The sequence below is a fragment of the Hyaena hyaena genome, unplaced genomic scaffold (genome assembly GCF_003009895.1).
Source record: "Hyaena hyaena isolate Hyena2069 unplaced genomic scaffold, ASM300989v1 scaffold_469, whole genome shotgun sequence".
NCBI classification, from domain to species: Eukaryota; Metazoa; Chordata; class Mammalia; order Carnivora; family Hyaenidae; genus Hyaena; species Hyaena hyaena.
The window spans coordinates 976115-1264472 of record NW_024081103.1 but is presented as its reverse complement, the minus strand read 5'-3'; the positions used below and the strand labels follow the sequence as shown (position 1 = coordinate 1264472).

Here is a 288358-nt window from a genome sequence, read left to right as displayed (position 1 = left end):
ACTGAGTAAGTTCCCCAGTAATTAAAACTATTTTTCATTTTCCCTTCTGCCCCTTTCATGCCCCCTAAAAGTGGCCTACAATCCTCCGTTGAAATGTAAGAGAACCATCCGAAACTACTTAACTGTACCAGCCTGTGAAATGTGTTTTACCAAATTTGTGTGGGCCATTAAGGCTTCTTAGTGTGAACAGCTGCTGCTCACAATATGATGTTAGCGGCCAGTCCAGTGTAGCCAGCAGGATCAAGGGCAGCGAGCATTCATTAGCTGTCTCTACTCACCAGGGTGCGCAAGGCCATGCCAGGAGTACATCTTTTTACTTCTTTATGTCTCCTAAGGGTCTTAATCGGGATCAATCATACACATAGTGTAGGCAGCTAGTCACTATTACATGACGTGGGGGATGCTGTTAAAGGCCTCCCATGCCCCTAAATAACTCCTGTTCCAGCCTGTCAAAGTAGGTGAATTTAAGGAAGAGAGGTTTGATCTTAGGGAGCTAGGAGGGTTATCAAGGAGGCCAGCAGGTATTTACTGAACACACGTTTATAAGCCCAACACGACAGAGGTCGGGCATGGTCGATGTGACCAAGGACAGGGGCCAGAGTTCACCAGTACCATTAAGATAAAAATGTAGTGTTTTTCAATGGTATCAAAAATCAAATTTATTTTTAGGAAAATGTAAAGTATTTTTAAATCTTCACATTGTTCATGCAAAGGGCAGCAGTGTATACTGGAGAAAGGGCCAGTCTTCCATCTGCTTTTCCAACCTCACTTCTGAGCATCCTGTGATCCAGCCCGTCCGAATGACCAGTAGCCCCCTAAGCTGCTCGGCTTGTTTGCCAGGCTCTGTGCTAACTGCTGAGCATACACAGATAAAGGCAGAGTCCCTGCCCCTAAGCAGCTCCCAGTTAATCAGGAAAGAACCATGGCACCAGAGATTGGTACAAGGAATTAGGGGGCTCCAAAGGGGTAACTGACCTGGCCCTGAGGGCAGGGAGTGGGCAAGCAAGGAGGAAAATGACCCTGGGTTGAGTCTTCGGGGAGGTGGAAGCCTCCTGTGCAGCTGCAGTGAGTGGCATGGGCAGGGGCCCCAAGGCATCCAACCACTGTGTGTGTGGGAAGCAGGGATGTGTGGTACTCAGATTGGAGAGTGGGGGAAGATGAGCTGGGGGTGGGGCTGGTACCCATCATGGGGGTGGCTCCACTGTAGCTGATGAAGAGCCACTGAAGGTCTGTCTCCTTTGGCTTTTACACCAGGGAAGTGTGCTTGCTATAAATGCTTCAGAAGGTACAGGTCAAGAAAAAGATGACAAGTATTCAAAATTCCACAATTTAAAGTTAACCACTATTCACATTTTGATAAAGTCACTCTTCCCAACCCCAGTGCAGCTCTTTCTGCCCTTGGGTCCTGTCCCCATGCTTTAATAAAATCACCATTTTGTACCAAAAATTTTTTGATATATAATCTTTTATTTATGTGTGTTTATACTACTAATAATTTCAAAAATGGAATCATTTAAAAGTGGGGCGTATACATACAATGTATTACTACCCAACCACAAAAAAAGGGAATTCTAACACATTCAACAACATGGAGAAATCTCCAGGACATCATGCTAAGTGAAATAAGTCACTCATAAAAAGACAAGTACTCTGTGATTCTCCTTATATGAGGTACCTAGACTAGTCAAATTCGCAGAGAAAGCAAATGGTGGATGCCAGGGACTGGGGAAGGAAGGGGAAGGTGGAAGTTGTTTGAAGGGTACAGAGTTTTCAATTTTGTAAGATAAAAAGAGCTTTGGAGACTGGGTGTGCAACATTGTGAATACACTTAACACCACTAATTGTATACTTAAAATTGGTTAAGACAGTAATTTTATTTGTTTGTTTATTACATTCTATTTTGAGAGAGAGAGAGAGAGAGAGAGCAGGGGAGCAGCAGAGAGAGAGGGGAAGAGAGAATCCCAAGCAGGCTCTGGGCTGTCAGCACACAGTCCGACAGGGGGTTTGATCTCACAAACTGTGAGATGATGACCTGAGCCAAAATCAAGAGTTGGACGCTCAACGAACTGAGCCACCCAGGTGCCCCAGTAATTTTATATTATGAGTATTTTATTGCAAAAATAACAAATGTTAAAAACAAAATCAATAAATCTGTCTTAATACTTTTTAAACTTATTTCTGTGATTGTTTTTCCACGTGAGATATACGTATATATACCTCCAACAATATTTCAAGAGACTGTATAGTGTTCTTGTAGAGATCTACCTTAATTTACTTAATGTAAGAGAATTACTTTTATGGAAGTAACCTGCAAATGCTTGGCTAATGGGAGGGGCCAGTAAAGGGAAGAGACAGAAGACTAAGTAAAGGGAAGAGAGAGGAATATTAACAGAGCAAAGGTCTTGAAGGAAGCACGAGGAGATGGCATTTGGGGTTCAGGTAATGTGCTGGCCTTAAACAAGAGGAAAGATGAATACCACATCCTCTGAAGAAAGGACATGAAGACAGATATGACTTTATTTGCATTTATAAGGAAGAGTTAGGGTAGCTGAAGGAAGTCAAAAGACTGGATGCATCAGTGATGTTAAAGAGATGGAGGGAGTAGGTTATGGAACAGCTAGAAGGATGTATAATGATGTTCAGTGAGAATGGGACACTGAGGTTAAGATTTCTGAAGAGGTGCCTGTGTGGCTCAGTTGGTTAAGCCTCCAACTCTTGGTTTTGGCTCAAGTAATGATTTCAGGGTTCATGGGTTCAAGCCCTGCAATAGGCTCTGTAATGACAGCATGGGGTCTGCTTGGGATCTCTCCCCCCTCTCTCTGCCCCTCCTCCACTCATGCTCTGTAAATAAACATTAAAAAATTTTCTTGAGGTGAAAAAGTATTCTGAAAAAGAATTTGTGTGGAGGGTTGGGAGTGAGCAGCTATGGTTTAGTTGGAGGAGAACTTATTAAAATGGTCCCATGGGGGTGCCTGGGTGGCTCAGTCACTTAAGCGTCGGACTTCAGCTCAGGTCATGATCTGAAGGTTCATGGGTTCGAGCCCCGCATCAGGCTCTGTGCTGACAGCCAGCTCAGAGCCAGCTCAGAGCCTGGAGCCTGTTGCAGATTCTGTATCTCCCTCTCTCTTTGACCCTCTCCTGCTCATGCTGTCTCTCTCTCTCTCTCAGAAATAAATAAAACATTAAAAAAAAATAAAATGGTCCCATGGATTTTGAGGCCAGATTTATGGTCAGATGACCCAGGACAGTGCCATTGCCAAGGGTTATGACAAGAGTTGGGGAGGCAAGGAGGCAGAGGAGACATGGAACCAGGTCCTCAGTTCCTCAAGGAATGAATGATGTGACTGGGAGCTGGATGGACAGCAGTGCTGAAAAAGGGTGGAAGGTGGTCTACTACGTTTGCATGACATACCTTTTCATGCAGTGGCCCATACAAAAGAGTGAGAGAGCAGTCAGCCAAAAGGTCAAAGTCATTACTAGACATGGATTCTCTTGGGACAGAAGAAAAGAATGGGAGGAATCAACAGAGGACCAGAAAACATTAAAAGGGAGTGAAAACACAAGATATGATATGTAGGAGTAGGGGAGGTGGGTGTGAAACGTCTTGTTGACACAGTTAGGTGGTGGAAGAGGTAGGAGGTCATGGGGTTATGGACACAGGTGGATGGCCAGGCTTGAACAAAGGAAAATGACTGCAGGACCCAGGTCTGGTTTCAAGAGTGGTAAGAAATGCTAGTAAGTTTGTAGAGAGATAGCTGACTACGAGACTTCTAGTTTTCAGAGCACTTTCTTGGGTATTTCCAAACTTTTTACCATGATTTCTTTTTCTCCATAACACATTTGTCACACACTATACTATTTCCTTATCTATCTATTTCTGGTTGGTCTTCTCCCCTAGACAATAAAGTTCCCTGAGGGCAGGAATGCTGTCTTTTGTTCACTGTTCCATCATCAGCACCTAGATGATGCTGTCTGCTCACAATAACACCTCAATAAACCATACTTGTTTAATGAATGAATAAATGAGTGACTGAATGAATAAATGATAAACCCTAGTTAGGATAAAGATATCCCATGGGGTCTGCTGAACTGCAGGGAGGGTCTTCTCTACAAGAAAGCTTATCTTATGGGGTTCTGTCTTAGAGGGACAGAAATTGTTTTAAAAAAATTTTAATGTTTCATTTATTTTTGAGAGAGAGACAGAGAACGAGTTGGGGAGGGGCAGAGAGAGAGGGAGACACAGAATCTGAAGCAGGCTCCAGGCTCTGAGCTGTCAACACAGAGCTCAATGTGGGGCTCAAACCCATGAACTATGAGATCATGAGCTGAGCCAAAGGTGGACACTTCACGGGGCCACCCAGGTGTCACTTAGAGAAAATTTAAGCCAGCGCCTCCTCCCAGGCTGTATCTGCTCTTTTGTTCATTTTCCCCCTTCTTCATGTGACTACTCCTTTTGATCTTGTAAGACTCAGCTTGGGTGTCACTATCTCTTGGTAGCACCCTGGGTACTCTTGGGTGCCCTCAAGGCACACAGTCATTCTTTTCTCCATGTTATGCTTTCCCTGCTGTAGGATAACTATTTACATGTCGGTCTCCCCCACTAGACTGAGCAAACACAGTGTATATGAAACACACAGTAGGGCCTCTATAAATGTTTGCTGAATATATAATTGGAAAGCACTGCACATGTAAATCAGTCAATAAGAGACTGTATTTTTCTTTCTTTGAAGCTCAATTCTGTTATGCACAAATCTGCACTTTAGCCCCACTAAGCAAGTGGACTTCTGTTGAGAGGGCAACTGGGTGGGAAACAGCTTAGCAATCAACACCAAAGATAAGTTGGAGTCTCTGTGTTTAAGATAAGGGAGGGGTCCGCTGTCTTTCATGTGCCCATTTTCCTGCCCACATGACCACAGGCAAGCCTGTGATAGCATGATAGAGGACTGAAATGCGATGGCTGTCCAGCTAACAGAATGAAAGAGCACCCAGGGAACTTCTTAAAAATGTCTGACTTGGTCTGAAATGCAGCCTGCATTTTTACAGCTCTTTAGATGATTCTATTGCACAGCCCGGGTTGAAAATCTCTACCTCCAGCTCCTTGACATTTCCTCCTGGTGTGTGGCGCTGTCCAAGGTGGCAACTCCTCAAGCACTTCTTCACCCCAGTGACTGCCCAAGCCAGCCATGGGCAAGGGTCAATGGTTGTTTGAACAACCCAGTGGAAGGGTGTTGTATCTTAGGGCAGTACCAGAAGCCAAACCACACGGCTAACTGTACTGAAGGAAACCATAACTTTGTGTTCAAAGTTTTTTTTTTTAATTTTTTAATGTTTTATTTATTTCTGAGAGACAGAGAGAGACAGTGTGAGCAGGGCAGGGTCAGAGAGAGAAGATACAGAATCTGAAGCAGGCTCCAGACTCTGAGCTAGCTGTCAGCACAGAGCCCGACACGGGGCTCGAACCCACAAACCGTGGGATCATGACCTGAGCCAAAGTCGGACGCTTTACCGATTGAGCCACCCAGGCGCCCCATGTTCAATCTAAATAAAACTGTTGTCCAACAGACCCACATGGTTATTTAAAGTTAAATTAATCCAAATTAAAATTTTCAGTTGGGGCACCTGTGCTCTGTGCTGACAGCATGGAGCCTGTTTGGGATTCTCTCTCTCTCTCTCTCTCTCTCCCTCCCCTACTCGTGTTCTTGTTCTCTCTCTCTCTCTCTCAAAAATAATTGTTTTTAAACTTAAACAAAATTTTAAAATTTTTAGTTAAAAATTCAGTTCTTCAGCTGCACATTTAAGTGCTCAACAGACAGTGTATTGCACACTGCAGAAACAGAATATTTTCATTGGCATAGAACGTTCTATTGGATAATGCTAACATAACAACAAAAAATCCCTTTCTTCTGAAAATAACCTGTGGCTATATTCATTTTCTGCTATCACGGGCAAAATGAACCACATGGTTTTCAGAGGGTAAACAAACTGAATTTCAGGTCATTCCTTCTCTGCAGTCACACCTAGATGGGTGAGAGCGGCCCTTTATGCCCCTTTTCCAGAATGAGAACTAACACAGGAATTCTACGCTCTCATGAAGAACAGTTTTTCTGAATAGTTCCATATATGTATTAGGGGAGCAATGACTTTCCAAATTCTTTTACCATGACTGACAGGAAACAAAAATATTTTATATCACAGCCCAAAATACAGATATGTATGTATAAACTGAAACTAAAGGTTTTACAAGTCAATATTTATCCTTACTACATATTTTGCACTTGCATATTTTCTTTAATATTCTATTATATTGTATTTTCTGTTTCATTACAAAAATTAATCTACTTCACTGTTTTCACAGCCCTATCGACCTACAGTTTGAAAAACTACTATCTTAAGATATAAGATGTCCACACAAAACTGGGACTCAACTTCATACCTCAGAGTTAATAACCAGCTAGATAATAATAGCTAACATTTATCGGACACTTACTACCTGCCAGGCACTGTGTTAAATGTCTAATATTCATTACTTTATTCAAGTCTCATAATAACCCCACAGAACAGGTGTCTGAGCATTGGAGAGGTCTGGGATTTTATGCTATTTGCATAAGTTATCCTGCCACAGTTTCGTGGATGCTGGCAGAAGACCCAAGACTCCCGAGTCAGGGACAAAGGACTTTATTACTCTTGGCAATAGCAGTAGCTGGAGTACCTGCATTTTCTTGTAACCGTTCTTCAGCTCCAATTTCTGCAGGGTGTCACAAAGAGGGTCATGTGACAAATGCACACACAGTGAGCAGCATTCCCGGAGGGGAACTCTGACCTGGGAAAACTCAAATCTATTATGCTAGATGTAAGCATGCCTGCCCCTTGCTTCTGAGGACAACCCTACCTCTATATCCAAGACTGTTCAATACACAAACATCCTTGAAAAGACAACCCAGGACAAAAGCACAGTCGGTGCCTCTCTTTGTAAAGACCTGTCAAAATGCATGGGATGCTCAGAGAACTGTTTCCCAACAGTACATGCCATAGCACCTATAATAGCTTGAAAAGGAGTAGGTAACTTATCCAAGGTTACACAGCTAGTGACCCAGGTCTACATGATACCTACGCCTATGCTGATGACACCTTCCTGCACAGGTAATGGGCAGTGCAACAGGAGGAGAGAAGTATTTGTCACTCATTTAGTCATTCACATGTGAAATCTGCTCCGAAAAGAAGCGATTAACTATATATAATTTGTAACAGGCAATTTTTTTCACATTTTCTTCAAAGATCCCATAAGAAGAGTATCATATGAACAGGGGTTGACAAACTTTCCCTATAAAGAGCCACATAAAGTAGAGATTTTTCAGCTTTATGGGCCAGGTGCGCTGTTTCAACTACTTGACTCTGCGCTGGTAGTACAGAAGCAGTCACAGGTAATATGCAACCAGCGGGCATGGCTGTGTTCCAATAAAACTTTATTTACAAAATAGTTTGCCAACTTCCATCCTCAGACAACTGGGGGGGACACAAAAAGATTACATGATATAATTTCTATACACAAGGAAACAATGATTAAATTGGAAAGTCAAGGTAAACGTGCCACAAGCAAGGAAACCAGGAGATATGTGAAACTGAAGTCAGCCTAGGTTCAACATCAGAGTCTTGTTAAATCAGCCTGGAGAGACAGTATGTCAAGAACTAGTGTAAAATATTCATAGGCCAAAAGTAGAACGGAGTCCACACATCATCTCTCTGTGAGGACTGCAGTCATGCCAAGACTCTAAGAAATGAATTATCTGACTTCTTAAGGCTTTTTCTAGCTCTTATATGCTCAGTAAGGGATCAGTTATCATCCAGAACAATATTCTATAATTTCCCATGTGATGAAATGAATTAAAACCTGTGTTATGAATAAGGAGGAAGTAACCGTGGGGGGAAAAAAAGTTACTCTGGGCCAGGAACCATGCTAGGGATTTCACAAATAGTGACCAACAGCTAAGAAAGAACACCATTTCTGAACTGCCAAACTTACCTCCCTGTAAGTGAATACTCAACTTGGTTCAATGGCCTGATCTTAAAAGATAGTCATGTAGCCACTATTTGATCACAACAGTCTCCTTCCCCCAAATCAGTTAATGGAAAATTTTTGTCTTGATTTTCACATGGATATAGAGAGACGAACAAAATTTTCATATACAAATGGCAACCCACTCCTTTTCATATAAATCAATTCATATGCCACATATAAGCTCAAATTAAAATGGAAAAACACCAATCAAAATGTCATAGAAAAAATAATTTGCTTATTCACGAACAATTCTATTAGCTGCTAAAATTACAAGATGATAAATATTGTTCTTTTGAACATGGTGCTGTCATTGACAAGACTAGAAAATTTTTCAAAATGACATACGCCTAAGGGATGTGGGAACATAATATCACAAGAAAGAAAAAAACCATCATCCTTAAGTGAATATTCCTGCTACTGCATGTAGGTATATTTTAGTTGCTAGTGTTTCTGTGTAAACACAATTTAAGTTTCAGTGAAAAGTAGAATTTAGAAATTCTAGGAGCTATATTTCCACTAGAAATTCCAGGACAATTATACTACAGAATTCTAATTCTAATTTATAAAACACTCCAACAAAAAACATATTTCTATTTGAAATGCTTTACGATGGCATCAATATTTCTTAATTAACACCTTTGACTCATGAATCAATACAATGGAAAATAATTTGAAAGACTGTTTTATTAACCATCCCATTTAAATAATATAATGCCCATTCTGATTATGTACAGTTTGGTTTTATCTTTTTTTTAAAGTACTCTCTACTCCCGCATGGGGCTTGAACTCACAAGCCCATCAAGCATCACATGGTCTACCCACCCAACCAGCCAGGTGCCCTTGGCTATGTATGGTTTTAATTTATCCTTTAAAACTTCCAATTATTACACTTACAATATTTCTTTGGCAGCTAAGTCATTATAAATGTAAAAAAAAAAAAACCCAAGAAGAAGTCTACTTTGTTAATAAATGAAATATTTGATGTAAGGCTATGTTATTTCTGGAGACATTTATGTTTACATTCAGTTGAAAACCATTATAATTCATTATAATTACTGCAGAGTTAAATAACACCGTTTAAACTACAGGCTAATTTCCTCTACTGCCGTAGTTAATCACAATTACTTCTTTTTTTAATTCTTTAAAAAAACTTAGTGCTCATTTATTTTTGAGGGGGAGAGAGAGAGAGAAAGAGAGAGAGAGAGAGAAAGAGAGACAGCATGAGTGGGGAAGGGGCAGAGAGAGAGGGAGACAGAGGGTGAGTGGGGGAGGAGCAGAGAGAGGGAGACACAGAATCTGAAGCAGGCTCCAGGCTCTGAGCTGTCAGCACAGAGCCCGACGTGGGACTCCGAACTCACAAACTGTGAGATCATGACCTGAGCTACAGGTCATGGACGCTTAACCAACTGAGCCACCCAGGAGCCCCCATAATGACTTCTTAAACTTTGTCGACACTTGCCTAAAAGTATTACATGACATTCAACAGTTTTTCAAAGACTGAACTCCTTTGCATTCCACAGGTAGAGTCTGTATCACCGTCTTCAAAGATGGATGACTCTGCAGCCTTGAACAAAATCTGAATGTCTCAAGGACATTCGGTACTTTTTAAAGAAGAAAAGTAACCACAGTGACTTAGCTGCCTCTCCTATTCTACCTGACAAAGTCTATGGGCATGTGATTGCTTATATTTGGTCTGACCTTTAGGGAAAACCAAAACCTACTTCCAAATTTTGGAATTTGGAATGATGAAATTACTTTTACTTTCTAGATTGCACTAGGGGAGGAAAAAAAAAAAAGATTTCCAGATTCAATTTTAAGATCTCTCCTTTTATATAAAATTCTTACAACAACCTTGTTTTTCATTTATTATATTAAAATTTAAATCAAAAGGTATAAACTTCTAGTTATAAATAAATATAAATCCACGGGATATAACATATAGCATGGTGACTATAGTTAATAAAACTGTTTGTATGTCTGAAAGTTGCCAAGAGAGTAGATCTTAAAAGTTCTCACCATAAGAAAATTTGTAACTATAAGTGGTGATGGACTTTAACTAGACTTACAGTCATTGTGCAATACATGCCAATATCTCATCATTATGTTGCACATCTGAAACTAATATAATGTTATATGCCAATTATATATAAAAATATATACATATCATGAAGCATATATATAGGCGAGAAGTGATTCTGAAGAACAATTTAGAATGTAGTAAAAAGTGGGGGATTTATGGGACAGACATATCTATTTAGACCATTTGAGACTATCTACTACAAACCAGTATGCAGAAGTTAGCAAGTGGTTAGGAGGGAAGGAAGCCTGCAAACTTTGTAGGCAGTCTCAGGGTCATTAAGGTTTCTTTGATCACCAGGCTGCTAGGGCGTTAGCCTTTAGAGGCCACAGGCTGGCAGCAGAGAGGTCTCATCTAGTTTACATATAATGCAATGACCACGTCTCACCATTCAGGACTTGTCTTCCACAGAAAACAACTGTGGTCTGTTCATTTCTGTACTTGTGCGATGCTGTATAATGCTTGAGCCTCACAGGTCTGCAGATGTCCATCTGTGTATCACTGTCACGCTGCAACACGGGAGGTGAGGGGGTTGAACTAAACGGCTTCTGTCCCCAGACAGCCCGGGTTCAGACTCTGCCTCTATGACATACTGGGATGGAGGTACTGTGGGATTGTGGCAGTGCTTGTGTATATCAAAGGACTGCTGTGAGCAACAAAATAATGCATGTAAAGCATTCAGCCTGGGGTCCTGGAAGTACTCAGGATGCTCCTTGTTATAATTAGTGATCACATCTGTCTCAGATCAGGGTTTCTCAAAAGTGGGTCCCAAGCCTACTTTCAGAGGCAGGATTTTACATCATGATCTAGGATACCCACATTCATTTATATAATAACACTACAAACACTGAGCCTGCTTATATGGTCCTCACTATATATGGACTGGGCAGTGCAGAGTCAGGATTTGAACTCAAGGGTCCTGTTAATGTAGTGCTTTTAACCATTACGCTCCTTGTGGCCTTTTATTGGCCATACATGGGAGAACCAAAAATGTCATCGATCCCTAGCAGCCCCTACTAAGAGGGATGCACAGTGAGAGTTCCTATTCTACTACTACATATTCAATTTCATTTAAAAAATGCTGACCCTAACCCTTTAAATCAATTTAATGACTTGGGACACATAAAAAATTTGAAAATTTGAAAAATACTGTTAAGTGTTGGATGAAAAATTTTTGGAAACCCTCATAATACAAAAGTTAAATGAGTATATGTATCTCATCTTAGAGGCTTCACCATGTTATTGTGCATTATAAATCTCGAACAAAGAAATGATTATCTGGAACATTTCCTGAATGTACTCAAGCTTCCTTAAGTGATGTCTGAGGAACTCCTTGAGGTAGGAGTTTATCAGATTTTATCAGATTCCCATTTATCAGATTTATGGGAATTTTAAGGGGGAATGGTTGTGTGTCACCATCCACCTCCTACCTCTCTTCAAATGTCCCTCCCTTGGAAAAATTTGAAAGTGCAGAAACTGGCTTTTTGTTTTAATTTTAGAAAGAGACAGAGAGACGGAGACAGAGTACCTGCTCAGTGGAGAGTGGTGGCCAAGGGAGAGGGGGATGTGGGAAAGAGAGACAGAGAGAAAGACAGAGAGAGAGAGACAGACAGACAAACAGAGAGACAGAGAGAGACAGAGAATCTTCAGCAGGCTCCACACTCTATGCAGAGCCCGATGCGGGGCTAGACTCCTTGACCCTGGGATCATGATCTGAGCACAAATCAAAAGTCAACTGACTGAGCCACCCAGGGACCCTCAGAAACTGACTTTAGGAATAAGTGATTCTATAATGCGCAAGAGAGCAAACTCAACAAGTTCAGGAACACAGATACATGGGGCCAAGCATCTAAACAACTCTGGGTGATGCTTATTTTTGTGGCTAGCAAACATCTATAAATTAAAAAGGGAAACTTTCTTTCTCTTTAGAGTGGAATGGAACTTCAGCATAAAACACATCCGTTAGAGTAAATTGTTGGGTTTTTTTTGTAATAACAGGATGACAGAGTAGAATCTTATTTCCTGGTTCTATCAATGCTTATTTCCACTTTCTTCTAAAGAATAATCGCCATCAAATGTTACCTCTACAGGAAACAGGTAAAGACAATTCAGGGCTGCATGGTCCAGTATGATAGCCGCTAGCCCCATGTGGCTATTTAAATTAAATAAAAATTAAAATTGAGTTCCTCACTTGCACTAGACACATTTCAAGTGCTCAATAGCCACATGTGGCTCATGGCTAGCACCCTGTACAAATTATGGAACATTTCCATTAGTACAGAAAGTTTTATTGGACAGTACTGACATAGAGAAAGACCATTTACAGATGCTTGAAGAAAACTATTCATTTCTTATTTGGGAGAAGAGCTCTGAGCCCTACTCAGCAGAGGTGGCTTGACTTAAACCACTGTGGGATTAACTTAGAAGGCCACTGCCCAAAGATCCCATTATTATCTCAAAATACCGTTCCAACTGGCCTAAAATCTCTGCATTAAGACTTTCCATTGCCACAGGTTATCCTTCCAAATCCAAACATGACAGGAAATGCTGTTTGGTGATAACAATGGCATGTTAAAGTGCTACTAACTCATAAGCGAGTGTTAAAGTACTTGGAGCAGTTTATGAAAAACCATAAAGACACACAGCACCATCTGATCCAGGAAGAAAAGTCTGCAGTTACAGTAAGTAGGGATGCACTTCTGTTGTTACTCTTAGGATAAGGAAAATATTTATTACACACCTGAGTCTGTTCCTAGACTTTTCACGAATTTAGACCCAGATTCAGCTGCGGTCTTTGTATTCCATTTTGAGAACATATCTTATTTGAGCCTCACAGAACCTAATTACCACTGGAGTGTGGATTCTGAGTACTATAGATTCTTCTGGTGAAGGGGAAGACTGAGAGGCAATACATTATCTTGTCAGTGTCCGTCTTGCTTAATTGGTTACTGAAATGATCCCTGGTGGCCAGATTATAGTGAAAGCAAATGGCTAAAATTGCAGGGGCCAGCTAGCTTTTCCTCTTTCATGACTGCAGGCTGCCCTGCTAATCTGGCTATTGTGCTGCAGAGGTGTACTTAGGTCACAGGGGAAACAAAGCAGGGGTACAGACAAAAGTGTAAAGCAAAGTGCTGTCCCTGTTGGTGATCACAGAGCAGGTAAAATGAGCACGCGCGCGCGCACACACACACACACACACACACACACAAAACCCTGCAAGGTCATTGTAAGCATGATTGTGGTAGTTCTATGACAAAGCCTAAACACCAGGCATTATTATGTTCATGCAGAAAATTATTCCACAGAGCAAACTCTCCTCCACAAAGCAATCTGTGAAAGGCATTTGATGAGAAATACGTGAATTAAGCAATTGCTATAGAGACACTTTAACATCAGTTTAAATAATCCAAACAGATTGCCTATGGCTAATGGCAGACTTAATAAACGTGCACCGTCCAAATCCTTTAATACGTTTGTTCAATGTCATAACAACTACAAAGCAGTTATTACTGTTAGCAAAATTTCTTTATCCTTTTATTTACCGTGTCCAGGTTTTTCACTTCGAACTTAGGGAGCTGGCAAAACATTTATTAAATAATGTTATAAATAAAGGACATACCACTAAAATTCCTGTGCTTATGCCTTGAAGATTAAACTCACATTTCTAGTTAAGAGATGACGGCTATAGCTAACCTTAGAAACATGGTGTCTCTAGGACACATAGGAAAAAAAGTTTGGGATTTAATGCATGAGTGCTGAGACAAAAATTCTTTGATCTGCAAATATCACATATATGAGCCTAACAATTTTTCCTTGAAAACTTTAAGTAGGTCAACTTATTAACTGCTACCATGGAGTTTATATATTCACATTCGCCTATCTTTCTGATGAACTGCAGCCCAGAATGGAGTCACAGCCCTGCAGTATAAAAAACTTGCCTTTGATTCCAGCAGAGAAAATGAAGAAGCAGAAACTGATATTAAGGTTGGCTTTGTTACAGCGTAATCAATACTTTTTTTTTTTTTAACATATCATTAGTATATTTGGTTCCCAGACAAAACCTCACATGTGATAAGAAAGAATGGGTTCACTCGAGGAGAGGCTTCCACCCCAACTGGGCTATGTTCTCACATTTGCAGTCAAAATCCTGGCTCAGCCCTGAAAGACGGTCTGGCCGGAATCAACGTGACAAAAAAATCAGTGAAGTGTTTGGGTATAATAAAGTGCTCTGGGGGGAAGAGTGGACAGAGAAGAGGGGTGGGTAGAGAAAAAGGGAATCTGAATTTAAAATGGGAAAAACACGCTGATTCTTGATTTGATTCATTTATGGAGGAGAAAATCACTAAACAAGGGCTTTCTCCATAATCCAAAGCTAATCACTTTTTTATTGCAATGGATGACCAAACGGCCTCGGTAACCAACCCCCGCCCAACCGCTGCCGCGGCAGAGAAACCGAAAACCATTTCCTTGCAAGTGTGCACCCCGGAGAGGAAAGCAAGACCGTGCATTTAGAGTGGAGGGCGGTGCGCCGGGCAAAGCAAGTTACTCCTTCTTCCCGGATCCCTCGCTTCCTCAGCCAGCCTGACTTGGCTAACAGGAAAGTGAACAGCGCACGGCAGAGAGACCCAGGGGCCAAATCTGGGGTCGCTTCTGATCAGAGTCCACCCGAAAACAAAAGGCCTGGGAATCCGGAGGGGGCGGCGGGTGGGGGACACCTGTCAAAGGACGGGACGGAGCCGCAGCCGGCGGGCGGCGCAGGGGCTCGGCGGACAGCACTGCGGCGGCGGCAGCGGCGGCAGCAGGGACCGAGGCGCGGCGGCTCGGCGCTCGCGCGCGGGGGAGAGCCCGAGGGGACCACGGGGCGCCGCCGGACACTGGGGTCTCGCCCGCGGGGATTCGAGCGGGAGGCTTCGCGCCCGGGGCGCTCCCAGAGGGGGCCCGAGCCGAGCAGGGCCCCCGCGGCCGGGAGGACCCCGCTGCCCGCGCCCCGCTGCAGCGCCCGCCGCTCCCGGGCTCCGCCTCCGGGCTGGGCGCGGAGCCGGGCCAGACGCCCCCCTGGCTGCCCGGCGGCCGGGGCGGAGGAGGGGGCGCCGCGGGCGCCGCGCCTACCTGCTCCGGTGCGGCGGGGCCGCGGTCGCCTCGCGGGGCCGTGACCTGCGGCGGCGGCGGCGGCGGCAGCGGCGGCGGCGGCGGCAGCGGCGGCGAGGAGGGCGCTTCCTTCAGGAAGGGGTGGGATCTGCTCGCCCGCCCGCCCCCGCCCGCCGCGCGGCGGCCCGCCCCCGACTTATTCTGGGGTCCCCGCCGCGAGGCCTCCCGCTGAGGACGGAGCCCCCCACCCTCACCCACCCGAGCCTCCGGCTGCCTCCACCCTTCGGGTCCCGTAATAGTTACCCGGGACTGGAGCTGCGTGTGGACGGCCGGACCGCTTCTTTCCAAAGCCTTTGTGGACGCGTTTGCCTGGCGCTCCTCACCCAACAAAAGGAAGGACAGAATCTGGGATCCTCCGCCTGGTGGTTATTTATTCTTGACCTGTTGTAACCTTCTGGCTGGCTCCCTTCTGTCCACACACCTAGGGTTTTTGCACAGAGCAGCTAAAATTCATCTTCGTATCCACTGGCTGAATGTAGTTCGCCGCCCCTCAGCGCTCTCCCGCGGTTTTCTTTCATCGTAAAGAACAAACACCGGGCCAACTTCTGACCCTTGCAAGGAACAGTGGACTCCAAGGCCTCCCTCCCAGCACCCGCTTGCTCTCTTCCCATGTCTCGTCTGCGTGTTATAAAACTGTATTCGTCGGCATTTTAATAGTTTTCCCCACCTCAGACTTCAGCCTACCAGTGGACCCTGTCTGAGTGACCTCCCGCAGCAGCGTGGATCAATGCCATTTTAATCGCAGGCTCACCGTTAACTTGTATTCCAAACGCAGCTTTGCGGGGCTCCCACAATAGGACCTCCTTTATCACCCTGCCTTAGGATGACTGCCATTCTCTTGGGGGGGAGGGGGGGCCTTACCACGCCCGTCTCTTCATCTGTTGTCTCTCAAAGCAACACGGTTCAAATTTTCCAACATTCCAGAACGTTCCCTTCTCCCCCTGTAACTTGCAATCCTTGCTTACCTATGTGTACATTGACTTATTGTTACTGTTTTCTCTTGGCTATTAGACTGTGAACTTCTTGAGGCCAGGGACCTTACCTTAATGAATGCTAGTGTTATCTGTCCACATTAAAACAACAAAAACAAAAACTGAAGGCTAATCTAGAAGCCCTTGAGAGTATGTGCTACGTTTTTCCGGAGTTAGCCTATGTGTGTTTTTCTGAGGAGAGTAACCATATCTTTCATCAGTCGCTCAAAGTGATCTGTGAGATTTCACAGTTAAGAATTGCTTGGATCCTGGGGCACCTGAGTGGCTCAGATGGTTGAGCCACCGACTTCAGCTCAGATCATGATCATCGGGCTCGCTGCTGTCAGCCTTTCAGCAAAGAGCCGGAAGAGCCCGCTTTGGAGCCTCTGCCCCCCTCTCTCTGCCCCTCCCTGGCTTGTGCTCTCCCCCCAAAATAAATAATTATTAAAAAAATAAAAAAGAATTGCCTGAGTCCCATCCACGAATGAACCCCAGCTCTGATGTAAGAACCTCCCCACTCCATCCCCTCTATGTCAATCATTTCTCTCTACAATACCTGGAGGAGCCCTCTAGCTAGACCTTCTTCCAGTCCATTGTTTTAAAACTTCTGGATCCATCCAAACAATTAGTGGTCCCTCTCAACACTGTCTGCGCATCAGAATCACCAGTGAGGGCTTTCAAAAAGATACATGCTTGGTTCCACCTCAGATACATACAGGTCAGAACCAGAACAGGGGGAGGCTGGGAGAGGTGGGAGGGGAGAGGTGGGATCTGGACATGGGTATTTTTACAAAGAGCCATAGGTGATTCTGACCTGCCCATGAGTAAGTCGCTGCCTTTCTTGGATAAAGGGTCCCCGATTCAGAGAATGTCCTTACTTTCCCTTTTCTCCACGGAAAGATTGAGAGCCCTGGCACTATGTTTAATTTATTTGAACATTTTCATTTTCACTTAGAGCCAGGCCCACTTTTGCTTAAGAAACCAACTCGAATTTGTGAGTCTCGCAGGCTCAGTGCCATTTGTCAGCAGTACTAAATCACTGCCACCTTCATCTCCACAATGTCCATCCAAATAAACCCAAAGCGTGAAATAAATTGTATTCCTGACAGTGATATTGACAGCTGAAATATTATGTTAAAATACTGACCACGAAGGGGAGCTGGTTGCTCTAAGCAGATCTGTTAACGTCGTGAGAGTTCTAGTGAAGCTTCAAGAGAACTGATGACAAACAAAACATAAGTTTATCTTTGCTTTTATCTTTCTTTTATTGCTCTTGGAATCCTACTCATTAAAATTTGCTCGCTGTGTACTCAATATGACCTTTGATGTTTTAAATCATGTATGGGTGTAAAATCAAAATACTTTCCTAGAACTGGTTGTCTTTTTAAAAAATGTGTATAAAGACTCATCCTGTATTCTTAAATGATTTGTTGACAGTGTTCCAAAATGCTTCAGGCTTTGAGGAAAGGGCTAAGTACAGAACTAACAGGGTTTAAGGTCCGGCGGTAGATGCCAACCACAAACTTCATGCGGTAGCGCGGAGACCCCCACACAGAGACATAGTCACTCTACGGCACCGTGATTCTGACACCATGCTGCTCTACCAAGTCTGCTGACCAAAGGGGTGAACAGCACAGGGGTCCGTCTATCTGAGTAGGGGTGATGGCTTTTCTGATATAAGAGAACTTGTTATCTGACCGAAACCACAAGATATTTAGAATTACGAGGAAATTCTATATTTTGCTCATTTCCTCTCTCGGGAAGCCAATTTTGTGGCTGTTTATGATTCAAATCGCTTCGCTTTTTCCGTTGGAAAAAAGGACTGGAAGCACAATTTGTCAATAACGCTCCCAAGATGGTGGGATCCTTGCTGCTGGTTGAACTGCAATGTATCGTGTGATAATAAAAATCTCTGTATAACAAAGTTATTGCCAACCCTTCTCCAACCAGCGAAAATTCAAGGGATCTCTGACAGACGACAGAATCATGCAATGTCTGTGGAAACGACATTTGATCTTTTCCAACATCTATCTGGTAAAGGAACTTTCTAAGGTAATTGGAAAGAGAACGAGAGTACATTTGGTAACGGGATGTTAAATTGGAGCTATTATTTCTTTGCCATCTTGACAGAGACCCCAGATAAGACTTGTCAACCCCTCTCACATTCCAAGCAGGTGCAGGACCACTGGATAGGACTCGCGAAGGGGCGTTTCCTTCTTGTCTCACTTACCTGGGAAATGTGAAGGGGCTGAGGTGGAGGCTGGTGAGATTGTTTGGTCAGAGGAGGGTTTCTGTAGAGGAATTGAAGGTATTGTAAGAGGTCCCTCCTGTGCACCCCCAGGGGCATGTTGGAGGGAGTTTTTCTCTCACCTTAAGTCTGGTGAGAGGTACTCCCGACAGACCTCTTGGGGAGCTTGGGATGCGTTCCCTCAGTTTGGGGAATGCCATGGGCTAGTGTCTGTCTCATGCTTGAGAAATCTTAAAGAGCCAGAGTTGGCAAAAGGGGCCTGGACATGGGGTAGAGGCCGCGGTAGGGGAAGTAATTACTCCCACAGAAGACAAGTCTAAAGAGAGTGAGACAGACAGTGTGGGCTTGACTTTGATCCTACCCAAGAGGATTGCCTGGAAAGGCAGAGACTCTGCAGAAAGAACGCAGAGGTTTGCCTCCAGGTGGCCAGGGCCCAGAGGAAGAATCTGAGGCAACCAGGCAGAGGCAAAATGAACTTGCTTGTGCCAAGGAAATGGGTGGTGAGACGTTCCTCAGCAGGGTGGTAGTGGTGAGAGTGGTTCTGCCCACGAGAGAAAGTGTCAGTTGGAAACATCTGTCATGGCTGGAGAAGCTTTGCCAGGTAGAGCCCCCCCCGCCCCCGACACCTTTATGCCTCTTCAGCTCTCTCTCTTCCCTCCCTTCACCCTAGAGGATTAGGCAGCTTCATGAGAGAAAAGGCGAGAAGCACCAGGATGGGAGAACACAGAAGAAACCTGTGATTACTCCCCTTTGCCACTGAAGCGTGGAGATTTTTTTTATTATGACCCTGTACCAGACATGGTAATTACTGATATAAGGCTGTATTTTTGACTAAAATAAACCAGAGACCCTTTTTATTATTTGAGTGTGACCCCAAAAGTCATAAGACCTACACACTAATTCATCCAAGGGGCAGGAGAAGCATGTAGCCCCACAGAGCAGGTTTGAACAGGCGTGATGGAGGAGGGCAAGGCTGTTTTCTGATTATACCATGAGTCCCGCTGGGTCAACAGATCCGTGATACATTCAGATATATTGCATTCCAGCTCATACCTTATACCTTAAAACTTCTGAGGATGTCTCATTTTGGCATCTTGGCATCCTACCTGAATTACAAATAAGTGATGTGTGTCAAGAAATTCCTTCACATGTATATAAATGATAAGTTAAGATTTCCACAAGAAAGTTGGAAGTGAAGATACTAAATTAAACATCCAAATAGGGGGTGCCTGGGTGGCTTAGTCGGTTAAGACTCTTGGTTTCGGCTTAGGTCATGATCTCATGGTTCCGTGAGTTCAAGCCCCACATCTGGCTCTGCCTTGACAATGTAGAGCCTGCTTGGGATTCTCTGTCTCCTTCTCTCTCTGCTCCTCCCCCACTCATGCTGTCTCTGTATCTCTCAAAATAAATAAGTAAATTAAAAAATTTTTTAGTGAAAAAACTCCATCTAGGGGCACCTGGGTGGCTCAGTCAATTAAGCGTCCAACTTCAGCTCAGGTCATGCATGATCTCATGGTTCATGGGTTTGAGCCCCACATCGGGCTCTGTGTGACGGCTTAGAGTCTGGAATCTGTTTTGGATTCTATGTCTCCCTCTCTCTCTGACCCTTCTCTGCTTGTGCTCTCTCTCTCTCAAAAATGAATAAACACTAAAAAAATAATAATAAAAACCCCATCCAAATGGATCTAAATGCCACTTTGACTTTCTATTAAAAATAGTTGGCTGCCACACGTTCCTCATCTCTAAATGGCTAGAGTTAGATAAAAGGCATCTCTGTCAGAAAATTCTGTTTTGAAAGGCTACAGCCACATACAGCATGTCCTAGATCAAGGACATATTAATTTTTCAGAGTTTGCTCCACCGGGCCAGCGGCCCTCAAACCAGCATGTCTGTAATGCTCTGGAGTGGTAAAGGAGAAAGATTTTCAACACATAGGCTAACGCACTCAGGGGCGCCTTCCTGTGGGGGCTGGCGTGTGGCTGAGGTTGATATGATCACCTTGGTGACGGTTTCCATGTTATGTACTTGGCAACTGGGATCTGGGAATCCCCAAGCACGTCTCTGTATTCCCTTGAGTGCTAGGTATCCTCATCTCGTTCCCTTCCTCCTGCGGGAGAGCAGAGTTGCAGAGAGGTCTGTGACTGGTGCTCAGAGGGAAACCCTCCGATAAACACCAGGTGCTGTGCGCTGAAATTCACTGTGACCCCATTTTCCCTACCTGAACTAAGAGACTGTTGTTCGTAGCAAGAGAATAAGCCAGACAGTGTGAACAGTTTTGATTTCGATCAATCCCCTCTCTTTTAGACCTTTTGCCAACATGCATTAAGTTTATGGAAGCCATTCATTATTTATATGATAAAAAAGATGCTTTCTAAATCAGAGAGCTCAAGAGTAATCATTTTATAGCATGTTATTCTTTTGTTACAAACGACTGTTTTTGAGGAATTTAGATGATTCTTATCCAGGCTTCCAAGTTCTACCCAGGAAATGTGGCTTCAGCTCTAGAATTGTCTTGCTCCCCTCTGCTGCCTGCCCCTCAGCTGCCCCAGCCTCTACCCCCAGACCTCGTCATGACCAGCAACTAGAGTTAACAGGGCACAGAGTAGGTGGCCTGCTGGATCCTGCTTCAATGCTTGTGAACTGTTTTAAATATCACCCCTGAGTAGGGGCTCAATTTCTCTTCACGAAACAAGTGTGTTGTTTTCTCTTCTACAGAAGATACAAAGCTCTCTCCCCACTCTTAGAATGTGAAAGTCCTCATTCTATTTCCAAGCTTAACTCTACCAGTTGTTATTCTTATTTTTGTCTTTTCCCAAAAATCTCTCTTAAAGGTGTCTCATCCTCCCTTCTCAAGTGCCTATAAACATGGGCATATTTCCTCCATCCAAAAACACCTTCCATAGGGGCGCCTGGGTGGCTCAGTCAGTTGAGTGTTGGACTCTTGATTTCAGCTCTGGTCGTGATCCCAGGGTTGTGGGATCAAGCTCTGCATTTGCTCTGTGCTGACAGCGTGGAACCTACTTGGGATTCTCTCTCTCTCTCTCTCTCTCTCTCTCTCTCTCAAAACAACAATAACAACACCACCTTCCATAGATCCTGCTTTCTCAGTCAAATTCCTATTTCATTACTTCCCTTCCCTTTAATGAGAAATTTCTCAAAAGCACAGTGTTCGCTTGTTATCTCCTCTTTAGTCTGGTCTTTGATGAACTCTCAGCCCCCAGAAATCTGGATTCCACACCCACTATTGAAAATGCTCCCTTATAGATGCACAAGGAATGGCCTTCCAGGCACCAAGATCCACTGACTGCTATAGAGACTCTTGCTTCACTGCCATGTCCTCCTTGAAACTAGCTGGTCCTTCCCTTCCTGGCATGTCGTCACAATCCCCTGGATTTCCTTCTTTCTCTCTGACTACTTCCTCACATATTCATCCTTTCACAGGAATGCCCATATGCGAATGTGGTCTTTAATATCCTGCCCTTGATCTTATCTCCTCTAACACTGTGGACTCTCCTTCTGTGTAATGTTACCTCTTTCCAGATGACTCCCCCAAAGCACTCATCTATCATGGGTCTCTATCTGATGAGCCAATACGTCCAACTCAAAGCCAAATTCTAGGAACATCTCCTTATTTGTAGACCAGCCTGGAATCTTGAATTAGCAACAGTTCCTTTTCTTTTCGAGTGATCTCATCTTCACCTGGCAACTAAGTTCTATTTCTTACTCTACGTTTACAAAGTCTTAGGAATCTGTTTCCTTTTCATTTCTACTGCTTTTGGGCAAGACCTCATCACCTCCAGCAAGCCAGATTGCCTTATCTCCTCTTTCTGCTTCCACTCTTTCCCTTATTCCAACTCCCTTTCTCCCTGTCTCCCAAGCTCTTTTAAAATAACTTAATTTTGGGGCGCCTGGGTGGCTTAGTCGGTTAAGCCTCCGACTTTCGCTTAGGTCATGATCTCGCGGTTCGTGGGTTCGAGCCCCGCGTCGGGCTCTGTGCTGATTGCCAGCTCAGAGCCTGGAGCCTGTTTCAGTCTGTGACTCCCTCTCTCTCTGACCCTCCCCTGCTCATGCTGTCTCTCTCTCCTAGAAATAAAAAAATATATATATATAAAATAACTTAATTTTATTCCTTTATTTCACTTCTTTTTGATACATGATCTTATGTACCCAATTAAAAACTGAAAAGAATCCACATCTGTATAAAGAAAAATAGTCTCCCACTGTCTCCAACCACTTTCTTCCTACCTCCTAATGTTAACTGCCCAGCGTATAGCCTTTGGAAATTTTTTCATGCTCATACAGACATATTTTCACATTTTTAACCTAAAAATAGAGTCATAGTATATATATTACTTTAGAACTCTCTTCTCATTTAAAAGCATATCAGGGTCATCTCTCCAAGTCAATAGATATAAAGCTAAGTCACTTAAAAAGGAAATCACAGCTTTTTTGAGATGTCATTCATATACCATACAATTTATCCATTTAAAGTGTACAATTCAATGATTTTTAGTATATTAGCAGAGTTATGCAACCATCACCATAATTAATTATAGAACATTTTCATCACTTCAAAAAGAAACTTCATACCCATTATCAATCATTCCCTACTTTCCCCCAACACCTCTTCCAGCCTGTTATCATTAATAATCTACTTTCTGTCTCCATGGATTTGTCCATTCTGGATACTTTATACAAAAGGAATCATATAATATGTGGTCTCCGGTGTCTGGATTCCTTTATTTAGCATGTTTCCAAGGTTCACCCAGGTAGCATTTATCAGTACTTAATTCATTTTTTTAGCCAAATAATATTTCATTGAATGGATGTACCACATTTTTATTTAACCATTCATCTGTTGATAGACATTTGGATTGTTTCTACCTTTTGGCTACTATGAATAATTCTGCTATGAACATTCATGTATAAGTTTTTATTTTAAGATTTTATTTTTAAGTAGTCTCTACACCCAACATGAGATCAAACCCACAGCTCTGAAATCAAGAGTTGAGTGCTCTACGGACTGAGCCAGTCAAGTGCCCTTCATGTATAAGTTTTTAAAATGTAGATATATTTTGAAATTTCTCTTGGGTATACACCTAGAAGTGAAATTTTGGGTCATGGTAACTATATTTAACCTTTTGAGGAACTGTTAGACCATTTTTTGAAGTGGCTATAATATTTTACATTACCACTAGTGGTGTGTGAGGATCCTCACTTCTTCACATCCCCACCAATGCTTGTTATTGCGTTTATGTTAAAAATTAGTTTTAAAATTACAGCCATCCAAGTGTCCAATTGCTCCGATTGGACTTCTAGAAAAAAGTTGAATAGAAGTCTGCAAGGGCAGGGGTGCCTGGGTGGCTTAGTCGGTTAAGCGTCCGACTTTCGCTTAGGTCACGATCTCGCGGTTCGTGGGTTCGAGCCCCTCGTCGGGCTCTGTGCTGACTGCCAGCTCAGAGCCTGGAGCCTGTTTCAGTCTGTGACTGCCTCTCTCTCTGACCCTCCCCTGCTCACACTGTCTCTCTCTCTCTCCTAGAAATAAATAAAACATTAAAAAAAAATTAAAAAAAAAAAAAAGAAGTCTGCAAAGGCAGACATCCTTATCTTGCTCCTAGTCTTAGGGGGAAAGCATTCAGTCCTTCACCATTGAACATAACATTGGCTGTGAGTTTTATAGCTGGCCACTATCAGGTTGGGAATGTTGCCTTCTACTCCTAGTTTGTTAAGTGCTTTTTTCATGAAGGAGTGTTGGATTTTGTTCATTCTTTCTTCTCTATTGAGATAATCATATAATTTTTGTCCTTTATTCTATTAATATAATGCATTGTATTAATTGAGTTTTGGGGTGTTAAACCTTGCATTGCTGGCACAAATCTCACTTGGTCATGGTGTAGAGTTCTTGGAATATATTGCTGGATTCAGGTAGCTAGAATATTGTTGAAGATTTTTGCATATATTCATAAAAGATACTGGTCTGTAGTTATCTTTTCTTGTGATGTCTTTCGTTTTGGTATCAAGGTAATATTGGTCTCAAAAGCTGAGTTGAGCTAAGTTATTTTTTCTAACAGTTTATAAAATATTAGTAAGTATTCGGGGCGCCTGGGTGGCTCAGTCGGTTAAGCGTCCGACTTCAGCTCAGGTCATGATCTCATGGTTCATGGGTTCGAGCCCTGCGTCAGGCTCTGTGCTGACAGCTAGCTCAGAGCCTGGAGCCTGTCTTCGGATTCTGAAACACCCTCTCTCTCTGACCCTCCCATGCTCACACTGTCTCTATCTCTCTCTCAAAAATAAATAAAACATAAAAAAAAATTAGTAAGTATTCTGTGATTTGGATGTATCGCAATTTACTTAACCAAAGCCCTATTTATGAATATTTAGTTTGTTTCCAATTTTTTGCCACCAATAACAATGTGTTGGGGAACCTGGCTGGCTCAGTCAGAAGAGCATGTGACTCTTGATCTTCGGGTCATGAGTTCAAACCCCATGTTGGGCATAGAGATTACTTAAATAAATAAACTTAAAAAATAAAGTGTTGGGTATATATGCTTATGTACTTATGCTTTTATTCTCAAAAGAAAATACTACATATGAAATTTCTGATTCAAAATGTATACATATTTAGGGCACCTGGGTGGCTCTGTTGGTTAAGTGTACAACTTAGGCTCAGGTCACAGTTTCACAGTTCCTGAGTTTGAGCCCCACATTCAGCTTCGTGCTGACAGTGAGGAGTCTGCTTGGGATTCTCTCTCTCCCTCTCTCTCTGCCCCTCCCTCACTCTCTCTCTCAAAACAAATAAACTTTAAAAACTCTAGATGTATTTTAATTTATAGATATTTCCAGATATCTTTCCAAAAAAGGTTGTAACGATACTGACCTCGCCATCAATGTATGAAAATATCAGCTTCTCTACACTCCACAATACTGAATGTTATCACTGTTTTAAAATATTTTAAAGTTGCCAATTTTATGCAACTTTTCATGTTCCTCATTACTATTTTTCTATTACATAATTTTTACGAAGTCTTCACATATTAGGGATAATAATGCCTTTCTGTTACAAATCTAAAACTTTCCCCCTGTTTATCACTTTTTTTTTGACTTTGGTTTTGATGTTTTTGACATTAAAATATTTTTAAATATTTAAGTTCAAATATTTCTCTTCTTTCTTTCCTAAGGTTGAAAAGAAATATTCAACCTTAAAAAAGTCCTTCCTTTCCTTCCTTCCTTCTTTCTTTTTCTTACATCTTTTTATAGCTTATAGGTTTCCAGTTTTACTTGGGAAGGTCTCTTCCACTCCAAGTTTGCACAGACATTTTCCCAATTTTCTATTAATGGTTTATTGTTTTGTTTATTTTTTTCTTTTAATTCTCTGATACATTTGAAATTTTTTATTTATGTTGCAAAATAAGGGTTGAATTTGGTCTCCTTCCAGTTTAATTGATAATTATGACAGTACTTTTTATTAAATAAACCATCATCAAATTACCATCTTCGTCAGGGACTAATTTTTTTAACTTAATTTTATAATGTTTGTTTATTTTTGAGAGACAGAGAGATAGACAGAGAGAGAGAGAGAGTATGAACAGGGGAGGGGCAGAGAGAGAGGGAGACACAGAATCCAAAGCAGGCTCCAGGCTCCAAGCTGTCAGCACAGAGCCTGACGTGGGGCTTGAACTCACGAACCACAAGATCATGACCTGAGCTGAGGTCGGATGCTTAACCAACTGAGCTACCCAGGCACCACTGTCAGGGATTAATTTTAATGTCAACTTGGATTTATTTCTGGGTTCTTGGTGCCAATACCATTCCATTCTGATAATTTTAATAAAGTCAGGCAAATTGTCCCTTGCCATTTTTTTCACAAATTTCTTCCCTACCCATAGACATTTATTTTGTTATAGTTCAGTGAATGTTATGGTTGCCTTCTCAGCTTTCCAAATACCCTTTTCCTACTGGGTAGGAGCCATGCAGTTTGGGTGGACAGATCCACTCTTAGCCATGGGGGTAGCCTCAATTGGCCTAAACCAATCAGTGTAGTCTTATTTTTCTTGCTCTAGCTCAAGAATGTGTTGATGGGGAGTGAGAGCTAAATTGGTCTAATCAGAATGAAACTTTGTATTTTTCATTAAAGGCTGAGAGAAGTAGCAAATAGCTCTGGTGGCAGCAATTGTGTCACCATGAGAGAAGCCAGTCTGAACATGATGCCAGCACAACCACTAAAGTCCCTTTTGTAAGTTCATTGGCATCAGGTTTTCTGTTACTCCCAATGGAAAGCCCCCTAACTGATACCCATATGGGCTTTTCAAAAATTTTCTTTCTAAAATCTAATATGAAAATGATCGTCCACTGTCCCAAACCATTCCATCTTTCCACTGGACATAAGATTAGAATTCAGCCCTCTAGCATGGCCTTTAGGGTTTGCTGATCCTATCCCACAGCCCAGCTTCATTTCCCATGACGTTGTCCCTCACCCCAACCCACCACCTAAGTTCACCTCAAATGCATCTCCCAGCCCCATTCCTCTACAGGAATTCTCGTATGTTCAGCCTTCTATTAAAGTTGTGTACAGGGACACCTGGGTGACTCAGTTGGTTAAGTGACTTCAGCTCAGGTCAGGATCTCACGGTTTGTGAGTTCAAGCGCCACATGGGGCTTTCTGCTGTCAGCACAGAGCCTGCTTCAGATCTTCCATCCCCCCCCACTCCTCCCCCACTCCCTCTCTCTCTCCCTCTCAAAAATAAATAAACATTAAAAAAATAAATTTGTGTACAGATTTTGACATACAATTCCCCAAACATGTATTGAATGCATACTCCTATGGAAACGACCTGTGCTGGGGACACAAGCGTGAGTGACAGACAAATGCTGCCTTCAAGGACCTACTGTGTGATGGGGGAGTCACACTCATAACCAGAGGGCGTCAACATGGTGTGATGAACACTCTCACAGTCGGCTCTACAATGCCTTGTATATGGTAATGGTAAATCAGTACTTGCGAAACAGAATTGGATTTACGGCCATGTTAACACAAGCATATCCACAAAGATAAATTAGGGCATTTGAAGGAGCAAAACTACTATGCAGAAAAACTAAGTAAACACATGAAATGAATAAGAACTTTTAACAAAGTATAGTCATGTACAACTCTTTCCTTGTGAAATCTTTGGTTTGTCATCAGGGTAATACTGGCCTCAGAAAAGGTGAGTTGAGCTAAGTTATTTTTTACACAACTTTAAAATGTTCCATGATTTGCCAGTACAACCCCCCTCCTTCACACACACACACACACACACACACACACACACACACACACACACTTTGGGGCTGTGGTGGGCCCCGTGCTGCTGAAGATGAAGTGAGAGCACTAGAACCATTTGATCCTAAGAAAGAAGTGAGTCCCAGACACGTACTCTCAGACTAGAGCTGGAGCCAGTGAAAAGATGGCTTCCACTTTGTTCACTTTAGTACCTCAGTCACCTTAGATACCCCAGTATAGGGGTGCCTGGGTGGCTCAGTCCATTAAGTGTCAGACTGCTGTGAGTTCGAGCCCTGCATTGTGCTCTGTGCTGACAGTGAGGAGCCTGCTTGGGATGCTCTCTCTCCCCTCTTTCTCTGCCCCTCCTCGGCTTGCTCTCTCTCAAAATAAAGAATAAACTTTAAAAACAATTTAGATGCCTCAGTATTCTCGCACACTTCTTGACACATAGTGCAGGCACTCATTTACTGCTCACTGAATTGCAAAACACTCCCATCATCCCCTAAAAAGCCGGGACTGCCCCCTTGTTAACTAAGCTGTCTCTTATCTCCAGGCTTTTTGTTACCTTCTCCCACATCTCTTCCTCACCTTTTCTCATTAAGGACTGTGCCCACCTTCATTCAAACCACAGTGACCTGTGAAAGAAGGCAGCAGGGCCTGTCCATACAAGGTCTGATCCACCCTGGAATTCCAAACTCTCCTGGGGCCTGTCTCCTAGGATGAAAATCAGTAACAAATCTCGGACTGTTCATTTCTGAACAGGTCCCTAAGACCCAGGCCCTGCAGTGTCAGACCACAGCCCCCAGTGTGTGAGCCTGCCCAAGCATTACATGCTGCTCGGCACTGCATATACACACTTCATTATCTTCCTCACCTTTTGCTCCCTCAAATGCACTAATTGAAAGGTAGGCACCCAACCCTCCCACCTGGCAGTCTCAGCCTCCGGCCTCTGCAGATCCTCTCTCCACAATGCCCGCTGCCCCGTCTCCCTTCAGGCAGCGCTCTCAAACCCGCAGAGTTCGGAGCCTCCAAGAAGCAGGCTGGCCAGGTCTCCCCTCCCCTGGGTGCTGGCGGGACCTCTCCTTGGCTGCCCTTTGTTAACAGTTTCTGTCACTCTAGATACAGTATTTGAACGTAACAGAACTATCCTTGTTTTAAAGCTGTCTTCAGTGTTTCGCTGGCTCAGTCGGCTCTCCCCCTAATTGTGGGTTAGTGAGACCAGGTTTAAGTTCAGGATTCACAAGCTCAACCTGGCAAGAGGCCATCTTGCATTATAAATGGGCATGACAGGCCCCCGAGGGCTGAGTGAGAAGGAGGCCCCCGCGGGAGTCGAGTCAATTTGATTAAACTCCACCCAGCAACCTCCTGTCAGGGAAGATACAAGTCAGGGGAACAGTACAAGTCAGTTCGTATGCCATCAGCTGGTTGTGTCACCTTGGGCTAACCAGATTCTCTGGGTCTCAGCTGTAAATTAAAGTTTTGGACCTTAGATGATCTAACTCTCACAGACTATGATTTTAGATGTAGGGCCATGCATCACGCGTGCAATATGGAACTGACGCAAATCACCATGGGATCCCCTGTCCTTCTCTATTAACACATTTACACAGATGAGACCCAATTAAAAATCACATCAAGAGTGTCTTGGTTGATTAGTTAAAGCTTCTAACGCTAAAAGGGGAGGGGACATCATTGTCACCCAACAACCATCAACTGTCCTTGGTGGCAGTGGGGTGGGGGTTCTAGTGTGGGCCTTGGTTTAGCTGCAATTAGTGGGGCCTCTGTGGCCTTCTTCCCAACCATAGTTATTGCCTTCCCATGGAGCTATGCTTAAACCATCCTCACAGGACTTTAGGGAGACTCCTGCCCCCTCCTCATTCTCAAAGTTTGCAGGCTAGAGCAATGACACCAATTTTTTATTCTGTAAGAGCAGCTCTCCCCATATTTCTGTTGTACACACATGCATGTGTCTGCTTAATACTTGAACGAAAATATTAATTAATGCAATCTCTGCTTCATCTTATGAAATTCTTCCTCATTTGCCCCACTTAAGACAGTTGCTCTTTCTCTGCTCTATCTCACCACCTTGTTTATTTCCTTTACAACACTTATTACAATCTATAATGATCGTGGTGATTTGTTAACTTATTTATTACTGGTTTTTCCCATCAGAATCTACACTCAGCAAGGTCATGAAGCAGTCTATCTTGTTTATAGTTTTATCCAAGTGCCTAGCACATACTAAATATTCAATAAATACTTGTGCAATAAGAGGCATGCCACGATAGCATTTTCATGCAACTATACACATGCATAATAAAATTACTCATCAATGCTTACAATGCCAGGCATTGGTCTAAGCACTTTACATGGATCAACTTATTTAGGCCTCATATAACTGTATAAAGTAGGTGTTACTATTATTATTATTTAATGTTTATTTATTTTTGAGAGAGAGAGCAGGGGAGGGGCAGAGAGAAAGGGAGACTGTGTGTGTGCTGAGTTGTCAGCACAAAGTCGGATGCATGGCTTGAACCCATGAACCATGAGATCATGACCTGAGCAGAAGTTGGACACTTAATCTACTGAGCCACCCAGGCACCCCAAGTAGGTTTTATTATCCCCAGTTTACAGTGAAGCCAACAGGAGCATAAAGTGGATGATTAACTCACCTAAGGTCACACAGTGAGCTGGGTGAGGCTGGAGCCTAATCCTGCCAGTCTTTCCAGAATCTGTGCTCTTAACTATTATGCTATAAAAACTCTGGACAAATAATAGCAAAAAACAGCACATTTGGAGTCTCATGGTGTGGCAGACACTCTTGGCCTCTCACTCAATATCTATCTCAGCCCTTCCCACCATTTTCTGGCCAACAGAACCTCTCTATTGTCCAAAAAGGCAACATGGCCAACCCTAGCACTAAGCCAATCTTGATAACTTCATGTCCATTTGTTATTTACACATCCTCAACCTTTTTTGCATATAGGGGGCACGTGACCTGGTTCTGTCCAATGAGAGACCAGAAGAAATCAATTGAGGGTTCTCCTCTTAAAAAAGTTTTTTAACGTTTGTTTGTTTATTTATTTCGATTTCTGAGAGAGAGAGAGGCAGCGTGAGTAGGGGAGAGTCACAGAGAGAGGGAGACACAGAATCCAAAGCAGGCTCCAGGCTCTGAGCTGTCAGCACGGAGCCGGATGCGGAGCTCGAACCCAGGAACCATGAGATCATGACCTCAGCCGAATTTGAACGCTTAACCAACTGAGCCCCCCAGGCGCCCCTAATGTTTATTTGATAAGGGAAGGAAACAAAGCATAAGTGGAGGAGGGGCAGAGAGAGAGGAAGACACAGAATCCCAAGCAGGCTCCAGGCTCTCAGCTGTCAGCACAGAGTCCGATGCGGGGCTTGAACTCACAAACTGTGAGATCATGACCTGAGCTGAAGTCAGATGCTTAACTGACTGAGCCACCCAGGTGCCCCTGAGGGATCTTCTCTTAAAAGGAGACAGGCAGGAGCTAAGAACGCACTGATGCTGTGTATGTGGAGCTGCAAAGGTCGTGTTAGGACCATGAGAGGATGAACGTGAGGACAAAACGTGGACATGCTCAGGCTGGTCAACTAAAAACACAATAAAAACATGAGTCTGATGACATTGTGTTGCTGCTGAACCAAGCTGGGAATCACCTTCTTTCTGACTTATTATAAGAGATAATTAAATATCTGTACATAAATGTTTTTTAGACAGTTTTATTGGAGTGCAATTTAAGTTAGCCACCATAAAATACATCCACGTTAAGCATACAGTTTTAGTAAATTTACAGAGTTGCACAATTACCACTACAATCCAGTTTTAGAACATTTCTCTCACCCCACAAAGATTCCTTGTGCTGGCTTGCGGGCGATCCCCATTCTTACAACTGTAGCAACCATTAATTTGCTTTCTGTCTCTATAGATTTGCCTTTTATGGACATTTCATAAATACCTGTGGTTTTGTTTGTTTGTTTCTTTTTTTCTGCTGAAAGTATTCCTTATTGCTATTCATAGCATATGGTGATGCAACTGGTGATGGAACCCACACTCAGGTGACAGCAAAAAGAAGGAAACAGGATGGCCAACAATATGGCACAGGGGAAAGAGCCCTCGAGACCAAGAGACCATCTTCTGGTGCCAACTCTTTTCCTAACCAGCTTTGTGCCTTCAATACATTTTTAAACTTCTCGGAGCTGATTTTTCTCAATCATGAAATGGGAAAATCCAAGTGAATGCCTTTTGAGGTCCCTTTGAGATCTCAGATTCTAAACTAGTTTCTTAAAAAATAAAGGTGGTGCTTGAGTTATTTCTGAAAAAAACCCACCCCTGTTTCATTCAACTAAAACTGATGAAGACGATTTCGCTCTTCTACACATCTAAACAATCATGGTAAGGTAGATGGAGGACTGAGGATGTTATGCAATGTGTATTAAAGAAAGTGATCTGTACTGGGCAGGAAGGTTGTTGTACGCAAAAGACAATGAATGGTTACAAACGGTCATGTTTGTTTGAAGGCAGAGACAAGCGTGAAGGATGCTTAGAGCACCTTCTATGTATGACACATATGAATGCCTGGGCATTTCTTTTGCAAAAGGGATGCTATGAATCGGAGTGTGTTATCTCATGATTGTAGAAAAATAGAATATTTAACCTAAACGTGTATATATTATTGTCAAGTTTTTTAAAGACGTTCTATGCCTACTGCGGGGCTTGAACTCACAATCCGGAAATTAAGAGCCACATGCTCTACCAACTGAGTCAGTCAGATGCCACTGCTATTGTCAATTTTTTAAAGGCATGATAATAGTATTGTAGTTACAGATTAAAAAAAAAAAAAAGAATCCTCTAGGGATGAGGGGACTATTCTGTATCTTATAATGATGGTTACATGAATCTAACCATGTGTTACAATTTTTGGAACTATCCGTTCTGCAAAAGGGAAGTTTTACTGTATATAAATTTAAAGATTAAAGTTAAAAAAGAGTCTTTGCCTTTTAGAGATACATGTTTAAATGTTCATTGAAATGATACAAAAATCTAGTGTTTGCTTCAAAATAATATGGGAAGGAGGGAAATGGTGGGGCATAGATGAAACAAGATTGGCCATGAGTTGATAATTGTCAAAGCTGGCTTCATTATAACTCTCCAAGGGTTTAGGATTCTCTCTTATGTCTTTCTGTAAATGTTCAAGGATTTTCATCATAAAAAGTTAAAAATAAAAAGCACTGGTGAACAAGAATAAAGTTTCTTTCCTGTGTGCATGCTTAAAAGAGGCTTATTTCTGATTTCCAGGCTGATGGCCTTCTCAAAAACAAGGAATTATCTACACAGGTTAAGTGACAGGAAAAATATATACAATGTCTCTATATAGTCTGTGCACTCTTCACGGTATGAGAAAAGATTTTTTTGTGTAGATGGTCCAGCAGAGCTATGTTTTAAAAGTTATCTTTATGTCCAATCAGAACTAATAGCTACCATTTACTGAGCACTTGCTTATGATAGTCAGCAGAATAATCCTTCAAATAAAACATCTTGAATCTTTACAGCTCCCCCAGAAGATGTTATTCCCGCTTTACAAAGGAGAGAACCAAGGAGAGACAGGCTGCGGTTGGAATGCAAATCCAGAGCTACTTCCAGAGACTGCCTCTTACCCCATGGACAGTAGGACTTCTGGACCGGACACTCTTCTGAGTGGAATGCGTTTCACAGGTTCCGTGCACCTACCCTCCTCCTTCTGCCTGCTTCTCTTCTAGTATCTAGCACCTGTGACCTTCAGAGGACTCCCCGGGGCTAGTGGGTCAGCTTTGCCACAGTCCAGAGAACCCAAAGCACACAGTTTTACATCCCCACAAAGTGGCACAAAGCCAGTGATTCAGTGCTCAGGAGTACCAACGTTGAAGGCTCTTGTTCTGCCAGAGACAAGCTCTGAGGTGTAATTAACCCTCCAGAACCCCCTTGGAGATCAGACAGAAGCAGAACAGGCACCTGAGATCGCACCCTCACTCAGCGTCTCCCACTTTCCTGTCCTGCTTCCCTCACTGGCTTCTCCTGAGCATATTTGCTTCATAAGTCACTTGCTCATGAACACCTGTCTCAGGGACTGCTTCTTGGGAGCCCACCAAAGACAGCTTCTTTTTCCTATTTAGATGCAGTTTCATGGCTAATAATTTCTTGCCTAGAAAGCATTTGTGAGAATGTTTGTGTGTTTGTACATGGATAAAGTCAGATGTACTGAAATAGGAGTGCAATTATTGCAGTAACTGGAAACAGACATGTCAAAGAGGCAAAGACCGGCATTACCTTCTATGCAGATCACCCTGACCTGTAATAAGAAGCCAAGGAATGTGTTCTCATCTGCCACAGGGTCCATGCAAGTACTCTAGGAACAGGGCTATAGCGGAATGTGCTTCCAGATGATGATCTGAATACCATCTGCTGAAACAACAGTGCTTTAACCCATAAAAGTGGGGATGAGCGTTGGGAAGAGAGTCTGACAGTGTGGGTTGAAGAGGAGAGAAAGAACGCTTTGAAAACTGGGTTCTAAAGGCCTCAAGAACAATACAAGACTTTCCTGTAAGCCCCTTGCTGGAAGGCAGCCATTGCATTTACACGGAATAGAGCCTACCTGTGTTGCATCCCCAGGGAGAAGAGAATTTCAGTTTGAAAAGAATTCTCCTAGCTGTGGTGCTATTCTATCCCAGAACAGGGTGGTTCCATACCTAAACTGGGGCAGTTAGTATTCCGGCCCCACGACTTTCTGGTTGTGCGAGGTTGGCGAGTTACTTGACATCTTGGAGCTTCTGTGAAATGGGACGATAGTAACAACGACCTCATACTGTTATGAAGGGAATGCTGTTAGAGCCATACATTGTATTAGATACATAAACCACTGGAACATGATACAAATTCAGTGAATGATAATTCTCTCTATTAATGGAGCTGCAAATCTTTAAATGTCTTTTGTGATGACCTGAGGCTGGGGCGGTTGTGAGGCATGTGAACTGCTGGGGGCAGGGAGCATATGCATTCTTTAGAAAGAGACATGGCAAATCAAACACCACTAGACAAAGTCAGTCAGGGCTTCCATAGCAATCCATTCTTTTCTATGATATATTATTTCACCATGGTATATTTCCATTTTTTTCTGTTGAATAGCTCTCTCTCCCTCACCAGAAAGAGAATTCTTTGAGGGCCATGGAAAATAGTTATGATGAATTAAGTGAAAAAGAAAATGTTTTTAATCTAGATGATCACCATGGCCCTGTAAAAGTTATATAAATATATACCATCAAGGACTAGAAGGGCATGTGGACATATGAAAACAGGTTATTTTACTGCAGTGATGACCATATGGATATATTTTTTTTAATTTTAGCTTTTTATTCATATTGCTACAATATTGTGTGTAGGCCTGTGAAGTTCAACAATGTTTTTAAATAAAAAAGAGCAGCTGATCCTCCACTGTGGAGGCATCTCAGGTTCTCATAGAATGACAGCCTCTCAAGGTCCCTTCTGGCCAGGAGCCTGGTATTTCCCAGTGCCTAGGACCACACTCTGAGACTCGCAGAACAGCTCAAAAGCAATTGCTTCTGTGTAATGTGGATGCAGTCAGAACCCAGTGGGAAAATTGTTACAAGAAGGTAGAGTCAGCACAAGTTGTGAAAGAGTTGACCCCTAACTCTAAAAATGCTTTTTAAACTTTACTTAATAGCTGATATATGCTAGTCATTCTCCCAAGTGCTGGGGATCCAGAAGATGAACAGGGCACTGTTCTTGCCTTCAAGGGAGTTCAAAGCCCAACAGCGAAGGGAAACAGCAAATAAACAACCACAGTATAATATGGTAAATGCTGAGATGGAGCACAGAGTAAGTGCTGTAGGATGGCTAATGAGGACATGTTTGGGGCATAGAATAGGAACGACTTCAAACTGGCTGAGATCAAGAAGGGCTCATCATAAGGATACAGGGAAATATCATAGACTCCAAGGATGAAGTGCATCCTGGCCCCTCACAATGCAAGAACTACAATTCCTAGATGTAAAATTCCTTTGGAACTAGGGAAGCCTGGCTGGCTCAGTCAGTGACCATGCCACTCCCCCGATCTCGGGGTTGTGAGTTCGAGACCCACGTTGGATGTAGAGATTGCTTAAAAATAATTAAAAAAAAACAAACACCTTAAAAACTAAAGTAGCTAATAGTCTCACCATCTCTGTCTCTCTCTCCCCACCCCTCTTTCTCTCTCTCTGTCTCCGCCCCCCCATATGTATATTTCTTACTCTTTCTATGGTAATGGGGACTCTCATGTCCACTGCCCTTAGCACATCTATTCCTCTCTCTCTCTCTCCCAGTAGACTAACCCCATTGCTCTGTTTTCACATGGTTCACCATGGCTTCCCTCAGATGATACCAAGCTCCAGAAGCTTCAGACTCTACATGACCTTCAGATCCAACAATTGAAATTAATTTGAGTCCCTGGGTCTTAATTCCAAATCCCTGAGAAAGAGAATATATTAGGTGAGTCTTGAATCAGGTCAATATGTCCTGGGGGACAGAGTCATGAAGCCTCTTGTCCACTTACTCAGAAAGGGACCTGGGGACAGACTTCCTGGCAAGAGGGCATCATGAAAGCAGACGAGTTGGCCGACATCTCTCCTTTGTGGGAAAACAGGAGACCTAACTCTGACTAGGACACCACGGTCAGGAAGGTGGTTTTGGGGTAACAGTGAGGTAGGGTGCAGATTTGGAGTTTGGGGGTGACAGTGAGGTAGGGTGCAGATTTCAAATATAATTAGGCTGTAGAATCAATGAACTTGATTGGATAGTAGGAGGAGGGTTGCAAATTGAATCTCAGCCTACCATATAATTGCCTTAGCTCATTGTATTTGTTAAGAAACCTTTTGAACTTCACCGTCCTTGGAACGATCAGGGTTTTTTTTTTTTTTCTATATTCAAACCCAGTGAAATCTCACCTACTTCTGCTACAGTCCCTTGTGTTCAACACTAACCCCGACTGCAATAAGATCCGAGTTACAGAAAACTGTGATTCCCCAGAGGAATTTGAGAATTCCATGTCTAGTCTAAGCTTTTTGCTGCATACCATATTCTGAGTCCACACACACACGTGAACACACATGTATGCACCCTAACACTTTCATGAAATGATACAGAGCATTTTTGCCTGGCTATATCTATTTTATTTGTTTTGCATAATGTATGAAACAAATTCACTGCTCTATTAGTTAGAGAGAATTACAGTCAGCATATGTGGTGTGTTATACTCTATATATGTAAATATAGCCCATTTATAAACACAGGGATTGTATGCATATGCGTGTTTAAAGCTGGTTTTTTAAAATGTTTTAAAGCAGGGAAGCTGTCAGCTCACAAATTCTTATTTATGCTTTGTACATTGTCCTTTCTATCCCCGCTGCCATCAGCCTAATTCAGGACATTCGCAACTAATCCTACGTTATTGAGGCAGCTTCCTAACTGTCCATCCCATCCATGGCCACCGGAGTTAGCATCTGAAAGTGCCACTTGCACGATGAAACTCCATGTTCACAAACCTTCCTTGTTTCCCTATTACCTACCAAATGAAGTCCAAAGTCTATGTCCCAGCATGAGACATTAGTAGAATTTAGTACATACCAATCTTACAGGCTGCTTTGCTTCCCCTCCATGCTGCCACTAAATTTAACTATTTTACTACTGGACTCCATCCATGCATATTTTCTCTTTTTTTAAACTTTTTAAAAATGTTCATTTATTTTTGAGAGAGACAGAGTATGAACGGGGAAGGAGAAGAAAGAAAGGGAGACACAGAATCTGAAGCAGGCTCCAGGCTCTGAGCTGTCAGTACAGAGCCTGAGGCAGGGCTTGAACTCACGAGTCGTGAGATCATGACCTGAGCTGAAGTTTGACTCCCAACTGCCTGAGCCACCCAAGTGCCCCATGCATGGATATTTACAATGAGTATATACTTTTCTTTCTGCCTGGAATAACTACTCTTTTCTCTCCTCTTCTCCCATGATCAAGCTAACTTCCACGGTATCTTTGCTAATACACCCAGCAGGAGGTGATTGTACCTTCCTCTGCACCCCTGAAATATTTAGCGTGTTCTTTTTTCCTACCATATATATAGTTTAAGCACGTCTGGCTGCTCCTTCTAGATGGCACTATATGCACTCTTTTAGGCTTCTCTGTCTTTGCATAGACTGTGAGTCTCTCACCTACCTTCCCCCTCTGTCTAGCTAACTCCAATGTCATTCAGTTGCTTCAAACAACACAACCCAAGTTTGGCTCTTTTTCAGGAATTTGCTGGAAGGGTTTTGGGGACCCACAAAATAATGGGAGGATAGGGAACCAAGATTAGAATACAGACAGAAACAAGAAACCAAGGACCAAGAGCAAGAAATACAGCTGTTTATCTAACAGGATTCTGTCACCACTGCTGCCATTGTTGCTATTAGCCACCACTGTCACCACCAGTGTACCCTTCCAAATCTACTATAGATGAATTCTTCCCATCCTATCTTCACTCCTCTAGTGCTAGATGCAATATCCTGGGAAGGAATCTAACAGGCTAAACCCAGGTTTTGCACTCATGCTCTGGCTTCCAGAAGAAAAGAAGCATAAATGGAGCATCTTACCTCTCTGACTTCCCTTGAGGGGACACAGCTCTGTGGAGCCAATAGGACTACACAAAATAAAGAACTTCCCCCAGGTAAGAGGGTTAGGCAAGTTTACACTCCCCAAAACACAAATAATAGCCACAACTTCTATTCACCCTTAAGCCATGACTTTGATGTTACCTCCTCCAAGAGGTTGATGTGAACTTCTCTTTACTCTTTCCAAGAGGAACTGGGGATGGCATCTCAGTTCCCAGAACATGCTGGACATTTCACTGTCAAAAACACTTAAAAATAATACATATTATGTTTCTATCTTAAAAGTAATACTGAGGTGCCTAGGTGGCTCAGTCGGTTAAGGGCCCAACTCTTGATTCTGGCTCAGGTCATAATCTCACAGTTTGTGAGATTGAGCCTCACATTGGGCTTTGCCTTGACAGCATGGAGCCTGCCTGAGATTCTCTCTCTCTCTCTCTCTCTCTCTCTTTCTCTCTCTCTCTCTCTCCCCCTCCCCTACTCTAGTGCTTGCTCTCTCTCAAAATAACTAATAAATTAAAAAATATGTTTAAGTAATGTTAGTTTTTTAAAACAAAGTATAAAGAAGAAAATTCCCCTCATAATCCCGTAATTAACATTTTGGATTGTATAGTTTTAGTTTTTCCTATTATACACATATATTATTTATCTTTTACAGAGCTTAAGTCAGATTTATTACTTGACATTGTAATATTATGCTCATATCTCTTTCCCCTACTATACTCTGAACTCCACGAAGGCAGATGTAGTGGTGTCTTCTATCTTTGAATCTACTAGCTGGTAGCACCTCCCACAGTGTTTGGCGTATGTTTGACCAATGCTTGCTAAGTTAACTGAAATCTCCTTGAGAACAGAAATCTTGTTTTGTAAAACTTTATCATTAATATAAGATGTATTTTGCTGTCTTGGATATAGTAAATATTTAAGTTAGTAAATAGTAACTTAAGATTTTTGAATTAAATAATTTAAGTCACATATTAGTCTTAAATTTTGGAGCTTTCAGCTATAGATATGCATGCGTTCTTTCCCTGGATCCACAGATTTAGGAGTAAGACCAGAAGTGTGAATTACAATAGCAATGATAATAAAAATGGCCTTTATCTCTTCTTCCTCCTCAGCAAACCACCAAAAATATTGAACCTCCCAAATTTCTTTTTCCTTCCTCCTTGTAGGACCAGCCACTTGACATGTTATGGCTGACTTTTTCCATGGCTTGTGAAGTGTATTAAAGATGGCAGCAAGGTCTTTATCTTTATCCCACTTTCATCACTGAGAAGTGGGATCTATTTCTCCACCCCTCTGCATATGGGTTGGGCCTGTGACTGCTTTGATCAACAGAATACAATGAAAGTGATGCTGTCCCATTCTGAGGCTTGCCATTAATAAGACTATCGGTTTCTTTTTTTAGAAGTAATCTCTACACCCACCTTGGGGCTCAAACTCACAATCCCAAGATCAAGAGTCACACACTCCACCATCTGAGCCAGCCAAGCGCCCCAAGACTGTCAGCTTCATTTTTTTTATTTAAAAAAAAATTTTAATGTTTTTTATTTATTTTTGAGAGTCAGAGAGAGACAGCGTGAGCAGGGGAGGGTCAGAGAGAGAGGGAGACACAAAATCCACAGTCTCCAGGCTCTGAACTAGCTGTCAGCACAGAGCCCGGTGTGGGGCTTGAACCCACGAACCATGAGATCATGATCTGAGGTGAAGTCGGACGCTTAACTGAATGAGCCACCTAGGCTCCCCTGTCAGCTTCATTTTTTTCTCTAGGAACCCAGCCTCCATGCTGTGAGGACTCCTAAACAGCTACTTGGAGCCACAGGTTCATGTGGAAAAGAATCAAGGCCCTGGCTTCTAGGCCCAGCTGAGTTCTCAGCTGACAGCTAGCCCCAACCTGTCAGCTCCAGGAGTGGGCCAACTTGAAAGTAGATCCTCAGTCAGCCACAGTGTCCTAGAAGATGCTATGTGGAGTGAAGAAAAAGTGTCCCAGCCTAATCTTGACCTAATATCAAAATTGTGAGCAAATAAATGGTTCTTGTTGTAAGCCCCTATGCTTTGAGATAGTTTCTTATACAACAGTGTAATATAGAAACAATCCTTAAAGTTGAGACTGCTTCTTTCCTAGAGGTAGAGGAGAGAACTCTTGGTTTTGGGGCAACGGCAAGAAACTTGCTCTTCCAGTTTCTGATTCCTTCTTGACTTGTGTCAGAGAACCCAGGAGTTTAAGTGGCACCTTTCATTATCTTATTCTAAAGAATTCCCTTTCTTCAACAACTGACCAGTGTCTCTAGAGAGTCCTCAGGCACTTTAGCTTTGCTCTCCCACAGATCTATCTAGATCTCTCTAAACATCTAAGGCATTCTCTGAGAGAATCAGAGTAGCTCTGATGGCCCCTTCCTGTTTACAAGTCTTCATTATAACTTCCTGGAGCCCAACTAGCAATCCTCCAAATCCTGTTTGTTTCCTAGCCCCAAAGCTTTGACAGATCTCTGTGAAATTAGGACTCCATTTGGCTGCCCTGGCAGGCAGGGCTGGCCCCCTCTGATGCCCACAGATCATCTATTTGCATGATTTCCAAAGTGCCTTAGCTAATCTTACACAAGGTTTGAAACCTTCATTAGGTCATAGCAAAACAACTCAATATCTTTCCCTTGATTTTGCTTTCCCTACCTCTCAACTTGCTTTGCTCCATGCTTCAGCTCTCCACTTTGAATATCATTCCAGCATCTTACATCAAGAGATCTCTTCTGCTTCAGCAGCTCTCATGGTATAATTTCCTCTTCCAATTCTGAAGGGCTACAGCAGGATGTGCTTTGTCAGAACATCCTGGGGTCTTGGGAGAAGCTGAGGAACTCATTTAGATCATTCCCCTTCCTTCGGGTGGGACTACATGCACACCAAAGTGGTAACAAGTAGCTTAGCACACAAATATAACTCAGGAAATACTTAACTTTCTATAAGACATCTGAGATTCTCTTGCAATCTTTAGTCTTCCACCTGAAATTGAAAGCTTCCAGGGTTGGGACTGAAGCACTTATTGTAAACTTCAGCAAGCCAACTAAGTCCTTTGCAAACTTAAGCCTCCTATTAACCATAGAATAAGCATGCACTTATCCAAAATAGGGGAAATGTGTTAAGAGTCTTGATTAAACTAGCTCCAACAGCCCTTTTAGGTAAGGGGACTAATCACCCAAACTAGGACATTTCTTAGGGTAAGGGGGCTTGCAGCTGATAATTATGTCATGGTAACAGTTATATACTAGGATTGTCCCAACCAAGCTAGGATGCATGATCTCCCTATGTTTGAGAGATGCTGAGAACATGATGGGGGAAGGAAGGGTTAGGCAGGACAGTGGTAAGAAGGAAAAAGTGTCCTAAAACATATCTTCTGTGTCCTTTGGAGCCTTTAGATCAATGGTGCTCACATTAAAATGGCTTGGGAAACATTTTAAAAATACCAGATTGCAGACCCCAGCCCAGAACAATTGTGTCAGAACCTCTGTGAAGACCAGCATGTCTTGGATCTCCCCAGGTGATTTTTTAATTTTTTTATTATTATTTTTTCAATGTTTATTTTTGAGACAGAGACAGAGTGTGAGCAGGGGAGGGGCAGAGAGAGAGGGAGACACAGAATCGAAAGCAAGCTCCAGGCTCCAAGCTGTCAGCACTGAGCCCGATGTGGGACTTGAACTCTTGGACCATGAGACCATGACCTGAGCCAAAATCAGACGCTTAACCGACTGAGCCACCCAGGTGTCCCCCCAGGTGATTTTTTTTAAACCTCTATTTTTTTAATGTTTATTTTTGAGAGAGCACAAGCGGGGGAGGGGCAGAGGATCTGAAGCAGGCTCTGTGCCGACAGTAGCGAGCCTGATGTAGGGCTTGAACTCACAAACTGTGAGATCATGACCTGAGACAAAGTTGGACGCTCAACCAACTGAACCACCCATCCCCAGGTGATTTTCATGCACAGGCAAGTTTGCTTGGGACCTTAGGTGAGTACTAAATTTATATGGGTGCAGGCTCAGTGGTCTCTTTGGAGCCAAAATACTCAAACATACCATGTAGAACATGGAGGCCTAAGGTAGGTGGATCTAGGCTTGCTTAATTCAGTGGCTCCATCATCAAAGTCTTATGTTCTTCTGTCTTTTCCCTCTGTTATCCTAACTTGTTGGCTTTCTTCTGGGATAGTACCCTACATAGTCACAAGATGGCTTTCACAGTTCTAGGCCTCAACTTCAGGCTTGAGGTCTGGAAGGAATGTCTCATCCCTGTGTCTTTCTAAGATCTAGAAGACTTTTCCAGAAGCCCCCCAGCAGACCTGATCTCCTGTTTCATTAGCTGCAACTGGGTCATATGCCACCCTGAGAACCATCGTTGTCTAAGAGAATAAAGTCATAACTGATTTGCGTTGTTCAGGGCTTACCACTGAGCTGGATGAGGGTCTGTTTTCCCAAGACAGGGACACCTGGAAGATCAGAGTTCTGTTGGCAAGGAAGGAAAAGTGTATAGGCACCTAGCAGTGCCCCAAATCAGGAACATTTGCAGCAAACCTGGTCAAGTTGGTTTGTGGATAGAAATACCCACCCTCACGGGGTTATTTTGGGATCAAATGAGATAGTACATGCAAAAGTGCTATATGTTAAGTACTATTTTTAAGTGATATACTTCTTAGAATTTCATTTTACAGAAGAAAAAAACCAAGGCACAGGAAAGTTAAACGGCATTAACAAGTTTACCCAAGCAGTCCTGGTCAGAAGCCATCGGAAGTTTGGCCCGTGTTCTCCACAGGAGTCCAAATGCTACTTAAAATACTCCACAAGCACTTCCCACCATCTGTCCTCCTGCAACTCAGCCAGGGTGTCTTTCAGAAGAGACATGAAAATGAGGTACAACGTAAATATAAAATAGAAGTTGAGTCAATGCTGGAGAAATACTATTTATGGTATTTGGGGAGAGAATGGAGGATAAGATCATGTATAGTATTTGCTATGGCCAGGAGCCACAGAAGGGAAGTAAAAACCAAAAGGAGACCCAGAGAATATATGCGGATGTCAAAACAAAATTAAAAGCAAAGACTCTGACAGGTAAAGTTTGGGAAGCAGGACACACTATTCTTAATATCTGTCAGGCTCGCAAAGGGTTCATTGTGCATGGTGTTACACGATGTTTTTTCCCCTGATTCCTAGAAGTTGATCTGTCAATACACAGATGTTGCATTAGGCAGCTTTGCCATTTATAGGGCAGCTTGGCACCTTCTGTTAAAGACTTGAGGCCACTTGGGGAGTCTTTGGAAAGGAGAGGATGGGGAACTGAGATGTGCCTGAAGCTGAGATTCTGTTCTGTTAAATCATGTTGGAAATGATTAGCTTATCTCTTTGAAAATGTGTGTATTGCTTTTCTTCCCCTCACTCCATCCCTTAAAAAACATCTTTGCTCCAGCTTAAGTTGTTTCTTCATGTTCTTGCTGTGGGCGTAATGATATGCTTGTGAATTTTGAAACTCAGACCACGAAACAAAATATTCTGTGGTTAAGCCACAGTGCCAATAAGATAGTGAGGATACCACCAACCAAACAGCCACATATACCGGCAGTCACTTTCTGATTGTACCTTGTTCCACCATCTCTAGATTCCAACTTACAACTGTAAGTTGGAATCATTAACACAAATAAACAATACAGAGGAAAGACCCAGAGGAAGCAATTGATGCATTCTTGGTAAATGTGTCCAAATAAGCAGGGTTATTCTTGGATAAGATTACAGAAAGGACAACCTCTCTTTGGGGCCCAGCAGACCTCTTTTCTGCGTCTCTCTTCCCCGCTTCTTCCTCTTTGAGTGATGAGATCAGAAGAGTTCTTCGATTCTGGCATCCCAGAGTCTTTCCCCCTGCTGCGTCCTGCCCACTAGTCTCCCTCAACCCCATTCCAGAATTACCATGAGTATCCCACTTCACCCACCCCCCATCCCTGCCTGCCAGCCCTCAGTACATGGCTGACCCACACTGAGTATTAGGACAGGGCAATTGAGTAAATCAATTTACTTTAAGTCATGGATGACTGAAGATATTTACCTCTTAAATGAGGTGCTCTTAACCCAAATGAGCCTGTAATAGGTGGAATTTTAGGCAGTAATAAAGAGAAGTAAAAATGAAGACTTTCACACAGGGACAAAGAGAAGAGGGTGAAGGAAATCTGGGGGGATCTTTGATATCACCCATTTAGGCCACAACAAAGTCAACCTACTTAAAGTCAGTACTAGAATCACCTCCTCATCCAGGACAGAGTAGAGAAGAAAACAGGGAGAAGCTGTTCTCCTAAAATCATGAGCTACCTGCCCTTTTGCCTTGGATTTTGCTTCCTACCTCCTTCAGTTGTGATAGTAATCATGAATGTCTCTGGACTATGTCCTTTCTCAGTCCAGCATAGGTTTATAATTGCATGGGCTGTGATAAAGGAAACACATATCCCAAGATACATTTTTCTAGGAGCAGTTCTTCTAATATATCATATCTTGGACCCATATGTTCACAAGGATCAAGTTGTTTAGGCAGAGTTTTAAAATAGGCAAACCCAAGACAAGATTAGTAAAAAGTGGTAGTGAGCATGATATATCCACGGGGCTCTAATTCTCTGGTCCCTTGGGGCTCCCTGATGAAAAGACTCCATTAGAGGGTATAAGTTCTTTTTTCTTTAAAAATTTTTAAGTTTATTTATTTACTTAGAGAGAAACAGAGACAGCATGAGCAAGGGGCAGAGAGAGAAGGAGAAAGAATTCCAAGCAGGGTCTGCTGCACCATCAGCACAGAGTCTGACTAGGGGCTTGAACTCACAAAACCATGAGATCATGACTTGAGGTGAAACTAAGAGCCGGACGCCTAACCAACTGAGCCACCCAGGTGCCCCAGAAGGCACAGGTTCTTTAAGTTAACCCTGACAAAATTCATCTTATGTTAAATAACAAAAATGGGTAAGGAATGACAGCACTGATCAAAACTGGGAGCTAAGAGGTTTTCCTGTTGACTGTTCCTCCTACAATATAAGCACATAGGAACCCCATATCTTTGTTTTTCCACAAAAATAAAATTCTGTGCTTGCTTGGGAAACAAATCTAATGTCCATCAATAGAGAACTTGTTAAATAAACAATGCTACATCTACACAGTAAGGTACTTGGCCGTTATCAAAAAAGTCAAGGAAGCTCTATTTGTTGGCACAGGATTATCTTCCATAGAGATTGAACATATGAAAAAGGGGGAACATAAGAATGCACGATTCCTGTCATTTATTTATTTGCATAAGTACATAATAATTGGATGGTTCCTTGTACAGAAAAAATGGGCAGGGGAGTAAGATACATGGAAATAAGAGTGTGAGCCAGTTTCTTCACCATTTTATATTGTTTGGAATTTTGAGCCATAAAAATGGGTTATCTATTCAAAAGCTTTTGTGATTAGAATTTGAAAATTTTCAAAGGGGTTTGTTGAGCATTTAATATATTGTTCTTCAGAGGGACGCCTGGGTGGCTTAGTCGGTTAAGCGTCTGTCTGACTTTCCCTTAGATCATGATCTCGCATTTCGTGGGTTCGAGCCCCGCATCAGGCTCTGTGCTGACTGCTAGCTCAGAGCCTGGAGCCTGTTTCAGAGTCTGTGACTCCCTCTCTCTCTGACCCTCCCCTGCTCACGCTGTCTCTTTCTCTCTCTCTCCTAGAAATAAATAAAACATTAAAAAATTTTTTTGAAAATAAAAAAATATATTGTTCTTCAGCGAAGCAGGTTGAATTTGGATACCTAACTCCATGGGAAGGGGGAGAAAATGGAGTATCAAAATGATTTGGGTAAAATCCTACCTCTGCTGTTTTTTGATCCTGGGCAAGTTGCTGACTCTTCCTAAGACTATCTGTAAAATGGGAATAACAACAGAATGGAAATGAGAGATGTGGACCAGCAAGCGAAGACTCAGTACAGCTTAACTATTATCACATAGCTGGCCCTGACTCCTAGTCCAATTCCTGTCTCACCAGAAGCTACATAGGAAAGTAGCTGCTCTTTGCTGTTCAAATACTTAGTGATTCCTTAGAAGGAAGTCATCATCTTCTTTTTTTTTTTAATGTTTATTTACTTATTTTGAGAGAGATGGAGAGAACACGAGAGGGGGGAGAGGCAGAGAGAGAGAGAGAGAGAATCTCAAGCAGGCAGAGTAGACCTGTCCCAGGGCTTGAACTCATGAAACCGTGAGATAATGACCTATGCCAAAATCAAGAGTTGATGCTTAATGGACTGAACCACCCAGGTGCCCCAAAGAAAACATCTTCTAAGAGGTAAGAACAACTTGGTACTAATAAGAGAAAAACCTCTGAAGTGAATAGATTTTCCCTCTAAAAGGTGTTTTGTTCTTTGTCCATCATATCACTTTAAAACTTAGCATTAATGGATGAATTAATATGTTTGAGGTATGATTTAAGATAATACAGGTTGGGATGCTTGAGTGGCTCAGTCAGTTAGGCATTTGACTCTTGGTTTGGCTCAGGTCATGATCTTGCAGTTCACAGGTTCTAGCCCCATATTTGGCTTTGTGCTGGCAGCACAGAGCCTGCTTGGGATTCTCTTTCTCTACCTCTCTGTCTGCCCCTCCCCCACTTGCACTGTCTCTCTCTCAAAATAAATAAATAAACTTTGAAAAATAAATTAAATAATATAGGGATGGAGGAAGTGGGAGGGTGGTATGGATTAAACAAAATAGCTGTGAGTTGAAAACTGTTGAAAGTGGATGATGGGTGCATGGGTTTATAAACTATTCTGTTTACTTTTATATATGTTTAATATCTTCCATAACAAAAGCCATATATATATAGTAGCAGATTAAACATGGCTACACACTTTCTGATACTCTCCCTACTTTAGAGGTGGGGTCTATATCACCTCCTCTTAAAGGCTCTGTAGGTTCTGTGACTGTTTTGATCAACACAATACACTGGAAGTGATCCTGTGCTAGTTTTCTGGTTTTGGCCTTAACAAGACCAGCAGCTTCTAGCCCACCTCTTGGGACACACGCCTGGCATTCTGAGCTGCCTGGTAAGAAGTCTGGCTGCCCTGCTGGAGAGACTATGAAGAGGACTTGAGCCTACAGAGAGAAGGAAGGGGGAAGCTTTCCAGTCCTCCCCACCAAGGAGTCAAGCATGTGAATGAAGCGCTCCTGGACCTGCCAGTCTACCCCAGTGACAGCCTCAGTGCATACCACTGCATGACGTGGTTGTTGCACCGAACAGCATAAGAACTGTCCAGTCAAAACCTTGCCCAAATTCCTATCTCATAGGAAGTGAGCATAGTGAAATGACTGCTGTTTTAAGCCCCAAAGTTTTGGGGTTATTTGTTACACGGCACTAGACTATAACCAGAACACACACACACACACACACATACACACACACACTTTAAAAATTAAGTGCAAGAAGGCCCCTGGGTGGCTCAGTCAGCTAAGCATCTGACTCTTGATTCTGACTCAGATCATGATCTCTCGGTGGTGAGATGGAGTTCTGCACTGGGTGTGGAGCCTGTTTAAGATTCTCTTTTTCCCTCTCTCTCTGCCCCTTCCCTGCTTGCACTTGCTTTCTCTCCTTCCCTCCCTCCCCTCCTCCTTCTCCCTCTCTCTCTCTCTCTCTCTCTCTCTTTCTCTCAAAACAAAAACCAAACAAAACAAAACAAAATTAAGTGCAGGACACTTTAACATCTGGTTACCTAAAACGTTGCAGCATAATACTAAAGTATACAATTGTGAAGAGCTTGGTTGTTAGTGTGACAAAAATATTTAAGAATTTGATATCCAAGGCAGACTGGGTCTTTTTAGTAAGTAAGTTGTAATGATAAGTTGTGAAAGACTCACGTTTAGAGTCTGAGTAGTTCTGTTGGTCTTCACTTGGTATCAATTTTGTTGACAAAACTATTGAAGGGCAAAGGCTGTCAAATAGCTTCAGAAAAAAGAATATGTTACAAATAGATGCAGTCATATCAAACTGAACGTGGTTTGGTGGCTACTTTTCATAGTTTTCCATGTCATCCTTTCTTTTGGCCACTCACCATATTTAATCAACTAGATATAATATTAATCATAGTTTTTTGAGCAGCCATTGCTTTTTAAATCTAGTTTATTCATTATTTACTGGCACAAACTGCACTCATTTTGATGTAAGTGGTGGTTTCACTTAATGGAAAGATCTCCAATTTATTTATATTCATATGTGATGCAGTTAGGAAACAAACAAGCAATAAAAACAAAAAAGACAGAACTTCATGTGAATGTTGCTGTGCTTTATAAAGACCTTATCCAGTTCACTCGACTGTATATCATAACCAGCTTTTCAATAAGGCCTCTCCCACTTATACCATCTGGAATAACAACCTTGCTCTGCCTTATTTCTCTTCATTGTAATTACGAGGACATACATTTCACATTTACTTGTTTCCTGTCTTCCTTCTCTGTCACAAAAAGGTGAGCTCCTGAGAAACAGACCTTTGGATTCTTTGGGTCAAAAACATTGACTGGCACCTAGTAAATGCATGATAAATATTCATTAAGAGGATGGAGATTTTTTTTTCTGTAAAAATAGCATTTTACTGGAGATTAAAAACATCCAACTCGAGGATGGAGATTTTTTTTTTTTTTTTTTTTTACAAATAGTTTATTGTCAAATTAGTTTCCACTCGAGGATGGAGATTTTTATCCCAGTTAATTAAGGATGGGAAATCACCTTACATGTATCAAAATATGGGAACAGTTAAGTAAGTTATAGCATATCTGTGTGATAGGATGGTATGCAAATTATGATGTGATGCTAACTTTCAAAAGCAGCACATGGTGATGGTTGTGGTGGGGACATTAAAATTATGCCAGATACCTCTAGGTCTATAGGAGACCACCAGCCTCCTGATACATACTTTCCTTTTTATGGGAAGAATTATTTATTTATTTATTTATTTATTTTTTACAAATAGTTTATTGTCAAATTAGTTTCCACAGAACACTCAGTGCTCATCCCCACAAGTGTCCTCCTCCATGCCCATCCCCCCTCCCCCCCACATCCATCAGTCCTCAGTTTTTGTCAGCATTCAAGAGTCTCTCATGGTTTGCCTCTCTCCCTTTCCCCCACCATTTCCGCCCTTCTTCTCCCCCTTGTTCCTCCGTCAAGTTCCTCCTAATCCTCCTATACGTGCAAACATATGATATTTACCCTTTTCTGCCTGACTTATTTCCCTCAGCATAACACCCTCAAGGTCCATCCATGTTGCTACACATGGCCAGATTTCATTGTTTCTCATTGCCATATAGTATTCCATGGTATAGATAAACCACATCTTCTTGATCCATTCATCTGTTGATGGACACTTAGGCTCTTTCCATGTTTTAGCTATTGTGGAGAGTGCTGCTATGAACATTGGGGTCCATGTGCTCCTATGCCTCAGCATTTCTGTATCCCTTGGGTAAATTCCTAGCAGTGCTAGTGCTGGGTCCTAGGGGAGTTCTATTGTTAGTTTCCTTAGGAACCTCCACACTGTTTTCCAGAGAGGCTGTACCAGTTTACATTCCCACCAACAGTGTAGGAGGGTGCCCGTTTCTCCACATCCTCGCCAGCATCTAGAGTTCTCTGATTTGCTCATTTTAGCCACTCTGACTGGTGTGAGGTGGTATCTCTGTGTGGTTTTGATTTGTATTTCCCTGATGAGGAGGGATGCTGAGCATCGTTTCATGTGTCTGTTGGCCATCTGGATGTCCTCTTTGGAGAAGTGTCTGTTCATATCTTCTGCCCATTTCTTCACTGGGTTGTTTGTTTTTCGGGCGTGGAGTTTGGTGAGTTCCTTATAGATTCTGGATATTAACCCTTTATCTGATATGTCATTTGCAACTATCTTTTCCCATTCTGTTGGTTGCCTATTAATTTTCTGGGTTGTTTCCTTGGCTGTGCAGAAGCTTTTAATCTTGATGAGGTCCCAATCATTTATTTTTGCTCTTGATTCCCTTGCTTTTGGGGATGTGTCAAGTAAGAAGTTGCTGCGGTAGAGGTCAAGGAGGTTGTTTCCTGCTTTCTCCTCTAGGGTGTTGATAGTTTCCTGTCTCACGTTCAGGTCCTTTATCCATTTTGAGTTTATTTTTGTGCATGGTGTGAGAAAATGATCTGGTTTCATTCTTCTGCATGTTGCTGTCCAATTCTCCCAACACCATTTGTTAAAAAGGCTGTCTTTTTTCCGGGAAGAATTATTTAATAGCCCTTAACTTGTTCTGAAATGTAAGAAGGCAGTCAGGCAGCTGTTGCCTGAGGGAAGGACAGTACATTTTATGTGACTGAGCCCAGGTATCTCTCTCAGTGACTCCTAGTGCAAATCGTTCCAGGAAGGAGATGCTCTCATTTGCCTAAGGAGCCCAGGGGCCTTCTGAAGGGAAAGTGCCAGGACTCCAATAACTTATCCCTTAAACTCAACATTAGAGAAATCTTTTGGGGTAGATCAGGAGAGCCCTAACTAAGACTCATGGTCAGGTTAAAGCAAAAAGGTCCTTTGAAATAAAATCACCTTGAGGGTGGAAAGAGGTAGGACTGTTAGTCTGTTGTATCCTGAGCCAACAAGTGTCAGTGTCTATGAGCATGAAAACATGCGTGTATGCTGGGGCAATTCCTTACAAGGCAGGCGTGCACTCAGGAAGCGGCTGTGTGAATGCTGACCGTACAAAATGGGTCCATCTGGTGGCTAACTCTTAGGTCAAACTTCACACTGTGACGTGGCTAAATCCGGGCCATAGTCTCTATGATTCTAGGAAGATTGGATTATCCTCCCTGGGTCCTGGATGATGTCAGAAACATCTGTCTGTCCCACCTCAGAAAGTAAGCAGACATTCCTAAGGGGAAGTATGGAGGGAAGCTACATTGGACTTGGTAAGAGGAGATTCAAGTATTTCATTTTGGGGTACCACAGGATGAGGGAGCATACTGCATCTTACATAGGACAGCCATATGTCCTCAACACATGCTGTATGGGAGGTGAATGGTGTCCCCCAAGTATTCAAGTCCACCTGAAACCTCAGAATACGACTTTGTTTGGAAATAGGGTATTTGCAAATGGAATTAGTTAACATGTGGTCATACTGGAGTAAGCTGGTCCTTCAATCCAGTGACTGGTGTCTTTACACAAAGGCCATGTGGGCATACTGAGACACAGACACACAGGGCAAGAGGCCACATGAAGACAGAGGCAGAGATCAGAGTGATGCTGCTGCAAGCTAGGAAGGCCAGGGACTGCGGGTGACCATCGGAAGCTGGAAGAGGCAAGGAAGGACCCTCTCCCAGACCCTTTAAAGGGAGCGTGGTCCGGCCAATATTTTGATTTCAGGCTTCTAGCCTCCAGAATGGAGAGAATAAATTTCTATTTTTTAAAGATACCCTGTCTGTGATACTTTGTGTGGTACTTTGGTTATGGCAGTCCCAGGAAACTAATAGACATGCATTTACATAATGAGCTGAATATTGAAAAGATGATAGATAGATAGATAGGCCTATTCTCATGCATGTGTCTGTGTAAGAGAAAGCATAGAGAAAAGTGCCATATTAAGCCATGAGAGATTCTTGAATGCTGAGAACAAACAGGGCTGATGGGGGTGGGGGAGAGGGGAAGGGGGGTGATGGGCATGGAGGAGGGCACTTGTTGGGTGTTATATGGAAACCAACTTGACAGTAAACTATTAAAAAATTGTAATAAAAAATAAATAAAAAAGAAAAGTGCCATATTGCATGCAAGAGCACGTAACAAAATGAGTGGTGGTGATTTTTAGGGGTAGGAGAATGAATGACTTTCATTTCCTTCTTTTTTATTTTCAAATTTTCTATAACTAGTAATTATTATGTTAATAATCAGAATTAAATGAAATGCACACCTGATTGATGCCTCTGACAGACTAACACCCAAATCTGTGAGTCAGATAGTTTTACATTCCATTTTAAAATGTACTTACATTAACATTTAACCAATACTACGCACTAAAAGTATTTATTTTTCTAAGCACAGCTGTAGTATTTATTTATTTATTTATTTATTATTTCTTTGCTTAGTTTTCAGTGAAAAGATAATCTTCAAGTTACCGTACTTTCGAGTCGGATACAGTTTCACGGAGTTTTATACATTCTCAATTGTCCCTTCCAACCACGTTGATGTTTAAAATCAGCTGATGGTTCTAGTCTTCTTAGGAATAAATGAAAGCATCTCAGTAATGACAACAGCCAGGCTTACATGTGCCGGACACCATTCTAAGTGCTCTACACACATTGGCCTATGCTACTACCCCCTCTGACTCCCAGATGTACAGTTTGGATGATTAATGATGTAGTCACCTGCCTACGAGGTCCTGTTATTACCTCCCATTTCACAAATGATGAAACCAAGACTCAGAGAAATTAAGTGAGCTGCCCAGGTTCACTGTCCAGGAAGTGAGTGACAGAGCTGGGCTTTGAACTCAAGCTCCAGAATCCATGCTCTTCTAAGTACTATCCCATATTGCCTCACATTGAGTCTGGTAGAAGGCCATGGAAGAGTATAGGTACTGCAGGTGAAAGAGAACTTTTTTGCCTAAGTACTTACTCACTGGGTTCTTTCAGCGTTATTGAAAGCCTATTTCATATCCTACAAATAAGCACGGTAGATAGTAAAATGGACTTAATGTGTTTCCCTAAAGTCCTGGAAAATGAGTCTGGCATTGTTCTTACATAACAGCACAGCAATTAGGCAAGAGCATGGGCAGAAAATCAAAAGGCTGCAGAGACCAACTGACCACAGGGCACAGATCAAAACAGTTTCTGACTTAAAATCCTCTCCTGCTTTCCATTTACCCTTAGGATCAAGTCTAATAGTCCTCACCTGGACTCCAACCGTGTCCACCTTTCTAGTCTTATGGGTTTTCTTTCTGTTTCTGGAACGTTTCATCCTTTTGCTATGTTAGAGTATTTCTCTGCACATACTGTTCCCTCTGCCTGAAAAGTCCTTCCTTCTCCATTGCCTTTGCCAAGAAAGTTCAAGAATTAAACTTCACTTCTCAGAGAGTGTTTCCTGACCCTTGTCCCCACCCAAGGGACCTTGTCTGTTGCACACGCCAAGGGCTCATTCTGTTCACTTTCATAACACTCATGGCTCTCTGCCAAACTCTGTCTTCATTACGTTGGAAGGGTCCTTATGCAGCTCGCCCAGTGCTGCACCCCCAGTATCAGTGCACATCTGGAAATATTTGTAGACTGAATTCCTGACTGCCAGGTAGACTAAGGGAAAGAGAAGATCCGTTCCCCTACACACACACACACACACACACACACACACACACACACACTTTGGGTTTGAGATGTTTACAATTAATGAAAACTATAAACAACAATACATTAGTCATAGTACTGCAAAAACTGCAAAATTAACAGAATAGGGGTAATGCCGTGGCTGACTATACAATTTAGTTATCCAGAAAAGCAAATGGTTGAATTCATTGAATAGGATTTTAAGAAGGTGTCTGTATTAGTTATGGTATGTTTTAATTTGCATGGAAGAATTTACATTTCTTATGTTTCACATTGTGCAGAAAGATCCAGAGCCCATCTAGCACCAGTATATGATCCCCATCAGGAAGACACAAGAAGACCTCGAATCATGAATGGTTATCTTTCATATTGGCTCATTGTTTTTCCCTTATGGAGATATTAGTCACAACATATATAAATATCAATTATAGTTGTTTCTACAGGGAGAGGTAACTAAAAAGCAACCAAATTGATTTTTTAAATGGCATTTATAAATTCATTTATTAGTTCCTGTAACTCAGAGATCAGCTGCCTGGTTACTCCCTAGGTGTCCCAGAGTTACGGGAGTCCCTCTTTTACATGATATTTAAATAAAAACTGTCAACTATACAGCATATCAGAGGATGATAGGTTGATAATGCTGGGGAGAAAAGTTAGCAGGAAAGAGGAATAGGAAGTGAGGGAACATTGTGATGTTAGAGTGGGAAAAAAAAAAAAAAGCCTCACCAAGTGGACAGCTTTTAAGAAAAGATTTGAAGTTGATGAAGATGGAGTGGAGGTAGGACAGAGAGAGCGCGAGCTTTCCAGCATAGGGAAGAACAAGTACAAAGGCCTTGGGGCAGAAGCATGCCTGGTGAGTTCAGGAACTGCACGGAGGCTGATGTAGCTGAAGTGGAACCAAAAAAGAAGAAAGCAAAAGATGAAGTCTGAAATATCTGGGGGTAGGAAATGGGAGGAGGGGGGTCTTGTAAGGCTGTTGTAAGGTCTTGGCTTTTATTTAAATAAGATGAGAGTGCCTGGTTGGCTCAATTGGTCAAGTGTCTGACTTTGGCTCAGGTCATGATTACACAGCTCATGAATTCGAGCCCCACATTGGGCTCTGTGCTCACAGCCCAGAGCCTGGAGTCTCCTTCAGATTCTGTGTCTCCCTCGCTCTCTGCCCCTCCCCCGCTCACACTCAATCTTCGTCTCTCTCGAAAATAAATAAGCATTTAAAATAAATAGATAGATAGATAGATAGATAAATAGATAGATAGATAGATAAGATGAGAAGTCATCACAGGGTGTGACAAGAAGTTTGGTATCATCTGACTGCTTCTCAAGTATAGACTGAAGAGTCAAGGGTGATCAACCTGGATTCTACTTTGAAAAAGCAGGCAAGAGGCCTAGACCAGGGACGTGGCAGTGGCTGATGTGAAATGGACAGATTATAGATACGTTTTGAAGATACAGCCACTTCTCTTACTACAGTTGACCCTCAAACAACATGGGTTTGAACTGCACAGATCCATTCATATGCAGATCTTTTCCAATACAGTACAGTACTACAGATGTATTTTCTCTTATGATTTTCTTATATCATTTTCTTTTCTCTAGCTTACTTTATTTACTTACATTTATTTATATAGAGAATATGTGTTAACTGACTATGTTATCAGGAAGGCTTCACATCCTTAGTAGGCTGTCAGTAGTTACATTTGGGGGAGTCAAAAGTTCCATGCTGATTTTCAACCATGCAGGGGGTCAGGACCAGTTGTTCATGGGCCAGTTGTACTTCCCTTTAAATACTGATCCATATAGCCTCATTTTCTTCCAGGAAGCTTGTATTACCAAAAACGTAGGGAGCAGCCATTTCTCCATACCTTTACCAACAACAAATTAATGTACTGCTTATAATTTTTTTAATTAAAAAAAATTTTTTTAAGCTTATTTATTTTTGAGAGACAGAGCATGAGCAGGGGGGGCGGGCAGAGAGAGAGGGAGACACAGAATCTGAAGCAGGCCCCAGACTCTGAGCTGTCAGCACAGAGTCCGACGCGGGGCTTGAACTCACGAACTGTGAGATCATGACCTGAACCAAAGTCGGCCCCTTAACCGACTAAACCACCCAGGTGCCCACAATGATTTCTATCTGAAGGAAATCAATCATTCCTTGAAATGAATGGACTGTAGTCATGCCTTGGTAGACAGCAAGTGTTGTGAGCCCTAATCTGTCACCACGAACCACCCTCACACTCAGTTGGAGAGAGAGCACTTCTGGCTGCGGTGAGGATGCAGTGAAGGCAGCAAGCCAGGCTGACCTGACTGGGGGCTGCACATACACCTCTGGCCTCCCAAACTACGTTAGATAAGTGGCCGGGTCGAACTGCACACCAGAAGTGCTTGACCACTTCCCCTCCCCACAGTGAGAGGAGTAACTTTTTGTGGATTTGCTGTTATGGTGCTGTTGTTGAAATTGAAGAATACTTGTTTGTTTCACTTAAGAGGAAATAATTTACAGTACTTTTCTTAGGCGCTGTGTTTCAAGGACCTGTTGAATTTTCTGCATTACAGGCCACATAGGCTACTGACAAGCTAGTGCTTAGCAACTGTCCTTCTGCCCTCAATTTCTGTGTCTGCCCCCATCCACTGTAGTGAGTGTGTGCACTGCAATTTCATTTCTTATTCCATTCTGCTGAGATAATTGCACATTCGGGGGGATGGCATCTAAAATGCCGAGGAGAAAAGAAGACAAAGGAAAGGTGACTTTTTAGAGTACTTTTGTTAATTTAAGTCTTTATTTTGGTTTGCGCTGTCTGACTTCTTTTTTTCTGTATTTATTCCTCAGGGTTGGAGTAATTGCATTTCTGGTCTCTCTTATTTGGGTGACCACAATTGGCTTAGTAATTCTATTATAACACCTCAAAGGTTTCTTCTGTTCTGACAGATTGGGTTTCTTTGTGTTATTTATCCTTATTGCCCTTTGTTCGTTGCTTCTCTGTCCCCACCCCTCTTCAAATTTTCTACCATTTGCACACAGGTTTCTTTCTGCACCTGGAATTGCTTGCTGAGACATCTGTGTTCTGCAAACAAATGGCAAAGAGGCTGACACTGTAAACTGTCGCCTTCTTTTTCTCCAAGTGTGCTTGCATTTCTGTGACAGTTTGGGCTACGAACTAATTTCTTAGTGTTTGGCAGCCTGCCAGGATTGTTGAGGCCTCCTCCCGCACCCCCAAAGAAATTTTCTTAAAGAGTTGTGATTAAATCTTACACAGCTACCTCTCACTTGCCTCTCATCTCTGCCTGGCTCCCTGCTGCCTCTTTCGGGGGGGGTTTTAAATGAGAAATAATTATTTTCGAGGTTAGATTTTCCAAGGTCACCATTCAACTGCGGTTGTTATCCTCTTACAAAAGGGCTTTTTTATTTTGGAACTGAGAAAGAAGAAGGGGAATTCCATACACACACACACACACACACACACACACACACACAACAGTGAAAAAAGTGAGGTTTAAAACACCCACCCACCCAAATGTTCACTTAAATTTAGAAATATTCACACAATATCATCAAATCACTCTCCCATTTTAGACAGTAGTAGCTGATCCTCAATTAGTCTTCCTTGTTGCTTTGTTTGAGTCTGTCTTTGAAGGCTGGTTCTATGGAGTGGTTGTCAAGGCAACCTGGACCACCAGGCTGGTCTCCTGAATTCATCCTACCCGTCCCCAACTCCAGGGGATGGGGTGTATGGCGGGGCTCTGTTCCACACCTTCTTATAGCTTTACCTTGATTAAAATGAATAATCGCTGGGTAATTGGGGAAAATGTTTTACGTCTTGTGATGAGGTGTTGAAAAAAACAATACCATCAGTTTGTTCACCTGCTGTGTTTTAAAACACGTGCCTCCTAACAGTTCACTAATATTGTGTACAATTTGTCACCCGCAGAGACTTTGATATGTGGATTTAAAATGATGTCCAAATGAAAGGCTGAGTCAGGAGCACTACTCAGATTTTCAACTCTGCAAAGATGAAAATTGTGGTCTAAATATTATTCACAGTCTACCTTTCTCTACTGATATCAGTGTAAGACTCAAGGAATAAGAGAATCCTCACTCTCTCAGTATAAAATTTTAAATGTTTCTTTCAGGACACTTTTTAGAATTCTTTTTTTCCTTAAGCCATTGTCTTCTAATGTAAGGGTTTTAAACAGATAATTTCTCATTTGTTTTGTTTAGGGAAAATCCATAATACTCTTATCATTTTACTCTATTCTGAACTTAGCTATTCCCTAAAGTCATCTTTTAAGTGAAACAAGGAACTTGGAAAAGTAATTTTGTTTCCAAGTAAGAAAATAGTAGAAGTAAGAAATTAGTAGGTCAAGTTTCCTAGCTCAGCAACTTTGTACTAATACTCGTACTAACAAAATTATTAGGGAGCATGCAGAGATGAATATGATTCAGTCCCTGCCCTCAAAAGACTTGTAGTCTATGGGGTACCTGGCTGGCTCAATCAGTAGAGCAAGAATCAGTGACACTTTATTTGGGGATTGTGAGTTCAAGTCCCACCTTGGGTGTAGAACTTACTAAAAAAAAAAAAGCTTACGGTCTACTGGAGGAGGAAAAAAATTATATTTATTCATTCAATAAATATTTATTTGAGCATTTATTATGTATCAGAAATTATGCTAAGTCTTAGAATGTTAAAAAAACAAGATATTCATGATCTCTGCTCTCATGACATTGACACGCTAGTTGGGAAGAAGCAATTATAATACAAATTAAAATAAGCAGAAGTACAAGGAAAACTTCAGATAGAATCTGCTGTGGAGGGTTTTAAAGAATGAATGGGAATGTGCTAGATTTGCAAGGAAGCTAGGCATGCTGTAGATGGGGCGCGCCCAGAATATGAAAGGAACGGAGGCACAAAAGGGCACAGTGTGTTTGAGGAACCACACGTTTGTACTGCTGGATGATAACACTGCAGGCAAAGAGGGGTGGGGTGGGGGATCTCCTATGCAGTAATAAAAGGTTTGTGTCCTTCTTGCAGCCGATGAAAGCCACTGAAAGATTTTGATCTGAGGAGCAACGTAAGTGACTGAGCGCAGCATGAAGGATGAATCAGAGATGCGGGAGGGGAGGCAGGCAGATCATCCAGAGTGTGCTCGTGGTCCAGGCAAGCCTGACTGAGGACGGCAGGCTCAGGAATCTGTAGAGATGTTTATCAGGTAGAATTGGGGACAGCCGACCAATAGCCCACAGGCACCAGGAGAGGTGGAGTGGACTTCAAGTCCCAAGCAGTAGAGGAGAACAGATTCAGGAGGGAGGGAGGTACAGTCATCGGTGAGAGATGTGGAGCTTGAGCTGCCTGAGGGGAAGTGAGGCAGAGCCGCAGGGCTCCGAGACACTCACGTCCCACTGCCATCTTCACTCTTCAGTCTCGGTGCTGGGCCTCTGCTTCACAATCCTCACTTTCAACTCTCCCAGGCCCGCTACCGTGATCTGCTAACAGGGCTTGTCTGGGCCTCAGCTCCAGTCCCTCCACGAAACTCTTTATGCTCACTGCCCCCAGCGTCACACAACTGAGCTGTGAATCTGTCAGGTCCTCATTAATTTCCTTAACTGACATTTGATGTTGTCTCCTGATGAATTCCTTTCCGCGGCCCACACCTAGCTGATGTGACAAAGGCTGAGCTTTCAGCATAGCCCCCGAGCCCTCTGTAAGTGGCCTTGCCCACGTCACAAAACATTCCTAGCTCACACATTTTGTTCCTAGCTCACACATTTTGTTCACACACCAGCTGCACTGATCCCTCTGTAGCTCTCTGACTCCACTGTGCTGTTTTCCGCTCCTGCTATTTCTTCTTACCTGTGGGGTCAAAGAAATAGGAGCAAATGGCCTAGTCCGTGAGGCCAAGGAGTGGAGGGAAGAGAAAGCAACCGGTCAAGGACCCAGGAAGAAAGGCCTGCAGAGAGCCTCTGCTGGCATTTTGGGGTGGGGGGGCTGGCTGTCGATGGGAGGGGATGTGGACAAATGTGTGGGTGGTTGAAAAGATAGAAGTTGGATGCAGAGGGAACATTGGCTCTGGGACATTTCTGCCAGACACAAGATCCCCCTGATGGGCAATTTTGGCTCAGGGACTTTCCCATGACCTGACCTGGATTCTCTCAGAATGAGATTACAGTCAGAAGCTCTTCCATCTCAAAATGGGAACCCTCTTGCACTGTTGGTGGGACCACAAACTGGTGCAGCCCCTCTGGAAAACAGTGTGGAGTTTCCTCAAAAAACTAACAATAGAACTTCCCTACAACCCAGCAATAGCACTGCTAGGAATTTACCCAAGGGATACAGGGGTGTTGATGCACAGGGGTACCCCAGTGTTCATAGCAGCGCTTTCAACAATAGCCAAAACATGGAAAGAGCCTAACTGTCCATCAACCAACAAATGGATAAAGAAGGATGTGGCTTATATATACAATGGAATACTATTTGACAATGGGGAAGAATGAAATCTGGGCATTTGCAGCAATGTGGATGGAATTGGAGGGTATTATGCTAAGTGAAATAAGTCAGTGAGAGAAAGACAGATACTGTATGTTTTCACTCATATGTGGCTCTTGAGAAACTTAACAGAAGACCATGGGAGAGGGAAAGGGGAAAAAAAGTTACAGGGAGGGAGGGAGGCAAACCATAAGAGACTCTTGAATGCCAAGAACAATCTGAGGGTCAATGGGGGGTGGGGGAGATGGGGAAGTGGGTGATGGGCATGGAGGAGAGCATTTGTTCGGATGAGCACTGGGTGTTGTATGGAAGCCAATCTGACAGTAAATTATACTAAAAAAAATAGCTCTTCTGTCTCAACCTTTCCCACTCTCCTTTCACAGATGTCAGACCTGTGTCCTGGGTTGAAGCTTCTCCCAAATTACTCCTGCTCCTTTCCCCCTTTATCTTCACAGGCATTTCTCTCCATAAACCTCCCATATGCCTAATTCCATAGTGGTGTCTGGCTCTTTGAGGACCCAAAAGAAAAAGAAGAAATAACCACACACCTAAGGATTTGGAGATGAAGGCCTCTAGCGGGGAACCACTGAGCTTCCTTTATTACATAAAAAGATCCAATAACTGAGATGAGAGGAATGAATCTTAGCATTTTGGAAGTTTCTTGAAGAGTATTTGGAAGAATATTACAGCCGTACTTCCCCTCCCACAGCTTCTTTCCCTCTCCTAAAAATGCTGCGTGAATAATTGGACCAAATTTTCTGAATCCCGAAGGAAAGACACAGCGTGATCATTAAGTGTGTTATGTCAAGAGGCTGAAGTTCTTGAAATTAGAACAGTCCTCAAAAATGTAGCCTTGATGTTCAGTTCTCTATGATGTTTGCTTTGTATAACGAGGTTAATTTTGTTTTTAAGATTTTGTGACACTCATACTGTCTTAAGAGAATTAGAAAACGTGTGCAGTGCTGCAAGTATAGGAATTACTAACCGAGATATTTCCCAAAAGCGTGTTAGACATCCCCTGTCCCAACCCAGGCAATTCAGTCATCCCACCTGCAGAGAACCTCCACTTCTTAATCTTTAGAGCACAAATTGGCCTGAAACTTCTAAATAGCCCGGTTCCCAGTTAGTAACAAGTTTAAGTTCCAAGGTTGATGAAGAGACTGAGGGCCTTTCTGATGCTGTTTTTGTCTCAATGCTTCAGTGACTTTGGATGTTTTCTTCCAATGGATTAGGATTAAATGCATTTTTCTAAGGTTCTCTTGAGAAAAACCAGGGACCTGCACTTATGACAACCACTGCTTGTTCCCGATTCTCCCGATCTCTCCAGCTTCCCCTGTTATCTCAGGATCCCCTGCACAGGCCTGGATGGGCCAGGCTGGGAGCATGGGCCCCAATGGCCAGCAAATGCAGGTGGGCTAGCCGGATGGTGACAGGGACTGGAGTCTTCAGTTTCCCTTCTTTGTTTACAGTCATGGGCGGGGCAGCCCTGGAGGGGTTCTTGGGCTTTTCTTTCCCAAGGCACTGTGTGAACTCCTGTGGAGAGCCATTCAATGAATATCAAGGTCTCAGTTAGGGGTCTGGTAGGGAAGAGATGCTACAGTCAAACAGGGTCACTGGAGGAGAGTTTTAAAAGGGACTGTGTTTCGCCTCGGTGGCTTAGACCTTGAGCATCCAACTTTGGCTCAGGTCATGATCTCATGGCTCATGAGTTCGACCCTGCTTCGGATTCTGTGCTGACAGCTCAGAGCCTGGAGCCTATTTCAGATTCTGTGTCTTCTTCTCTCTCTGCACCTCCCCCGCTCGTACTCTGTTTCTCTCTCAAAAATAATAAATAAATATTAAAAAATTAAAAAGGTATGTATTGGATTTCCCAGAAAGCAGATGCTCTGGCAGGAGTTAGGGGTGTAATTGATTTGTGGGGGGTATGCCTATGGAAGATAACGGGGGGGGGCAGGAATGCACAGGGAAGGACTTCATTCTCTGATGCACACTGGATACCAATAAAAAAAATGGGAAAGAAGGATAATTGGGCAGGGGAGCCTCAGAGCACGATTCAGATCTGACAAAGTTGTAGCTGGCCCAGCGGGCACTGGGAGCCATGACGCCCATTTTGTGGAGTCTCTCTTGTTGGGCAGAAATGGTGCCCTCTATGCTCAGTCATGGGCTAGGGCTGTTCAGGAAGAGCAAAACAACCAACCAAGCAAAAGGTTCTGAAGTGTGAGGACCGTCAGTTCACCGTGACTTTGTTCGGGTACAGCAAGGTCGTTCTTGAGAGAAGATCTGACAGGTGTACTTCCACGGCTGTCTTACGGGCTACGCCCAAAAGTCCACGATGACTGTTGAGCAATCATAAACAATAGAGCAGAGTTCAGAGAGGGGCATCATGACTGTTTTAGCTCCAAGGACACACACAGGATCATGACTGTCAGCTCAGGGGGCAGCCAGTCTGCAGGGAGAGAATCTGGAAATAAACACCTGGACCTTCCCTCCTCCCTCCATCCTGCTGGTGTTCCCCATTCTCCATGCCAGCTCACTGATGGGATACATGCTGGTAGCCTCTCTGAGCAGAAAGCAGGGTCCAGGGACAGATAAAATGCAGCTGAGTATCCAAGGGCAGACAAAGAGGAGAAACAAGTCTCTCAGGGAGAGAGAATCCAGCCTTGGAGAAGGCATGAGGCAGGGGAGCAGGCTGCCTAGCTGTGCTTTTCCCAGCTGTCTGCCTCCCAGAGTCACTGGGGCGTCCACGCCATCACTCCCCACCCCCTCAGCAGCTCCACTTGCAAAAGCAAGGGCCCTTGGAACAAGTGATACAGAGTAATTTATTGGGGGTTGGGAAAGGGAGAGAGGGAGGGGAGGAGAGAGGACAGAAAGATGGAGAAGGAGAAGAGGAAGAAGAAGAAGAAGAAGAAGAAGAAGAAGAAGAAGAAGAAGAAGAAGAAGAAGAAGAAGAAGAAGAAGAAAGAAGACGACGACGACAACGACGAAGAAGAAGAAGAAAGGGGAAGAGAAGAAGGAGGGGAAGGAGGAGGAAGAGGAGGAGAAGAATGGCGAGGACAAAGGATGAAGAGGGAGAGATTGAGAGGGAGAGGAGAGGAGGGGGAGGAGAGGGGAGCGAAGAGAGGGGAGAGAGAGATCGAGACTCCCCATTCATACACATGCACACACACTGTTCTACTTTTGTAGCTCTCACGTCAGAGCTGATGAAAGGACCAGAATCCGAACCCAGTGACACTCCCAGATTACTTATAAACCTGTCTATGCAGTCCATATTCCCCAGTTCTGCCCATCTTTCGGAGATCTTGGTGCTCTGCAGCGTGGCCCTTTGTACACTTGGCACCTTAGGTCTTTCTTATCACTTCCTACAGAAGGCTCCTCTGTTATCAGCTCACTTTCTCCAGCTGCCTGCAGGCAGTTATCTTGTGATGTTATTTCACAGACATTCACAGCCACAGGAAACATTACTTCTGCTTCCGAGGAGTGGACAATGCTGGGCAAATTACTTTTGGCAGCGAGCAGTTAAGATTATTTTTTAATGATTCGAGGCTTCAGCCAATGGCATTCAAAACAGGTCTGCTGGAGCTGAACCCGGAACTGACAGATGGTTTCTCTCCTAACTTAGTTTGACTGAGTGAGACATTTGATTTGAGCTTCTATTAAAGGGAAATAATGTATTTAATTGCTTGATGACCTTTGGCCTATGTTAACTGAAAGAATGTAACTCCTTTTGTCTCTAACACTGACCACCTCCCTCTCCCACCCCCATGTATTATGTCCAAATTCTTAAGTGCAGGCTTAGGACTTACTAAGTCACTTGTTCATCTACAATATTTAGAAAAGCTATTGTGAGGGGTGCCGGGGTGGCTCAGTTGGTTGAGTGTCTGACTCTTGATTTAGGCTGATCAAGCCCCATGATGGGTTCCGTGCTGAGCGTGGAGCCTGCTTAAGATTCTCTCTCTTTCTGTCCTTTTCCCCCACTTCTTGCACATACTCTCTCTCTTTCTCAAATAAAATTAAAAATTGAAAAAAATGCCCAAGTGATGTCATTGTACTTGGATAATGGGATGGGAGATGGGGAAGGTTTGATTCTTTACCTTCCAGATGAATTTGTCTCCTTCTTAAGAGTCAGAAACAAGATCCATCAATCTCCCTGCCACGTTCTATCCTATGCCTTCCCCATAGTGGAAGCTAAATAAATTCCTGTTGATTATTAAAAAGAAAGGCAAAACATTCTTTGGTGATATGATGCTGGTTTGAAGGCAGCCCTCTCTGTGGAATCACTTACAGTGGAAAATGGAGAGAAAGACCCAGTTGAGACAAGGCTTAACTTAATCACCTCTTTAAAGATTCTGTCTCCATATGCAGTCAGATTCTGGTGTTGGAGGTCAGCCCCTAATATCATCTTGGCCTGTTTCCCCTCTTAGCATGATCTTGGTCCTGTGGCTTCATGGGTGACCTCAGAACACACGTGCAACTTTCTAATTCTGACCCTCTCAGAGTGGCTCTGTGATTAGACAATCTTCACAAATTTAGGTGCACCTTGTGTCCCCCACCACATGTATTTCTTAAAAGTTGGTGAAGGGGACTCCTGGGTGGCTCAGTCGGTTAAGCGTCCTACTTTGGTTCAGGTCATAATCTGAGTGAGTTTGAGCCCCGTGTCAGGCTCTGTGCTGACCGCTCAGAGCCTGGAGCCTGCTTTGGATTGTGTGTCTCTCTCTCTATGCCCTTCCCCAGCTCGTGCTCTGTCTCACTCTCAAAAATAAATAAACGTAAAAAACTTTTTTAAAAGTTGGTGAAGAATTTTTAAAATTTGAGGCTTTGTTTTCAAAGCCTGTTTATGAAAGGAAATGTGTACCAAATACTTTTGTAAAATTAAGAATTGTTTTCTAATTTATTTACTTTTGTAAGTTTGGATTTCTGGGTCAACTGCTGGTGAAAGTAGGGCCTACCTGTATCCATATACAATGACAGCTCAACCAAAATTTTAGAGGTCCTGATTACATGGTAAGCTCTCTGCTGGGAACTTATGGTACAATTGTGCCCAAGACAGATAGGGGTTTGCCTTCCTGGGGTCTCATATTTAACAGGGCAAAAAAAAAGAAGCGAGTTACAAAGATAAGACACAGCAATGTTAAACAAGAGACACAGCAATTTTAAATAGGGCTTCTTTCTGCATTGCAGTATATTGTATCCATCCACCCACACGTCCATACATCCATTCATGCATCCATCCATTCACCATCCTTCCATCCATCCAACCCTATCCAACCATGTATCCATGCATCCATCTATCCTTGCATCCATTCGTTCTGCCATTCATTCATTCATTCAGCAACACTTATCAAGGACCTCTCCTCTCTCAGGCACTATTCTGTGGACTGGAAAAACACTTGGGAATTAAGACCAACATGGTTTGCATGGCTCTTAAATGTGAGTAGTGAAATCATTGTGCAACCATTTTTGATGCCGTTGTAATAGACTTATAAAATCAGGTCAATTATAGTCAAAACTATGTATAGTTTGGGAAAATACTTTCCTGACGAAGATTTTTTTTCCTTTTTCTTTTTTTGGTCATTATTTTTTTTTTCTAAAGGTGGTGTGTTGAGTGAAATTTCAGGGACTTGAGGTGTTATTTGTGGACAGGTTTGCTGAGGTTCTATGGTAATGCCAGTGATCTTTCAAGTCTGACGTGCTTTCATCTGATTTTGTTTTTTATGCAAAAGAAATTAGTAAAATGCATTATGATAAGTGGCCTAGAAATTGTCATAAAGGATGCTCTTCTCAATTAAAAGTACCCCGTAAGTGCTATATATACACCAGCCAGGTGCACTCATCTATTTAAAATGGGAAAGCCAAGTGAAAAGGGGGTAGCAGAAAAACAGATAAATATGCATACTTTCAAAAGAGTAATTATATTTTTACACCTTTTCAAGCTGTCCCATTTTCTCTTTCTCTCTTCTGTGGTAGTGCTGAATTTAAAGCAAATGGAAAAACAACAGACTGAATGTTCCAATCACAGTCTATCAATCGGATGAACAAGACAAGCTTGTTGGGAAGATTTAAATTATCTTCCGTGCACACTCAGCCTCGTTCTAACACGGACTATGGCTCGTTGGCAGCCAAATCGTTATGACATGTGATGGTTGGTGACCTTATTCTGAAGCCTCTTCTTGTTTCCAAGACTTATAATGCTAGAAATTTTGGACACAGCAATGCTCAATTTAAGGCTGTCTCTAAATGGAAACTTAAAAACAAAACAATACAAAGCAAAACAAAAACACCTCCCCCTTGCAATTGTTGAGAAATATTTAGCCTTTGCAATAGCATTCCAGGAAAATCAACCAGCCTCAGGATTCTGCTTTTCCATCTACAAATGTTTACTTTGCTTCAACATAGGCAATTTCCTAAGAATGCTCTGGTCTGCAGTCTCTTCCTTTTTTTTCTTTTATAGGGACACACTATTGGGATGGCTTCCAGCCACATGTTTTGCTTGAGTAGAGCAGAATCTAACATTTTCTAAGCTTGCATGCTATTGATTCCTGTAGTTTTTGATCAAAGAAGGGACTTAAGCAATCATTTGTTTCAGCTGTGACATAGATGAAGAAGCAGAAGTTTTGCACATTTCTCCTAAGACTGTTTATCTCCCAACAAAGTAGTAATCTAACCATCCCTAGGTTGTGTAAATGTAGGCCACAGAGACAAATAATGTAAAAAAAAAACGAAAACAAAACACACACACACACAAAACACATCAAAATAGCCTGTCCTGAGAGCCGCCCCTGCCACCACCAAGATGGAAACTTCGTACTGGGTCCTGATCTTAGCACTCGAAAGTCCCAGCCTGAAGCTGAAGGTGGTGGTGTCATATCTTCATCATGGGAAGATTACTTTATGATGTTATTGTTGAACCTCCAAGTATTGGCTCTTTGACCGATGAACATGGATATCAGAGGCTAGCAGCTTTCTTGGCCCACAGAGTAAATGGACAATATATTATGCAAGGACTCGCATCTAGCTTCCTATTTACAGCAGAAGCTTAGGATTCATAATCTTGGATGATCAAATGCACCAGACATTCCAAACCTCAATAAGATTTCTTCTTCTATTCATTGGATTTGTCTTTGTCCTATTGAGTGTTTTCATGGCTAGAGTATTCATGAGAATGAAACTGCCAGGCTATTCGATGGGTTCAAATGCCTTTTGAGAAGAGATCAGTGGATATTGGATTTGCTCCTGTTAATGAAGTTTTAAAGGCTGTACCAGTCCTTTGATGTGAACTATGGAAAAGAATGAAAAGCGGCAGAAAAGAAGCATCTAGTGAAAACATAGGAAGCATGTAAAAACTTGAACTAGGATGTCTTCTTGGTATCAAAGAGACGAGCTTATCACAGTATTTTTCCCCACTGGCCTTTGCTGACCTACCAATGATATTAAGTGGCATTTTCTTCTTAGTTTTTCATTTCTTAGAGAAAATATACTCCATTTCTACAACTATAATATTGAATAAAGTGATTACTTTTTACAGCTCTCTTAATGTGTTTTGGAAATGAAATTTCTGACTTTCAAAAATTAATATAAAATCACGAAGCGAGATTCCATGGGCTGAGAAACTCTAGACAGATGATTAGCTTTACTTATGGTGTTTTGCCTGAAACAGTACCTTATTTCAGATACGTATGCAAGACTGTTTCATGCATAGTAAGATGTATGATAAAAGCAGAAATAATAATTTTTCTAGTTAAAAAAACAAAAACAAATGGCCTGTCCATTTCAGTGTTTTGAAACTGATCCAGGCCCCTGGCTTCAAATAGACTTAAAAAGGTGGTTGGAAAGAGTCCAATGTATCATTGCTTTTAATTTCCCTTGTAGAGGCAAAATCAAGGTCTTCACTTTTAAAAATAGTGCTGAATCCATAAAGGGTAAAAGATCCACTTTGAGATCACTTTTCACCTTGGGTGGCTATGGTGCATCTGTGTATACATTCTTGCTAACAACCTCATTTACCTGTGTGTTACAAATAGCTCGTTCCAGCAGGGCCTGTAGAGAACAGTGCAAATACGTGTGCTCATTGGTTGGCACATCTAGAGCAAGAACTTTGTGATGCTGGGCTTTTAAGTTCAGAAAAATGAGTTGCTGCATTCATAGGCAGCAATTTCGGGACCCAGAGAGAAGTGAGTGGGTCTTCCGGATCCCTGTACCTCAAGTGTGAAAAGGCTGTTTGCTGGCCCTGGAAAGTCATCACCTACACTGATGATTCACTCTTCCTTTGAGACACTGGACATGCCGGTCAACCAGTTCGTCCTCATTCAACGATCACAATGATCACAACATGTACCAGAGAGGGTCACCCCTTCCTGCTCACTGCCACCCTCTCATGTGACGTTGTCCTACAGCCTGGAAGAAGGAGCACTCTCTACAATCAGCTCTTCTACTTTATGATGCATACACATATGATGTGAGCACCAGCTTTTAAGAAATCTGATAATAAAAATACAACCGTGCCCTGCTCCAGTGAGACCCAGCTACTTTGTCCATCGACGGCATAGGGTTTGGGGACACGACCCAGCTGTTGGTGCTTCTATCAGAAAAAAAGCAACTTTGGAGATTTCTCTCAAAGACATGAAAGGTAGCCTTGCAGAGGATCAAAAAAGGGAAGGACAGATACATTGGTTTAGTAAATCCTGAGTTGCAAGGATTTGAATTGGTGGTCAAAGGTCAAGTCATTTCTTTGCTTAGTAACTGTAGGTCAGGAGGTGTAAGGAAGGAGACTTTGTCACGACATAGAATTCCTGGCCCTAGCTAACTGGGGCTGCTGTCTGCTGGTCTTTTCCTCTTTACCAGTGGTAAGTCAAGGCAGCCTGCCTGAGATGACTGGTCTCCCAGCTGCTAAAGCAGAGGTGTCATGGGAGAGCAAAAGCAAGTGAATAGATTGTCACAGAGCCACAGTAGCTGCTGGAACACAGGCTTGCAGCCTTGCCAGTACCCCCAACCCTCCACCTTCCTCCGCCCCCCCCCCCCCCCCCCCCCCCCCCCCCCCCCCCCCCCCCCCCAGGCCAGCGCTTTCCTTCCTCTTGCCTCTGACTTGCAAATTTAGAAGTCAGGAACATTACTGGAGGTGGGGGCAGGATGGTTATGAACTTCATAGGCCAAGGGGAGAGCAGGAGAGGTGTTTCCAGGTCATTTATAGCACTTCCTTGACGTGGAGGAAAGAATTTTGAGGAATACCTTGAACTAAAAATGAAGAAATAAAAAAAAAAGGGGGTTATAAAGGTTAAGATATTTCTTTCCTTCCTTGTTTCACATGAGCAGCCCCTGAGAAGTCAGCTGGCTTCCAGTGTCTTCTATAATTGAGGACAGGAGTGACAAGGATAAACGTACGTCACAGATAATCCCCAAAGCTCATTCTTATCCATTAAGAGCTCAGCCTCTTCCCTCTCCCAGTCTTTTATCCCGGCTCCTGCTGAAGAGAAAAGCAACTGGGGCCTGTCCTCTGATAGGGCTGTGAAGGCACAGGAAGGAAGCCAAGGTTCAGAGGGACTCTCAGGGGTATTGGACAAAGGTCCTGTGGGTGTGCTGGGCATCTTCACATGGAGGGGAATGACTCCTAGCTGGAGAGCTGGGCGGGACAATCCAATCCAGTCCGATCCCTTTACAGAGGGGCTCGGCTGAGGCTCCTTTGTAGGGGAGGTAGAGCTTTCCCTCTAGCCTCTTAGGGTCAGCCTGGGCCTGAGAATTAAGCTGACATTAAGACAGATTAATGAGAGAGAAGGATACCGACTTTATTATTACTTGCTCATGGGAACCTTTGCGGGAAAGGAAGACCCAGAAAGTGCTTGGGTCCAACTGCTTATGTACCAGATTGGACAAAGGGTACTAATTGTGAAAGAGTGCCAAAAATATATGGGGATGCCCAAGGAAGATAAGGATTATTTTAACAAGGTTTGCTTGCACTGAGTCTCTTGGTGCCTTCTCCCTGTCTCTGGTGATAAGAATGTTTCTTTCCTCCTGATACAGAGAGGCAGCTCTCACATCAGAGTTTCATCTCCTCCTTTTAGGGAGAAAAAGGAAGATCAGAGGGCCCTTTTTGCATCTGCTGTTTTCAAGTGCTTTATTTATTTATTTATTTATTTATTTATTTAAAATAAGCTCTATCTCCAAGACAAGGCTTGAACACATGACTCAGAGATCAAGAGTCACATGCTCAGGGCACCTGGCTGGCTCAGTCAGCAGATCACATAACTCTAGGCAACACACCAAGTTAGATCATGAGTTAGAATTTGAAACCTTGCCATTTGTGACAACATGGATGGAACTTGAGAGAATTAAGCTAAGTGAAATAAGTCAGACAGAGAAATATAAATACCATATGATCTCTCTTATATGTACAATCTAAGAAAAAAACAACAAAATGGTTAAGGTGGTCAAAAGATATACACTTCTAGTTATAAAATAAATATCTTGGGGATGTACAGCAATGTGACTATAACTGATAATATTGTATTTCATATTTGAAAGTTGCTAAGAGAGTAGATCTTAAAAGCTTTCATAAGAAACAAATTTCTAACTGCAAGTGGTGAAAGATGTTAACAAGACTTATTACTGTGGTGATCATTTTGCAATATACACAGACCTAGCCAGCCGGGTACCCCCGCCTCCCCCCCCTTTTTTTTTTTGCAATATATGCAAATATCAAATTACTATGTTGCACACTTGAAATGAATATAGAGTTTTATGTCAATTATACCTCAATTAAAAAAAGGGAAGAGAATTCAAACTCAAAACTTGAACTCTAGTCCATTGCTATTTCTACTATTCCACTAAGCCAGAGCTTTTACAGTACTTTCTTTCATTGAATTCTTTTTCATGGATTATGTTCATTTTTGTTGTTTCATTATATTTTGAAAATGAATGAAGCACATGCATTTTTTTTTTTTTACCAACAACATTCCTTTCAGCCTTCGTCTGTGTTCTCTCACTCAGACTCAATTATTTCCTCCTCACTTTTGACCTCAGATTCCAGAAAGGATGGGCACAACTTGAGAAGTGTTTCAAACCCCAAATCAGACATGTTCCTATCTCTGTTGCTGTTGGTGACCATTAAGGCTTGGTGGAACCTCAGCCAGAGTCTGGTTTCATCCTGTCTCTTTATAGAGGAGAAAACCAGATCCAGAAAGACTGGTTTTCTCAAGGCCACACAGCTGGCCAGTCGCTCACTTGGGTTGACTCTGCCATATCAGGCTGGCTCCATGTCACTGTCGCGACATGAATGGAATCACGTCCCCTTGTCTCCCCTCACCTGGATCCATGGGCAGATGTTCCTGAAATAGGCTTTGTAAGACAGGGAGATTACGGACACGACATCCCCTTGCTTTAAACTGAACCAACCTCTCTAGGACCACCTTGGATAGTCTTGGGAAACGCCTCCCTTAGACGCTACTGAGATCTGCAGGGAATGTTAATATGGAAGACTCCAGAGTGATCTACCCTTCATCCAGCCACTCCTTCAACAAAATCATACCAATCCTCATCCATGGGCACTGTTGCAGATATATATGTGGCACTTAGGTCCAGAGGAGTGAGGTTCTGGATTTCTTTGACCACCTAGGGAATATCCTCCTTCTGTGAGGAGATTTCAAATAGTTTTTTGAAATGTAGCCTTTTCTATTAATGGACAAGCTAGAAGTTTAGTACATTTAAGGGGTCAAAGATTCAGGGAAATATTCCCAATCAAGGTCATTTTAGGTCATGTTGATACAAACTCATCTTAGGATACAATTACCCTCTGCCAATACTCCATACAGGGTCTCAGCAATGTGTGGCTGCAATATGAAGCAGGTAGAAAATGCCACAGTCCTATCCAAAGGGTCCAGTGGCCGGAATCCCACTCAACTGCAGGCAGGCTAAGAAGTCTGTACCTGATGGCAGGGACACAGGTGCTTCAGGGCAAAAGGGCACAGAGTGAGGCAGCACAAGGGAAAAGTTGGGAGGCAGGACTGGAGGGAGAGCTGAGCCCACCTCCCATGCCCCTGGTCACCACTAGTGGGGCCTAGTGGGGTCGGGGAAGGAAGGTGTCCTTCATGCTCTTTTGGGTGACAGGAAGTAGAGGCTCCTGTTTGTCATCCGGAAGCAATACAAATGACAGCGTCGGTGAGTGAGAAGTGGGGAACGACACCACTGAGGGTTCCACATTCCAAAAAAAATAGCCAGTTTTCCCTCTGGCGTAAGGCTGATGGGACACAGGAGGCCTGGTCTTGGGGGCGTTGTTAGCTCAGTGCTCGAATCAAATGGGAATCATATGATTATCGTGGAGCTGCAGGTATCCCTGAGAGAACATCCTCTGAACAACATTGAAGTACCTGGTCAAGAACACCAATGAATTAGTAATCATTTATTGTAAGTCACTTATACTGCACACATTATGAATGGCAAAATTACACTGTTAAACACCTGCTGGATGAAGAACTTCATTGTGACAATTTCTTGCTGGCATCACTTCTTTTTCAAACATTTTAAATTAAACTCTAAATTCCCACATCTTTTCTGCAAAGATCTATCTTAGAAGTGCTCCAACGTCTTTCTTTTGCTCTAACAACTAACACAAAGGGCACACGGCTCCATTAATTCAACATGCTCTTTACAAGGCAACTTAACACACATTTTTTTTTTGTCCAGAAGCTACATAATGATCACTTTATGTTTTGCTGCAAAATCAATGAAGGCTGCATGCAGGGGAAACATTAGTAGACACTGAGTTCTAGATAATAACTCAGTTATTAAGATCTGATGGCCTAGTGTGGAAAATTAATATGCTTATTTAGCAGGAGTAGCTAACGTACATGCATCAGTGGCTGCGACCAATTAGAATATAAATTAGGTGTCTAAACATTTAAGTGAGAGCTTAATTTGAGTATAATTTTATGTCTGGCACATCTCAGTTATACACCTTTAAAATGACAATAGCGGAGAGAACAAAATCAAACACCTAAACAGGCACTGATTTATAGGGTCAGCTGGCCATAATCGGGACACAAAACTAGCCGGGCAGTGAACAGATCTCTTTGGAAGCAAAGACCGTGGGGCATTAACAAGCTGTAAACAGGGCAAGAAAATAAGAGAGCCATTTCCTGTATTGTCATTTTTGAAAGTTTTCAATTGTCTTATTTAAAGAACAACAACAAACACACATGCACAGTAATTACAAAACAGAAACTTTCTTTTGTTACTTAGACCCTCTCTTTTGTCTTCTACCCGGCCTCTCTGCTCCTTCAGATAATGTGTTTAAAAACAGTGCTGCTTTAACTGGTAGAAAAGAAAGCAAATGCTCTGCTGAATCACACGGAAAGAATATTAAATTCCTGTATCCTGTGAGGGTTAACAACATGTACAAGCACATGACCATGTATGTGTGCTTGATGTACTGTAGCTACAGCGATTAAATCACATGTTCACACTCTAATGATAAATCATAGTTACAGTGATGCTAAATAATTTTTCATTTGATAGTTATATCTTGACATCATTTTGAGACAAACGAAAGTTCCCAAACCACATAGATTCCGTTCCCTCCCCAGCCTCTACGCCCTCCCACATTCAATGAACAAGAGAACTATAGGAATATAAGCCACGAACTAAGGTGTCAGTGGCAGACATGTTGGATGCCAGTTCCAGGTTCAAGTGCTGCCATCTCCAGTCCTGGCTTTCCGGGCCTTGATCATCGGCTTGGTTGCCCGTTTGCGGTCAGTGGCCAGTCCCAGCCAGCACATGAGGTCAATGAACCAAGTGGTTGGGTTGAAATTTAAGCCGAATTCGCTTGCAGAGTAGTCAAAGGGAAAGGTGTGGTGGTAATTGTGGAAGCCTTCACCTGGAAGACAAAGTGGGCATTGAAATAACCCATACTCACCTCTCTGCACAGATTTATTCCCCCACCCCTCACTTATTGAGAGTCTACCATGTGCAAGATACTATGTCAGACTCTGTGGGCAGCAGAAGACTTGATGTCTGACCTTAGGAAGAATTTACTTAGTTGGCTAGACTAAATCTGAACAGAAAAAAAAAAAGTTATCAGTGCAGAGTCACAAGATTAATTTGCCTGTATGAACTACTACCATGATTTTGGAGTTGTCCTTAGTAAGCTCAATGCTAAATGATTGATAGCAGATCCTCCTTTTGATGGAGGCAAATAGCCTCTGTGGGCTGGAGTGATTAAAGGAAGGCTCGTTGGAAGAGCTTGGAAGACCCAGATGAGCACTGTTCAGATAGGTAAGTAAACTGAGGAGCTGGATTTTACATGTCCCAAATCTGCCCACCTCTCCGGGTGAACAGCTTTTCCTCCCTTACCTGTTTTTATTTTTATTTTTTTTTTTAATTAAGGTGTTTTTAGGAGGGATCTCAGGGCTTCCTTCATTTGACTTTTTTGTGTATGTATGAGACATATATCTAATTTTATTTTTTCCAAACATCATTTAATCAATTGTCCCTGATAACCTTTTTTTTACATTTATTTTTTAAATTTACATCCAAGTTAGTTAGCATATGGTGCAACAATGACTTCAGGAGTAGATTCCTTAAGCCCCTTACCCATTTAGCCCATCCCCCCTCCCACAGCCCCTCCAGTAACCCTCTATTCTCTATATTTAAGAGTGTCTTATGCTTTTGTTCCCCTCTCTGTTTTTATGTTATTTTTGCTTCCCTTCCCTTAGGTTCATCTGTTTTGTATCTTAATCAGTTGACTTTTTAAAACAGCTTTATTGAGATATAATTCATCATATAATTCATCCATCTGAAGTACAATTTAATGGCTTTTAGTATTTTCACCGAGTTGGGCATCCATCACCATGATGAACTGTGTAACACTTTCATTACCTAGAAGGAAGCCGCACACTCCTGAGCTGTCATCCCCCAGCCATCCCCCCATCCCTCCAGCCCTACTTTCTTTCTCTGTCATGGTTAATTCTATGTGTCAGTCTGACTGGCTGAGGCATGCCTGGATTAAAAATTTCTGTGTGGTGTGTCCATGGGGGTGTTTCTGGATGAGATGAGCATTTGAATCAGTGACCTCGGTAAAGCAGATTACCTTCCCCAGTGGGGGTGGCCATCACTCAATCCGTTAAAGGCCTGAATTCTGGAGGAAGGGGAATTTGTCCCTTTTTTTCCTGATTCACTCACTGAACTGAATCTATCGCATGTTCCCTTGCCCTCAGACTGGGATTTATATCATCTGCTCCCCTGGTTCCCAGGCCTTTGGACTCAGATTTAATCATATCACTGGCTTTCCTGAGTCTCCAGCTTGCAGACAGCAGATTGTGGGATTTCTCAGCTCCCGTAATCATGTGAGCCAGCTCCTTATAATATATCTCTCTCCCCTTCCCTCTCCCTCTCCCCTCCTACTTCCCCTATACATATACACATATGTATATAAGTGTGTATACATACATACACACACACATGAAACTGGGGGCTATCTATTTATGTCCTACAAATATATATCTATTTATATTTATATAGATATTGTACTGTTCCCATATATAGAGAGACTTAATATGAGAAACACATAATATATATTACAATATATATAAAAACTGTATAGTGTATGTATAACATATACATACACATACATACATGTACTGATTCTGTTTTTCTGGACAACCCTAATATAAATCTCTGTAGATTTGCCCATTCAGAACATTTAATATAAACAAAATCATACAATATGTAGCCTTTTGTGACTGGCTTCTTTCACTTAGCATCATGTTTTCAAGGTTGTAGCAGATATCAGTACTTCATTAATTTTTATTGCCAGATAGTATTCCATTGTATGGATGTAACATATTGTATTTAATTGACAGACTATTGGATTATTTCTGTTTTTTGGCTATTAAGAGTAATGTTGCTATGGATATTCATATACAAGTTTTGTGTGGACATATATTTTTATATTTTTATTTCTCTTTGTGTATAAATCCGGGAGTGGAGTTGTTGGATCATATGATACTATTTTTAACCATTTGAGGAACTTCCAGATTCCTCCTTCACTTCTTAAGGAGGCCCTGGTCATCATGTAGTTCTTCTCTTGACCATAGTTGAAGGATCCTGCTCTGTAATAAATATATAAGGTGGATGGATCTGTGGTTTGCAGTTTTCTTTTTTATTATTATTTTTATTTTTTGTTTATTCTTTTTTGTGAGAGTGAGAGAGAGAGAGAGAGGGACAGAGAGACAGAGAGACAGAGCACGAGCAGGGGAGGGGCAGAGAGAGAGGGAGACAGAATCCGAAGCAGGCTCCAGGCTCTGGGCCATCAGCACAGAGCCCTATGCGGGGCTTGAACTCACAGACCATGAGATCATGACCTGACCTGAAGTTGGACTCCCAACCTAGTCACCCAGGTGCCCCTGCAGTTTTCTTTTTTAATTTAGGTCTTCTTTACCCTGCCCCTTCCACCCTTACAATTTTTAGTGTTTTTCCTGCACCAGAGTTTAGTAGAGAGGAGTTTCCCCTGCTATTTTCAGAAGCAGACACTGTTCTGAGAACCTTCTGTGTACTTCCCATCTATCACACAGTTCAGTGTAATGGGAGCCTTTCCAGGACCTTAATGAAGAAGACTGACTAGGAGCCCAGTGTTGACCTGGGTAGACTTAAAACTAATACCCAGCCCTTCAGGGCCAGAGCCATGGTCACATTCTTTGGGTTTTCTGGCCCACCGTTCCCACATAAGAGGGTAACAGTCCATCTTGTCCCCTTCCTGTCTGCTCTCAGGGTCAACACTGGATGTGGCCCCCCTCACTGCAGTCTTGTCGGAAGATGAAGGGTGAGGAGGAGAAAGCAGAAGTATCAGAAACTCCTTCCAAGACACTTTTCCTTCTGCTTAGCCAGTGTTCCCATAGTTAAATTTGGGTGCTTTCCACCTCACATTGCAGTTGTCAACACGACAACACGAGATCCCTGGGTCTTACTAAGCATGTGAGCCTAACAATGTGGTGGCAGAAACTCCTTGCTAGGTGATGCAGAGACCACTGCTACTTAGCCACAGGGTCGTCTTCTCCTGGGGTCGATCTTGATGCTCAAGGCTTAGCTTATCAAGAAGCCCGAGTTACTTCTAGAAAGCTACAGCTAACGTTTATTTCTTACTTAATGTGTCCCAGCCACAGTGCTGAGTGCTTTAACGGGTATTAATGCCTATAAACCTCACATCTCTGAGCTAGTTGCTATGATTCTCCCCATTTTAAAAATGAGGATGTAAATGTACAGAGGGTACAAGTAACTTCCAAAAACCATAAAGCTAGTCATAAGCTAAGCACTTATTTCACGCTAAGCACTGCTGCAGAGACTACGTATTAGCTCATCTAGCCCTCCAGTGACCCCAGGAGCAGGTGAATGCTACTACTATCTTCACTTTACAGATGAAGACATAAGGTGCGGAGAAGCCAGGGAACTTTCCCAGGGAGTAAGTGGAGGAACCAAGACTCAGCCAAACTTATCAGAATCCAGAGGCCTCACTCTGAACCACTTTGTGGCGCTGTGAAATGCCACACTCTTGTTTCTTCCCATCTCTCTGTCTGAAGGCCTTTTGTATTACAGTCAGTAATGATCAGACAGCTGAAGGGTCAGGGCAGTTTGAGAGAAAAACTAGCTGCTACTCCCTGTTTAAAAAAATTTCCATGGTAAAAATAAATAGCTCCTAATTATTGATCATTTGCTATATGACAGACATTTTACTAAGCAGTTTACATATAGTATCTTACTTAATCTTCACAACATCCCTGTGAAGTAAGCATCACTATTCCCATTTCACAGATAAAAAAACTCTCTAAATCAGAGAGATTAGGTGACTTGTCCAAGAGCCAGGATTCTAATACCAAAGTCCAACTTCATCCCACCTGACTCCATTCCATTGCCTCTCTTTACAGATTCTAGAAAACCTTTGGGAAGTTAAGAAAATCTGAGCTGCCATTCTCCCCACTGGCTCTCACACCCCTACTCACCAATGGCACCCAGGGTGACAAGTGGGTTCTGCCGAGGGCTGATGTGCTTGTCATAGGGCCGGTTTCCATACATGTGGGCGGCACTGTTGACCAGCCAGCTGATGTTGAGTGAGATGGTATAGCGGAGGATGGAGGCCAAGAAGTAGGAGTTCCACAGACTCTCTTCCCAGGCCCACCAGGGTACCAGTGTGGGGATCACAAAGCACATGAGCACCACGGTGATCTTATAGTACCTGGAAGGCAGGACATTATGCTATCATCGGGCACCTGTTGATGGTGGCAGGAATGAGATGAACAAGCCACAGGAAAAGCCAAGATTGTGCCAGTCAGTTCCTTCATCTCTTTCTGTAGAAGAAGTACACTGTTGTGTGTTGCTCTGAACAGGGCGCACAAACGCATAGACCTACAAGGCAATCCAAGTAACCCACATTTGAGAATTAGGATGGGCAGAATGCTATGGGAAGTGGTAGGGCCTGTTGCGTACCTCAGAGGAATTTCAACATAAAACAATCCATGTTGTGCTGGTGAAACGCATGTATCTCAGAGCTTTCACAGGTCACCAGTTTGACAGCTCCTAGCTACTTCTTTGACCAATCAACTTGGTAATCAGATTTTCCTAAATGACTTTAAGAAACATGTATTACTTTGAATAATTTCCAGACACATGATTCTGTACTAACTTAGCTTGAGTAATCTTTGCTCAAAAATGTTCTCTGTTCATTGGTGATTACAATCTAAGCCAGCATAAAAAATAAGCAATAAGTATAGGAACAAGCATGGCCACACAAAAAGTAATCTTTAAAAAGAAACCATCAATAGTTTGATTTCCAGACCTGTGCATACAGGAAATATTTACTGAGCACTTGCCATGAGTACTGGTGATACAAAGATAAATTTGACACAGTCCCCATCCTAGGCTTCAGTCAGGTTACCCCCAGCCCTCTAGCCATGTGAACCAGCTCTATGCAGGCACAGGAAAGGGACTGTGATATGAGTTCATAGCTCTCTCATCCCTGGCCTCACACTGGCTAATCAAGCTTCCAGAAGGTCTCTGTTAAGGTGTGTATGTATGAAATGGGAGGTGGGCACAGTGTGAGGGAATGACATTCAGGAAGTAGAAGACTTGAACTTGAGTCTAGATCTGAGTGTTGAGCAAGCCCTTTTTTTTCTTTTTAATTCTTTCACTCTCCTCTTGTGCACAGTTAGATGGTTCCACAAAGAGTAGAGCATGAGGCAAAAGCTTGCATGTGGACAGTCTTTTTTGAGAAGGTGGAGACAGGGAAGGAGGGAATGCCTAGTCAGGGGTGCCCATGCTTTGGACACCTGAACTTGGACCTTGATGGGACAGATTTTACCTCAGAGTTATTCTCTCAAGGAACGAAATAAAGGGCTATTCTCCCATTGGTTCCAACTCCCTCCTAGTCAAGGGATGTCACATGGGATAGTAGCTCCCTCACACTTCCACGTCCGCTCGGGTCAGGATGGTTGAATGCATTTCTGGAAGCATTTCAAGTGGCAGGGGCAAAGCAACCAGGCAGGAACTAACAAATAAGCAATCCAGCTGAGCAAGGTGCTGTTGGGTTACACCTGGGCCAGCAGGTGGCCGCTGCAACAGCTGGAGTGAAAAGATGGGCAGAGAGTAGGAGGTGGGGCACAAGAGGAGTCCAACACAGGTAGGAATGATAATGTTTCTAGGGGTTCTTATGAGGATCTAATAACTAATGTATACTACGTGCATATTATATGTCACAGCTATTCCAAGACCTTTCCACGTACTGACTCATTTACTTCTAATAAAAACTCTAGGAGGAAGCGAGAGCATTATTATCTCCATTCTACAGAGCAAGAGAATGATTATGCAGCTCGGCCAAGATCATAAGACTAAGAAGCGGAAGGACCAAGATTCAGATCCAGGCAGAAACACTTCAGAGACTATCATGCTATTCTGATTTTGCAAATGAAATCAGGTGTGTAAGTGTGTTTTGCACACTGCTAGCTGCACGTGTGGTTCCCATAAAGTCTGCTTTTCTTGGGCAACATGTTAACCCATCAGCACCCATTTTCAAGTCACTGGGATCCAAGATGGCTGCATTTTAGGGGAAAGAGGATACTTAGGAGGTCAGATGAGTGGGCTATGGCTGGAGGGGCAAAGACAACAGACAATGAAAGGACTGGTGGTCTTAGATGAGGCTCCCCGGAGTCACATGCAGAAGGATTTGGGAGACGCTCTTGAGAGATACTTGTAAGGAAGGGAGGAAGGCGGCTTGGGCTGAGGCAGCTCATCCACAATGAGTTTCAGCATATCCAACAGAGAGCTCTAAAAGATGACCCTATAGAGTTGTCCCAAATGGAAAGGTGAACCCACATCATCCAGCCTTTGGCTTCAGGGTGCAGGGCAGTTCCATCTGGGCAAGAGCAATTCCCAGAGAGGACAGGAGCTGAGAGATGGGAACGTCAGCTGAAGAGGGGTCTGGGTGAAGCACGCAGATACTGGTGGTCAGCATGTGGAGGGATGGGGGGGGGCGCATTTTTATGCTGTAAAGCATTATAGAACGGTAAACTCCCCATTCTGCCATTTCCTAGCTGTGTTACCTTAAGTAAGTCATTTAATTGCACTGAGCCCCAGGTTTCTTCTCTGAAATGTGATAGTAACAAATTTATTGAGTTCCTACTATGTACAGGTACTGTCCCAGTACTAGAAATATAAAGTGAACAAATCAGACAAAAATTCCTGCCCTTGGGGAGCAAGGGTATTCTGGTAGGAAGATTTGATAAATATATATATTATGCATATACCATATAAAAATTTACACATATGTATATTCTGGTAGAGAGGAAAGCTAATAAACAATAGAAATAAACAATATATAGAGCATGTTAGTCATAAATACTAAGATAAAAATAAAGCAGAGGAGATTATGAAGTCAAGGGCAAGTGCTGAAATTTAAAATAGGGTGTTGTGGGGCGCCTGGGTGGCTTAGTCGGTTAAGCGTCCGACTTTCGCTTAGGTCATGATCTCGCGGTTCGTGGGTTCTAGCCCCGCGTCGGGCTCTGTGCTGACTGCCGGCCCAGAGCCTGGAGCCCGTTTCAGAGTCTGTGTCTCCCTCTCTCTCTGACCCTCCCCTGCTCACGCTGTCTCTCCCTCTCTCTCCTAGAAATAAATAAAACATTAAAAAAATTAAAAAAAAATAGGGTGTTGAGGGATTTAGTGACATTATAGCTTTTGAGTAAAGACATGAAACAAGTGAGAAGTTAGCCATGTGGCTAAATGGAGCAGAAAATTCCAGGCAGAGGAAACCCCAAGTACAAGGCCCTGCAGCAGGAGTGTCCTTGGCACATTCAGGGACCAGCAGGAGAGGCGGGGCTGAAGCAGGTGAACAAAGGGGAGAACGTAGAAAATAAGAGGACAATGGCAGGTTGAGTCACAGAAAGTGTGGTAGGTCACTAAAAGGCTTTCAGCCTTTACTGAGTGAGATGGAGCCTTAGGCAGGTTTGGATCAAAGGAGTGGGCGATCGGACTTACAGGTTAGCAGGGTCACCCCAAGTGCTGTGTTGAGAATGGACTGTAAGGGGAGGGGCACAAGCAGGGAGAGTAATTAGGAGGCTGCTACCAAATCTGGGCAGAAGACATCGGCTTGGACCAGGACAGGGGTGGCAGGTGTGAAAATGAGTCAAATTCTGGATATAGTTTGAAAATAGAGTGAAAGGACTTGTTATCCAATTGGATGTTGGGGAGAAAGGAGTCAAGGATGATACTAAGGATGGAGATGTCACTAGCCAATAGAGGGAAGTATGGAGGGGGTGCTGGTTTTAAGCAGCATATGAGAAACTTAGACATGTCAGGTGGGAAATGCCCACTACACATTCAAGGGGCAATGCCAGGTAGGCAGCTTGATGTTCAGGTCTGACGATCAGAGGTGCTCTAGAGAGAGCTTTGACAGGAACTGAAATTTGGAACTCATTAGCATATTAATGTATGACACTCACATACATACATTTTTTTTCATCTGAGTTCCACAATAATCCTATAAGATTATCTATCTATCTATCTATCTATCTATCTATCTATCTATCTATCATCTATTATTTATTTATTTTTAAATTTTATTTAAATCCAAATTATTAACATATAGTGTAGTATTGGTTTCAGGACCAGAACCCAGTGATTCATCACATATGTGTAACACCCAGTGCTCATTCCCAACAAGTGGGGTCCTTAATGCCCATCACCCATTTAGCCCATCTCCCCACCAACACCATCCCTGTGAGGTACTTACTATAGCCTCACTTTGTAGGACCTTTCTGGAGCCCCAGAGAGGTCATGGGGCTTCCTCAAGGCAATACTGGTTGTAGAAAGCATAGGCAACCTGCTACTTACTTGGCTTACCAAGAACAGACACAGGGGATAGGTAAACTTACCCAGAAGTAAACCAGGCCAGAGTGTGGGATCTGGCCATTGCCTTAAGAGTTGCATATATCTGGGGTAGCCTGGGTAGCTCAGTACGTTGAGTGTCCGACTTCTGCTCAGGTCATGATCTCACTGCTCGTGGGTTCGAGCCCTGCATCGGGCTCTGTGCTGACAGCTCAGAGCCTGGAGCCTGCCTCAGATTCTGTGTCTCCCCCTCTCTCTGCCCCTCCCATGCTCATGTTCTATCTCTCTCTGTTTCTCAATAATAAATAAATGTTAACAAAAAAATTAAAAAAAAAAAAAAGAGTTGCACATATCTGAATAAAACTACTACATTGCCGCTGGACTGAAATTCTTTCCATTCCTCAGGTACCACCTTCTCTCTGTGCTGTGTCAATGACACTCTTGGCCTGGCTTACTTGATGTTTCCAAATATCAGTGTAAACATCACTTCCCCTGGGGGGATTTCCTCGGTCCACCAGAGCAGGCAGGGTGCCCCTATCCAGTGTTACTGCTGTATATTGTACTTCTCAGCTTCATACTCGCTGGTGTAGTAGTAGCCTCACCCATTAGGTCAGTGGTCTCAGCCCTGACTGTACATTTGAAGCAACTGAGTGAACATCTAAAAATGACTGATGGGAACCCACCGCAGACCAACTCAATCGAATCAGAATTTCTGTTCTGGGCACTGATAGTTTTAAAACCTCTCCACTGCAGACAGACTTTGATGATAGCCTCCCATTAATCCATCCCCAGCCTTTCTTTCTTGTTAGAATGTCCTGATTGTGTTCAGATATCTAACTGTTCTCCCTGCAGCCATGTCCTTCAGGGAATGTGGACTCTACCCAGAATGTGAGTCTTGATTGGTTTGAAGCAATCAATGGTGATCTCATTCACTTTCCCAATAATTAACTTGGAAACTGGCCATAGTGGTCAATAAGATATGAGGGGGAAATGGGTATAATTTTTTTAAACGGGAATAACAAAAGTTGGCAAAGATGTAGAGAAACTAGAATCTTTATGCATTGCTGGTAGGAATGCAAAATGGCGCAGCTGCTATAGAAAACAGTTTCTCTAAAGGTTAAATATCAAATTATCATATGACCCAGTGATTCAACTCCTAGGTATATGTTCAGAAGAATGCAAGGCAGGGATTTCAACATATATTTGTAGACCAGTGTTCATAGAAGTGTTATCTAGAGTAGCCAAAAGGTGGAAACAGGCCAAGTTTCCATTAATAGATGAGTGGATAAACAAAATGTTACATATATATATACACACACACACACATACATGATGGAATATTATTCCACCATAAAAAGTAACAAAGTTTTTATATATGCTATAACATGCATGGATGGATGGACCTTGGAAATATGGCTAGGGAAATAAACTAGACAGAGGACAACTATTATTATAATTCTACTTATATGAGGTACCTAGAATAGGCAAATTCATGAAGACAGAAAGTAGAGTAGCTGTTCCTAGGAGCTGGAGGGAAGGGGACAGAGAAAGGAAGTCCCTGTTTCATGGGTCTAGAGTTTTTGTTGGGAATGATGAAAAAGTTTCGGGTATAGATATAGCTGATGGTTATACAACATTGTGAATGCACTTAATGCCACAGAATTGTACACTTATGGTTAAAACAATGAATACTATATTACCACAATAAAAAAGAGCTAGATGAGAGAATGTTTTCTTGATCACAGAAAGAATACATGGGAAGAGATGGCTTCCCTCTTGTCACAGGGATGCCAGGACCTACTACGGCCATCTGTGACCATGAACAAGGACTAGGAACAAGACTGAAAAACAAAGTGGACCCCTTAGGCTGACAGAGCAGAAAGATGGAAAGGTTCCTGGAAGGAGCCACTGAACTGACCAACCCCAGAGCGGCTTTATCCCCAATGCCTTATTCTGGGACAAGCCAGCTGCACTGGGACCTTCTGTGGAGTAGCTGAACGCATTCTAGTATCTGTAGTGGACGCTGTGGTGCCACCTGTGGAGAGTCGCTGGCAGTGCTGCCTCTGCTAGAGAGAGCCACTCTCTTAACCCTGTGCAGTGACTACCTACATAAGGGGAGTCGTCCACTGTCTGGTCCCACTGTCTCACCTCTCAATGACTCAAAGTGTCACCCCAACTTCAGAGCCCACTGTGAGGCTGGCGGGGGCCTTCGTTGGAACCAATCAGGGCCCAGCTTCTTCCTTTGCCCAGTCCTGTTTCTATCACTTCTTCCACAGGGGTTGACCCCAAAGACTCCCTCCAGTACACTTCTTACGACATAATATCCACCTCAGACCCGGCTTCTAGGGTAACCTGTCCTGCAACGTAGATACAGCTGGGCCAGCAGAGTCCAGCAAAAGGCCACCCCCCAGAGCCCAGCACAGGGGCTTGCACATAAGCAAACACCCCTGGTATTTGTGGGACAATTAAGTAAATGATTCTTTGGTTAATAAATTATGAGGTCTCAGCTTCTCAGGAACATAAAAACGCTACAGTGCCCCAGTAGGGCACAAAGCAAGAGATACAAAATGCCGAGTTTTTCAAAAAACAACGCAAACCACACAATAAATGTGCAGCCTGCTTTGGGGTTCTTCATGAGATGCTTATCTCAATCACAGGATTGTGAATATGAAGCCGGCAACCTGGTTAAAGACATTTGTGCTCATCCAGGCCCCAAACCCCAGCTTCCAACAAGTTTCACTGTGAGGCGTCGCGGCTCCAGTTTAACAGAATGATTTCTGAGCATAAGCTTCTAGGTCATGCTCTGAGCTGCCAAATGGCAAAACATTGGCAATATTTAAGATAACAGCCACTCTAACAGGTTTGGTCTTGATTTAGAATGTGGGTGGTTTCCCCTCTGTCTTCCTGTGAACACTCAGACCCTGAGATAGAAGAAGACTCCTACTATCATCAAGGGAGAACAAGATGATGGGTAAGGACTAGAGAGAAGGGTTGGTGTGAATCCAAGAATGACCCAAGGAAGAGTCGTTCTCTTCTACAGATTTAGAACCAGAGAACCTCAGGTTTGAGTGCAAAACATAAAAGCCAAAGTACTCAAGCTCCCTCTACAAGCAGCTCTGGAGCACCTTTCTATCACGTTAAAGTGACAGCTTAGGGGCACCTGGGTGTTTCAGTCGGTTAAGCGTCCAACTCTTGGTTTCGGCTCAGGTCACGATCTCGCTGTTGTGAGTTCGAGCCCTGAGTCCGGCTCTGTGCTGACAGCATAGAGTCTGCTTGGGATTCTCTCTCTCCCTCCTTCTCTGCCCCTCCCCTGTGCACTCTCTCTGTTTCTCTTTCAAAATAAATAAATAAGCTTAAAAATTTTTTTTTAAGTAATAGCTTATGATACTAGACCTACACCAGATGTTGGAACCTTTCCCATTTCCATACCTCACAATTCCTCATAACACCAATTCCACAGTGGGAAGATGGTTTTCAACATTTAGCTCAAGGTAAGAAGTCCATTCCCACTATCAAATGCCATCACACACCATGATGTCAGTCCAAGTAAGTTTCAGTAGTAGGACACAAATGAGGATATGGGCCCTCATCTTGCAACTTTGTCAATGCTTTGAAAACTATTCTTATTCCAATAAATTGGGTCACAATAAAGAGAACTGAAACATTAAAAATAGACTTGGGGTGCCTGCGTAGTTCAGTAGCTTGAGTATCTGACTCTTAATTTTGGCTCAGGTCATAGGATTGAGCCTTGTCTCAGGAGTGGGGCCTGCTTCAGATTCTCTCTGTCTCTGTCTCTGTCTCTCTCTCTGCTGCTCTCCACTGCTTGTGTTCTCTCTTTCTTCAAAAAAAAAAATTGAAATGAAACGAAATGAAATAAAATAAAATAAATAAAATAAAAATAGACTTGAGACCAAAAATTTATTCTACAAAGAAGAAAGGATTTGGGATTTCTTTCTTTTTTTCTCTCCCACCGTTCCCAAATCTTGGTGTGCTAAGCTTCTTAAAATCATTTTTTCTTTAGATGAAAAAGAAATTGCTGTTCTCTGGCTGCAAGCACTTCCTATTGCTTGACTAACTCTAAGCGGTCCACAGCCAGTGGTGTGTGAGATCTCCAGAGGGAAAATCACGAGAACGTGAAGGAAGGGGAAATATCTGTCGACTGCTGACTTCGGAGAGGGGCTGGCCTGAGGAAATGTGAAAAGAAGTAAATACCACTGCGGATGGGAGAGAAATTATAGCCCCACAGATATACCCTAATGATGAGCAATGAGCTGTCACTGGCATCTTGATTAAACTTATTTGGTTTTGTGATTTCACTTAAAGCCTAGCCAGAAATTCATTTTCCCTACAACTTTTGCATCTTGTAGGGAACCAGGCAAAATCATCTGGCTGCTTACTCAACATTCATTTAGGGGATAGATAATACGCTCTGGCAGTTTGTAAATGGAATGGATGGAACACTCTCTCCCCCCTCCTTTGTCCTCTCTGGCGTCGCCCACAAGGAGGTGAAAGATGTGATTCGTTTGGATGCAGTGCTGAAGATGGAAGCCCCCTGATGGGGGAGCTCTTTGGAGTGTTTGAGAAAATCTTCCAGACTGTTTGAATTGTTTAGGTTGAAAATGGGCTCTGCTGCTGTGATTTTACCTCTCTGGTGTTGCAGTGGCTTTAAGTGAGAGAGCTCATGATGACTGCATTTGAAGCGTGTTCTGCAAGTCTTAATCATTCCAGATTTGGCTCTGACCCTCAATTAGTCTTGACATCACTTCCCCTGTGCTACTTCATGATAAGTATTCCTGTAGAAGAAAATCTTTTAATTGGACTATCTAGATGCATCTTCTGGATGCATCTTCTCCCCTGTGAAGGAAGCAGAGATGAGGGACAACTGCCCCACGAAAACGGCTCTGCTGGAAACTGCGACGCAGTGGGGAAAAGACGTATTTTTATTTTTTCTCCGACCTTCCACTTTATTTGCTTTTGAGGTCTGAATGTGGAGGTTAGTTGCATCCATCCACTTAAATTTAATCTGTCTTGTACAAACAATTTGTATTCATTCACTGAGCAGTTTAAAAGATAAACACAATCCTTTCAGAATTTCAATACAAAAAGCATTATTTGTACCCTGCTAACAATGAAGTGCTTAAAGAAAAGACCCAGGCATGCTGAGTGCTGAGACCGAGTAAGAGGGGTTAAAAGGCCTTTTCCCTTCTTGAAAGCTTTGATTCCATCATAGTAAGTAGATGGCAAGTTCTTTGTGGGCAGGATTTGTCTTGATTCAAGTCATATTGCCCTCAGTTTCTTGAGCACAAAATGCTAGTTAACACAGTAGGTGCCCAGGAAGCAGCTGAACTGGTGACCTGCACCAGAAGGAGTGAGGACAAGGACCCATCTGTCTTGGTGAAATCAATTAGGTCACTTCATCCTCCTAATGGTTTGCTACTTAGAGCTTCTCTAATCGTCTCCATACAAATTTAAGTTCATTAGACTGATATTCTGTTCTCTCTCCGGGGCTCTTGGTCTCGGTCTTTGACTTTCTCTGCCCTTCTCCCACCCACCAGCCTCCCTCCCTTCCTGGTTAGTTCTCAGTTGTTCTCAATAAATAATCAGAACACAGACTAAATCCTGATGGTATGTAGAATCGGATGACTAAAATGAGCACTTAAATTTGTGTACAGAATAGTCTTTTAAACTAAGTTGTTACTGCCTTGCCACTTTGTCTCAACCTTAAAACTGCATTCCATCTTCATCCTTTCTGTCTGAGATAAAGTGAGCACCGCAGGAAGAAACATAACCACTTTTCTTAATCTGGGACCTATGAAATTGTGTGCAAACACTTTTGTGTATTTCCATTTGCTGGGGTTCAAAGTCCACAGCTTTCATCAAATTCTCAAAGAGATACTTGGTTTCCAAGACCCCAAACATTTGATGTGGTTGTTGATGAACTTTGATTTTCTTTCTTTACTTTAGAATTTGGCTTAGGATTTAAGTAAGAAAATCTAATTCAGGGGCGTCTGGATGGCTCAGTCAGTTAAATGCCCGACTTCAGCTCAGGTCATGATCTTATGGCTTGTGGGTTCGAGCCCCGCGTTGGGCTCTGTGCAGACAGCTCAGAGCCTGGAGCCTGCTTCAGATTCTGTGTCTCCCTCTCTCTCTGCCCCTCCCCCACTTGTACTCTGTTTCTCTCTGTCTTTCAGAAATAAATAAATGTAAAACAAATTTTTTTAATAAATAAAATTTAAAAAATCTAATTCACTTCAAGGAAGGATCAACTGAAAGAACTTAAAGAATAGTACTTTTAAAAGTGTGATTGCGCTGCCTACTTTTTTAGCAGTAAAATGTTAAAAGGGATTGCAGTGGCACTAGATACAAGCGTGCGTGTGTGTATGTGTGTGCACGTGGGCACTTCCCTGATCATTCTAGCCCACATATGTGGACCTGGTTCTGAAAGGATGGTGACCAATTGACAGAGTTCAACTTTCCACCTCCACCCAAGGGAGCAAGTTTAATTTCAGACTCTCATCAATGATAAGCTACTCACGGGCAGCCAGTCTCTGTGCCGGAAAGGAGCCAATGGAGTCATTTCAGCTCGTTCATCATCAATATCAGCTGCTGCCATTGAACTGATTAGGCAGGCTGATTTTTTTTTTTTTTTTTCTTTTTTGCTGTTGTTGAGAATGAACAGGTTGGTATAAACATGGCTTCCTCATTTCACATTTGAAAGCCAGGACCCTTGAGCACAGCACATGCTTTCTAGCTTTCCTAATTCAAGCTGCAACGTCCTTCCAAAGCTCCCCAGGCGTTCAAAAGTCAGCTCAAATTGATTTCTTCTAGAAAGCCTACCCTGATACATCTCCTCTCAACTAGGGTTATTGCATTATTGAACATCCCATCAGTACAAGTGTGCTGTAAAGACTCAAGAAGATGATCATTTTAGATAGTTGAGTTGTCTGACGAGCTGATGGTATACACATTCAACTGCACCAACTTAAAAAAATTGCATGTGAAAATCACTAACCATTTTTCTGCCTTCTTAATCAGTTTATGGAACAAAACTTGACCTTCCTTGATGGATTATACTGGATTGCTCAGAAGGCAGGGCTTAAGACAAAAGCTTATATGCTACTATTTTATAAGAGGAGCTCAATCCAATGGAAACAGAATGTGGGGGAGCTGATGGGAGGGTGTGTGACTGAGCCAGCCACCGCTTGATATCTCAGCCTGGTGGGACCATCTTCCAAAAGACCATGTGGATGAGTGAGCCTCAGAACACTCTCTCCGAGAGGAGGATGCAGGAAGAATGTGTCTCCCAGCAACCTGCTCCCATTGCTCCCACCTCCACACCTCACCGTATGAACTTTAGGATTATGAACGCGAATGTTTAGAGGTGTCACGGGCTCTAGCACCAGCAGGGATGCCTCAAGGTAGGAGGCACACACAGTGCTAACGTGACACCCTGTAGGAATGAACCTACCCAGAGCTAGTTGGAGGGCATAGACGGCTGTGCAGAGCATGGAGGTAAGAGCCCCAGGACAGAGCGGGCCCAGTCCACAGTGGCACCCTACCTGCAAGTGTCTGATGCAATGACATTTGGAATACAGGTGTGTGCTCTATGTTCTGTCCGCAGAGTCCATTACAAGAACTGGATTCTCCACTGGGGCACCTGGGTGGCTCAGTCGGTTAAGTGTCTGACTTCAGCTTAGGTCATGATCTCACGGTTTGTGAGTTCGAGCCCCGTGTCAGGCTCTGTGCTGACGGGTCAGAGCCCAGAGCCTGCTTCGGATTCTGTGTCTCCCCCTCTCTTTGCTCCTCCCCTGCTTGTGTTCTGTCCCTCTCTCTTTCTCTCTCAAAAATAAATAAACATTAAAAAAATAAAAAATAAAAGAACTGGGTTCTACATTCACTTATTTAATCTTGCCGACCCCTCCCTTATTTTCAGGTACACTGATACGCTGTCACTTGTGTTTGTCAGTGTTGTCTCCTGCAGTAGCTTCTCTGTCACCTTCTAACTTGTTTCTCTCAATCTGCAAAGGGTGTGAAAACCGGACAGCTGGGTTTGTTCAACTTGTGTGCAAATGAAGAACACACAGGCACTAGGTAAGAGCTGAAGAGAGTCACCTCTGCTGAGACCCAAAATGCAAAATTACTAGGAAGGTGACATTTCTTCAAAGACCTCTTTCTCTGGAAGTAGAGCATGCACTTTGGAGTTTAGAGAATTCCATGAAGTAATGTGAATCTGGCACTGAGTATGTCCAGTGACAGTTCTCTTTGTTTATTTACAGGTCCTTGGTTTTACTCCCGTTAATTGCAAGTACTGAATGGCTGAGTTTCTGACTGGTGAGACACCAGCGTATTTAGTTTCCACTGCACTCTGTGCATTTGAACTTAATGATGTCGTCACGCGGCCTGTGATTTCCGTGAAGATACTTCCGTATAAACAGTGTGAGGTAGGGGTGCACGTGTGTATGTGTGTGTGTTGTATTCATCACTCTAGGAGCAGTTCATTAACATTTGAAGTACCCTAATCAGGAATCCATATTTGAGGCACGCTTAGTTAGCATTTGACTAACTCTAATGAGTTCCTAAGCCAAGGGTCCATTATAGGCAGGAAGTACCAAGATGTAATGTAAGCACATAAAGGAGATAACAGGCAGTTGTAACTTTTCCCAAGGGGAAGTCATGAAAAAGTTTTAAGCAGGAGACAACTCTGGCTCACACGTATGTATAATTTCTTATTCTCAATAACTCAGAACTTCAATAAATATAAAGCACACATACAAAGTAAGCGGGTAGCAGGATGAAGCAGAGGAAAAAGAAAGATGATACTCCCTATACTATTACAACATAGCTTAGTAGAAAGAGCACGTGCTTTGGACTTGGACAGAATTTGCTTAAATTCCGTTTACAAAATGTGTCCTGAGTCAGCTTCTCAGAGGCTCAAATTCCATCATTTGTAAGGATAGGAGAGATTTGAGTTATAAGGGCAGAGAACAGAGTCTGCTACATGGTGAGTACTCACTATACTGAGATCTGTATGATAAAGGATGTTATAAAGCAATAAAAAATAACAAGTGGACGCTATTAGTGTTATTCTAAGATTAGATGTAGGCCTGAAATTAAGATCATCGAGCTTATTAGAATTTTGTATTTTCAGGGCACCTGGGTGGCTCAGTTGGTTAAGCGTCCGACTTCGACTCAGGTCATAATCTCCTGGTTCGTGGGTTCGAGCCCCATGTCGGGCTCTGTGCTGACAGCTCAGAGCCTGGAGCCTGCTTTGGATTCTGTGTTTCCCTCTCTCTCTGCCTCTCCCCTGCTCACGTTCTGTCTGTCTGTCTCTCTCTTAAAAATAAGCATTAAAAAAAAAGAATTTTGTATTTTCAAGAGCAAAAGGATTCTTAATAAGAACCTGAGAGGAATCACTCAACAGTAAATGCTTTGCCCATCTCCATGCCAGGCAGCGTCAGCTCACAGTTATCTCCAGTGATGGAGGACGCAGGCCGAAAGCTACAAGAGAAGGATCTCAGGTCTCCTGGTTACCATCCTTTCTGACAAGACAACTTGGACCCAAATTTTCAATACAAACTTTGAATGGCTTATGTTTCAGTCTCTCCACTCTTCTTGCTCTTTTCCTGGTAGTATTTGTACCAATAATAAGGAGTAAAGGCACAGACAGCACCGAGAAAAGGAATTATGATTGCATATTACATAGAGCCATCGCAGTTTACAAAATCTCCCTGAGTGTGGGCACTCTCATGAGAAGGGCTTTCCTAATTTCTATTCCTCTTTTTCTATTCACTTGGCCTTGAAGATCCAGAAATCCCCTCATCACCACCTGGGGTTCTGAGACTCTTCATATCTCATTCTTGCCTTGAAGTGTTAGTAAGTCACCTGTGATGCGTTGCTTTCTCAATCCATTAAAACAAATATTGGCTCTCTGGCTGTAAATGGAAGTTTTCATTATCCTAAAAATCCAGGTTTATAGTTGGACAGAATTTGAAAGCCTGTTCATTTATCTTGAAACATATGTAGATACATGGGGTTTGTCTCAATCTCTTGATAGTTAAGACATTTGAGTAATTGTTTTTCTTTGTTTTAAAATGAAAGACAAGAATAGGTTTATAAGAGAAAGCCAAATGTCAGAAGAGATAGCACACTTCAGTTGAGTCAATGAGCATGTTTTGACAAATCACATTATCTCAGCACTAAGAGTCTTTGTCTTTGTGTGACAGATTTGTTATTGTTTTATATGAAAATAGGTAATGTGAGGAGAAGTAAGTGACTTGGACAGGGAGTCAGTTCAAAACTGATTTCTCACAAAGGTGAGCCACTGGGCTGACGGTAACGTCTTTGGTTTTTCTTTCACCAGGAATTCATCCTTTTTAATTTTTATAATTTTCAGTTTTTTAGACTTAAATATTGGACTCTTAGAACACCCTTTGCAATGAGGTATGCTCCCCAGGAAGGGAGGATTCACCTATGCTCTCATTCATTCATTTATTTTTTCATTTTCTGAATCTGTGGGAGTATTTCTTTAAGAAAAAGCAAGCGGGGAGGCGCCTGGGTGGCTCAGTGGGTTAAATGTCTGACTTTGGCTCAGGTCATGATCTTACAGTTCATGAGTTTGAGCCCCGCATCGGGCTCTGTGCTGACAGCTCAGAGCCTGGAACCTGTTTTGGATTCTGGGTCTCCCTCCCTCCCTGCCCCTCCCCCACTCTGTCTTTCAAAAATAAACATTAAAAATTTTGAATTTAATAAAAAGAAAGAAAAGCCAAGGAGGGAGGAAGGCAAGGTTTTAATTTCTGAGGCTGATTAAGTCAGCTATCTGGATGGTATCCTCTCCAGGTGCGGCACCCAGCAGTGCTTGCAAAAAGTCGGGGGTACCTTGACAGTTTCTGCTGTTCACTGGGATATCTGGGAGGGCACAAGGTATCTGGGTATCCACTCCCTGTCCCATTCATTAAGATAAAACCAGTGATTCCTGTTAACAATAACCACAAAAATTATAGAATGTCTAGGAATAAACCCAACAAGAAACATATAAGATCTATAGTTAGAAAACTACAAACATTTACTGAAAGATGTAAAAGAAGTGGTAACAAAGGGATAGACTGTTCTGGGAGAATGAGAGTGTCAGGAGAAGTCATGAACTATGCAGAACTCAAGGACCTCATTCCACCTTTTTCTCCTTTACTGTGAATTCTCTCAGCTACTTTCATATATGGACTTGGAAGCCTCTGGCTATTTTATAAATGTGTGTCTTTTCTTCTCATAAATGATAGGATTGATAAAAGCAAAGACTGTCCCTTTTCTTCTCTTTGTATCTTCCATATCCCTTAGTACAGAAATGCCTCTACTTACAACTTTTCCATTTAAGGAAGTTCACAGTACTGAGAAAGCAGGGCAAGAAAGGGCATCCACTCTGCCCACCACCAGCGGATGGTATTAGCAGTCACACGCAATCATTTTACCGCACACTGTTCATCAGGGGGGTGTTGGCTGGGTTTTGTGCTCAGTTCTGAGCTATTTTATGAACATCAGTAACATCATCAGTTTGAAAAGCGTAAAAGTAGTAATTCCATGTAAAATGATGCAAAAAAGAGACACACAATTGTGACGGAAAAAGTGGAGATAATTTTTCAGGACTGAAAGTGGTGAGTGAATGCTTAATGCTGCAGGTGCTCCTGGCAGAGCTGGAAGAATCCCGAAGGCCAAGGATGGAATACTGATCAAAAAGGAAGGAATGGGGATTGGTGGGACGAAAAAAGCAATGTTTAGGGGTTGTGGCTAAATAGTAGCAGCAACGAGAGATATCCCTGGGCCTAAACTCTGTCAATCCTGGTGAAGGCCAGGAGTTTACAAGTGAACTTCAGCCTAGGCCTGGTGAAAAGTGTTGACGAGTCTGCTGTGAGGTAAGGGTGGTTCCCCGGGTTCAGGGGCCATCCAAATCAGCAAAACCTCACGTGGTGATGTGGCAGAGGAGGGGATGCAGCCACAAGAGGTGCACGTTTGGGGGGAAATGTTGAAGATAATGTAAGGAAGAGAAGAGCGCTCCTGGGTGAAGGCTTTGAAGGGTCCACTTATGTTTTTGTTTATAGAGATGCATCTGGGAACTGGTAACTTAAGCCTCTTTTAGTCACTTTGAACTTATGAAAAAAATGGACACCTGAGCAGGGTTTTAGAACTAAGCTCTCCTTGAATGGAGGAGCTTCCATATACTCCCTTATGTGTGGTTAATTGCACAAATATTAATGGCACATCTTCTCTGTGATGGACACTTTCACATACATTAACTAATTTATTCACTCAATAATCGTGTAAGATATACATCACCACTATCACCACTTTATGGCTTTATGAAATCTTGGAGAATGCCAAACGTGGGCTCTTTTGATTCCAGGATGCTGTTTTACCTTTCCATACGTAGTTGCCTCTTTGTGTCAACTGAATGAATGAATGAATGAATGAATAACCCCATGCAATATACTTTATAATTCTACCTATGTTTCACACAGTTAACAAATGGGTTGATTTTTGAATGCACATCTATTACTTTGCATAATGTCATAAATACATATAATATCCACAATGCCACCAGTGTTACTTTATATAATATCATCAAGTCCCACTGCTGTGTGTCTCTCTTCTGACCTTCAAAATATCTCTAGGGGCCCAGAAGGGGCATGCAACATTAAGAGGCACTTTGAGGAGTGTTTCAGTGAGTATATAATGAGCCCAAACAGGGTACCCCCGGAAGGGGTACTTTTCAATATATATCTTTGATCAATTCACAATTCGCAGCCTCCTGGTTAAGGATCCTTCCTTGTCTCTGGAAAGCCTTTGTGCTGACAAGGAATACAGAACATGGTTGTTTAGTGTAATTTCTCCAGTGTCCTGTGTAAAGTGTGGCTTGTACAAAACCTATCTCTCAACCTAATCATTCCATGACATGTTCAATAAGATATAACATGGTGTAATGAAGGCTGAGGAATTAGAATAAATTGTGTCAAAGGAAAATCTCCCTAATAGCTCTGACATGACAACCTGCACATGAATAATCTAAATATTCATTTTGGGTAATAGAACAGCTATCAACAAATTCATTACTGAAGATAATATTTTCACTTCAACTGTCAACTGACAAGGGGTCCCCATAATATACTGCCATTAACAGTATGCACCAGTGACAAAGAAAATAAACTTGAATTTCACAAATATGTATGAATTGCACTCTTTCAATTTTAAAAAGGGACTCAGCTTCATTAAAAATTTTCACAAAATAGCTGTCACGGGACATTAGCCTTGTAAATCATTTCATGGCAAGAACTACAAGTTGGACAGTAAGTAATGGATTTGTTTCCAGTTAAACAATTTATATCTTACTTTAAATATATGCATTTGTGCCTTCTAATGCTTCTTGTTTAAACAACTTCTCCTATATTACTCTCTTTCTAGCTTAGTACTTGCTGGGTTCTTTAGAGAGTCTTCCATGAAACAAACCAGCACTAAAGTGACTGTTGTTACTTATCTAGTAATATAGCCCAGCTCAGAGCACCAGGGATAGTAGGAACAAGAAATATGTAAATGCTCCATGTGTTAATTTGCCTGTATAGATAGACTCATTTGTGGCTGTTTTACCTGCCTGTTCCAGGAGGGGCAGAAGGATTCTGGGTAGGAAAGTGGGCTTTGGCATCTCACTTTGTCAGATCTTCCTCTGCAACAAAAATGGAGGAAGGAGATGAAAAGATAGTATCTCCATCCCACGGGGCGCCTGGGTGGCTTAGTCGGTTGAGCATCCGACTTTCGCTTGGGTCATGATCTCGCGGTTTGTGGGTTCGAGCCCCGCGTCGGGCTCTGTGCTGACTGCCAGCTCAGAGCCTGGAGCCTGTTTCAGTCTGTGTCTCCCTCTCTCTCTGACCCTCCCCTGCTCACGCTGTCTCTCTCTCTCTCTCAATCCTAGAAATAAATAAAACATTAAAAAAAAAAAATTAAGCATCCATTGGTGGATGGGAATGAATGAAAGAGGTGTAATGATGCAATAAANGTTTGTGGGTTCGAGCCCCGCGTCGGGCTCTGTGCTGACTGCCAGCTCAGAGCCTGGAGCCTGTTTCAGTCTGTGTCTCCCTCTCTCTCTGACCCTCCCCTGCTCACGCTGTCTCTCTCTCTCCTAGAAATAAATAAAAATATTTTTAAAAAAATTAAAAAAAAAAAAAAAGATAGTATCTCCATCCTTGACCAACACTGGATTTGGAGGTGTGAGGAAAAGAACTGCATATCCCTTTTAAAAGGCAAATGGGAAAAAAAAAAAATCACATGAACACATATTTAGTCTCACTAGCAATCAAAGATCCACAAATCCATTATGACTATGAGTATCACAAGCTGAGAAATTTACATATTATTTGACTTAGCTATTCTGATTTTAGCCAAAGGAAGATATCATAGCTGTGATTAAAAATTTATGTATAAAGTTATTCATCTCACCATTGTTTTAATGATTTAAAAAAGGTGAAAATCCTTCAATGTTCATCAGAAATAATGACCCATCTTCACAATGAAATATTAAGTAGGCACTAAAACTGGAAAGACTTCACAGGATTCCATTAGGCAAAAACTCTAGGTCCTATAAAAGAGGATACAGAGTTCTGCTTCCACTTAGGATGTAGAAAGTCACAAGAGAACATTATTTCCATCAGAACAATGAAAAAGGTGGGCAACATACAAAATAATAACTTTTCTTGAGCCCAGCAGAGAGTTGAGGTCACAAGGCAACTAAGTGAATTGAATTCCAAAGAGTGGTAAGCCCATCCACAAACTTCTTCACTTGGCAGAGCAAAAGGAAAGATGGGGCTACCACAGTAGTAGATGAGAGGAAATTAGCTAAAGTTTTAATAAATCTTTAAAAGCCAAGTGTGGGCTAATGTGTCACTTTGGAACAGCTTAGAGCCTCAGACACAAGGGAGTTTACACTCACCTTCCAGGTCTTTTCTCTAGACCTGCATCAAGTGTTCACAAAAAAGTCAGAGGTAAAGTAGGAGCCTGGAGAGAGCTCCCCTCCACTGTATAGACATGTAGGAGGTGACCAGCTGCCACCAAATGACAAGCACGAAGTCTGGACCTCTTCCCCAGAGACTCCTCTTGCAAAGCCAAAGTCTTAAGCTGCTGGGGGAGGGCAGAAAACCTTTTGCCTCTAGGACCAGGAAAAAGTCCAATACTTCTGGGAGAATAAGAGAAATGAAACCTGCTTGTCTCTGAAGAAGAAGTAAAAAGCTCTCCCCCACTCCCAGACATAGGCAGAGTCATTGCTGCTGAGGGAGAGGTGGACACAAAAATCTTGCTTGTGCCCAGGATCTTGCACTGCTCCAAAGCAGAGATCTCCTATTGTTGGGGGAGATGCAGAATGCTCAAGAAGTCTTAACCCCAAGGTTCAGACACACAGGGGTTGCCCAAGTCTGATACAGGACTAACAAAACAAAGAAATCACAACCCCTTACATTAAGACATGCATAGAGAAGCAAGCAATAGAAGTCCCCCCTAATTTAGATAAGAGCAAGACCACAGACAGAGATGTCCTCTGTGGTGCAGGTATGCAGGGACAGCTGAAAGCTGAAGGCAGAAGCATTAATACTTAGAAATCCTCCCTGGTACTCCAGGGTCTACTCTCAGCATTTGGCAATAGCAGCTATCTACTGAAGTCTGTGGTCCACCAAACTCAAATCTAACTTAACTTCTGATTCACTGATTCAACCTCCACCCTTTCCCATCCCCTCTCCCCACATTAAAGGCCCAAAAGAAGAATAGGTGCAGCCATTCTTAAGCATAAATTATATTTATCTTAGTATTTCTATTCTTGTAGATATGTCCAGCATATAATTAAAAATCACAAATCACATAAAAATGCAAGAAAAAAATGTCAAGAGATAAAGCAATTAATAGAATCAGACTCAAAGATGATTCAGCTCTTGCAACTATCAGGGACTTTCACTATAATTAAACAGTAAAGAGATCTAGTGAAAAAGGTGGACAATATGCATGAATAGGTGGGAGACATCATTAGAGAGATAGAAGATATAGAAGTGCAAATGCTGTATGTAAAAACAGTATCAGAGATAAAGACTTCCTTTGATGGGTTCATGGCAGACAAGCTATAGCTAAGGAAAGAATTAGTGAACTTAAAGATATGTCAATAGAAATTATTCAAATGCAAATATAAGATAAAAGGAGTGAATTAAATAAAACAGTACCTCTAAGAGCTGTGGAACAACATCAAATGGTATAACATAGGTGTCATTAGAGTCCCTGAGGAAGGAGAGAAAAAACAAGGCCAAAAATAGTGTGAAGAGCTAACGACTAAGAATTTCCCAAAATTTATGAAAGAAAACAAGTCACAGATCCAAGAAGCCCAAAGAATCTTAAGCAGAATAACTGCTTCCTCGCAAATACAATCATAAACAAAGCCAAAAAAACCCTTGCCACATCAGAGTCAATTGCTGAAAAGCAATGACAAAGAAAAATTCTTGAAGACAGTGAGAAAAAAGAAACATCACATGCAGAAGAATAAGAAGAATCATAGCAGACTTCTCAGAGACCATGCAAAGCATAAGACAAGGGATTGACGTCTTTTAAAAATCTGTAAGAAAAAACTTGTTAATCTAGAATTCTATGTCCAGTAAAATACCTTCAGAAAATGAAGATAAAATAAAGACCTCAGACAAGCAAAAGCTGAGAATGTATCACCAATTGACCTGTGCCACAAGAACTGTTAAATGTAGTTCTTCAGGCAGAAGGATGATATCAAATGGAAATTAGGGTACACACACACAGAAAACAAAGAGATTGGAAGTGAAATAAAGAAGGCAAATATTAAACATATTTTCTTATTTAATTACTTTGAAATGGTATATAGGGTGTGAATAGAGTTTTATAAAAAGAAAGCAGAGCATGGTTCATTAAAAAGAACTTTAGAACCCTTAAGAAAGTTGGGATAGAAGAAACTTACTTAAACATCATAAAAGCCATCTATGAGAAGCCCTCAGCTAACATCATCCTCAACGGGGAAAAACTGAGAACCTTCCCCCTGAGATCAGGAACACGACAGGGATGTCCACTCTCACCACTGTTGTTTAACATAGTGCTGGAAGTCCTAGCATCAGCCATCAGACAACAAAAGGAAATAAAATGCATCAGAATTGGTAAAGAAGAAGTCAAACTTTCACTTTTTGCAGACGACATGATACTCTACGTAGAAAACCCGACAGACTCCACCAGAAGCCTACTAGAACTGATCCATGAATTCAGCAAAGTTGCAGGGTACAAAATCAACATACAGAAGTCAGTTGCATTTTTATACACCAATAATGAAACAACAGAAAGAGAAATCAAGAAACTGATTCCATCCACAATTTCACAAAAAACCATAAAATATCTAGAAATAAACCTAACCAAAGATATAGAAGATCTGTATGATGAAAATTATAGAAAACTTATGAAGGAACTTGAAGAAGACACAAAGAAATGGAAAGACATTCCATGTTCATGGATTGGAAGAATAAATATTGTCAAAATGTCATTACTACCCAAAGCAATCTGTACATTCAGTGCAATCCCAATCAAAACTGCATGAGCATTCTTCTCAAAACTAGAACAAAGTATCCTAAAATTTGTATGGAACCACAAAAGACCCCAAATAGCTGAAGTAATATTGAAGAAGAAAGCCAAAATGGGAGGCATCACCATCCCAGACTTTAGCCTCTACTACAAAGCTGTAATCATCAAGAAAGTATGGTATTGACACAAAAACACATAGACCAATGGAATAGAATAGAGAACTCAGAATTGGACCCACAAGTGTATGGCCAACTAATCTTTGACAAAGCGGGAAAGAGTGTCCAATGGAAAAAAGACAGCCTCTTTAAGAAATGGTGCTGGGAGAACTGGACAGCAACGTGCAGAAGAATGAAACTAGATCATTTTCTCACACCATACACAAAAATAAACTCAAAATGGATAAAGGACCTGAATGTGAGACAGGAAACCATCAAAACCCTAGAGGGGAAAGCAGGAAAAAAAACTCTTTGACTTCAACCACAGCAATTTCTTTCTTGACACATCTCCAAAGGCAAGGGAATCAAGAGCAAAAATGAACTACTGGGACCTCATCAAGATAAAAAGCTTCTGCATGGCAAAGGAAACAATCCATAAAACTAATAGGTAACTGATGGAATGGGATAAGATAGTTGCAAATGACATATCAGATAAAGGGCTAGTATCCAAAATCTATAAGGAACTCACCAAACTCCACACCCAAAAAAACAAATCATCCAGTGAAGAAATGTGCAGAAGACATGAACAGACACTTCTCCAAAGAGGACATCCAGACGGCCAACAGACACATGAAATGATGCTCAGCGTCCCTCATCATCGGAGAAATACAAGTCAAAACCACACTGAGATGCCACCTCACGCCGGTCAGAGTGGCGAAAATGAACAAATCAGGAGACTCTAGATGTTGGCGAGGATGTGAAGAAATGGACACCCTCCTACACTGTTGGTCAGAATGTAAACTGGTGCAACCCCTCTGGAAAACAGTATGGAGGTTCCTCAAAAAATTAACAATAGAACTCCCCTATGACCCAGCACTAGCACTGCTAGGAATTTACCCAAGGGATATAGGAATGCTAATGCATAGGGGCACATGTACTCCAATGTTCATAGCAGCACTCTCAACAATAGCCAAAACATGGAAAGAGCCTAAGTGTCCATCAACAGATGAATGGATCAAGAAGATGTGGTCTATCTATACAATGGAATACTACATGGCAATGAGAAAGAATGAAATCTGGCCATGTGTAGCAACGTGGATGGAACTTGAGGGTGTTATGCTGAGCGAAATAAGTCAGGCAGAGAAGGACAGATACCATACGTTTGCACATATAGGTGGGTAGGAGGAAGCTAATGGAAGATCATGAGGGAGAAGAAGGGGAAAAATAGTTGGGGAGAGGGAGGGAGGCAAATCATGAAGAGACTCTTGAATCCTGAGAACAAACTAAGGGCTGATGGGGGTGGGGAAAAAGGGAAGGGGGGTGATGGGCATGGGGGAGGGCACTTGTTAGGATGAGCACTAGGTGTTATATGGAAACCAACTTGACAATAAACTATTTAAAAAAATAAAAGAAGAAAAGAAAAAAAAGAAAAAAAGAAAAAAATTTACAAGGTAATTGTTGAAGGAAATAATAGCTAGAAAATAAGTTTTCTGTTTTGAAAAGTTTTCTCCACTTTTTTACCTTTCTCGTAAAAAAGAGACAATGAAAAGGCAAAAGGAGTCTTTTTCTCTGAGGGCAAAAGCCATTGGTAATACATCTAACTTTTAAGAGAATAAATAAGCATTAAATAGAAGCTTCTTATAAGAGTTATTGATGCTCTTTCTACTGGATAAAGCCTTGGAACATACATGACTGAAGGGCTTTTTATTCCAAGAAAATATTAAAAGATGATCTCTATGTGGTCTCAAAAGAGAGTCAAGAATTGATGATATCTAAGTATTACTGAGAATTTATACTTCTACAAAAATGTCTTTCATAAAATTTAATATTGCTTGACTATTGCATAATTGCTTAATTTTTACACTAAAACTTAGCTAAGATTTCTTTGCAGCTTTGGTAGCAACTAATATTTTACTAGAGAGAATAATTTAGTGCAAACATCTGCTATTCTTTTTTTGACATGGTTAATTGAGGCCACAGGGAGCCAGGATATTTGGAATTCAAGTCCAGAATCCAGGTACCATCATCTAGATGATACAGTTACTGAAAAGATCAGAGATGATGAGTGAAAAGACACAATATAAGTGCATTGTTATTGTTAATAAATGGTAGTTATTATTGGCTACTGAAGTATATCAAAGATGCATGAAGATGCCTTTGCTGCCATCAACAATGAAGCTAAGATAACACTTTAAAAACAGCAGTTCCAGAATCCATTAACACCTGTTTGTTAATATGTCTAACATGCTACTCAACGATGTATTCAGATTCCAGACATTTGAGAAACTGTGTCCTCAACTTGCCAGGGGAATTTCACATAGAATGGAATGGTCAGTGTGGGGGAAGAAAAATGACCATTAAGGCAGTTGATGTATTTTTATGCACACAGACACACAGAGAGACACAGACACAGACACACACACAGAGGGAGAGAGAGAGAGGCAAGTTCTCACAAAGTTCTCATAGGAAAAGTACCTCTTACAGAAGAAAACAAATAACATTTTGAGTGGGAAATTTTTAAAAAGTCAAAATCAACCATTGAATTATATGCCACACTGGTTTCCCCCTTGCTCAAATTTTTAACCACTAAAATAGGGAAATTTTGGTGTTAATGCTACAGCTTCAATATTGGACCATCTTGGTCTTATATTCCAGAGTATAATTTGGCTCTTTGGCTACAGCGACCGGTTGCTTTAGAAAGGCCAAAGGTTTAAGAAGAAGAGTAAAGAATGTTCTATGTCTTCCACTGACTTTTAACAAAAGAAATCTAACGAAACACAGTTCATGCTTCTTTAGCTGATTGGACCATCTTCCTTGGTAATTAGAGATGCATAATTTTAACTTCTGGCAACTACAGCTGGGTGCAGAGAACACTGTTCAAAGAAAAATTATTTCATCCTCAAAACTTCGGCAGCGCCAGGACAAGATACAATGATTTGAGGTGAGGACAGAATGGGAGAGAAGATTCCAGGGCTCAAGCTGTTAACCAAAGATAGACTGTCCCTCAGAAATGGAAGCCAAGATTCAAGGAGAGAGAATGTGTACATGCACAAGTAATGTATGGAAAGAACAAATCAGAAAAAGATCATGATATGAGGAGAGAATATAAAAGGACAAAAAAATCCTCATCTCCCCCCGAAAAGAAGAAAAAGTCTGCCTGAGCAATTGGCTAAATGGCTTTTATTCTCTAATAAAACTGTGCAAGAGGAAGAACATCATGGCTTGGAGAACACGGTGTGACTGATGAGGGAAAATGTCCCCATGCAGAGAAGGGCACAAAGGAAGGAACAAAGCCCTCTGGCAGGTGAAGAAATCAAGACTGTGAGGACAGAAAGAGGCAAATAGACAAGAGGAAGGGAACCAAAACAGATTCATGCAACAGGGACGGAGTAACAGGAGAAATGGAAAGGGGGGCAGCAAGGGTCTTTCTGTGGAGAGAGAGGCCCAATCAGGCAGAGGGGCAGATGTATGGTGGGGCTTCCTCTCTCACATCCCCAAACCCAAACTGGGAACTCTAGAAAGAGGGAGCAAGTATCTTCCAGAAACTGTTCCCCCATCCCCAGCACCTAGAACAATTCCTGGTATATAGTCGGTGCTCAAAATATAGTTGTTGAATGAAAAGTGATATATGCAGAAACGATAAGAAAGCTGAATTCTTAGAAATGCCATGTACCTCATGGCTTACATTATTTTTATTTTTAAATTTTATGTAAATTCAAGTTAGTTAACATATAGTATAATAACGGTTTCAGGAGTAGAATTTAGTGATTCATCACTTCTACATAACACCCAATGCTCATTCCAACAAGTGCTCTCTTTACTGCCCATCATGCATTTAGCCCACCCCTCACCCACCTCCCCCGCTCAGCAACCCTCAGTTTATTCTTTGTTTTTAAGAGTCTTTTATGGTTTGCCTCCCTCTCTGTTTCTATCTTATTTTTCCTTCCCTTCCCCTATGTTCATCTGTTTTGTTTCTTAAATTCCATACACGCGTGAAATCATACGATATTTATCTTTCTCGGACTGACTTATTTTGCTTAGCATAATACATCCTAATTCCATCCATGTTGCTGCAAATGGAAAGGTTTCATTCTTTTTGAATATTTGTAATATTCCACTGTATATATATACCACATCTTCTTTATCCATTCATCAGTCAGTGGACATTTGGACTCTTTCCATAATTTGGCTATTGTTGGTAGTGCTGCTTTAAACATTGGGGTGCACGTGCCCCTTTGAATCAGCATTTTTTTATCCTTTGGATAAATAACTAGCAGTGCAATTGCTGGGTTGTAGGGTAGCTCTATTTTTAATTTTGGGGGCACCTGCCATACTGTTTTCCAGAGTGGCTGCGCTGGTTTGCATTCTCACCAGCAGTGCAAAAGTGTTCCCCTTTCTCCACTTCCTCACCAAAGTCTGTTGTTTCCTAAGTTGTCCATTTTCTCATGGCTTACATTATTAAGGTGTGAGTTGGCAGAGTATACCAAAGAGCTGGGGTCTGCATATAGCATAAACAAGTGATGTTCACCCTGAGGCCAGTTTGGTTTTGCTGTTGCAGGACCATTAGGGACTCAACTGAGACAGGCAGTGATCAAACTAAGGGTAATTGATGAGCAAAGGAGTAGCAGAGGGTGGTTGTGCTTAAAAGGCACTGCCTCCATGTCCCTAAATTTCACCCACGTGTCTAGATTTTTTAATATCTCATCATTCAAGGCCTCTCATTTGGGGATCATTTTCTGTAGAGTTTTCCACAAAATACAACTTACCCACCAAGGTCGTGAATGTACTCAGCCACTCAGCAACACCAACATCTAGAGAAGAATTGTTCTTTTAACTTGGCAACAAGTGGGGTAAGTCCCCAAGGAAAATGGATTCAGAATAGAGAGAGAGACTCCCTGGAGGCCCCACATGGAACCCTGAGGAAGGGCAATGGATTTTGTCAGCTGATATGGGGTTATGTTGGTTGTAAATTCCCAGATGACTTATCCCACTCCCTAGGGGATCCCCCACGTGGAAGATAAGGGGGTGAGATAGAGAAGTGAAGATGAGTCAATTGTAGACTTGTCTGACTTGTTCTGCCCTGGCAATTTGATGTCACCAACACAGACATACATGTGGGGTTTAGACATAGGATTGACATAAAGTCACAAAAAGGAAGGTATCACTGAGAGATGTGATGCTCATTGCTGAAGAAAGAAAAAAAGACTAATGATAACAGACCGGGGGAGAAATTGAAGCGAAGGAGGCCTCAAATAGATTCTAGCCATTCAAGTCGCAATCTTATTGGAATGGCAAAATTTATACATTTTCATACCTTTCCAGGGAACCAAAACAGAAGTGCTTTACCCTTCTGAATCATTCCAGCCATTTTTCTCTTAGCTAATCCCATCACTGGCAATGAGGCAAGGACCTTGTTTTCATGTGTCTAGGCTAGACTAGCATCCTTGTCAGTTACTTCAAAAATGCACATGACAGTGTCTGCATGCTACTTCTAAGGGGATTTCTTATCTCATATGGGAATCAATGGGATAAGCAAAGCGTTAGGAGGAACAGCCATTGGATTTTTATTCTCATTCTGCCATCTTGGAAAAATGATGTCAGCTTCCAGTTTCTGCTCAGAAAATGGTGGCAGAAAGGCCACTCACTTGCTCTATAATGAAAACGTTGTCAGACTGAGCCATTTGTGATGGCTAGTCATTTTGCTTAAGTAATTAATTAAGTACGTACAGGAGAGCCTGCTAATTGCTTACCTCATATCAACTCACACTTTCTTCCATAGGAACAAAACCAGGAATTTATGCAAGGGTGCAAAGCATCAACCAAGAGACTACATTTCCTGACATGGTTAAGGAGAGTTGCGTGGATAGGTGTGTGTGTCTCCTGGGAAAGCTCCTTATAGGTGACTGACTCAGGTGAGCAATGTTGCCCCTCACCCTCACCCTCACCCTCACCTTCCTTCTGATTAGGGCTCTAGTGGTCACATTGGACCTTAAAATGAAAGAATGAAAGTCACACGCTAAGGTTGGTGGAGCAGAAAGATAAAAAAATCCGGTTTTCAACTGACACTGTGGTGCTACCCTAACCTGGGCCTTCGTGATTCTTTTATATGTGAGGGAAATAAACTTCTATTCTGTTTAGGCCAAACACAATTCCTAACTGATAGACGTACTGCCAATCTTATGAATGGCCCCCTTCTAGTCTCACCCCGACATTTGTAGGGCCCAGACCAAGAGCAGAGGTGAAGGCCCTCAGCCTGTGATCTGCCCTATTCTCTTTCCATCTAGCTCTGTCCTCTTTCTATGGACAGCCAAGCTCATCCTCAAGCTAACACTGCCTCTTAGCCACCGTCCAGGACTAGGGTGTAGACACTTCTACCAGGAGGACAGAGCCCTGGAGAGGCTGGTGTAGACTCTGGAAGTAGGCCCAGAGCCATTTGGACAGGGAATTCTAGGTTCCTTGGAGCCCAAAGCATGGTATACAAGTGGGAGAAGATTCCAGATGGTATGTGCCTCTGCCCTGTGATCTCCTCACCCTGGGGGCAAAGCACGGCCCTTGTAGGCAAAGGACCTCGGGCAGGGCTCAGCTGCTAAAGTCTGAATGTGATAGCACTAGTTTCTCTCCTTCTCACCTCCTAATACCTGCCTTTTTGTCATTCACAACTGGACAGTAGAGCAAACCCTGAAGCAGTCCAGTTAACTACTTGTTACCATAGCCTTGGTGAAATGATCTTTTAGAGGAAAAGTCTAGAATTACAGCTTGAATTGCGTTGTTTTCCTGTTATCTTTAATGTCACTATCTTCTCTCTGTTATTATACTGTGTAATGGAAAGTCGATCAAGCCTGGCGCTCTGGCAAGCTTTTCTTTGGTACATTGTCACGAGGATGGCTGAGCACAAGTTTATCAACCAACTGCAATGTTAGTGCTGGATCAGCATTACCATTAGTGAAGCAGCTGCAAACCCCAGGCGCCAAAACTGGAACAGAGCCTGGTGCCCTCAGAGAACCATAGAGAAGCAGGTGGGAATTCTGACTCGGAGAGGAACTCTAGAAGGTGTGCTATCGAAGTGACCCAGGACTGAATCTCTGTTACGGAAGGAGTCCCCCCTCAACTGAGGGTAGGAAGGACAGACCTGATGTGGCAGTGCTGCCAGTGACAGGGCCCACTCCTCCTCCAGCTCACACCCCAAGTGCGAGGACTCAGTCTTTAAGGAATCTATTGCCTCGAAATAGTCTGACTGGCAGGACCAATGACACTGGCTTCACAGACTTGAAAATACCCAAACCCTCGTATTATCTCTGTGTATTCTGTGTATTCTGGAAGCTCTCTCCTTTAGTGTAGTGAATTTAAGCCTTATTTTGGATTATGGATCTCTGTTCATAATTACCAGGCTGGATAATTACCAAAGGACATGGGTACTCACCTACACATCAGAGAATCATTGTAACCCTTTTCAAACAGCAAGGTATAATCAAAAGAACATGGAGCAAATAATTTGAGATTTAGGAGCTTGCCACAGAGTAAATATTTTTTGCCCCCCAATTCACACGTTGAAACCTAATCCCCAATGCAATGGCATTAGGAGGTGGGCCTTTGGGAGGTGATTAGGTCATGAGGGTGGAGGCCTCACATATGGGATTAGTGTCCTTACAAAAGAGACCCCAGAGAGCTCCTTCCGCCCTTCTGCCATGTGTAGAAATAGCAAGAAGGAGGCTGTCTGCGAACCAGGAAGAGAGCTCTCACCAAACACCAAATCTGTGGCACCTTGATCTTGGACTTCCCAGAATCCAAAATGGTAAGAAATAAATGTAGTTATCTAAATTACCTAATCTATGGTATTTTTGTTATAGCAGCCTCAAAATACCAAGACAGTACTTCTATCTCCAACTTTCTATCTGTATTTTGTTTATTCGTTTTCCCATAGAAGAAATGGAAGGCATGAGCTAAATAATTTATAAAGTCCTTCCCTATTCTTTTTTTAAAATATAATTTATTGTCAAATTGGCTTCCGTACAACACCCAGTGCTCATCCCAATAAGTGCCCTCCTCAATGCCCATCACCCACTTTCCACTCTGCCCCCATCTGCCATCAACCCTCAGTTTGTTCTCTGTATTTAAGAGTCTCTTAATGGTTTGCCTCCCACCCTCTCTGTTCTTAATCTTTTTTCCCCTTCCCTTCCCCCATGGTCTTCTGTTAAGTTTCTCAAGATCCACATATGAGTGAAAACAAATGGTATCTGTCTTTCTCTGATTTATTTCACTTAGCATAATACCTTCCAGTTCCATCCACGCTGTTGCAAATGGCAGGATTTCATTCTTTCTCATTGCCAAGTAGTACCTCCTTATTCTAAAGTTCAATGGCTCTAGGGGCGCCTGGGTGGCTTAGTCGGTTGAGCGTCCGACTTTCGCTTGGGTCATGATCTCACGGTTTGTGGGTTCGAGCCCCGCGTCGGGCTCTGTGCTGACTGCCGGCTCAGAGCCTGGAGCCTATTTCAGAGTCTGTGTCTCCCTTCTCCCCCCCCCCCCGCTCACGCTGTCTCTCCCTCTCTCTCTCCTAGAAATAAATAAAAAAAAAATCTAAAGTTCAATGGCTCTATATAGTCCTGTGTATTGACAGATATATTAAAAATCCTTTCCCCCATCTTCATCTAACTTTCTGTCATCTTTTAGGTCTTGGCTTAGAAGCTAGTTCCTTCCCTAGGCCATTCCTCATCCTCACCAGCCTGCAATGTGTCCCCATGGTGCCCTGTACTACCCTTTCATAGCACTTCTCTCACTAGGGTATAGTTGTCTGTACATTTATGGGCTTCCTGCTGGTCTGCAAATATGGGGGATATAGACACCAATCTTTAAGGCTGTATCATCAACACCAATTCTTAGCAGGAACTCAATGTTATATATGAAATGATGATATGAGTGGATGATATGAGTGGATGGATAGCTACAACCCCATTTGGTCACTGGACTGGTGAGGAAAGATGTTCTCTGATAACTATTTAGGGAACATGCTGAAATAGTCTCTGTTCTTCTGCCTGCATTTAGAAATAGTCTTTGCGCATAAGTGCCATGAGTACACATCTAATGAATCAAATCACCACATTTTTAAGGAAAAAGATGAAAAAAAGATCTTCCATTTTTATGGTGAGAGAAACCCAGACTATTATACTCAGCTCAGTTCTCATTAATAAAATAGAAGATCCTTTGCCTTCTCATCTGAGCTCTTCAAATTAATCTAAGGCCTGATTGTCCCAAAGCATTTCTAATTACATAGCAACATCATTTATATCACAGAATTGAAAATGACACACACATTCAGTTGCAGAGCAATCGTTAAATAAACTGTGACACTCGGCTAGTGAATTCACACAGCCTTCAACAATGGTGCTTCCAAGATAATCTGAAGTTAAAAAGCAAGACATAAAATTACATATGCAGTATGCCTGTCATCATGTGAAATATATCAGATACGTGGATAAAATATGGAAAGATATACCACAGATTATTAATAGTGGCTGTGTTTATGTGTTAGGACCTGAATTGTTTTCTTTCTACTGTTCTGAATTTTGCAGATTTTCTTTAAAGACTTTTAATATTTTATGTTTATGGTGAAAAAACAAAATGAATAAATCATTTAATTGTTAATTGAAAACCTCTTGTTATTTTCTTCTAGAGAACTTTTGGCTACTGATACTGGGTGTGTCCACCTGAAAGAGCTGTGTTGAGGTACACAGTGATCCTCTGGAGAAACCAGGAGAAGCAGGGGATGGAAACACATGGAATCCTCCAGACTAGCAACTGCCTGTGTAATAATAATAATCACTGATCTAAGCTCTTAACTATGAGCCAGGCATTTCCCATACATTTTCTCCCATTATGTCCTCATAATAATGGTAGAAAATAATGGTCAAGACCAAATCTTTGCTAGCACATGGAGGAGCCACAACGTTAGATCCTAGGCAGTCTCCATGGTCCGCCATTTTCTCACTATGTGCTGCTACCCACACCAATGTAAAGAGAGAGGCTGAGTGGAAAGTGAGCACAATTCTAAGCCATACTTCCTTTCATGCAAGAATCACTTGGGTCAGACAAAGGCACAGCCTCCATTTCTATTTTCAGGAGTTTCTATTCAGATAAGATCTCAAATATGACTCTTGCTTGTCAGTGGAGATGGTCTCTGATAACCACTTTTCCACCATATTATCTCAGGGCTCTAACCAGAGTGCAATCCATAAATTATCTCTCTTTGCATATAAATTCATTACTTGGGGGCAAAAAGCCCATGTATAAATGCTCTCATAGTGGCCAATTATGCAGATCCAGACCAACATGGATATAGTCTATACCACCTTCCTGGTTAAAAGGTGAAAAATAGCTACTCTGTATCTGTCAGCACAGTTACAAGTGATTTTCTCCATGTGCCTGTTGAGAGTGGATTTACCCTGCAAATGCTGACTGGCTGAATACATTCAGCCAACACCACGAGTGCACACAAGCACTTTGAGGCTCTCTGTTACATGGTCACAGTTTCTCTGCATAGAAACCCACTAGTGTAACATTTCCAGGAGTCAGGAAAAGGGAGCCATCACTATCAGAGAAATTCCAGGAGAACAGAGAAGGGTATCTGGAGACAGTCCAGTGCTGTTGGAGTCAAGGATCACTAGAAACTCTAATGGGGGAATAGTGAACTACAGAAACAGATTCCATGAAATCAGCCATGTGTTGGTCTGAAGGAAATGACACTGGGCAAAAAGGAAACCCATTTCAAATTAAATTAGAACAATTGTGTAAACAGGGAAGACTTAATGAGCAAAAAGAAACAAAGAAACAGATAAATCCTAACAAGAAGGATAAGTGGTATGAGGAGAATTACTTGCGGGTATTATTGCACCTCATTGTGCTCTCATCTCCTGGTCCTGTCCCCTGAGAGACAACTCTATGGTGTCTGTTCACTTACTTTCTCTGGAATCGGACCACAGGATCAGCCAGGAGATCAGTGAGGTCAAGTTTTCTTCCCTTCTCAATGACATCTGGATGTTTGCGAACAAGCAGCCACCCGATATGGGAGAAGAAGAAGCCCCGGCGGGCATTGTGCGGGTCAGCATCTGTCTCTGAGTATTTGTGGTGGACTCGGTGGTCCCTGGACCACTCGAAGATGTCATTCTGCAGAGAGAACACACACCCTGAGTGAAGAGACAAAGCACCTGGCGCCTTCTTGAAAGCTTCTCAGCCTCCCCCTGTGCCGTACCTCCCACCGTCCTCACCACTTACTTCCACTTTGCTCCCATCCTCAACCCACAATCTCTTCACCTCAAGTTCAGTCCCTGGGATTGGTCTGGGATGGTTTCCATGAAAAAAAAGGAAATCCTCATTTAGTAGGGCTCTTCACTTGGGTTTGGGATGTGCCTGCTGCAGGAGCTTCAGGCTTATTGAATGAATGAGAAGGAAAGTTCTGGTGGGGGTTATTGAAATCTCCTGGGAGAGTATTCAAGTCAAGAAGAGAGAGATCAGGTCTCAAAATTAAGTCTTGTTGTCAGAGTAGAGGGGCCGTCTTGAGTATGAAAGAAGGTTGGTTCTTGGCCTGAATCTCTCTGGCCTCCCTCTCATTCTTTAATGGTCTTCGTGTCCAACTTACAGAGAGCAGGAAGCCAGTAAGTAAAACCCCAAAGAGCTACTTCACCAAATCTCTGCAAAATACCAAGACACAAATAATACTATTTGAGGACTGCTCTAACAGTGTGTCACATGAAGGGAGGGGAAGTGATTTTGGTTTCTTGAGGAATATGGTGTACTTGGCCAAAGGAGCAGAAATGCTTAAGGCACAAGCTGTGCTTCCTGGAATCCCAAGAGACACTCTGGTGCCCATGGAAAGAGAAGCATTGTCTAGCAGACATTGCCGAACTCAGGCACACATGGTGGACACATCCTCTTGACCATCCTATGGTGGGAGACAGAAGGAGGGTGTCAAGAGACTGGAGGTCCTGGATGAGCTACCAATGGCAAGAACCAATGTCATCCAGGCTGATATTATTAATGAAACCTTATCCGTAGCCATGGGCCAGTGAGATCTATAGACTTTAAGTTATACTCAGTTTTGTTTTTCTCTGACAATGCTTTCAAAACTTTGAGCACACAAATTATGCCAGGAAGTAGGTCTTTTGATAGGAAAATAAGTCTGAAAATAAAAATAAATTTATACAGGTGCCTGGGTGGCTCAGTCAGTTAGGTGTCCAACTCCTGATTTAGGCTCAGGTCATGATCTCATGATTTGTGATTTTGAATGCCTCATCTGGCTCTATTCTGACAGTGTGGAATCTGCTTGGGATTCTCTCTTTTCCTCTATCTCTTTCTGCCCCTCCCCGACTTGTGCTTTCTCTCCTTCTCTCTCAAAATAAACAAACTTAAAAAATAAAATAAAAATAAATTTATATAGTACATAAGCCCCTTTTAAAAAAATCATAATGCTTTGATACCATACTATTCAGGACATAATTATGTTTTCACTAGAAATCTGCCATTTCACAGGTTGGCTTCATCCCGCTGATGAGAAGAGGGGGAACTGTTTTATTTTCAAAGTTCAAATAGTTTCTTTAACCAAAAGGGGGTTCATTGCGTTTTTGGTTTCTCTGGCTCATCCAGTACTGCTGGAAAGCTATTCAACATTGAAAGCTTCTCAATTTGCTTTACCCTTGGGTAACAGGACAGAGAGGGGGCAGGTAGAAAGACCTTAAGAGTTATGTGCTCAGTTTTGACTATAAAAAGAGAAAGGAGGTTCTTAGTAATCTGTGCAAGGCAAAACTTATAGCCTGGTTTAGTGAGATAAGAAAGAAGTTTTTAGATTTTACCAGAGTATTTAAACACAGTGGTTGGAAAGAGAAAGTATTTATTATTTATAATGATAGAATCTGGAGTTAAAAAGGAATTTCAAATGCTAGTCAAGACCACTGCAGCCCAAGGAAGAATTTATTCTTTTTGCATTAGTTTTTTGCAATGCTCATATGCACATAGGAAGAAAGGGAAATACTCTGTCTCCAATTCACAGACAGCAATATTAAGGCTTAGAAGAATTGTGCTCAAGTTTGTGGAGTAGGTCAAAACAGTAATGGATAAAAGAGAGTGCTCCTTTAGTTCTTGGTGCACTGTCTCAACAAGGTATTTCCCCTATTCTCTAAATTTAAATGGGGGAAGTCTTTTATAGAGAACTCTCATTTCCTTGTTAAAAGGTTATATTTGTTCCTTACCATGATGCAATTTTATGAAAGAGTAGAGGGTTCCAAAGAACTAGAAACATTATTCTCACACAATTAAGCATAATACAACCATAACAAAAGAATGGTGATGAAGACAGATTGGAACAGAGATGTTTATTTGCTTTAACTCCTCTTACCTGGATATCTTCCCAAAAGAGGCCACTTAGCCTGCAGCAGTGAAATGAAGCAAGGGTTCTGGCCAGATTCCAAATGGCTAAGCATATAATCGAGGCCAAAATACTTTAATATGATTTTTTAAAATCTTATTTTATTGTTTTGTTTTTGTTTTTAACGCTAAAGCGGAGTCCAATGAAAAAGTGACTCAAAGAACAAGGTGTAAGCCACCAAAAGGGCAGAAGAGAGCAAGACTCCTATGCTTACCCAACGGCCTTTTCCTTCCTCCTTATCTGCATTTTGCTTTTATCCTGGAGTGATTGGGAGTGGGAGCCAACCTGTGAATGGAATTTGTCTTTGATGAAAAGCTGTATTTACCTAGGGTGTGTATGGTACAGTCAATATATGTGGAAGGGCAAGTGGAGGGCTGATGAGAAGGGCGAGGTGGCTAAGCAAACCTCAGGGGGCGGAGGGTAAGAGAAAACAGCCTGTAGCGGCTGCCCCAGCCCCAGCAATCTCCCAGTAATCTCTTCTGCCCCCAGAGTTTACAAAATGCTGACTGCTCTTGTCTGGAACTATGCGCACTACTCCATCATCCTCACTTCACAGGAAAGAAAACCAACACTGAGCCATAGAGAGATGGCGAATTTCCATCAATGAACTGGCTCTCGAGTATGTGTATTCTGTCTGTGCTCTGTGCACACATTTTGGTAGGGCGTGATATTAAATTCAGTGGCAATTTCTGAAGCCTACTTACATGTTCTAACAAATCAATTGACAAATGATTCCATTTGCAACTCAGAGTTTATACCTTATGGCACTGGGAAATCACAGTCTTACTCTGCCACCTCATTACCTTCATAAGTGGACGCTCACTTTTATTGAGTTTATTGATCATTCTTGGCAAAGAACTGGAGTGGCAAAGAGTGCTACATTAGTTCTAAGAGCCCCGGGTATAAATGAGACACAGGCATCTGGGGGCACTAGAGAAGAACAGGCAGAGGAAGAGAAGCAAATCAGGAGTGGATGGCTCAGGTGGTAGGTTTTATTACCTGAGGAGCCATACTATGTCCTACTTTGTGCTGTCCAAGAGAAATATAATGCAAGAATATATGTATGAAAACTTTCCTGGTAGCCTTAAAAAAAGTGAGAAGAAACAAGTAAAATTAATTTTAATAATATATTTTGCTTAATACACCCAAAATATCATTTCAATATATTATTAGCATAAAATTATTAATGAGATAGTTTACATTATTTTTTGGCACCAATTCTTTGAAATTGGGTGTTTCTTTTTACACTTCTAGCATACCTCAATTCAGACCAGCTACATTTCAAGTGCTCAGTAGTCACGTATGCTGAGTGGCTACCATATTGAACAGTGCAGGTCCAACTTGTGGCTTGTCCACTTTCCTATATGTGTGTTACACTTTTCAAAGTTTAAAAAAATTCAGTGTCATTTACTGGTAAGAGTGTCAAATAGTCACAAGCCATGTGAAGGTCAAACATGCTGCACATATCAAAAGCATTAAAATTGTGCTTATCTTTCAATTTAGTAATTTGTTTTCTAACTTTTTTTTTGAAGTTTATTTCTTTATTTTTGAGAGACACGGACACAGCTCGAATGGGAGAGGGACAGAGAGAGAGGGAGAAAGAGAATCCCAAACAGGCTCTGTGCTGCCAGTGCAGAGCCTGATGTGGAGTTCGAACCCACAAAACCGTGAGGTCATGACCTGAGCTGAAACCAACAGTCAGATGCTTAACTGACTGAGCTGCCCAGGCGCCCTTAGTAATTTGTTTTGTAGAATTTATCTTAAGGAAATAATCATGGTTGCGTGCAAAGATTTAACAGTAAATATGCTCACTGCTGTGAAAACTGGAAAAACCCTGAATTTCCACATAATGGGATTTGATTGAGTACCTTGTGATATATTAATTAATTGAATACTATTCATGTGCGTGTATGCATGTGTGTAAATAGAAAGTCTCTGGAGATAACTATTATGAGGAAAATCTTAAGTTTCCCTCAGGGGAGTGAGACTGGGAGGGAGGAGATGAGGAGAAACTTTTATATTTTACCTTATACTCTGAAATTTTTTTTTTAAATTTTTTTAATGTTTTATTTATTTCTAAGAGAGAGAGAGAGACAGCGTGAGCAGGGGAGGGTCAGAGAGAGAGGGAGTCACAGACTGAAACAGGCTCCAGGCTCTGAGCTGGCAGTCAGCACAGAGCCCGACGCGGGGCTCGAACCCACGAACCGCGAGATCATGACCTAAGCGAAAGTCAGACGCTTAACTGACTAAGCCACCCAGGCGCCCCATACTCTGAAATTTTTAACAAAAGCATCTGTTGGTTTTGAATTAAAAACCAGTTAACAACAAAAAAAAGGATACTGTAACATTGACATGGAGTGATGAAAGGGAAAATAGTTAAGTGAAAAATAGTTTTCAAATAAGAAGTACAATTTTAATCAAAATGGGTGCGTAAGCATAGGAAAAATAAAGGAGGAATGTTAAGTCAACCTGTTTTATAGTGGTTCTATCTAGGAGATAGAATGGTGGGTGATTTTTAAATTTTTCTTTTAGTTTGCCTGCATTTTCTAAAGTTTTATGATAAACAAGGTTTTTTTGGTTTTGTTTTCTTGTTTGGTTTTTTTTGGGGGGGGGATATTGGGTAAGCAGATTTTTTTAAAACATTTCTATACTTCTGAATTTAAACAACCAGCTTCCGCCATTAGTTCCATGTTAGGAAAAACTCTATTTAAGAGTAAGATTCGTCTAGTAATCTGGTCAATTCCACATTTTCACACCGTTCTTCTTCTATCTTTGTTCTTCTTCGCACTCATCAACCAATCACACCTCCATCAGTGTGACAGTGCCCTTGCTGAAGTGCACCCTGTGTCTTTTACCTTTAATACTCACTTTCCGTCATAGATAATGTCCCTAAACAGGGTCCCTGCTGAGACTGTGGAAATTGAAATTGATCGTGCGGTGATTTTCTCCATAAGCACAGGCTTTGAGTATTATCGAGGACTTGGGCAAAGGTGATCAATCTCAAAAGCTCCACTGAAGCAGATTATGAAGCAATGTGCTCTATCAGAACTACTTTGCCCCAACTTCCTATTATGTTCAAAATAAATTCTTGAATCCAGGCCTCTAAAGTGGCAACAGGGGAGCCTGTGTTTTGAAGCCCGCATAATTTCCACTGGTTAGCAAGATGAAGGCTAAATGTAAACAGTATTTTTGGCTTCTCCCGGTGAACAGATTTGAGACCAGAAGCCTTGATATCAGCTTTTCCCCAGTCTAGCTACAAACAGATGTGTGCTCCTGACCAGACACCACTGAGGTTGTTCTGTCCCTTAATTCAATTGTGTGTCTGCTTAAAGTTCCAAAAGGGGAAATTTACCCGGTGGCCTCAACACATAGCCAAAGGGAATTCCATCTGTTCATAATACATCTTTGTTTCTCATCGGCAGTGAAAAACAAACTAGGACCAACATGTCAGCTCCAATAGTCAGGTTTTAGAGTAGTGTGTGTGTGTGTGTGTGTGTGTGTGTGTGTGTGTGTGTATGTCTTGTGAATGCATGACATCTTATCTGGAAAAAGAGTCATTCTACCAGGGGGATCAGAGAGGAGAAGACACCACTGCCTCCACTCTTTAGGACCCATAAAGCTCATTTGAAATAGACTTTATCTCCGTCTCTGGGGTCTGAATTTAATCTCCTCCAGTTCAGATGCCAACATTGTACTATTCAAACAGTGAAGAACATTCAGTGCTTTCCCCATTGTTGATACTGGGTCAGCACTGATATCCCTCCAGATAACACTGGCAATCTGGAAGAAGAACCCAGAAAGTCCCCAAGAAAGGCCTGGCAGAAGTCTATACCACCAGGCAAACTGTAGCTTCCAGAGAACAAGTTCCCACCTGCTGCACAGCCTTCACGTGGCACTTGGTCTGGGGAGATTTTGTAAGTGTTGAAAGCCAACTTTCATGATTTAAAAAGTGCTGACAAAACTTAAAAGATTGCAAAGAAGGAAAAGGACATTTTATATTTTCTTTTATTACTCCATCATTTAAATCTCTTACAATGAAAATACATTTTTTAACACACATTCTGAAAATGGCTCGGTCAGTCTTCTTGGTAGACAAATTGGCCTCCTGGCCTCCTGTGAATCTTTCCAGTTTGACTTTTAGAGGTATTTTTGGTCAGTTATATGACCACTGTTCTAGTCTCCTGAGCTATATCTCCTTCCCTCAATGAGTCAAAATTTCAGGGAAGAAAGGGCCTCAAAAACAATGACAGCCCAACATGCAAAGAGACAACTTGCTCCTCCGTCTTGTTTTTTAAATACCACTTCCCCTTAAAAGGAGTCAGGACTTTGATGATAGGGCAGATGTCAGGCCTAAGGTAGGAAAAGCACAAGAGGAACGTGGTCTATTTTGCTGTGCCAGAAAGTCAAGAATTACTCACAAAATGATGCGAATGTGTTAAAAAAGACATAGGAGTCCATTTGTAGTGCCTCCCAATGAACAAACTGGGAGAATTTGATAAATAATTTGGGGCATTAAGATGACTAACAGTAATGGATTAAAAACCATTTCATAAAATAAGAATCCATGAGCCAATAAACAAACAAACAAACAAACAAATAAGTGTAGAGGTAGAAGAAGGTGCCATGGCAATAACTGATTCCAGCAAGAATCACCCATGTATGCCTACTAGGTAGACTACTAGGTAAAAGGCTGATGAAAGAAAAATATTTACACAGGCTTATCGTATCTCAGCACAAATCACTTATTCACTACAAAAGGAAAAATAATCATCTTACACGAGAAATTGAGTAAAAACCACTTTAACTAAGTGATCAAAGTTTGTAACACCGATAATGGGATAATGACAAAGCAATATCATGCGTCTCTTATTTGATGCTCAGGACACAGGATTATTAATGCAGCATTCCCGACAAAAATGCACAGAATGCAGGTATGAGAAAACATGAGCAAACCAAAATGGGGAACATTCTATAAAATAGGCAGTCTATGCATTTCAAAAATGTCAATGTCATAAAATCAAGGTAAGACTGAGGAAATATTCTAGATGGAAGGAGACTAAAGGGTCATCACAACTCACTGTAACACAGGATCCAGAACAGGTTCTTGGGCTAGGATCATGGATATTGCATTTAAAAAAAATTTTTTTAATGTTTATTTAGAGAAACAGAGACAGAGCATGAGCAGGGGAGGGGCAGAGAAAGTGAGAGACACAGAATCTGAAGCAGGCTCCAGGCTCCAGGCTGTCAGCACAGAGCCTGATGCAGGGCTCGAACCCGCAAGCAGTGAGACCATGACCTGAGCCGAAGTCGGACACTCAACCGACTGAGCCACCCAGGTGACCTGGATATAGCATTTTATCAACAATAAATCCCCTGATTTTGGTCCATGTTTTGTATTTTTACAAAATGTCTTTCCTATTAGGAACTACAATAAAGTTCCTATAAATGAAGTATTTAGGGATGAAAAGGTATGGTGTTTATAACTTAGTCTCCAATGATTTAAAAAAAAGTAACACAGAAGGATGCATATACACACATATGGAAAGAGAAAGAGAGTAATAAAGCAAATGAGGCAATAGTATCAATAACTAGTGTATCTGGGTGAAGGGTATCCAGGATTCCTCATGGTATTTTTGCAAGTGTTTTGTAAGTTTGAAATTATTTCAAAATGAAGAGTTAAAACTACAAAGAAAAATGTCAAGGGCCACTTTGAAAATCTCAGATTTTCTCTTTCCACTCCATTTCTACCCTGCCACCCTTATTCAGGCTTTTGTCAGTCTGTGTGACTCCTGTAATGGCCTTCTGACTCATAGGGCCTTGGTCATTTCCCCCTGGGCAATACACGTGGTACACTATGACCATCCTCCCCATATTCATTCTCCCCAAATACCCATCATCCTCTTGTTTGTTATCCAACAACCTCTCCGTATTACTTTTCTCACCAAGCCTAAACATTCCTTCTTCTCGACAATCAAAGAGCTTCAACTGGACTGATCATCCTTATCTTTCCCACTTCATTTATTCTTTAATTGGACAAATATTTACTGACTGTTGGTATGTGCTAGGAGATAAGAAACAGGACAACCAAAGCTCTATCCTCAAGGAGTTTATATTGTATGGAGGAGACAAACATGAAGTTAATGGAGTCAACATAAATAAAATCATTTCAGACTCAGATTAGTGCTATGAAGCAAATATGTATGGGAAATAATGAGGGGACCGGAAGAGAGGCAAGGACTTTCTTATCAGGCAACCCGCAGGCTGAGAAGAGCTGGGTGGGAGAGAGAAGGGAGCTGTCTGGGGCATAGGGAAGGACTGGGTACGATCCAGGAAGTAGGAGACCCAATCCAGGAAAGACACCAGAGTGTTGGGTGCAAGGAGGTAGGGCAAGTGTGAAGTCTAAGAGGTACTGTGGTGTAATAAAGAATATATCTGGTGTTTGTCTCCTGTGGTCCCTGGCTCAGAGCTTTACAAACCCTTGGAATTTCCTTAGTGATAAAATTTTCCTTATTATGCTAATGGGGGGACTCTGGTGGGCCCCCAGATGGCTTCAGGATCACTCTGGCCACCAGAAAGATCCACCAGGTGACTACAGGTTAGCACTTTGGGAGGGGAGGGGGACTGGAGACTGAGTTCAACCATACGACCGGTGATTTAATCATCATGCTCCTGTAATGAATGAAACTCCAGTAAAACCTCTGGACACAGGGTTGAAGGAGCTTCTTGACTGATAAAGGCACTGATGCAGGGAAGGTAGCACAGCTTGATTCCACCGGGAGAGGGCACAGAAGCTCTACCCGAGGGACCCTCAGCCCTCACCCGATGTGTCTCTCCCATTTGGATGGTCTTGATTTTCTAATCAGATAATCAGATCCTTTATCATTAAAACTGTAATAAGAAGTACAACACTTTCTGGAGTTCTGAATTGTTCTGGTGAATTATCAAACCTGAGGGAACTGTGGGAGCTTGTAGCCAGTAGGTCAGAGGCACCAGGGGTCGAGAAACCCTACTTGCAGCTGTCACCTGAAGCGGAGGCAGCCACGTGGAGGGCAGAGGCTTTACCTTGTGGGATCTGATGCCAGCTCAGGGCTTATAGTGTCAGAATTATAGTGAGGTGTGCTTGGTGTGAAAGGAAGCATTGGGATGCAAAAGCCTGAGCACTCAGGCCCTTTGAGGCCATCACAAGGCTGGATTTCATTCCAAATGCAATGCTAAGCCACCAATTCTCTCTCTCTCTCTCTCTTTTTTGCTAGAGAGTGGTTTAATTTTTGATAAGTTCTGTCTGGCTGCAGTATGGAGAGGGGCAGATGTTGCAGGAGAAAGACCAGTTTATGAGGCATCTGCGGCAGTGTAGGCAAGAAAACGTGGTGGTTTGGACCAGAGTGAAGCCCAGATGAGAGGCATACAGATGCAAGATAGTATCTAGAAAGTGGAACTTGAAGAGATTGGTTAAAAGACAGCAGTGACAGGTGATGAGGGAAATGAAGAAATCATGATGATGCCCAGATTTTTGGCAGGGAAAACTAGACGTGGTTGAGGGGGAGACAGAAGAGTCATGACTTTGGTTTTGGGCACACTGGCTTGGGGAGGCTAAGAGATGTCCAGGGAGGGATGCCTTGCAGGTAGCTGGGCTTGCCAGCCTGGTACAGCAGTCAGTTCCTTTCTGCAATTAGATCAATTTCCTACTGTGGGGACCCCACCCAGTGTGCCATCCTTATTCCTCTCTCTCCACCTGTGCTCAAGTCTTTCCCCTCCTTTCCCCTTTCTTCCTTGCCTATGCAAGTCCTTCTCACCTTTCAAGGCCCATCTGCCCTTCTGCATTAGGTTTTACCCCAGTACCCTAGCCCATATTCATATTTCTGCAGCCCTAAGAATCAGTATGAAGCTTTTGGGCAATTTAACTCCACATTGTCTTGTAAAAGTCCCCTTTTATTGTACAAAAGGGTAGCCGGCTCTGTCAGATCTAAACTCCTAATGACAAGGGCCATTTCTTATACGTCTCTTGTATTCCTCATAAGCACATAGAGGTTTATGCACCTTTAAATTAAAAAGGAATTAACTAACAGATTTACACAAAAAGCCATAGAGGAGTCAACCGGAGAAGATGAAGATAATCAAATGTGTCTGTCTTCTAAGAGTTTTTAAAAGCAAGGCTAGAAAGTTCCTCTGGCATTAGAAAAGTATAAAAATTTTACTATTAATTAAAATTGTTGATTCAATGGCTCTTGTATCTTTGGAGCTTAATAAAACATGTAAAAGAGCATCCCTGAAACACTGCTGGGACAAGAGCTCTCATTGGCGCTAGCAGGAACTGTGACAGGATGACTGAAAGCCTGAACTTTGTTGTTGTTGTTGTTTTTAATTCTTTAGTGTTTATTTATTTTTGAGACACAGAGAGACAGAGCGTGAGCAGGGGAGAGGCAGGGAGATAAGCAGACACAGAGTCCAAAGCAGGCTTGAGACTGAGCTGTCAGCACAGAGCCCGACGCGGGGCTCGAAGTCATGAACCGCAAGATCATGACCTGAGCCAAAGTCAGCCACTTGACTAACTGAGCCACCCAGGCGCCCCAAGAAAGAGAGAATCTTAAGCAAGTTCCACGCTGAGCATGGAGCCTGATGCAGGGCTTGATCCCATGACCCTGGGATCATGACCTGAGCCAAAATCAAGAGTGAGACATTCAACCAACTGAACCACCAAGCCCCCCCCAACAGTAATTTTTTAAAATCTATTTTAAATAGTTTTATTGTCAAGTTGGTTTCCATATAACACTCAGTGCTCATCCCCACAAGTGCCCTCCTCCATGCTCATCACCCCCTCCCCCTCCCTCCACCCCATCTGCCCTCAGTTTGTTCTTGGCATTCAAGAGTCTCTCATGGTTTGCTTCCCTTCCCCTCCCCCACTATTTTTCCCCTTCTTCTCCCCCATGGTCCTTTGTTAAGTTCCTCCCAATCCTCCTATACTTGCAAACATATGGTATTTGTCCTTCTCTGCCTGACTTATTTCACTCAGCCTAACACCCTCAAGTTCCATCCATGTTGCTACACATGGCCAGATTTCATTCTGAAAGCCTGAACTTTGATAAACAAGGACAAGAGAAGAGAAACAGCTCAATATCTAATGAGGAGGAGGGGACAGGGGAGGGGGCTAATGGAAGGTCCCAATGGACCTGAGAGATCTAGTTTTATTTAGCATCTTCATTAATGACTGGGAGGCAAGGCATATACATTTTGTTAATGACGTTTTTTGGTCGTTACCAAATTAGGAGGTGCTGCAGACATCATTGAGGACAGAGAAACAACACAGATGGATCTAAAGAGGTTGGAAATATGAATAGAAATGATCACAATGAGATTTGATTTAGGAAAAATGCAAATGAAGGCAGCTGGGAGACAAATCATCCAAAATGCAAAATAATCAGTGGGTAGGGAACCCTAGAAAGCAACAACGTGGAGTGTTTGGCAGGAGAGCAGTGGGAATAAAGAGTAAGGAGTGACAACTCAGTGCTAGCTTGGACCAAACGGTCGGTGGCAGGTCTGGGAAGAAATAGCTCATCAAGGAATTGCATCACGACACAGTGTCCTTCGACACCTACACACAGTTTTCGAGACCATGTGGAGAAATAAACAAAAATCAGCTCAGACATTGGAACCTTAGTTTCTTCAGCTGTTAGATAAAGGATTAGACTCAGCTTCCGAGCCTCCTCCCTCCCCCACTCTGTTCCAACCTTCTGGTGGGTTCCAAGAGAGAAGAGAGTGGTGGGGGTAAAAAGGACCTTGTTAATGAGGTGCCTGGTCTGAGTGCCTCCTCCAAAGATCTTCCTCGTGAGAAACAAGCAGAATGAAATACTTAACTTGAAAATATGTTTCAGAATAGATTCTATATTGACAGGCCTGCATGTGGAATTCATCTTAAACAAGTGTCATTTCTTCCAATATAGATGTGGAGCCAGACGAACATATAAAATCTGATAGCTACATGTTTGCAAAAACACCCTCTACTTTACCAACTATTTCCTTGAATAAAAACTCTCTGGGTGCCTTTACACTATGTATCTTTTTCTTTATAAAAATATAATCACCTTGAAATGCTTAGGAAGACACCACCGTACAGAAGGTGAGACCCATATGGGGAGTCACTGCTCTATTAGGGGTCAGGGCAATGTGACAGGCAAGCCACCCTCTGGCTCACATGCCCATCTGCGGAATGACTTCCTTTCCTCAGGCCATCCCAGGCTATCACCTTTTCATTCCCTTGAGGTTTGTTTCCTTGGGTGGTTTCGCTCCTGTCCCCACTTCCACTGGCCTAGATCCACAACAAGGAAGGAGGTGAGGCATCTTAGGACAGGGGCCATTTTAACCTCTGCCTTACAAGGTCCATTCTTACTAGTAGGAAATCCTGCCAGGTCAACACATTCAGGAAATGCGGTGCCTCCTGTGGCTGCCTCGGGAGCTTCTTCTCTCTCTCTCTCTCCCCTCCTTGCCTCCAGCCCGTCATTGGTAGGAGCACCCTGCCAATATGGACGAAGTTACAGAACGGTATATATATGACAGCAATGCCCTGATGATTCCATAAATCACCAACATCATGAGCAGAGAGGTTGCTCAAAGACAATCGAGCTGTTTGCCCTTCTGACGTGACCTCCACACGTGCCCAGGAGGGTCAACGGCGGTGGGGACAGCGTGAGGCACAGTGTGCAAGCATCTTCCGAAAGCACGCGGAGAAACCTTCTCATGGCATCCAGGTCAGGGCCGCTTCTGCGACTGCCTGTTTACACTGGAAGGAAACCAGCAACATCTACCCAACCTGAAAGGAGGAAGGCGAACCTGTTTCTGACGTGCAGAAGAAAGGCTGTTACGTCTGAGGCTTAGACTCGTGGTTAGGAAAGGTGGTGAACACTGAAACGGGATCTCTGCAGAGCGAGGTAGAGCCTGCTCGGAGAGCCACGTAAGGGTAAGGATTCTTGAGCCTGCAGTTGAGTGTTCTGTTTGATTCTCCTCCCTTACTGCCACCAGGTGCTGCTTCGAGGTCATTGCCTTGTATGCAAGCCCCTCTGCTTCACATGCACACCCAACACAGACCCAGCCTTGGGGGCTGGTCTAAGATCCTGAATCTGGCACATGTCCAGGGTCTGAGGCTTAATCATGTCACTGAAATACGGGAGGCCATGCTGCTCCCCCTCCTAACGTCCGGAGTGCCCTGCCATGGCATTTAGAACAACAGCCAACCTCCCTGCTATACCGGACAGAGCCCTGCACTGATGTGACACCTGTCCCCCTCTCTATAATCTCTTCAGTAACCATCTCCCACGCCCACGGGGACCACCCACGCTGGCCACCTTTCTCTTCCTTGCATACACCATTCTTGTTCCCATCTTTGCTTTGGCTCCCCCTTCTGTCTGGATCCCTCCTCCCCTAGCGGTTGTCTCCTCAGGTCAGCAAGGGCTTCTCTCACCAGCCTCTCTAAAGAAGCCACCGCCCTGGCACTCTGTCACATCACTGTATTTAAATTCTTCACCTTCTTTTTTCCCTCTGAATACCTCTCTTGATTCATTTGCTTACTGGTTTATTTGCTCTCTTTCCCACTGAAATCGATACTCTATGAGGAAAGGGACCTGTGTGCCTGTCTGTCGTGTTCTCCAGTGCCTGGAACAATGCTCAGTCCATCTATTTGCTGAATGAAAGGATGAAAATATACACTTTGATCCTGGGAGAGGCACTGGAGGGTCGCAGTGAGAGGGGGGCCTCTGGAGTGGAGCCGCCTGCACTTAAAATTCCCCTTCTGTCATTTCAGTCCGTGTGTCCTTGGACAGGTTACATAGGCTCTTTTCTTTCTATTTCGTCACCTATCAAATGAAAAGAAAATAACAGTATCTACCTTTTAGAGGTATTGTTGCAAGACTATATGAAGTACTTAGTGAAGTGCTGGTAAGTAGTAGCACTGGAGAGTTGTTTTATTGTTGCAGAGTTCTATACTTGCCAATGGTTACGGCCCATGACTATGTGATTTACTTGATGTATTTAGAGATAAAGTTTGGTCCATTTGCAAATGACACTGCAACTTCCACTTTCTGGTCTGACATGTAAAGAGCTTGGAAATAGTCACTCCCATCCTTGCGACAACAACAAAAATCCAAATGAACTGAAAATCAACAACTCTTCTTAGATCCATCCGAGAAATGAAGCCATAGGGCAAACTGCTGCCCTGAAAAGTAGAGAGAGAAACAGGCAGTTACAGAGAATCACTGCCTCCCGGAGGCAGAAATCCAGGAGCAAAAGCCCACAGCTGGTGCCAGGACAGGCAGGCATACTTTAAACCGTAATAAGTGCTCAAGTCTGAGTGTGGATAAGCTTGAGAGTTAAAAACACTAAGATCCAGGACTAGGGGGCCCCAACCTTCATAAATTTTACCTCCAGGAGCCCTATCAGGTTCTCACTATGAACAACTGGTTCTCCCAGCAGGTGGAGGAGAAAAGTACTCATTCTGAAATACACACAGAGCTCTCTGTTCTCTTTCCAAGACCTGTCCTCAAGAGAAACTATTTTATCAGATCCTAATCAACCAGGGTTTTACCAAAGCCTAACTGACCTGGGAAGGGGAAATACTCACCTCAGGCTCACAGATGGAGAACTAGTCCCCTCATCTCCATGTCAATAGTGCTCCTGTATGATGACAGGACCTCAAGTGAAAGAACTGAGAGCCTTAGGCCTCATTTAAGAAGAAATCTCTAAGAAAACCCAAAGACAATATGGGAGAGAAAAAACAATACTGGAGAGGAAATTTTAGCTCCTGACACCATAGCTAGTGCATAGTAAGCACACAGCCCAATTCCTAGCCAGGTAAACATAAAACTTCACACTAAACACCTATTTCTTCAGTTCCTCTTACCCAGTACATCATGTCCAGCTTTCAACAAAAAGTTACAGGGGCACCTGGGTGGCTCAGTCGGTTGAGTGTCCTACTTTGGTTCAGGTCATGATCTCACGGTTCGTGGGTTCGAGCCCCGCATCGGGCCCTGTGTTGACAGCTCAGAGCCGGGATCCTGCTTCAGATTCTGTGTCTCCCTCTCTCTCTGCCCCTCCCCTGCTCACATTCTGTCTCTCTTCAAAAGTAAATAAACACTTTAAAAAAGTTACAAAGTATGATAAAAGGCAAAAAAAAATCCATCTATAAAGAAAAAGCAAGCATCAGAATTAGATTCAGATATGGCAGAGATGTTGGAATTATCACACTGGAAATCTAAAACAACTATGATTAATATGCAAGGAGCTTTAAGAGAAAAAGTGGACACCATGCAAGAACAGATGGGTAATATAAGCAGAAAGATGGAAACTCTAAGAAAGGATGAAAGAAAAATTCTGGAAGTCAGAAAAACTGCAACAAGTGAAGAAGAATGCCTTTGATGGGCTCACCAATAGCCTGGACGTGGCTAAAGAAAGAATCAATGATCTTGAAGAGACATAAATAGCAACTTCCCAAGCTGAAATGCAAAAAGAAGAGACAGAACAGAGTACCTAGGAACCATAGGGCACTTATAACAGATGTAACTACTGTGTAATTAGAACAGCACAAGGGGAAGAAATAGAGAGAAAAGAAGGAACAAGCAGCAGGAATATTTGAAGTAATGACAGCTGAAAATTTTCCAAAATTAATGACACTTACCAAACCATAGATCTAGGAAACTCAGAGAACACTAAGCAGGATAAATAGCGCAAAAAAAAAAAAAAAAAAATCTATACTTAGGCATATCATATTCAAACTGTGAGAATCAAAGGCAAAGAGAAAATAATGAAAGAGGCCAGAGGGGAAAAATACTTTCCCTACAGAGGTACACTATTTATTAAGATTTATTTATTCATTAAGATTTCTCTTAAAAAACATGGAAGCAAGAACAAGTGAAATACTGTGCTGAAAGAAAACCCTCGAACCTGGAATTCCATACCCAACAAAGTTATTCGCCAAAAGTGAAGGAGAAATAAAGACTTTCTCACACAAACAAAAATGGAAGGAATTTGTCATCAGTAGACTTGCCTTGCGAGAAATGATAGAAGAATTTCTTTAGAGAGAAGGAAAATGGCATAGGTTAGAAACCCAGATCTACATAAAGAAAGAAGAGCATTCGAGAGTGAAAAAATGAAAGTAAAATAAACTTCAATTTTTCTTATCCTTAATTGATCTAACAGATAACAGTTTGTTCAAAATAATGGTAGCAACAATGTATTTGGTGATTAGAGCTGATGGATAATTGAAATGAATGACAGTGATGTCATAAGGGACCAGAAGGAAGAATTGGAAATGCTCTGCTGTAAGGTTGCTGGGAAGTACTGTAATGTTATTTGAAAGTGGATTTGGATTAGTTCTAAATGCATACTACACACTCTAAAGCAACCACTACACAATTGTAAAAAGAAGTATAGTTGATATGCTAAAAGGAGAGAGGGAAATAGAAATGTAAAATGTGCTGTTCAAACCAGGAAAGACCAAAAAGGTACCAAGAACAAGGGTAATGAAGAGCAAACAGAAACAGGATAGATGTTATACTCCAACGGTATCAGTAATCGCTTTAAATGAGAATAGTTTAAATATGCCAATTAAAAAACAAGATGTCACAGAGGATAAAATAAACAAGAGTCAACTAGAGGTTGTTCACAGATAACGCTGTTGGACATCACACAACCCCCATGGGTGAGCCTAAAACATCCCTGGCCTGAGGGTCAAGAGACAGGCTTCGCTCTGGTCTACCCACTAACATGCTGTGTGACCTTTCACAAGTCACTGACATTCTCTGGGCCTCTCTACCCTTCTCTTTACCCTGTATTGCAAAATAAGAGGAGTTAGACTAAATCCCTTCCAGCTCAAAACCCAATGCTTCTTTACTAGGAACTGATGAGTAATTGTGGGCAGAGAGGAGGCTGCAGCATCTAACAGGTGCTATTTGGCTAAGTTCATGAGAGACCCAGCTGCAGCTAGAAGGGGTCTGTGCATGAGTGTGAGAGCACAAATCTAAAGTCCTGGCCAGTGCTTGTGAAAACTGAACTCTTGGGTGCCACTGGATGGTAGGAACATCTTACCTGGGTCCATACGTGACTAGGAGAAAATTATAAGGAATTTGCAAACCCATTTTGCAGGTTGACTGGAATCCTACTGATATGGAAGGAGAGTGGGCCAGAGAGGAGCTCAGGGGGTCTCTGCTGAATGCAAGGGACAGGATTACCATAGCTCCTTGTCTATCACTGCTGCCCTGTCTTCATCTTTCAGACTAAAGCACCTTCCCACTACCACCCCTGCCCCATGTGGATACATCCTCTACAGAAGAAAGAGAACAGGAAATTTCAAATGTTTAAGCCCCAATTTTAAGAAGATTATTCTTGAAGATTGCACTTGTAGCTTCTAGCAAAAGCCTTGCTCATCATCTTCAAATACAGATAACCCCCTCCTCCTCCCCCCTCCTCCCCCTCCCCCCTCCTGCTCCTCCCCCCTCCTGCTCCCCTCTCCTCCCCCCCTCCTCCTCCCTCCTACCCTCTCCTCCTCCTCCCCCCTCCTCCCCCCTCCCCCTTCTTCTTCGAATAGTTTGAGAAGACAGGTATTAACTTTTCTTTGAATGTTTGGTAGAATCTGTCCTGGATTTTTGTCTGTGAGTTTTTTGATTACACATTCATACGGGTTTGGGACAAATGTATAATGACACATATAGTATTGTCTAAGTGTTTTCACTGCACTAGAAGTCCTCTGTACTCTGCCTATTCATCCCTTCCCCTCAAATGTCACTGCCCTTCCAGTGTCCAACAATTACTAATCTTTTTACTGTCGCCATAGTTTTGCCTTTTCTAGGATACCACATAGTTGAAATCATAGTCTGTAACCTTCTCATGTTGGTTTCTTTTACTTAATACGTACTTTATTTTCCTCTATGTCTTTTCATGGTTTGAGAGTTCTTTTCTTTTTTAGTAGTGAGTAATACTCCATTGTCTGGATGTATCACAGTTTATTTATCTTTCTACCTATTGAAGGACATCTTGATTGCTTGTAAAATGCTTTATATTCTTGTCATTTGAGAGGGATTGCCAATCTAAGGTTCTCCTGTGCTTTACTCCATCAGAATGGTCACGCCCATAGCATCTGTAAAGCTTTGTAATTCATTGTTTCTTTATTTTTCTAAATATTGTTCAGGGAGTTTACAATATTACAAATGCAAAAGTGAAACCACACTGTTTAAAATGGACTCCAGGTGACCTAGAAAACTATAAGGCATTCTCATCACACCCTTTATTCAGTATTCCTTGCTTCCCCATAGTTATGGGCTGTAACATTCTATATTTGTAATGGATTTTTTATTTACAGACTACTTTGTAATCTGAAATCCATTAATGAATTTCATCCTGTTACAATTCTCTTTGAGGCACTTCTGCATGTGGGTTAGATCCCATGCATTCCTGCCCTCTCTCTGATGTTGAACCTTCCATTGTTTTTCTCTTTGCTGCTGCTTTAATTTTTCTTTCCTGGAGAAGAGGTTCCCTAAAGGCACAGAGTTGAACCCCAGTAACCTGACTTCCAAGGGAAGCTGAATCAATGACTCTCCATTAAATCAGGGTTGCAGGCTGTACCGTACACGGACAGATCACAGCACATTTTTACTTTCCTAGGTTCCTCTATCCCCAGGTTAAGCAGTCTGGATCAACTGTACTCTTTCCCATTGACACAGTTATGCACTGTATGAAAGCTGGCCCTATGCTACCTTACAGATGCCTCCTACCTAGGTCTATGATGTTATAAACCCCAGACCCACGAAGTACTGACATTTCCACTGGGAAATTGTGTTTTCAGGATAGTCCAGTGGCTTCTTTTCCCATCCAGAGCATGGAATTAAATGGGAAATGAACTAAGATGGACTAAGTGCCCTCATCCTTTCTCTTTATTTTTTTCTGGTTTTCTAATATTCCACTATATAGAAAACTGTATGAAGGGGCAAGGCCTGTGACCGTGTTTGCTAACATTATACCACTGTGTCTAGCATAGAAAGAGGAATTTAGTGCACCTCCCTCAGCCATATTCTTCTTCTTCTATCCTTCAAAAAAAAAAAAAACCCACCACAATGGGAGCCTGAAAGAAGTAGGCATAGTTCAAATTTGATGGTTTCTAAAAACACTTCTTGAAACTATTCATTCATTTCTCATTTCTTTAACAAACCATCATTGATTGCCTTCTACATGATAGGCACCATAACACAGAAATGAAGGAACACATAACACAGTACGCCAATTCTCATAAAGAAGGAGGGGACAATGGTCACTGAATGCAACTATAAGTTGGGCACTCTTTGTTCATTATTTCATTCTTCCAACAACCCGTGAGGTAAATATTATTTATTCCCCCCGCTGCTTTGCAGACAAATGAAGAGGGACTTGCACAGAGACTCACATTTAACAAATGGCAGAGCCAAGAATTTATTCCGGACCCTGGATACTTCCCTCTACAATGTATTTTCTCCCCAAAGTAAAGTTAAAATCACAGTGTGATGTTCTATTATGTGATGTTATGCTAAGGAAACTCAGGTCATCAAAAACTGAGTTGTAAATAAATAGTTTCATGGGGAAAAGGGAAATAAGAATTTTATGTTCTCAATTTCAGGTTGTTCAGGTAGGAAAAAAATTTTAATAATAGAGGTGCTTTGTAACTACATGAGTGTGTAATTGAAGGCTAGAAATAATAAACTGCTCAAACAAAACAAATAAAATTACTAAGTCCTAAATAGCATCTAAGGCCCAAGTCAATGAGTTTCTAAATTATCATTATCATAACTCATTGTTATGATAAACAAAGCACAACACTGAAGTCAAAATAAGGTGCGGTGTAGTTCACACTGCCGTCCATGAACAAAAGAATATAAAAACAAGCCACCTGCTCCTCTGAGCACAATAGCTTTTTCTCCAGGACCCTGGTACTAATTCCTGACTGTGCTTGAATTATAACCAGGAGAGATCCATAATAGGAACTGTGTTCCCTACGACTTATTGTGTTATATCCTGTGTGCTTTACGAAGGCTCAAACTGTGGGAGGGAAATAGGAAAATGAACCCTTAGACATGAGAACAACTGGGAGAAATGCTCAGGTCAGGCTGGCTTGTAGGGATGGGAGGCCCACTGCGGAGGCTGCCACGGGACTTGCATGTTTGATGGTTGCTTGTTTCCCTGGACCCTACAGCCATTTTGCAAATTACCATTTTTTCCCAATGGGTGAAAACACATGGAGCCTGGAGTCATCTGCATTCATATATTGGCAGACACTCTGAAAGCAAGCTGTTCCCATCCACCCTACCTGGATCAGATGAGGAACTGGGAGGACAGAAATCCAGAATCAACTCAAAATCCAGCAGCTTAGAAAGTGCCCGAGGTGGTGGGGAATGTTCTACAACTGGAATAGTCCTAAAGGATATGGCCCAATCCTGATGCAGTGGTGACTTACATTTTTATAGTTCTCTTACATTTTTATAGTTCCCTGCAATTTTCAATGATTTCATAACAACTACGGGAGTAAAATCATATTCTTCTTCTTACAGATGAAGACACTGAAGGTGAGTAAATGATTGCCAGCAACCATCAGCGTTAAGGCTCAAATCCTGTCTTCTAGCACCATATTCAATAGACCTCTACCAAAAAATGATAGGGTGAGCTCGGGGATAAGTTTTCTAGGAGCAATGAATGGCTTTCGAGTCAGACCTGCACTTGTATCCAGGGTATATATCCAACATATACCACTTTCAGCCATATAATTTGCAAGTTCTTTAACCTCATTAAGCCTTAGCTCCTCATCTGTAAAATGGGGACACACAGAATACTTAGGTCATGGGGTTACTATGACAGTCAAACACAATATGCAGGTAGCATACTCAGCACAGAACTTGGCCCTGGGTGGGGCCAGACAAATGTTGAGGGTTTCAGGGCATGGGTTTTGGGTGGAGGAATTGCTTTCCTGCTCTGTGGTTTAGTATTCCTGGGGGCACGAAACCCCTAGGGGACATTTTACCATATCTAAAGCTACAAGGAGATAGAAATTTGGGACAGAAGGGGAATGCTTGGGGACCTGATCACTGAGCCTGGAATGGAAGTGAAGGAATGGCCAGTCCACAGGGAGCAGGTCTGTACCCCTTCTCACAGTGCCATCTGCGCTGGGTCCCTAAGGCAGAGAGGGCCCTTCATTCCCCACCTGGAAAGCCATGGAGTTGGCAACAGCCAGAAATATCCTCAGAGGCAGCTTGGCTTTGTAGGACCTGTGGCTCCACAAGCGATGGGCACCAGCTGTCACGCCCAGAGCAGATAGGAGGAAGCAGAAGTAGGCTGCAAAACAAAAGCGGCGAGAATGTCAGTAAATGTCACCAAGCTTCTGCACATCCCCCATGCTTTTTTTCTCTTCTGCATAGACCCATGGGAAATGTGTTAGGAGAACAATCTGCAATGTGAAGGAAGAATCGATAACTTGGGGAAATGCAGACTTTTTATTGATTTGTATCTTTCTACTACCAGGCAGAAGTGGTGAGAACTTTCCTCGAGAAACTTTGAACATTGAACATTAATTTTTTCTATCGAACAAGTCTTTTATTTGCTAATGTTTCTTGCCAGTCTTCATTCAGTCTTAATCACATTAGTGGGTATTTGTAATTCAGTCATACATGCCCACTCTCCATAGAGCTGAGATTGATCTCTATGTTGCCGTTTGACTGGCATCTGTGCTAGGAAGTGTGTTTGTTATAAGACCGTATTTCTAAATAGCAAGGCCATTATCATGACTCCACAGGCCTTGATTTGAAGGAAATCAGGCCAGACCTAAAAGCAGTGAAATCTGGCTCAGGACCAGCAAGAATGAGAATAAAAATAACAATAGGGACAACTGAGATTTGCCTTCTAAGATCCCCACTTACACCATCCCTATGACCTGGGATGGCAAAGATGGCCAGGTGGGGAATGATTTTAAAGCCAGCCTACAGTGGAGTTTATTATCCACCACACACTTAAATATGTTTTCTTTAATCCTCGTGACATATAGTAGTGTCTCATTTTACAGTTGAGGAACTGGATCTCTGAGAGTTAAATCCTGCATATAAACCCAAGTTAGCCTTATTCCAAAGCCTCTGCCAGAGACCCCATGCTGCCCCCCAGTGGTCGGGGTGGATTGCTCTTTGTATGAAGACCTGGGGGAAGTTATAAAAGTATGGTGTAGGGAAGCCCGGGTGGCTTAGTCAGGCAACCAATTCTTGATCTCTGCTCAGGTCATGATCTCACAGTTCATGAGATTGAGCCCTGCTTTGGGGGTGCAGAGCCTACTTGAGATTCTCTCTCTCTGGCCCACCCTCCCTCCCCCCCTTCTCTCTCTCTCAAAATAAATAAAATAAAATTTTTTAAAACCTGTCAGAAAAAAGCATGGTATAAAGGAGACACACAGGGACTCCCCCCCCCCCGCATCATGATTCCTGAGATTATTACAATTACTTTAGTGCTTTTAAAGAAATATGCCCACACAATGCTAAATGTCTTGCTTGGATTATCTTATTAAAAACATATCAAACAATGCTATAGGTTTATATTATTTTTTTTTATTTTTTTTTAATGTTTTATTTATTTCTAGGAGAGAGATAGAGACAGCATGAGCAGGGGAGGGTCAGAGAGAGAGGGAGTCACAGACTGAAACAGGCTCCAGGCTCTGAGCTGGCAGTCAGCAGAGCCCGATGCGGGGCTCGAACCCACGAACCGCGAGATCATGACCCAAGCGAAAGTCGGACGCCTAACCGACTAAGCCACCCAGGCGCCCCAATATAGGTTTATATTATTATTAGCCCCATTTTATAGATGAGGAAACCAAGGCTTAAAGAAGTTAACTAATTTCCCAGTGTCACAAAGCTAGGATGTGTCTTTGTTAAGAGTCAGTTCCTAGTCTGAACCAAGAACCAAGTTCCTGACCCCTCCCCTCCCTTATGCCTCTGGGAGACATCAAGTAAGTTTTATCTTTACTTCTCTACACCCCACTGTCATCCTTAAAATTGGATTCCAGTCTAAATTTAACAGTGAGCTTCTTCCTTACTTGGGGGGAGAGCTCTAAACCAAGCTTTAAGTAGGTAGGATCAGGCATATTATCTTGCACAATTGTTTCTAGCACTTAGTATATACAAGACGCCCCATAACAATCTGGCAAAGAACAAGTGATTGACTGTGAGTACATCCCTGACCAATTGGGGATGGTACCAAGACAAGAGAGTTTTTAGGGAGACTATTACAGCACTTGTCTAGAAGAATTACTGGGTAACTTCAGTGTCAATATACATATTTAAAGGTACAACCATACAACATCTCCCAAAGGTCAGGCCTAACTGATCTTGATCTCAATCAATATTTATATGGGTCTGAAAACACAACTTAAACTTGGCACTGAGATTAATGAGTCTCAGAATGCATGTGGTTTTCAGGAACTTGACAAATGATTCCTTACTTGAAAAGTTAAAAACAAAAAATAACAATCTGCCCATTAATCGCAAAAGTAACAGTATATAAAATGATCTGGCCTATTTTGTTATTATAATTTAATCATGGTTATGAGTCTATGAAACGTACAGCTATTGTCATGTCATCACTGGCCTTCATGTCTCTACCAATAATTTTTCCCCAACTGTCAAGTAGTTAGGGAATAACAAATCTGTCATGGAAAACTTCAATGTGACTCTATTTTGCCAGTGGACTAAGACACTGGACTTTGGGTGCAGTGAAATAAATTCCAAGATTCCATGAAAAACACTGAACAAAAAAGAATCCATTCAATGCATGGTTCCCAGACAGTCTTATAACAGACAATGGCTCTCCAGTAAAGGATCTCCAGTATTTCAGGGATCACTTACATGGTTGATCTGAACTGGGCAGTAGTGGCTATTGGTTTTTCACGGTCCTTCTTCTGGCAACAAGAATGTGGCCATAGAACGCAGGCCTGGCCTACCACAGTACCCCATCTTTCTGGCCCTGGAATAAACACCTGACCCAACCTTTCTCTCTCTTCTGGCTCAGAGATTAAACGGTCACATATCAAGACATGATTGCAATAGAAGAGAATGAGGCCAAGTAAGTGAGACATGAAGATGATGGAGATGCCAGTTAAGAGCAAGGAGGAGAGTTGCCCACCCCGCGCCCCTGGCTGCAGTCCCTGGAGCTCTACAGTTCTTTTGATACTGTGAGCCTCACCAGTATTTCTCCTAGTTATGTGAGGCAGCAAATTCCCTTTTCTTGTTGCTAGTTTGCTCTGGATTTCTTTTTTTTTTTTTAATGTTTATTTATTATTTTGAGAGACAGACAGAGCATGAACAGGGGAGGGGCAGAGAGAGAAGGAGACACAGAATCTGAAGCAGGCTCCAGGCTCCGATCTGTCACCACAGAGTTTGACATAGGGCTCGAACCCACGGACCCCAAGATCATGACCTGACCAGAAGTCTGACACTTAACTGACTGAGCCACCCATGTGCCCCTAGATTTCTGATACTAAAATTTCTGCAGAACCTCTGGGGAAGAAAGCAACCTCTGGCCATAGCTCAAATGAGGATGAGCTACAAAAACCCTGATTTGATTATGAGACTGTTATATTAACAGGACTCAGTTTTCCTATTTTGATAGGGCTAATTTGAGAGGTTTTTAACCTCTTTTCTATAATCTTTGTGGAGATTAATATCCAAACTAGTTTTCAGATGAGTGGTGCCTAGTTGCTCTGAGATAGTCAACTACTCAGATATAGAATTGATAACTTTGGGGGGAAAAGGAGTAACAAGCAGGATCAATAAATTTACCAAGTAGCTCATGCCTCACAGAGAAAGGAACTAGATCAATAGAAATCAGAATCATAAAATTACAGAATAGTAAACAACAAACACTTATATTGGTCTGGATGCAAAGAAGAGTCACCAATTCAGGTTAGCTCAAGGAAAAAAAGAGTGTGTGTGTGGGGGGGTGCCTGGGTGGCTCAGTCGGTTAAGTGTCCAACTTCAGCTCAGGTCTGATCTCACCGTTTGTGAGTCTGAGCCACGCTGTCAGGCTTTGTGCTGACAGCTCAGAGCCGGGAGCCTGTCTCAGATTCTGTGTCTTCCTATCTCTCTGATCCTCCCCCACTCGCACTCTGTGTCTCTCTTTCTCTCAAAAAATAAACATTAAAAATTTTAAATGTATTAAAAAGATATTAAATAGCCTATAGATCTCATGGTGGGGGGCGGGGACAGGACAGTTGCAAGACAGTTTTGGTACAGAGCCTCCAAAATGGCCCCAATGTTCCCTACATCCTGGTATTCATGTCTTGTGTAGTTTCTTCCCCTTCAGTAACTTGCTTCTAACCAATAGAACATAGCAACATTGAGGGAACGTCAGTTCCATGATTAGGTCACAAAGATTGTGACTTCTGTTTTGCTAGCAGATTCTCTCTTGTGTTGGCTTTGACAGAGTAAGTTGCCACATTGGGATGGTCCATGTGGCAAGAAGTGAGGGTGGCCACCAGCCAAAAGCCAGTGAGGAAATGAGGCATTAGTCCAATAATCCTCAAGGAACTGAGTCCTGTCAACAACAGTGTTAGGGAACTTGGAAGCAGATCCTTCCCCAGTCAAAACTTCAGATAGGATAGCAGCCTGGGCCAAGACAGTGCTGCCTTGTGAGAGATCCTGGACCAGAGGGCTGAGCACCAGTGGTACCTGGATTTCTGCTTCACAAAAACTGTGAGAACATAAATGTATGTTACCTTAAGTTGCTAAATTTTGGGGTGATTTGTTCTGTGGCAACAGTAATGCAAGACTTAAGTAGAAACCTTACTCTAAGGGAAGAAAGGTATACTTTAAATCCTGGTTTAACAACAGTTTGCTGTTGGGATGTCTGTGGCTCAGTAGGTTAAGTGTTCAATTCTCGATTTCAGCTCAAGTCATGATTTCATGGTTTGTGAGTTTGAGCCCTGTGTTGTCAGGCTCTGCACTTACAGTGTGGAGCCTGCTTGGGATTTAATCTCTCTCTCTTTCTTTCTCTCTCCCTGTCCATCTCCTGCTCACATGCTCTCTCTCTCTCTCTCTCTCAAAATAAATAAATAATTTTTTTTAAAAAAAGAACAGTTTGCAGTCTATTGGGACAGAAAGTAGATTCATGTTGCAAAGAGCTGGGAGGGCAGAGAGCGAAAAGGGGAGTGATTGTAAATGGGCATGGGGGGGTTGGTGTGACGAGTGATAAAAATGTTGTAAAACTGATTTTGGTAATGGTTGCACAATTCTGTGAATATACTAAAAGCCAACAGGCGAGTTGTATGTCATGAGTAATAACTCAATAAAGCAGTCATTGAAAAAACTATTACCGAATTCCTAATAGACTTTATTATTATGTGTATTTTCTCAATGTAGAATAAAACCGCTATACCACAAAACAAAATGGAACAAAACAAAAATCGGCCATTTGCCTAGGATGCCACCACAGGCATCATCACCCCTGGACACTGCACCACTGCACACTCATGTCATACTGTGGTCTCTTAAATCTTCCACAGCTGCCAAGAAGAGTCTCTATTTGACCCCTCTCCTGAATGTATCAAGACCCAAGGTTCAAAGGCAGAAGCACCTGTTTGTCCATGCTCGGATCACAAGGGGCCAGCCCTAGCTGCCCCAGCAACAGAGAGAGAACCCACGGTCCCTTTGGTTTCCATGGTGGAAGGCAGAGCCTCCCATCTCTCATGAGTGCTCTATTGGAACAATGTTTAGAGAATCTTTGTAGTGACCCCCTCTGGACCATACAACCAGAGAAGAGTTCTGCAGAGGTGTTAAGAAACAAAAGTTAAAACTCCCTTAATTCTGGACCTAATCAGAGGGAGAGATGGACAGTTCCCTTCGAGACCCACCTGTGAGCACTAGACAGAGGAGGCAGTTGGCACAACTCTTTAACTGTGCATATTATCTATGTCCCTCTAGCACCGGAGTGAAAGCTACTAAATAATAATAGCTACTATTGACTGAGAGCTTCCCATGTGCCAGTCTATGTTCTAAATTTATACACAGCCAGTCACTGACTACTCACCTCAAGTGTAGTGGATGGGTAATACGATCTCTATCTTACAGATGAAGGCAACAAGACAGAAAGTGAGCAGCCAGGATGCAACCTAAGGCAGAAAAAGCCCAGACACAACATCCTTGCTGGCTGCTTGTCCTCTCAGGGTTGCCTTAATCCTAATGGGAGGAGCCTAAATGCATCAAGACTTTGTAGTCAGCTCGAAACATAAGCTGAAAGTCAAGACCCTTGTTTTGTGTTTTGCCTTCACCAACTGGCAAGTTCACTTCCAAAAACACCCTCACCATCAGTCTGCATCCAATCCAGCCTCAGCTTGCCTTGGGAACTCCAGGCAACCCAAGGCTTCATGAGACAGTTTACTGAGCTCCTATTATAGACCACAGAACTGGGTCTACAAGGTGACCACACAAACATGGGCCTTTGCCTCCTTGAGTCGATAAGAGTTTGAAAAGTAAATTACTTGCTGTATAATTATAAATTATGGCAAGTGCTGCAGAGGAGATGAACAGCATAATGTAAAAGAGATTAAAAGGCAGATAATTTAGGGGTGCCTGGCTGGTTCAGTTGGAAGAACATGCAACGCTTGATCTCAGGGTTGTAAGTTCAAGCCCCACATTGGGTGTACAGATAATAAATAAATAAATAGGAGATCATTTAGTTTGGAGGACCAGAGGAGACTTCGTAGTGGAAGTGAGAATTAAGCTAACCACTGAAAGGTGATGAGGAGGCAAGATTCAGGCAGAGGGACCCCCAAATGCACAGATCTGGGCTGGGGAAGAGGATATGACAAGAATCCTGTATCCAACCACCTCACATGCACTCAGATGGCTACTAGAGCAAAACAAAAACAGAAAATAACAAGTGTTGGAGAGAATGTAGAGAAATTGTAACCCTTGTGAATTGCTGGTGGGAATGAAAAATGATGCAGCCACCGCGGAAAAGTTTGGTGGCTCCTCAAAAAGTTAAACATAGAATTACCATGTGATCCTGCAATTCCACTTCTGAGTATATATCCCCAAAGAATTGAAAACAGGTACTTTTTCACCGAAGGGTGAAAACAACCCCGGATGTCCATGAACGGATGAATGGATAAACAAAATGTGGTGTTCCTACAATGGAATGTTATTTGGCCATCAAGTGGAATGGAATTCTGACCCATGCCACAGAACATGGATGAGCCTTGAAAACACTATGCTAAATGAAAGCAACTAGACACAAAAAGAGAAATGTATAAAGCCACCTACATGAGGTACCTAGAAGAGGCAAATTCATAGAGACAGAAAGTAGAATGGAAGTTACCAGGGGATGGAGGCAGCGGGGGATGAGGAGTTGTTCAATGGGTACAGAGTCTCAGTTTGGAATGATGAAAAAGTTCTAGAGATGGATAGTGGTGGTGGTTACACGGCACTGCGAATGTAGTTGATTGCACACAGTTGCACACTTAAACTAATAAATTTCATTATGTATATTTTACCACAATGTTTTAAAAGCATGTGTTTGAAGCCCAGGGTGAGAGGGGAAGGGGTGGTCAATAAAAGTTTAAACAGGTTTAGGGGCGCCTGGGTGGCTTAGTCGGTTAAGCGTCCGACTTTCGCTTAGGTCATGATCTCGCGGTTCGTGGGTTCGAGCCCCGCGTCGGGCTCTGTGCTGACTGCCAGCTCAGAGCCTGGAGCCTGTTTCAGTCTGTGANTCTTCCCTCGGCAAACTAAAAGCCCAGAGTAGAAAATGTCGGTAAAATATCAGATCCTCAGTTTCATCAATTGAAAGATAGGTATAATAATACCAACTATGGGGGCGCCTGGGTGGCTTAGTCGGTTAAGCGTCCGACTTTCGCTTAGGTCATGATCTCGCGGTTCGTGGGTTCGAGCCCCGCGTCGGGCTCTGTGCTGACTGCCAGCTCAGAGCCTGGAGCCTGTTTCAGTCTGTGACTCCCTCTCTCTCTGACCCTCCCCTGCTCACGCTGTCTGTCTCTCTCTCCCTCCTAGAAATAAAAATAAAAAACATTAAAAAAAAAATTAAAAAAAAAAAAAAAGTTTAAACAGGTTTAAATGTAGGGCCAAACAGGTCTTGTTTGCCGCACTGAGGTGACTGGACTCTTTGCTCAGGCCAAGGGAAGTTATTAAGAGCATTCGGCATGCAAGTGTTTAGAAAATGCATGGAGAGTAGAGACGGGAAAAGCAGTCACCACTCCAGATCAGTCCCTGTTCATATTTTGCTATACAACTCCCTCTAATACTTCTTAAAACTATCTTCTTTTTTTTTTCTTTATTTTTGAAAGACTGTGAGCAGGGTAGGGGCAGAGAGAGGGGGAGACACAGAATCCAAAGCAGGCTCCAGGCTCTGAGCTAGTGGTCATCCCAGAGCCCAATGCGGGGCTCGGAATTCATGAACAGCAAGATCATGACCTGAGCTGAGCTGAAGGCAGACGTTCAACCGACTGAGTCACCCAGGTGCCCTTTAAAACAATCTTCTTTTGTTCACCTTCAAATACTTTGCATACATAAGATCATTACAACTCCTATTACAGCAGTGATTGAATGAAAGATCAATATTTGGGAACAGATTGCAAAAGGAAGTTTGGTTCCCTTGATTTCTTAAACCAACACACAATATAAAAATTCCTCTTTGGGGCCGCTGGCATCTCTCTCCAGAGGTGATTCTGATGCACAACCGGAGCTAAGAAACCGCTGCCCTAGGAGGTATACTCTAGGAGACCATCTGGTCCCATCCCCTCAATTTATAAATGGAGCAGCAGAGATCCAGCGAGGTCTAGGTGCTCTCTCTAACCCACCCAGATGCTGACCCTCTGTGGAGCCAGGAGCTCCAAAGGGAACTTGGGGATCCATAAATTCTAAGCGACTCTCAGGATAGGAGAAACCAGGCTGCCTTTTCATGTGAACTCTGGTCTTGTCCACATTCCCCTCCCAGCAGCTCCCTTTGATGGTGTGAGCTGTCCCCACCAGGCCCCAGACAGTGGGGACTTTGACATCTAGGCACCCGGCTGGGGGGAGGGGCATGCAGCAGGGCTCCTGCTGCAGAAACCAGCAGGAAGATGTGATTAGCACCAAGGAATTGTCTTCCACCAAGGGGAGGGCAGAGGTTGCATCCAGAGCAAACAAGCAGGGTGAAGGCTCCTAGGTACAGGGCAGCCTGGGGGAGCGGGAAGAGCTGCAATGGAGAAGATGCTATGCGTGGATACCTGCTTTGTCAGCCGGCTCAAGTGCTTTGAAAGTCAGTTTGGGGTTCTGGCCAGTATGTGGCTATTTCTCCTCTCCAGTCCTTCCTAGATTCAGAAGATAGTTAAGAAGAGACCAACAGACCAATAGATGGAGAGACACAGATAAAGAATACATATAGAAGATAGACATGTACATATACATGTATATGACTGGCAATGTAGCATTATGGTTAAAATGAACCTAGGAGGGCACTGGGTGGCCTATTCAGTTAAACGTCCAACTTCAGCTCAGGTCAGCATCTCATGGTTCATAGGTTCGAGCCCCACATCAGGCTCTGGGCTGTCAATACAGAGCTCATTTCAGGTCCTCTGTCGCCCCCTCTCTCTGTACCTCCCCCACTCGCTCTCACTCTCTCTCAAAAATAAATATTTTAAAAAATAATAAAATGAACCTGGGACTGAATGACTGAATCCCTTGTATATCACTTATTAGTGTGACCATCTCTAAACCTTGGTTCCTCCATCCATAAGGGGGATGGAATAGTACCTACTTCACAACAAACATGTGATAAAGATGAAAAGAGGTAAGCATGCAAAGTGCAAGCCATGCCCGGTGAGCAGTGAGCACGGGCACATATTACTGCCCCTCTTATGAACGCCACTCCACTGCCCTGTAAAATATCCCCTTTCCTGATAACCCTCTCTGAAAACACCTACATGTCTTATCACTCAAGCCTGTGCTTTCTCAAGGGGGTGGGTGATTTGTCTCCTCCTCACTCCCAAGGGACGTTGAGCAAGTCTTTAGACATTATTAGCTGTCACAAACCCAAACTTGAAGGGTGCTCCTGGCATCCAGTGGGTAGAGGCCAGGGATGCTGCTATACAGTCTAAGTGCCCAGACTCTCCCTCTAACAAAGAATTATCATTACCAAAATGTCAGTAGTGCCAAGGTAGAGAATCCTGCTCTATTCTTAGCGAGTTCTTGGTAGCCTTCTTGTTCATTCTCCTGGTGTGACTGCACCTGCCCTTGCTTCTTCACACCTCTCTGGTTTCATTGGGAGCTGTAGGAGTAATTTATCTCTGAAATTATTTAATAAATAGGCTGAAAACAAAGGACTGGGATGAAAGATCAATGGCTTCTCCAACTTTAATGTGCTATACGCATTACCAGGGGATCATGTTGAGATGCAGATGCTGGGACCCCCTCCCAGAGATTCTGATTCATGCCGTGGGAGGAAGGCTGACAGGCGGTGCTGATGCTACTGGTCTAGGGTCCCAGAGTGTTCTGCTGACTGGCCAGCCCTGAGAGGGAGAGGTCCCGCAATGGGGTTGCCAGTGACAGCACAAGGCCCTCCTTGGCCATTCATCTCATGAAATGGTGTTAACAAAGGATTTCAACTAGACCTGACATCTCCCCTTTAAAGGTGTGGGTTTACAAGTTTCAAGATTCTGAGGCAAACTCCTCCTAGGTACTATTTCAACAGCTCCCTCGAAAGCAGAACATTTTCACCAGGGTCTTACAGGCTGAAAAGCAAAAGGTTTCTGTTTACTGTTAAAACCTTCTAACTTCTGTCAGACTTACAATATCCCCAAGCCCCTCTTTGCAATTCCCATCTCCCTCCACTAAACCGCCTTCTCTTGAGTTGTACATGGGCTGCAAGAAGATATGTTTTCTCCTCCCATGGTGTGAATCTTTAACCAACTGCCTGCATCTTCTAGGAAGATTTAACAGAAAGGGAATGGAGCAAGAGAGAGAAGACATAGTTCGTGCATCTTACATGTACTGCTTATTTTCTTCAAGTGTCCTTCCTGCCTTCAATTAGGTCCACTTAACATGCTCTAAAGTTCTGAGTAAATGCTACTTCTCCTGGTTGGTTTACGGCTTATAAGACAGAATGACAGCCATAGCAGATCATTAAGTAACACAAAATTACAGTGTAACTCATTACTACTCTGCTACTGCACCACCCTATTTGTAATTTTTAAAAAATGGGGCACCTGTGGGGTTCAGTCAGTTAAGCATTTGACTCTTGGTTTTGGCTCAGGTCATGATCTCATGGTTTGTGAGTTCAAGCCCTGTGTTGGGTTCCATGCTGACAGTGTGGAGCCTGCTTTGGATTCTCTCCTCCTATCTCTCTCTCTCTCTGCCACTCCCTTGCTTGTTCACTCTCTCTCTCAAAAAAAAAAAAAAAAAAAAAGGCAAGAATTTAAGTGTTTTCTAGAACCTCATTCCAAACATACAGGGCTCACTTCAGGCACTCAGACCAGGCCAGGTATCCATGCTAGATGCTCTCTTGCCCTCTGTGGTTTTCAATATGGCAGTCATCACATTGTAATAAATAAGGAATCATTGACCTAATGCCATCTTCTCTCTAAAACATAATCTCCGGGAGGGCAGGGAACATGTGTTCTTGTACCTGTGCAACTAACTCAGCCAGAGAAAAATATACAACCATGCTGATTGGTCTCACTTTAAAAGTCATGACCACTAGCTTTACTTGGATATAATATTACTCAGCAATCATTACATTTCCCTGGTCCATATGTGTCTCTCTCGCCTGGACATCAGTTTCATAACTGCTCCAATCCCCTCACCCCCAATATATCCCTTCCCCCCCACCCCCATCTGAAAGCTTCACTTCTGATTTCATTGAGAATACCAGAATCTCCTCAGCCCACCCTCCAGCACCTGAGCCTACGTACCCCAGACTTCTCTATTACTACAGAGGCCAGTCCACACTCCCTTTAATGCTGGCTGGCCTTCCTTACGCATCTTATCCACTCCATCCTACTCTGTTGCTCTACAACTCTGCCCTCCTCTCTGTGTCATCAATAAATACTTCCCTCTATAAAATCAAGAAACTGATCCCATTCACAATTGCACAAGAAACCATAAAATACCTCGGAATAAACCTAACCAAGGATACAAGAGATCTGTATGATGAAAACTATAGAAAACTTATGAAGGAAATTGAAGAAGACACAAAGAAATGGAAAAACATTCCATGCTCATGGATAGGAAGAATAAATATAGTTAAGATGTCATTACTACCCAAAGCACTCTACACATTCAATGCAATTCCAATCAAAATTGCACCAGCATACTTCTCAAAACTAGAACAAACTATCCTAAAATTTGTATGGAACCACAAAAGACCCCGAATAGCCAAAGTAATACTGAAAAATAAAACCAAAACGGGAGGTATCGCCATCCCAGACTTTAGCCTCTACTACAAAGCTGTCATCATCAAGACAGTATGGTATTGGCACAAAAACAGACACATAGACCATTGGAACAGAATTGAGAACTCAGAAGTGGACCCAAAAGTATACAGCCAACTGATCTTTGACAAAGCAGGAAAGAATATCCAATGGAAAAAAGACAGCCTTTTTAACAGATGGTGTTGGGAGAATTGGACAGCAACATGCAGAAGAATGAAACTAGATCATTTTCTCACACCATGCACAAAAATAAACTCAAAATGGATAAAGGACTTGAACGTGAGACAGGAAACTATCAACACCTTAGAGGAGAAAGCAGGAAACAACCTCCTTGACCTCCACCTCAGCAACTTCTTACTTGACACATCCCCAAAAGCAAGGGAATCAAGAGCAAAAATAAATGATTGGGACCTCATCAAGATTAAAAGCTTCTGCACAGCCAAGGAAACAACCCAGAAAATCAATAGGCAACCAATGGAATGGGAAAAGATAGTTGCAAATGACATATCAGATAAAGGGTTAATATCCAGAATCTATAAAGAACTCACCAAACTACACGCCCGAAAAACAAACAACCCAGTGAAGAAATGGGCAGAAGACATGAACAGACACTTCTCCAAAGAGGACATCCAGATGGCCAACAGACACATGAAACGATGCTCAGCATCCCTCCTCATCAGGGAAATACAAATCAAAACCACACTGAGATACCACCTCACGCCAGTCAGAGTGGCTAAAATGAGCAAATCGGAGAACTCTAGATGCTGGAGAGGATATGGAGAAACGGGCACCCTCCTACACTGTTGGTGGGAATGTAAACTGGTACAGCCCCTCTGGAAAACAGTGTGGAGGTTCCTAAGGAAACTAACAATAGAACTCCCCTAGGACCCAGCAATAGCACTGCTAGGAATTTACCCAAGGGATACAGAAATGCTGAGGCATAGGAGCACATGTACCCCAATGTTCATAGCAGCACTCTCCACAATAGCTAAAACATGGAAAGAGCCTAAGTGTCCATCAACAGATGAATGGATCAAGAAGATGTGGTTTATCTATACCATGGAATACTACATGGCAATGAGAAACAATGAAATCTGGCCATGCGTAGCAACATGGATGGACCTTGAGGGTGTTACGCTGAGCGAAATAAGTCAGGCAGAGAAGGACAAATATCATATGTTTGCACATATAGGAGGATTAGGAGGAACTTGACGGAGGAACAAGGGGGAGAAGAAGGGTGGAAATGGTGGGGGAAAGGGAGAGAGGCAAACCATGAGAGACTCTTGAATGCTGACAAAAACCGAGGACTGATGGATGTGGGGGGGAGGGGGGGATGGGCATGGAGGAAGACACTTGTGGGGATGAGCACTGAGTGTTATGTGGAAACTAATTTGACAATAAACTGTAAAAAAAAAAAAAAACTTCCCTCTATATCATTCCCACCAGCCTACAACCACACTATTTCTCTCGTGGCAAAAACACGAAAATATTTCTCTTGACCCCACTTCCCCACCAAGATCCTATTCCATTTCCCTGCTCCCTTCGCACCAAAGCTTACTGGATAGATTGGTCTCTTAATAGGAAGATTATAGTTCTTCATTGCCCATTCTCTCTTAAACCCACGAGGTTTTTGTCTTTTTCCCCCATCCCCAGCCAAAACTGTTCTTACCCAGGTCTAGGCAAGACAGAATTGGTCCCTTTACTTGTGGGCAGTTTCTAGATGCAAACTAAGCATACCATCACGGGGTGATGGGAACAACGTAGGAGAGGCACCCATGCCATGGCATAACCTGAGGGGCATGCTCCTGAGGGATAGGCGGGAGGGCATGAGGAAAGGCTGGAGGTATGAAGGCTCTGTGTATTCAAGCAGAGATTTGGTTTGGCTCCTGGTGGGGAGAGAGGGTTGGGGGAGTAAAATGAAATAAGAAAATCAGACGGGGGGGGGGGGGTACCTGGGTGGCTCAGTCGGTAGAGCCCCTGACTTTGGCTCAGGTCAGACCTCTCTCTGATAGCACAGAACCTGCTTTCTGATTCTCCATCCCCCTTCTCTCTGCCCCTCCCCAGCTCACACTCATGCTCTCTCAGAAAGAAAAGAAAAGAAAAGAAAAGAAAAGAAAAGAAAAGAAAAGAAAAGAAAAGAAAAGAAAAGAAAAGAAAATCAGACAGGGGCCTGACCAAAAAGAGACTTATGTATGATGCTGAGAGATAGGATATATTTGATCACGAAGACAGTAGGGTGCCCAGAAAAAACATCACATGATCAGATTTAGAAAGACAGACATGAAAGCAACATGGAAGACAGTCTAGTGGGTGAGAGTGGAGAAGCTGTGCAGGATTTTCTCCATGTGCCAAGGCAGACACACACCCCCCCCCCACGCTGCCCTGTGCCCTGGGGGGCTGGCCTCTATACGAGGCATGGTGGGCTTCTTCTGGGCTGGGCTAGCTGCCTCAGATTACATGAGGAGTTCTAAACTCTATACATACCTCCTAGGGCCTCACACTGATGAGGAAACTTGGGGGCTCCCCCTGGGTGATCCCGTTACACAGCCTGCTATGGGGGTGATGGACAGGACAGTGCCTCCCAAACCAACGTGCCTACAAATCACCTGGGGATCTTGTTAAATTGCAGACACTACTCCAGGAGGTCTGGGTGGGGCCAGAGATTCTGCACGTGCAACCAGCTCCCAGGTGACACCACCGCTGCTGTCCCCAGGACCACACTTTGAGTTGCAAGGTAGGGGCAATCCCTGCGGAGACTCATTTATGACCAAGGAAACCTAGATTCTCTCTTGGCTTAGTGATGTGTCTCTTAGTGACAGAGCCCAGATGGAAGTCTCATCTCCCTACTCACTGCCCTACATTCGCTCTTCCTTCCTTTCCTGCTTTCTCTCTTTTTTCAGGTATGGAATGGAAAAAGTGTACTTAAGTGTACTAAAGAATGAGGTAAGGGTTTTCTTCAAAGCATCACAAAAACAGTTCTATAATATAAAAACACAAGAACTGAGCTGCTAAAAGAACCAAGACTGAAGGGGCACCAGGGTGGCTCAGTCGGTTAAGTGTCTGACTCTTGATTTTGGCTCAGGTCATGACCTCATAGTTTGTGGGTTCAAGCCCCACATTGGGCTCTGTGCTAATGGTGCGGAGCCTGCTTGGGATTCTCTCTCTCCCTCTCTCTGCCCCTCCCCTGTTCATGCTCTCTCTCTGCCCCCCCCCCAAATAAGTAAATAAATAAAACTTAAAAAAAGAAAAAAAGAACCAAGACTGAAGATCATTTGTGCCTTTGGGTCCTAACTTCACACCTCAGTGTGGGAAGAAGGCTTATTAAAGCAAAAATATCCCTTGATAAGAATAAGAATTTGTTAAACAGAATATTAACGGCTCTTAATTATCATAGAACGGTACTGACATCTTTCTTCCTGAAGGAAAGTATGAAAACAAGTTGACTAAACTGAAAGATTGGGGGAAGGGAGGGGAAGAGTTATTTTCCTCCGTTTTCAAGGAAATGTCAGACTATGGGGCGTCTGAGTGGCTCACGGTTCGTGAGTTCAAGCCGAGTCAGGCTCTGTGCTGACAGCTCAGAGCTTGGAGCCTGCTTCAGGTTCTGTGTCTCCCTCTCTCCCTGCCCCTCCCCCACTCACGCTCTGTCTCTCTGTCTCTTTGTCTCTCTCTCTCCCTCCCTCTCAAAAAATAAATAAACATTTAAAAAATGTAAAAAGAGAGAGAGAAAACATCAGACTAATATTGTTCTGCTCCCAGTCCACTTGTGAAAATGTCTGGCGTCTAATAGGAGTGGCCACACAAGTGTAAAAATAGCGATATCTAGAGTGGTCAATTGCTTAACATTTTAGCAAAAGTGCAAAAACAAACAAACAAACCCCAAAACAAGCAAAAATCAAAGTTATCTTATTATTTTATTATCTATCAATATTTGTTCAGTATGACACCAAAGCAAATCCTTGAGAGACAGCTGTTCAAGAACACAAAGTAGTTTAGACTTGGATCTTCCTACCCTTCTGTGTGGCTTCCGGCTTGCTTTATGTCTTCTTACTCTCTTCCTCAAAGCCTCTTCCTCTCCCTCACCTGATGCAAAGCTTTTCTGGGCAAAGGGGGGTGGATCACTTACTAGGCGTGGGACTCAGAGCTCCCTGAAACAGCTCATGGAAGAGCTACGGGCTCCTTTCACAAAGTGAGGGGGCGCACAGGTAACTGAATTTCCCACCTGTCATTTCCTAGCTTGCGGGGGGTGGGGGTGGGGGGGAGCTTGGCACGGGCAGGATATTATCTTACACTGTCTTTGTCTCAGCCTGCTGCTTGCTTATCTGGGAAGCAAACAAGCCTACTCCAGAAAAGCCTGTCGCAAACAGTTGTGAGACAAATGAAAATGTATATAAAGCATTTAGTGAACAGTAGTATCTCAATAAACATTACTGAAAACACCATTATTTTTATCACTAGGCTGCCCTTGTGAGGCTGAGGCTGGGTGACCGGGAAGCAGGGACTTCGGGGGGAAAGAAGGCCTCAGGTCCCAGCAGACTCCTTTTTCTGCCCTGACCCTCAGCCCTCCCAGCTTCTCTGAGGTGAATTTAGAGGAGCAGACTCATTCAGAGTTTATGATTCAGGATAATTCCTGTCACCCATCTCTCTCCCTCTCTCTCTCAAGCAATCAAAATCAAACACAATTACTGAAATTAGAATTAAAAATAATTGAGCACAAAGAGAATAATTTACTGCACTATGGATACACTGAATTTCCTCTTCCATTAATTATTTAGTTTTTATTTTCTCTTGGACAGTAAGCACACGCACACACGCATGCATGTGTGTGTGTGTGCGCGCGTGTGCGCGTGTGAAAGAGAGAGAGAGAGACAGAGAGACAGAGGGAGGGAGGGAGAGAGGGATGCCTACATACATTTTTCTATAGCTATGTACATGCTCATTAAGGACCACAAATGAGCAACTATAATGTCAAAACTGTTGGTCTTCTCTGAAGGAAGACTAAGACTAAAATCATGACCCAAAGTGATCAATTTGGGAAAAGTGGCAAAAAAATGATAATTTCTGCACTCATAGTCTGAAATATCTGGGTAACTAAGGGCCATCATCCTTCTCTCTTTTTCCTAACAAGCAGTTTCTCTAAGGAAATCAAGACAGCTAGTGGTTGGAGCCTAGGACCCGGAAATTTAAGCAGAAGTCAGCAGGCACCTTCCCAGCAATGAAGCATAAAGACAGGGAGGCCCAGACCCTCAGAGGGCCGCCCAGGGCACCGCCGCCATTGCCTTTATGTCTAAGCCAAAAGAGCTGGTAAATAAAGTCGACGGAAAGCCCCCTGGGAGGCACTGCTTTCTGTCCCCATTTCTCTTCAATCTCCTCATTCACCTCATGCTCTCTTTGGACCAGAGGAAGGTCCTTCCCTGGGCTTGGCATGAACACAGTGGATTCTGACCCAACCTCCCCCACCTAGCAACCACAGGCCAAGGACACAGATGAAAAACATGTGGTGGTAAGGTGTACTTGGAGCCCCCAAGGGGAAAAATGACAAAACACAGTCTTTTTACCACCATAATGAATCTGCCTTAAGTAGGAACGTTTTTTGGGTTTTTTTGTTTTTTTGTTTTTTTTAACTTTATTCTATCAGGATACAAAGAAATCCCCTTTGATTGTCTGGTTAGTGACTGCATCACTGAGGCGGCCTGACCTAGTTCATGAACTCTGGTTTCAATGGTTTTCTTCACACATTTTTATTCCTGCCAAGTCTCTGTAAGTTGCTGGGAATAGCCCAGGGAAGATTTGTTTTTTCTTTGCAGCATAATCCAGGGCTTGGTTTTCTGATCTTCCCTGGTTTTGATGCATAAAAGCCAACCTGATTTTAATAGGTTGCGTTAGCAAAATGAATTATCCATTCATTCGTTTCTCAGCAAACCTTCCACACATCAGGCTTTCTGCAAGGTACCAAGTATGATCACTATCTCTCCTCAGGAAGGCTCATGGCTAGCCAACTCCTCCAGCCGCAATCAGCCCTGAGATTTTTTTTAAAAAACTGAGCCAGGAGCAGCTGGGTGGCTCAGTCGGTTGGGCGTCCGACTTCGGCTCGGGTCATGATCTCACAGTTTGTGGGTTCGGGCCCCGCGTTGGGCTCTGTGCTGACGGCTAGCTCAGAGCCTGGAGCCTGTTTTGGATTCTGTGTCTCCCTCTCTCTCTGACCCTCCCCTGTTCATGCTGTCTCTCTCTCTCAGAAATAAATAAAAAATATTAAAAAATAAAAATAAAAAATAAAAATAAAAAAAATAAAAAACTAAGCCAACAATTAAAAATAAATAATTAAAAATTTTTAAAAATCTCTATTTCTGGCTTCTCTGGAAAAACGGAAATATGTACCAGGTCGCCTCACTTTCCTGCTCGGCCACTTTCTACTAGAGCTAAATGCCCCTTCCCCTTAGACAGTCACGCCCGCTGACCCCAATCAACCCTGTTCAATACTGCTTGCCTGATCTGGATGGAGCATAATCTGGACCAGGTTATTCATTAGGTAGAGTAGACACAGTGCTGAAAGCCCACAGCAAATTTCCTTCCAAAGGAAAACAAGTGACTATACTACAAAATACATGATAATGAATCCAGCCTGGGTTATATCTCTCTTTAAACCAACACAGTTGTAAACTGTAACTTCTAATGTTTTCATGGCAGAAGGGGGCCCACATTGGCAAAAGTCATAATACAACTCTGAATAGAGCTGAATGATATCAACTCCTTACTCAGAAAATGGTGATTAAATGGGAAAAAGTAAGCATTTAAGATGGTCCCCATCTTTCTAGATAGGACCATATAATTGATTTCCAGTTGATGAGAGAAAGCTCTTCTTTTTGGAAAAGTGCCAGGTAACATATGGAGATTTGGGGGGAGTCACCCTCTGCCACCCCCAGTTGTCCAGATACTCTGGTTCATGTCTCAACCTTTCCCTCATGGCCCAGGTGCTCAACCCACCCTCAACTGCCCACACTATTGGGATCTGAAAGTTCACAGCTGAGTCTCTTTCCGGGCTCTGCCCTCATGGAGGAAGTGGCCAGACCAATGCCTTTCTCCTTCCGGTGGTAGCCTGTATCCATGCTTAGTTGATAAAGGGGCACAAAGGCCTGGCCCTTTGCCTCAATTTGTGACATCGCTGAAGCCCATCCGGGTCCACAGGTGCCTGCAGTGCAGGCTGTGATCTCTGTTGCAGCTGTGATGCACCTCGACTTCTCTCTCTGCCCAGCCCTGCTGCTTCTAGTCTCTTATGGATGTCACCAAACACAGTCCCTGAGAAACCAGCACACAAATCTGCATCCCAGAATCTGCTTCTCAGGGAACCCAAACTAAGACCCCAATAAATAATGGATTCCAGTGAGAATTATCAATGTATGCTGCTGTGGGTTGAATTATGTCCCCTCCTCCCCAAATTCTTATGTTAATGTCCGGACTTCCAGTGCCCCCAGAATGTGACCTTATTTGGAGATGGGGTCTTTACAGACAGATTCAAATTAAAAGTAGTTCATTAGGGTGGGCTTTGGTCCAATGGGACCAGGGTGCTTTTAAGAAGAGGAGATTTAGACGAGGTACCCAGAGAGGGAAGGGGATGGGAGGTGATATGAGGAGATATCTACGAGGCAAGGAGAGAGGCACTTAGACCGGATGCTGCCCTCACAGCCCTCAGGAGGATCCAATCTTGCCGACACCTTGTTTCAGGCTGCTACCGTCCAGAACTGTGAGCTATAAATTCCTTCTGGTTAACCATCCCCCCCCCACACACACACACCTTCCCCTCAGTCTGTGGTACTTATGAGAGCAGGCCCTGCAAATGAATACAGATGCAAAAATCTTTAGGTCAGGAAGCAGGAAATTCCCATGGTGTCAAAGCATCAGCCTCCAGATTGCCTATTGGCTGTGAAGGGGGAAATCACATTTTACCATGGAGGAATCTGGCACTTTACCAAGAGATGAAACTTAGTATCAGTAACAGTGGAAGAACCTGACACCGTGTGCCTTTTTATACATTTATTTATATTTTTTTCTTATTTAAATTCAAGTTAGCTAACATACAGTGTAGTCTTGGCTTCAGGAGTAGAACCCTGTGATTCATCACATGTAACACCCAGTGTTCATCCCAACACCCATTTAGCCCATCCCCCACCCACCTCCCCTCCATCAACGCTGTTTGTTCTCTGTAGTTAAGAGTTTCTTACGGTTTGCCTCCTTCTCTGTTTTTATCTTATTTTTTCTTTCCCTTCCCCTATGTTCATCTGTTATGTTTCTCAAATTCCACATGAGTGAAATTATATGATATTTGTCCTTCTCTGACTGACTTGTTTCACTTAGCATAATGCTTTCTAGTTCCATCCATCTTGCTGCAAAGAGCAAGATTTCCTTCTTTTCCATCACCGAGTAGTATTCCATTGCGTGTACATATGTGTATATATGTACACACACACACACACACACACACACACATCTTCTTTATCCATTCATCAGTCAATGGACATTGGGCTCTTTCCTTACTTTGGCTATTATTGATAGCATTGCTATAAACATTGGGGTGCATCTGCCTCTTCAAATCAGCATTATTTGTATCCTTTGGATAAATACCTAGTTGTGCACTTGCCGGGTTGTAGGGTAGTCCTATTTTTAACTTTTTGAGGAACCTCCAGACTGTTTTCCAGAGTGGCTGCACCAGTCTGCATTCCCACCAGCAATGCAAAAGGGTTCCTCTTTCTCCACATCCTCGCCAACATCTGTTGTTTCCTGAGTTGTTCATTCTAGTCATTCTGACAGGTGTGAGGTGATAACTCATTGTGGTTTTGATTTGTTATTTCCCTGATGATGAGTGATGCTGAGCATCTTTTCATGTGTCTCTTAGCCATCTGGATGTCTTCTTTGGAAAAGTGTCTATTCATGTCTTCTGTCCATTTCTTCATGGGCTATTTGTTTTTTGGGGGTGCTGACTTTGGTAAGTTCTTTATAAATTTTGGATACTAACCCTTTATTTGATATATCATTTGCAAACATCTTCTCCCATTCTGTCATCTGCTTTTTAGTTTCGCTGATTATTTCCTTCGCTGTGCAGAAGTTTTTTTTTTATCTTGATGAGGTCCCAATAGTTCATTTTTGCTTTTAATTCCCTTGCCTCAGAGACATGTCAAGTAAGAAGTTGAGGTAGCTGACATCAAAAAGGTTGCTGCCTGTTTTCTCCTGTAGGATTTTGATGGTTTCCTGTCTCACACTTTATATACTTTTTTGTGTAAGGTATAAGAAAGTAGTCCAGTTTCATTCTTCTACGTGTTGCTGTTCAGTTTTCCCAGCAACATTTGCTGAAGAGATTGTATTTACTCCATTGGATACTCTTTCTTGCTTTGTCAAAGATTAGTTGGCCACATATTTGTGGGTCCATTTCTGGGCTCTCTACTTTATTCCAGTGTGTCTGTTTTTGTGCCAATGCCATACTGTCTTGATGATCACAGCTTTGTAATACAGCTTAAAGTCCAGAATTGTGATACCTCCAGCTTTGATTTTCTTTTTCAACATTACTTTGGCTATTTGGGGTCTTTTCTGGTTCCACAAATTTTAAGATTGTTTGTTCTAGCTCTGTGAAGAATGCTGTGTTATTTTGATAGGGGATTGCATTGTAAGTATAGATTGCTTGGGCAGTATCAACATTTTCACATTATTTGTTCTTCCAATCCATGAGCATGGAATGCTTTTCCGTTTATTTGTGTCTTCTTCAATCTCTCTCGTAAGTTTTCTATAATTTTCAGCATACGGATCTTTTACCTCTTTGGTTAGGTGTATTCCTAGGTATCTTATGGTTTTTAGTGGAAGTGTAAATGGGATTGATGCCTTGATATCTCTTTCTGCTGCTTCATTATTGGTTTATCTAAATGCAACTGATTTCTGTACATTGATTTTATATCCTGTGACTTTGCTGAATTCTTATATCAGCTCTAGCAGTTTTTCGGTGGAGTCTTTTGGGTTTCCCACGTAAAGTATCATGTCACCTGCAAAGAGTCAAAGTGTGACTTCTTTCTTGCCAATCTGAATGCCTTTTGTTTCCTTATGTTGTCTGATTGTTGAGGCTAGGACTTCCAGTCCTATGTTGAACAACAGTGGTGAGAACACACATCCCTGTCATGTTCTGGATCTCAGGAGGAAAGTTCTCAGTTTTTCTCCATTGAGAGAAATCATTATTTCATTGAAGTGCCATTATTTCATTAAAATTATATTAGATGTGGGCTTTTCATATATGCTTTTATTTTATTTTACTTTTTACATTTTTTGTTTTATTTATTTTTGAGAGAGAGACAGAGACAGAGACAGCACGAGCAGGGGAGGGACAGAGAGAGGGAGACACAGAATCCGAAGACAAGCTCCAAGCTCTGAGCTAGCTGTCAGCACAGAGCCTGATGGGGGGGCTCAAACCCATGAACTGTGAGATCATGACCTGAGCTGAAGTTGGACGCTTAACTGACTGAGCCACCCAGGCGCCCCTCTTATGGCCGCCTTTTATGACATTATGTTATGTTCCTCCTATCCCTACTTTCTTGAGGGTTTTTTATCAAGAAAGATGCTCTATTTTATCAAATGTTTCTTCTGCATCTATTAGAAGGATCATATGGTTCTTATCCTTTCTTTGATATGTGAATATTGAACCAGCCTAGCAGCCCAGGAATAAATCCTGCTTGATCATGGTGAATAATTCTTTTGATGTACTGTTGAATTCAATTTGCTAGTATCTTATTGAGAATTTCTGCATCTAGGTTCATCAGGGATACTGGCCGGTAATTCTCCTTTTTAGTGGGATCTTTTTCAGGGTTTGGAATAAAGCTAATGCTGGCCTCATAGAATGAGTTTAGAAATTCCTTCCATTTCTATTTTTTGGAAATAGGTATTAACTCTTCTTTAATCTCTTTTTGGGAGATTTTTGGTAACTGATTCTATTCCTTTGCTGGTTATGGGCCTATTCTAACTTTCTATTTCTTCCTGTTTGAGTTTTAGTAGTGTGTGAGTGTCTAGGAATTTGTCCATTTCTTCCAGATTGTCCAGTTTGTTGACATATAATTTTTCATAGTATTCTCTTATAATTGTTTGTATTTCTGTGGTGTTGATTGTGATTTCTCCTCTTTCACTGATCATTTTATCTATTTGGGTCCTCTCTCTTTTCTTTTTGAGAAGTCTGGCTAGTGGGTTATCAATTTTGTTTAGTCTTTCAAAAAAACAGCTCCTAGTTTCATTGATCTGTTCTACTGGTTTTTGGATTCTATATCATTTATTTCTGCTCTAATCTTTATTATTTCCCTTCTTCTGCTGACTTTGGGCTTTATTTGCTGCTCTTTTCCTAGCTCCTTTAGGTGTAAGGTTAAGTTGTATATTTGGGACCTTTCTTGTTTCTTGAGATGGGCCTTAATTTCCTCTTAGGACTGCCTTTGCTGCATTCTGAAGGTTTTGGACTGTCATGTTTTCGTTTTCATTTTGCTTCCATGTATCTTTTAATTTCTTCTTTAACTTCTTGGTTAATCTATTCCCTCTTTCGTAAGGAGTTCTTTAACCTCCATGTATTTGAGGGCTTTCCAATTTTTTTTCTTGTGTTTGATTTCAAGCTTCATAGCATTGTGATCTGAAAATATGCATGGTATGATCTCAATCATTTTGTGCCTGTTGAGGACTGAATTGTGACTAGAAAATGTTCTAGAAAATTCTAGAAAATGTTCCATGTGTGCTCAAGAAGAATGTGTATTTTGCTGCTTTAGGATGAAATGTCCTGAATATATCTGTTAAGTCCATCTGGTCCAGTGTGTCATTCAGAGCCTTTGTTTCCTTGTTGAGTTTCTGCTTAGATAATCTGCCCATTGCTGTAAGTATTAAAGTCTTCTATAATAATAGTATTATTATCAATGAATTTGCTTATGTTGGTGATTAACTGATTTATGTCTTTGGGTGCTTCAAGCTGAGGGCATAAATATTTATAATTGTTAGCTCTTCTTGATGGATAGAACCCTTAATTACGATATAATGCCCTTCTTCATCTCTTGTCATTGTCTTTGTTTTAAAATCTAGTTTGTCTGATATAAGTATGGCTACTTTAGCTTTCTTTTGGCATCCATTACCATGATAGATGGTTCTCCATCCCTTCACTTTCAATCTGTAGGTGTCCTCAGGTCTAAAATGAGTCTCTTGTAGACAACATATAGATGGATCTTGTTTTTTTGTTTTTTGTTTTTTGGGTTTTTTTTTTTTTTTTTTGCTTTTTTTTAATCCATTCTGAAACGCTGTCTTTTGATTGGGGCATTTAGTTCATTTACATTCAGAGTGATTATTGAAAGATATGAATTTAGTGCCATTGTGTTATCTGTAGGTTTCATGCTTGTGGGGATGTCTTTGATCCTTTGTAGTCTTTGCAGCATTCCCACTCACAAGGTCCCTTTTAGGATACCCTGCAGGGCTGGTTTAGTGGTCATGAACTCTTTTAGTTTTTGTTTGTCTGGGAAAGCCTTTCTCTCTCCTTCTATTCTGAATGACAGCCATGCTAGATAAAGGATTCTTGGCTGCATATTTTTCCTATTCAGCACATTGAATATTTCCTGCCACTTCCCTTCTGGCCTGCCCAGTTTCAGTGGAGGAGTCTGCTACTACCCTGAGTGTCTCCCTTGTAGGATAAGGCCTATTTGTCCCTAGCTGCTTTCAGAATCCTCTCTTTATCTTTGTATTTTGCCAGTTTCACTATGATATGTCCTGGTGTTGGCCCGTTTTGGTTGATTTTGAAGGGAGTTCTCTGTGCCTCCTGGACTTGGATGTCTGTTTCCTTCCCCAGGTTAGGAAGTTCTCAGCTAAAATTTGTTCAAATAAACCTTCTGCCCATTTTTGGCACTCTTCTTCTTCTGGAACTCCTATGATATGGACATTGTTTCATTTCATGGAATCACTTAGTTCTTTAATTCTCCCCTTGTGATCTAGTAATTTCCTTTCCCTCTTTCTGTCAGCTTCATTATTTTCCATAATATTACCTTCTACTTCACCTATTCTCTCCTCTGCTTCATCAATCCTTACTGTCACTGTGTCTAGTTTATTTTACATCTCAGCTATAGCATTTTTAAATTCATCCTGATTAGTTCTTAGGTTTCTGATCTCTGCAGAAATAGCAGGTGCCTTTGATCTGATAAATATGAATCACACAGCGACACCCTTGAGGCATTCTTGCCAGATACCCTGAACTTTAAGTATGCTCTTAGAGCTACTTCCCAGTTTACAAGAAACAGGAGGAAAAAAAAAGAAACAATCAGACAACCTAAAATGTGAAACATTTTACCAAAAACCATCCCAGTCTCTGCAAAAAGTGAAGGTCAAAAGTGAGGGTCTGTTCTAAAGACAGTGAGCACAAATCAAATGTGATGCAACAAGCTTGACTGAATCCTGGTTCGCAAAGTTATAAAAGGTATTTTAAGAACAACTGGAGAAATCTGAGTATAAACTAGATAATGGGTTACTATTAAGTTATGATCATATCCTTATTTTTAAGGGATGCATGTGGGATTATTTAGGGATAAGGGGCCATAACATCTGCAACTTACTTTTAAGTGACTGAAAAAAATGACAGAGTAAAACAAATATGGTAAAATGTTTATAACTGTCAAATTAGTAGTAGAAATGCAGGTATTCACTGTAGTATTCCTTATAATCTTCTGTGTTTGACAATGTTCATATTAAAAGTTTGGGGGAAACAAATGCCACTGAGAGTGAATACACAAATGCTAAATCTTGTCTTTCTTTTTTTACATCACACATGATTACACTGACCAAACTTCAGAGTCAGAATGCAGAGAACCAGCATGAGAAAGCATGGGTTAAACCCTGCTTTTTGCTGGCTTTATGATACTAAAGTGATTAAAGTTAAATATACACATACTTCTCCTCCCTGCCTACAGATACGTAGGACCTAAAATAAGTGGGAAAGACAAATTCAGATAAAAAAATAATGTAAAAAGATATACATGCGGGTATGTTTAGCTCTTCTCTGATCCTTTCTGAGTCTATCTCTCCATCTGTAAAACGGAGAGAACAAAATAAATGTGAGAGGATTGTTTCTGGGATTAAAAGTGAGGAATGTCAACTGCCTGACACACAGTAGGCAGAGGATCGATATCCTTCTCATTCTGTTGCTGTGGCTGAGGTTGAGACTACCCGTGAGAGCAGGAAGGTGACCCACACTTTCTGGCCCCAGAGCCTGTCCTGAGCTTCTTGCCTCTGAGAGAAACCATACGTGGCATTTGTTTCTAATGAGTACAGTAAAGGTAGCTACTCTCCCATACAAAGAAAACAGCAGTCAAGTCTTTTACATTTCAGACTCTGCATTAGTATTTAGGATAATAATCAGGAAGAATCCAGAGTACTTTTTTGCAGACGTAATACAACAAAAAAGGGAAACCAAGTGAGAATAGCTCCACAATAAAGAGGCCAACGTCTTCCTGTAATCTATGTCAAGATCTTGGAATATTTTATTGCTTGAAAAAAAAATAACTTCCCTGAGCTTTATGAATAAATAGATCTCTCCATTTTGTGTGCAGTGTACATGATGGTAGGCTTTCCTCCAAGCTGAAGGGGCTCAAGGGTCAAAGGCTTTTGATGTTTAGAATAAAATCCTGAATGTGAATTCCATTTAGACCCCAAGAACACTTACTCCTGGTAGCCAACATAAACTTGCTAAAGGTAAAATCCGAGTTTTACTTTCATTTCACTATCAACCACTCACTCACTCACTCTACCTCAACAGCTTCTTTTTTTTTTTGAGTAGGCTTCACACCCAGCTTGGAGCCCAGTGCAGGGCTTGAGCTCATGACCCTGAGATCGAGGCCTGAGCTGAGATCAAGATGCTTAACTGCTTAACCAACTGAACCACCAGGCAGCTTTTTGTCCCTACAAACAAACAAAATGACAGCTTTGGGTGGCATAGGCACATTTTTTCCCATGTTTGTTACTGTGACAGCTTGAATGCATCCATGAAATGCTTTTTAAATGTTTATTTATTTTGAGAGAAAGAGACAGAGACAGAGAATTCCAATCAGGCTCTGCTGTCAGCACAGAGTCCGACGCAGGACTCAAACCCATGAACTGTGAGATCATGGCCTGAGCTGAAACCAAGAATTGAACGCTTAACTAGCCAAGTCACCCAGGTGCCCCGCCATGAAAATTCTAAGACACAATACCTCATGAAATCAAGCCCTGGAAAGAGGCATTTGCCTTTGGCCCAAACCTATAGCAAGTCAAGTGACTTGGACAGTCACAGAAAAGAAGTAGAGAAAAGCCACCTGGATGGTCTCTGAGCTGAGGCCCCAGAGGCCCTGCATCAGTTGAGTGGAGACATCCTCCTTCCCAGAGGCTCTTCAACAGACACACAAGCAACAAATTTCTGCTACTAACATGTTGGTTACAAACAAAACAAAACAAAACAAACCAACTTGATGATAGGGGTGAGGGAGAGGGGAAGGGGGGTGATGGGCATGGAGGAGGGCACTTGTTGGGATGAGCACTGGGTGTTATATGGAAACCAACTTGACAATAAACTAAAAACAAACACACAAAAAACCAAAAACACCAACTTGGATTTTTATCACAAGGCTAATAAGATTTTCCCAACTGAGCAAACAAGTTACCTGGACCCCAAGACCAAAAAGACAAGTTACTGCTCTGCTTGTTAAGGAGATACCTGTTTGGGGGTTTTTGTTTGTTTTGTTTTGTTTTGTTTTTAATTTTTTAATGTTTGTTTATTTTTGAGAGAGAGAGACAGAGAGACAGAGACAGAATGTGAGCCGGGGAGGGGCAGAGAGAGAGAGAGGGAGACACAGAATCTGAAGCAGGCTCCAGGCTCTGAACTGTCAGCACACAGCCCGACGCGGGGCTCGAGCTCACGAACCGTGAGATCATGACCTGAGCCGAAGCCAGATGCTTAACGGACTCGGCCACCCAAGCACCCTTTGTTTGTTTGTTTTTTAATAGACAGTAAAGCGCATTACATGCCCTGATCATGTACCCCACGAACCGCGAGATCATGACCCAAGTGAAAGCTGGACGCCCAACCAACTAAGCTACCCAGGCGCCCCTATTTTATTATTTTTTAATGTCAGTCACAATCTGAACTGAAGTGCTCCACACCCACTAGTAGGTTACACTCTGCAGTTTGAAACAAACGAGGCTGGACAAGCCTATGCTTTTCAGCACATCCCTGTCATGGACATAACCCTCGTCATCCTGTTTCTTTCCCCAGGAGCTGCCACAAGTCAATCTTGATTGGCCAGGAAAAAGGGGCAGCTTTTCTTTTCTCTCCGCATTTGTAAAGTTTTAAATTTTTTAAAACACATTTACTTTTGAGAGACAGACGTAAGCAGGGGCAGGGGCAGAGAGACACAGAATTGGAAGCAGGCTCCAGGCTCTGAGCTGTAGCACAGTGCCCAATATGGGGCTTGAACCCATGAACTGTGGGATCATGACTTGAGCCAAAGTCAGACACTTAACCAACCCAACAGCCACCTAGGTGTCCCTGTATTTGTAAAGCTCGGAAGGGCACCCATCATTGCTGCTAGGCTCATCCGACAGAGTGGAGGCTATGCCATCTCTAATGGAGTGGGGTCTGTTTTTCTTTGCAGTCATCACAGGATAACACAGGGATGTGTTACGGTCATGCCATCTCACATCTTAGGTTCTTGTGTTCACATCTAAGGAGGAGAGATTTCCCCATCAGACACACCCACCCGATTCTGAATTCCTGATTCTTGGATTCAAATGAAACCCCAAGCTCTGCTGTGAGACGGGGGGATTTGCGTGCAACATGCAGCGGACAAGACCAAGTGCTGCCCAACTGCTGAAGATACAACCTGCATCACCTCTGGAATATTCTCTGACGGGATGCCATCCACATAGAGCACGGTGAGGATGGCACCCTTGGAGCTGTGTGTCCTGGCCCACTGGCAAGAGGTGAATATATTTCAAATGCTCTGAGGCCCTTGTCCTTACCCTCTTTGAGTGCACAGGCTCCACCCATGGGTTGTCGTCTCCCCTAAATCAAGGGTTACAGCCTCTGTGATCAGTTTTACTTTCATCTCCCAGGAATAGGGGCCACTGCAGGCTTTGGTTCCCTTTTGGTTCTTTTGAGAAGTAATGGTTTTTCCTGTCTGTCCCCTGGATATCCCCATGGACAGCCAATCAAAACGGTTCTGGTTTCACAGGTAAATCCCGTACCAACTGGTGTTTCCCTGTGTCTGGGAAGGTCCAGCTTTCCTTGGACCTCCCCTCTTTGGCCTTGAGCTTTTCAATGAGCAAAGCTACCTATTTCCTTTGTCTCCTCTGCATCTTTTCCCTGGCTTCCACCAGCAGTAGGACAGGCCATTTAAGAATCCTCATCCAAGGGGCACCTGGCTGGCTCAGTCAGTATAGCATGGGACTCTTGATCTCTGGGTCATGAGTTCGAGCCCCACATTGGGCACAGAGATTAAAAGAAAAAAAAAAAAGGAATCCTCATCCTGAATGTACTTGTGCAGGTCTCGTTTTGCCTACCTGTCCTTTTATTCCCTTTAATTAACTTATTTTAGTTCTCAGAATTCTTCCCTGGCATTGCACGTCCCCCAGAGATACTAATTAAAAGTCTCCTCTTACTGCGAATAGTCATCGGGCAGCCTTGCTGAGCAGTTGTTCTCAGCCTGGGTGGCACATCACAATCACCTAGGGAGCTTTCAAAGGCCTCTGGAGCCCAGGCTACCGTCCAGACCAGTTAACTCAGGACCGGGGGTGGGGCCCAGCCGTGATATTTTTAAAGCTCTCCAGGGGATTACAAAGCACAGGCAAGGGTGACAACCACTGTGTATTGTTCCCGTTTACACTGCATGCTTCTATGTTTAAGGCTCTTCTCTACTGAGTAGAACGGAAGCGCCAGCTTCCAGGGTGAAGACAATTTCCACTCCCATTGTCCAAAAAGGTCGCTTGCAAAGGTCCCATCTCAAGCCGAGACACGCATCTCCGAGAAACAGTCTTGCAAATAAAAATAAAGCCAGTTATCATTCCCTCGTGCAACACGAATGTGAGGACGCCAAAGGGGACCTGGCTTGCCCACCAGCGCTAGGAGCTCCGGTCCCAGGAAGACATACTGAGGGGGATTCCATCTCTCAAGCTGAGACCCACAGGGCCCCAGGACGAAGATGGCAAACCAAGAGAAAAGGAAGAGCTACCGGCAGTAGCGACTCCATCAGTCTGTGGAGGAGTTGGGAGGCTGCAGAGAGGATGTGGCTTCTGACCTGGGTTTTTGAGAATGAATGGGACTTTCCCAGGCGGAGGGGGTGGGGGGGTTGAGGGGGAGAGCGGGACAGAAGTACTTGGAGAAGGGCCAAGGGAGCCACAGTCCTTTGGTCCAGACCTCACCAGTCCACCTCATCAGCAGCTCTGAGCTTCCAAAAGCTGACCGTCACACTGAAATTAAAGGTTCCAGTCCACTGAGAGGTACCCGTCCCAAAGAAGTGATAAGTGGCCAAGTCTGTGAAGATGAGGAGCTCGCTGTTCAGAAGGCAGAGGGATTCGTTTGAGGCTGGAAGGGTGGGGTAGGGTCTCCTGGAAGAGAGACGCTGCACCTCAGGGGGTGAAGACAACCAAGAGGGTCGCTTTGGGGAGCACGGAGGCTGGGGCAAGTTAGAGGCTGGGCAGGTGGCTGCTGAACACCAGGTTAGGATTACAGAGAGTCCTAGTCGCGTATCTTTTCTTGTATCTATAACCTCGTCTCATAAGCTCCACCGTAAGTTCCCTGAAAGCAGCGGTCAGCTCTGGGTTTCACCCCACCTTCAAGGGCACCAGCACACAGCTGTACACATCCGGCAGGTCTGAGTAAAGAAAAGTTCGCCAGTGGAATAGTAAACATTCTTGGAATTGGCGGACGTAGAAGGATGGAAGGAGTGTGTTTAAGAGAAAGAATTTTAAATGCACCACTGTCTTATTGTGTGCCAAGAGCTTATTACTCTCTTGAGAAATACTGCTGCTTCTTGGGAAGGTCCTCAAAGCAAGTCTAACCTTCTTGCCTGGGGTGCGAGGAGGCCCCCAGACCCATCGACTACCAGTCTGGGATGCTCCCTCCCCCGGGATGTTTCGGTGCTTTTCAACCCTTTCATTTCATTTTCATTTTCAGCTCTGCGACTGATATGCAGAAGGCCCACCAAGCCTGCCATTCTTGAGAGCAAAATCTAGGGACAGGATGTAGAGGACACAGCAGAGTTCTCCTAGGCGACTTCTGCTAGCCAGCTGGCTGGAGTTGGCAGCAACGATTCCTTTGGCTCCGTCAGGACAAGGTGCAGGACACGGCTCCTGGGCCAAGGCCTGGCACGGGTCCAGCCCATCTAGGACCGCTGTGAGGAACCGTTCAGGGGCCGCGAGCAGGTCACTTGGGGAAAGCGCCAGCTCCCTCCTCCTAATCCAGAGGTAACTTTCGCAAAGCCTCTCAGCCTGCGTGCAGGCCGGGATGGGACATGGGCCTATGAGAGCCCACGGCAGCTGCCGGCAAGGCTGCAGCAACTAAAGCACAGATGCAACTGGGGGCCACGTGGTCCTGGACTTGGAGTCACACCCCAGCTCTGGTCTTGTAGCCTAGAAGCTTAACGTTTATTCTCAAAGCTCATCCACTTCCCACACAGAGCCTCTCCAGGTGCAAGGAGGCAGCGCAGTTCCCCAAAGGTGGATTCCAGGGTTCGGAGCCCTGGACGGAGACCCCTGTCCCACTCTACCTGCTAAGACAGAGTGACTGGGGGCGAATTCAGACCTCACAGCCCCACAAACATGAGACACTCCCCCCCTCGCCCTGAACCTGCCAACTTATTCCGCGATCCCTTTCCTCCCTTGGTAGCAAAATGACTGCAGTTCCCGCCTTCCTCTCTTGTACACCTTTGACTTTGGAAAAGGCGAGCTGTCATCTCTCTGGTTCAGATCAAGGTGCCTCCAGCTTTTTCTTCTTACGAACCCCACATTTCCAACAGTGAGTGCTGTAAATTAGGGCGCCTCCTCTTCCTCTCCTCACTCACCTTTCTCATCTCCATCTTCGCTTGAAGGACATTTTCTGCTCGGGAGGAAGATTCTTTTCTCCCCTCTCCTATTACTTCCAGAGTGACCTGCTGCTGTCAGACATGGAGTCACCCGTCCAGGCATCTCTGTGCTTCCTATGTGTGCCACAGTTACGGCCCAGTCACCCCACTGGCTCGAGTCCCCTTCTGGTTGAGATGTCACAGTCAGATCCTGCTGAAACTGGGTTTCTGAGGTTCTGAGTTGACATCTTTCACTGATTACTGCAGGCCCTGCCAGCCGAGCCACAGTCCCTGGGTCCCCCCACTCTAGGCACAGTCAGGAAGTGCAAATACTTCAGGGACAGAGCTCTGGAAGAGAAACAGAACTCCAGCCACTGGGAAAGAGATCCTCTTCCTCGTTCTGGGTGTGGTTCTCAGATAAGAAGCAGTGACAGCACCTGGGGCTTGTTAGAAATGCCACTTTCATCACCACTAGTCTAGGAGAAGGAGGCGGGGCGGTGGTTCCCAGGCATTGGCATGAAGGATGATGGTCATGATGACAATGGCCAATGTTAAGCGTAGTAACTCTGCATGCACCTGCCCCTGTCCTAAGGATTTTATTAATACTCATCACAACCACCCTCTGAGGAGTTAAGTACTATTCATATTCCTGCAGTTTTACAAATGAGAACTCTGAGAACAGAAGATTAGGCAACTTAGTGTAACCACAGAGTAAATGACAGAATGACGGGTCAGGCTACACACACACACACACACACACACACACACACACACACACACCTTCACTGACTCCTTACTTGGCTTCGGCGATCTCCTCCCAGAGCATGGGCCAGATGGGCCTGGCTCACTCTCCTGATGCAGTACAAGGCTCAGTGCCCAAGAACCTTCACTTCGGGCCAAATGCCTGGGTTTAAAGCTTGGTTCCTCCACTTCGTGAACTCGGACAAGTAACTTGGGCTTTCTGTGCCTGTTTCCTCAACTGTACAATGACGATAATAACTGTGCCCATCTACCCCATAGGGTGGTTGGGTTGTAAAGATTAAATAGGTTAATGTATGGAAGGAATTGTGCCTGATGCATAGCACACGCTCAATAAATGTCACCTTATCTTGAAGGCCTCTAATTTGTAGAGGGGGAAAAAAGGAAGACAAATATAGGAAGGAGCAGAGAGAGGGAAAAAATAATTTGGGAACACCAGCCTGAGAATTCTGTGACAACTCCTCAGGTAAACACTCGTCTAGGTCACTGCCCCTTCTCCCCTCTGCTGGAAAAGCAGACACTAACGAAGGATTTTGTGCACAAGTGAGGGAGGAGATGTGAATCTCTTCATTCTGGGCCTCAGGCACATATTTCATCTTCCTGGTGTTGACCCAGGCCCACCACCTCTAACTCTGAGAACTGCCTGGTGTAAGCAGAATTCCCTGTCAAAGTACAGAGACTCAGGGATGCTCGCTGCTGCAAAGAAGCTAATAAGGTGGGGCCGACAAGATTCAGTGCCCTGCTTACACAGGAACAAGGACAAGAAGAAAAATAGCCACTAGTCAATAAAATGAAGTCTGAGTCTAAACCCTTAAGAACATCTAGCTACTTAGAAGAAATGTGTGACTCTATTTTATGAGGATTATTGTTGCTCTTCAAGGTAGATAAGATAGCAAAAGTAACCATCAGAGGATGCCCAGCTTGTGGGGCAAGAAGGATCAGGTGCAAAGGAAAGGATGCCTTTGATGCTGGAATGTACTGACTTTATTGAGGAGGGAGATTCTTACAAGCGGAAAAAGGAGCCAACACTTTGCCTCTTCCTCTCTCCCAGACTGGCCTCCCTCTCTTCCAGAAATGCTGAAATGATCCAAGCACCAAGACCAAGTAGATAAGTCTCTGGCATCAGATGAGCCAACCAGATAGCTAATTTGACATGATTTTCTCCTACAGTCACTCCAGGCTCTTGGTAATCACATACCCCCTCAGCAGGGGTCTGCACAGCGAGGAGATGCAGTTTCTGTGCTATTCTGGTTCATGTTTAAGATCTGGGCAGCTATCAGAAACCACATGATGGAGGGATAAGAATTTACTGTGCTTCTGTCCTTGCTAAATTATATATTAAATCTTATATTTATATTAAATAGAAATTATATAGAGGGCAGCCTTTAAAATTGTGTTTTTATTTATTTTATTTTATTTTTTTAATGCTTATTTATTCTTGAGAGAGAGAGACAGCGTGAGCAGGGGAGGGGCAGAGAGAGAGGGAGATACAGAATTGGAAGCAGGCTCCAGGCTCTGAGCTAGCTGTCAGCACAGACACCCACGCGGGGCTCAAACTCACAAACCTTGAGATGATGACTTGAGCTGAAGTCGGACACTTAACCAACTGAGCCACCCAGGCAGCTGGGTGTTTTCAGAAAAGATAAATTGTGTTTTTAGGAATTCAGAAAAATTGTGTTTTCAGAAAGATAAACACAAACATCACAGCAACAGAAAATCAAATTCAATTCTCACCCTGCCATGTAACAAAAGCGAATAATCTCCTTCTAGTTTTATGGTAGCTTGGGCTTTTTTTTTTTTTTAACACACCTATAGTCAATATTCACAAAATTAGTATGTTAGCCAATCTGACAATAAGTTATATTAAAAAATAATCACAAAATTGAGACTTAACTATTTTTCATTTAGCATTATTTTACATCAACATTTCTATTCCTTTCATCATACACAAATACGACATTTTTAATAGTAATGCTATATTTCATTTTATACCATAGTATGCTTTTATTTTATCATTTTTAGGTATTTTTTCCATTTTTCTTCTTTTTTCTCTTCGCTGCTCCATGATTTTTCTTCTTCTGAGTTATTTATTCAGAACACGGTCTTAAGCATATGTTTACCAGGCCCAAGGATGTGATATTTCATGGCTCATTACACTTTGCCATGTTGCTTTCCAGAAATATTGTACTAATTTATGTTACTATGAGAATACAGCTTTCCCAAAAGCCTTGCCAGACTTTGATTTTGTAATCATAATTTGCTTTTACCAGTTTAACTGGCATTGAGTGACTTTGTGCTTTAAGTTCTTATAATACTAGGAAGGCCGAATTCCTTTCTGCGGATTTGTTTTCCATTACCTCTTGTGTGAACGACACGCTCAGATGTTTTTGACCATGAATGCAGTAGAAACAGTATTGCCCTTGTGGATTTGGTTTCATTCCCTAGAGATTTGGCATGTTGATTTTTTTTCCATCTATTCTATTCATTACAATTTCCCTCCTAAGTCACTTTGACTCAAGAAAGTTTTTCTCAGTCTATGCAGGTCCCATTCAGGCAGAAGATCGTTAATTCAGCCCGGGGTTCTTGGTGCTTTAATTACCAGTGCCTGCACAGCGTAATCCCCTCATACATTTTCCTGCAGCCAGCCTGATGCTAATTTCCCAGCTCCCTAATGACTTGGTTCCCGATTTGTCAGATATACCCAGCAATTGTTCCATGTAGTATCATGTGCTCCTAGAAAAAAAAAAAAATCAGGGAAACTGTTTTCCTGCTTGCCTTTCTAGGCATCCCTGATTTATACGGTGCCTTTCTGGTAGGGTATCATTTACATATTGTGATCACAAAGCATCCTGCAACTACTGGGTCAGATTCTGAAAAGGGAAGGAAAAACCAAACAAAGGTGATCTCTATGGCACACAGGGGTAGGATGGCAGGGAAAAAAAACAGGTCATAGAGAAGATAAGAGTAAATTAAAACGAAATATAAGTGTTTGAAATATGCTACAGAATGGACAAGCCAGTTTAGTTGGTTCAAAAGATACCCACCATCTAGAAATATATCTGCCTTTTGTGGGCATCCTACAAAATTGTAAAACGGCACCAATAATTAAGAACTGTAGAAGAAATGTTAAACATTGCACAAATTATCTGATTTTTTAAAAATGGCCAAAAGACTGACACATGAAAAAATACTCAACATCACTCGTCATCAGGGAAATACAAATCAAAACCACAATGAGATACCACCTCACACCTGTCAGAACGGCTAACATTAACAACTCGGGCAACAACAGATGTTGGTGAGGATGCGGAGAAAGAGAATCTCTTTTTGCACTGCTGGTGGGAATGCAAACTGGTGCAGCCACTCTGGAAAACAGTATGGAGGGTCCTCAAAAAATTAAAAATAGAACTACCCTACAACTCAGCAATTGCACTAGTAGGTATTTATCCACAGGATACAGGTGTGCTGTTTTGAAGGGGCACATGCACCCCAGTATTTATATCAGCCCTATCAACAATAGCCAAAGTATGGAAAGAGCCCAAATGTCCATCAACGGATGAATGAATCAAGAAGATGTGGTAATATATACAACAGAGGATTACTCAGCAATCAGAAAGAATGAAGTCTTGCCACTTGCAACTATGTGGATGGAACTGGAAGGTATCATGCTAAGCAAAATTAGAGAAAGACAAATATATGACTTCACTCATGTGAGGACTTTAAGATGCAGAACAGATGAACATAAGGGAAGGGAAGGAAAAATAATATGAAAACAGGGAGGGGACAAAACATAAGAGACTATTAAATATAGAGAACATACAGAGGGTTGCTGGAGGCGCTATAGGGGGTGGGGGATGGGCCAAATGGATCAGGGGCATTAAGGCATCGACTCTTGAAATCATTGATGCACTACATGCTAACTAACTTGGATGTAAATCTAAAAATCAATCAATTAATTAATTAATTTTAAAAATGGCCAAAAGATTTCTATTTAAAAAAAATTGTGTTACTGTCATTCCCTTGTCATTTTTTTTTTCCTATAAGAAGGATCGCAAGGGAGGGAAGGAGGCATCTCAGCATGCTTCCTCTCTCACTGAGTTCTTTCTTACCACAAGGTTAGATTATGCAGCCAAGCACTGATGCGGGGTGGGGGGAGGCCTCCCCCGCCTCTCCATCTCCACTCCCCACTCTCCCAACCTGGCTAACTCTGGGCCACAACTTTGGGTCTCTGGAGAGGAGAGACTGGAAGTTGGTAGGGAAGCTACTCTGAAGAGCTACATATCTAACTGGTGAGGGGAAGGGGCATTTCTCCTTTGTGGTAGAGACAACTACATTGTAGTCCCAAAGTTCGGGTGCCGAAGAGTTATCATTACTATTATTACTATTATTATTAACACTTAGTGAACGCTTAGAATGTGCCGTGACCTAATACCTGATCTCTTCTAATTTTCACCAACACTATTATCCCATTTGACAGATGAGGCAAGATGATGCTTAAAAGCCTGGCCAAGACCACACGGCTGGCAATAACAGACAGGACTGACACTCTCTAACATCTCGCCTCTCATAACATAGGTAAATGTCTTGATTGTTTATAATAAATTATAACTTTTGCCACACGTGTGCTTTTTTTTTTAAAAAAACAACAACACAGTTTAATCTCATCCCTACTAGTTAAGAGTTGACTATTCCTATGAGGCCAAATGCAAAAAGCCCCAAACTGTGCTTGCCCAGGCAAACAGCAGCAACACCTTACCATCTCCTGTTCTTTTCTAATAATTCCATGCGCAAGCTGTGTTCCCTTCAACACTGGTAAGATATCTGGGAGGAGGAAAACAGGAGGGTAGGAATCCCAGCGCAGAGGTCAAGAGGCCTGTGTTTTGGCCCAGGTTTTACCACTGACTCATCTCTTTGGACCAGAAGTTCTTCATGGGCAAAGGAATCCCATCGTGGACATGGTTTCTAACATCCCCTCCAGCTTTTAACGTCTAACAACTCAAGGAGCCTGGTGGTGTCGGCATACTCGCGGCTCCAAGTGTAGACACAGCACCCCCTACCGGCAGCCTCTTGGCAGTGAGGCTGTGGTCACTGGCTCCGAGAGCCGGCCCGCTGCTCTTTGCTGGGGTGCCCCGCTGTGGGGACTGTGGGAGAGGGCAGCAAAGGGCAAAGCGCTTCAGGCATGCCCCCAACTCACCCCGCTCTGCTCCAAAGTGTATATCGCCATGTGTTTGCTCAAAGAAATGTGTTTAAGATTCAGATGGGCAAAGGTTTTAAAGAGGAGAGGAGGATTACAGAATAATTTAGGAGAGAGTCAGATGGTGGGGGTCAAGGCTTGCACTTAGCCTTTTTGATCATGAAAAGCCGGAATTTAAAAAATGCTTGTCTTTTAGAGTAAGGAATAGCCCCTTAAAGGCAGGCATATATCCATTCTCTTTAAGTGAAAAATATACTCTATGGATTTTGTGTGTTCATTTAAAATATAAGGCAAGTAAAGGTTCCATGCTTTCCCTCAAGGGTGCTTATGAGCTTCAGCTATGTGCTGTGTGGGCCTGCTCACCTCTGCAGCCAAAAACCAGCCCCGAGCACTTCATTTCTCAGCAAAGTGACCTGGCCTTTCAATGTCATCAGCCTCTGCTCCCTTCCTCCTGGGGCATCTGACAGAAAACACAGGCCCTTTCAATTTAGACTCTAGATAAGCACACATAAGCACACTGACATTTCAAGGCTTTAGAAATGGTTGTAAAAAATGAAAACCCTGAGCACTGAATCTGCAGCCCACAGCACAGCAACGGGACAATCAATCGCCTGGGTCCACCAGCTTCTCCCATTCACCTCTTCCTGAAGCCCCGCACCACCTGAGGACGGGGCTGTTTGCCAGTATCCCACACCTCTCCTGGGACTCACCTTCCCTATGAGTACATCAGAGGAGAGGAAGGATGGGGGTGGGAAATGCGTCTGGGGGCAGGTGGGAGACGAGGAATCCAGTCTATGGTAACGTCTATTTTCCCATGAAGTTCCAGAAGGTCTCAGCCCACCCCCCATTCACACAGAGATATTGACTGCTCCTACCCTCATGAATGGAAAAACCAACCTGGACTGTTCTCTACACCAAGGGCTCCTAGTTCCCAGCCTGTGGTCCATTCCCCTGGAATGCTTCCTCAAAGCCCCCCTTGGTTGGCTCTATCTTCTTCCCCTGGCTCTTACCTTCTGGATCTTTTCCCTTCCTTTCCATCCTTCCAAATATAAGCCCATCAAGCCAACAGAGACTCATTTTAATCCCTTCCCTAACCCTCCACTCCACAACTGCTTTAGCTGGCAGAGACAGAAAGCCCTGTAGTGAACTGGGGAGAGCCAAAGACTGTAAATGCCAATGGCAGAGTCTTTTCTTCCCACCTATGGAGTCTAGGCTGGTTTTGTGGTTTTGCTTTGGCCAACAAAATGTAAGATAGTGATTCTGTGTGATTTCCAGAGCTGAGGCCTCCAGAGGCCTTATAGCTTCTGCTCTGGTCTCTTGAAATGTTGCCCAGATCACCATGAAAGGAAGCTTGTTTAGCCTACCAGATAATGAGAAGCCACGAGAACAAGGCCCGAGGCACCCAGCCACCAGTCAGCACTAAATGCCAGCCATGGGAGTGATGGCTGGCCCTCGGCTCAGTGCAGTTCGAGAAGCAAGCCCTGGTGAAACCAGCAGACGATTGACCCAGCCAACCCAAGAAGCATGAGAAATGACATATCAGTGTTGTTTTAAACCACTCAGCTTCAGGGTGCTACGCAGCACTCAACAACTGAAATGCACACTTTTATCTTTTTTCTCTATTGTTTATGGAATAAGATACTAGAATGGGATTCTTTCTGCTTCTGTTTTGGCCAAGGCACCAATATGATAGATATCAGATACCTGCATGAACGTGGAACAAGCCCCCTTATCCAGAATTCACAAAGCACCATTTCAAGACCTGGCTCCTTCCCTCTTGGATGCTTCACCCAGATCAAGGATATGAAAATGGGTCAGGGGATGGTGTGGTGGGGAGACAGAGGCAAAGAGCTTTTTTTGGAAAGAGCTGTTAATGAGCTGTGAGTGTCCCCTTAACACCCCAAGGAAAGGAGGGCTAGGGCTGCATCTCTATCTCAAGCCCATGAAGCAGGCTTACATGGACCACCTGGAGTATCTTGAAATACAGTCAGGAAACAGCACACATGATGGGTCCCAGCTTTATGCTTTTGACACTGAGCGTGACAGTGGGGTGGTGGGCCACAAGGGACTGGTCAGGTTTTGCAGGGTTTGTTGGGTAAAGTATGTCCTGTGGACCAACTGTGGTCACTCAGAAGAGAGCTGGCATATGGCCAGCTTGGGTGCTGTCTCATAGGGCCACCTCTGGAGGGGCAGAGAGACTCCAGCAGCAAGAAGCTGGAAGTGGGGATCAGACTGCTAGAGTCTTAGAAAGAAATCCAGGGGACCTCCTAGAATAAAGATACATCTTCCCATGCCCCGAGAACTGTAGGAGAGGGATGGCCAATATTGGAGTTTCTGAAGAACCCACCACAACACCCAACTAGGGAAAGGGTCCATATCAAGCATTGGTCAGGCTTGGAGAGTGGGAAACCCACCTTGCTAATTCCCTTGTCCCAAACTCCCTACCTGCCACCCAATCCTGGAGGTTCAGAAACTAGCTAGCGAAGTGAGAACTGCAGGCAGGAGAAAAGCATAAGGCAGAGACCATAGAGAGGCCACCAGCTACCTACCAGCCCTTCCCAAGCCAGCCCCCCCCCTCCCCGGCCTGATGCGGGCTAGAGATGGAGAAGGGGAGGGGAGTTGACATTAAATCAGGTTCAAAGGCTTCATCCTCATCTTGGGCTGGAAGTTCTGATTTCTGGCTTGAGACAGAGTTCAACTTAGAATGACACAAGTCCTGTGTCATTGACACAAGCCCTAGAATGGGATTCTTTCTATTTTAAGAATGAATTGAAAAGTTGGGGCACTTGGGTGGCTCAGTCGGTGAAGCATCTGACTTTGGCTAGGTCATGATCTCAGGGCTCATGGGTTCAAGCCTCTTGTCGGGATCTCTGCTGACAGCTCAGAGGCTGGAGCCTGCTTTGGATTCTGTGTCTCCCTCTCTCTCTGCCCATCCCCTGCTCACGCTCTCTCTTTCTCTGTTTCAAAAATAAATATGAAAAAAATTTTAAAGTATGAGTTGAAAAGTAAGCATAAGCCTGCTGAGCTTTCATATCAAACTTCCCCTATCAATAAAATTTAAAAGGGCAAGGGGAGAGGGGGAAAATAATATTTTGATTACCTTGTTAATCATATTTGTTGAACATGCTAACTACAGTTATTTTGTCCATTCCCCATTTCTCGGGAATACAGTTTCAAAGGGACAGAAAAGTTGCCTTTGTGCAATTCTCTTTTTCCTGGTTACCCGTATTTCTCTTTGATCACATTATTCTCCTACTCATACAAGCTATGTGGGCTTATAACTTTTCTCATCATGTGATTACATTTATCTAGGTCCGGAGATACCCTAGCTGCTCATTGGTTAGGACAGAAAAGTCATTGAGGCTACAAACTTGGAAACAGGTCTCTCCAGGTGCTTACGGCTTTGGCAAGTTTTATCCCCATGACCGTGGGAGGAGGTCAGCACAGGTGTCTGTTGACGTAAGGCCAGTCTCACTTGTCTGGAATGCAGGACTTCATCTGGTTACTTGCCTAAAAGCTTTCAAGACTGAAATCTGTAGGTGAGCTTTTGGACTTCATGCCGGGAAGCTGAAATCCAATAGGGAAGATGGGTTGGCAGAACCTCCGTCTGAACTTCCAGCAAGTAAATTTTTATAAATAAAAGATGCAATCAATTATTTAGCATAACCAAACATGCTTGAAAATTTTAGGTATCACTTGCTAGTTCTCAAGAAATGAATGCATAATCATAGAGATGCATAATGCATGAAGACATGGCCCCACTGGATACCGTCTAGGAGGGAGACCGGCTGGCTGAGAGGGAAAGGGATCACATTTCAATCAATTATTTGCAGGGGATGCACTGCATTTATTCGTGTAGTGTAATAGAGCTCAGGTGGGAAAAGAGCATCAATTTCTTTCCTCACCAACATGAGAGTCAACGAGGACGTGTCCTGATGAGGAAAAGGGTGCTGGGCTCTCTTTCTCACCATGGAACAGATGGTGCTCGGTGCCTTGGAAGTTTAAAACCTTGCTCAGTGCTGGGAATCACCGCCCGTGGGAGAAACCTGCAGGCTGTCCCATAAAAGACCTCACAGCAAAGACCTTAAAGATTTTGTCAAGGTTCGGGGCACAGTCTTCAGCCTCACTTGCACAGACTCTGATCCAGTGACCCCATTCCCAAGACCCATTTCTTGGGGACAGATTTGCATTATCCAGCCTCACAGCCTAAACCAGAAAGACGGTTTACTAATTCATGAGGAAACTCAAGATCCGCATAATCAGTGCATTCTTTCCTGGCAGGCAGACCTCTGTCAGGGTCCAAATCCAAAGCACTGGGTTGCAGGGTGAGCAGTGCACTAGAACCAGGGGAGACGTGAATGGAATGTTTCAGGCATCAGGCCATCTCACAACAGGGGGAGGTCCAGGGCTTTCAAAACTTCGCACCATTAGAATTGGAAAAGCATTTCACAAGCCACTCCCAGACACTATTTAAATAACAAAATAACAGGGGCGTCCGGATGGCTCAGTCGGTTAAGCATCGACTCTTGGTTTGGCTCAGGTCACAATCTCGAAGGTTTAATGGGTTCAAGCTCAGCATGGAGCTCTGCACTGACAGTGCGAAGCTTGCTAGGGATTCTCTCTCTCTCTTCCTCTGTCTGCCCTCCTCCACTTGCACTATCTCAAAATAAATAAATAAACTTTAAAAAATAAAATAATAAAACATAGAGTAGAATAGAAAGTATCAGAGATTACTGCATAAAACAGAGATAAGAGGCAGTACAAAGTGTTGGTTAAGAGGTAGACACTAAATATAGGCTCCCTAGGATCAAACACCAGTCATATAACCCTAGGCGAGTTGCTAAATCTATGCTTCCGTTTGTTTGCAAAGTGGGAATGGTAATACATACCTCCTAAGGGTATTGTGAAAGTTAAATAGCTTAATACCTACAAGAGGCAGAGAACTATGCCCGGCTACAGGAGTTTTCATTACTAGTAAGAATTGCTTTGTGAAACTGTTGCCCACAAGCTGAGAGACCAGAATCGAGTTCCTAAGACAACTGGAGTCAGATGTGCTCAGCAGTACATGAGGGAATGGGGGAAAGGAGTGTTTTCCATTGTATTGGAATCAAAACATCATGGAAGCAATGCCAATGCAAGAAAATGAGAACTGGAGGAAATTATCCAAAAGGATATCTCAGATGACCAGGCTAGAGCTCTCTCCAACCCGAGGAGTACTTTAGAGTGAATTAAGATGAAAGTGCCTTTGTGGCATTGAGATGCCATAAATACCTCTTTCCTGGAGAGAACTCTTTCTCTGCTGTGCACTTTGCCTTTTTTCTGGGCTTTCAGCTTTCATCTGAGACCGTGGTGACATATTTGGTCCACTAGAATGGATCATCACGTTTAAATTTAAACTTGAACTTGAATTTCCTCTCTTCATATCAATCAGAATTGGCCTCTTCGCTTTTAAGAGTAACAGCTCTAGCAACCGATGAGTCCACTCTATACCACAAGTCCTCCTTTCATATATTTTTTCATGTTCCACAGAAATCTGGATAAACAGAAGGTGACTGGTAAGGTAGAGGCAAGAGACTAAAATATATTTCAAGAAGAAAAGATATCGTTGAGGAAGATAAGACATAGTAAATGGGAAAGAGTTGATAACACCCAAACAGAAGTAAGAATAGTTACAATATTCACCATAGACTGGGCGCCTTCCATGTGCCAAGCACAGCGCCAAGCACTTCATGACCATGAATCATACTTTTCACAACGGCTCAGAAAGGCGGTGATACTGTTTACAGCTACAGGCGAGGAGAAGGGCAAGGACCACCTGAGACTCACGGCTGGTACACGGTAGAGCAGCACTCAAACTTGGACTCCCGGACTCAGGCTCTTCACCTACCCCCCGCTGCAAGGGTTTCAGAACCAGACCCATTGGGTCTGCATTTCAGCTGTACCACCCACAAGCTATTTAACTTCTCCCAACCTCGCTTAATTTCCTCTCTCTTAAAATGGGGGTGATAACACTAGCTCCCTCACAGGATTTTGTGAAAATTAACTGTGATGTTTATTCAAGTATTTAACATCATGGCTGGCACACAGTAAATGTTCAAATAGATGCCAATGATCATTACTGCCATGCCAGTCTTTGCAAGGCTGCCTGTGATTGCAAACGTTAAATATGGATGATCAGTGGACCGGGCTGGCCAACAACGTGTCATTTGGCCAACTGCCTTTGGACACCTCTCTCCCTATTAAGGTATTTCCCATGGTACCTCATTCCTGCCACTGGCTCAAGAAGGAAACAGCACTGAGGGCAAAAGAGTGGAGTAGCACAGTAAAATAAGGACACCAGAGGTGCGCCTGGGTGGCTCAGTCGGATAAGTGTCCAACTTCAGCTCAGGTCATGATCTCACGGTTCCTGAGTTCAAGCCCATGTCGGGCTCTGTGCTGACAGCTCAGAGCCTAAAGCCTGCTTCAGATTGTGTGTCTCCCTCTCTCTCTCTGCTCCTCCCTCACTCATGTTCTGTCTCTGTCTCTCAAAAATAAACATTAAAAAAAAAAAAAAAAAAAGGAAACCAGCACCCATCTGGAAGGTTCTGTTTCAGGCCTATGGAATCAGGAAGAGAGAAAGGAAGAGCTGCTGTTGAAGACCACTGTGGAGCTAGTCTCATAAAAGACAAATTCAATAAATTGTGGAAGGCAGGAAGATTAGCGCTGGGGAAAAAACTTCCTTGGGGATTTGAGGGGAAGCTCTTGCTCCTGTTACCGTGTGAAGGAGTAGTCCCACAAAAGAAGTAAACAATTAGGGTGGGGAAGAATTTAATCAGTTTCTCAAGCCCATTTAAACCTGAAAGCAAAGGGTTTGATTTCCGAAGTCTTAAATGGGAAACAGAATTCTGACAGAATCAAACTAGGGGAAGAGAAAAGATGAGAAGGATGTGTTTATTTTCCAGAAATCGAAAGGAAAACACTTGCCTGTGGGAGAAGTGCCCAAGTTCAGGTTTAAGGGCTAATTTGACTCTGCAAGCACAGGGCATGGGGAGGGAGTGGGGGGAAGAGGGCACAAAGATGAACCTTCATTATCTCCACTCTTTGCAGGGAGGGGATCAGCTAGATGGAGACATCAGATTCAGCTGTGTTTGTTTCTGCTTTGCCGGGCCAAGGATGCCAGATTTTCAATGTAAGTTTAAATAACCAATAGGCAATGACATTTATTTTTAATACTTGCCTGTCTGAGAATGAGCGCATCTGCTGAGAGCCCTGGGGTACATGGGCACAAAGAGTTGCAAGGCATCTTTATTATCCCAGCAATGTGGAATTTAGACATATGTTCTTGAATCTGCAGATGGTTGGAGATAATACATAACATGAACCCTGCTATAGAGGGTCCCAAACAACTCTGAGTCCCAAGAAACACTGCAAGTGAGTTTACAGAGGTTAGTGGGAGAAGAAAACAAAACAGGAAGAAACAAAAAGAATTCAGTGTGCTAACTTTATCATTAGACGGCAGAAGGGGGCCGAGTAGTGGGCAGCCAATCATTGTTCAGTGAATAACACTCTTTGGTGGCAAAGGGCAGAAGGAAAAGGCAGCAGTAGCTGTCTTTCATTATCAGCAAGGTCGTCAATAAGTATTATTCGCTACAGTATGAGAAGGACACTGTTCTCAAGAAGCTTACAGTCCATCTAAAGAAACAAAACATGTACATAAACAGAAGAGTAAGTAACAATTCTTAGAAGCTGCTGAGTATCTTCATATTACAAAAACAGATACCCACCTTGCTGAGCACAAGCCAGCAGGTGATGCTAGACTCAGAGGAAAAACCCCAAATGCTAACGGGATACACTGATTGTCCTTCTAAGCCGTCCAACCATGCCTCAGACCCATGCTTAACAGGAGAGCTGTGATGTTAAGATATTAGAACTCACTGCCCAAAAACACATGAAACAATCGCCTTATGTGCTGTTTAAAATTGTCCATTTTAGGGGCGCCTGGATGGCTCAGTCGGTTGAATGTTCGACTTCAGCTCAGGTCATGATCTCACGGTCTGTGAGTTCGAGCCCCATGTTGGGCTCTGTGCTGACATCTCGGAGCCTGGAGCCTGTTTCAGATTCTGTGTCTCCCTCTCTGTGTCTCTGCCCCTCCACCACTCATGCTCTGTCTCTCTCTGTCTCTGAAAAATGAATAAAACTTAAAATTTCTTTTTTATAAAAGTTGTCCATGTTAGGGATGCCTGGATGGTTCAGTCAGCTACGTGTCCGACTGCGGCTCAGTTCACAATCTTGGCTTTGTGAGTTCAAGCCCCGCATTAGGCTCTCTGCTGATGGCTCAGAGACTAGAGCCTGCTTCAGATTCTGTGTCTCCCTCTCTCTCTGCCCCTTCCCCACTTGCAATCTCTCTCTCTCTCTCTCTAAAAAATAAATAAACATTTAAAAACATGTAAACTGTTCATTTTAACCTCATGTTGATTTGGGAGTTACTCATCTAAAATGACTTTAGGCTTTAGACCCTAAGCATATTTTATGTTTACTTAGGGAGGCAACAAGTAGGATGGCTTAAGAGTAAGGACTCTGGAATCAGATTTCCTGGGTTCAAATCCCAGTTCTACCCTTACTAAGCTGTGTCGGTGTGGCACTTTACTTCTCTCAGCCTTGGCTGCTTCATCTGTCAGTGCAATAACAATAGGATTTGCCTCATATGGTCATAGTGAGGATCACATAAGATAGTCCATAAAGTATGCAGCTCAGTGGATGGCACATGGCCCACAAAAATGTGTGCTTTCATTGTTATTATCAATTGAGGTGGCTGAGAGCCAGAGTTGGTGTGTGATGGCACCAGAAGGGGCCACAGCCCTGCACAATCGTGGGCTCCCACACTGATATGTCTGAGCCCCACTTCCCCATTCTCTGTGTTCAAGGGCAGGTGCATGCACAGAGATAAGGAAGAGGCATGTAACAGTCTGAGGGAGTAACACATGAGGAAATATTATATCCAATATACCAGTTACTAATAATTAAAATTATTAGTTAAATTTTATAGTTAATTTAAAATTTAAAATTTTTTTTAACTAAAAAAAATTAGTTAAGTATTATATCCAATATACCAGTTACTAATAATTACTAACAATTAAAAGTTACTGGTTCTGGGGAGCCTGGGTGACTCAGTCAGTAAAGCGTCCAACTCTTGATTTTGGCTCGGGTCAATGAGATCAAGCCCCACACTAGGCGCCATGCTAGGCACAGAGCCTGCTTAAGATTCTCTCTCTCCCTCTCCCTCTGCCCCTCCCCTCCCTCAAAAACATTACTGGTTCACATATACGAAAGGTGATAAAAAGAAATTGGAAATTGGAAGCAAGTAAGCACATGTTATGAGGATTGAGAATGTGATGGGCACAATGGGTGGGAGTATTCACTGAAGTCAATAAAATTACTTCTAGAAAAATGTTGTTAAAGATCCAGGGAAGTCATGAAGGGCCCCCTGAGTCTCACAGAATAGCTTTATTTCCACCCGCTGCCAGAGAACTGCTTGTAGCAAAGAAGTTGTGAAATCAAAAGCCTGTTAATTAAGTCTGTTTTAAGAAAAAGTATTGCAGGCGAAGAAGCGGAAGCTCTGATGAGAAGGTCTGGGGGGTGGACAAGCAATGAGGTTCAGAAGCCCATGTTACATGCAGTGCTGATCTCATGTGTCAGGCTCAAGTGCTATTATTGGCCAAGGGCTCTGTGGGCTGAGTTCTTCTAGAGCTCTGCAGCAAATACTAAAGAATATGCCTTTCCCAGAGTTGCCCAGGTGTGGTAAAACGTGCGCAGACAGCAGGCCCCGGCCCAGGTCCATGTCTCTGTTATGTGCTCTCAGCTCTGTACCCTCCTCCTTCACTGTATGCACTTAGTCCTCGCTGCCACTACCGATCTCCCGTGCCAGTCTTCACACCTCAGGAGAACAGGGAATAGGTTTGTGTTTGTTTTCCACAGAAAGAGCTGTTTCAGCATACCATAAAGCATACAATACACCTACAATAAATACCTGTGGAATTAACGCCTAAGCAGATGAACAAATGTGTGAGGGAGAACAGAAGCTTCAGGATTGAACACCTGCATTCTACTCTCTATGAGCGTGTTTCCAGGGCTCCTGGGTGGCTCACTCCAATCAAGTGTGAGACTCTTGATTTCGACTCAGGTCATGATCTCAGTTTGAGAGATCAAGCCCCACATGGGGCTCCACACTGACGGCATGGAGCCTGCTTGGGATTCTCTCTCTCCCTCTCTCTCTCTGTCCCTCTCCTGTTCTCTCTCTCTCTCAAATAAATAAACTTAAAAATAATTTGTGGGGATGTTTACACTGGGCCTGATTATTGGTATTGCTTTAAGTATTTCTGTTATATCTCAACTAAATCTTTGGGTCTCAGAGGACTGAAGAAAACCAGATCCTATGTGCATCAGTCAGGGAGGTAACTTCTCTATATGTGCAAATTTAAAGTTACAAATGTCTGCCTCAGAGCACAAGGGCTAGCCAGGTAAGCCTTTTGAATTTCTACTTTCTAAAAGGAAACCAATTAGATTAGCCAAAAAGTATTTTTCAAAACCATTCAATAGGTCAAGATGTTTTAAACAATCTCATTAGCAAATGATAATTATTTATGCTTTTTATTATAATGAGGTTCCTTGTTAATGGAAAAACCATAAAAAAAGTATGTGTGTCTAGGGGTGCCTGGGTGACTCAGTTAGTTAAGCATCTGACTTCAGCTCAGGTCATGATCTCACTACTCTTGGGTTTGAGTCCCACATCGGGGTCTGTGCTGACAGTTCCGATCCTGGAGCCTGCTTCAGATTCTATGTCTCCCTCTCTCTCTGCCCCTCCCCTGCTCACACTCGGTCTCTCTCTTCCTCTCAAAAATGAATAAACATTAAAAAAAAACATTAAAAAAATAAAGTATGCTTGTCTGTGTGTGTATGCATACATGTACATACACATACATATACACATACACACATACAGACACACATATGCATATTTCCCACTTCCTGGGGTTAGTTCCACCAGGAAAACCTGGCCTATTGGCACATTCGGTTATAACTAGGCACCATAATTCACCTGCTGTCAGCTACTTTTATTGCTTACATAGTGTTTTCCACAGGGATGCAAACACACAGGCCGCGTGACCCCGCGCTCCTGCTGTAAGTCCATGTTAAGCACCACTAATCCACGATGCCACTTTCCCTCTGAGTCTAGACACTGCCTCTGAATTGTTTTCAATACAGTATCCTAGCCAGCCCCTACAAATCAATTAGTGTTGGAATACAAGATGCAATATCTTTGCCTCCTCGACCGGCAAGCACACATTCTAAAGCATCTAATAAGGCATTCACATCAAGCACACACACAAAGTTTCACTACATAATACTAGCCTTTATTTGCATGACGTATTCTGATTTTCTCTTCTATTTCATTTGCAAAATGCCATTTGCAACCTACTGATTTTGTAATCTATACAAAAACTTTGCTATAAAGGACTACCTTTGCGACTTCCAAATTCTGAGGCCATGGCAAACAACACGAGGAACCTGTGTTAGCTTTCTCAGTTGGACAGAGCACTGGGCTACTGTAAACGTGACCTCACGCCCCACCGAGCCCGACCAGCTCTGAGGTTCTGAGCCATCAGTGAATGCCTGACTCTAGACAGTCACCTCAACAGGGCCCATCCTTGGCATGGGCAGGATGGGACAGGAGGCAAATCCCTTATTCTTTTGGGAAGAATAATTTAGAATACCCATCCCTCCACAGTGGGTCAGAAAATCACTCATACCGCATGAAAGACAACATTACCTGGGAGAAATCTCATTATTGATTGCTCGGTTTCCATACAAACCACCCAAACCATCACCGGCTTGCTGAAATCACATGTTCTCTCACTACTGTGTTCTCTCTGCCTGGCTAATTCCCACTTAGGTCTCTAGACTGGAGAATTGGAAAATGTCCTCATTAGAGAAAGTCTTCTTCCCGAAACCACAAGTTGGGGGAACCGCTAAAAATAGGACAATGACAAAGTCCTGGGCTGTGAATTCTAGCAAGAAATACTCCTCTGCTAGAGACTTGTTCCAAAGCAGAAGAAATCCCCATAATTATGTGGGCAGGGGAATCACCGCCACAAGGTCTGAAGTACGGAACCGTAATTAAGTGTAATTTTAACCCAGAGGAATTTGTTCATGTTTGGTAATTGGTAGTTCTATAAAAATTAGAGAAATAAAAAACCAGAAACCAGAATGCAGGAAACATCTCTCTAAGGCTAACTTTGACTTTAAAATATGCAGGTAATGGTGCAGAAGTCAGGCAGAATCTTTTAAAAAAATTTTTTTAAGTTTATTTATTTATTTTGAGAGAAAGCAGGAGGGAGAGAGAGAGAGAAAGAGAGGGAAAATCCCAAGCAGGCTGTGCACTATCAGCACAGAGCTGACACAGGGCTTGAACTCACAAATCGAACGGTGAGATCATGACCTGAGCCAAAATCAAGAGTCAGACGCTTAACCGGCTGAGCCACCCAGGCGCCCCTGTCAGTCAGAATCTTGCAACTTCAGGACAGTGTCTTTGACTCACAGCAAGGCTGGAGGGGTGGGGAGGTGGAAGAGGTGGGAAGGAGAGAGCCTTTTAAAAGCAGCCAGCTGAAACGATCCTACCAAGAAAGGCAAACTTTTATTTCCACTCCTAGGTTCAGATGATTCGAAGCTCAGCCTAAACCCAAAGCTGTCACTATAAATCAAGAATAATTGGAGCAAATGGCTGCTTAGCACAGGAAAAAGATAGGGCTAAGGAGATGGAATCTTTGGGCCTCTGAGTTTTGAAAAGCAAGAGCTTTACCTTAAATCCCAGATGAATAAAAACTGCCTCTTCTCATCTCTTCACCATAACTGGACTGGGAGAAGCCTACACATTTTTTGCCCTTTGATTTTCCCAACCCCTAAGATTCATCAAACATAGAATATTCACCCTGTGAGCACTCCTACATCTCTCTCTCTCTCTCTCTCTCTCTCACACACACACACACACACATACACAAGCACAGAGCCACCTCTGTCTTCCTTTTCTTCCCTAAATACACCTGCTCCAGTGTTGAAAATGGATATGAGTGAACTTTACCACCAAAAACTGAGTCACATTTTCCCAAAGACGATGTCACTGTGCCCCAGTGACAAAAGGGAACTCTTCCCCACTACCATCAAAATGTCTCTTTCACTTACTCCCTGCCTTCTCCGCACCACAAAAAAATAAGAACCCTTTTACTATCAGAGCTGCAAAGAACTTGAAGACCACCCCTCCCCCCGACCCCTGCCTTTGCCACCCAGAGAGTAGCCGTGGGTGAGCACCAGCTGCCTCACCCCGGAGCCCGCGGAGTGGCAGAGCCTCTGGCCCCGCTGGGCCTGCAGAATCCGGGTGTGCCTGCAACAAGATCCCACGTGACTCACAAGCACACTTCAGGGGGAGGGACGCTGGTCTAGGTGGCCCTTCTCAGGCCTGGCTGCACATGAGAAGGAACTGGTGAGCTTCAGAAGCTACCCGGTCAGGTCCCCGTCACCTGAGAGCAAATTAATCAGCTATGTCAGGAGGCTCCCTGACATGGGGGTTGAAGGCTCCCAGAGGTTCTGTGGTGCAGCAGGAGCTGAGTGCCACGGCTCCGTCCAATTTTCATGTGGAGGAAAGCTTGTCTCCCTGTTTCCCAGGAGTTCAAAGGCCAAAATGGACGAAGGCCAAAGGACTTACCTGGAAAAATCAGAATAGGAGGAGGAGGAGAACGAACAGGAATTCAAGGGGAGAGAAATGTGCAGTTGTTATAAACCACAAAGGCTCTGCTTTTCACTTTCTGAATTTCGATATCCTAGAGAAACGGCTGCACCTCCTGAGATAGCTCAAAGGCAGGGACTAGGAAGGAGAAATTCCTCCCAACCTGGAGGCGTTGCACTGGACCGCTGCTGACATGGCTGCCGCTGGGAAGGCGCGCTGGGGGGTCCGTGGAGGGAGCGGGCTCCCCGCCCGGCTCCACTGCGGACCCGCTTTCCCAGAAACTGGGACTGGAGCAGCCAGCACTCCTCCCCCATCACCGGGAGGAGACATGCTCAGTGCTTCCACCTACGGCTTCCATTCAGGCCATCATCACACTTTGGAATGGAGTCGGCGAAAGGAGAGAATTTCAGCTCCTGGTCTATTTTCAGGTTCCCTCTTAAATGGAGGGCAGCATCAACGAAGCTCCAAGAGTAATTTAGAAGCGGGGTTGATGGGAAGAGGGGAACCCCTGCCAGCCTACAAACCCGCAGAGCCTAGGGATGAAGCTTTTATTTTTAACACTGGGCTCCGTGAGGCTGACCTATATTTCACTTCTTATATTGACAGACACGACAAGCCTCGAAGGCCAGGACACAGATCCGGGCAGATGCCCTCTGAAGGCTTTGCACAGAGGAGCAGCAGGGGTAAGACACCAAAACTCCAGCATGGACAGAGACTGGGACTAAACCAGAAGGATCTGGAATGTCTGAGTAAGGGGTGCACTCAGGTAGACTGCAGGGAAAGAACCAGATCCTAGCTTTAACTTAGCAGCTTAGAAATTAGTCCACAGCCAGACTGAACCATGCAGCTACCGGGAAAACTGGGGGGAGGAGTGGAGTTTGCACAGATTAAATGCTCAGGAAAGGAGAAAATTAGGAGGTGAAAGAGATGAAAGGAGTGGTCAGGACAGAGACAGAGGGGTCAACTCAAATTCCAGATTTCAGTAGGAGAACCTGTCTAACACATCATTGTCCCTTGATCAAAAGGCAATAAAGGAGGCAATATTTTTAAAGTTTATTTATTTATTTTGAGAGAGAGAAAGCAAGAGCAGAGAAGGGGCAGAGAGAGAATCCCAAGCAGGTTCCACACTGTCAGCTCAGAGCCTGATGCAGGGCTCAAACTCACAAACCAAGAGATCATGACCTGAGCCGAAATCAAGAGTTGGATACTTAACAGACTGAGCCACCCAGGTGCCCCAATAAAAGAGACAATCTGAAACAGTGTGATAAAAGGACTGCTTAACACCATCAGATATGTTTTTTTTTTAATGTGTCATCTCTACTATTATTTTATTCCATATTTTATTTCTTCTACTCATTTCTCAAAACCTAACCCTCTAAATCATATTTGTCTGGCCAGTTTTATGATGACAAGTCTTCAAATGTGTAATACAATGTTAAATTTAATTTTATGCCTGAGACACTGAAGGTTGGCACACTACATTATTTTTTTGTCAAACCTTCACATTTAAATCTGCCATCCTGTCAGTAGACTGGAAACAGAGAAGAATCACATCAGATTATGAGAGGTATTAGAACCTACGGCACCAAATTATTTTTTTCCTATCAGCCTGTCATCTAAATGTAAAGCAGTATAATGATTTAAGCCCCGTGGCTCAGTGTGAGAGCCTGCTGGGGGAAGGGACTAAGCTTGATTTCTCTACTGGGAGCTCCACAGGCACCTCACAATAAACACGTGTAGCATGGCATCCAGTGCCTTTCTCTGCTCCCATCCGGGATCTTTGGTCAATGGCACCACCATTCATTTGGTCATCTGAAGGCAATGGCGGTGGTGATGGCATGTCATCTAGTTGCCTTCCCCTACCCCCGGGGCTCACTCAGGAGTGGTGCAGCATGGTGATGAAGAGAGTAGGTGACAGAGCCAGAACACCCACCCGAGTCCCAATTTGTCCCTTGCTGGCCATGAGAATGCCCTTGGGCCAAGTACTTAGCCTCCTTGTATGTCATCTTCATCATCTATAAAACCTCTAAGGTTGTTGTGGGAGTAAATGAGTTACAATATGTCATACATTTAGAACCATACTTTGCACATATTAAGCACTTGGTGTTGACTAAGCCTTCCTGCTCCTCTAGCCCATATCCACTCAATATGCATAATCTGTCAAATTCAGAATCCTCCCCACCCCACTCTCTTTCCTACTTGAAACCCTTACTACCCCTCACCTGGACTCCTACAACACCTTCCTCCGGGTCTCCCACCTCCGCTTGTCTTTACTCTTGCCCCCTCAAACCATCCTCCACAGAACCACTGCACTGATCTTTCTACTACCTGAAACCAAACATTTCACTCTCATTCTCAAAACTCTTCAATGGCACTTCGACCTCCACAGGGGGGAAATTCAAATTTCCTAGTGTGTCATGTTAAGCACCTTCCCCAGTCTGCCCGTCCTCACCTTCTGTCCCATCATCTTGCCTTCCAAGCCAGTTACACTGAACTGATGCTCACCCCCAATCTTAACGTCTCATTCTTTATGCCTTTGTCTGTGTGAATCCTCTCTGGGAAAGTCCTATAGGTCCCTGTTTAGTCATCATTTCCTTCAGACAGCCTTTCCAGAACCTACCTCTGGGAAAGCTCCTCATTCTGGGTTCCCAAAGTTTGGTGCATTTCTCCTGCACCACATCAACCACGTCATACTGAAACTTTCTGGAGCTTGAGAGCAGGACTCATCCCAACACCCTATATCCCCTGCACGACCATCCAAACCCAAGTTGGTTATTTTGATGTGTGGTGGTTAAAAGCATGGACTCTGGAGCCAGAAGGCTGGGCATATATCCTGGCAACATCATGTACTGGCTAACTTGACCAAGTCACTTACCTCGTAGAGTCTCGTCTACAAAACGGGGATGTGGTACTACCTCCTTCAAAGAGATATTATGAAGAATGGACACAATTAACACATAGTCCTTAGCTTGGCACATCCTAAGCACACATAAACTTCAGGGCAGCAAAGTCCTGACAAATAAAAAATACCATAGGATGCGAATTAGGAAAAAAAAAAAAAAGGTGTGGCCACCAGCTTCAAACACTTTTGTGGTGCAGAATTCATTAATGGATAATGCCAAGAAAATTTCAGATATGATGTTCATTTGGCTGCTTCTGAGACTTCAGAAAACAAGAGAACACAGTAAGGAAGAGAAAATAGTTCAGTCAGCAGGTGGAGTCCCATTCCCAAGAGACTGGGTTAGTGACAGCAATTCTGTGAGGAGCAAGTGGAGACATTCTGGAGGATTCTGGAGGATAACAGTGACACCAGAGCAAGTTGCTCACCCCCTGCAGAAGCCAGAGAGTAGGGGGCAGTGGGGTAGTGGGGAAAAGTTGACAGAACCCTGGACCCCTGCCTGTCTCTACAGGAGATCAACTCGTTAGAGCCAGGCTTTGCTGAAACTCTTTCAAACAACGGGTTATTGATCTGCACTTTGCCCAGAGGACCTGCTTAACTAATCTCTGTTTCCATGACTTCCCTGTGCCTCAGCCCCAGCAGAGACAGCTGCTGCTGATGGTAATCGGAGATGATTCTCTGCCCTTCATGCCAGGAATTTAAGTGAAAACCCTCACGGCTCATTAAAATGCTAGATCCCTTTGTAAATCCTGCCAAACACCATCATGAACACCTACTGACTTTTTGTTTTTTTAACTGACCTCCTCACAAATCTAACACTTGTGTGGCGGAGCATATCCTGAGGTTCTACAGCTTTTAGTAACGAGAATCCTCCCAAAAGGAAAGAACTGGGAAAGGGGAACACACAGATGTTGACCAATTCTCGGAAGGAGCTGAGGGCCAGTCACTCACAACTAAACTTCTGAGTGAGACTCTCGGTGACCGTACTGAAAACACCGACATCAACAACACCATGGAAGGGACCTCACAGACTGTGACGGTGGCATAGGTCAACGGTGGGAACAGACCCCAGAGGCTCCTGGTCTGAACGACTTCAGAGTTACTGACCCACTGTATTCATTTGCTAGGGCTGCCATCCAAGTACACAGACTGGGGGGCTTCACCAACAGAAACTTACAGTCTCAGTCCTGGAGGCTAGATGCCTGAAATCAGGGTGTGGACGGGATTGGTCCCACTGAGAGCACTGAGGGAGACGGGGTTCCATGACTCTCCCCTAGCTCCTGGTGGCTTGCCGGCAATCTGTGGTGTTTGTTAGCATATGGAAGCTTGCTACACTCTCTCTGCCTTCACCTTCACATCCCTGTGTGGGTGACTATGTCCAAATCTCCTCCTTTTATAATGACACTGGTTATACTTGATGAGGGTCCACCATAACGACTTCGTTTTAATTTGATGACCTTGTAAAGCCCGCAGCTCAAATACAGTCACACTCTGAGGCACTGGGGGTTAGGATTTCAACATATGAATTTATGAGGAAGCAGTTCAACCCATCATACCCCCACCCCCTCTCCAGAGATCACTCTGTAACACCAGTAAATACGCCTTAGATCAGTGTGACAGGATTTGGGTGTTGGTGCCAGGGCACTTGTGGGGTGGGCCCTCTGTACTGGCTTCCGTCAGCGTTTGAGTAAACACGGTAAGAAGAACCAGCACTTCTAGAGCCCCGGGCTCGGCTGAGAGGGGTCTGGAAGGCACAGAAGACACAGGACTGCCCGTGCCTGGTTTTAGCTGCCACGGTTACAAAGATGTCCCTGCTGTGAAGCAGCAAGCACATGACCTCACAATCACGAGGCACACGCGGATGTCTACACTCATTCCGCAGTCTAACCTGACCCTCGCTCCCGACTGACATCTCCAATGGCTGTTTAATGAGACTGCCATTCACCTCTCACTTCCTGACAGCACACGTCTCTCAGTGATGGCCCCAGCAGAACCCTGCTCTTTTGCTATACACTTCCCTTGAACCTCTTTCACTACTTAGCCTAATTCTGCTGGGTTTTTATTTTATTTTATTTCTTAGAGAGAATGCATGAGTCGGGGAGAGGGGCAGAGGGAGAGAGAGAATCCCAAGAAGACTTCACACAGTGCAGAGCCTGACTAGGGGCTCGATCCCATGACCCTGGGATCTTGAGCTGAGCCAAAAATCAAGAGTCGGATGCTCAACCGACTGAGCCATCCAGGTTCGCCTTTTTGAGTAAGTTCTTAACAGTGAAAAGGGGGAATTTAGTCCATTCTGTTCCTTTCTGCATTTCCAGCACCCACAGTAGCATTTGGTGAGTAGGAGAGCAACACATGAAATGTGAATGTAGGAATTAACAGTCTTTTTTTCTAACTTTTAAAAAATGTTTACTTATTAAAAAAAATTTTTTCTGGTTAATGTTTACTTATTTTTGAGAGAAAGACAGAGTGCAAATCAGGGAGGAGTAGAGGGAGAAGGAGACACAGATACAGGCTCTGAGCTGCCAGCACAGAGCCCTACAAGGGGCTCAAACTGATGAACTGTGAGATCATGACCTAAGCTGAAGTAAGACGCTTCATTAACCAACTCAGGCACCCAGGCACTCCAGGAATGAACAGTCTTTTCCTCCACTAGATGAGCACTTTCTCAAGGGCAGGGAGAGAGCCTTATTCACCTCTTTTTTCCTAGAGTTCCTACCATGGGGCTACCTCCTATGGAGCTCCCTCCATAACAAGGAATTGGTGAATGGATGCTTCCCACTTATGCTTTCAGCTTCCCCTCAAAATAAACTCTGAAGTCAAATATAACATATACTTCTTCCTCAAACTCCTCCACAACATTCAGCTCAAGACCATCTCTGGCGAAGACATTCCTGTCCTTCCTCCTCCCCAGAATGGACCACTCCTTCCTGTGAGGCCCCCACTGTACTCCATACATACTTCTATGCTAGACCCTCTAATCACACTTGTCTTTTCCTACTAGGGTGTGAGCTACTTAAGGGGCAAGAAGTCTCCTCTTAACCCTTTTGATTAACAGAGGGCTCAGTGAACATCATTTCTTTTAAAGGTATAAACTCCTTTCCTACCGACTCAGGCCTAAACCTCACACTCTCCCCTGGCTCCTTCGCTGCATCTTGTCAGAATCTATTCTTTCTCAGTATCTCTGAAGTCCTTCCATTCCATCCATGCCTCCATTCATCCCTTTTGTTTCCATTCCTGCAACCTCCATCCTAACCCCTGAAGCAGTTTCCCATCCAATCTTTCTGCCTCTTGCTTCCCTCCTTCAAACCATCCTATACAGGGTCCCAGATTAAGAACCCTGCAGCACTACTTTGCAAAAAAAAACCACCCCCTTGCACTAAAACCTTGGACAACCCCTCCCTGCCTGCATGATAGAGTCTAAACTCTGCCATGCTCCCTCAGAATTCTGACAACCTGAGCCCCCCACTCTCCCTTGTCAATTTTATTTTCCACACTCCTCACAGAGATCTGCCGCTCCCCCTGAACAACCACTCCCGTCTCAGCACTTAGCACTCCGGACCTCTCGCCTCATTCATTTGTTTTCAAGATCCTCCCTGTGACCCCCGCCCTGCCCTTCATTCAAGCCCAGATCAAGTCCCTCCCCCCAACTCTGAGCCTCTCCCTGATCACCCCAGCCCTGGAAGAAAGGCTGCCCTCTTGAGTTCCTATGGAGCTTTTCGACTGCACCACTGATTTGAAGCCCATGCCACCTCCCATTACCATTTATTCTTGTCATGCCAACGTTCATCATTCCATTTGGACTGCAAGCCTCCCAAGGGGCAGGACCTTTGCCTGGTTTCACTCCTTTTCCTCATTCCAAAACCTAACACAGTGCTCTAAGCATGGCACACACACGACAAGAGTGTGGGTGACAAGAAGCAAGTGGCCCTCGGGAGGATTTCAAGTATTAGCCTTTATTTGCTGCAGATCTACCCCAGGAAATGTAAGCAATCAGCATTCATTGTGGCAGGCGTGCGTTTCACCAGCGTGATGGATGCTTTTGGTGGAATTCAGTGCTAGGTACTCTATAAATATTTTATCAAATGAATGAATTACGGGCTGGCAAGTGTCCTCTGGTTATCAAAGCCTGGAGGCAGGAGGCAAGCTGCCACGGCCTTTCTAACTAAAGAGCTGCTGCCACAATTCCCGTAAAGATCAGGAGAGCAGGTGACTGCTGACATCCCCCCTTGGTGACTTGAGGACTGACTCTCAAGAGAATCTTCCCTAAGATCTAACCCACATTTTGTGTGCTCCCTTCTAAGTTTAGTGCAATTTATTCTGCCCTGGGTCCCTCCCTCCAACTGACACCGAGATTCTGTCCACACAGAGGAGAGAACACTTTATAGTAACCGACAGAGCCAGCTGAGATGTTGCCATGGAAACACAATAGTGATTTCAGGAAAACCATCTGGTTTTAAATGGTTCTATAGACTTGCTCTAACTTCTTTCACAGATCATGGAGCTCAGGATCCCTGGAGCCTTCTCTCTCACAAAAGCTTTCTGCAGCCTCCTCTTTCCTCTCTTCCAAATTTCAGACCTCACCTAGAAAACCTTGCACCTTGGGGGCTGAATTGGATGAACTAGCTCCGGTCTCCTAACATATAACAAAATGAAGCCAGAACTAGCATCTCCACACTAGCGGAGAATGAATGTTGTCATGGCAACAGGAGGCAGCTTGCCATGGATGGGAGGGCTGGTGGGCTTACGGAAGGATCAGCATTTTCAATTGGTTCTTCTTCTGCACATCAGAAGAAACATTGTTTACTTGAAGCTTTCCTTTCATTAACTGAGAAAATAATAATTTTAACAACAAAAAACCAAGTATCTCAGAGGCACAGTTTGTTGTTAGAAGGTTCCAGAGAAACAAGGAAGGCAGCGCAAGATTCTGGGTAGACACGGTTCCCTTCCTCCTCATTTTTGCGTCTTCCGTAACTCTCCTGAGAAGTGAGCCACAGCCCCACAACCTTGGCCCCTTCTCTCTCGGGTTGATTCTTGCCTTGTAGTCATCATAAGGCCAGGAGGGCACTGTCGTCTCCGGATAATTATATTGCACCGTGAAAGCCCAAAGATACTGTTCTTGGAAGGACAGTTATGATACACAATGTCCTTCGCTGTCATAGGCTGACCTATGTCCCCATGCAAGTAATTTATATGTTGAAGCTCTAACCCCAGTACTTTAGAATACAATTGTATTTGGAGACTGGGTTTTTAAAGTGCTGAGTAAGTTAAATGAGGCTGTTAAGGTGGGTCCTAAGACAATCCATCTGGTGTCCTTACAAGAGGAGGAAATTTGGACATGCAGGGGGCCCCGGGGGGCACGTATATAGAAGGATGAGCATGTGAAAAGGCAACAAGAGGGTGGCCATCTGCAAGCTAGAGAGAGGGGCCTCAGGGGGAACCAAGCTTGCCGGCACCCAGATCCTGGACTTCTGCCTCCAGAACTGTGAGAAAATTAACTTCTGTCATTTAAGCCCCCCAGTCTGTGGTATTTTGTTATAGAAGCTCTAGCAAATACATGTTTTCCTCAGCTGCCCCCACAGCAACAACATAATACTAAGGCTGACTAAATACAGTTTTTGTCCTCAGAGGGGTTACGTCTTCTTGATATCCACTTTGATATTAATATATCAACCTTTATTGGTTAATGTTTGCTTGAGCTATCTTTTTCCATCCTCTTTTAGTCTATTTGTCTTCATATTTTAAGTGTTTCTTTTGCCAGCACATAGCTGGGCTTTGCTTTTTAACCAGTCTGATCATCTGTGCCTTTTCACTGAGGTATTTAGAACTGTGCTGGCCGACAGGCCACTAACCACATGTGGATATTTTCATTTATGTTAATTAAAATTTAATAAAATTTAAAATTCAGTTCATGAGCCATATTTCAACTGCTCAATAGCCACATGTGACTAGGTATTAGAGAGCACAGATAAAGAATATTCCATCATTTCAGGAAGTTCTATTGGGCAGCCCGCTTTAAGGCGTTTACATTTGGTGCTAGTATTAATATGGCTGGTTAAATCTGCCATTTTGCTATTTATTTTCTATTTATGCAGCTGCTTTTTGTTCTCTCGTTAATCTTTTTCTACTTGAATTAATTGAACATTTTTCCTAATTCCATTTTATCTCCTTTGTTAGCTTATTATTAGTAAAAACTCTTTGCTTTTTTCTTTCAGTGTTCATAGCATACACCTTTACTTATCCTCATCCACCCTCAAATAATATTAACTACCTCACATGTTATAGAAGAATCTTTAAACAGTCTATTGCATTGCCTCTTCTTGGCCTTTGTGGAATTACTTCTACATATGTTTAAACCCCCAGAAACATTGTGATTATTTTTACTTTCAACAGTCATTATCTTTTAAAAATATTTTTGAAATAAGAGACGTCTAAGCGGCTCAGTTGGTTGAACGTCTGACTTCAGCTCAGGTCATGATCCCATGGTTCATGAGTTCGAGTCCTGTGTCAGGCTCTGTGCTGACAGCTCACAGCCTGGAGCCTGCTTTGGATTCTGTGTCTCCCTCTCTCTCTGCCCCTCCCCTGCTCACACTCTTTCTCTATAAAAAAAAAAAATAAACATTAAAATTTTTTTAAAAACATTTTTGAAATAAGAAAAATGGTGGGGCTCAGTTAGTTGAGCAGCCAACTCTTGATTTAAGCTCAGGTCATGATCTCACAGACTTTGAGACTGAACCCTGTATGGGGGTCTGCGCTGACAGCATGGAGCCTGCTTGGGGTTCTCTCCCTCCCTCCCTCTCTCTCTCTGCCCCTCTCCTGCTTGTTCTGTCTCTCTCTCTCTCTCAAAATAAATAAATAAATAAACATTTTAAAAAAATAAAAGAAGAAAAATGACTTCTATATTTACCCATATATTTACCATATCTGATATTGTATTCCTTTGTGTTGATCCAGATTTCACACTGGTAGATTGTTCATCTAACTGAAGAATTTCCATTAACATTTCCTGTAGTGCAGGTCTGCTGGCAATAAATTCTCTAGGTTTTTATATGTCTGTAAAAGTATTTTATCCTTGTGTGTAAAAGATATTTTTTTCCAGGTATAGAATTCTCAATTGATCATTTCTTTTTTTCTCCACTACATTTGGTCTTGCATAGTTTCCAACAAGAAGTTTGCTGTCCTTTTTGTCTTTGTTCCTAGGTATGTGTTAGGTTTCACTGCATACTTTTAAGATTTTCTCATTATTATGGTTTTAAAATTTTTCACTTTGATGTTTATATAGAGATTTTTTTCATATTTCTTGAGCTTGTGTTGAACTTCAATTAGTGGATTTTCCATTTTGACCAAATTTGAAAATTTTGGCTAGTATTTCTTCAAATATTTTTCTTTTCCATTCCTACTTGGTGGATTACAATTACACTCATATTAGGCCACTTAAAGCCGTGTCACAGCTCACTGATGCTGTTCTTTTTTTCTTTCAGTTTATTTTATCTGTGTGCTTTATTTTTAATAGTTTCTATTGCTATGTCTTCAGATTCACAGATTTTCTTCTGCAGTGTCTACTCTGCCATCCATAAATCCCACCTAATATATTTTTCATCTCAGATATTGTATTTTTCATCTCTAGAAATTTGAGTCTTTGAAAAAATATCTTCCATGTCTCTACATTTCATGCTCAGTCTTTCTACTACCTTCTTCAACACATGTGATATAGTTTTAGTGTTACTGTCTACTCATTCTACCATAAGTGTCATTTGCGGTCTGTTTCTTTATCTTTTCTCCTCATCATGGGTTTTATTTTCCTTCTTGTATGCCCTGTAATTTTTTATTGGATGTCAGGCATTTTCAAATATTGCCTTTAGGCACTAGATACTTGCATGTTCCTATAAGTATTCTTGAGTTATTTGAAATAGTTTAGTCCTTTCTTTTTTGTGTGGGCTATTTCACTTTTAATTGTGGTGAAATACACATAACATCAAATTTACCATCTTAACAACTGTTTAGTAGTTTTATATACACTTACATTATTGTGCAACCAATTTCCAGAACTCTTCTCATTTTGCAAAACTGAAACTCTATACCTGAAGGCTTACTTCTTTTTCTTTTTTGAAGCTTTGGTAGGTGGCAATACCTCTAAGCAGTCTACCCCCAATGACCCATGAATTATGTGGCTTCCCGCTGCGGCTGGTGGGAACAAAAACTACTCCCAGCCCTGTGTGAGTTCTTGGGATTATTTTTTCTGCTCCTTTTGGTGGTCTTTCTCTGACCTCAGGGAGTTTCCTCACATGCACACACTAATCAGTACTCTGTCAGAACACTTGGAGAGGACTTCCTGACATCACCAGGGCCTACCTTGCCTCTGTGGACCTCTTCTCTCTGGTTCTCTTCTCTGTGAACCCTGGTCACACTGGCCTCCCTGAATTCCTAGCTTCATATCCTCAACTCAAAGAGATGGCTAGGCTTCTCCTGGATTCCCACGCCCTGCCCTGCAGCCTGAAAATTGTCTCTAGCAGTAAGCCACCGCAAGGGTAGGGCTCACCTCATTTGTGCATCTTTCTCAGGGATCTCTGTCCTGTGCCACCCGATGCCCGATTGCTGAAAACTGCCCTTTCATGTATTTTGTCTGATTTTGCAGTTGTTTCCATCAGGAGAGTAAATCCAGTTCCTCTTACTCCATCTTGACTGGAGGCAGGGGATTTGCTGGGTAGAGTGTTTCTACATATTTTGGTCTTGTATCTGGCTTCTGTCTTTTTTCCTTACCTCTCTCTGTTTTGTGAAAATAGCTCTTGATACATTATCTTTTCCTCTTCATTCTTTGGTGGTACTAAAAACTAATGATACATGGATGATAGTATCACTCTGAAATCCCATAGCACAAGACAATGATGGAATTTACCAAAAGGAATGTCAGCAGCAACAATCAGGCTATCAACTACACATGCATGGCTACAGAGGTCCCTCTAGTTGCATCAGTTACCCACAGCACACTGCATATACATTCTCCTGTAGGTCCACTTTTTGAAAGGAAAAATAATTCTAGTATATTATATGACTCAAGTGCCAACCTTACAAGGAAAAAGAGCTCTGTATTTTAAAGATTAGACCTTTCTCATTTATTTGGTTAAGTGAGAGTAACCAAAAATTGCTCCTATATAAAAATAATCACTAGTGAGGGGTGCCTGGTTGTCTCAGTCAGTTGAGGATGCAACTCTTGATTTTGGCTCACGTCATGATCCCAGGGTTATGGGATTGAACCCTGCAACAGGCTCCATGCTGAGCATGAAGCCTGCTTGAGACTCTCTCTCTCTCTCTCTCTCTCTGCCCCTTTCCCCTGCTTGCTCACATGCTCTCTCTCTCTTCTCTCTAAAAGATAAATATAAATAAATAAATAAATAAATAAATAAATACCATTACATTATAGATATTCATTACATGCCAGATGGTCTTCTAAGTACTCTATGGATTATAACTTAATACAGCAACCTTTAAAAAAATAGTATAACTACAATTCTCATATACACATAAGAAAACAAAACTTAAGACTGACCAAGGGAACTGCGCTAGCTTATAGTAGATCTGTGAATCTAAAATCTGTTTGACACGAAAGCCCATTCTATATGGCAATGCTGTGGCAAACTGGAAACACTACTGACTGACAGAGGGAAATTAACATTGGCGTAAAATAACTATCTGAATACCAATTCAAATAAGGAATGATATTCTCTGTTAGATAGAAAACTCCGACCAATGACTAGGAAGATTACAGTAATAAGAAATAAGATGTCATCTTTTATAAAGCTATTTGGTGAAGGGTGAAGGTAAGTCTTCCAAAGGTTGGTGGTTTGGGCATTATAACTCAGAGTAGTAGTTATGTGAATGATCTGTAATGAAGTGTATTTTTTATGAAGACAGTGTCATCATCTGGGGGGGGGGGGGCGGAGTTAGATTAGTGTCCTGGCTCAAGAAGCATATCATGGGATTCTCAGTAAGTGCAAGAGTAAAGGTACACATGGAAGAAGAATAAATGGTAGGGAGAGGGCTTTGGAAAAATGAAGTCATCCTTTGATAAGATGAATTCTTTTTTTGAAGTGAATTTTGCCCCTAGCTTCTCCAAGGCAATGGTTTTTCTTTTGAAAAGAAGAGGTCAAGCAAGGTTAATGAGAGGAGGCTCTGTGATGCGGAGCTAGAGCTGAACATGTACTGGACAGAGGCAGAAGGCTCAGGTTCTCACCCCAACTCTAAATCAACTTGCTGGTTAATAATGAGTCCATGTTTAAACCTCAGTAGGCCTATTCATTTTAGGTAGTAGTGCCCTTTCTTCACAGAAATCTTATGCAGAAGCTCAGTGCATGAAACAGAGGAGAAACCCTGTTTCTCCTGTCTGCTGGGAGCTGGAGGTTGAGGGCTGTGTCTCCTGTCTCCTGTTTACTATGTGCTCTCTCAATCCTGAATGGTTCCAAAGGGCCCAATGGCTCCCCTCACACACACTAGACTGATTCTGTCTGAAGGGCCTTCTGAGTCTAGAGTGAGCATTCCTGGGCTTCAGTCCCAACCACCATCCGGAGACTGTCAGGGCAATGTCTTTCTGGTCCCCAGTTTGATTAACTGTAAAACGGAGTCAGAAAAATATCTAAGATCCCTTCCGGCTCCAACACTGTCTCTTAATAGGAATCTGATGGTTAATAAATTAATAAAATGCCATTGCATTGCAGCAGACTATTAAGGGAAAAGGATATTAACTGCCTACCAAGTAAGCAGCGTTTCCCAAGGCCCATAAATGTTTCACTACGTTATAGAAGATTATAGATTTTTTTTTAGAATGAAATAAAATCAAGAGAATATAGAAGGTCTGTGAGCCCTAACCTGAGTTTCAGTATCCCATGGGGTAAAACCTGAAAAATGCACCAATCCAACCCATTTTACTGAAGGGTTTTTTGGTAGAGGATTTCCTGCGGCAGGCAGTCACTTGAAAATACCGCAGAAGAGGGGGCGCCTGGGTGGCTCAGTTGGTTAAGCGTCCAACTTCAGCTCAGGTCATGATCTCATGGTTCGTGGGTTCGAGCCCTGCATCAGGGTCTGTGCTGACAGCGAGCTCAGAGCCTGGAGCCTGTTTCGAATTCTGTGTCTCCCTCTCTCTCTGACCCTCCCCTGCTCATGCTCTCTCGCTCTCTCTCTCTCTCTCTCAGAAATAAATAAAACATTAAAAAAAAGAAAATACTGCAGAAGTGGTTAAAATTAGTCAGAAATAATTGAATATGGTTATATAAGAGAACATCGTGTTTTTAGGACATACACATGAAGTATTTAATGGTGAAAGGGCCCAATGTCTCCAGCTTACTCTTGAATGGTTTTTAAAATATGTGTTTATATTATGGGAGGAAGAGAGGAGGGAGAAAAAGTGTAAACATGGTTGATCTGGGTAAAGGGTATGTGAGAGTTCTCTGTATTATCCTTGCAACTTTATGTAAGTTTGTAATTATACAAGGCAATAAATAAAAAATAAAATGAATAATTACAAAACCAAACACAAAACTCTCAAAACAATACCTAACTGAAATGCACTTATTTCCTTCCCATGCCCTTATGGTAAACTTCCTGTCATATCCAAATATAAGAGAAAATTTGTGGGGTGCCTGGCTGGCTCAGTCGGTGGAGCATGTGACTCTTGATCTCAGGGTTGTGAGTTCAAGCCCCATGTTGGGCACAGAGATCACTTAAAATAAATTAATCAATTAATTTCAATAAATAAATAAGGAAAAAAGGCTATTTGTGCCATTTTCATCCACATAATTTTCTCTTCCCCTGTCCCCTTTCTCCTCATTTACTCTTTTGGATCAAGAGTACCTGAAAGCCCTCCAGGCTGAACACCTCAGCTGAAAGTCTGCTTAGCTCCACCTCTTCCATGGCTCTTACTACACTTCCAGAGGATAGTAAGAAGACTTGTGAATTTCTAAAGATCTCACCTGCCCATACTGATCATAGAAAGCGGTCCACTTGTATTTTATCTCCAGTCTCCTTATACAGCAAAACAGTTGTAAAGTACAAACAAGGATGAGAATAAATATGGGAATTAAGAATATTCTTTCAGGGGAAAGGTAGTATAGTTGATGTGGTCGGTGCCCCCCTAGGTTCCCACCATCCACGGAGGGGCCCATGGCTTCTTACTGCAAACTCCTCCGATTTTCCACTCGAGAGCTTTTCCCAGCACAGAAAGCAGAACAGATGTCCTGGGTATTAATGTCCCTGAAAGCACTCCCAAGCTGAGATGTACGGAGTTTGGAGGATAAATACCCTTCACTTCTTCTCTCTTCCAAGCATGTTCTAATCTGCACAATCTCCCAGATGTCGCCGGACAGACTGAGCCCCAGTCTCCCACAGTGGCAGCCAATTTGTTAGCATACCCTGGGTTAACTCCTTTCTCATTCCTATCTCACTTACCTCCCTTCTTGGGTTCTCTTCCCAAATAAGCTACTTGAGCTCAAATCCTTCTTCAGGATCTGCTTCTGGAAGAACATACTGCAAGGCAGGTGACATTTCAAGAAGGAAAGAAAAGAAACTAAGTTTCCCTGAGGTATAACGTAGGAATAACTATGTGTTGGATGCTATAGCTGTTATCTCATTTGACTTTCACAACCACCCCACAAGAAAAATACAATTACCCTGCTTTTGTGGATATGGGACCAGTGGCTCAGAAAAGTGAACATCTTGCATGAGATCACGCAGGTTGGGGAGGCAGGGGAGGAGCTAGCTTTCAAACCTATGCCCATCAGACTGCAAGGCTCTATGACTGCTTCAAGATCACGCTTCCTGAATCTCTTCATTAATTGGCAGTCCTCTACTGCCCAGCTTCTCTGCAAGTCCCTCAGAGACAAAAAGCTTTGAGTTCATTCTTTCTGGAGTCTGAGTAAGTAAATAAATAAGAAAAAAAAAAAAACAGAGAATTCAGTTCACACGTAGGTTGCATGATCACTACCACACCCTGCCAGATTCTGTCCTCACGAAGCTTCCAGTCCAGGGAGGCAGAAATGCCTATAAACACTATGGCCATCTAAGAAGCTAAGATACAAGGCACAGTTATGCATTCAGGAAGATTATTTAGCTCAACCTGGGGTTTCAGAAAAGTTTCCTAGGAAGATAAGTCCGGTCTGGGTCGTGAAGAATGCAAGAATGTCCAGGGACACAATCAAAAGATATTTTGATGGTAAAATCAGCAGAATGCAGTGGCCAAAGGTGAAAGCTGGGGGAAGGGAAAGAGCTTAGGATGATACTCAGAGTTTGGCTTGATTGTCCAGGTGGATGGTGGTACCACTAACAAAGACAGAAAACAGGAGAAAGAACAGGTTGGAAGACGCTGAAGCCTTTTCTGTTTAGGCATCACTGGAGTGGGCAGTGGCAGGCATCGTTTGGGCCAGGCAGGCAAGCTCTCCCACAGTCCTTCTTTGGTTACAGAGCACAGTTTTCTGGTCATCGGGGTGGGCTCTTGAGCTGACCAACTGTAGCTCCCCACGCCTTTGTCAATAATGCTTGAGCAGGTACCTCACATGTATTAGTTAGCTTTGACTGCCTAACAGACCATCTTCCCCAAAACTTAGCAGCTTAAAGCAACAACCATTTATCACTTGCCACAATTCTGGGGCTTGTCTGGGTGGGTCTTCTGGGAGGGTCTAGGATGGTCTAGGGTGGTGTCACTCGTGTCTGGGGCCTCCGCTGGGATGGCTAGGTCTCTCTCCCTGTGATCTCTCATATCTGACAGGCGGGGCTGTGCCTCCTCACCTAGAGGCAGAGAAGTTCCCAATAGTGAAAGGCTACTTCCAATGTGCAAGCACTCTTCAAGCCTCTACTTGTGTTATTTTACTGATTGGCCAAAGCAAGTCACATGGCCCTGCCCAGATTCAAGAGGTAGAGAAGCAGACTCTTACCTCTCAGTGGGGTGAATGCAACATGTGGCCATTTTTTTTTTTTTCATTTTACCACATGACCCTAAAATGGCAGTTAGAGCCCTTCCCTGGAAATGAAACATAAATTCTGAGAAAATGATTTCTCTTTCTACTTAAGTTAATAACTGAGGAAGTACAAATCAGGGCCATCTTTCCCACCACACGGAGAGTACCTGTCTGCAGGGGGAAATTAAGCGGGAACAACCAAAGCTGAGAGGTGTTAGGGGGCTTGGTGGCCTCAAGGTCAAGTGGCAGGTCTCAAATCTTGGTTCCTAAAGTTCTTCTATCTCTCCCATGAGACCTTCCAGCTACTTGAGCTAATACATGCCTTTCTGCCATAATTGATTTGTTTTCATTTCTGTTGTGCCCTGTGGAAACAGACTAATTCAGCCACTTTCCTTTAGCTGCTTCTGATGAAGGGAAGTAGCTTCCCCAGCCCTTCCTCCCTGAGGCTGTTTTCCTGAGGCAAGCCCTTCATGAGACCATCTGAGGGGTCCTAGGATTCCTCTCCAGAGCGCTTGTCAAATGAGGCCCAGTGAAGGTGGACAGGAGGTCTAGACACAGACTCGATAAAAAATCACATTATAGATCTTGGCTTCAGACTGTAAAGCTGAATGATCCCGTAGTTCTTGGATGGAGCAGGACATGCGAGGGGCCAGGCAGCTAATCTCTCTTCCTCCCTGATGGTACACCCCACACCATGCTAGGCAGCCCCGTGTGGGCAAGCCACTCTGGAAGACAAGGGACACTGGGCGACACATACTGCTCTGAGGGCAGCCCGGCCTCTGTCATATAAGGTGCATTTTCTGGTTCTGGAGCAGGCAGTGTCAATGGGTGACGGCTCCTGCTGTCACAAAGGCCACTTACCCCAAACTCTCTGACCTCGGGGATTTGCTAGGCCTCTTTTGTGAGGCTTGTTCGATTTTGCCAGCAATTTCCTCAGGGCAGGATGTCTGGAAGGTACCTTCCACTTAGGTTGAAGATAACATCTTCACACTTCAAAACTCAAAGTCTCCAGTCCTGAGCTTTCCACTTCTCATGTCAAGCTGGCATGACAATCCTCCAGCTTCCTAAACCGAGAACCTCAGATCCATCCTCTTCTTCTATCAGTCCTGCTCAGGCAGAACAAACAGGACTGAAGAGCAATCAGTAGAGAGATGAAGGGTGCTGGAGCCAATCTACCATGGTAAACCCTAGGCAACTTTTGCAACCTCTCTGGATCTCAATTTCCTTATCTGTAAAATGGGCGCTGGACAAATAGAGACCAACATCAAAGGCATTTTGTAAAGGTTAATGAGTTAATATGTCAAACACTTAAAATAGTATCCTGTATACGGTGGGGGTACAGCAAAAGGAAGTTGTAATTTTCAAGTCTTTCCTCGTCTCCACTCCCATTACTATTGCAATTCCTCTGGCTCTATTGATCTCCTACTTGGATTATGTATCTACTTGAATCAGACGTGTCTGTCAGTCAGGGTCCAGTAGGAAACACGTGGTGCACTTACGGGGGGTGACTAAGGAGACAAAGGCGTGGGCAGGGCCAAGAAAGCCAACAATGGAGCTAAAACACCATAAGGACGAGCAAGGAGGGAAGCCATTGCAGCCGAATCACGTGGGCCACGGTAGCCTCGTAGCCTCGGAGAGGAGCTGCCTGATGGGGGCTGCAGCCTTACGCGAAGGGCCCATTTCCTCAGCCATCCTGCAGCCCAGCAGAGAGAGAGCCATCAGAATAAATACCCTGACCTCTGTCTCTTCCCTCGGGGTCTCTGAAATTGCATGACACTACCCAGAAGCCCACAGGCAAAGGAACCATTACTGCAGTCCACCCAAGCCAGTCTCCAAGGCTTAAACTAGGGTGAAGAATGGAGAATGAATCTAGAGGGGCAAACAGAACAATTCAGTGCAACTCCTAGTTAGTCTTCCTTCTTCCACGTTCCATCTGCTATAGTCCATCTTCCACGTTACCACCTTACCTGTCTTTGTAAATCTGATCATACGGTTCCACTGCTTAGACTTCTTCAGTGGATCCCATTCTTAAGATCAGATCCAAACACTTGAGCATGATATGCTTTTCATGGTCTCGCCCCTGCCTTTTTTTTCTGGCTTCACGTTACACCGCACCCATTCCCTGGAACCAGACCAAACCCCTCACCACTGCTTAAACACACAAAGTCTTCATACCTCCATACCTCTGCTCATGCCATTCCTCATACCTGGAATGCTGATCCCTCCTTCATGAACTCAGCCTTCAGGTGTTCCGTCTGCCTTTCCTTCACTGTCCTGGACATGATTTGCTGAACATGCCTCTCGAGACTGCCCACACTGGTCTTGTTTACTGCTCTGTCCTCAGGACTTAGCACAAGGGCTGATGCAAAGTAGATGTTCAGTAAGTACCTACTGAATGGCTTCTTGGTCTATACCATCCATGAATGTACCAATAATCCCCTCCTTGGGTTTTCTACAGCGCCTTAGCAGGTCACTCAGCGATTGCACTTACTACCTTTTATTATAGACATTTCTGTGTCTGTCTCCTCCCCGGACAGTCATCCTTTCAAGGGCAAAGATCTATCGTGACTGCCTCTTACTTCCCAGGTCCTATCATGAACAAAGTTGGCTGAATTAAGAAGTGAATGGATGACACAGCTGGATGTCAGCAAACAGTCACCGAACGAACGTCTAGAACAGGCGTTGTTCTAGGACTCAATAGTGAACAAAAGAGAGAGGAAGTCTTGCCCTCATGGAGCCTACATTCTTACGGGTGGAGGTAGTCAGACAAACGATAAATAAAACACATTCACTGATAAAAAGTGCTATGGAGAAAAATAAAGCAATGATGTGCGATAAGGGGTGCCACAGTGCAGACTGGGGTACGGTTTTAAATACTTTGATTATAAGATTTTCCTGTATGTTTTAAAATAACACAAATTTATTTTCTTTTTTTTAAAATTTTTAAAAATGTTTTATTATTTCTGAGAGAAAGAGAGAGGGAGACAGCATGAGCAGGGGAGGGTCAGAGAGAGAGGGAGACACAGAATCCGAAACAGGCTCTGAGCTGTCAGCACAGAGCCCAACGCGGAGCTCAAACCCACAAACCGTGAGATCATGACCTGAGCCGAAGTCGGATGCTTAACCGACCGAGCCACCCAGGCGCCCCACAAATTTATTTTCTTATATTTCTAAAAGTTAGAAGACCAACCTGGTCTCACTGAGTTACAGTCAATGTGCTGACAGGCCTGAGTCCTCCCAGAGGCTCTAGGGGAGAATAATTTCCTTGCCTTTTCCAGCTTCTAGAGGTTGCCCATAGTCCTTCCTCCATCTTAAAAGCCAGCGCCAGCAGGCTGAGTCCTTCTCACATGGAGTCTCTCGGACTCTGACTCTCCTGTCTCTCTCTTTCACTTATAAGGAACTGTGTAATCACACTGAGCCCACACACATAACCCAGGAGAGTCCCTTCATTTCAAGATCCTCAACTTAAGCACATCTGAAAGTCCCTTTGGCTCTGTAAGGGAATATATTCATGGGTTCCAGGGACTAGGATGTGCACATGGGGGAGGGCATTTTTCTACCTACCTCCGTGGTCTTCCGGAGAGACCTCACTGGGAAGGTGACAGGTGAGTCAAGACTTCAAAGTGGGAAGCCTTGTCGCCACCTGGTAGAGGTGTGTCCCAGGCAGAGGCCGCGGGCTCTAATGCGCTGTGCCTAGTATGCTGTAATGCCTGTAAGACTGCAGCAGGCCCGGTGGGATGAGCCAGAACTGGGCTCTGAGAGCTCACAGGCAGGGAAGGGCATCGTGTACGACTATGAGTGAGGGGGACTGGGTGAGATGGGAGGGGTGGGAGGGTTCCGAGCAGAGAGGAGACAGGACTAGAGCTACACTGTAACAGGACAACTCTGGATGTTGTGTGGAGAATGGACTGAAAAGGTCAAGGGCAGCAGCTCCGAGACTCTGCAAGAGAATCCATCATCCAGAGTGCCTTGGACCAGGGTGGCAGCTGTAAAAGGGTTTGCTATATTGTTCAACTCACTTTTCTCTATGATGGAAATATTTACAATGATAAAAAGATGAGTGAGAAGGACCTTGAGTTTTGAAAGCATATTCTACGTGCATTCCTTCAAGGAGGACCACATTGTAATAGCCTTGGGGAGGCCAGAACATTCTGTACTTTCAAAGATTTCCAGACAAAAGTCTATATTGCTCTGCTTTTGGCAAACTCAATTGGTCCTTCAGTTCTTGACTTAGACATCAATTCTTATGCGAAGTTTCCCTGACATCAGCCCCCTCCATTACCTCCCACACCCCCATTAGATGGGGTGCTCCCACTCTGTGCTCCCACCACAGCACCTGTAGGTGTCTGTTTGCAGCATTTATACTGCTTGGTGCATTGTTAGAGGTCCTATGCTCCATGATGGCAAGGACTGTGTCTATTTTATTCATTGCCTTGCACGGCACCTGCATCTGGTTAAGTACTTGGTAAGTATCTGTATTATAAATTAATGATTTTATCACTTTCCAAAGATGAATAAATGAAGTAGCCTGTCTCAAATTAGATTTACCTGAAAAAGAGACTTCATAGATAGGGCAACCTTTCAGACCTCACAGCAGTGTGATATACAGTGTGGGGTGCACTGATGTTTTTCATTTTTGATGGGGTGGGCCCTGGCCAGCACCCCGGAACACAGGACTTCACACTCTCTAGGCCACTCCAGGGGAGACAAGAGAGGCTTTTTGAGCTGCTCCCTCCTCCTGCAGTCTGCAAAAGCATGTATTCTCCCTGTCTGGGTCCTCAGTGCCCGGAACTAGCCTTTAGGTCCCCAAAGAGCTGCATACAATCCTCTTTTCATTGCAACAAGGATTGCACTGTACAGTACTGCACCACCCCCATTCCCATTCCTTCCCGCTCTGCTTCTCTCTCTGTTCTACACCTCCTCCCAAGGCATCTTGCCCTCCTTTCTCTCCGAGATGCAAGGATAGGCTCCAAGTGGCTCACATTAGTCACTTCCCTACTCCAAAACAGCTTAAGCATTCAATTCCTTTTCCAAGTGAAAGACAGGATGGGTTGGGTTGGTTTTGGTTGAACTCTAATTAAACTGAATACCTATGGGGCGCCTGGGTGGCTTAGTCGGTTAAGCGTCTGACTTTCGCTTAGGTCATGATCTCGCGGTTTGTGGGTTCGAGCCCCGCTTCGGGCTCTGTGCTGACTGCCAGCTCAGAGCCTGGAGCCTGCTTCAGTCTGTGTCTCCCTCTCTCTTTGACCCTCCCCTGCTCACGCTGTCTCTCTCTCTCTCCTAGAAATAAATAAAAATATTAAAAAATAAAAATAAAAAAAAATAAACTGAATACCTAGACCTCATTTTCCTCTGAGATTTAAATGTTCCAGCACCACAAATATTACCCAGAATAAAAATGTGTGTGTGTGTGTGTGTGTGTGTGTGTGTGTGTGTGTGTTGTGTGATGGAAGATTATTCAGCCATGACAAAGGAGGAAATTTTGCTATTTGAGACAACTTGGGTGGACCTTGAGGGCATGATGCTACATGAAATCAGTCAGAGCTCAGAGAAACAGTAAAGTGGTAGTTACCAGAGTGTGGGGTGTGGGGGAAGATATTGGTCAAGGGGTACAAACTTCCAGTTATGACATTAACAAGTTTTGGGGATCTAATGTATGGTATACTAATTAGAGCCAAAAATACTATATCAATATACTTGAAAGTTGCTGAGAGTGAATCTTCAATGTCCTCACCACAAAAAAGAAATGGCAACTATGTGACAGGATGGAGGTGTTAGCTAATGCTATGGTGATAACCATTCTGCAAAATAGAATTGTATCAAACCAACACATCGTCCACCTTAAACTTATACAATATTATGTATCAATTGTATCTCAGTAAAGCTGGGAGAAAATATCCATGTGTCTAAAGCCAAGTTTCTCAACCTTGGTGCTCACTAACATTTAGGGGCACCTGGGGGCTCAGTCACTTGAGCATCTGACCCTGGATCTCAGCTCAGGTCTTGATCTCACAGTTGTGGCAGGCGGGTTGGGGAGGTCTCTAAAGCCATGCGCCCTGACTACCCCTGGCGCAGCCTGTCTGCTTGGACTCTCCACAGGCCAGCTCTTGGCAGCAGCCAATATTTCCTTTGGCACGTTCCAAATTCTCTAGGCCAAAGAGTTTGGGCCCTTGGCTCCTTCCTTCCCTCCCACGGCCTGCCTCTCAACTGCCCATTAGTCCCTGAGGCTGAGCCAGGGCTGGGCAGGTAGGGGATATGGTGATAACCAGCACTTGCCAGCACTGCCGGTAACCTGACTGCTGGGAAAGAGGCGGCAAGCACTGCCTGGGAGGAGTGTGTGGCCATCCCCTGAATTCACTGGGCCACAGTTGTCTGTTTTTCCTCCCACAGGGCTTCCCTCCCGTGACCACTCCTTGTCTCCCCCCGGCTGGGCTGGGAGCTGCCTGCAGGGATGGATTTTGGGTAGCCGGGTGCTGTGCATGGCCAGGCATCTGGCTCTACAGCTCTCAGGGCCTGCTGGGGAAAGCGTGTCCATAGGTGTAAGTGTGGGCATGCGTGTGCCGAGGACACGGAAAGGAGAGCAGCAGAACAGGAACATCTCGTCTACCATACCGACCGGGTGGGTCCTCAGCTGCTGGGCCGTGGCTCTCCTCAGATCTCATAACCATTAGCTCCGGCCAGAGACCTGTTTGATGAGCAGTGGTGTGGAGGGTCCTCCTTTGAACCCCTTGGTGCCAGGCACAGTCCTGGAGCCCGTGTCAGAGCACCTTCACCAATAAGCCTCACAATGTCACTCTGGAGTCAGTGAGGTGATCACCACTATGCAGGTGAATAGCTGAGCCGGGGAGGATCTCACTTGCCGGTCCCACAGCCAGGGAAGGAAGGCTCTGAGTTCCAAGTTCCTCCTCCTCCACCCCCCACTCCCTTCCTGCCCCTGAAATGGGAGTTCTCCCCAAAATGGAACTTTTCAAAAGCATCAAATGAATGTCCAGTGCAATCATGACAAATTCTGTGATAAGAAAGTGTGATCTTGGTGCCAAGGCCCATGGTCCTGACGGTTCCCTGGGAGACAGGCCTTGAATACCATTCGTGATACCAAAGAGTGCCAAGGACAGCCACAGGGTATGTTATTTCTTGACAGGGCCCTGACCAGGGCAAGAACGCAAAGCCTCACACTTAGACGGGTCTCATGCTTGGTTAAACACTTAGCCGTCACCATCTTAAAATCCTTAATAAGTGTTTCACGGGACACCTGAGTGGCTCAGTCGGTCGAGTGGCCGACTACAGCTCAGGTCATGATCTCACAATCCGTGAGTTCAAGCCCCGCGTTGGGCTCTGTGCAGACAGCTCAGAGCCTGGAGCCTGCTTCAGATTCTGTGTGTCTCTCTCTCTCTGCCCCTCCCCTGCTCGCACTCTTTCTCTCTCAAAAATAAAATTAAAAACATTTTTAAAAATGTTGCGCATGTATTTTCATTTTGCACAGGGCCCTGTAAATGATGTGGCCGGTCCTGCTTCCGGGAAAGCTTCCTGACCACCTCTCCCTGTCTTCCCATATCCACTTCAGTGCTTCTTGCAGGGCCACGACCCCATAGCCACAGTGAAGGATGCTGTCCCAACAGGTGTTTGAAACCTAACCGAACCAAAACAAAAGCCTCAAATCTAGGCAATTAGCCAATAATATCTCCTCCTCAAGACAAAGTGCTGCCCCCCCCCACCTCAAGCTGACGCTGCCCCATTCAGACAGAGCCCCTTTCTCTCTCAAGGTCTTATTATCATTTTTATGTGACTCATGAGTAAATTACCAGGGCTCTTTTCCCCTTTGTATTTTCTTGCATAAGTTTGCACCTATTTCTGCTGCTTTTGTCATTGCTAGGTGCTCTGTTTTCCCATCTCCGTCCTCCCATGCCTGCTCACAAACTGCACACACAATCAGAAGGCATGTTCCTGGCAGGCCAAGAATGCCTCCCAAGCCCCATCCCCAATTTAAAAAAAAAAAAAATCAGAGGGCTTTAATACCCTAAGCTGGCTCCAGCCATTTTTACTGACATATGTCACCCCAGGGACTGGCCAGAGGTGGATGGTCAAATATTAGCATTGGCAGATGTCCTCTGGAAGGTCCCTAGGAGGGCTACATGCTCCAGGAGATGTTCGTGGCAAGTGGGCCATAATCTGGGAGACGGCCGGGCCATGTGCAGACAGAGGAGGATAAAGAGGGAACTTGCAACTTCAGGGACCCTTTGATATGCCCATCACAAGGACAAGCTCTCCTCAAAGGAAGGTCAAACGTACCTAAGCATTTCTGTCCAGGCGGAACCTATGATAACCAGAGGAACGGATGCAGATTAGCTTTCTTTGGTGTCTGGGTGCGATAGGCAGACTAATGGCCTCCCAAAGATGTTCCCCAGGGACATCCCTGTCCTAGTCCCTGGTACCTGTGAATATGCTACATTACATAGCAGAAGGAAAGTACAGTTGCAGATGGAATCAAACTTGTTAATCAGCTGACTTTATTTATTTATTTATTTATTTATTTATTTATTTTTATTAATTTCTGAGAGAGAGAGAGAGAGAGAGACAGTGTGAGCCAGGGAGGATCAGAGAGAGAGGGAGATACAGAATCTGAAACAGGCTCCAGGCTCTGAGCTGGCAGTCAGGACAGAGTCCAACACGGAGCTCAAACCCATGAACTGTGAGATTATGACCTGAGCCAAAGTCGGACACTTAACCGACTAAGCCACCCGGACGCCCCTTCCCTACAGCCTTCTGAAAGGAACGCAGCCCTGCTGACCTCTTGACCTTAGCCCGTGAGACCTGTGTCAGACTGCTAATCGATAGAACTGTACGATAGTAAATCTGTGTTGCTGTAAGTCATTAACTTTGTGATAATTTGTTACATAGAAGCTAATACACTGAGTCCCTAGGATGCTTATTGCCAGAGTGTTTTGAATAAGCAGAGCAGAGCAGAGGCAGGAAAAGGCCCTCAGTGGTACCGTCACTGTTCCCCTTGGGATGAGGACACCATGGCACATTGTGAATTAAGTAAAAAGATGAAAAACACCCTTAGTTCTTTGTCCTTGGGTTGTCCCACAATCCGAGGAGATCCCTCATTTGGGAGGGACTCCATTAAGACCTACCCCAGAAAGACCTACTAAACCCAGAAGCTCCCAACTTTTCCCTTCAGTCTATCAAAGCTTAATGATTCTGTGTATCAGATTAAGCACAAAAGTGATTATACTGACTACAGACACACTACAGAATAATGGATGATAATATATAAACACATGCTCATTTACTGTTTATCCTTTTAGGAAATGCTGGCATGTTTAATGTGGCTCACTCTAGACCAGCAGCACTTAACCTTTATAAAGTCACAGGCTCCACTGGGAATCCAGTGGAAGAAAAATACCAACATGCACAAAATCTATTTCAGCTCAGGAAGCCCCTGCAGCAGCCAGCCCTGGCCCAGAACTCCTGCTCTAACTGCTAGGACAGCTGAGGAAGGTAATCTGAGGGCCGCTACAGGCCTGTGTCCTAAACTCACTTCTCGCCATTGGCTACCTACTTCCCGCCTACACATTAGGCAGACCCCGGACCCGACCTACAAACCTCCAGAATCACTTCTAAGTGCCTGGACATCCTTCCCGCTGGTCCAAGAGACCTTCAGGGTCGCAGACAAGAAGCCAGTGATGGGAATAAGGTGAGAGACGAATGAAGAACTGGGGAGAGGAGATGCGGGAAATAAGCAGGAGGTGGCTTTTGGACAAGGCAATAGCGGCTCTTGTAGGCAGAGAGACACAAAATCGTCATGGCCTGACTACCGCCGGATGAGGGTGGCAGAGCCCCGGCCAGGGGCGAGGGATGGACGCCCATATCCCTGTCACTATCACCGAGAGGAGAGATCTCCGCCACCAGGCGTGCACCTGTGGGCGATGCTATCCCCACCCATCCCCACTCCAGAGCTGTGCCCGTGTCTGGTAGGAAGTCAGTGTCTCCCCACAGGGCTCGGCAGTCAGCGGGCCCTTCACGCAAGCCCTCACCGCCCCTTGCCAACTCTGTGATCTTGGGCAAAAGAGTCCTCCCTACATTCTGCTTCCTCGGATCCAAAGTACAGACGATGCCAGGACAAGTCCACAGTCTCTTAGCAAAGCCTCAGGGTCAGACGTGCTTCAAAATTCAGAATTTTTCAGAGTTTAGAAAAGTAATAGAGCACAAGGGCATATAATGAGTCTGTCATCAAACACATGCATGTGAGTATTCAGACTACATAGTTTAGGTCAGATTTTGCTACTAAATGAATTCATTGGATGGAGTTTTCCCTCTACATCAGTTGTGAGGTAACTTAGTTTTCAAAATGTTACTGTTGTTCTTCAGAACTGCAGTTAAGACGTTGTGTCCCTGGGGGGGCCTGGGTGGCTCAGTCCATTAAGCATTTGAGTTTGGCGCAGGTCATGATCTTACAGTTATGAGTTCCAGCCCCACAATAGGCTCTGTGCTGACGGTACAGAGCCTGCTCCGGATACTCTGTCCCCTTCTCTCTGCTCCTCCTCCACTGTACTCTCTCTCTCTCTCAAAAATAAATGTCAAAAAAAAAAAAAAAAAAAAAAAGACACTGTGGGCCCGCAAGTACTTCCTAGGGTTACGGCTGTGTGAACTAAGAGTTACAGCGCCCTGGGTACAGCTCATCCCCACATCTCAGGCCTGCTTCCTCCCCGGCATTCATCTCGCTGAACTCTAACTGGTCTAGGTCTTCCCCATTTCTAGATCGCCAGCATCTCGCAGGTAGGGCATCTCGTGGGCAGGAGGGAGTACTTGCTCACCTGTGTATTCCTAGCACCTGGCCCACCCTAGGCACACATCCCCAAATGTGCGGGAAACTGAATTTAGATATAGAAATCTCTCAGGCCACCTGTCTCCAAGCAGTTGCAGAAAAGGGCATCTCCGAAGTGCTCCCTCATTGCCCCTGAACTTGAGCACTGATAAAAATGCCAATGTACATATTCAACATCCTCACAAGGGTGCCTGGAGAACCTCTTTTGCACTTCAAAATACTCTTCTTCAAAAATCCAATTAATATCCACTAGGAATAGCCCTGGCCAGGGAGACTTGGGAGATTAGCTAAAATTTATTTTATTTGAGTCCAAAATCTTCCCTCCAACTTGTAGACCGAAGAAGCCCTTGGCAGTCCCAGGAGGCCCGGGAGGCCAGCATGGGCCTCCGCTTCCCCAGTGGCTGCTGCCATATGCCAGATGCACTCTGGGCACAGGGCCAAGGGGAGATTTGCTTTCAGTGCTTTGCAGGTCTTCCCTAGGGGACCCCAGTCTTGAGAAGCCTGCCTGGCTGAGTTTGGAAGGCTCCTGCCTGCCTCTGCACTGGCATCATTGAATGAGAGAAACCGGGGGGGGGGGGAGGGGTGCTCATGGAAGACTGAGTGAGCCCTGAGATCTAACCCAGCACCAGCTTCCCGAGGAGCACTCACGCTAAAAGAAAAAGGGATTTGGAAAGCACATCTCCTTTCCAAGAGAAAGGAAAGGGAAGATCCAACAGCAGGAGGAACTGAAATGAAATGTCCATCTGGATTACTGTCCTCGGGGAGGGTGGTCACTGGCCCTTGCTGCGCCCCCTACCTCCCCCCCCACCCCAGTAAGCCCACCTATGTCAGACAGCCACATTTACGGGATGCAGGTTAAGATGAACCACTCGGCACCCCCTCAGGTGCGCTGTTAGCATCTAGAGCCCAGCGTCTTCCCCCTCATTCTCATTTGTTGGTGGGTCAGAAACCTTTACAAAGGGCCTTGTATTTCAGGCAGCTGAGGAGCCTGGGTCCAGGATGCGTCTTGCCCCAGGACAGCCGCCCTGTGTCTCCAACGCCGGAGAAGCAGGCACACGATGGACCCGAGAGGTGTGTGCTCTTCCAGAAATGATGACGGTAAAGCCACCGACCCTCAGAGATGAAAGGGGCCTTAGAGCGGGGCTCCTGTGGCCTCTGTATGTGAAGTGAACAAGCGTGCTGGACCCAGACATTTCTGTACCGCGGACTTACAGCCCCAACTTGCTTGTTGGTTCTGGGAGTGATGGCGGCTGGTCCCTGGGGTGGTGATGGGGTGGGGGGCACTGATGCCGGGCAGGGGGCTGCTGCACCTGAGTCCTCACAGGAGTCCCCACAAAAGGAGGCTTGGGGCACTCTCCCCTGCAGGTGAAGGTGTCTGCCTAGGGCTGTTTGAGGCTTTCTCCAGAGGTTTCTCATCTCTTCCAAACAGCTCTTCCCCCAGGCAGGATCCAAGGATCCAAGCACCTGTCCTCACCCCGACCCCAGAACACAAGTCTCCTCCACCCCCACCAGGCCTTCCAGGTTCATATCCCCGCCCTCCTGCCAGGCAACTAGGCTCCCAGCAGAAAAACCCAAAACCCAATTCTCTCCCAGGCTTTCTGCCCCGAGTTAGATGTGTTGTGAAAGCAATTCGCAGGAACGTGCGGATTCCTAGGGGGAGCTGTCTGCAAGCTACTCACATTCCTAAAATGCAGCCTCTTGTCAACCCTAAGGAATTGGGCTGGTGGAGTTTCAAGCAATACAATAGGGAGCCATAGCAAGTCTGAGGCAGGGGGATTCCATGTTAAGGCGCTGGAGGCACAGCCACCTGGGCACACCCCCAGGCCACCTGCTCCTGGGACAGCATCTCCAACCCACAGGGTACAAAAGCCACCTGTGGTGCTTGTTAAATGCAGACCCCTGGGTCCGGCCCCCAGAGGTCCTGGTTCTGTAGGTCTAGGTAAAGCCCCCAAATCTGCACACTCAGTGGGCAGGACCGCAGTGCCGACAGTGTGCAGACCACGCAGAGAGTACTGAAAGGCCCGTTACCTCTGCCTGCATCTCACTTTCTACCCCTTTCTGCTTTTGAAAACTGCCTCTCAACGCTGTTTCCCCCCAGAGAGCTGAGGCAGTAGGCAGGGGAAGAGTAGCCCCCTTGGTTTTCCATGTGGATGAGGTCGTCAGACTTAGTCCAACTAATACTCAATACTTGGATATTTATAGATACAAGTGTCTGAAATTTGCTTCAACCCAATCTGAAGGAAAAAGACAAGCTACAAAGGCCATGACTAGGAGATCTGTGACCTTTGTCTATCTTCCATGGATGAGATAATGCTAAGGTTCAGTTCCTGGTTTCGGTACCTATACTGTGTTGTATCTTATTCTTAGGAAATACATGCTGAGGGATTTAGAGATAAAGGGCAGGCCAGTAAGGGGGTCGCAGGCCAGTAGCGGGTGTCAGCGAGTATGAGACAATTCCCTGTCCCTTGTCCTGGATATGGCTTGAGGGGCACCGGCGGGGCTAGCCTGAGAGCCTAGCACCATTTACAACGTTACTTACGGGCAATGAGGCATGAGCTGGGAGGTGCCCCCTGACTCTGTGGCGCCGCCCTGCACGTCTCATCCTGCCAACCCCCAGCACGGAGAGGAAATGACTTTATAATCTGAGTTTGGCAATGGTATTTATTTTGATGGTACAATAAATACTCTTGGGGGGAGAAATCTTACATAGAAGCAGTTATAAACCAGTAAATAATCGCCTTTCAGACACACATTGCCCTCATTACGAAATGAGGCTTTTTTAAAAATTACTTTTTAATGTTTATTTATTTTGAGAGAGAGAGAGAGAGAGAGAGAGAGAATATAAGTGGGGGTGGATCAGAGAGAGAAGGAGACACAGAATCTGAAGCAGGCTCCAGGCTCTGAGCTGTCAGCACCGAGTCCGACAGAAGGAAACTCACAAACTATGAGATGATGACCTAAGCCAAAATCTGGCACTTAACCCACAGAGCCACCCAGGTGCTCCTGAAAAGAGTTTTTATTAGGAAAGGTGAATTACTTAAAACTCCAGAATTTACACTGGGCTTTAACATCTGTCCTTACACAGTTTGGGGGATATAAATTTAAGCCAGACTGATAGACTGATTTTTTTTAAAGTTCTCATTCAATTAGAAGAGAATTGTGAGAAAGAAGCAAGAGATTATATGGATCATATGATATATAACAAGAGAAAGCAAACGCAGAGGTAATATTAAAAATATTGGGCAACCCACATGGCACCAACCAATCAAAACCAATCAGAACAGATGTAGATTGTAAGCCCTGCAGCGGGGCCAGGCATTGACCCTCAGGCTCCTGGACTGTTGGGAATTCCAGGAGTACCACGGAAGGCACCAGCACTCGTATGGTATACATTTATTGAATACTGACTGAATACCAACTGAAGGAATTTTGGCTATAATAACTGTGGTTTATTCTAATCCCGATGGGAGGTATGCTAACTTTAGGTTCATATCCAGTCTGTACTCAGAGGGCAGTGACTTAACTCTTCGCAGAGACCCAGATGGAGTCAAGACCCTGGAGTAATTTGAGTATAGCTAAAAAATGTTCAATGACTCACCCACTTTTCAAGAGCTACTGCACCAAACACAATGGACTTGAGGGTGGGAGATAGTGAGGGGAGACATGTGGGCATTGTTCACACTTGCTAATAAATATCTCCTTTTGCTTATAGAGTCTTCAGGGCAAAAACAAATGCTTTCGGGGACACTCAAGTGAGTCATAGGCTGAGCATAGGGATGAGCTATGTTGTGACCATCTGCAAAGGCTTCTCATAAACATGTTTATTAGAGGAGTGAATGACAAACTACTGCATGAAACAGTTATATTTTAGAAATTTACTTGCAATTTCATGCACAGGACTTTTAAAGAAGTAAGGGTATTTTCCATTACCTACCCAAGCTGAGAGAACATTAAGTTGGTTTCTGTACTGGGAAAAATCACAGCTGTTCCTTTGAATTATAAAAGGGATGAGGGTAGAACCCCGGTCTTTGTTTTTTGTTGCTGCTGTTGTTCTGTTTTGTTTACACAGTGCCTGGTTCAAGACCATAAGTCATTAGCTGCTTGCTTGATAAATGCTTTTTGATGCTGAGGCGGAGAATGCTAAGGAGGTGACCTTGAACTTTTAGGTCACAGGTTGCTTTTTTTTTTTTTCTGTAGCAATTATTTTACTTAATATAAGACAGCTGTCTTTTCCTAGCAGGTGAGCATAATGGCAGACCTCATGTAGTATTTACTTATTTTTCCCATATGGGTCCCTGCAGCAGGCTGTTCAGCCCCTGGGCAAGGCTTATGCCCCTCTCAGTACTAGTTTGTGCTGGAGGTAGCATTTATAAGCCCTTGTCTCTTCAGGGAACCAAGCTAAAATCAACACCATCAAATTGCAAGTGTTTGATGACAGGAAGAAAATAAATTTAAACCTGGGTTCTAAACTATTCTTGTCTCATTTCATTTTCAAGTCCACTGGTTTTGGATTCCACACCCCTCCCCCCATTTTAAGGGCAATCTCAGGAAACGCCCACAATCCCACACGACCTTGATTACCACATCAGTGTCACCTACATGTATGGGGAGTCATGACCAGCCTCTGACACAGCTTCTAACAACCACCCGCAGGCCATCGATTGAGCACTTACCTTAAGTAGGCACTTCACGTTCTGTGTTTGGCGGGTCTTACACAATGGCTACACTGCAGCCCTGCTCTAGACATTCTCCCCAGGTCTGCCCTTTAAAACATGGTTTTCCAAAATCTCTAGCCAAAAGCTATGGCTTTGTTTCCTTGATCCCACAGTGAGCAATTTCACCTTCAGTGTAAGATGGTTCTTTCTAGGTTGCATGTGCAAATACAAAGTACCTGCTGGGTGAGGTTAAGTGGACTTTTAAAGGTCCTTTTAAGTAAAAGATGAAGCAAGAGAACAGAAATCTGGACATGACTTCATCACTGAGGTTCTGTGTCATCTGGAAGATGAAGAAAATGACCAACCAAGAAAACTACCTTTCAGGGGATAGTTTGTCACCATGGAAAATCTTGGTTAAAAAACATTCTATGGGCACCCAGATGGCTCAGTTGGTTGACAGTCTGACTCTTGATTTTGGCTCAGGTCAAGATCCTAGAGTCGTGGGATCGACCTGCATCAGGTTCCACCTACGATTATTGTCTCTCCTTCCCCCTCTGCATCTCTCCCCTGCTCATGTTCTCTCTCTTTCTAAAATTAAAACAAAGAAACAAAAAAACAAAGAAAACAACATTCTAAGTCACTCATTTTCCATCTTCTTTTTAATTCAATTCTCCCACAGGGGATTTAGCAATTTCGTGCCCAGAGCAAACCTCCCCAGCCCCACCTCACCCCCCATAAAAATCCAGCACAGAAGCAGAGAGCTCTACGAGCTCCCAGTGAGGTCAGGGTGACTCACTGGGCCCACACATGTGCAGGGCAGTGGGCAGACTTCTGGGGCATTGAGAAACGCTTCTTGCTCCACAATCCTTCCCCCCAAATCACATGGAAAGTTCTCTAGCAGGGGAAAAAGTATTTTTTTAAGTTTATCTATCTATCATTTACTTATTTAGAGAACACACATGCGCACATGCACACACAAGCGGGGGAGGGGCAGGAAGGTGGGGGGTGGGGAGAGAATCCCAAGCAGGCTCCACACTGTCAGCCCAGAGCCTGAAGTGGGGCTCAAACTCACAAACCGCAAGGTCAAGCCCTGAGCCCAAATCAAGAGTCCAACGCTCAACTGATTGAGCCACCCAGGTGCCCTAAGGAAGAAACATGCATTTTTATTTATTTATTTTGAGAGAAAGACAGTGGATGCAGGGAGGGGCAGACAGAGAGGGAGAGAGAGAGAATTCCAAGCAGGCTCTGCACTGCCAGGACAGAGCCAAATGTAGGACTTGAACCCACGAACCGTGAGATCATGACCTGAGCCAAAATCAAGAGTCGGACACTTAACCAACTGAGCCACCCAGGCGCCCCTGGAAAATGAACCATTTTTAAAGTTAAAGGATAAAACCTTATCTTCCGTTAGAAAGAAAGGCAACACAGTGATTAAACCCACTCATTTACTCCTTCATCCACTCACGCGACACTGATATGTTGAGCAGAGGCCGTGTGCCAGGCCCTGGGGAGGCAGGGGTGTCAAGGAGGAACGCAGAGCCTCACGGAAAAGGCAGACTTTTACAACTCAGTGGAATGACAGCAGGACTGGAGAAAAGTGCGGGGGGTGGGAAGCAGAGGGGAGAGAGTAGGCTATGATATGAAGCCAGAGCCTTCCCAGGGGATGGAGGTGACATCAGAGAGGAAAAGTCAAGACAGAGAGTGAAGGACGTCCCTGGGGTAGAGGTGTCGGCTGTCCAAGCAGCCAAGCCGTCTTCTTCCCTTGAGCAGGGCCTGGGTGTTGTTTGCCTCTTAACCCCCACTCCTTCTACCTCTACCATATGCGGCTTGGTGGCCAACTCTGAGTAATCCTTTGCCAAGGACTGGCTTAACAAGGGACTTGGGATACAATCCTACAAGTGAGACTTGATGTGACATCAGTTGTGAGGTGCCCAGGAAAATCTCTCTGTTGAGACGTCAGGAAGGGGCATCCACCTTCTTCTTCTGTGGGACCCTGTGGTAACTCCCTGTGCTGCCTGGCACTCTGGCAGCCATCCGGTAACCACGAGGAAAACTAAATTCGACACGGCCACCATGGCAGAAACAAAACCTGCCCTTTGACTGGGGCGCCTGGGTGGCTCCGTCACTTGGGCATCCAACTTCGGCTCAGGTCATGACCTCGTGGTTCGTGGGTTCGAGCCCTGCATCGGGCTCTGTGCTGTCGGCTCAGAGCCTAGAACCAGCTTTGGATCTGTGTCTCCCTCTCTCTCTGCCCCTCACTGATTAAAAAAAAAATTGTTTGTTTTTGAGAGACAGAGAGAGACAGAACGGGAGGGGCTGAAAGAGAGGGAGACACAGTGCCCTACCTCAGAAGTACCCCACCTCAAGATTCATTATCAGTTGAAATTAGAAATTTTCCTTATCATTTAAGCCACTTAAAGCTGAGTGTTGTGCTGTGGCCAAAAGCATCCTGACTGATCAGGTTTATTTCATAATTTTGTGGAAGGCAGCCCTCCCCCGAGGCCTCCTCACCTTTACCAGTTCATCTGTTAAATAGACAACCTGAATTCCCAAGGGCCGTGCACAGAGCCTTCCTGTTATTTTTCCCCAGCTCTATTCATGAAAATAAAACTAATTTTCTAGCCCATGAATTAAACATTGCTGCTGCCGGCTGAAAGATTTTAGCAACAGCCTTTTGTTGGCAAGAGAAGCAGGATCCTGACATGTTCTAAAATAAGCTACAAGGAGGCAGAAGGGTGGGAGGGGAGGCCGAAGGGAGGAGGCCATTAAAAGGAAGAAGGAAGAGCTGGTAAATCCCACTCATGTCCGGCTCCTCTGAACTCAGCCTGTGGCTGGACTGAAGCGGGTGCTTCTCTGACTGCAGCCTGCAGGTGACTCACCTGGACATCTTATTAAGAGGCACGTCCTGGATGTATGTCTAGGATGAGATCTGTCTTTCCTGTTTTGAGAGTGGGGATGCAAGTGAGAGAGGGGCGGGGAAAGAGAGAGAGACAGAGACAGAGAGAGAGAGAGAGAGAGAATCCCGCGAGGGGCAGGAGATGGTGGGGAGCAGCAGAGCTCACCCAAACTCACAAACTGTGAGATCATGACCTGAGCCGAAGTCAGATGCTTAACCAACTGAGCCACCTAGGCGTCCTGAATGACTTTATTTCTAACAAGCCCCCAGGCGACGCTGCCGCTGGCCCACAGAGCCCTCTCTCTATCCTAGTAAGCTGGGAAGCGGGGAGCAGGATGTCCGTGCTGGAAGGAGGCCTAACCACACCTGAAATGAGGGCTAGGAAGAACCAGCCGTTTAAACTCGGCTTCAAGGGAGAAAGTGAGGCAAGGACAACCCCCTGCCCACATGCACCTTCCAGAAACAAGGAAGAATAGAGACCGGGGGAATGGGGTAGGGGACAGCACTCTGGGTCTGGTTTGCCTGTACTCTTACACTCTTAGGCGCTTTAGTAAACGAGTCTCAGAACCTCAAGCCTGTGAGATCAGATGCCCCACCGAGATGTTATTCCTCGGCTCCCCTCAGCTCCAGACAGCCTGAAGGCCACGCTGTGCCCCACGGCCCACCTGCCTCCGTGGTTGCCCCAGGGTCTTTCCTGGAACACTGCAGACTCACTCACCCCACCAGCAAGCGTCTGGCCTGAACATTTCACTCCAGATGATTCGATCGTAGCAGGAATTATTGGTGCGTGTGATGGCTGAGAGGAGAAGGTGAGAGTCCGGTAGGGGCTGAAGGGCAGCCTCGCCACAGCCCGATCTTGCTGGTCCCCAGGGAATCTTCCTCGCCCTGCATCTGGCCCCTGACAGCCTCCAGCCTCACTGGACCATCAGGTCTTTGAACGGCCTGCTCTGTCTCTCTCCCCTCCCCTCAATGCCACCTCACCCAAACCCCTCCACCAGCCAGCCCCAGCCAGGGCCTCCTGCCAGGCTCAGTGCAGCCACCGTCTCCTGAGGGAGCCTCCCCAGCCCCCCCCCCCCCAAGGCCGGCGCTCTCTAATGCTGCCTTGGCGTTATGGCCGCCACACCTGACAGTCTCTCCAACTGGCCTCTAAGTGCCATGAAGTCAGGGATGGAGCCAGCACCTGGCAGGTAATGGGTCAACTGTAGACTCTGTCCAACAAGGGAATTAAACAATGGTTTTTAGCCCAGCTGTGCATCAGAAATATCTGAATGGGTAAAGAGGAGAGGGGAGGGGAGGGGAGGGAAGGGGAGGGGAGAGGAAGAAGCCAGGGCATCACTCCTAGCGATTCCAATTCAGTAGGTCTGGGCGAGGGCTGACCGAGGCTTCCAACAATTGCAAAGAACCCCCAAGTGATTCTGACATGCAGCCTGTTTTGACAATCACTGGAACGGAAAAAATGAATGAATTTGTGGATGGATGAGTACGTGACTGCATGTGCAACTGTGAGGACCTCTCTCGCAGCCACTCACACACACAGTGAACAAAGGGGGCATTTCTGAGGGGGCACAGCTGGTCTCTGTTGTGGGGCCACCACCCCATTGCCCTGCGAAATAAAATCAGAGGCGACCTTGACCTCAGGACCGGGGCTTTCTGACAATGAAGGCACTAGAACAAGGCCCAGCCTCCAAAGGGTGAGCTAAACAGCGGGAAGGAGAGAAGGGCCTGGAAGGGAACGCTGGCCCAGGCACAGGGCTAGCATTTCCTCTGTGCTGCTTCCAGGCCAAGTGCATTTTTTTCTTTTTTTGCAGGTTATTTTTTTAACTGCAGCATAGTTAATATACAGCATTATATTAGTTCCAGGTGTACAATACAGTGATTCAACATCCTTTTAAAATTTTTAATGTTCATTTATTTTTGAGGGGGGGAGGGGCAGAGAGAGAGAGAAGGGGACAGAGGATCCAAAGCAGGCTCCAGGCTCCAAGCTGTCAGCACAGAGCCCAACGTGGAGCTTGAACCTACAAACTGTGAGATCATGACCTGAACCAACGTCGGACGCTTAACTGACTGAGCCACCCAGGTGCCCTTGATTCAGCGCTTTCATACATCATCCTGTGCTCATCACAGGTCAGGCCAAGTTCTTTACTGTATTGCTTCATCTCACTCCAGGTGGAATACTATTGTCCTATTAATTAACTTCATTGTGCACCTGGGGACACTAAGGTTCCAGAAGGTGAGTCATCTGCCCAAGGCTGAACTTGGGGGGCTTTTTTTTAAAGTTTATTTATTTTGAGGGGCAGTAGGGGCAGAGAGAGAGAGATGGGAAGAGAGAATCCAAAGCAGGCTTTACACTTTTACCACAGAGCCCAACGCAGGACTTAAATCCACAAACTGTGAGACCATGACATGAGCAGAAGCCAAGAGTCAGACACTCAACGACTGAGCCACCCAGGTGCCCCCAGGGTCTGTCTAGGTTTTGATCCCAGACCGTCACTCCAAAGCCTGTACTCTTAACCTCAGGGCTAAGAAACCATACATGACACAGTGGGAAAAGGTAGACTAAATGCCAGAAACTACAGAATGTCAAAATAAATACTCAGTGAGAATAATGTCACCCAGAAGCATCACTGTGTTTTGCAAAATCCTAACCATGGCTATGCTATCTTTTTATAAATCTATCAATGGCTTTTCCATTCAGTTATTATAATTTTATATCATACACAAAATCTGATACGGCAAGAACAAAAATGTTACAGCAAGGTCATGATGGAACATTTGGATTTAAAGGCTGTATCTTGGGGCGCCTGGGTGGCTTAGTGGGTTAAGTGTACGACGTTGGCTCAAGTCATGATCTCATGGTTTGTGAGTTCGAGCCCCACGTCAGGCTCTGTGCTGACAGCTCAGAGCCTGGAGCCTGCTTTGGATTCTGTGTCCCCCTCTCTCTGCTCCTCCCCTCCTTTCACTTGTGCTCTTTCTCTCTCTCAAAAATAAATAAGCATTTTAAAAATTTAATAAATAAACAAACAAAGGCTGTGCCTTATATTTGAGCCATAAGTGCTCCAAGTCCCAGACAGACGATGAAGCCAGTGCAGGTTTCATGACACAGGCCCCCTTCGTGGGAGGTAATACCAGGAGGTAGCACTGAGTGTCAACTCTCTGGCAGGCACTTTCATATGTGCCCTAGTCCTTAAAAACAACTTTCAGCTCAGTATTACCGCCTCCCCCCCCGCCCCCGCGCCGTTCACAGATGAGGCTCACAAACTGGAAGGGGACATATATGAGGCTGATCTAGGTGCCGTACATGGATTCCAGCGCTGGTTTCTCCTCTGTGGCACTCTTTCTCATTTCCAGATCACAGTAGAGTCTGCAGTGACCTTGACCAGTTTTAGAAAAAACTGAGTTAATAATGTTAACCTCAAACCTATATTTATACTTGTCGGGACTATTAAGCCAGCAAAAGCAGACTCTCTTCTCTCCGGTCTTGCTGCACTCCAGCCTTGGGTATGGCTCTTAGCACTTGCCCATTTATTAAAAATGCAAGAGCTGCAACAATGGGCTGGGAATTACAGATTTAAAAGGCAGATTCATTTTTGTTTTTCGGTTTTTTAGTAGTTTATTTGAGCATTAAAGTTTTTTTTTGAACATGACTCAAGAAAACAGGGATGGAAGGGGAGGAAAAAAAACAGCAACAAGTCAAAACTGAGACCCTATGAGATTTAGACATGATTGGGCTGTGCTCAAAAGACCCTAAAGAAAACACCAAGGACCAAGTGAGTTGTCAGCTAAACAAAAAGATTCTTATCTACAAAATAGTGACCTTTTGGAGGAAAATAGGAGGAAGATAGAATCAAAGAGAATGGAATGGGAGAAGCAGGAAAGACTAAGAAGGATGTGTTTGTTTCTCTTTGGGAATTTTGAGAAAGAACATTTGTTTCCAAAGCCAAAGCACTCTTTTCCATACAACAGAGGTGACAAAGCCAAGTTCTGTGCCAGCTTTGCAGAAGACATTGTGCTGCAAATGTAGGAGGGCCTTTCCCCTTCTACTAAAGAAAAACAGCCAAAATCAGACCCAATAATAATGACAGCCAATAATTACTGAACACTAACCAAGAGCCAGGCACCATGCTGTAATGTATATGCCTCTCTGATAGGCAGCGCACTCAGGAAACTGCAAGAGGTATTAATATACCCATTTTACAGGTGAGAAAACTGAAGTTTAGAGATGTTAATGTGTCCAAGGCCATGTAGCTGGTAAGAAGGAGAGCAGGGATTCTTGCTCAGATATGTCTCTCTCCTGAGCCACACTCCCCCTAGAAAACATGGAGGCAAGGCAGCAGTCTGAAGTCACGCCTTCTTGGGGCTCCTTGACTACTGTAGGGACTTGATAGAAAAACAAGCACAACCCAACAAAGACATCAAGATGATCCCAAGTCGTGGAGTCAGGTTACTCAAGGCCTGACAGAAGACAGCTGTCCCTGGGCAACTCTCAGAACTGCACAGAATTTGATTGGTGGACCAGCGCTCTCCAAACCCCAGCCTCTTCCAAGGCTTCCCGGAGTGTTTGTTAATCCCTGCCCCCTCCCAGCTTCCTCCCCATAGGCTATTCCCCACTTCCATGAGTCTGGAAGCTTCAGCAAGGGCACCAGGGAATCAAGTGTAGCCTCAAAAGGATGCAGGAAGGGAGCACGGCTCATTACTGCTCACATCCTCGTACTTCAACTGAAGTTGTCCAGAGAGGATAAAAAAGCCATGATGTCACCATGGGACACATTTAGGGGACTCAGATGACACTTAGAGAGAAACCAGAAAAGTCTCTGACATTTCTGAAAACCAACAGCAGAATGCCCGGAGACAGGCAAAGCCAAAGCTCACTGGAAAGGAGCCCGGGACCTTAATACCATGACTACTTCCACTTGCTCCTCTGTCTCACTCATCTTGGGATTCAGGGCATGGACTAACTGCGCCTTTGGCCAAAAACTCTCAAAGCAGGCACTTTGGTGAGTTCAAGCCTGCAGGTGAAGATTTTTCTCCAAATCCAGTTGGAGTTTGTGTTCTGTCCTTGAAACTCATTAACTCATCCCTCAGGACCTGTGGGCATCAAGAGCATTCTGTTCTGATAGGCGGCGCACTCAGGAAACTACAAGGAGAAGAAGGGAAACAGCTTGCTCCGGCCCCAAGGGGTGTCATAAAAAGGTAGGGGGTAGGCAGCCGAGGAGGTTGGGCAGGATAACTGGATGGATGCTTCATGGAGGGCGTGACATTCTACTGCTCCACAAATCACGCTGCACCCCTAACACACAGTCTCTGCTGTGTGCATTGCATCGATGCCTCCTGTTTCCAGGGCAACCTCACCTGGGTGAAGGGTGGTGAGCAATGGATGGGCTAAGCCAATTTCCTTGACAACTTAAGTCCCTGAAGCGAATGAGCAGCCCATTAGTGCATGAACTCAGTCCTAAAGCTGGACAGAGCCAGCGGCAGAGGTGGGTGAAACAGGGTATCCAGTGGGGGAAATTTGTGGCTCAAGACCCCAGGGCTTTCACTGAAAATAACTCTATATACCCCAGTGATCAGCACAATAAATCTTAGCTCATCTCTGTCTTTCTTCTCTCACAAAATGTCCATCAGATAAGATTCATTTGTTTAGAATGTTTCTAAGTCAAAATTTTGGACTTTGAAACTATAACAGCCACTACTATCTACTCTTTTTTTTTTCCTTTTCTTTCTCTCTCCCTCCCTCATCCTTCTCTCTCTCTCCCTCCCTCCCTCTTTCTTCTTTCCTTCCTCTCTCTTTTCCTCCCTCTCTCTCCCTCCTTTCCTCTCTCCGTCCCTCCCTTCCTTCCTTCCTCTTCCTAGTAATGCAATGAAGCACAGGTAGGGATAGAATCAAGATTCAGAGAACGGAGCTAATGAAAGGTATCTAAGGCAGAAGACAATGAAGGAAGGCACAAGAATGGGGTTGGCAATATCACCCACAAAGGGAAACCAGATTCCTGCAGTGTGTTGGCTTTTCCCGTGAAGCTGAAGGAGTTTGGGGCTAAGGGAGGTTTCCTCCGGTCAAGGTCTTTCAGAAACAAAGATTCTGTCTTCACTACAGAGAAGAGCCCAGAGAAGGCAGAATTGACTTGGCAAGCCTGGAGAGGAGGCCCCGTCCGTGTGGCCCCTGGCAGAGTGCCAGGGTCAGCAGGGCTTGGGCACGGTAGGGAGTGGGGGCCGTGTGCCCTGTGGAGCCCCAGGCATGTAAGGAAATGCTTTAAGTGCTCACTTCTCTCTGAGCTCTCTCTGACCCTGCAGCTATTAAGACAAAGCTTTAACTCCCTGGAGGTAGGTGGGCTCTGAAGTTCAATGGCACAGTCTCATCCCTGGAAAGGGAGGGAGGAGCTCCACAGAGGCTCTGCGGCTATAAGGGCTTTGGACAGCAGTGGGGGGGGGGGGGGTATATTCATGAAGCAATGGCTGAGCATCTTACAATCTAGCCATCTGGAGATAAGGAAGGAGATAAGGAATGAAGATCGAGAATTAAACCAATACATAATCACAAAGATGATGGTGAAAAGGACACAGAATTGAGGAGGTGCAGGGCGCCTGCGTGGCACCGTTGGTTAAGCAGCCAACTCCTGACTTCAGCTCAGGTCATGATCTCATCGGTGTGAGATCTAGCCCCCTGCCTGGCTGAGCATGGAGCCTGCTTGTGATTCTCTCTCTCTCCCTCTGTCTCTCTGTCTCTCTCTCTCTGACCCTCTCCTGCTTGCTCACTCTCTCTCTCTCTGTCTCAAAATAAGGAAAGAAAGAATTAAGGAGGTGCACTGACTGGAGGAGGCATGAGCTGGAGGTTGCCAAGGGCTTTTAGGGGGCTTCAAAAGGCTTCATGGAGTATCTGCCTGGCTCAGTTGGTGGAGCAAATGACTCTTGATCCTGGTAGTGAGTTTGAGCACCTGCACTAGGCATGGAGCTTACTCGAAGGGGGAGAAAAGGCTACGTGGATTCCCAAAGACTCCCCCCCTCACCATCCCTCTCTCAGTCACACTCCCTAAGAGTCATAGCTTTCTAGATGGGTTTGTTTCCAACAGGCGCTGTAAGGTTTCAAGGGAAGGCTTGCAACCAGAGTAGCCCTTTATCAACCTAGGCATCTGAAGCAGGCACTATACCAAATAAGCTTTGCAGAAAGAAGTCTTATTTTCTTCCTTCCTTTTCCCCTCTGGAAAAAAAAGTAGGTTGTGTTTCTCCTGCCTCTGATCCTTGGAGATGCCCGAAACAGGAGCTGAAAGGGCTTCTTGGATTCCCTCCTCAAGTTCTCAGTCCCGGATACCAGTGCCTGCGCCTTCTGTCCCGGCTACTGCCCCTGAGGTGACCAGCCAAACCTTCCTGGGGCCAGGAGTGTCTGCGAGGTGGTTCAGAGGCCAGCGACTTGAGTCGTGTAGGGCAGGCACCGAGTCCCAGGGCCCAGGAGACTAGGGTGTGGGTGGGTGCCCTGGTCCACTCTCGGGTTCTCTCCCCTACCAATAACGATGGGGGTGCTAGGAAGGGGGGGAGGTGGGAGAGCCACAGGTGCGCCGATACACCCGCACCGGCCAGCGGAGGACAGGGCCTGGAAGAGGCTCTGTGCTGGCGGCAGAGAGAACTCGCGGAGGGCTCGGTTTGCTCGCCAGAAAACTTCTGGGACCGTGTAAGTGCAAGTGGACACGGCAGATCACGGAGGGGGCAGGGACAGGGGCCTTGCGGGGACAGGAGGGGCACTGGTTCCTTCCATCCCGTGCGCGAAACTCGAGACTGTTCCTGTGCCGGGACTCGCCACCTTCCTCCACTCCCTTTTTCATCCTTAACTCGGCCCCAAGGTCCGCGGCCCGAGGAAGGGACTGAAAAAAAAGGCCCCAGGGACCCGCACGGACGATCCACCATCCCGCCCGTCTTCCCTCTCCGGACGCCTGGGTCCGCGAGTGCCCAGCGCGTCCCTGCGCCCAGCGACGCAGCGGCAGGACCCCGGGCTCCTCCCGCTCTCCAGCCCGGCGTCGGCAAAGGCGCCTACTCACTCCAGACAGCGGGGGAGGCAGAAGTTGCAAAAACCTGGACTGAAATACCAGCCGGCCCCCAGGGGCCGACCACCGCAGGGCAAGGGGCCGGGCGCGTGGGGGGTGCGAGCTGAGCGAGGAGAGGGCGCTCCGCCCCGCCGGCCGCTGAGCCGCAGCCGGCCACTCCGCGCGCCCCGGTGGCGTCGCCACGGTGCCCGGGGCACAGGGGGCGCCGGCGGGACTTACCCCAGAGCAGAGTAAGCGGCTTGGCTTTGGGGATAAGTGCCAGGGAGTACACGGCCCCCAGGTGGAGCAGGCTCATCAGGACGACGTTCCTCCAAACGACGATCAGCCGCTGCCCGCGCTCGCCCAGTCTCGGGGGGTCACCGCCGCCCTCCGAGACCTCGATCCGCGCACAGATCTCCTCCTTGGCGTTGCGGAAGGGGACCTGCCTCCCGTCGGCGGCCGGGCCCGGCATGGCTGGGGAGGGGTGGGCGCCCGAGGCTGCGGCAGCGGCAGCGGCAGCGGCAGCGGCAGCGCTCGGCCGGCTCCGAGCTCTCCGGTGGGGGCGGGGGCTTCTGCCTTTTGGGGGTGGGGAGGGGTGGTCTCTGCACTCCCGTCCCCGCCTTCCCGGCTTCTCGGCTTCCTGCGCTCTTCTTCGGGCGTTCAGCGGGGACGGAGGATGCCAGTCTGCGCGCCCGGCATCTGTTGCTGGCGAATCGCCGCTGCGGCTGCAGGGGCCGAACTCCGCTGCGAGGAAGAGGAGGCGAGCGCAGGGGGCGGGAGGGGGCGCGGAGTGGGGGGAGGGCGGGTGGCGCGGGAGCGGGAGGGAGCCCTCGGAGGGAGTCGGGGAAGAAAGACCTGCATAGCTACAGCCAATCAGGACGGCTCGTGGGGCTCTTAAAGAGGAAGGCGCCCTCCCAGCCTCCGCTGCCCCCGGCTCCCCGGAGCCCGACCGGCGCGCGCGCGGCCGGCGCTCTGCCCCTCCGCCCGAGCGTGGTGGCGTGTGGCTCCCCGGACGCGGAGCCTGCAGCGCGGCTCGCGGCACTTTTGTCGTTTTTTTGTGCTTCTACAGTTCCAAAAAATACCTTTCCCTTTTGAAAAGACCTTTTTTTAAAAAAAAATTTTTTTTGAAGCCACAGTCTACTAGTACTGGCGAATTTAAAATACTTGCCTGGGGTCGCAACACAGGTTAAGCCCATATCCGAGATGAGAATCAAAAGTGCACGCGTCTGCGGGTTCGACTGGCTCCGTGGGCCAGTGGAGGGATGGAGGCAACTGCTCAGCTTTTAATTAGACAGCCGCAGCCAGACACACAGTAGGTACTCAATTAGTGCCTTTTAGATGACACATGATTTAGTAGCCAGCAGTGTCCTGCCCACCGCGCAGCCATCCGCCGCGCGGCTGTGCTTATGGCTAATTCTGGGCTAACCAGCGCACTTCCGGACTGTCTCCTCAGTCCCCAGCTGATGGAACAATACTGTAAGGTCAGCACCGTTTTGAACGGGGCTTTAGAAAAATCACCAGAGCGTTCCAAGGAAAATTACCCCATGAAAAATTTGTGTTTGTTCATTCCTCTCTCGCAGTCAATTCAGAGCTGTTCAGAGGGATCCCCAATTGCACAGAAATGCTGACGGGGTGAGCTGGTCGTGTCCCAAGCAGGTGTGACTGCACCTATAGTAGCGGAAGAAAAAGCGCTCAGGGCTGGAAATCAAGGGCTCTGAGTTCTAGTTCTATGTCAGTGTGACCCAGCTTGGCTTTCCAGACACAGATTTTCTTTCCCGGGAAACAGAACTAATGTTTACTCTTTCTTCCAGCTTGCAAATTCTATGAACGTCAGTTTGAAGGAGTACCATTATGTTGACAAATAAGGCTGATTTTTGGGTTACCCATTGTTAGGAATCCTTTCCAAGATTCCCGGAGAGGGAAAAAAAAAAATTACGAAGAACTGACTGCATGAAAGGGCCATACACTAGCATCTTGTTAGCAGACCTGAGCCAGTCCAATCAGCCAGATTAAACTAACGTCGGCTTTAAAACTGTATATGGCGTGGAATTAGGACCACTGAGGCAGTGTTACGTGGTGCTTCAGATGGAGCTGACACTATAGAATGAAAGGAAATTTGCCTGGGGACTGGATAAATGTTGACACTATATAATGACTAGTGAGATAATAGTATATGAAACTAGAGGGTATAGATTTCATTAGCCTGTTCAACCTGGGCTTTATAATGAACCACTTTTTCTTCACATGTGCCTTCTCCTCCCCACTCCCGGGAGACCGTATACTCCCTGCAGGTCTCTAATTCAGACCGTCCTGTCTCTCAGGGATGGACTAGGATTTTGGCTTGGTCAAAAATCTCTGGGTTATTGTAATGATTCACCACACACGCTCTAACCATTCAGTCGTTTGTTTGAGATTTATTGGGCACCTGCTATGTGCCGGGACTAGTGGACGCTGGAGATACAAGGATGAATAAGTTATGGTCCCTCTCTGCTCTAAAGGAGCTCCTCATCTACGGGGGAAGACAGAGCCAACAAATGTAACCTCTTGGCTATGACCTTGAAAGGGCAGGAAGGTCCAGTCCATTATCAGGAAGAAAAAAAAAATTTACACCAAGCATACACAAGAGTCCGGGGGAGGCAGGGGGTTGAGTTATTTACTCAACCCCTGGGTACATTATCTATTAGATAAACTACTCTATCTTGAATCCGTCCTGAACAGACATCTTCCTCTCTTCCCTCCAAAGGCTCAGACTGGGTTGGGCCACTCCTTTCAGCAGGGTGGACTCAGGATGGAGAAGGGGATGTTTGTGTGTGTTGGCCGGAGGGGCAAGTGCTCTTGAGGTCTTTCGGATCCTACCTGCGAAAGGACAACTGAAGAAAAATGGTTCCTCCCAATCTAATTTCAGAGTGAAATCTCTACAGATATAAGATACTCTCTTGCTAATAACGACTGTCCCCTGTAGCATATTATGTCATCAGGGTTACTGTCTCTTTTCTTAGCTTCTGGTCAAGACCCCAGATGTGGATGAGTGTTCATTTCACCCCTTCATGAGGGCAAATGGGATAGGAACCTTTATCCTGTCAAACAAATAATTACCAAACAATGTGGTAATAGCCCCAATAGTGATATATAGAAGATAAAGCGGAGGCACAAAGGAAGGAATAGGTAGGGGAGAGGAGGAAGGGTGATATCTTGAGTAAGGATTTTTTAACTTAGATTTTTGAAGTTTTTTTAAATTGTGGTAAAATACACGTAAATCCCACCATTTTTAAATGTTCAATTCAGTAGTGTTAAATATATAATAAAATAAATGTATACATCTCCAGACCTTTTTCAACTTTGCAAAACTGAAAGTCTATGCACATGAAATGACAATTCCCCATTTCTTCCTCTCCCTAGCCTAGCAATCACCATTATAATTTGTGTTTCTATGAGTCTGACTACTCTAGATGCCACATATGAGTGGAATCATACAGTGTTTGTCTTTTCGTGTGATCGGCTTATTTCACTTAGCACAATGTCTTCAAGGTTCGTGTTGTAACATGTGTCAGAATTTCCTTCCTTTTCAAGGCCAGATAATACTCCGTTGTATGCATTTAACGACATTTTGCTTATCCATTCATCTGTGATGGGCACTTGGGTTGCTTCCACCTTTTGGCCATTGTGAATAATGCTACTATGAACATAGGTGTACAACTATTTCTTTGAGACTCTGCTTTCAATGCTTTTGGATATATATCTAGAAGTAGTATTGGTGGATTTAATGGTAATTTTATTTTCAATTTTGGGGGGAACTCATTATTGTTTCCCATAGCAGCAGCACCATTTACACTCCCACCAACAGGGTGCAAGAGTTTCCATTTCTCCACATCCTAACGCTTGTTATTTTTGTTGGGTTTATTTTGTTTTTTGGATTTTTTTGTTTGTTTGTTTTAGATTACAGCCATTATCCTAATGGATTTGAGCTGATATATCATTGTAGTTTTGATTTGCATTTCCCTAATAGTCTTGTTGAGCGTCTTTTCATGGGCTTGTTGGCCATTTGTATGTCATCTTTGGAGAAGCATCTATTCTAGTCCTTTGCCCATTTTTTAATCGGGTTTTTTGTTGTCGTTGTTCAGTTATAGGAGTCCTTTATATACTCTGGATATTAACCCCTTATTAATAAATGGTTTGCAAATATTTTCTCCCATTCTGTAGGTTGCCTTTTCACTTTTGATTGTGTCCTTTGATGCATAGAAATTTAAATTTTGACATAGTCCAATTTAGCCATTTTTACTTTTGTTACCTGTGCTCTTGGTATTGTATCTAAGAAATCATTGCCAAACCCAATGTCATGAAGCTTTTCCCCCATTTTCTTCAAAGAATTTTTTAGTAACTTCGTACATTTAGGTCTCTGATCCATTTGAAGTTAATTTTTGTTTCTAGTGTAAGATACGGGTTCAACTTCATTCTTTTGCTGTAGATATTCAGCTTTCCAAACACCATGTGTTGAAGAGATTCTCCTTTCCTTTCCCTGAATGGTCTTGGCACCCTTATGGGAAAGCATTTGACCATACACTCGAGGGTTTATTTCTGGACTCTATTTTATTCTACTGGTCTGCATGTGTGTCTTTATGCCAGTACCACATTGTTTTGATTACTATAGCTTTATGATACATTTTGAAATCAAGAAGTATAAGACTTCTAACTTTTTTCTTCTTTTTCAAGATTCTTTTGGCCATTTTGGATCGGTTGAGATTTCATATGAATTTAGGGTAGATTTTTCTATTTCTGCAAAAAATTCCACTGGGATTTTGATAGAGATTGCAATGTATCTGAAGATCACTTTGGTTACTATTGACCCCTTAACAGTATTAAGTCTCTAATCCAAAAACACCGGATGCCTTTCTATGTGTCTTCTTTAATTTCTCTCAGCAATATTTTGTAGCTTTCAGTGTACAGGTCTTTTGCCTCCTTAGTTAATTTTGCCAAGGAAGGATTTTCAAGGAGTGCTGTCTAATAGAAATATAATGTACACCGCAAACTCCAGCCACATGTATAAACTTAAATTTTCTAGTAGCCACAATAAAAAAAAGTGGAAAAAATAAATTTTAATAGTTTATTTAATCCCATCTATCCAAAATACTATCTTTTCAATGTCTAGTCAATATAAAATTATTAAGACTTTACACTTTTTCCCACACTGTACCTTCAAAATCCATTGTTCATAATTATGGCAGAGCACTTTTTTTTTTTTTTACAAATAGTTTATTGTCAAATTGGTTTCCATATAACACCCAGTGCTCATCCCCACAAGTGCCCTCCTCCATGCCCATCTTCCCCCTTACCCCCCACATCCATCAGTCCTCAGTTTGTTCTCAGCATTCAAGAGTCTCTCATGGTTTGCCTCTCTCCCTTTCCCCCACCACTTCCCCCCTTCTCCTCCCCCATGGTCCTCAGTTAAGTTCCTCCTAATCCTCCTATACGTGCAAACATATGATATTTGTCCTTCTCTGCCTGACTTATTTCGCTCAGCATAACACCCTCAAGGTCCATCCATGTTGCTACACATGGCCAGATTTCATTGCTTCTCACTGCCATGTAGTATTCCATCGTATAGATAAACCACATGGAATACTACATGGCAATGAGAAACAATGGCAGAGCACATCTTAATTCAGGTGACCACATATCAAGAGTTTAATAGCCACATGTGGCTCCTGGCTACCATGTCAGAGAGCACAGTTTTGAAGGATGAGTAGTTTACTAGATAAAAAAATGGCGGAGGACATTCCAGGCACAGAAAATGGTGCAAGTGAAAGCTTTTGATTTGGCATTTAGGGACATGTCTGGAATATGTGAAGTGAAAGAAGGGAAACAGTAGGAGATGAAGTTGAAATGTCGTGCAGTGGGCGGCACATGAAGATAGGTGGGTTTCATGAATGTCATGCAGAAAGAGCTATGCAGTAGGCGAGGGGAGACATGGGAAGGCTTTATGCATAATAAAGTGATCGAATTTGTATTACAGAAAGACCACTCCAGAAGGGGTGTGGGGAATGATGTGATTGGGGGTAGAGAGAGACATAAGACTGAAGGCAAGTGGGCCACTTACAGCACTATTTTAAGAGTCTGGTCAAGTGATGATGAGGGTCTGAAGTAAAGCAAAGGCACAGATTCTGGAGAAGAAGTAATGGAGAGGAGGGATAAATGCAAAGCAACTAAAATAGAAGAACCAGCAGGACTTCATGCTTGATTGAACAGGAAGAGGAGGAATAAAAAATATTGATTCTTTTTGGCTCTCTGGACTTGGTATTCAAGGGAAAGGCAGTGTCACTTATTGAGATATTCAATCCATGCTTGTGAGCATTTTTGTAAAATGGGGATAATAATACCTACTTTATGGTATTCTTATGGCAGCTAAAGTTTAGAACAGTCTGGCAGGTAGTAAGGAACCCATAAAAATTAGTCATAATCATCACCATAATCATCCTAATCATTTTTTTGAGAGTGGGATTGAAGAAGCAGGAGCAAGTTTAAAAAAAGAAAAAAAAAAAGGTCCTGTGTTGTCAGACATCCAAATAGAACTGTGCAGTAGGTTGTTGACTAGATAGGCCTGGAGCCCAGCAAAGATGTGAGCTGGAGAGGACATCATGGTCCTAGTTCAATAGAGTAAAATCTGGCAGCGGAAGCAGTTGGCCTGGGGAGGTAGGAAGGACTCTAGGGAACCGCTGTTCATGAGACTGGCAAAGAGAGGGAAGCCCGTGGCACAGACTGAGAAGATGGACGAGGTAAGAGAATCAGCAAAAGGTGGGAGAGGATTCACAACATCGACTGTTACAGAGAAGCTGCTAAGGAGGGAGAATGAGGAGCCCACGACATACAAAGGTCATGGCTGACCTTTGCCGAGGCCTTTTCAGTGAGTTAGGGGAAAACACCTTACACGGAAGTTTAATGAGGAAGAGGAGACAAGCATAGCATATATATGGAAATCAATTTTTCAAGAAGCTTGAAGTGAAGGATGGAGGACAAAGCTGAGTGTGTGTCTGAGTGTTCAGATAAGAAGGATTTGAGCACACTTGTTGGCTAATGGAAAGATAGTGAAAGGTCAAAGGTCAAAACCATGAGGAAGGGGATGCTTGATGGAGCTAGTTTCCTAAGGTTGGGGAGAGGATTAGGCAGGATGGGATGGAATGATCAGAAGGTTGAACTTTGAGCAGAGGCACAGCTTGTTCTTGGAGACTGAAAGGAAATGAGGATGAGGGCAAATAGAGATTTTAGAGTCAGTAAAGTAAAGGAGGGGGCCTTGACAGCCTGTTTCTTCTTTTTTTTTTTAAATTTATTTTTATTAAAAAAATTTTTTTAATGTTTTATTTATTTCTGAGAGAGACAGCACGAGCAGGGGAGAGTCAGAGAGAGGAGGAGACACAGAATCCAAAACAGGCTCCAGGTTCTGAACTGGCTGTCAGCACAGAGCCGGACACAGGGCTCGAACCCACCAACCGTGAGATCATGACCTGAGCCGAAGTCCGCCTCCCAACCGACCGAGCCACCCAGGCGCCTCAACAGCCTGTTTCTTCTGAAGGAAAAGGTCAGATATCTGCTGGGTAAGCAGAGTGGGAATTTGGTAGAGAGCTGCAGAAAGGTGATGAAGGCTTCCAAGAGCTGTTGAGCAGAACGAAAGAGGAAGCTGACCAAGAAATGCTTAAAAGGTTATGGAGCCAATTTAAGGGCCCAACTAGAGTGGATGCTCCAAGCTTAAACTGGCATCATGATGTCTGCACAAGAACGGTTATACAGCCTCACTTAGCAGTCTGATGGAATATCCAAATTGAAGTAGGGATGGGGATTTAAAAGAACCTTTTTTTAATGTTTGTTTATTTTTGAGAGAGTGTGGGCAGGGAAGAGGCAGAGCCCCCTCCCTGCCCCAGCCCTCTCCCAGCCCCACCCCATGCAGGGCTCGAACTCCTGCACAGTGAGATTATGACCTGAGCCGAAGTTGTACACTTAACCGACTGAGCTACCCAAGCGCCCTAGGGGTGGGGTTTTGATGGGAGGACAGGAGAGCCAGGTAACTGAGGTACTGCTGGTGAAAGAGAAGTTTGTGTGGAGTTCAGGCTGGAGAAGCGAGAAGGAAATGTGCTCAGAAGGAGGATAAGAACTCATATGTAGTAGAGGAATCAAAGGCACCAAGGTTTTGAAAAAAGTTGAAGAGCTGATTTCTGTTTGTCAGGGAGTGAAAACAAAGAAAGTAATGGGCACTGTGCTCCAAGAGTGGGATTTGGGACTTAAGACCTAGAGTGGTAGAAGAGTTCCCAATGATCAGTTCCAAGGTGAGGCCATGGGATTATAGTGGAGGTGGCTGTCCCTGGAATGAGCAGGTCAAAGGTAGACTGGTGCTGAGGAGGTCGAGCTTTCCTGGACAGGACCTTCACAGGAGTTTGAAATCACACAGGGTGGCTGTCCAGATTTAGCTGAAGATTATGAATCAGGTGCTCGAGTGGTCTGGGGGAGGCTCCCTAAATGAGGACAAGTAACAGCTCTCAACTGTCAACGAACACTTCCAAGATTCTGTGGGTACTTCATTATCTTTTAATCACCTAGAGAGATGGACTCGATGCAGTTATGAAATCTACTTGACCCGGAAGCCAGGGTGTGTTTGAGGGTCTGAGACTGGGAAAAAAAGCATAAATAACTGCACGGGTTGGAGGGATTCAGACCTTCAAAGAGCAAATTCTAGCCCTCCCCCCCCCCCCAGGGAAATAACTCTGCTTTATAAGAGGTAATCATGTAAGGCAACTCTCGTGGCCCAAGGAAGGGAGCCCTGCATTTCTTGTGGGATTAAAGGAGGGGGGTGAGGCTTCTCTTGGATGAGAGGTGTGGACAACAATTCCAAATGTAAACAATCTTTGTGCACCTAGAGGTGAGGAAACCACTCCAGGCTTTAGATGAGAATAATCTCACGGGGCATAAAGTTGGCAAATTTGCCTCCCAGATGACCAGAAGATTGGCTTTGGGATATAGCAACACCATGGGCTTAGTAGAAAATTAGTCTTCTCAGCTTCCTCCAGTCACAGAAGGGTTGGCTTCCCTTTTCTGTATTAAATGGATTGGAAAATTTCCTCATTGAGATTTTATAGCAGAGGATGCGGGGGGACCCGTTCCTATAAAATGAATGATTCTACTGCTTTGGATATGAAGGGAATGAGGGGTTTTCTTTTAACAAAAAGCCCTGCCTTATTTCTTAAGATCCTTCCCATATTTCCTGACCACTCACAGAGTGCTACAATTTGGCAGCAGGAACCTTGGCAGGGGAGATGGCTGGATTTGAAGGCGTTTACTTCCTAATTCTTAGAGAAAAGCATCTACTTAATGAAAAGCTGGAGTACTGAAACCAACCCAAACCTGTCTTTTCTGTCGGGTGATATACTGTCCTTTGCGTCTTTCCAAGTCATCTTCAGTTTGAATGAAATAAGATTTTCATTCAACATCTATTTATTGAGCCTCTTCTAGAAGCCAAGCATAAGCTCAGCTCCATGGACAGGAGTATTTGGCTGTGCTCATCGAACTCAAAGTCCAGCCAGGGAGCTGGAAGGCAATCATATCCTCACCATAAGAACATACCACCAACTCTAACGAATGCTATGGACGAATCACTGAGCATTTTTTAAGACCCAGTCATGGCAAATCAACATTTGTGAGTACCTACACCACACCCCTCTTTGACCAACACCTGGGTAAAAACAAGGTGTACAAACCAGACCAAGTTCCTCCCCACTGTCTCTCTCTCCTTGCTCCCAAATCCCAGGTCTCTGAAATAAATGAACAGTCCCTATTATTGTACAGAAGAAAGACGGTATTGACGTTTTCACTCACTTCTCTTCCAGCTCTCCAGTTCCCCTTCCCCGATAAACACCGCCCCATTTTCTTTTAGGATAGTTATTTTGGTTTACAAGGGCAGATAAACAAGCTCTTATTTATTTCTCAGCATTAGCTGCAGTTATTGTTTCTCTTTCAATGACCTCTTTCTCTCCCTGCTGTGTCAATTACCACAGGCTGCTCTTAAAAGGCAAAGGCCCCTGTTGTTCTCTAGCGGGGAGGGGGCATTTGTAAATAGAGTTCAGGAATGTCAAAACGGTGACCCAGATTTGCAGCACTGGAGAAAAAAACTAGTTCGTTGTTGAGTATCTATGTAATCAAATGTGGTCTATTCTTGATGTGGGAAACAGGTGTGTAGAATGGTTAATTTCATGGAAATATATATCATGACAGAGGGGAACTCACTACTTAAGGAACTCACTACTTAAGGACCTCAAGGCCAGGCAAATATATTTATCCCAAATCCTCAAATTCGAAATTCTTTTAATGCCTGCCTACTTATTTCCAACCAAGGAAAGCCCTGCATTGATTTTTCTCCAGATTAGAAGTGAAATTAGTTCTACAAAAGGAAGAAAGGTATCCAAATGTAAATGGGCCCGAGTTGTTTGTCATCTTTCTTCAAAGCTTTGGTGCTTATCCTAACTTGTTTTCCATTCCTTTTGAAGATTTGTAGTTAATGCACAAAAACGCTGTAGGAAAGGTAGGTGGATAACAGACCTCCAGAGCTGGAAGTAAAATTAGAGTTTATCTAGTCCTGTCCTCTCATTTTACAACAGGGACTTGGAGGCAAAAAGCGGCAACATTTGACTGACAGTAAGTGGCAGGTACTTACTGTTTGGTTAGAAGACACCAAAACCTGGTTCCTGGACACGCAGGACAGGTGCTCTTCTACACTGTCTCCCCATGACACTTTGCACTGGGAGCTTTCATCCAGTAGGTAACGGATTGTTTTGGCCTACTCTTTCCTCACTCTTCTCTAAATTGCATCCCTTCCATTGGAGGAAAGCATTCCATGGGGATTCTGGTGGGGCTTAAAAATCACTGTCACCAATAGCCAAAGTATGGAAAGAGCCCAAATGTCCATTGATGGATAAATGGACAAAGAAGATGTGGTGAGTGTGTGTGAGTGTGTGTGTGTGTATACACACATACAATGGAGTATTACTCGGCAATTAAAAAGAATGAAATCATGCTATTTTGCAACTATGTGGATGGAACTAGAGGATATCATGCTAAGCGAAATTAGTCAGAGAAAGACAAATATCACGTGACTTCACTCATATGAGGACCTTAAGATACAAAACAGATGAACATAAGGGAAGGGAAGCAAAAATAATATAAAACCAGGGACGGGGACAAAAATATAAGAGACTTAAATGTGGAGAACACACAGAGGGTCACTGGCGGGGTTAAGGGAGGGGGGATGGGCTAAATGGGTAAGGGGCATTAAGGAATCTACTCCTGAATTCATTATTGCACTATAGGCTAACTAACATGGATGTAAATTTTAAAAAATATTAATAAAAATAGAAATATAAAAAAAATCACTGTGCTCATACTTAGTCACACTGTGTGGGCCAGCAAATTCTGGTATTTACTTCCCTGGGCACAGAACTCAGTTAGGGAGTGGGCATGAGACCCAAACAGAAGCAGCTGGAGTTGTTTTTGTGAGCAGTATTTGGGTATTGAGAGGTTTCCTCTCCCCTTTGTACATCCCAGGCAGTGGAGACGTGTGTAGGCTTTGGGCTGCCAGGGGCCATCTTTCCCAGCACATAAAGAGAACCTGCCTAAAAAGAAGCCAACACATAATGCTCAGTAAATTTATCCATTTATAATAACCACATTAGTCATTTGGGGGAAATGCCAGGTCTCTGTAGACTAAGAAGCAAAAGAGCAAAATCAGAAAGCAAAATGTGTTTTTGTTGTAGTAGCAGTTATTCTTATTTTGGGAAAAATGTGGTTTTGTGAAAGGAACATGCTCATCAGGGTGAGATCTGGGTTTGAATCCAGATTCTACTGCTTACCAGCTGCAGGAGGCAACTGAACTAATAGCTTAGCGCCCTGGGCTGACGTGAGGACTGAGAGCTAAGTACCTAGCTCAGCGCCCAGCTCAAGGAAAGATTAGTTTCCTACAAGGTGTCCAAGCAGTACCTTTCAGGAGAAAACTCATTGTGGACTCGATTTTTACCTGTTTAAAACTGACTTGTTCTCTCTCTCCCAAAGACTCCTTCAAGCAAAAAAGGTGGTCAGGGGAGGTAATTGGTTATGTGGAGATATAGCCAGAGGGAAAGGAAGTCACTTTAAGTCACTTTTAGGAGACAGGTTGCTTTCCTTCTTTACGACTTAAGTCTGTTTTTATATTCAATTCCACCATGTACTCTAGTCCTCTTAGAGTAGGGAACTTCTTTATTGGACAAAGTTTTTAATAGCTAAGGTCTCTGATTTTTTTTTTTTCCAAGAGTGAGCTGGGGAGGGGGGGTCAGAGGTTCCGAAGAGAGCTCTGCTGACAGGCCGACAACAGCAAGCCTGCTGTGGGGCTCAAACTCACGAACCGTGAGATCATGACCTAAGCCAAAGTTGGACTCTCAAGCGACTGAGCCACCCTGATTTCTCATCATTAACCAACTCATACTTATTGGCTGCCTTAGTGGTTCCCATAAACTATATATTATACTCACTACCCTTTGACTTACCAGAAGAAAAGGTCTAAAACTTTCCTCTTCTAATCAAATTTGAATCCATTCTGTTCCTATGAGAAGCTCCCTGCTGGTCCATTTTACATTACCTACCTGGAAACACATCTGTTTGGAAATGAAGTCTCTACTGAACTGCATGAAGCCCTTTACAAATATTAATTACTGAAGTAAAGAAACCAAGTTAATAACGTTAAAATGCTACTCTCTAGACCTGAGGAGTGTAAAAGCATTTAAAGGTATAAAAGAGATAATGGTAGATGTTTGAGACACAAATTTCATTAGGATTTACTTCACATAGGCTAAAGTCCAACAAGTCTTGTATCTTTTTGAAATAGAAATGTTTCAGGGCTCCTGGGTGGCTCAGTCTGTTGGGCGTCTGACTCTTGATCTCAGCTCAGGTCACGATCACAGTTTTGTGAGTTCGGGCCCCACATCGGGCTCTGTGCTGACACCATGGAGGCTGCCTGGAATTCTCTCCCTCCTCTCTCTCTGTTCATGCTCCCTCCCTCACTTGCGCTGTGCCTCTCTCAAAATAAGTAAACACTGGGGGAAAAAAAAAAAAAGGAAATAGAAATGTTTCCTCTATTTCACAAGGCTTCTGAAATCATGTCCCCACCCCTCATGCTTGCATATTAACCCACTGATAGCTAAAAGGTGGTTTTAGAAAGGTCATGCCTCACTCATACGAGGACTTTAAGATACAAAACAGATGAACATAAGGGAAGGGAAGCAAAAATAATATAAAAACAGGGAGGGGACGAAACGTAAGAGACTCAAATATGGAGAACACACAGAGGGTTGCTGGAGGGGTCGTGGTGGGGATGGGCTAAATGGGTAAGGGGCATTAAAGAATCTATTCCTGAAATCATTGTTGTGCCATATGCTAACTCGGATGTAAATTAAAAAAAATAAATTAAAAAAAGACATTTTATAGGTACCAAAAAAGAAAAAGAAAATATCATGGATTGGGAAATTATAAGACAGCACTAAAAGCAGGGACAGGCTTACCTGATGAACAATAACAATAGTCTTCTAAGTCTACAGAAGATCAGCCAAAAATTGAATTCAAATCCAACAGGGAGTACAGCTCCATTAAAATGAAGATTTTAGACATTACAGAGTAATGATGTTTGTACAGTCATTCTAGGTGTTTCAGACTAACAACATTAACATTGTTTGCTAAATAAATACGTTAGCAGATCTCTGGAAACATGAATCCAGAATGCAAAAAACCGGTACCACAGTTTTATCAAAGCCTAGTTCCTTTTGCTGGATTTTATTAGCTTTTTCTAGATGTACACCAACAACCTTAAAACCCACACATCCCGTTCTTCCCAGAGTGGGTAAAAAGGCAGACAGCTGGACAAAGAATGGTACAATTTGAGTTCAATCAGGCTTAGATGCACACTATGCAACCTGGGCCTAAATGACCGGTACAGACAAGAAAGCACTGATGCTACAGAAATGTAGATGAAACCAGCAGTATACCGGGAAAAGTGGAATATGGAGCTAATTTGATTGCCTTTTCTTTGTATCTAGCTTGGGTGAAAAATTTGGGATATTTATCCATAAGACCAAATAGTTAAGATTTTCTGTGCATAGGGGCACCTGGGTGGCTCAGTCGGTTAAGTGTCCAACTTCTGCCCCGGTCATGATCTCACTGTGAGTTTGAGTCCTGTGTCGGGCTCTGTGCTGACAGCTCAGAGCCTAGAGCCTGCTTCAGATTCTGCATCTCCCTCTCTGTCTCTCCCTCCCTCATTCATGCTCTCTCTCTCTCAAAAATAAACAAACATTAAAAGAAAAGATTTTCTGTGCATAGACAGTCCCTATCATTCACACAGTAATTGGAGATGCTTCCTGTGGCATCTTCAGCATTTGGGGAGCACCCATAGACTTGTCAGGGGTTCTATCTGGGAATGCTGCCATCACAGCAGGGGAACAAAACGAAGAGGGGGCACCGTACTTGGGTATGTATGCATACACAGACGTGCGCACACTATTTGCTGAATCTTCACGACAGTTCCAAACGGAGTCTCCACCACAGCAGAAGAGTTGGCTGTTGGTTCTGCAGTCACTCTTAGGTGAGCCGACTCTGGCTCAGGAGACAAGTGGTTATCAGTGTTAACCAGTCACCGTCCCTCCCTTTACCTTTTAGGCAGGTGTTAATCAAGGTACATCTGGTTGCCAGGAACTCCAGTGTATCTTTTGTCCTCTAGAATATGTGGGAGTTTTCTGAGTCCGCAGGAATATACAGGCTCACTGGGCTCTCAACAGTCAAGTGGGCAACAGGTGTTCCCAACGGTTTCCTGCTGCCACACGATTCCAATGAACTACCTCCATCAGCTATGTATGCCACTACAGATCAAGATTCTCAAATGAGGCCTACGAACACATCCACCCCACCTAGCACAAAGGGCTGTTAGGAAGAATGGAGAAGAGCAGCTGCCAATAATTGAAAAGCACGTCCCAGGGGCGCCTGGCTGGCTCGGTCAGTTAAGCATCTGACTTTAGCTCAGGTCATGGTCTCACGGTGTGTGAGCTGGAGCCCCGAGTCAGGCTCTGTGCTGACAGCTGGGAGCCTGAGCCTGCTTCGGATTCTGTGTCTCCTCCTCTCTCTGCCCCACCCCTGCTTGCGCTCTGTCTCTCAAAAATGAATAAACGTTAAAAACATTTTTTTTTAAATAAAAATTAAAAAAAAAAAAACCCTCCCAAGATCGGATACATCTCCTGGCCAACACCCAGCCCCACCTACCAGTTTCTCTCACACCCCTTCCTTGTTTAAAAATTAAGTTCGATTGACAATAAACTATTTGTTAAAAAAATAAAATAAAATAAAATAAAACAAATGTGAAAGATCAAAAAAAAAAAAAAAAAAAAAAAAAAAAAAAAAAAAAAAAAATAAAAAAAAAAAAAAAAAAAAAAAAAAAAAAAAAAAAAAAAAAAAAAAAAAAAAAAAAAAAAAAAAAAAAAAAAAAAAAAAAAAAAAAAGAAAAAAAAAAAAATTAAGTTCGAAAAAATAAACAGCACAGCAACAAAAGGGAAAACTGAAATTTGGGATTCAGAATGAACTGATTCATCATTTTACATGAAATAACAGCAAGGGCACAGCTAGTGCCTTCCCAAACTACATAACAGATCCAGCACATCACCGTGTAGGACCAACTGTATACAGAGGTGCCTGAATTGTGCGTGTATACAGTGCAGTGTCCATGGAGTTGAACGTGTTAAAAACAGGCTCATTTACAAAATCAAGTTGAAATTTTTTTCTCTACTTCTATAAAAAGAAAGCTTTTTGAAGTTGTTCTGCTTTTCTTCAAGAAAACAAAGTATGTTCTTTCCATAATCTCCCGGGATCTTCATACTTCAGAGACAACACAGTATTTTCGGTTCAGCTCTTCTTACCATTCATGTGAAACTTCTCAAGGTTATAAGCCACGTGAAAAAAATGCCTCCACTGTGGGAAAAAAATTATCACAACGCTGTATTGAGAAAGGAGAGATAATGGCCGCTCAGATGTCAGTGGCAAATTGTTTTCTACCCCCTACTTGTAAAATCTTTGGGGTTGGCCAGGACTCCACTGCCACCTACTTTTCTCTTTTGGGAATTTGTTTTTTTCTAAAATGCTGCCAATCACGCCATTATCCTATCAGGGCAAACATGCGGACAAAACAAAGACTGCAACTGTAAGGGCAATAGATGAAAACAATTACTAGAGGCCAGCCTGCTGATCCGATCAGAATCTGGGGCTGACGCCGCAGTTGGGGGCCAGGTCCAGAAGGTCAAGCTGGCACTTCTGTGAGTCACAGAACTGACAGACTACTCAACTCCCAGGAGATGGAAGGGTAGGGCGCCCCAGCATTATCTCCGCAGTCGTGAGGCTCCAATGCTCACCCATGCTATCAAAAACCTTTTTTAGTCATAAAACTATTCTGAGCTAAACACTGAGTGGTTAATTTTTAAAAGAGGGGTGTAATTTGGCAAGTAGGCATTCCCAGCAAAAGACAATGAGAGGTTCCTGCAAGCGATTTCACTCAGGATGCACAAAGCCTGATAAACTACTCTCACTGGAGCCACTCTTAATCCTTGAAACAGCATCTATCTCCATAGTAATCACAGTGTTCATTTTCTAGTTTTCCAACCTACTTAGGTAAAATTACATAATGTAGCAATGAAGAAGTATCAGTATCTAATTCTCAAGATTCTATGGGGACCATTGTCTTTTATTAACCACACAGTTTTTAAGACAAAATTATAATAAAATCACATGATGGAAAAACTGCCGGTAAATGTCTGCCTTTGATTCAGGAGGCTGATAGAAATTAAAGTTTTCTTTCTAAACGGAAACCTCAGAGCTCTGGGTGACTTTTAAAAAATAGATGAATGAATTTCTAAATAGAAAATAGAGATAATTCAATCTTAAAACTCAAACAATATTGAAAATATTTATTAATAGAAAAAAGTCCAACGCATGAAATGAAAATGCTCAGTCTTTTCTAATAGATACTCAAAGCTAGCGATCTCACTTTTCATTAATATTTGCTAAAATCTATGTAACAACTTCTAGATTTAGGTTTTTTTGTTCAGGACTAGAGTGACGCCAAAGACCCAAAAAACAGGGATTAAACTAAACTGTGAGCAGCCGTTTTTAAAAAAAGACTACATACACACAAAATAGGATTACACACTTTAATTTGATTGACATGGAGGAAGTAGGGAGGACGGGAAAGAAATTTAGTTTTAGCTCTGCTTTATGCATAACGAGATGCTCCTTTTCCAAAAAGTATACTGAGGTTTTAAAAACCACATTTGATCAGAATACTTCAGGAAAACACACTAGTGCAATCCAGGAAATACACTATTTGCAGAATAGGAAAATCATCATGGGCAATAAAAGATTAAAACAAAAGAAAGCACCTGGGCTTTGAGCAGTTCTAAGGTGAGTATATCTGCAGGAATAGTGTAAATGCTCTTGACTGGCTGCTATGGAAACATGCTAATGAGGATTGGTCCGTATCTTAACATTTCTTGAAATATGCTTCTTTGGAGGAATGGCAATGTGGGCTGGGAGTAAAGATGTCCTTTCAGACACCCAGCTTATTGGCCTGGGTGAGAACAACTTTGAGAACTGGCATGAAAGCTGAGGTCTCACTGAAGTTGCTGGTGCTAACTATGTGGGTGTGGATGGTCAATCCTTCTGAGTAGTTTCGCGTTTCAATGCTCCTTGCAATGTTGTGTAAACCATTGATGATTGTGGGTGAAAGCTGAAATAAAGGTAGAATCAAGAAAAAAAATTAATTAAGGAAGAAATTCCCATAAACACTGATATTTAAAAGGAGCTTGAAATAAATATTATAAAAAAGCAAATAAACCATTTAGTATTTCTAGAAAGTTACTTAGACCAAGCAACTCTTTAAGTCATAAAGTAGAACCATGACAAAATGACGTACGTAAGGAAATTATTATGAATTATGAAAATGTATAAGCCAGGTATTTTTTTTATAGAGAAGAAGCCAGATTCCCACCCCAAGCTGAAATGCTAACGTCTTCTTCCACTTACGAGCTTTACTTCTTCAATTATTTAAAAAAAATTTTTATGTCTTTATTTTTTTTATTTTGAGAGACAGAGACAGAGAGAAAGGGGGAAAGGGGCAGAGAGAGAGGGAGACAAAGAATCTGAAGCAGGCTCCAGGCTCTGAGCTGTCAGCACAGAGCCCGACGCGGGGCTTGAACCCACAGACTGTGAAATCATGACCTGAGCCAAAGTGGGACACTTAATCGACTGAGCCACCCAGGCGCTCCTTCTTCAATTATTTTTAGATATAGTCTCCCACTTTTTAAAAATGTTCCCAAGTATATGAAGACGTTTAAAGACTTACTCACAATATCTCAAAGTAAGGACCCTATTTATTCTCAAACCTTGTCTACAATAGAGATCTTGAACTTGTGTCTACCTGCGCAGGTAGGGCAATAGCGCTTACCATGTACTCAATTTATCAGCTCTTAACTGTTTTTTGTAATCTTACCATCTTTTAAAAACCATAAAATCTATAGTTTTTGTCCCCCACTGTTTGGCCTACATGCCAATACTTTTGAGGGAACAATTTATTTTGGACCACACCACTTCCACCGTTACATCAACTTGATTTGGTTCTTGTGAAATAAGGGATGGGACTGATGTGAGGGTGGGGAAAAGAATGTTGAAATGCAAACAACATGGACATATATAGTGAACAGAAGACCAGTTACCCCAGGGCCACTACAAGCCAGACTGTATTTCTACTCTTTGTTACAAGAAGAGTTAAAACTGCACCGCCAGCTGACAAACACATACTCTCTCTCTCCCTACTACCCTCTCATCCCTAATAAAGGACATTTAAGACACAGGTAGAGAAAGCCCATTTTATAACTGTCACAATTTTACCCCCAAATGCATTACATATAAGTGCCAGTAAGATGCTCATGAACTAGCTACTAGGAAAAAATGATTATCATAGATCCTTCTTTTTCGCACAAACTTACTGTCTGTTCCCTAAGTTTATCATACAGAAACTCCAAGCGTTTGCTGGCATCATCTAGCTTCCTCTTGGTTTGCTGCAGGAGAGGAAAAACAGATTATGTTATATTTGAACATTAACTTTAATCCAAAGACTTTGCCTTAACTCATTTCATTAACTTTTACACTCATCATGCTGAACAGCTTCATTAAAAAAATTTTTTTAACATTTATTCATTTTTGAGAGACTGAGACAGAGTGCACGCAGACGAGGGTCAGAGAGAAAGAGTGACACAGAATCTGAAGCAGGCTCCAGGCGCTGAGCTGGCTGTCAGCACAGAGCCCAACACGGGGCTGGAGCCCACGAGCTGTGAGATCATGACCTGAGCCGAAGTTGGACGCTTAGCCGACTGAGCCACCCAAGCACCCCAGCTCTATTTTATAAAGAAACAGAGGCAACTCTGAGCCAGAAACCTGAACAGACCATTAGGACAGAGTTCAGTAACCTCTTAACAGGGGTTGGGGGAGAAGGGTAAGAGGATAAGGGGCCTCCTTGGGGAGCGCGAGATGGCGTAGTGGCAGATTTCAGGTGGACTGCACGCTCATCTGACAAGGAATGTGCATGTATAACTGCACTGCCCGCAAACAACAGGGGAGCCACCTGGAGGAGCAGGGTGTCACTGTACACCAGAAAAGAAGATCTAAGGACAGAAACTGTAAATTACGGGTGCTAGCAGGCATACACAGAGGTGCCCTGGACTCTTATTCCTTAATATTACTTGTACACTTAGTCACATTTGATATGTTTAATTCTGCTTCTTTCTGAGCTTTTAGAACCCCGGGAAAAAAAAGAAAATTACCTTCCGGTGGCTTAAGATTACTAAGATGGAAGTAGTAAAATGAGCTCCTACCTCCCCGCCCCCGTACTAGACGTACAGTGAGAGAAAACTAAAATTAACAGCTTCAGTTACAATGTGATTGACTTAATGACCTATATTATGCAGTAGACTTACAAGTGACACTGGTCTTCAATATTTACTGAGTGCCTATTAAGGCCATGCTTATGTTTCATGGAGCTCAGATTCTATCATGTGGCAAAAAGGTTGTACATGAGGTGGTGATGAGTGCCAGGAAGGAAAGCTAACAGAGTGAGGGGCTAGAAGCGCTGGGAGCGCAGGGCCGTGAAGAGAGGCCGGGCAGCTACTGGACACTGGAGCAGAAGCCTAGAGCAAGTGTGCAGTGAGCAATACCGACACGTGGGGGAAGCGTTCCAGGCAGAGGAGTGCTGACATGCTCTGGGTATGCTGCAGCATGGAATGTCAGCATGTCACAAGAGGAGAAAGGAAAAGCTCGGAGCTTTCCCCCATTTCGTATCATGTTAGTTGTGGGTTTTTCATACGTGGCCTTTATTATGTTGAGGTATGTTCCCTCTACATCTACTTTGTTGAGGGTTTTTAACCATTAATGGATTTTGTATTTTGTCAAATGCTTTTTCTGCATCTACTGAAATGATCATATGGTTCTTATCCTTCCTGTTGTGGATGTGATGCATCATATCAATTGATCTGTGTATGTGACTAATTTACATGTCATCCTTGGGCAGGGGCCATGCTAATCTTCTCTGTACTGGTCCAGTTTTAGTATATGTGCTGCCAAAGCGAGCAATGATCAATCTGTGAATACCAAATCACCTTTATGCCAGGAATAAATCCCACTTGATTGTGCTGAACGATTTTTTTTATGTATCAAAATACCAACATTATTTTTCACAGAACTAAAGCAAATAATCCTAAAATATATATGGAACCACAAAAGACCCCAAATAGCCAAGCAATCTTGAAAAACAAAAGCAAAGCTGAAGGTATCATAATTCTGGACAAAGCTATAGCATGGTGCTGGCACAAAAACAGACAGATAGATCAATGGAACAGAACAGAAAACCCAGAAATAAACCCACAATTATATGGTCAATCAATCTTCGACAAAAGAGGCAAGAATATGCAATTGGAAAGAGAGAGTCTTTTGAACAAGTGTGCTGGGAAAACTGTAGAGCAACATGCAAAAGAATGAAACTGGACCACTTTCTTCCACCATACACAAAAATAAACTCAAAATGAATTAATTACAGAACTAAATGTGAGACCTGAAGCTATAAAAATCCTAGAGAGCACAGGCAGTAATTTCTCTGACATTAGCCATAACATTTCTCTAGGTTTGTCTCGTGAGGCAAAGGAAACAAAAGCAAAAACAAACTATTGGGATTACATCAAAATAAAAGCTTCTATACAGTGAAGGAGACATTCAACAAAACTAAAATGCAACATATTGAATGGGAGAAGATATTTGCAAATGACATATCTGATAAACGGTTAGTATCCAAAATCTATAAAGAACTGACAGAAATACAAAAAACAAATAATCCAATTAAAAAATGGGCAGAAAACATGAACAGACATTTCTCCAAAGAAGACATACAGACATACGGACACATGAAAAGATGCTCAATACCACTCAATCACCAGGAAAATGCAAGTCAAAACTACAATGATATTATCACCTCACACCTATAAGAATGGCTAAAATAAACACAAGAAACAACATCGTTGTTTCTCCTTATGTGGAGAAAAAAGAACCCTCTTGCACTGTTGGTGGGAATGCAAAGTGGTGCAGCCCCTGTGGTAAACAGTATGGAGGTTCCTCAAAAAGTTAAAATTGAACTACCCTATAATCCAGTAATTACACTACTGAGTATTTACCTCCAAAACACAAAAACACTAATTCAAAGCAATACATGCATCTCTATGTTTATTGCAGCATTATTTACAATACCCAAATTATGGAAGCAACCCAAGTGTCCATCAATAGATGAATAGATAAAGAGGGGTGGTATATATATACAACAGAGTATTATTCAGCCACAAAAAGAATGAAATCTTTGCTGTTTCCAACAACATGGATGGAGCTATACAGTATTACGCTAAGTGAAATAAGTCAGTCAGAGAAAGACAAATATCATTTGATTTCACTCATATGGGAAATTTAAGAATAAACTAGGGGCTCCTGGGTAGCTCAGTTAGCTAAGTGTCCAACTTTGGCACAAGTCACAATCTCACAGCTCATAACTTTGAACCCCACGTCAGGCTCTGTGTTGACAGCTCAGAGCCTGGAGCCTCCTTCGGATTCTGTGTCTCTGTCTCTCTCTGCCCCTCCCCTTCTTACACTGTCTCTCTCTCTCAAAAATAAACATAAAAAAGAGAAAAAAAGAAACAGAACAAACTACCAAAGGGGGGGAAAAAAGAGAGACAAAACAAGAAACAGACTCTTCACTACAGAGAACAAACTGATGGTACCAGAGGGGAGGTGTGTGGGGGGATGGGTGAAACAGGTGAAGGGGATTAAAGAGTACGCTTATCATGATGAGCACCCAGTAATGTATAGAATTGTTGAATCACTATATTGTACACTCAAAACTAATTGAAAGGAAAAAAAAAGAAAAGGACAGAGGAAGAGATGAAGCTATCAAGGATAACATTAGAAACTAAGTCATGCAGCAAAATTACTTCCTGGTGTATAAAAATAACTAAAGTGTAGATATGAATACAACCATACTGTAATAATGATTCCAGTTACTGATTAAAAAATAGACTTGTAAGGCGGGGATCTCTTCCAGTCCCCGCTCAAAGCTAATCTCATCTGGCTACCAGTAGGAGCCCTGCCCAACATGGCAGAGTCAGCTGGATGGAACAGCATATTAGGACCTCTCCCCTAGGTACAGGAATTATAGGAATAGTTTGTCTTTTGTGGTTCTCTTCTGCCCAGGCCTCCTGTGGACCCAGAATGAAGAGGAGATGTTGACCCAGAGAGGAGTCTAAAATCAACAAAAATTTATTGAGTTGGGCTGGGTACATAGTGCCTTCTCAACCTTTCTATTCTGACTCATTCCTGAAGGAGGGCTGGAGTCTTCCTTCATTTTTATTTTTGAATGACTGTGTCCTATTTAGAGGTGTACACAGGGGACAGTGTATTCTAGGCCGTCTGCTTCATCTGCTCTCTGTTCCTAGCTTGGTCTTTCTATCACTTCCAGAATGCTAGGCATGAAGATTTATGTTAACCTTTCCTTGCTCCTGTTTTCCTGACACTTTTAATAAAGGAAACACCTTCCAAAAGACCGGAAGAAAGTTGCACATATTAATACTCAATGTTTGATGAAACAACAAATTCTAGGAGCTGTTTTTCAAGCAGACAAGTGGCCAGTGGCTAAATAAACATATTCAATGTTTGCTGACAGAAATTGAGATTTCATCTAAAACAAGACAGCTTTGTGGAACTTCTGTTGTTGCCAATCTACAGGCATCCTCTAAGTAAACTAAGTAAAATCAGTTGCTTAACTATGAACATGACTCTAGTATTGAAAACAATTACTTTTAAGATCTTTGCAAGGTTACATATAAGATTATCTATCTACTTTTAAAGGCTTTGAGTAAGCTCAGAAAGAAATCCCAAACCTGAATTTCTTACACATCACGATTCTGTTCTATTTATGTGCCAAACATGAGGTCTGCCGATGAAAGGCAATGCAGCAAAGTGGTCAAGAGCAGAAATTCTGGAGCCAGACTGGGTTTGAATTCTGGCTCTAACCTTGGGTGTTACTTAAGTGCTTATTGTCTTAATTTAGTCATCTGTGAAATAAAGATGACTGAAATCTACCTGCCCTGGGATTGTCGTGAGGATTAAATAAATTTACATATAAAAGAAAATAATTATATTTTTATATGTAAAGCAAACTACGCAAGTGCTAGTTTTATTACTATTGTACAAACTTTTGAAGTATCTTGTAAGACTTCATACAATTACAGAAGAGCTCCATAAATGCTTATTTTTTAAAAACATTTTTAATTTTTTTTTTTGAGAAAGAGAGAAATAGAGTACGATTGAGGGAGGGGCAGAGAGAGAGAGAGAGAAAGAGAGAGAGAGCGAAGGAGACACAGAATCCAAAGCAGGCCCCAGGCTCTGAGCTGTCAGCACAGAGCCCAATGCGGGCCTTGAACCCACCAACGGTGAGATCATGACCTGACCTGAAGTCGGACGCCTAACCGACTGAGCCAAGCACCCCAATGACTATTTTAATTAAGCAAAATATGAGAAAAAAATACATACAGGGTCTGTGGCCGAGGAGAGGCAGCGCTGAATAAGATCCTCAAATGTGGTCTTTAGAATGAGGTGCTCATCTGGAATAGGTTTCTTGGTAATTTTTTCTGTTGGCAAAGACTGCACATGCTGGAAGAAATAACAGCATAAAATGACTAGAAATGACCAAAAGCTACCTATACACCAAGCCCCGAAAATCTGTGATAAACAGAAACTAGCTAACCACCTTGCAGACAGGCTGTACAAATTAACATGTAAAATCCCTTAGGAGAAGTAAAAATGAAAGTCAAATATTCAGTAGAAGGTACAGGCACTCTTTCTACACCTTTGATTTTCAAAAACAGAACTGGATATAAAGAGTTTGATGAACTATGGAACATACTGTTGATCACTACTGTACATATCTGATGGAAAGTAGACTGTAGACCTACATCAGTAGGAAATTAAAAAAAATAAGGCAATTACAAAGTTGGCTAGTTAGAGTGGCTGCTTGCTCTGCTTGTTGGCTCATTTTTGTTTATCTTTGCATTCTTCTCCTCTTTGGTTACCCTTGGAGGCTGGTAACTGGGCTAAGTTGGTAACTAGTCGAAAGTTAGGATAGAAGAGACCATGATGTTACTAAATGAACAGATAGAAAACCAAAGAAGGGATGTTTAAGTATGTAGGGTTCTGATTTATTAGTAAATTCATTCAAAAAATAGTAGGCAATTATGTGCCAGTCACTGGCTATGTATTTCTAAGCCAGTTCAGGAAAGATCTCAGCTCTCTGGCAGTTTTTAGCTAAAGGAAGGAAAAGAAAGTTTTAAAATGTCATACAAAAAAAAAAAAAAAAAGTTTACAAACACATCTTAATGAAAGATGTTACTTGAAAAAAGTAAAATAATAAAATGCCAAAATACCTGTAAAATAGTAACCACATTGCCATTTTATAGCTAATAAATTAACATTAATGGAACCAACAGGCAATATAACTGCAATTTAACTGAGGGGAAAGCTCTCTTCAGGAAATGACATCAGAAGGACAAATAGGAGTTAACCGGTTAAACGAGGAAGTGAAAGTGGTCCAGTCGAGGAAGAACATGTGCAAAGGAAGGACCACAACACAAGAGGACAGCAAGGAGGCCAGTGTGGCTGAAGCAGACAGACAGCAAGGAGGAATATGAAGCTTTGAAGCGCTTCCACACAATGTGAAATAATTTGGCCTTTATCCTGAGAACAATGCTTTAAAGAAGGAGGAGACAAGACCAGATGCATGGATCACAGTCGATGCCTGTAGACCAGTTAGAAGTTCCTGCACTGCTGGAGACAGGAAACGAGGGCAGCATGGACCATTTAAAAAGAGAGATTTAAAAATAGTATCGGCAAGATTTGGGGAAAGATTTGAAAGAGGGATTAAAGAAAAAAGAGTATAAAGATGATTCCCAGGTTTTTGGCTAGATTGAATAGGGATTATGGTGCCATTTACTGAAACAGGAAGCGCCAAAAGAAGACCAGGAAGGCTATGAAGAAGGTTGTAGAAATGTGGAGGGTGAGGCGCCTCAGAGACATCTAGATGGGCAGGTATTATGGCCTGGCTGAACACATACATCTGTGCAGCTCTCCCTTTCAATGGTGACTGAGGTTCTGGTCTAGGTGAGAATTGCATGAGCACTCCAAGTCTAAACAAAAGTGAATGGCTGGGTAGCTTCCCCAACTAGCATAGACGTGTAATCATAAAAAAAAAAAAATAATAATTAACAATATACCTTTATAATTTATATTCCTGTGGAAAGAAACAAGACCTCTCATCTCCATCAAAACGCTGGTTTTTAGAATGCCACTTTTAATATTTATAAGTTCCTTAGGCAGAACTGTCTCTTGATGTTTTTATTTTTTTTATTTTTTTATTTCTAGGAGAGAGAGAGGCAGCATGAGCAGGGGAGGGTCAGAGAGAGAGGGAGACACAGACTGAAACAGGCTCCAGGCTCTGAGCTGGCAGTCAGCACAGAGCCCGACGCGGGGCTTGAACCCATGAACCGCGAGATCATGACTTAAGCGAAAGTCGGACGCTTAACCGACTAAGCCACCCAGGCGCCCCTTCTTCTTCTTCCTCTTTTTTTTTTTTTTTTTTATTTCTAGGAGAGAGAGAGACAGCGTGAGCAGAACTCTCTCTTAATAGTAAAGCATACTGTTGTGATAAATACAATCTTTACAAATTTGACTTCAATGAATCAAAGACAAAAACAGAACTAATTTTATACTTTGGGCAGGGATTTGTTTCACCTTCGTATGTTGACTTTGACTCAAACTCTTCTCACGAATTGATCAAAATGTTCATCTCTGTATGTTTAAGTCTGTTGTATCTGATTCTTCATCATCTAGAACCTTGCCAACTAGCTGTTTGTATGTGAACAGTAACTACAAATTTCTATCTCCAGCTGAAGATAAAGCTGTACATTATTGGCTCATACACGCACATAAGAAGTGATATAACTCGGGGCGCCTGGGTGGCTGAGTCGGTTAAGCGTCCGACTTCGGCTCAGGTCATGATCACACGATTTGTGGGTTCGAGCCCCACGTCAGGCTCTATGCTGATGGCTAGCTCACATCCTGGAGTCTGCTTCAGATTCTGTATCTCCCTCTCTCTCTGACCCTCCCCTGTTATGTCTGTCTGTCTGTCTCTCTCTCAGAAATAAATAAAAAACATTAAAAAAAAAATAAAAAAAAGAAATGATATAACTCATTACACTTTTATCTTATATTTTAAAGGGAAAGCCTGTTAGAAATAGCTTCTGCTTAGCAAGCTTGGCTGGAAATATGGATTCAAGTAATCTTAAATTGTAGGTACTGATTAGGTCAAGTGAACATACTACAACTGTCAAGTTAGTGTAAACATACACTAGCAAATATATAAGCCTCTTCTAAAAAGTTTGTGGCCATGTAATTGAAAATATCCATTACATGATCAATCTTAAAAAAAAAAAAGGGTTACTATTTTTTATTTAGGTTGTCTTAACTGAAACCAAATTTAGATGTTCATTAATAAAGGTGTAAACCTAAAAGTTAACACATTAAAAAAAAAATGAACTGACATAGAGCCATCTCCCCATTCCATTTACACAGATTTATGTTACCTGGATGGTATTTCCAATAGGAGCCCCTGGGGCACCTTCAATATTGGGCTTTGAGAAAGGTGGCATGCCTGGTTGACCAAGGGGTTGCTGTATGCCATGGAAGGTCTGGCCACCTGGAAGATGTGGCTGTGGAAATGAAGCTTGGCTTGACAGCGGTACAGGAGCTGAAGGTTGTTGCTGCAGCATCTGTGACTGGGGGTCACCCAAAGGGTTCATGATTGGTGATGTGATGGGAACAGGAGGCATAAAGTTTTCAGGTATCTTTTAAAAGATAGAAATAAAAGACATCAAGCATAAGAAAAAAGATATTTCTTCACATTTAAATAAGGTTAAAAATGTTTTTAAATAGAATACTTTTTTCAAATGAAGTTTTATGCAGAATTCTACAGTAAAACATAAAAGTTGAGCTAATTTGTCTCAGACGGGTGGAGAACTCAAAACTGGACTTCTCATTTCCCCTTTGCCTTCCACACTTACCCTCATATTGGGAACCAACACCTGGTGTTTTTGAAAGAGGATCTCATAGTCTAGAGAATTATATCTAGCAATAGTAGAGTCAGATAATGTGTATTTAATGTGACCAGGATGTAATATCCTTTCCTAGATCACTAAGTAGATATTAATTGTCAATTCAATCATATTAAAAGTAGGTTAAATTAAATCCCCGATTATTACTAACCTAAAGTTTGGGGGCTTTTTTTGCTCATTTAGTGCCTCCCAATTTTACTGTCATGACCTCTCCTTACTATATTTGAGGAAAGGACATCACCAAGAGTTTTAAAAAAAAGGTAGAAATGTTTGGAGAGAAGGAAGACAAGAAGAATCTTATCTTCTGCTCTAACGGTGTCAACGGTTACTGACATTTAAACAATAGTCAGATACAAGGTTATTTCTTCATTCATACTGTATGTGATAGACAAAAATAGTCCAAAATATAATTACCAAATTCATGACTATTGTTGGAACCCTAAAAGACATAAAAATCACTGGAAAATTTTGTTTCCTATTCTTTGAAAGAAACCTGTTAGAAATTTACATCTTTTCTTCTTCTTTTTTAAATGTTTACGTATCTATTTTTGGGAGAGAGAGAGATAGAGAACACAAGCAAGGGAGGGGCAAAGAGAGGGAGACACAGAATATGAAGCAGGTGCTCTGAGCTATCAGCGCAGAGCCTGGCACTGGGTTCAAACTCACAAACCGCGAGATCATGACCTGAGCTAAGGTCAGACACTTAACTGATTGAGCCACCCAGGCACCCCTATATCTTCTCTTCTAAAGGGAGTTAAATTCATACCACTGTACTGTTTTTAACTTTTTTTCCTTCCCTTCATGGAGAAGATGCAAGTTGAAATGCACTTTAAACCTATCAGTCAGTAAGCTTTGCCTTTAAAAGGATCAGTAAAGGATGGTGTGTTCCAGGTGGCTACATGATTAAAGAACATCTGTAGGCAACTGGATAGATATCTTTTTCTGGTACCTTCTTCTTCTTGGGTACTCTGTTCAAAGCTGGAGGATCATTCCAACCATTCTGAGGACCTATAACAGATAATAAAGAGCAATTTCCTTTAGAATTCTGAAAAGAGGAAAACTAAATTGTATCCATCGTACAGTACCTTCAAAATCTGCCTTAGCTAAGCTGAGGATAACTATCACAAAAGTTTTACCAGCTCAACTGTGGGGATCACTCTGTAGCCCTTGACTCACAAACTCATTCCTTCAAATAGTGACAAGGTGTTGGCTTAGTAGGCAAGATAACTTGACATTATTTCCATTGAAAGTGAAAGAGCTGACCTAAATTTAGGGATGGTGAAGTGTTTATGTCTATGATGGTTATGTCTCTGAAGGCTGGTGTATAACCTTCAAAGATCAGTTAAGAAATTATCTTCTAATAAAGAAAAAATAAATCACCTAAGTCTGCTAAAAAAAAAAAAAAAAAAAAAAACCCCAACAAAACACCTTGATGTATTGAGCATATCAAAAAGAGTAAAAATAACAATCTCCTACTTCCCAAGAGAGTCATTCAATATAAGCAACTGAACATAAGCAAATTATCCACGTGGCAGGAAAGTGTTAAAAAAATACAGGTTCCAACTATACAACACAGGCAATTTTCATCATCTTTCCCTTCAGAGTTACTTATAAGGTATAAAAAAGCATTCAAATATCTGTGATAAGATTTTTTTTAATGCCACACACAAAAAAATTCCACATTGGCAGCAAATATAAAATTAAACTGTCAACTCTAATCCCCCCCCCCAACAAATCTTCATCTCAAAGTGAAAACCAGACATCAGTAGCAGAATTCATTAAGTATCTTAATGCCAGTATCTTTAAAAAAAAACATGCCAGAAATAAAGATAATTTTGAAATCAAAATATAATCATTTTACATTTCATTGAATTTTGTGTATGTGTATATGTAAAGACCAAAAATTACTCCTCTTTTAACAAATTAAACATTCTTTCAGTATTTTACCTTTTATTCTATTGATATCCATGATACGAAATCACAACAAAATTTAGACGAAAGAACCTGTGATTCATTCATAATGTCACAGAAACTTTTTAAAAAATAGTACCTTCTAACCAGCATATACTCATTTCCCTTGATTTTTTAAAAACTTTATTTAATTTTTAAATTTATTTCACCCAATGCGTAAAATTCACGGCCCCTGAGCCAGCCAGCCAGGTGCCCCTCAATTGCCTTGATTCTAAAAATGGAATTTTCAACAGGTTTATGGGGAGACAAAATGCCAAAAGAGCCTCAAAACACTGAAGAGCTAATCAAAAAACATTAACCTACATGCTGCTATCTGCTTAACAAAGTTTTAAAGTTCTGGGCATGTACAGAGAATCATTCAAATCTCTCTCATCACTTTCTAATCATACTCATAGCTAAGACCATTTTGATGTAGTCATTGTCTTTATGATTATATAAAATAGACGACTTTAATGATTTAAAGCTATTGTGTCACCATGTTAATCCAATCAACTCTTAAGATTTGATTTGATTAAGAATCCAAATTTAAAAATGATACTGATCAGATTCAGAATATCATCAAACTTTGAGGTTCACATGCATTATTGTGAATGTCCATTCATTAACTGTATTTAATGATTGAAAATTTTCCAAAGGTACATTTTATAACTGATTCACCTTCCAACATAGGTGCCTGGTCTTGCATAGACTGATCTTCTGCAGACAAAATGTAAAAGTCACTTAAACAGTATTATCATCAAAAACATTCTAAACTCATTTTGTAATTGCTTCTTCTCCCTCCATCAAGCCAAAAAAGAAAAAAAAAAACTAATTTTTTAAAGGAAAAAACCTCTTTTTAATCAAGTCACATGAAATGTCTTTTGTCTAATTAAAAAAGTAATCAGCTTTTGGGTAAACTGAATTCATTTAGGTTGTGTCACATCCAATTAACTCTTAAACATTACTTTTTTCTCTTCCTGTGCCACGTGTCTCTTCTAAGAAAAAACTTTTCCTGCCTACTTAAAATAATGTCCCTGTTTGCATGGATTTTTCCTGATCAATAATATCAAGGGGGGGGGCGGGAGAGCATTTGGTACTATTTAAAGCTGTGAATTAAAATCAGCTGAGGATTTTGTTAAACTGCAGCTTCTAATTCAAACTAAGTATAGGGAAAGGACCGAGATTCTGTTGTTTCAGCTGGCTCCCAGTAATGCCAATGCTGCTGGTCAAAGCCCTCTTTTAGTGGGGATTTAAAGAAAAATGGGAGGCTTTCTACACCATCCTGCAGACTTTCAGCCCTGCACTTGTTAAAGATGAGAATGTCAGACAGTCTTAACAAGGTAATACCACTTTACTGCTAGACTTAGGAGGCAACAGGGGTCTGCAGCCTGACGAATTGTAATTTCATGTAATTCACATCACACCATGATATGAGTATAAATAAGAACAGGCTCAGTAAACATAACCATCCCATATTGTCTTTTCTGTAAGAATATATGGATTTGTAGACTGTTTAGCACAGGTCTTTCAGAAACCACTACATCTCTTAACTGAAGTTTCTGGCAGTGGACAAGAGGGTAAAAAGGCTGGAAACTAACAGAGCAATGCCAAAATTATTAGATATTCAGGGTCAGGCCAGGCCCACCCTCAAATCTAAAGTATGCAGTGGACGGCCATTATATGCATATATAACTGATGGAAATCCAACTCTCTTCCTTTATGGATACAGAAACCAAGATAATACAGCAATTAATGAGTTCAATTCGGTTTGAGCTCTACTGAAGCGGACATGCCTGAGAAACTGTGAGGTGGAGAGGTAATCCCATAGCTTGAAATCTGTGTGGAGTTTTGAACAGACAATTTCCATACAATATGGCTCCTATATGCAAACCAACAGCTTCAATGGCTTACATGAAGAAACAAGTGATTAGGGATTTCCTATTTTTTATAAGTGATTTCCTATTTTTGCCTTACATGATGACTTTATAACTCCCTGTGCAAGATATAACCTCCTAGAACGGCAGTCAGTGAATCCCTGGGAGTCACTGTGCGCACATTACTACTGAGGGCTGACCTGGCCTGCAACTACCAATGTATTCTCTAGCACAAGACTTCCACTTGTGGGCTGAGAGGGCCTGGATATTATAAGCCTGAGGTACCAGAAATACCCTGGCCATGACCCTTTATTTTTTCTTTCACAAAGTAGTTTCAACAACATGCCTTTCTCTCCTGCTCCATGAGAGGCAGGAGGAGATGATAGCAGTTTCCCCTCTAATCTCTTATGGCAGTGACTTAAGCTCTGGCTATTGAAGCCTGGGAGGATATCTTGAGATTTCAAAAACTATAAGCACAAGTGGAGCAAGTTCATATAACCCTTTCGTAAAATGACTCCCAAATTTATGATGAAATCAAATCAAATTCAAAGTAGGAATGACACTTAATCAAAATTACAAACAAAAAGACTTGCAGCAGAAGCAGACAACCAGTGGACTAGCTCACATAACTTGAGGGTGGAGAATGCCTTGTTGAATAGAAAGTAACAACTGTACAATAACCAAAGTTCTCCTGCGAAGTATATTCCTGGCTCCTCCCAATCTCAAACCATGTGATATATTTAGCCATTTTTATTTCAGCCCAGATAATCCTTGTTCAAATCTCTTATCAATTTAATGCAGTTTTGTCTCAGCTATAAATTCAAACCCTTTTCAATTTTTTCAAGTCTTTAAATTGACTATTTAACTATGACTTTTTAAAAACACAACTAAACTGATCTCTATAAATACTCTTTAATAGCACCATTAGATAAAGCAAGCTACATGAACAAAATACATATCTCTAGGAAACAGTATCATGGAGGTTCATTATAGATGTGCAAAATGATACTGCTGGCCAACATTTTAAAAAAAATCAACACAGAATAGTTATTAAAAATAAATCAATACAGCATAGTCTAATCATAGACATAATTTACCATAATACTATAAAGAGAATCTTTTTTACTCTTTCAAAAACTATAAAATGAAGAAAAATCTCTTTTTAAAACATGGCATGACTTTAAAGGCATGAAAAAAATGGTTCATGTGTACTATTAAGAAAAAATCTAAGATGTGAAATTGTGTGTGTATGTATGGGTATTATGATCTCAATTCTTTAAAAATACATGCACACAAGATACTACTCATTAGAATGGCTAGAATTAGGAAAAAAAAAAAACCCAGAAAACAAGTGTCACTGTAGATGTGGAAAATAGTATAATGGTTCCTCAAAAAATTAAATACTGAATATTGAATTTGATCCAGCAATCCCATTTCGGGGTTTTATCCTAAAGAACTGAAAGCAAAGACTTGAACAGATATGTGTATACCTGTGTTCAAGTAGCATTATTCACAATAGCTAAAATGCCCACGTGCAAATAAATGGATGAACAAAATGTGCAATATACATACAGTGAAATATTATTCAGCCTTAAATAGTAAGGAAATTCTGACACATGAATCTTGGAGGGTGTGAAAGAGCCAGTCACAACAGGACAAATACTGTATGATTCTACTTATATGAGGTACATAAAGTAGTCAAATACAGAGACGGAGAGAACAGTGGTTACCTGGGGCTGGGGGAAATGGAGCTATTTAATGCGTACATAGTTCCAGTGTAAGATGATGAAAAACTTCTGGGGACAGATAAGTGGCCATGGTTTTTCAGCAATGTAAATGTACTTAATGTCACTGAACTACACACTTAAAAATGGTTAAAATGGTAAATTTTATGTTAGTATATTTACCACATTAAAAATATTTTTAATAGATGCATACATACACACATGTATGTATATATGTGTATGAAGGGAATAAATAAACCTGTATTATCAGTGGTAATATCTGGGTGGTAGAATTATAGATAATTTATATTTTATTCTTTATACTATTTGGAGTCTTTGAAAATCCTGCAGTGAAAAATTAATAAAAATCAAGGCAAAACTAATTTAAAATTTGAATATGGCATGGTACTGGAGACCCTTATTCACCTTAGCATAGGCTTAGTTCTCCAGTATTTTGCGGGAAGGAAGAGGGAACTACATCGTCCCACATACAGGGGTGCAGCTGCATACCAGCCTTACTTGATACATCTTTACTCCCACTTCTCACTGGGACCCTTCTTAGGTATTCTTGCAGAAGGATAATTTGCTATGCACTTGCTAAGATACTTTTCAGTGGATTCTTTATTAGTGCCAATGGTATGAAGACTTTTGGCTAGAAGACAATTTGAGACAGACAAAATAGAGCATCCTTCTTAACTTTCCATTTCCCCTATAAGCCTAGCATGCCACATTAAAAAGGTCATGAAATTGAAAATTTAAAAAAATTTTTCAGAACACTGTTCTGTGAAAATATGTAACATTATGCCCCTTCACGACTTCTATGTGACAAAGCACAAGACTATATACCTAAATTAAATTTTCCACTGTTTAACAAAATCAATGTTTACTCAAAAGCAGTTTTATAATAGCTTGAAGGACATTTTATCAGCAAATAATTTTTGAGTAAAATTCGGAGGCCTTCATATTTGAAAGTGCTCTCCCTTAGTAATAAGCACAGGTTAACTCAGGAGGTGGAAAAAGTGACAGCCAGGATCCTAATTATCCTAGAGAGTAAAACAGAGGAAACTTCCTGCTTTGTGTGTTGCTACCACTGAAATGACACTGTTCTATCCTAACAGAGGCTGTTACTTTATACTTGGAACTGAGAGGGGCCTATTTTCCTTTCCTCTGATTCTGCCATGATGCCCACAGTCTATTCTGCAGGGCCGCCTCCACAGTACCACGATGACCATGCCTTTGAGCACTTCAAACTCCTTCATGAAACTTTCTGCTTACTGTATGAACTATCAACTTCTTACCCTGGCATTTAAGGCTTTCCAAAATCTGGGCCAGATATAAATGTTATGTTCCAACTTAGAACAAAACTATGTGGTGTTCACTAGAAATGTACTGTTCTCTTCTGTCTCTCTACCTCTGCCTGGAATAATTCTGATTATAGACCAAACGAGCACTCATTAAGAATTTACTGAATGTTCTGATATTTACAACACTGGTTTCTTTGAGCCTCAGGCATAATTTTGAGGTTCACTAACAGTTACAGGCCTTGTGAACCCTGGTGTCTGTCATGAATTATCCACTGGACAAATGCAGTTTCCAAGTCCCACAGAAAACCACGATATGATAAGACACATAAGAAAGAAAATTTTCATTCACAATTATTTGCACACTGTAAACAAAATTTTTAGGAAATCAAAAAATAAAATATGGTAAAGTTGTAATTATTAATTAAAATACAGGGGACTATTAATAGGCAAGAGCTAACAAAGCAGCTGGCTTAGTACATGCTGAATACTGAAAAATGTTTGCTTCTTCCTATTAGTCACTGTTTCTCAGCCAGGTTAGAACATTCTGTTACTTTGTATACAAGCAAAGACTTTATCTCAAGGCCAAATACACTTTTGCTTAAGGAGAAAAAAAACACTCATGCAAATATTTAACTCAGATGATGAAATAAAATGCCTAAAACAGTGTTGTTATAGGGTTTTTGCTAATTCTAACACTGACAACTATTTCTATCACTTCTATCAGGACTAGACCATCTGGTAAAGAAGAATGAACTCAGGCTTTATAGACTGAGACCTGGGTTTGTATCTCAACTTAGAGACTATCATCATGCAACCGTGAGTTTAACTCCGAGGAAACCAAGTTTCCTCAAGTAAATTAAAAAAATATTTATTTCTGTTTCTCATGGCTCTGAGAATAAGAAAATATATGGCAAATGATGGTACATGTCCAATGTATGTTCAGTAAATGATAATTCACCTCCCTATTTCCCTGCACCACTTTAAAGTGGGGATTTTTCTGCAACTCATCTTTCAATCAAGAACTCTATTATCAACTATTCAGAATAGATACTGTCTTCCCTCACTGAGGTTTTAGAAGGTAATTTTTTGAACTCTACAACTGAATTAACACTCCTCTCTAAAATATCAGCCTATTTAACTATTTATATTGGAAGTTATAGAAATTTCATTTGTACAGTAAAGGGAAATACAGAGAGGTGTGTGTGTGTGTGTGTGTGTGTGTGTGTGTGTGTGAGATTTTGGTGGACTTTATATATCTGAGGAGAAAGGAGATAGGTATATAATTCTGCATTCATGAGACCTTGGTAGAAAAGAATATTTTTTCAATAGATCCTATTTTATGACAAATGTTTTCGGTAATTACAGCTACTGCTTAAATGAAAAAAATATATATACCGGACTCTCCAGGAGCAACTCAAGTATTAGGAGCAAAGCAAGATTCATTCACCTCTTTGCCCCTTTAGTTCAAAAACATCAGTTATAATCTAAACGGGAAACTATTTTCAAATAAGAAAAGGCACAGAGCTCTAATTTTGAGTCAGGTTTTGTGTAATCACAGCTAATTTTACAGTCACTGTCTCCAAATGCTTTAATGTATTAATGCATTCAATCTTCTTTATAAGATGATGAGTAGATATTATTATTATTCTGAGGAAATGGAGGCTTGAAGAAGTTTAAGTAACTTCCCCAAAGCTGGGGTACAAACCCAGGATGCCGAATTCCAAAGCTTACATTCTTAACCAGTATGGTTAGTGGTTCTTAACCCTGATTCATCAATCCCTATTTATAACACATGCTTTTGAGGCCCCTTTTGCTGGTCCAAAATGAAAACCAGATAATATAACCTACCCATAAAAATCAATGTAATGCTCTAATTGTAATATGAGATAAGAATTTAGAAAACATGTCTTTCAGCATAATAATAATTTAAGATTATGATTTTAATTAGAAAATTTTAGGCACAACTACACTATTTGACCGACTATCTACCTATCTATCTAATCCTTGAAATTCCTAAAAGATCTGAGGGTGTTGCTGCCCTAATGAAGAATCGCTGCACTACTGTCCATGGACTTTCTACTCTTTCTGCTCTCTCATTAGAGATCCTCTCTGTCAGAGCTGTGCTCTCTCACTTTTTTCCTTTACATAAGCATACCAAGATCCCTCATCTTTATAAATAAACCTAACTATAAAATTATGTACAATCTCATTAAGACCCTATACTGTTTAATCTCCATGAATGGGTTTAAGGCACAAATAATTTTAAAAATGGGAAACTTCTCCATAAGAACAAACTTTTGCTCTAAAGAAATTAGTGTCAATTAAATCTAGTTCCACACACCACTTATCTTGCCAATTAATTTCTTATCACTTACTTTATGTTCAGTGGCAGATTATACACTATCACCCTTTTGAAGCGCTAAAGTTTTCCTCATTTAGCAACTACAGTTCATTATGGGACGATCACACTTTTAGAAATAGTTTTAGAATTTGTTATAAAAACTCAATCAATAAAACTCCAATAACTTGGTTTACAAAGAGTCCAAAATAACTCCCCTCCATCCGCCCACGTGTTCATGAAAAAATAAAGGAGGGAGCCAAACCAAATCCCTTTCAAGCGCAGACCTGTTCTTTGCGACGCAGGCAGCTCACTGGCAGCAGGCAGTGTACCTGTTGTTCCAGGAGGCAGTGCGTAAGCTGAAGACGATGGTGGAGCTCCTGGTCCGCCATGCTGGAAGGAAGCTCCAGAGGAAGGGGGAGGAGGGAAAGAAGCAGCAGAGCTGGAGGTAGATGGAGAGGCCTGGTGCTGTGTTGCATACAGCTGAGACTGCCCAGAATAGGAAGAAGCAGAAGACATGTAAGGGGTGTTAGGGTAAGCGTTGGAAGCAGAAGGAGCAACGGGCTGCTGAGGTCGATACATTGTTGACCCCCCTGTTCCGAAGGAATACTGCTGGGCTGGTTGATAAGCTACACCAAGGAGAAGAAACAGAAATTTTAATTAGTTAAAGTTTGTTGACAGCAACAAAAAGCCAAAGTTATCTCATTCTATGGAAATTATTTTTCTCATTATTCTTATATCAGTAAGCTACAACCAAATATTAACACTTATATGTTACACTTTCAATGACTTGGATACCCTTAAATATACTAAAGGTCATTGGGTCCAATATGTGAAATACGCCATCTCCAGACTGCTTATGGCTATGGAAAATTTTCAATCTCCAAACCCAAAAATCGAAAGACCTTTTCTGAGACTTCCTGTGCCTGAGAAAAGACTGCAGTGACACCGACCAGCCACCAGATGGAACCACGCAGGAATTACACATCCAAAGCACTCCCCGTTACAATAAATTACAGGGACCCTGGTGGCGGCTCAACATCTCCATCTCCTCCATTGTAAGCATTGTAGGGTAAGTGCCATTGTTTTGAATCAAATACCTTCTCCAGCATCTAGTAAAATAGTCAGCTACCCAAATTGTGATTTTTTGAGCTTAGTTCCAGATTAATAGCCAACTCTCTTAAGATCCCTGATAAAACAATTACTATATAGTATTTCATTTGCTATACACAGTTGTTTAGTAAGCATTCAGGCAGCCAACTAATGTTTTGATGCAAAGACCTGAGCCCAGATTAGAGAATATTACCACATTCATCATGACCCGGGGTAGGGATGGACCTCTACAGAGTGAATCTACTAGAACTGTACCTGTTCTACTCTGAAGACAGCATTTTCACAAGTGAAAAATTGTGTCAAATCTGTATTCATGTTAACTAAGAATATCTATTTTAGCATAGAACATGCTAATTAAAATTAGTTCTTACTAGACAGTGGCCTCTTGCTTTTTTAATAGTTGTTTAGTCATATAATTTTCCCCTTGGAGATTTTTTTCTCTTCATGTAAATAAGAGAAAAATAGGGGTGATAGCACTTTATAAGTGCAAGTATTTTCTAAAAAACAAAAGCCAATGGTGGGTACATGTTATTACCATGCATTTGTCAAAATCCATTGAATGCTCAACACCAAGAGAGAACCCTAAAGTAAACTATGGACTTTGGGAGAGGATGGTGTGTCAGTGCAGATTCATTTACTGGGACAAATGTTCCAGTGAGGGGCAGGCTGTTGATGGCGGAGCAGGCTGTACCTGGCGGCAGGGAGAGTACTGGAACTTGCTGTACTCTCCACTCAAATCTGCTATCTAAACTGCTCTAAAAAATAAAGTTTATTTCTTAAAAAGGTAAAATAAGTGGAAAACAACAACAAATGTCCCTGGGAGCCATTTTTCCAAAAATGGTTTGTGTCATCTTGCTGAAAGGAAAGAATATATAACCAAATCACCTCAAAAATTGTTTCTTAATACCAAAATTGAGGGACAATTCACTGTCCTCAGTAATTGCTCAGGAACAGGAGTCAACGGTTCTGAATGGACTGACAGGGGAGCTGTTTCTTAGCATGCGCATTAGGGCTGCCTCTGACGGAAGCTATGTTTCTCTCTCTCAAGTACTATGCAGTTCTTTCTTTACTTGTTAAAACTGATTTGACCATGGGTTTGGAGCTTTGTGGTATTTACATTGGGTACGACATGCTGTTGTGCAAGGACTTCAGGGTCGCGCTACTTACGCTGTGACTGCGGATAAGGTGGTACCTGGGTGTGCATGTGACCCGGAGACGTGGGAAGCTGAGCTGTGGTCGCATTTGGATTAACATTTCCATGCATTATGAAACCTGGAGGTGGTGCATTTTCTCCCTAAGAAATAAGAATATGATAAAAAGGAGGATTACAATCGGAAACAATAACCTTCCCAGATGGATTTATAATCTCTGAAATGGGTTGTTTATTTTGTTAAGCTTTACTGTATAAGAAACACTGCATTTTGCACATTCTGTCTTCTTTAGAACACATTTTCTGAGCAACAAATTCTAAGTGATTTAAAGATCAGACAGGTCTAAAGTATTAAGCACAATACATGGCAACATACGCTAATAACTTCATAAAACAGTGTCAATTATATTTATGATAAGTCACCAGGATTTTCCACCTCTACTAAATTCCATCCACATTTTGGAAATGTAAGTATAAATGCCACAAGGGAACTTTCATTTCTCTTCAATTTCTGCAATGCTCAAAAACAAACAGGAAAGAAAAAAGAAAATCTTCAGTGAAATCAGATTTAAACCACTGTTAGAACTTCAGATCGTATTTTTCTAGGTGAGGTCCATTTAGAACTGCAAAAGGAGAGGGAGAAGAAAATAAACTAATTGTCCCAAAAACGTCTTCTTGTATCCTAAAGCATTAAAATGCAATAAGCAGGCGGATAGATGGGGGAGGGGAAATTAAGGAAAGGGCAGTAGAGAATATTTAACTATATATATTTAGGCGAGCAGAATTCTGCTCAAAGATGAATAATGAAGGATATACCTGTGTGTCAGAGGGAGAGGCTGCAGGTGGATGGCTGGGAAGGGCGGTAGGAGTTTTGTTACTCCAGGTAGTGACAGTAGGGGCAATTCTAACCTGAATTGAACAAAGAAATACCAATCACAGAAAATAAAAAATAAAAATGTTAAAAGAAGAAAAAAAAAAACCCAGAAGGCATTAAAAGCCAGATGCAAAGCAAAAAAATAAGAGTAGCAAGATAAAATATGTTAGTCAGGCAACTGCTTTGAAGGTAGCTGGGATTCCAAAAGAAAAACACATTCACAACAAAACAGGGAGAGGGAGGCAGTAGAAAAATCAACAGAAAAACCTAAATCAAAGCATAAAAAACAATGGCATTCAAGTGTCAAGAATAAGGGGAAAGGCTAGTTCCTATAAGTAGGTAAGGAAAGAAGCTACTGGGAGAAAAAAGGTAATTGAGTAGAAAAGTGATTTTGAAGCATTAATAGTATTCATGCTGCTATAGATCTGTAAGCATATTGCTATAAGTTCCCTTTTCTGGATCTTATTAGAGCTGCAAAAATTGTATTAGTCCCATATGAGGCTTAGGAAACACACAATCAGAGAATATTAGAGATCAACCAGTCTAATCCCCACCCATGACCACTGAGAAAACCAATGCCCAGAGAGACAGAGGGGCTTCCTGAGGTCCATACAACTAGCTGGTGACAGAGCGAGGACTGAACCCAGGTCTCCTGATGCCCAGGCCAGTGTTTGCTATACTACACCACGCTGCTTACTTACCCTGGAGTCCTAAGATTTAAGAAAAAAATTTTTAAGCTACCAAAATCATTCTGGTCAAGTAAATCTTCAGAGAAACTCCAAGTGGAAGTGGAACTCCTACTAATCTGGCCTCCCTCTCACCCCTTTACTCTTGCCTGTAAACATTCCTTTAAAACCACAAGCCACTGTCCTCATCTGGCACATGATAAGCTTTAAACAAGAAAATCATTGGTTGTGGTGTCTGGGTGGCTCAGTCAGTTAAACATCTGACTCTTGATTTCAGCTCAGGTCATGATCTCACAGTTGTGGGATCGAGCCCCACGTTTGGCTCTGCACCGGGCATGGCTTGAAATTCTCTCTCCCTCTCTCTCTGCCCGTCTCCTGCTCCCATGTGCACACATTCTCCCTCTCTCTCTCTCCCTCTCTCTCTCAAAATAAGTAAACATTAAAAAAAAAAAGAAAATCACTGCTTAATTTCTCAATGTTTTTCTTTTGTTAAAATATTAGACTGCTAAGTCAAAGTATAACCGAAGTCTTTCAATGTTTTTACATCTTCCCAGAAAGACGGATAAACTCAAGGACATAAAGAGGAATATTCTCTTTTCCTAACGTAGAGAATGTCTCACTTCAGTACCCTCCAAGACAGTGTGATTGAACAAAAGATGCTTGGGAGTTCTAATATCAAGTTTGCCATTAAGTAGTCAGGTGATACTAAGAAATTCAAGCTCTAAGTCTTAAAACTCTGGCTTGTCACTTGACATCTCTGCCTGTTAGTTCTTCCAGCCATTGCCTGCTTTGCCCTACCTATGTCATAGACTTTTCTAAAACTAGTAACATCTTCATACTAGTGGGAAACTTGATCTGATTTGTTTACCAATATATCAACAAATAGAATAAGATAGGCACTCGTATAAGCTCTCAGTAAATAATGATCAAATAAAGAAAAAATAAAACAAAATGGAGAATACTCTAGAATAGTTAAATCCAAATGTGATCTATTCCTGATTAAGTATTAATCAAAAGTACAACAGACAAAAGAGCACATTTCCATGATTTTATATTTACCTTTGCTGCGATAAATTATAAAAAAGACCTTGTCAATTCTATCAGTAATCTGTTGTATTTTAAAATGGGCAGAGTATCTGCTAACTTTGTTATCAATCAAGACCATTTATTACTTATGAAAATGTACTTTTCGTTTAAGAACATGAAGGTTATCTGCAGGTCCGGAAATATAAGTTTCTGTATGAAATAGTAAAAAAACAGTAAAATGCCACATTTTATGCCACTAAATGTTTTAATTTACTTACTTAAAAATATTTAATTATCTTTATAGTCCTATGATCTACAACTTCATACACCTTTGGTCATTCGCTAATATCCAAGTTATCCAAAAAAAAGTATGTTCTGAATACTTCATTGTGTTGTGTTGCTACAGAAGACACAGTAAACCTGTAATAATGATTCAGCATAAAATACTCACAATAAGAATAAACCTTTTTAAAAAATATTTCATAGTATTAACCAAATCACCCACAAAATTATTCCCACTACTTTACTTACAGTTTGTTAGATGAATCAAATTGAAGCAGTTTCAAGAGCAGATGTACATGTGTACGGGTAATCTGAATGACGGGGAAATACATAATCTCCCCAGAGAGCTTAAATTAATTTATGTCTAAAATATAATCTGTTTGACCAGATTAAAGTGATTTAAAAAAAAAAAAAAAAAAAAAAAAAAAAAAAACCAGGGGCACCTGGCTGGCTCAGCTGGAAGAGCATGCGACTCTAGATCTCGGAGTTGTAGGTTCGAGCCCCACCCATGTTCAGTGCAGAGATTACTTAAAAAAAAAAAAAAAAAAAAAAAAAGCAGACCAGGGGCACCTGGCTGGCTCAGCTGGAAGAGCATGCGACTCTAGATCTCGGAGTTGTAGGTTCGAGCCCCACCCATGTTCAGTGCAGAGATTACTTAAAGAAATAAAAAACTTAAAAATAAATAAATAAAAATAAAAAGAAACAGACCATAAGTATCACTTTCAAGACTATAAAAACTATTAAAACAATACGTTGTCTAGTTTTATCATAGCAGATTCAGGTCTCTTACCCAACACAATTTGAATAGAAATACATAAATGTTCCTACTTAATCTGGACCGTATCACTCACATGGGGATAATATTGCTGAGCTGGAGCTCTCGGCATCTGTGTGTGGCCAGCCACTGGTCCAGGCCTGCCCTTAGGCAGCTGCTGCCTCTCATAAGGCATTTTAGGTGATTCCTGTCCTGGTACAGGCTGTCCTTGCGCTCTACAAAGTCTGTCACGAAGCTGCACAATATTTGGCTACAACGAACAATGGAAGAAAATACAGCAGAATGTTAAAATTCACTGAACTATATGACAGCATGTTGCTTTTCTTAAAGTAAGCTTCGTCGGTCTTATGCTCCTTGTCCATATGCTGTCTCCTATATAATATAAAAGACCCTGACACAAGAGGGTTTAACATCATGGCTTCTAATACTCAAGGCTCATACCAAAGGCCCATGATATATCATTGAACTGAGGCAAGGATCTGAATTATGCCTACCACACAGTAGTATGTAAGATCAGTGTCACTCATCATCTCTGTTCTTTTGTTATTTTCTTACAGTCGAGTAATGCTCACAAATCACAAAAGTAGTTAAAAAAATACAACTTCATTTCTTTATAGGGAAAAAAGGTCCCCAAAAGAATCAATTGCTAATGATGTGATGGGAAAAAATGATGATTTAAGAAAGAAAGGAAAATTAATTAAAAAAAAAAAGAAAGAGAGATGTTGGAAATAAAAGAGTACGATGTCACACTCATGGTAGCTTATACAGGTCTACAATTATACAGATCTACAATAAGTATGAGTTGACCACATACATGTTCTAGGTATTAACAAACAACAACAAAAAGGAAATATTAAAATATTTCAGCAAGAACCGATCTTAGTAACTTTAAAAGTCCTACGTTTTTACAAATTCACTAAAAGTTTAAAGCTGTCATTTAAACTCTTAGGTATACTTTAGTGCCTATTAGGGAGGAAGACCAAATACTATAACGATACCACAGTCTCAGGACATATTCCCCAGAAAATACTAAGGGTCTACTGAGATATACAGAAGGCAGCAACTTCAAAATTGTTTATTTTTACATAAAGAATGTTCTTTAAAAGTCCAAAGGAAAGAATAATGAAGATAATATGAAGAATAATATATAGAAAATGCATGTGGTTGGGGCGCCTGGGTGGCTCAGTCGGTTCATTATCTGACTTCGGTTCAGGTCATGATCTCTCTGTTCATGAGTTCAAGCCCTGTGTCAGGCTCTATGCTGACAATGCAGAGCCTGCTTGGGATTCTCTTTCTCACTCTCTCTCTGCTCCTCTCCTGCTTACGTGCATGCATGTGTTCTCTCTCAAAGTAAATAAACTTTTAAAAAAATTTAAAAAAGAAAAAGAAAATGTATGTGGTTATAAATGGTATTGAAAATAAAGAGTTTAATACTGAGGCTAGAAGACCTAAAGGTCTTAGATTAAGTTAGTCTTAAAGGGTCTTATAACTCAATATTAAAGGGGTGTTTAAAAAGTCATAAAATAATTATGCCAAGGTCTTCATAAAGTCTGTTTCTATTCCATCTAATATTCTCATAGATAAAATACAAAGATATGACATGTAAATGTGTTTCAAAACCAACTACAGAGTTATACCTCCATAATGCTGGAACACAGATTTCGGTATTTTTACTCAATGAAACTACTCAATGAAATTTATTGATAACTCCCTAGAACAGACAAAATATTGAAAACATTTAACAAAAAAAAAATCCATCAAAAACAAAATAAAGTCGGGCGCCTGGGTGGCTTAGTCGGTTAAGCGTCCGACTTTCGCTTAGGTCATGATCTCGCGGTTCGTGGGTTCGAGCCCCGCGTCGGGCTCTGTGCTGACTGCCAGCTCAGAGCCTGGAGCCTGTTTCAGAGTCTGTCACTCCCTCTCTCTCTGACCCTCCCCTGCTCACGCTGTCTCTCTCTCTCTCTCTCTCTCTCTCTCCTAGAAATAAATAAAACATAAAAAAAATTAAAAAAAAAACAAAAAACAAAATAAAGTATATAATAAAAAGTATAGATACAAGAAAATATCTTCAAGGCTCAAAATTAAACTCTGTCAGACACACAATATAAACATCCTACTTGTGGAAAACTATTCTCAAACCTCACCTTGATTGCCACCCATGCTCCATTATTAAATTTAGGCTGCCCTCTTCTGTGCTTCCACTGCACTACTGCGTCTTATCACAGTATGTATCACTTTTGGAATCCTATGTTTACTTGTCTATAGTCAGCTTGAGTTTGGAAAACTAACTTAGGAAAAGAATTCTGGCAATCGTGTCCATCACAGTATAGTCAGTCACTTACTTAATCCACTGCACTGAAAAAGCCCGTTTTAATGCATACCAAGTAAGAAATAAGAAATGTAATTCTTCCTGCCTTGAGTACTCTAAAAATATACTTGTCCACAGACAATATCAGACTGAAATGGTACACAGAATGAATTTCTTCACTAATATCTATGTCTGGGGTGGCATTTGTGGGAATTTTAAAACGACAACCCCAATTACTTAAGTATTAATATTTATAGCTTTCTAACACAGAAGATTCCTACAAAGAACCACGTACAAAGAATCAGCATTGGTCTCAAGAAATTAGAAGTTGGTCCTTTTCCATTTTTCTCCTCAAATACTATGCCCATTAATATAAAGGGATCTATTGTACTACAAGAGCACCCTATCTCTCCAATACCGTCTGGGTACACCTGAAATGATCCTTGAATAACTGTCAGTAACGGCCACTTATGGTCAGATGACAGAAATTTAACTGTTCCAAAACATTCTACTTACCGATATGCTTCTGTTTAATACTGAGTGCTACCTACAGGACTCACCTTACTCACACATTAAAAGAAGAAACATGGTCAATTCTAATTACCTGGTTGGTGTTTTCGGGAAGAAAAGCCAAGGCTGCAGCAATACTGCCTTGGGCTGCCAACAAATTAGCATACTGACTCATCTTCTCAGCCAAAAGAACTCCTACAGTGTTGGTGTCCATGGTTTGGGTGAGTTGTACAGCTTTCCGCAGGATGACAACTTTCTCAATAAGATCCTAAGTGAGGACAAGAAGGGAGAGGGAGGGGGAAGCAAACAAAATTACCAAGATATGTATGCAAGAGAGCCGGAATAAAGAGTTACTACGATTTCTAAAACCCACTAAAAGTACATCTTATTATCCTCTCTCTTAAAAACTTCTGCAATGGCTGACCACCATTTAGGTAAAGTGAAAAAGGAGGAAGAAGGTATCTTACTCATGGTTAGGGCACAGGTTATTTCCTTCTCTTAAATATCCTTAAACTGCCAGGTACTTGTCTTGTGACCCTAAAGCAGGCAAGCATCCAAAATGAAAGTGATTGGCAGACAGATGTCCAAAGGCAGAAACCAGGTTCCAGCAGGTATAAAAGGAACTATGACTGAAATCATCATACTACCTGTTCTATAAAAAACACTACTACTACGAAGTCACCTCCAGTGAGCTTACTATTTTAACCCCAAGATTTTCATGTTGCTCTTCAATACCAATCATTTCAACAATGGAAAGCCTCAAGTATAAAGCACAAGAATATCCTACCCATCTGCCCTTCAAAGATACACAGATCCAGAAGTGTAAAACAAGTGTGCTTTCTCTCAAAAGCACTTAGAAGGAAAACAGTGATTTCCTACCAGATTTTCAGTTTTAATAAAGTGATCTTTTTTTAAATATTTTTTAATGTTTATTTTTGAGAGAGAGAGAGAGACAGAGCATGAGTGGGGGAGGGGTAGAGAGAGAGGGAGACACAGAATCTGAAGCAGGCTCTAAGCTCCGAGCTATCAGCACAGAGCCGGAAGTGGGGCTCGAACTCATGAGCCATGAGACCATGACCCGAGCTGAAGTCGGATGCTTAACCAACTGAGCCACCCAGGTGCCCCAATAAAATGATCTTTAAAGTTACAACTCGGAGTGTTGGGGTAAAGGAGGGGTAAAGTATGAGATGATGGGATAGTAAAATGGAGTTGCAACTGTTTGTGAAATCAAGGTTGTGATCTGGTAGTTTACTGGGGGAAGCAGGTGGCAAGAGCGTGAAAACAGTCCTGGAGTGCCTTGTGCTTCTCTCCCTGCCTCTGGCAACCCTATCTGCCTTGGGCAAGGAAAGAAGCAGTGTGGGATAAGGACCTCTCTTACCTACACCTAAGTTTTCACAAAGGTGAAATGAACTTCTGGAACAAATCAATTTCTAGACTAGGAGGGTGAAAGATAACACTAGAAAGTAAGCACCTTTTGTTTCACAGATACGAACCTGAAGGGACAAAGGATTGCTTCCATCTTGAGCTTTAGTCCAACATGCAACTAGTTTCTCTACATTCCCTGCGCAGATATAGCAGAGACATGCCTGAGTCTGCAGGACGCTATCACCTTCATTTTCAAGCCTGGTTCCCAAAAGATCTATAGATCAAGAGGAAAACAAAGTTAAGATTACACTCAAGGCAAACTGTACACGAAGTTCTAAGTAGGCCATTAATATTTTCAGAAGTATGAATTAAACTTCACAACCAACGGGTAGCAGATAGAAACAAAATCACTGTTATGTAAATGCCCAGTAAATTATTTCTTTATTAAATGAATGGAAGTGCATGACAAATTGTATATAATAAATGACCTCTCAAGAGTCTATATACCTAGTTGCAGAATGAATTTCCATTAATTACATTAAAAAATAATAAATGGAAAGAACATTTGAACAGAAAAATCCTAATGAACATTTAACTCCATTTCAACATAACAGATATTTGTGTAAAGAGTAGACTAAAATATGGCATATTTGGAATGAAGATCAATGGTAGGTAGGACTACGATAAATTACTTATGATAATAAAGTTAATATAACTTTCATAGTCTCATAATACTTCCAGTGTAGCCAATGGTTGGTTCTTCTGATACTAGCTGTCTGAAGCTGTTATTACTAGTAAGGAGTATCATTCCTTAGCCACCAGTCAAGTCAAGGCCTTTAATAGTAATTTATAATATCTAATCAAATGTTATAATTACTAATTTATAAGCTAGTATTTATTAAGAGAAAAAATGATTATGTGTCATTTTACATACAATAGACTAACTAAGGCTTGGAAAGTAATCTTTCCTCAGTCATACAACTAGTAAATGGCGGAGGAAACATTCTAGATCTGGTCTACTGGGAGCCAAAATCGTTAAGAAGTATTACTAAAAATAATGACGAGGTATGGAGAAGTAATGTAGTTAATGACTCTGAGAAAAGTATTTAAACGAGAACTTTTTCTTATCTATGATTCGCTGGTTTGCAAACATTTCCAATAATATCTATTAAGTTTATTTAAAATATACGATGCCATATACATTATACAAATATAAGGCTCATTTTCTTACCACAAAGGGCTGAAAACTCATCTGGTTTAGCATAAGTCAATACTGCAGCTAAAGCCTCTCTCCAATTTTTAAGGTCACAAGACTCAACAATTTCTTTCCAGTTCTTCATCACCACTGCAGTAATTAGCTTAAGAAAGGGAAATAATAAATGGAGAATTAAAAACCTTTGGTATATTAGTAAAAATGAACTCTAGCTAATCATATCTTTTAAATCTACTATTTATAGTATTTCATGCAGAATAAAGCAGCAGCAAGGTGAAGAATACCCTTGAACCAACTGACATAAAAGATGGTTATTATTTTTCCTCAAAAAAACAAACAAACAAACAAAAAACCCAAACAAGCCCTATCACACAAACATATTTTATAAGTATGCTGAGAAGGAGGGGAGTCAGGCTGGCTCAGTCAGAGGAGTATGTGACTTTTTTTTTTTTTTAAATATTTTTATTTATTTCTAGGAGAGAGAGAGACAGCGTGAGCAGGGAAGGGTCAGAGAGAGAGGGAGACACAGACTCCGAAACAGGCTCCAACCCCACGGGGGTTGAACCCACGAACCGCGAGATCATGACCTAAGCGAAAGTCGGACGCTTAACCGACTAAGCCACCCAGGCGCCCCAGGAGTATGTGACTCTTGATCTTGACATAGTGAGCTAAAGTCCCATGTTGGGTGTAGAGATTACTTTAAAAAAAAGAAACTTAAAAAAAAATATGCTGAGAAGGAAAAGTATAGGGTATTATCAAAACATTACTAGGAAGATATGACTTGATCTGATGGATCAGAAAAAATGTTTTGAGTACATGTGAGATATGAAGTCAGAACTAACTTCATCAAGGTTGGGAAACAGGAAGATGGAGGCAGAGGAGTAGGACCCTAGGCTTACCTTGTCCCACAAATAAAACTAGATAACTCTCCAATCATCCTAAATACTCCAGAAATTAGAAATCAGTCAGGGAACTCACACACACAAAGGATATAAAATATAATAATCTGTATAAAAAGTGAGGAGAGGGGAAAAGAATGGGTTTAAACTTAAAACAACCGTGAACTTAACACAGACTGCTATATGCAGAAGAAGTTATACACAAACCTAATGGTAACCACAGATCAAAAACCATTCTTGGGGCACCTGGGTGGCTAAGCTGGTTAAGTGTCCAACTCTTGGTTTCGGCTCAGGTCATGATCTCATAATTCATAAGTTTGAGCCCTGTGTCGGGGTCTGCGTGGGATTTTCTGTCTCCCTCTATCTGTTCCTCCCCCACTCATGCTCTGTCTCTCTCTCTCAAAAATAAACGCTTTTAAAAAAAAATTCTTTATTACAAGGAATAAAGAGAAATTCTGATCAATAGAGAAAATCAGCAAATGTGAAAGAAAGACAAGAAAAGATCAGAGAAAATCTCTAGAAACAACCACAAAACAAGTAATAAAATGGCAATAAATACTTATCTATCAATAATGACTTTGAATGTACATGGACTAAATGCTCCAATTAAAAGATGTAAGGTGTCAAAAAAAAAAGACATAAAGTGTCAGAATGGATAAAAAAATAAGACCCATCTATATGCTGCTTACAAGAGACTTGTTTTAGTCTTAGAGATACCTGTAGATTCAAAGTGAGGGGATGGAAAATATTAATCATGCAAATGAATGTCAAAAGAAAGCTGGAGAAGCAATACTTGTATCAGACAAACTAGACTTTAAAACAAAGACTCGGGGCGCCTGGGTGGCTCAGTCAGTTAAGCGTCCAACTTCAGCTCAGGTCATGATCTCACAGTTCATGGGTTCGAGCCCCGCATCAGGCTCTGTGCTGACAGCCAACTCAGAGCCTGGAGCCTGCTTCAGATTCTGTGTCTCCCTCTCTCTCTGACCCTCCCCTGCTCACACTATTTCTCTCTCTCTCAGAAATAAATAAAACATTTTAAAAAAAAGAATGGACAAAAAAATAAGACCCATCTATATGCTGCTTACAAGAGACTTGTCTTAGACCTAAAGATACCTGTAGATTCAAAGTGAGGTGATAGAAAATATTTATCATGCAAATGGATGTCAAAAGAAAGCTGGAGTAGCAATACTTGTATCAGACAAACTAGACTATAAAACAAAGACTGGGGGCACCTGGGTGGCTCAGTCAGTTAAGCATCCGACTTCGGCTCAGGTCATGATCTCACGGTTTGTGGGTTCGAGCCCCGTGTCGGGCTCTGTGCTGACAACCAGCTCAGAGCCTGGACCCTGTTTCAGATTCTGTGTCTCCCTCTCTCTCTGACCCTCCCCTTCTCATGCTGTCTCTCTCTCTCAGAAATAAATAAAAATAAAAAATAAAAATAAAACAAAGACTATAACAAGAAACAAAAATAGGCTAGTATATATTAAGAATATATCCAACAAGAAGACATACAATTGTAAATATTTATGCACCCAACAGAGAACACTCAAATACATAGAACAATTAATAACAAACACAAAGGAACTAATTGAAAATAACACAAAAACGGCAGGGGACTTTAACACCCCACTTACATAAATGGACAGATCATCTAAACAGAAAGTAATTTGAATGACACACTGGACCGAATGGACTTAATAGATAATATTCACAACATTTCATCCTAAAGCAGCAGAATACACATTCTTTTTGAGTGCACAGAGAGCATTCTCCAGAGGGGCACCCAGGTGGTTTAGTTGGTTAAGCAGCAGACTTTTGATTTCAGCTCAGGTCATGGTCTCATGGTTCATGAGTTCAAGCTCCGCATCGGGCTCTGTGGCGACAACGCAGAGCCTGCATGGATTCTTTCTCTCTGTGTGTCTTTCTCTCCCATTCCCTCGATCAAAATAAATAAACTTAATAAAAAAAATTTTTAAAAAAAAACCATTCTTCAGAATAGACTCATATTGGGTCACAAAATAGGCCTCAACAAATACAAAAAACCTGAAGTCATACTACGCATCTTTTCTGACCACAATGCTATGAAACTACAAGTCAGCCCTATGGAAAAAAATCTGCAAAGATCACAAATACATGGGAGTTAAATAACATGTTACTAAATAATAAATAGGTCAACTAGGAAATAAAAGAAGAAATTTTAAAAGTACATGGAAACAAATGAAAATAAAAACATGACAGTCCAAAATCGCTAGGATGCAGCAAAAATGGTTCTAAGCAGGAAGTTTATGCCTACCTCAATATAGGCCTACCTCAAGAAGTGAGCAAAATAACCAAATAACCTAACCTTGCACCTAAAGAAGCTAGATAAAAAACAACAAATGAAACCTAAGACCAAAAGAATGAAGAAAATAATTAAGATTAGAGAAGAAATAAGTGACATAGAAACTTAAAAAATATATATATATAGAACAAATCAATGAAACCAGGAGCTGTTTCTTTGAAAAAATTAATAAAATTGATAGATCTCTAGCCAGACTTACGAAAAAGAAGAGAGAAAGGACCCAAATAAATAAAATCACAAATGAGAGAGAAGAAATAACCACCAACATCATAGTAATACAAACAATTATAAGAATATTATGAAAAATCTATACGTCAACAAATTAGGCATCTTAGAAGAAACAGGTAAATTCCTAGAAACATAAACCACCAAAACTTAAGTAGAAATAGAAAATTTGAACAGACTGATAACCAGCAAAGAAAGTGAATCAGTAATCAAAAAACAAGTCCAGAAACAGATGGTTTCACAGATGAATTCTACCCAATTCTGTAACTATTCTTCTCAAATTATTCCAAAAAAGAGAAAAGATAAACTTCCAAGTTCATCCTATGAGGCCAGCATTACCCTGATACCAAAATCAGATAAAGACAATACAAAAAAAGAACTACAGGCCACTATCTCTGACAAGCATAGATGCAAAAATCCTCAGCAAAATACTAGCAAATCAAATTGAACAATATATTTTAAAAAATTATTCACCACAATCAAGTGGGATTTATTCCTGGGCTGCTAGAGTGGTTCAATATTCACAAATCAATCAACGTGACACATCACATCAATAAGAGAAAGGATAGGAACCATATGATCCTTTCAATAGATACAAAAAAGGCACCTGACAAAGCACAACATCCATTCATGATAAAAACTAAGTTTAGAAGGAACATACCTCAATATAATAAAAGCCTTTTATGAAAACTCACAGCTAATATCACCCTAAATGGGGAAAAACTGAGAACTGTTCCTCTACAGTAAGGAACAAGATAGCAATGTCCACTCTCACCACTTTTATTCAACATAGTACTGGAAGTCTTATCCACAGCAATTAGACAACAAAAAGAAATAAAATGCATCCAAATTGGCAAGGAAGAAGTAAAACTTTCACTATTTGCAGATGACATGATACTCTATGTAGAAAATCCAAAAGAGTCCACCAAATAATTGCTACAACTGACCCCTGAATTCAGTGAAGCCATGGGATACAAAATCAACGTACAGAAGTCTATTGCATTTCTAGACACCAATAATGAGGCAGTAGAAAGAGAAATTAAGGAATCAATCCCATTTACAATTGTACCATAAAATACATAGGAATAAACCTAAGCAAATTATAAAATACTGAAAATTATAAAACACTGATGAAAGAAATTGAAGATGACACAAAGAAATGGAAAGATATTCCAGGCTCATGGACTGGGAGAAAAATATTATTAAAATATCTGTATTACCTAAAGCAATCTATGCATTTAATGTAATCCCTATCAAAATGCCAACAGCATTTTCCACAGAACTAGAATAAACAATCCTAAAATTTGTATGGTAACACAAAAGGCCCTAAATAAACAAAGCAACTTGAAAAAGGATAGCAAAGCTGGAGGCATCATAATTCTGGACTTCAAGTTATATTACAAAGCTGTAGTGATCAAAACAGTATGGTACTGGAACAAAAATAGACACATAGATCAGTAGAACAGAATACACCTTCATTAAATAATTACAAATCATACAAAATCCCTAGGCACAACAAAGATGTTTAATCACTATCTATGTTAGGAAAATATTGAAAACAAAACAACTCAAAATAACAGGAATATTATGTATCTTTACTACAAAGCATTATAGAGCAATTAATTTTTGTAGGAATCTTTACTGATCTGGTAAACCATTTAAATAGTAATATGTACAAACAAAACTACACACATATATACATATATATATATGATCCTGATTCTGTTTTAAAAAATTCTACAAATACAAATACCTCTACAGAAAGAGGTATAAAAGCATATGTACCAATTTGATGGAAGAATTAGAATTTATTTATTTATTTTTTTATGGGTTTTTTTTTTTTTTTTTTGCGTGAGCAGGGGAGGGTCAGAGAGAGAGGGAGACACAGAATCTGAAGCAGGCTCCAGGCTCTGAGCTGGCAGTCAGCACAGAGCCCGATGCAGGGCTCGAACCCACCAACCGTGAGATCATGACCTAAGCGAAAGTCGGACGCTTAACTGACTAAGCCACCCAGGCGCCCCTGGAAGAATTAGAATTTAAAAATTAAAATATTTACCTTTACATTTTTCTATGTTCTAACTTCTCTACAATAAAAATATGAAAAGTACTTTTCATCAAAAAATTATATATACAAAGTACAAAAAATAAAAACAATGCAAAACTATCAACAATAACTATTTCAGGTTCAAGGAACTATGGGTGGGGTTTATTTGTGTTTTGTTTTTTTTGCTGTTTTCTGCATATCAATTATCTACAGTAAGAATGTATTTCTTTTATAATCAGAAAAGTGTTATAGTTTATCTATTTTTAAAATAACATACCCTGGTAATTTTGCTCTGGGACTTTGCAAAGTATTTTTTCTGGGTTCGAGCCAAAAGTTCTTGTCCACCTGCTATGGCCAAGATGATGGCATCAGCCATGCGATTATCATGTAAACAAAGGTCAACAGCACTCTCAAAGTTACCCGTCAGCAAAGCCTGAGTGATTAAACCATCAATATCTGCAATAAAGAAATAATACACCCAAATTAAAAAAAAGTTTTCTTAAAAGAAAAAAATCTTATACATACCAACTTTTACATGCACACACAAAAGAGAAAACAATGCTAATTTGTGAATATTACTAGGGGATCAATTTCTAACACAAACTGTTGAGATCTATGGAAATATACTGAGATTCATGTAAGTAAAATCAGGTAAAAGAACACATTTTTCAGATTGTTTACACTGGAATAACAGAGATCATTGCACAGTTTTTACCACATAGATGTCAGAACATACCATTATCTCCAAGAGACTGATTACATATACTAAATAACTGGGTTCTTGTTTTCAACCCTCTAACCACTTGTTACCAAACATTTGTAACTTAAATTTAAGGACTATTTGCTTTCAAATAGTTAAAAATAAAATGAAATAAGTACTTACCACCACTGATGGAGATGTTAAATGTTCCTCCTGCTGGTGGTAGAAATTCAGATTCTTGTTTTCCCTCTTTAATGCACTAAAGAGATGGAAAGGGCAGCAATTTAGCCAGAGTGAAACTGTGGAGTAATTTACTGGCAAAACAAAATTTATATATGATTATTCACCTACTGACTAGATGACATGAGCAGTTATTCCAGAAAAGTTCTCAGATCCAAGACTTTCCTAAGTATTAACTCCCATTATACATTATAAATAAAATCCAAGGTCATCAGGAACGTTAAACAAACTACATATCCGTTACTAGAGTTCAGAAATTATTGAAGAATGTTTGTTTTCTTAGATACTTCAAATAAGAGGAGCTTGAAACAAGCAAAATACACATGTTTTTAATGTTACCACATTTAGATTTTTAAAACCACTCTGGTCTACACATCTAAACTTTTCTATGTCTAAATATTTCTGTCCATTAGGTTTAGTTATAAGGTCTTTTTGTTTTAATTGAATCAGTCATGAAAGGAAAATAAAAATCACTTGGTGCCCTTATACAAATGCTATACAAATGACTGTTTGAATATACTCAAATTCAATTACAGTCTTTATATTCTCTTAAATTAGTTGTATCTGCATTAGCAGGTTGGTCTGGTAAAAAGATACACTGTTCTAAGTTTCTGATACTACTTGTAAGTATATTTTCTTTCTTTAGAAGAAAAGAAACATAATGAAGGCATACTGTTGGCAAATAGTTTAAATGCTTTCTGTTCTAGGCATAAAAATTCACAAGAAGACAAAAATAAAATATATTAAAGAGATGATAGAGAAAATTTTAAAGAAAAACACTGCTGTCTTACAGGAGATAAAACAGCTATCTTCTCTGTGTGTTACCTATTCATCCAAATGTAAACACCTAGTATTCAAAGTCAGGGCATTTTTGGATTGGCAAATTTTAGTGCAGAGCAGAGCAGCATCAATGCTTAATTAGCCAATATTGACTATTACAGAAGAATAACTAAAACCTTAACTCCCTAATTAAAAGGAAGCATTTTAGAACTTTAAAAAAAAATGTAGAACTTAAAGTATTCCTATTAATAAATAAATCAGACACTGATCTGATTATATTCACTAACTTAACAAAAAAAAGTTTTCTTTTTTTTAACTCACAATTTTCAAATTTGCCTTATAAGAAAACAATTAATAAACTCTTGTTTATTGACTTCTGAAATGTAAATAATGGTAAAAAAAACCAGCTGATTACTTATTGAGTATTTTCAATGTGTAAATTACTCTGTCTGATAAAAAAATAGCTTTATCACAGTAAAGGAGATAATCCTATCTCCTTAAACAGAATTTTTTGGAATACCATTTGGTGTCTCTCATTTTGTTAAGTGCATATTATTCTGATCTATTAATTCAAAAGTGTATTTCCAAACGGCCCTATATTTGATAATACATAGTTAATCTAGTTGTATATAAATGAAAGTACATTTCTTCAATGTATCCTACAGTTCTGTATAGGTATTCCCAAGAGTGATTCAAAGTTTCACTAAGATTTTACACATATTCTCTATTTTCAGAATAAATAAATGTCAGAAGATCCACTTCTAAGGAAAGTTGTTTTTTAATAATTACTTTGTAAAAGTCTAAATTTACTGATGAACTACTTTTATAACTTAGCAAAGGATTGTAAGAGACATCCCATAGTCAGGGTATCTCCATACCAGAAAGAACAATGACAAAGTCAAAGATGAGGTGAGAAACAAGAACTTGTTGATTAATTGTCCAAGGTGAAATATAATTAGGAAGCAAGAAAAGTACAGAATTATTTAGTAGTGGTTAAAAAAAAACCCAGAAAAACAAAAGGAAAAAATTAACGATACAACTCTGTGTTCAAGGACTCTTTTTAACTGGTTATAAAAACTGTCAACTATAATGCAGGACACGTTTATCATGTCAATCAATAAATCATGACAGTTCAAATTAGTGGACATTTCTACACCTTAATTCAAAGTTCAAGACTAATCTAGAAGCCTTTGTCACTCACTGATCACAGGTCCTAAATATTAATGTGTCAAGTAAAAGCATTTAACTTTACATGCAATGCATTGTGGATTTCTAAGCAACATCTCTTCATTTTGACATGCTGATACCCATTGACCAAATTAAGTCAATCTCATGTCAACTGTTAATTTTAAGACATATAATCCAGAAGCTAGGTCAGAGGACTAAAGACTTCATTGACGATAGTTCTGTTACACTAGTAAATAGACTCCTACCCCCAAAATCTCTAAGAAAATAATATATTCCAATTTCATTCTGGAACAAGCAGTCAAGCAGATTTTCCATATTTCAGTGTGAGATAAACAAATACCACATACTTTCCCAATGTAATTAAAAATGAAAAAAATAAGTACCTCTCCCAAGAGCTGCTCTTCAGCAGCAGGGCTCTCCTCCCCATCACTCTGTGCTACTGGGTCAGAGTCTTTAAGAGCCTTTGGTACACAAAACAATTACAGAGGAAGTTGAAGAATGCAGCAAAAAAAGAATATTAGTAAATGAGGAAAACAAAAGACCCAACCAACCAAATTTAGAGCTAGTTTAATCATAAGAAGCAACACTAAGTAAATTTATTTAAGAAACACTAATAGAGGAAAAGCAAAGAGCCATGATTGCCGAGACTTTCCTTTCTCTCTCTCCCCCAGCCCCCATCAAAAGTCCCTTGGGAACAAAGATCTTAACCTTAAGTATCTGAGCAGTCACTGATACTGTTTTTCCTCTTTTGCAAAATTCAAATATTGTTAAGAGAAAAGAATGCTCTATCAGCTAAACTTCTACTATTTTAAAATGATGATAGTTTTTCACTTATTTAAATATCTACAATTAGCATTTATTTTTACACTGTAAAGCAGTAAAACAGACATATTTTTTAAATTACACTTCCTTCTGTGTTATGACCTAAACCAAATTTCTGGAAGGTAGCTATTTTTAAAGGCCTTCTTACCACATCGGGTCCATCCACTTTGTTCAAGGCCAAAGCAATCTGAAATAAAAACAACAACTCACCTACTACACGGAATTCTATTTCAACGCATATAGCAAATGCTCACCTCTTTCTCTATTTTCACCGGCAAAATCCACAAAAGTTCAGATCAAGTGTGTTTAAAAGAATAAAATCTGCTATTCAATCACGAACCTAACCTCAAAACAAGAATGCTTTCTTTTGGTTTGTTTTAAATAACTATAATTAATTTTTAAAAATGTCTTCAGGTACTCACTAGGGACTAGGGAAAGAACTGTTATTACAAGTATCTTCATGAACAGATTCTACTTCCTCATTTTTGCTATTGGGTATTCAGTAAAACTTTCATATTAATCTCTTATAAACCTAAAAGTTACAGCACTGAGAGCTTTAGACTAATAATAAAATTAAATATAAAAAAAATCTAAAGGAATGAGCAAAGACACACAGCCAATAAGTGGTAGAGCTATGATGTGACATCGAAGGGTCACAAATCTTCATTGTGCTCAGCACTGCTCACAGTACATAGTCTGTAAGCTGTACCACATATGCAACAACTCTACAGAAAACTTTAGACACTCTGAAAGAACAAGGGCTAATACAAATTACACAAAGAATCTAAAATATTTCCTTCAAGGTTTTCAAAGTCAGAGTGTTTTTCATGCTGCTCATGTCAATACTGTGGGATGAATAATTAAGCCCCTCTTTGAGAAGAATGAAAAACTGGAAAAGGACTTTCTTTTTATTTTTATTTATTTTTTTAATGTTTTACTTTTGAGAGAGAGAGAAAGAGAGAGAGAGAGAGAGGCAGAAAGAGAAGGAGAGAAAGGATCCAAAGCAGCTCTTCACTGTCAGTACAGAGCCCTATGCAGGACTCAAACTCATGAACCCGCGAGATCATGACCTGAGCTGAAGTCAGACGTTTAACTGATTAAACCACCTGAGCACCCCAGGACTTTCTCTTTTTAAAAGGGAATCTTTTTTTTAAAATCAAAATAATTAAGCAAATCAGTCAGACTTTTGTTTATTCAGGGTCAGTACAATAAACTGCCCTTGTCCCAAAATATTTACTGTTTGTCAGCTGGACCAACTCAGTAACAGAGCTTGGGAATGTGGGCTAAAGGCATAAAGAACGAGGGCAGAAAATTGTGGTAACTTCAAATAGTATTCTATTCTTCATTACTTAAGCTGTAGTGAACATGGGGTAATCTCTAACAGTTTCCCCTTTTTCTTTTTCCCCAGGGTCATTGGTTACACACACCCTCTTAAAATCTAAGTGTTATTTCCAGTGTTTGCAGTTCAGAACCTATTCTCTTTCTTTCAAGGCCCAATTCTACCTGATACGACACAGCTCATTAAATCAAGTTTCAATTAAAGGTGGTTCTTGCGGCTTCTAAATCCAGGTACAAGGTGGAGTTACACATTTAATAATATGTATTTAGAACTTTAGCAACTCAACACATATTCTTATTAAATATTTACTAAATATCTGAGATTATCTGTGTGGAAGTTTATAAAAAAGAACACCTATGCTACATAAATATTTACTTGTATAAGCACAGCCTTTTAACCTTTCCCAGAAATTTACCTTCTTTCCTAGGTCTTCTTTTCTGTATCCTAGAAGTTCAAGGTATTTCCCCCGAGAATCATCCTCAAAATTTACCTTTAAAAAAAGACACTCTTGAAATAAATACCTACATTTAAAGTTTTAATTAACTGATCAAATTCCAAGTAGAATTATGAAAAATGATCAAAAATAAGGTCTACTAAAGTCTAGTGTATCAAAGAAAGCTTTCTATATCTATTGTATAGAAGACTCACTGAAAGAATCTCCAAAATCGTTTTATTTAAACAGGTTACTTTTTAAATATTAAGTATACTAGTAATTAATTATCCTTGTTAAATAGAGCTTACTTTTATTTTTTAAGTGAGCCCTATGCCTATTGTGGGGCTTGAACTCATGATCCCCAAGATCAAGAATCAAATGCTCTACCAACAGAACCAGCCAGGCATGCCAAAGTTCACATTAAACTACAATTTTTGTAAACACAAACTAAGTCACACCCAATGGTTACATGCATGCAGAACCCAACGCTATGTGGAACACTCAATGTCTTAAAACTCCTTCCCCAAATTCATAATTACAAGATATGAAATTCTATAATTTTAGAAGTTAACCTTGTTATATTCAAGATCTCTTTGGAAAATTCAAGAAACAGACATTCCACTGGAGGCAAAATGACCAGCCAGAAATCTCTATTTTCTACTGTCTTAAATGCAATGCAGTAAAAAGGAATGAGAAATGCCTTTAACTTCTCTCCCCTGTAACCTTTCCCTCTTTTCCCATTTTCCTTAACTGGATCTACTACAGAAATTAAATATTCTGGATTTCTATTATACTAAGCTCTATGTTATAATTTT

The 288358-nt window shown here is 42.6% G+C and overlaps 3 protein-coding genes, 1 long non-coding RNA gene, 1 other non-coding gene and 1 pseudogene across 15 annotated transcripts in view; 2 read left to right on the top strand and 4 right to left on the bottom strand.

Moving 5' to 3' along the window:
* Positions 1-15293, bottom strand: part of TMEM150C (transmembrane protein 150C) — a 71036-nt gene extending 55743 nt beyond the window's left edge. The window contains exon 1 of the mRNA XM_039253981.1: positions 15243-15293. The gene's annotated coding sequence lies outside the window, so the exon portion shown is untranslated. The remainder of the gene's footprint in view (positions 1-15242) is intronic.
* Positions 15294-67037: 51744 nt separating this feature from the next.
* Positions 67038-67448, top strand: LOC120246446 (annotated as a pseudogene).
* Positions 67449-72617: 5169 nt separating this feature from the next.
* On the bottom strand, positions 72618-228963 carry SCD5 (stearoyl-CoA desaturase 5). Its single transcript, XM_039253993.1, has 5 exons — positions 228445-228963; positions 132960-133090; positions 111299-111504; positions 78223-78455; positions 72618-74105 (listed from the first exon to the last, which is right to left on the bottom strand). Exons 1-5 carry the CDS (start codon positions 228674-228676, stop codon positions 73915-73917), a joined length of 993 nt encoding a protein of 330 aa, XP_039109924.1. The 5' UTR covers positions 228677-228963; the 3' UTR covers positions 72618-73914.
* On the top strand, positions 161923-170603 carry LOC120246469. Its single transcript, XR_005532059.1, has 3 exons — positions 161923-162191; positions 164383-164672; positions 170505-170603. It is a non-coding gene; the product is annotated as an uncharacterized LOC120246469 (long non-coding RNA).
* Positions 228964-245430: 16467 nt separating the features above from the next.
* Positions 245431-288358, bottom strand: part of SEC31A (SEC31 homolog A, COPII coat complex component) — a 73380-nt gene continuing 30452 nt past the window's right edge. For 4 of the 11 annotated variants that reach the window (XM_039253947.1, XM_039253948.1, XM_039253949.1 and 1 more), the window contains exons 12-27: positions 287526-287600; positions 285920-285958; positions 285333-285410; positions 282925-283000; positions 282319-282497; positions 276551-276677; positions 275448-275593; positions 274049-274222; positions 271213-271386; positions 267511-267637; positions 265518-265859; positions 256990-257048; positions 255513-255773; positions 252409-252528; positions 247278-247349; positions 245431-246019 (exon numbers count right to left, since the gene is read on the bottom strand). In XM_039253947.1, the coding sequence (XP_039109878.1) occupies positions 245840-246019; positions 247278-247349; positions 252409-252528; positions 255513-255773; positions 256990-257048; positions 265518-265859; positions 267511-267637; positions 271213-271386; positions 274049-274222; positions 275448-275593; positions 276551-276677; positions 282319-282497; positions 282925-283000; positions 285333-285410; positions 285920-285958; positions 287526-287600 (2229 nt within the window). In that variant the 3' untranslated portion in view covers positions 245431-245839. The remainder of the gene's footprint in view (positions 246020-247277; positions 247350-252408; positions 252529-255512; positions 255774-256989; positions 257049-265517; positions 265860-267510; positions 267638-271212; positions 271387-274048; positions 274223-275447; positions 275594-276550; positions 276678-282318; positions 282498-282924; positions 283001-285332; positions 285411-285919; positions 285959-287525; positions 287601-288358) is intronic. The other 7 variants (XM_039253952.1, XM_039253957.1, XM_039253954.1 and 4 more) reach the window with 7 other exon arrangements.
* On the bottom strand, positions 248810-248916 carry LOC120246481. The gene has a single exon (XR_005532068.1). It is a non-coding gene; the product is annotated as a U6 spliceosomal RNA (small nuclear RNA).

What these genes read in the sequence shown, in the direction of transcription:
- SCD5 (XM_039253993.1), bottom strand. Translation starts at nt 228,676, where the DNA reads ATGCCGGGCCCGGCCGCCGACGGGAGGCAGGTCCCCTTCCGCAACGCC. An exon ending in GTGGTCCGATTCCAGAGAAA is followed by an intron (nt 78,456 to 111,298) that starts GTAAGTGAACAG and finishes CCTGCCTTCCAG; the next exon opens with GTACTATAAGATCACCGTGG. An exon ending in TGTCACCCTGGGTGCCATTG is followed by an intron (nt 74,106 to 78,222) that starts GTGAGTAGGGGT and finishes TTTGTCTTCCAG; the next exon opens with GTGAAGGCTTCCACAATTAC.